This window comes from Battus philenor, unplaced genomic scaffold (assembly GCF_028537555.1).
Source record: "Battus philenor isolate CCGP_79_NKW_IND1 unplaced genomic scaffold, ilBatPhil1.0.hap1 SCAF_3, whole genome shotgun sequence".
Taxonomy (NCBI): Eukaryota; Metazoa; Arthropoda; class Insecta; order Lepidoptera; family Papilionidae; genus Battus; species Battus philenor.
This window is the reverse complement of record NW_027181693.1, coordinates 6,985,055-7,215,787: the sequence shown is the minus strand read 5'-3', so window position 1 is coordinate 7,215,787 and position 230,733 is coordinate 6,985,055. Positions and strand designations below refer to the sequence as shown.

General features: G+C 32.8%; 16 protein-coding genes and 3 long non-coding RNA genes across 31 annotated transcripts in view; 11 read left to right on the top strand and 8 right to left on the bottom strand.

The window, feature by feature from the left end:
• The first annotated feature begins 29,407 nt into the window (after positions 1–29,407).
• Positions 29,408–30,289, top strand: LOC137926939 (uncharacterized). Its single transcript, XR_011107720.1, has 2 exons — positions 29,408–29,822; positions 30,137–30,289. It is a non-coding gene; the product is annotated as an uncharacterized lncRNA (long non-coding RNA).
• Positions 30,290–32,747: 2,458 nt separating this feature from the next.
• LOC137927041 (uncharacterized) lies at positions 32,748–33,422 on the bottom strand. The gene is made up of 2 exons (XR_011107732.1): positions 33,188–33,422; positions 32,748–33,019 (listed from the first exon to the last, which is right to left on the bottom strand). It is a non-coding gene; the product is annotated as an uncharacterized lncRNA (long non-coding RNA).
• A 5,532-nt stretch (positions 33,423–38,954) lies between these two features.
• Positions 38,955–40,637, top strand: Rip11 (Rab11 interacting protein). The gene has a single exon (XM_068770469.1). The coding sequence runs from the start codon at positions 39,063–39,065 to the stop codon at positions 40,488–40,490; it is 1,428 nt and encodes a 475-aa protein (XP_068626570.1). The 5' UTR covers positions 38,955–39,062; the 3' UTR covers positions 40,491–40,637.
• Positions 40,638–43,061: 2,424 nt separating this feature from the next.
• Positions 43,062–44,696, bottom strand: LOC137926466 (protein KRTCAP2 homolog). The gene is made up of 4 exons (XM_068770062.1): positions 44,592–44,696; positions 44,358–44,512; positions 43,927–44,054; positions 43,062–43,377 (listed from the first exon to the last, which is right to left on the bottom strand). The coding sequence occupies exons 1-4, from the start codon at positions 44,593–44,595 to the stop codon at positions 43,269–43,271; spliced, it is 396 nt and encodes a 131-aa protein (XP_068626163.1). The 5' UTR covers positions 44,596–44,696; the 3' UTR covers positions 43,062–43,268.
• A 475-nt stretch (positions 44,697–45,171) lies between these two features.
• Hmgcl (hydroxymethylglutaryl-CoA lyase) lies at positions 45,172–48,030 on the top strand. Its single transcript, XM_068770061.1, has 6 exons — positions 45,172–45,335; positions 45,580–45,722; positions 45,839–45,962; positions 46,129–46,341; positions 46,906–47,094; positions 47,692–48,030. Exons 1-6 carry the CDS (start codon positions 45,270–45,272, stop codon positions 47,971–47,973), a joined length of 1,017 nt encoding a protein of 338 aa, XP_068626162.1. The 5' UTR covers positions 45,172–45,269; the 3' UTR covers positions 47,974–48,030.
• Positions 48,031–48,507: 477 nt separating this feature from the next.
• On the top strand, positions 48,508–52,166 carry LOC137926679 (sialic acid synthase-like). Its single transcript, XM_068770355.1, has 5 exons — positions 48,508–48,647; positions 49,377–49,592; positions 50,250–50,597; positions 51,514–51,634; positions 52,120–52,166. The coding sequence occupies exons 1-5, from the start codon at positions 48,519–48,521 to the stop codon at positions 52,164–52,166; spliced, it is 861 nt and encodes a 286-aa protein (XP_068626456.1). The 5' UTR covers positions 48,508–48,518.
• Positions 52,167–53,523: 1,357 nt separating this feature from the next.
• LOC137926582 (sialic acid synthase-like) lies at positions 53,524–58,024 on the top strand. Its single transcript, XM_068770247.1, has 5 exons — positions 53,524–53,922; positions 54,493–54,708; positions 55,149–55,496; positions 57,060–57,210; positions 57,473–58,024. Exons 1-5 carry the CDS (start codon positions 53,794–53,796, stop codon positions 57,676–57,678), a joined length of 1,050 nt encoding a protein of 349 aa, XP_068626348.1. The 5' UTR covers positions 53,524–53,793; the 3' UTR covers positions 57,679–58,024.
• Positions 58,025–58,690: 666 nt separating this feature from the next.
• LOC137927023 (early endosome antigen 1) lies at positions 58,691–85,340 on the top strand. 5 transcript variants are annotated; one of them, XM_068770796.1, is made up of 41 exons: positions 58,691–59,379; positions 62,097–62,200; positions 63,242–63,391; positions 64,170–64,267; positions 64,959–65,117; positions 65,191–65,346; positions 65,501–65,755; positions 65,856–66,019; positions 66,094–66,247; positions 66,476–66,661; positions 66,898–67,029; positions 68,187–68,277; positions 68,668–68,795; positions 69,089–69,271; positions 69,350–69,474; positions 69,575–69,722; positions 69,987–70,232; positions 70,337–70,490; positions 70,577–70,900; positions 70,977–71,137; positions 71,622–71,747; positions 72,199–72,423; positions 72,647–72,964; positions 73,045–73,216; positions 73,296–73,422; positions 73,686–73,800; positions 74,654–74,812; positions 75,007–75,228; positions 75,632–75,757; positions 75,836–76,000; positions 76,563–76,718; positions 77,146–77,244; positions 78,692–78,844; positions 79,241–79,378; positions 80,034–80,197; positions 81,196–81,313; positions 81,619–81,728; positions 82,326–82,491; positions 82,566–82,666; positions 83,727–83,841; positions 84,811–85,340. In XM_068770796.1, exons 1-41 carry the CDS (start codon positions 59,189–59,191, stop codon positions 84,871–84,873), a joined length of 6,447 nt encoding a protein of 2,148 aa, XP_068626897.1. In that variant the 5' UTR covers positions 58,691–59,188; the 3' UTR covers positions 84,874–85,340. The 5 variants fall into 5 exon arrangements, with proteins under 5 accessions (XP_068626897.1, XP_068626895.1, XP_068626898.1 ...); XM_068770794.1 differs by having other exon boundaries at positions 83,727–83,847; XM_068770797.1 differs by lacking the exon at positions 63,242–63,391 and having other exon boundaries at positions 83,727–83,847.
• A 225-nt stretch (positions 85,341–85,565) lies between these two features.
• On the bottom strand, positions 85,566–105,327 carry Cand1 (Cullin-associated and neddylation-dissociated 1). Its single transcript, XM_068770800.1, has 24 exons — positions 105,121–105,327; positions 104,840–105,009; positions 104,535–104,748; positions 104,306–104,440; positions 103,480–103,637; positions 102,548–102,710; positions 99,141–99,314; positions 98,164–98,272; positions 97,949–98,082; positions 97,179–97,339; positions 96,489–96,694; positions 94,967–95,154; positions 93,963–94,091; positions 93,748–93,879; positions 93,125–93,296; positions 92,830–92,978; positions 91,609–91,769; positions 90,676–90,874; positions 89,957–90,076; positions 89,196–89,333; positions 88,089–88,277; positions 86,810–87,053; positions 86,226–86,372; positions 85,566–85,796 (listed from the first exon to the last, which is right to left on the bottom strand). The coding sequence occupies exons 1-24, from the start codon at positions 105,160–105,162 to the stop codon at positions 85,666–85,668; spliced, it is 3,765 nt and encodes a 1,254-aa protein (XP_068626901.1). The 5' UTR covers positions 105,163–105,327; the 3' UTR covers positions 85,566–85,665.
• A 2,313-nt stretch (positions 105,328–107,640) lies between these two features.
• Positions 107,641–111,410, top strand: Dbp73D (putative ATP-dependent RNA helicase Dbp73D). The gene is made up of 7 exons (XM_068770533.1): positions 107,641–107,755; positions 108,325–108,643; positions 108,718–108,999; positions 109,211–109,388; positions 109,479–110,133; positions 110,209–110,389; positions 110,614–111,410. Exons 1-7 carry the CDS (start codon positions 107,733–107,735, stop codon positions 110,830–110,832), a joined length of 1,857 nt encoding a protein of 618 aa, XP_068626634.1. The 5' UTR covers positions 107,641–107,732; the 3' UTR covers positions 110,833–111,410.
• A 2,746-nt stretch (positions 111,411–114,156) lies between these two features.
• Positions 114,157–122,805, top strand: rod (rough deal). The gene is made up of 2 exons (XM_068770536.1): positions 114,157–114,967; positions 117,431–122,805. The coding sequence occupies exons 1-2, from the start codon at positions 114,188–114,190 to the stop codon at positions 122,132–122,134; spliced, it is 5,484 nt and encodes a 1,827-aa protein (XP_068626637.1). The 5' UTR covers positions 114,157–114,187; the 3' UTR covers positions 122,135–122,805.
• Ankrd49 (ankyrin repeat domain-containing protein 49) lies at positions 122,748–125,393 on the bottom strand. Its single transcript, XM_068770537.1, has 3 exons — positions 125,086–125,393; positions 124,396–124,701; positions 122,748–124,322 (listed from the first exon to the last, which is right to left on the bottom strand). Exons 1-3 carry the CDS (start codon positions 125,240–125,242, stop codon positions 124,063–124,065), a joined length of 723 nt encoding a protein of 240 aa, XP_068626638.1. The 5' UTR covers positions 125,243–125,393; the 3' UTR covers positions 122,748–124,062.
• Positions 125,394–126,247: 854 nt separating this feature from the next.
• gpp (grappa) lies at positions 126,248–159,708 on the top strand. 4 transcript variants are annotated; one of them, XM_068770931.1, is made up of 15 exons: positions 126,248–126,455; positions 128,151–128,191; positions 130,838–130,976; positions 142,522–142,662; positions 142,755–142,940; positions 143,015–143,431; positions 143,923–144,089; positions 144,752–144,918; positions 145,571–145,728; positions 149,331–149,561; positions 150,689–150,895; positions 150,975–151,994; positions 152,719–152,917; positions 153,506–153,673; positions 155,929–159,708. In XM_068770931.1, the coding sequence occupies exons 1-15, from the start codon at positions 126,372–126,374 to the stop codon at positions 156,318–156,320; spliced, it is 3,717 nt and encodes a 1,238-aa protein (XP_068627032.1). In that variant the 5' UTR covers positions 126,248–126,371; the 3' UTR covers positions 156,321–159,708. The 4 variants fall into 4 exon arrangements, with proteins under 4 accessions (XP_068627032.1, XP_068627031.1, XP_068627030.1 ...); XM_068770930.1 differs by having other exon boundaries at positions 143,015–143,443; positions 155,932–159,708; XM_068770929.1 differs by having other exon boundaries at positions 143,015–143,443.
• On the bottom strand, positions 128,423–133,152 carry LOC137927124 (uncharacterized). The gene is made up of 3 exons (XR_011107744.1): positions 132,905–133,152; positions 131,413–131,548; positions 128,423–128,825 (listed from the first exon to the last, which is right to left on the bottom strand). It is a non-coding gene; the product is annotated as an uncharacterized lncRNA (long non-coding RNA).
• Positions 159,709–160,747: 1,039 nt separating the features above from the next.
• On the top strand, positions 160,748–164,193 carry LOC137926817 (uncharacterized). Of its 2 annotated transcripts, XM_068770525.1 has the most exons (5): positions 160,748–160,844; positions 160,945–161,070; positions 161,574–161,745; positions 162,237–162,384; positions 163,068–164,193. In XM_068770525.1, exons 2-5 carry the CDS (start codon positions 160,959–160,961, stop codon positions 163,677–163,679), a joined length of 1,044 nt encoding a protein of 347 aa, XP_068626626.1. In that variant the 5' UTR covers positions 160,748–160,844; positions 160,945–160,958; the 3' UTR covers positions 163,680–164,193. The 2 variants fall into 2 exon arrangements, with proteins under 2 accessions (XP_068626626.1, XP_068626627.1); XM_068770526.1 differs by having other exon boundaries at positions 160,748–161,070.
• Positions 164,194–168,678: 4,485 nt separating this feature from the next.
• On the bottom strand, positions 168,679–183,624 carry LOC137926536 (carbonic anhydrase 1-like). Its single transcript, XM_068770163.1, has 5 exons — positions 183,410–183,624; positions 173,138–173,329; positions 171,480–171,697; positions 169,959–170,180; positions 168,679–169,668 (listed from the first exon to the last, which is right to left on the bottom strand). Exons 1-5 carry the CDS (start codon positions 183,444–183,446, stop codon positions 169,540–169,542), a joined length of 798 nt encoding a protein of 265 aa, XP_068626264.1. The 5' UTR covers positions 183,447–183,624; the 3' UTR covers positions 168,679–169,539.
• Positions 183,625–197,877: 14,253 nt separating this feature from the next.
• Positions 197,878–223,801, bottom strand: LOC137926677 (A disintegrin and metalloproteinase with thrombospondin motifs adt-2-like). Its single transcript, XM_068770352.1, has 13 exons — positions 223,727–223,801; positions 218,580–218,731; positions 213,492–213,663; positions 212,377–212,697; positions 211,011–211,219; positions 209,672–209,863; positions 208,497–208,625; positions 207,019–207,136; positions 206,430–206,591; positions 205,575–205,799; positions 204,906–205,029; positions 203,589–203,764; positions 197,878–198,648 (listed from the first exon to the last, which is right to left on the bottom strand). Exons 1-13 carry the CDS (start codon positions 223,799–223,801, stop codon positions 198,391–198,393), a joined length of 2,313 nt encoding a protein of 770 aa, XP_068626453.1. The 3' UTR covers positions 197,878–198,390.
• A 1,869-nt stretch (positions 223,802–225,670) lies between these two features.
• On the top strand, positions 225,671–227,108 carry LOC137927030 (uncharacterized). The gene is made up of 2 exons (XM_068770806.1): positions 225,671–225,815; positions 226,104–227,108. The coding sequence occupies exons 1-2, from the start codon at positions 225,671–225,673 to the stop codon at positions 226,997–226,999; spliced, it is 1,041 nt and encodes a 346-aa protein (XP_068626907.1). The 3' UTR covers positions 227,000–227,108.
• Positions 227,109–228,799: 1,691 nt separating this feature from the next.
• Positions 228,800–230,733, bottom strand: part of 14-3-3zeta (tyrosine 3-monooxygenase/tryptophan 5-monooxygenase activation protein zeta) — a 5,315-nt gene continuing 3,381 nt past the window's right edge. For 4 of the 5 annotated variants that reach the window (XM_068770898.1, XM_068770900.1, XM_068770902.1 and 1 more), the window contains exons 3-5: positions 230,592–230,715; positions 230,288–230,451; positions 228,800–229,744 (exon numbers count right to left, since the gene is read on the bottom strand). In XM_068770898.1, the coding sequence (XP_068626999.1) occupies positions 229,589–229,744; positions 230,288–230,451; positions 230,592–230,715 (444 nt within the window). In that variant the 3' untranslated portion in view covers positions 228,800–229,588. Of the gene's footprint in view, positions 229,745–230,036; positions 230,201–230,287; positions 230,452–230,591; positions 230,716–230,733 lie in introns of all 5 variants that reach the window. The other variant, XM_068770903.1, reaches the window with a different exon arrangement.

The following is a 230,733-nucleotide window of genomic DNA, read 5'->3' as shown; positions in this document are numbered from 1 at the left end:
TACAATACATATTAACGATGAGAATATTTCATCTATTACTAGCATCGTGTGGCGCGCACTGACTTTCGCGGGTTCATTGTAATATATTTTTAACATGCCATAAAAATCTGGCTAAGTTTTATACTTATAAGATCTGAGCAGGTAAAATTCCGAACCGTTCTTAGCTGACTTCAGAATGATCACTCTACACACGGTGATTGGAAATAAGTGTCTAAGCTTTAAAGCTTTTTGCTGACAAAACCCATAAGTTTAAAACTTTTACTTCAATAACTTTTACATCAATAACCAATCACCCTCAATATGTAGATAGATAAAAAAAGTTATAATCAGTTGTTAGTACAAGTTAATTACTACCTACCTTTATTACATATATACCTCAAAATATTAATTTAAAGCATACGTAATTGGTGGGCTATTTATTTCTTACATATGTTTTGATATATAGTCGGAAAACACATTTATTTCATATAAGATTTCTTACCGATTACACTGACCGCGACACGCAACATGATGGTATTAATATACTTGTATTGTTCGTAACTTTTTACTACCTGTACTTCATTTTTTTACGCCAACTTACTGTTTCAATTTTCCTTATCAAATTTTATAAGCACTTTAAAGGAAATATGCCATGCATGTAATAGAAATATTGATACTTAGTTTACAAAATTCTAGTAACCATTGCATTCCGTCACCGGTCATCGATATAGAGAGCTAAATTTAAAACTAATTGACTACTTCAGTAACTTTATGACCACGTTTATTATGTTTTGCTGCGTGCAATGCCGAAACCACAACATTTGACGCGTTATTAGTGAAGCGAAAACAAAAAGCACATTTGACGCAGAGACTCACTTAGGCTGTAAGGCCCAACTTCACTCTTTAAACTCTCAAATGGATCATACTTCCATTTCTCTCAATACTCAATTGTATCACCAGACAATGCATATGCGTATATATAAAAATGAAGTGAAATGAAGATAAATTGTACATTTCAAACAGAATATTATAAATCTACCCGTTCTCTGCATTCACTAAAATGTTATTCTTCTATTTTACCGGGACAGTCTGCATTGCAGGCTTTTCCATGAAATTGAAAAACTTCAATGCTCGTACTAGGACTCCGGGGAGGCTTTAGAGTAGTAATACAAAAAGTGAAAAATCATGTTTTTTCCAAAATTTTGTTCCCTTTTTTAAAAGTTAAACAATATTTTATATACATCATAAATTAATGAAATATAAAGCCGTTTCTTTTATTCGCGCCTACATATCTCTAAGTCTTTCTTCAACTTCAAGATTTTTTTAGTAATGTTTATATCATGTATTACGAGTAGAAAGTTTAAGAACCAATTGACCGGCGGTTATATTTAATTGTTACGACATCACGAATTAAAACAAATTTATAAATGTAAATAATACATACACGTTTCATAAATTGCGTTTTAAAAAGCTTTATGATTCTTGTTTAGTTAAATCATTAGGTTTATATTTTGAAATGAAAAGTTTGTTTAAAAAATATTTGTAGAGTTCTTTATTTGTTCGCCTGTCGCTCTACAGGAAAGGCTCGAAAAATTGTTTTCGTAATTTCACTTTGATGTTGCTTTCACACTACGGTATCAAAAATATTTTTTACGTCATAAAATTTTTTAATTATTTTTGTTTGAATATAGCGTCTCGATTTGACAGGTGTTCAAAAAATAATAAAGAAAAAGAAAAGGAGTAGTCGAAATCCTAAGAAGATGTTTTACTTGTTTTTCTCCCAAGAGACCCTAAGATACTAATAAAAACTATTTTTAAATGACGTAATATAGATATATAATAAAAGTAACAAAATAAGCAAAGATAAGACGTAGCAAGAGTAATCATCTACACAAGAATGAGAAGCACATCCTTAACAACCATTGTTAGCTCATACAACTAGGTATTAATTCTTATTTAAAACGAAAATTATCTCTTACAGCTTTTCACTAGGAGGGTGCTATCTTGTCTGTCAATAGTCACCACATGCCACATTCCTAGGTATTGAATTAGAAATTCTGGAATATGCCAACAGAAGGTACCAACCATACTTTAGATAATACGAAATGACCGTCTTAATGTTCGAACCTCAACTTTTTTTTAAAATAATATATAGTCGCAATACAACACTTATCTTTCGACATGTTTATACATATAAAAATTATCTACTCACATATTATTATTACATTTTTTTGTATTTCCTTTATCACGCGTATTTTTCGAGAATAGATGTTAAGTTATTTCATCCCCAATTTATTTACAAATATTCATTACATAAAACAACTTTGACATCTGTATTATGGCCACTCCAGTATTAATTATATATTTATAATACCGGTATAGCACGAATGACAATTACAGTTTGACATTTTCATAAACATGTTTTAATAATAATTATTAACGTTTTTATTTTGTCTATATCACCTTTGGTAAATAATTTAAGAAGGGTTTTTTTTTAATACTAGTGTTTTTTGTAATATAAGTACATTATTTATTTTCATATTGAAAACTTTACCGTAAATTAATACAGAAACTGTTGGCTTTTTGTACTGCCGGTACATAACATTAAAATTTTATTTAAGTCTGCAGTGGTCGAAACTAAAAAGTATGCAAATATTTACGTTTCAGGTTAAAATCTGAATTAGAGCGCTCAACCTCTTTTGAAATATTATTATATAGTGAACGCTGCGTATTTTTAATTTTATATATAAATATTAGAATTTTTGATATAATGAACATGTATAAAAAATATTTGGATAATGAAGTGCAGTTTTCAACCATAAATTTGAACCATATATATCCCATCTTAAAATTGTACAATAAATAATAAGATTCGTAAAAACTTGCGTAACCGTGTGAAAAATATATTGCTACCTTAAATAAAACTTGATAAATGTTTGCTAAAACTATTTTGACATTAATTCAATCGTTCAGAATCTAGCAGTTTTTAGGGTATAAAGACTTCAGTAACGTCATATTTCACACACATGGAAGATAAACGCGACAAGTTATTGAAGTTTAAAGACGAGGAAGTTCCCCTGGTGATGATTTGCTCCAGGTTAAATCATATTCTTCGAAACATTAAAATTACGTCCAGTAACACAAGATGCTCATGCCTAGCCTATAATACTACTTTCTATGACTTTTTTTAAGCCGGAAAACTGCTATATACTACGAAAGGTTACACCAAGTTAACTTTGGCATGAGATACACGTAATCAACTAGTAACTTCGAAAACTAATAAATGATCGATACATTTAATTAAAACGTGCAATATAATATCGTTGAAAACAAGGTATAATAAACTGAAATATCAAGAAAGGGTTTGTTAAGAGTTACAGTGAAACAAATAAATTAATTTTTAAAATGTGAGAATTGTAACAAAGTTCCGCGTAATAAATAGTAGTTTGTTCACGTATTATAATAATATTACTAAACGTCCTTCATTCTACTTTAAATCCTATCTACTTTATAAATAGTATTAAAGAAACACATGTGTCCAATATTTTCAATCTTCTTTGCATAACATAGAATTATAAAATCACCCTCTTGATTTAATAAATTGTTAGATATTGTAATTTGATTCCATTGCCTTTGTGTTCTATCTTTTACTGTACTTATTAATCGTCTTCTAGTTTTGTCGCGGTACAAAATTTAATAATATCAGAACATCGCGGTACAAAATAAATTTAAAGTTACATTGTTCTTTTTAATTTAACGTATCAAGAAATTAATATTATATTTTTTTATTTTGTCGCGGTTAAAAAGATCCAACCAAATAAAAATGGTATTACAAAACACAATGGTTCATTAAAACGTCCGGAAAAATATGCTGTGGAAACTTGGAATGAAAACTCTGCGCTACGGCGCTAACTAGTGCGAATCTCGGCCACTTGCAATAAAATATTCAACCGAGTCGTGACCTGAGCTACTCGTACAGAGCTTTTGGAAATTTTTATCGGAATTTTCACTTAAGCATATAAATATTTTAAATAAAAAGCACAAGAACTAGATTTCTTATAAAGAAAGACATCTTGATGAATAATAAAATAACAAACAATTACTTATCGCCGTCGTCGTATCTGTCTATAGATGCCCTCTGTTAGGTATGGGCCTCCCTCAAAAATATGACAGGCGGGTTAGCGATCGCAGTATAATATTCTGATAGGCAGACGATTCTGCTTCCCATCCTCTGAAACATAATAAATTTAAAAACTTTAATAACTATTTTTTTTCTTTATAAACAAATAAAACGAAAAAAAAATCAGGATTACTTAAACGGCTGACTCGTTTATTCACTTGACTCCACAGCGCAGATCTATATTCTGTGTTAGCAAAAATATATAGATCTACATCTTCGCCTACTAAATTTTGAAATAATATGTAACATTTAATTAATTGTGTATTAGCAATAATAACATTGGGTTAAGGACGAGATTTGCCTACGAAATCGAATTACGAATGAAGAATTCCGCAAACAAACGAAAGTACGATGGCAGATGCCGGATGATAGCTACTTCCAACTTGTCCTACTGGAAATCTATGGGAGATTTCTGTTCAACAGTGGACATTCTATGGCTGGCATGATGATGACAAATAGTAACGATAAGCTTATATTTTTTGGTAAAGCAAAAAGTTACTAACATAAATACGAGTCATTTCTATTTTTTTTAGTTGTAAAAAGCCATTACAGTGAACAAGGATATCTGTCATATAATGATGATTTTCACTTACTCCATTCACTTTTGCCATCTGAAACTATTATATGCCTTCTTTAGAAATTGGGAATCTTTACTAATGGCATTGGTACTATAGAGTTATGAGTTATTGTAAATGAGTACATATTCTATATTGTGACATAAGTTATTGTTATATATATGCAGATGTATTTATAAATATCAACATTATGTCAGCCGAAAGACACCCACTGAAAAGTGATAGGCCTCTCCCAAAGATCGCCATGTATATAAGTATATACTCTGTATATATTATCTGTAAATCAATAAAATATCATTTGTTTCTGACAAATTTATACATTGAGTCTCTTAAATTTAAATGAATTATTCGAATCGAATTTTAACAGTCAACGTTTTTTTTTATTTCACTTGCTCTTCTGTCCATGTGGCATTTGCAGATTCTGCGGGTATGAGAATGCAGGGCGCTGAGAGCGCTTAGCCTATCACCTTAAGGTAGCAATGCTCGACAGCTACCTAGGAAGTCGTGGCTCGGGTCGCTACGTATTGTAACTTTATCGGATTTGAAGGCTGCCGTGCTCTTAGATTGCTTCGCTGGACGGCCCATCGAGTATTTAGGCTCAAGGATCCTTGCGAGGCACCTCAACTTGGATTTTCCTCGACTTTTATCGTTTCTCGATAATACCCGATTAGCATTCAGTCTCAGCGGCCGAACCTTTACTTGGTAGGTAACTATTACTACGCATATGATACTACCACTTCGGAAATTGTTAGCGCTGGGAGAAATGGCGGAAGATACTCCAACAACGCTTCTATCTAGAATAATCGGGGATTGTTGACCTCTGTGTGCGTAACGGCTTTCGAACGGCTGTGAAATATTTTGTATGGTGACTGTCTCAAACTCATCGCGTCGTCCAGAGAGTCGAGAGCATGTCTCGGTCTTACGACGGCGCGGCGGCTGAATTTATTGGATTTGTTTGTTATGTAGGTGGCAGCACCTACTATTAGCAAATTACTTCAAACACAGTTTGCCTATCTTTTAGCTATAAAAATTGTATCCTCTTCAACTGGACTCTTAATTTAAGAGAACACTTTTGTTACAGTGCTGAGGTACTGTGTAACTGTACCTCAGCACTGTAACAAAAGTGGCCACCGTTTTACCAGTGTGGTGTCCAGGAACTAATTCATCTTCATCTCGAAAACATCAGAATTCATACCTGATTTCGAAAAATTGAATATCTATATAGAATAATTTAACTGTTAAGAGCATTGTGACAGTGTTTCTAACTCTATATAACAACGATACATAGTTGCTTTAGATGGCGCAGTGTCCATAAAAGCTAATTGCAGTCGATTAAAGGATTCATGTGATTTCAAGATGAACTTAAGGAACTCATCATCATAAACAATCATACCGACAACATTTTAAAGATAATCTAAGACACGTGAGAGTTTCATAATTCTTGGAAAAATTATTTATTAAATTTTAATAATCGAACTTTCTAAATAAATTACATACATTCATTAATCATTTGTTCACCAACCTTCTTAGTTTCAAAGTATATCATACAAATTAAATTCCAAGAGTTACTGTATTTTCTAAACAGTGTGAGGCAAAACAATATTATCGGACGTAAGATGTTCAGTTTTCATAAGTAAGTGTCATTACTTTCTACGCCTAAAGATAAGACAATACGACTTTTTCAATTACACGACCGCATCCAGAAACCAAATTCTACTGGAGATAACCAGCAATTTTTAAAAGAAGACATACCAAAGTAATATTTTGCTTCTTAGTTTCTCAAATTCAAAACTACAAAAGCACACGTGTATAATGGATCCTGTAATTAACATGTAAAAATAATAATAACAAAAATATAAATGATATTAATTACAAATTCACACATAATCAACTCTTAATTCGGCTTTATAATATATGTAAATATAAATCTTTCTTGTATCTCTAAAATTTTACAATAAATTAAATATTACACAAAACGTAAAAATTGATATTCATAATGTTAAACATTTTCCTTTCAGAGAGTGCGACAATTTGCAATAATTAAAGAAAGCAATTTCAAGTCCCAACGGTATACATTTCTTCGCTGCATTGCCATCGAACATCGAGTTAATTTCCGCTTCGTAAATAATAGCTTAAGAAAATCGAGGTCGAAATCGTTAAGTTAATTAGTTCTTTAGAAATTATTACACGCATCAATGGTTTTTAATCATCGTGGTAGCTTTTTTGTCTCGCGAGGAAATCTTACATGAGATTATGCCGAAACATTCTCGAAAAAAACCCACCAGTTTTCTTAAATTCCTTTTATCAAAACGAAGGGAAGGTCTTCGCATACTGCCATAGTGTTAATGGCAGAAGCCTAGTGGCTCTTCGTCTTAGGAAAGAGATGCCACATCTCACCCGTTATTATAAAGATCCAAGCAGAACAAATAGGCGCGCCGACGCGTGGCCATGACATACGGCAAATCGACTCGAATCCGTGACAAAGGCATTGTTATGGAGGTTGATTGAGAATGTGGTATAACATCCTTCGATGACCAGGTCTCCGGCTGCAAATGATGAGCACCGATGTTCGTTCTGTCCTCCTCTCCGCAACCTCTAATAATAAACAAGATAATCTAGCTTCAACTCACTAATCGGCTGAACAGAAACCTTCATGGCCACCAAGCGTTCCAGATTCGCACCGAACTGGACGAAGCGACAGGATGTTGAATTCAAGTAGGTCAAAACTCATGTGGGTTTGGAACGGAATAAGCGGGCTGAAGAGCTGGCATAATAGGCAGCCCTGAAGTTAAAACTCAAATAGGTTTACGTCGGGGTGCCTATTTCGCACTCTAAGTACCTACGTAGACAGAAGGCGCTAGAGGCTTGGCAGAACGTTACTCTGACGGCATAACCGCGAAGGTCACGAAGGCGTCCCTTCGACTCTTAAGCGTAGTTACTTCATGGAGCGTCAGCCGAAATGATCTAAAAGCTCGGCAGACTCCCAATACGATGAAACTTTTATCTAGCGACCCGAACCAAGGCTCTCGTAGGTATCCCCGAGCTTCACTACTTTGAAAGAGGATTTAAGCTATGTGATGTCTGCGCCATGCCCCCTCGCACCCGCGGAATCTTTAAATATCATTTGGGTAGCAGTGAAAGCTAGGTCAGAAATTAATATTTGTTTATTATATAATATACGATGATCTGTATCACACTTAATTATTTAAAATATTAAGAGATGTATAATTTTCTTAAAAAAACCTTTGAAAAGTAGATAGGGATTATTATCATATACCGTGTTAACCTCGGCTACTGTTCCAATTATTAACGGCTAAATTCAAATTAAATTATGATATTATTGTATTAAAACAATTAAATAGTTTCAAAGTATTGGGAAATATAAAGATAGAAGCCCTGGTGTGACATTTAAATATTATTTAAAAATTTAGAAAATAACAATCACAATTTCATATCAAAATTCACTTAACGTAGGAAATCGTTCTGCCGATACATAAATTCGCTTAAGTAAACTGCTGCCCGGCTTCCGCCATTTAATTGACAAGTCGAATGACATATCCGTAAAGCTGGGTAATCGACAAACCGTCTTGATTTAAATTTTTATGACTTTTATTTTATAAGGCTCAATATTTTAAGGACATTCAGTGTTAGATTATTTAAGATACATATAAAATGTTGTTTACAACAATAGCATTATCAAAAAAATTATTGATATATAATATGAATTTACAAATCAATATTAAAAATCTCCATAATGTTAGTTAATTGTAAGATACTCTTTTTATTTCATACAAGTAGTGATTTTTAATTTACGTAAAGGACAAAAATTCTTTACAATAACTGTTTGTCTTTTCCAATAATTTATTTAATAACTGCGCGTATACGTATTCTAATTTGAGATAAGATATATGTTCGCATTCTCTGTACAGTTTTGCTCGTTATTATATGTAAGTAAGCGGATGAAGGTATATACACCTATATTTGTATGAAAATCTTAGAAACAGCCCGCGAATGCCGGATAAGCGAACCATTAGTTTGACGCAGTTATAAAAGCCGGAGAGATTACCAGCGTCAAACTTAAATTGATGTATAATATATAATAGGCACACATACACACGCGCAGACAAACTAATCGACTAATTTGAACAGAAAGATTTAATTATTTAAGGTTTAGTCCGACATTCAGAACAATTGTATTTTGTAGAAGTGTATTGTTTATTTAATTTTTGTGTAATTCGTATGGAGAAACATTAAATGGAAGTGATCAATATTTTCTCTTTAGTTAAATTTAAAAGTGAGATTGTGCTATACTTGACTAGTGAGTTAGATTATTTTAATTACAAATATTGTGTCAATAAAACATTGACTTTTTTGCATCTCTTAGACTCATATGAAATACTCCTTTCATCGTTTCATCTTATACCTTCCGCATACATCTGCAAACTCACTAATTTAACCTTTCACTTTCTCTGCTAGTGAAGATACGACGGATTATGTAGTACACTTTGCTAAAAATTGAATTTTGGAAGCTAGCCAAATTCCTCGAGTCCATTATCTGGTAATCAAAGAATGTAACAAAGTCAGAAGTCATAAAATGTAAGGATAGTCCGGCTTGTGACGGTACAACTACATCTTTTAACGGCGCACCTACTTAAACAAATTTACGAACACCGGAACCACGAAATGGCAAAAATCTTTAAAAAGTCTGTCATAACATATTCCAATTCAAAATCCATGAGAACAGAATTGAGACCGCCTCCTTAGCTTTCCACGAGTTGTTTTTGTCGATCGAACCAGGGCAATACACTCACAGCCACACACCATTAAAGCTGGGGCTACGCTAGAATCGGTGTCAGGACATGTCCTAAATACTCTCTATACGTACGACCTCTCACACAGTCACAGCGTCCCTGGTCCTCTCAAAGATTGTTCCCTTAAGCGAACAATCTAAGAGCTTAACGACGTTTCAATCCGGTGAAATAAGTAATGTAACCGTTCCTCGGTTCTTCGTTCTTTAGTAAAAATTACATGTTTACTCATAAGACGAGATTACAGAACATCGATAACTGCCACGAATTCTATATTACCGAATAAACACATAAAGATAAAATCACAATACCAGAAAGGAGGCAAATTCATGATCAAGCAAAAAATAACGAGCATATTATGGGAAATAACTCATTAAGTATTATAGATTTCAAAAAGAAAATTTTACTTAATATATATATATATATGTATATATATAAAAACAATTTTTAAACATATGTAATAATCAGACTAACATATAAATTAAAAAAAAACTAGATTAAAATATTACTTTATCTAACATTACATATACAAGTTTTTTTTATAACTCACAAACGCCCAGAAGCAAGGTCTTTTTACATAGGTATAATGACATTTTAGTTATTTGTGTATACTTACAATTCTTCAAAATAATATGTAAAAAATTCTATTCAGTCTTTGTTTTAATTTGTAGACAACCGACACCGTCTTATCTAGTCATTAAGTACTATACCTATACTATATTATCTAAGTATTTGATATGTTAACATCTTTATTAATTTTTTAATTCTTTTGTGTCTTTACTTTTCACTGCTAGAATGGAAAGCCTTACTACTGTACTTTACATTATCCTAGTTCTAACTTAGTTCTATTTTATACATCAAAAGCCTTATTCTGTTTAAACCGTTGTTATATTTCATTTTCTATTTGTGAGCGTGTCATCTATGCTCCAAATAGAAGGCATTAAGCATATCCTTAAGATTATTTTTTAAGTTGACTACACTAACGAATAAAGGAGCAAGACCTGTTTTATTCGTTTGGCCATCTCTCTTGTCCCGGTACGTCAAATTGCCGTTTCTAGCTAAAATTTCGAAAGCTCTGTTTTTGATGAGGGTGCGGAGATGCGGCTAAGCACCTCATCTGTGAGAGCCTCATGTAACGCGCCGTGGTCTTATCTCCTGCCCGTCCCTAACTACAGGTTGTACCTACACCGACCGTACTTCGGACAGTCCAGCAACAAGTATTATACAATGTCTCTTCCTTCACATCCTGGCTGCAGACACACGCAGAGCTGTCTCTCAGTCGAAATCAATGCATGTACTAAGCGAAGCCTCCGTGCCCCATAAACAATTAAGTTTGGATGCAGCCCGTTCACTTTAAACGGGCTGCCGCGCACCAGTATATGAGATGCCCGGACGTCTTGCAGGAACGCCCTAGTCACTTTAGCTGTTGACCTTTCAGTGTAGTGTATATGCCAGACCTCCAGATCGATGCTTCAAGGCCGCTTCTTTTGTTAGTTCGTCGACCCGCTCATTCCCCTTCAACTCCACATGAGCTTTGGCCCACCTAAGTTTCACAACCTTTCTAAGCCCCACCGCCTCGGCCAGTTTATGGAACGCTATCGGGTGACAGGTAGTTCAATCTTTAAGCAGTTCAAGTCCTGACCTTGAATAGCTGAGCATCTCGATCACCCGGTTCCGCATCGGTAAGGCATCCGATTCCCCTTGATGTAGTGCACATTTCAGCTTGGAAGACAGTGAAGTAGTTCTCAATTTCGAGTTTCCGAATGCAAAAGCATTGTACGTGGAAATCAGGCATCCGGAAACTGTTTGAAACCAATCAATTTGAATACTGTCTCCTATAAATTGTTTATTTGTGAGAAAAACCTATAAGAACTATTTTATTTATAGGTATTTATATATGTACTTAGTGGTGATTGAACATGACATTGCTGTCAGACAAGTGTTACCGCAACGCACATTGCTATTATTAACCACTGTATTTCCCATTGCAGATTACAGTTAATTAACTACGTGGTCAAAGGGATGCGTTCTCAAAAGTATTACTATACAAATTATGTACATAATTATAAAAATGATTTCCCCATTACTTTAATTTCGTCTAGTGTGTCATAAAAATTTGAGTGCTTTAAATTCGTCAATAAATATCGCATCGTCGACATCAATGCCCCTTATTAATGCCATCATCAAACATATTCCTAAAATGAATACAAAATCTACCCGAGGTGGATTCAAAGTGCCCTCGTTCGGTCGAATAGGGTTAATTATTCGCTGGTATTCTAAACTAAGAGCAAGTTAGTGCAAAAGCGACGAGAATTCAAGTGCTCGCCGTTTCGCTATTTACCTATGTTAATTAAAGCCTTAAATGCAACGTTACCACGGCTAGTTTTGACATATGATTATATCTGGCTTCAATACTCGTAACAAATAAAAATAAAAAGTTTGTGGTCTACACCATAAAGTAGTATTTATTAATAGCTCCATCTATACCAGACATATTTTATCTCTTTTACAGACTGTATTTGCTCTTTTTTGAGTTATTTGGTGAGTTTTTAGCTATTTTATGATTTCATTATAGCCTACGGAAGCATTAATAAAAAGAAGTTAGCGTAAAAGAGTGAAAAAGACATTAATAAACATTATAATTATGAAATTTATGAATTAAACTAAAAATATTTTCCGTTTTCGTTAACAGAATTATTATTAATATTATAATGCGTATCGTTAAGTAAAATATTTTATAAATCGCAACTCTACCAGCTCCGATCACACTCATGGACACTGCTATTGGTGACTCAAACTCGCTATCTAGGTATCTTGAATGACAAACTCAATTTCAAAGCGCACATCGAAAGCCGGCCTTCGTACTCGGTCGCCTTTACCCATTACTAAACAGCGGGAGTAAAATGTCACTGTCCAATAAACTGACACTTTATAAAACTGTAATTAGACCCATCTTCACATACATAAGCCTGTGTTTCGAACTCGCTATTCGGCGCTACATTCACAGCCTCCAGATCGCACACAACTGGTTTATGCATAGGCCAATGGGTGCACTGTAGTACGCAGGTAAAGACCTGCATGTTGACGTGAAACTGCCAACAATCGCCCAGAACCTATAATGGACATCAACTCATTACGTTGACTATGCCGCTCAACACAAAAATTCATTGTAGATGCCGCCACCTACAAAAACAATCACACCCCGTATATTCAAACGCCGCTCTGTCCTAAGACCGAAACACGTACTAGAGTTTTCAGACTATGCAACGACTATGAAAAAGTTGCGTAAACTGCACAGCGTCATCATCGTCGCCATTCGAAAACCAATCGGTGTCGTCGGAAATGAGGTTGGATTATAACATAGGGGATGCTAACCCCTACAACCACTAGATAGAAGGGTTCCTGGAGTTTCTTCTGCCACTTATTCTCCCAGCGGTAACACTTTTCGATCATGTAGTAGTGATATTAGCCAGACAATAGCAACTGGCGTAGCCGAGGTATGTCTCTCTCGAGCGCCCTTGTGTCGAAATATTAAGCGGGTACTATCGACGAGCATCAATAAGCCTAGTGCTCCATGGAGTTTTCACTAAAGCAATTTAAGGTGTCCCAAGCCCGTAAAATAAAAGTGTGTAGCGGCCTGTGCCGAGGCTCTCCCAAGAGCTCTCAAGCGTCGCTGCTTTAAAAGAGGTCTCGGGCTAAGCGCTTTTTTCGCTCTGCCACCTCAAACCCCTCACATCGAGTCCCGTCGGTCTCGATGCACAAAACAGTCATCACTCTCATACACATGACTCAGCGGCTGCACCCACCTAACCCGCGTTCAAGCGAGGACGGTCTGTACAGGCCCGTGTCACTCCCGACCGCCGTCCTCTCTTAGCTCAACTTACAGTACACCTCATTTTGTACACTATACACCTACACAGGTATAGTCCATCTACGAGTGTGCGTCTTCGTTGTAACTGGCGTACAATCACACAGCGTAATTTTTTAGACCGCCGACCTCATGTTTCCGCAGACTCAATTTCGATGAAGCTACAAAAGTCTAGATCGACTAAATACTCGTACATATACTAGCTATATATATATACTAGCAATATAACTTCAAATAAATCAAATGCACTTCAAACTGGCGGAATCTGCAAATGCATCGCGCTCAACTGCTTCCTACTTAGCATGAGGTTTCTTCAATAACCCTATAATCGTAAGCAAACACCTCCTCTGCACAGAACAATTATGAATAAATTAAAAACATGGCGTAAATTTATTCGCCTTTAATCTTTCTGGGACAGATTTTTTAAAAAACAATAACATAAATGACGAAGTGATGTGGAAATTTCATCGCCAGGTAAACTATCGATGTAAATGAACTGCGTATATGTAAAGCAATCACAAATTAACTCATATTTATTTGACAGATGTCCTTCTAACTTTTAAATTGGTTTTGAAGTATAATTAGTTACGGAGTAAATTAAAGGGCGAAAGCGAAGATTCTCAAGAGAAATAACAAGATTGTTTTTAGATTACATAAAACAGAGTTTATTCCACAGACAAGAAGTCAATATTTTGAATGTACGTTAATGTGGAATGAGTCTGCCTGGGTTATGTACGAGTCAATAAACATTAAAACAGATAATTACGCCGTGACCCGATCATGAAAAATATCCAGATGAAAGAGTCATTAATAATAAATGAAGCGTGTATGTCATATTATAAAGCGATTTACCTTTTCCATGCAAGTCATTCTGGTTCCTTGAGTAAAGGAGGAAACTAGTACGCGTTCACCTGATCGTATACAATACCACCTGAGAAGCGAACTACGCAAAGTTTTAAAATTCCCTCCGCAGCATTACATCTGCGCCCGTTGCCTCGAAAGATGAGATGGCACAACTCGCTAACTTATTTATTTGAAATATTTTAATTTCCATGAATTCAGTAATACCTTGGCACTCTATGACTCGTTGAGCTAGAAAGCATTAAAAAATGAAGCTCAAAGTGAGATACCGTTGTTGAATCGTAGACGTTTTCGTCTAAAATCACAGAGGTATATTGGCCGAAAAAATGAAACGTAGTTCACCGAACGGAGCTGGGCTATGTTCGGAATTTCTTTACGACATCGAATCAGAAATGAAAAGTACCGTAGACAAATGCAAGTAAACTATTATAAGCGAAGGGCAAATGAAAGTGATAGTGGGTAGACCACACAGCGCGCAGGACGGATGGCCGCCAGTGAACAGACGACCCTTTCAAAGACGTTCTAGTTGCAGGCCGCATCCATCTGCTCCTACAGGGAATATGTGGAGAAAGCTATATACTAGCTACGGGCTATCGGTTACGTCCAGCGGAGACCATCCTACGGCTCAAATTATAAAGATCTCAGTACCTGGACGCCGACTTAGCCTATCGCGTGCAGTATCGAGGTAGACGCAGTTTTGGATCAGTTCTTCACGGAGCCCGGGGGTTCTCCAAGTTCCTTCACTAGTTTAAGCTTAAAGAGGACCCCTCGTGCTTCTGTGAACCGGGCGTGGACCAGACCGTGGTCCACCTGGTAACCCACTGTCCCGCATTCGGAGAACTCCGAGTCGACTCCGAATGCCGTTTAGGCAGTAAGGTTAGCGACTCTATGACCTCGCTAATTAAAGACAAGGAAGCAACGTTCCTAAAAATATGCAGAACGATTACGGTAAACGTGATAAAAAGAAACAAGTTAAAATTAAAAAATTGTAAGTAAAATTTTAAAAATAGGCAAGTAAATAAATAAGTTAATAAAATAATACATATAAAAATGTATACCTAGAATTGATCAAAAATATGATACAGAATAAAAACAGAAAGAAATTGTAATAGTAAAGGTATGAGGAGAAGAAATAATGGTATCGAATAAAAGGAAAAATGGATATGAAAGGGAAAGAAAGAAGAATTGCAGAAAGAAAGAAAATAAAGGAATGAAAGATCACAGGAAAAATAACAGAAGAGCACGACAACATATTAAATAAAAACAATATTCCTGTCCCACAATAGATAGAGGGTAAGAGGGGTCCCCATAGAAGGGGATTTTGTAAAAAAAAATTATGAAAATCTCAGTAGATACCTAAGCGGCTCCTAAAAAAGGTAACTTAGTGTCAATAATTGCGATAGTAATAAAAGACGTTTTGATTTCCATCTCTGAAACATAAGTTTCGAAAAGAACCGGAGCCTTTGTGAAACATTTAAATTCTTTAGCAACTCTTCTAACACTTCACACGTACGACGCTCGTAATCCTTTTTAATTCAAACTGGATATCTACTGCCTTCTCTCTTTCTTAAATTATATAAATTATAAATTAATTTTACTTTAGGAAATACATGTTAAACTATAATCAGGCATCTTATAAAGGATACATGTATAATTGGCCCTGTTATTATATTTTTATATATTTCCTTTTCATTCTATCATAATAAATACAATTTCAAAAATAGACTTAGTAGCCGGGATTTGCCAAGCATCCGCTTGTGGTTAGTCTACACTGAAACTAAACCTAACACCATATTACGGCTGAGGTCAGGACTGGTATATAGTTCATCACACTTTCTTCCTTTTGATAAATCCTTAGCCGCAGATTTTTGTATCTGTTAAAGCTAACGATAAGACTCGTATCCACTACCGTTACATGTAGAATAGAGTAAAACGAATCACTGACTGTACGACTTCGTTACTGGTACGACTTCGTTATCAGAATCGAAAAACAGCTTAGTTTTTAAAAATGTTGATAAAACAATACGATGGGTATTTGGATGCTACAAAATGATAAACAAATATAAATAAAGATAATTGAATTAAACGTTGTATTTTTGTAACAATATTTAACTCTTCTTACATATGTAAAAGTAACCTATTTTATAAGATTTTATAATCTATATTAATTTCCAAAATGTTTCAACCATTTACGCTTGTCCTAATTATCTCACCTTTTTTTATTAAACCTACACGCTTCTGTGATGTGAAGCCGTCAGCGCATTTAAATTTAATTATTTCTGCAGGAGATTAAGTTTATGTACAGCCATTGACGAAGTGTAATTTTATATGTGCACATGATAGCTTTTGGGATTAAAACATTGAAGACCATTGCAATACTGTAAAGATGTACATTTCAAACATACATATACGCTTTAGTATTTTTGAAACATCTTTATTTAGAATTAGATAAGCATATCATAGCAATCTTTGTCAATATTAAGCGAATTAGATTTTCAGTGTTTAGAGTGAACATGTAACATAGTGTGTTTTAGCGAATTGTGTTTAAACAGAAAAATAACATGGTTTACTTCAAGTTCATTACTAGGAATGCCTCTATTAAATTCAAAATGTCCTATATACATCAAGCCATATAAAATAATGCCTAAATAAAAATGTTTTCGCCTTTTCACATGTTAAATTCTTGCTTGTTCGTGAAATAAACATGAATATTTTACTTTACTGAATACTTTTATTTGTTAACAGAATTTTATAGTTCTTGGTGAGAAGTGCAGTGGATCACATGCAAGCGACGAGTTGTCAGCCCCCAAGCGATAATATTTAATAAACTATCTGATTTTATTCTCGTGACAGTTCTTTCTTATATTTATACTCATTAAATACGTCACAATTTTTTATTGTAAATAAACGTTAAAAATATAAATATGGTCTTTTTTATAACCTTACTAAATAAACATAACCATAACCATAAAGTTCACAAATAAAAATTGTAAAGTATTAGTCCTTTACTAATCTAATGGACCAAGTACCTTTCTATAAACAATAGAATAACAGACGAACACAGAATTACCTGGCTTAAGCCATGCTTTTCCGTAGGCAAACGTAGATAAAGGTAATAACAGGTACGTGGAATACAAAGAAGTAATACTGCATTACCTAGAATAATCTTTGTCTTCTTCACTCAACACATTTTTAAAGTTAAAACAAAAGTTTTTACGCGTGATAGCTACCTAGAATCCCTTTTGTTACACATAACTGAAAAATAAGCGTGGAATCAAATTATCTGGCTATTAAAAAAAATGTACGAATATTCGCATATTTATATAAGTATTATATTCCAAAATTTAACTAACATTTAAAGTGAAATATTAAATGAAAACGAAACATTTGAGATAATATTACAAGTACGAAAAGCAATAGAAAAGATATTTACACGTTATTGGGAAAAACTTTCGTTATTAGTTTGGTAAGGAGCATTATCTTAGGTTTGTAAAAAAAAAAAATATATCTGCAACACACTTGCTACGACAAAGCAATTGAAACTTTTACCATGAAGGAAAGATTTCGATATCGTTTGCTACTTGTCGAAAGTTCTGACTAACCAAATTTGAAGTAAAATCGTATTGTAACTTTTTATAAATATATCGTGTTAAAACATAAGAACAAATACATGTTGCATACATATTATTTATCAGTTTTTACATTTTTCGTTTAGTGATAACTGTCAATGATTTTAAATTGTGCGGGATAAGACTTATTTTCGGTAGCATTATATATTGTACTTTAAACAACTTTTATTCATTTTTAACAAAAACTATTGCCTATACAGTATACTCAGTAAAAACCTTACTTCGATTGAAGCATGCAATAGTTTCTAGAGACAATTAAATAATAAATCAGTACGTACATAACTTAAAACAATTTCTCATATACATAAAAGCTGTTAATGATTCAGAGAGAGAGACGCAACCACTGTAGTGATAGCACACTTAAGTTTCTCAATAAATATTATATTAGCCAGATTGATTGGCTTAATGAATATAATATAAAAACAACTAATTAAATCCATCTGCATTTAGTGTACAGTAAAACTTGTTTGATATTAAATCGCAAGTATTTTGTACCAGCAAGGTTTAAATCACAACTTCATACAGAATTTCTTACATCCATCGTGTTTTAAATAATCAATCGATCCCTCGTGTACATTATGCTTCTCGTCCACCAATAAATTACTTGAAACTAGAGCCACAAGTCTATCTTATCAAACAAAATGAAACAACAATATTCTTCATTTAGAAAATTAAAAACAATACCAAGTTAGTAAATGTAAATAATCTTTCGAGTCATACAGCAGCTGAGAACTGAGTATTATATTAATTAACGTGATATTTTACTTCACGGCTACTAAGAAAGAAAGATCATTATTATTTCAATACAGTAATGCCAGTTGTAAATTGTAGCAAGAGATGGAGCTTCATCTCCAAACAGTCTGTCGTGACATTGTTGCTGACAATCGTTGATAATCATGCAATCAAAATTTTGCACTTGTTGAATACATCATGACGCTGAAGTTTAATTTTTAAGTTGAGGACAATTCATGAAATAAAAATAATTGTAAATAGTTCTATAGAAAGTCCGATTTATTCGGATTATTTTTTTTTTGCTTTTAAAGTAGCTACTTCTAAAAACTTTCCATTTTACTAACTTATTATCCAATAGGAAAATTCCTTAAAGCAATGCTTTAATTGTAAGTTATAGATCGATATGTTAAGCATCTATTGTAGTATTTATTTTAATGTCTATTCTATCATCGATAAAGCCCCACTCGGTAAAAAAATATTCATTTTAAATAATAATTTTGTTGTGTTTTTTTAAGATATGTCTATGAGTATTAGTGTAGTGTACAGAGCAAAACGTTTATTCTGCGATAGTTTTTTTCTTCATTCATAGCGAACAGTGTGTTATTAAGTATAAAGATAAGATTATCCAACAGTAGAAAAATGCTAGACAGAGTATAAGCACGAGTTTTAGTTTTGGCTTGTAATTTACATAGCTCGCTTTGGAAAATATAAAAGAGATGTATATACAGGTATAATAATAAACAGCTGCTGGATAACATTTCTTTGATGAGTTTATTACGTGACCTTCTGTATCCAAATTAGGGCAATATCAAACATTTTCTTATTTTTTCTTTAAAAAACTTTTTTTTTAACAGAAAATACGCTAAAAGATGAACAGAAACGAGAGATTCTTTGTTACGATGACAGTCCGTGCTTTAACAGGAAAATGCTAAACCAACTCGGAATAGCTAAGTGATTGAACCTAAGTTTAGTAGACAAAATCAACCAGTCGTAACTAACAAAGTATTAAATTATTTCTCGACTCTATGGCTATTGTAGAAAGAAACAACACAAAGATATCAACTTCATACAAACTTCAATCTTGGTCATACATGTGGCATACATCGGAATGTGTTTAAAATGTCTATTCATTTGAGGAACTAAAACAAATATAAACTTTTTTAAATTCTTTGCAAATGCTTTTTACACAAGAAAGTTAGAATTCGAGAAATAATAAGATAAAAAACCCATTTTAATTTTACCAAAACATTAGTTGAATAATACTTAATAATTTTTCGTGTAAATTGTTGTCATTAGGTAATTACTAAAATGTTAAAACTGAAAGTAGCCGTTCATACTATTTTACTAATGGTTTGTATTTATAAAAGAACAATGAACATTTCGGGCCGCCCAAAATTGTTTATGGCCATTTGTTAGAGTATCCCACCAAAATCCTTAGTAAGCAGCTATAATGGTTTGTGTAAAAATGTTTGGAGTTCATTTGGCAAAGAGCAATTGGTGAAAGCGGACGATGGTGAATTTGTCGGTCCTTTCTGCGCGAAATGTAAGGGAAGATGTAGAAGAGAGATGGGAAACGACGGAAAGTAATCTCGTATGGGGCATAAGGTATGGCCAAAGTCTTGAAGACGTGAAACGGCGGGGGGAACCAACTGGACTCCTAGAATTAGAGAAATTAGCTCTCCGAGGTGTAAAATTAATTGGAAACAGTAGAGCCAATATACGGAAAAGTCATAACGAAGCAATGGATCTACTTAGACAGCAACATAATTTGGTAAGTATTTTTGTTATTTTCTTTTTTCAATGTTAATGTTTATAAGATTTTGAAATAATGCATTAATGATTACAGCTTAGGTACATCAGACAATATTAAGCGAATTAGATTTTTAATGTTTAGAGTGAACATGTAACATATTTTAGCGAATCGTGTTTAAACAGAAAAATAACATCTTTTACTTCAAGTTCAATATTAATAATGTTTTTATTAAATTCAAAATGTCATATATACATCAAGCCTTATAAAATAATGCTTAAATAAAAAATCTTTTCGCCTGTTTACATGCTAAATTTTTGCTTATTCATGAAATAAACATGAAAATTTTATTTAACTGAATATTTTTATTTGTTCACAGAATTTTATAGTTCTCTGTGAGAAGTGCGGTGGATCACATGCAAGCGACGAGTTGTCAGCCCCCGAGCGATAATATTTAATAAATTATCTGATTTCATTCTCGTGCCAGTTCTTTCTTATATTAATATACTCATTAAATACGTCACAATTTTTTTTTGTAAGTCAATAAACGTTAAAAAAATAAATATGGTATTTTTAATAACATTACTAAATAAACATAACCATAACCATAAAGTTCAAAAATAAAAATTGTAAATTATTAGTCCTTTTCCAATCTAGTGGACCAAGTACCTTTCTATAAACAATAGAATAACAGACGTGCACAGAATTACCTGGCTTAAGCCATGCTTTTCCGTAGGCAAACGCAGATAAAGGTAATTACAGGTACGCGGAATACAAAGAAGTAATACTGCATTACCTAGAATAACCTTTGTCTTCCTCACACAACACATTTTTAAAGTTAAAACAAAAGTTTTTACGCGCGATAGGTACCTAGAATCCCTTTTGTTATACATAACTGAAAAATGAGCGTGGAATCAAATTATCTGGGTAAGAAATAAATATACGAAAATTCGTATATTTATAAAAGTATTTTATTCCACAATTTAACTGACATTTAAAGTGAATGCTGAACAATCAAGACTGAATACTCTGAGCGTTCAAAGCTTTAACATTCCTACGTAACATAGGTTCCCTGCCTTACAGAGTTAAGCATAAAGCTACACACAGTGATCTTGCAATATTAAAATTTAGGCTTAGGTCGATTCGATATACAAATATTTAATTAGTATCAGTATCGTTTAATAATAGCCAAGATTTGCCGAGCATCCGCATGTCGTTAGTTTACACTGAAACGAAACCTAGTCAACAATGGTCAGGAACAGGTATTTCAGGACTGGAATATAGTTTATCGCACTTTCGATTGATCATCCTTCGTCTCGTTCGTTTGATCACTGTATGAAGATAGAATATCAAAACCTAGGGCGAGTCTTCAATACAATAACATGATACCAAAAAATAAATATTAATCAAATTAAAATTTACATTTTTGTAACAAAATTTAATTCTTCTTAGATGTGGAAAAGTAACCTATTTTATAAGATTTAATAATCTATATTAATCTTTAAAATGTTTCGTCCACATATTATCTGTGCAAGTCATATTTACTCTTGTCGTAATTATCTCTAGCGCGTTTTATTAAACCTACCTACGCGCTTCTGTGATATGAAGCCATCAGCGCATATAAATTTAATTATTTCTGCAGGAGATTAAGTTTATGTACAGCAATTGACGAAGTATAATTTTATATGTACACAATTTTATATGTTTAGCTTTTGGCATTAAAATAATGGTAGATCATTGCAATACTGTAAATGTATACATTTAAAACTTACTTATATAATTTAGTATTATTTGTCGTATCTTTGTTTAGAATTTGTTAATTAATGGTTTGTTGATTCTTATTTATACTATTCTGAAACATGTGACTAGAAAATTTCACATATTTATATTATATTATATTAATTATGACTTCAGGGTAGAGTTCAATAGTTATTTTACAAAATTATTAACTTCTACTCAAAATACTATGTAATACGTTCATAACCGTTACCTATTACTAATCCTACCTTTCCTTATCAAGCGAAACACGAAAATAATGCAATTTTAGAATGACATTAAGACTGACTGAATTTTTTCTCTTGCTGGCATACTTCTTCTATCAGATAACAAAATAAACGCTGTATTACTACTCAAAATACAGAAAAAAACGCAAGTCGACCGTACAAAAATATTATTACGTGATGGGCGTTAAGCCTACATCCATTATTGGTCGCTTAGCTGTACTAATGTGTTATACAAGATAAGTGTATTCTTTTCCTGGATTAAATGAATATCAAAAATACAATAAAGGTCAGTTTAGATGATTGATAGTTTAAATGAAAACGAAACATTTGAGATAATATTACAAGTACGAAAAGCATTAGAAAAGATATTTACACGTTGTTGGGAAAAACTTCCGTTATTAGTTTGGTAAGGAGCATTATCTTAGGTTTGTAAGAAAAACGTTTATATCTGCTACACACTTGCTACGAAAAAGCAATTGAAACTTTTACCGTGAATTTGATTTCGTTAGCTACTCGGCAAAAGTTCTGACTAACCAAATTTGGAGTAATATCGTATTGTAACTTTTCATAAATATATCGTGTTAAAATATAAGAACAAATACATGTTGCATACAAATTATTTTTCAGTTTTTACAATTTTCGTTTTGTCTATGATTTTTAACTGTGCGGGGTTAGACTTATTTTCGGTAGCATTATATATTGTATTTTAAACAAATTTTATTTATTTTCAACAAAAACTATTGTCTATACAGTATACTCAGTAAAAACCTTACTTCGGTTAAAGCAAGTTTCTAGGGACAATAAAATAATAAATCAGTACATACGTAACCTAAAACAATTTCTCATATACATAAAAGCTGTTAATGATACAGAGAGAGAGCCGCAACCACTATGGCGGGAACGCACGGAAGCTTCTCAATAAATATAATATTGTCCAGATTAATTGGCTCAATAAGTATAATGTAAAAACAACTATTTAAATTCATCTGCATTTAGTGTACAGTAAAACTTGTTAGATCAAGAGTATTTTATACCGTATTTCTTACATCCCTCGTGTTTTAAATAATCAAACGATCCCATGTGTACATTATGCTTCTCGTCTACCAATAAATTACTTGAAACTTAAGCCACAACTCTATCTTATCAAAATAAAATGAAACATAAATATTCTTCATTCAGAAAATTAAAAACAATGCCAAGTTAGTTAATGTAAATAATCTTTCGAGTCATACAGCAGCTGAGAACTGAGTATTATATTAATTAACGTGATATTTTCCTTCACGGTTACTAAGAAATAAAGGTGATTATTATTTAAGTACACTAATGCTAGTTGTAAATTGTAGAACGAGATGGAGCTTCATCACCAAACAGTCTGTCGTGACATTGTTGCTGACAATCGTTGATAATCATGCAATCAAAATTTTCACCTGTTGAAAACATCATGACGTGAAGTGGAATTTTTAAATAGATGACAATTTATTTAATTAACAAAATTGTTAAATAGGTTTATAGAACTTTCGATTTCTTCGGATTATTTTTTTTTTTTTTGTTTTTGAAGTGGCTACTTCTAAAAACTTTCCATTTCACTAACCAATTAACCAAAAAGAAAATTCTCTAAAGTAATGTATTAATTGTGAGGTTATAGATCGATATGTTACGCATCCATTGTAGTATTTTAATGTCCATTCTATTATCAATAAAATCCCACTTGACAAAAAAAATTATTCATATTGAATAAAAATTTTGTTGTTTCTTCTTTAAGATATATTTATGAGTAGCTAGTGTAGTGTATAGAGTAAAACGTTTATTCTGCGATAGTTTTTTTCTTCATTCCTAGCGAACAGTGTGTTATTTAGTATAAAGATAAGATTATCCAACAGTAGAAAAATGCTAGACAGAGTATAAGCACGAGTTTTAGTTTTGGCTTGTAATTTACATGGCTCGCTTTGGAATATATAAATGAGATATATCAAAGCATAATAATAAACAGCTGCTGGATAACATTTCTTTGATGGGTTTATTAAGTGACCTTCTGTATCCAAATTAGAGCAATATCAAACATTTTCTTATTTTTTGCTTTAAAAAAACTTTATAACAGAAAACACGCTAAAAGATGAACAGAAACGAGAGATTCTTTGTTACGATGACAGTCCGTGCTTTAAGAAAAAAATGCTAAACTAAATCTAATTGGCTAAGCGATTGAAACTAAGTTTAGTAGACAAAAGCAACCAGTCGTGACTAACAAGGTATTAAATTATTTGTGGACTTTCTGGCTATTGAAGAAAGAAACAACATAAAGATATCAACTTCATACAAACTTCTATCTTGGTCAAGGAATACAAATCAATCGTTGAAAAAACAATAAACTTATTCAACGATTGATTTGGCTCTTCAACTTTAGACGAATGACTAAAATAATCTAATTAATTAATACATGAGGCATATATCGGAATGAGTTTAAAATGTTTATTCTTTAAGAAACTAAAACAAATATAAACTAGTACATTCTTTACAAATGCTTTTTACACAAATAAGAAATTTAATTTTAACTATTTACACAAGAAAGAACAAAGGGATTCGAGGAATAATAAGATAAAAAAATATTTTAATGTTACCAAAACATAAAGTAAATAATATTTAATAATTCTTCGTGTAAATTGTTGTCATTAGGTAATTACTAAAATGTTAAAACTGAAAGTAGCCGTTCATACTAATTAACTAATGGTTTGTATTTATAAAAGAACAATGAACATTTCGAGCAGCCCAAAATTGTTTATGACCTTTTGTTAGAATATCCCACCAAAATCCTAGGTAAGCAGCTATAATTGTTTGTGTAAAAATGTTTCGAGCTCATTTGGCAAAGAGCAATTGGATAAAGCGGACGATGGTGAATTTGTCGGTCCTTTCTGCGCGAAATGTAAGGGAAGATGAAGAAGGGAAATGGGAAACGACGAAAAGTAATCTCGTATGGGGCATAAGGTATGGCCGAAGTCTTGAAGAGGTGAAACGGCGGGAGGAACCAACTGGCCTCCTAGAGTTAGAGAAATTAGCTCTCCGAGGTGTAAAATTAATTGGAAACAGTAGAGCTAATATACGGAAAAGTCATAATGAAGCAATGGACCTACTTAGACAGCAACATAATTTGGTAAGTGTTTTTGGTTTTATCTTTTTTTAAATGTAAATGTTTATAAGATTGTGATAAAAAATTGCATTAATGATAACAGCTTAGGTACATCAGACAATATTAGGCGAATTAGATTTTCAATGTTTAAAGTGAACATGTAACATATTTTAGCGAATTGTGTTTAAACAGAAAAATAACATCGTTTACTTCAAGTTCAGTATTATTAATATCTTTATTAAATTCAAAATGTCATATATACATCAAGCCTTATATAATAATGCCTAAATAAAAAATCTTTTCGCCTGTTTACATGCTAAATTTTTGCTTGTTCATTAAATAAACATGAAAATTTTACTTAACTGAATATTTTTATTTGTTCACAGAATTTTATAGTTCTCTGTGAGAAGTGCGGTGGATCACATGCAAGCGACGAGTTGTCAGCCCCCGAGCGATAATATTTAATAAATTATCTGATTTCATTCTCGCGCCAGTTCTTTCTTATATTTATATACTCATTAAATACGTCACCTTTTTTTTTGTAAATAAACGTTTAAAAAAATAAAAATGGTCTTTTTTATAACATTACTAAATAAACATAACCATAACCATAAAGTTCACAAATAAAAATTGTAAAGTATTAGTCCATTTTCAATCGTGTACCAAGTACCTTTCTATAAACAATAGAATAACAGACAAGCTCAGAATAACCTGGCTTAAGCCATGCTTTTCCGTAGGCAAACATAGATGAAGGTTATTACAGGTACGCGGAATACAAAGAAGTAATACTGCATTACCTAGAATAACCTTTGTCTTCTGCACTCAACACATTTTTAAAGTTAAAACAAAAGTTTTTACGCGCGATAGCTACCGAGAATCCCTTTTGTTGCACATAACTGAAAAATAAGCGTGGAATCAAATTATCTGACTATTGAAAAAAATGTACGAAAATTCGTGTATTTATTAAAATATTATAATTCACAATTTAACTATCATCTAAAGTGAAATAACTAGATTTTAAATTAGAAAGCTGAACGATCAAGACTGAATACTCTGAGCGTTCAAAGCTTTAACATTCCTACGTAACATAGGCTCCCTGTCTTATAGAGTGCAGACTAACACATACACACAGTAATCTTGCAATATTAAAATTTAGGCTTAGGTCTATATATAAGTATTTACTTAGTATCAGTATCTAAAACGAAGAAGCGAACCTAAAAAATAAGAAACTAAACCTAGTTAACAACGGTCAGGAACAGATATATTAACTTACACCATATTACGACTGAGGTCAGGACTAGAATATAATTTGTCGCACTTTCCTCTGTATGATAAATCTTTCGCCTTAGACTTTTTGTATCTGTTGAAGCTGACAAATAGACCCATATCTACTTCCCTTACATGTACCATAGAGTTAATCGGATCACTGTATAAAGATAGAATACTACAACCTAGGGTATGTCTTTATTATTAGAAACAGACTAACGACTCGGAAATTAATATGTATGTTTTTATTTCCAAAAGAAAAAATTTATGGATCGGTTGACATCGTCTATTAAGCACATAAGTACATTTCACTAATTTAAAATGTACACTCCCAATAAATATTTCATATTATTCACATTCTAAAATACATTTATTAATTTATTAAAAATGTTATTAAAATATTACCTTTCAATGCAATAACAAATATATAATAAAAATAGGTAAACAAAAATAAATAAAGTTAATTGAAATAAAAATTGTGTTTTTGTAACGATATTAAATTCTTCTTAAACACGGAAAAGTAACCTATTTTATAAGATTCAATAATCTATATGATTTTTAAAAGTTTACCCTTGTCCTAATTATCTCTAATGCGTTTTATTAAACCCACACGCTTCTGTGATATGATGCCATCAGCGCATAAAAATTTAATTATTTCTGCAGGAGATTAAATTTATATACTGCAATTGACGAAGTATAATTTTTTATGTACACTCTAGCTTTGTGGGGGATTAGATTTATTTTCGGTAGCATTATATATTGTACTTTAAACAACTTTTATTTATTTTAACAAAAACTATTGTCTGTACAATATCTTTAGTAAAAACCATACTTCGGTTAAAGCGTGCAATATTCTAGATAAAATGAAATAATAAATCAGTACATACATAACCTAAAACAATTTCTCATATACATAAAAGCTGTTAATGATACAGAGAGAGAGAGACGCAACCACTATAGTGATGGCGCACGGAAGTTTCTAAATGAATATAATATTAGCCAGATTGATTGGCTTAATGAATATAATATAAAAACAACTAATAAAAACCATCTGCATTTAGTGTACATTAAAACTTGTTAGATATTAAATCGAAAGTATTTTATACCGTATTTCTTACATCCTTCGTGTTTTAAATAATCAAACGATCCCACGTGTACATTATGCTTCTCGTCTACCAATAAATTACTTGAAACTTAAACCACAACTCTATCTTATCAAATAAAATGAAACATCAATATTCTTCATTTAGAAAAATAAAAACAATGCCAAGTTAGTTAATGTAAATAATCTTTCGAGTCATGCTGTATGACTCGAAAGATTAAACTGAGAACTAAGTATTATATTAATTAACGTGATATTTTACTTCACGGCTACAAAGAAATAAAGACGATTATTATTCAAATACAGTAATGCCAGTTGTAAATTGTGGCACGTGATGGAGTTTCATCGCCAAACAAGCCGTTGTGACATTGTTGCTGACAATCGTTGATAATCGTGCAATCAAAATTTTCACCTGTTGAATACATCATGACGCTGAAGTGTAACTTTTAAGTTGAGGACAATTTATGAAATTAAAATAATTGTAAATAGTTCTATAGAAAGTCCGATTTATTCGGATTATTTTTTTTTGCTTTTTAAGTGGCTACTTCTAAAAACTTTCCATTTTACTAACTTATTATTATAAGATATATTTATGAGTAGCTAGTGTAGTGTACAGAGCAAAACCTTTATTTTCCGATAGTTCATTTCACGTTGTAACGGGTGCTAGATTATCTTCTTTCATAGCGTAGTGTGTTATTTAGTATAAACCCTAGATTATGCAATAATAAAAAAATGCTGGACAGTGTATAAGCAGGAGTTTTATTTTTTGTTTGTAATTACAGGTCTTACTTTAGAAAATATAAAAGAGATATATAACAGTATAATTGTAAACAACTGCTGGATAACATTACTTTGATGGGTTTTACTAAGTGACCTTCTGTATCCAAATTAGAGCAATATCGAATATTCTCTTTTTTTTGCTTTAGAAAAGTTTTTATAACAGAAAAGACGCTAAAAGATTAACAGAAACGAGAGATTCTTTGTTACGATGACAGTCCGTGCTTGAGCAGAAAAATGCTAAACCAACTCGGAATGGCTAAGCGATTGAACCTAAGTTTAGTAAACAAAAGCAACCAGTCGTTACTAACAAGGTTTTAAAATATTTCTCGACTCTATGGCTATTGTAGAAAGAAACAACACAAAGGTATCAACTTCATACAAACTTCAATCTTATTCAAGGAATACAAATCAATCGTTAAAAAAACAATAATCTTTTTCAACGATTAATTTGACTCATTAACTTTAGACGAATGACTAAAACAATATAATTAATACATGTGGCATATATCGGAATGTGTTTATAAAATGTTTATTCTTTAAGGAACTAAAACAAATATAAACTAGAACATTCTTTACAAATGCTTTTTACATAAATAATAAGGTTGTGATCCAAGTAATAATAAGACACAAAACATATTTTAATATAACGAAAACATTAATTAAATTATATTTTGTGTAAGTTGTTGTCATTAGGTAATTACTAAAATGTTAACAATAAATGTAGCTGTTCATACTATTTAACTAATGGTTTGTATTTGTAAAAGAACAATGAACATTTCGGGCCGCCCAAACTTGTTTATGACCATTTGTAAGAGTATCCCACCAAAATCCTTAGTAAGCAGCTATAATAGTTTGTGTGAAAATGGTTGGAGTTCATTAGGCAAAGAGCGATTGGTGAAAACGGACGATGGTGAATTTAACGGTCCTTCCTGCGCGAAATGTAAGGGGAGATGAAAATGAGATGTTGAGTAGGAGGAGGAGTCATCGCACATGGGGTATAAGGTATGGACGAAGTCGGGAAGAGGTGAAACAGAGGGGTGAGCCAAGTGGACTCCAAGAATTACATGAATTAGCTTTACGAACTGTAAAATTAATGGAAAAACATGGAACTGATACGCCGCAAAGTTATAATGAAGCAATGGATCTACTTAGACAGCAACATAATATGGTAAGCATTTTTTTGTTATTTATTATTATAAATGCTTAGAATATTTAAAACAAGATGCATTTTTAATTTTAATAAATGAAAATTACCATTAATAATAACAGTCAAACACATTAGTCAATATTTTAACAAATTCTATTTAATTAAAAAATTACATGTATTACTTTTAGTTCATTATTACGAAGGTCTTTTTTTAAATTCACATGTCATATCTAGCCTTATAAAATCTACTCGCCCATTTACAAGCTTAACTTTTTGTTTGTTCATGAAATAAACATGAAAATTTTACATTACATGTTATTTTTATTTGTTCGCAGAATTTTCTACTTCTTTGTGAAAAGTGCGGTGGATCACATTCAAGCGACGAGTTATCGGCCCCCGAGAGATAATATCTAGTAAACCACCTGAATTTTTACTCCTGACATTTTTTCTCGTTTCGTTTTATAAATAAATTTAAAAATAAAATTAAATATGATCTTTTTTTATAACTTTACTAAAGAAACATAGCCATAACCATAACCATTAAGTTCACAATTCATTATTGTAAAGTATTAGCCCTTTTCCAATCTTGTGTACCAAGTACCTTTTTAAGAACAATAGAATAACAGACGAGTACATAGTTTACCTGGGCTTAAGCCATACTTTTCTATAAGCAAAAGTTGTAGATAAATGTATTTACAGGTACGCAGAACACAAAAAAGTAATACCGCATTATTTAGATTAACCTTTGTATTCTTCACTAAACGCATTTTTAAAGTTAAAACAAAAGATTTTAAATAATAAAGTGCGCGATAGCTACGAACAATCCCCTTTGTTACACAAATCTCAAAAATAAGCGTCAAATGAAATTATTTCTGGCTATAAAAATAAATGTACGACAATCCATGTACTAATTTAAATAAATGATTCCACAATGTAAGAAATATTTAAAAGTGAAATAACGAAATTATAAATTTGAATACTTAGCGATCAAGACAATACTCGTGAGCGTTCAAAACTTTAACATTCCTATGTAACATAGCCTCCTTACCATAAAGTGCAGTATATAGATACACAAAATAATCATGCAATATTAAAATTTAGACTCGATTCTATTTATCAATATATACTCAATATCAGTATGGTTTAATATTAAAGGAATTGAAATGAAATAATAAAAATATGTAACACATTCACAATCAAAACTCTATGAAGATGCTTAAAATCTAGTTGTACCGCCTGCACCGTAAGAAATACATACCGGTTTTACCACAAATCATCGACAAACGGAAAACTTATTGAAGACCAGGTAGTGGAAACAACCCTATAAATTCGATTAAATCTGAGTAAGGTGCGTTTAAAGGAGTTCATTAATTATATCAGCCCTGGTACGTTCTTTCTGTTACTACGAATAAAAATAATTAAATCTATTTATATGTTTTTTCATTTTCTTGTTATCGGGTTACTCTTCATTGTAAACGACAGACAAAAATTTATACAGTAATGTACTGATTTTCAAAGGAAATATCATTTTTCAAACAACATTATTACTACATCGTACTTAAGTATTATATTATTTAATGGTATTATATTATATTAGTATTATATTATATTGTATTATATTAGTTAATGGCTTTAATACAACCATAAGTAAAAGTTTCAAATAATAGACTCGTCGTGAAAAGAATATACCACGAAACATCTGCTACGCATATAATTAAAAAAATAAGTTTAAAATAAAGGACAATGACTCGAAAACGAACAAAGAAGAAAGAAAAAAAAAGCAGACACTTTTGGGTTAAAACTTTTATGGCGTTACCTAGTTTACTTGAGTAGAATTTGCTAATGTTGGACGAAAACTGCAATGTCGTGTCGAATAATCACTATATAATTAATTCGCAAAAAATAAGCTAATTCGAATTATAATTTAAAACTAAATTAATCATTATCGATTTTAATACATTTTCTAATTATAATACAAGTACACAAGTCATTAACGACAATGAACATCTTCATGTCTAATTTTAGAGTGAAATAAATATCACGCGAGCATATTTTTGAAATTTTTAGTAACATACAGAATTATTAAAATAAGATTTGTAGATTTTTAATAGGTGGTTAAAGCATACAACTCGTTGTAACTTTTTAAATTGTACAGTTACTGCTGTACTACTATGTAGTACATATGTACCATCATATATTAAATTAGTTTTTAAAAGATTATAAACTGAAAAGGAAGCATTGAAGAAAAAGCTTCATACGTTGGTGACACCTAAATGGTGATATATTTAAAACGGGTTATTTTAGAAAGATCTTAAAATATTATTTTAAAATGCGAATATACACCAACTTCTTTACACATCTTTTTGCATTATTACATCAAACGGATAGCAACTTAAAAGTTATGTTTCATAACTATGCATTATAGATTTGACTTGAAAATTTTCATTCTTTATTATTATGATTCTCATTACTGAAAACCTTTTGGAGAAGTTCGAAAATGACGATCACGCAGCAGACTCCTCGTTCATTAGTATAACTTGCCAGCGTATCCAGCCAAACAGAATATAGTGCAGGTGTGTAATTATTAGGTCGTTATTTCGTTTATTACAAAAAATTTAAGAAAAATGTCAAATAAGTTTTAAGATGCGGAATAAGCCGTGGCTGTTCGAAAACGCTATTGAAAAAACTTCAATGAGTGTTCCACTGCTCTTCGCAACGAACGATGCCGATAAATTGCCACAGAAATATATATAAAACGAAAAATAATTTATAAGTTGATACTTAGTTTAATCTCGGTGTTCTATAAAATTCTATGTCACCTCTCAAATAGAAAGAAAACATACGTGGCTTCTTTCCTGCTCTTGACTTATAACTTCCGAATAGCTGTAATAGTTTATGAATAATCCATATCAGTATTTAACTTTCAAGAGAAATAATAAACTCAAATTCCATCAAAATTTATTTTCATGCGATAAAAACGTATGGACATAAAGATCTTAAAAAAGTACAAGCCCGATTTGTGGTGAGTATGGTAACGTACTCGTGTTTAAAAAATCTGAACACTGTGATTTTTAAGAAAGCTTGCCGCATGAATTTGTACATGAATTGCTGTTGCGATTCTGTATGGACGATGTTTTATATTGTTTCTATCGTTCCGGAGCAGTTACTTCGTCTTCACGATGCATGTTGCCAATCATGATGAAACACAGTTTAAATTCCTTAAAACAAAAATTTGATTACTATTGTAAATAAGCATAAATTTATTTAAATTATTAATAAGATAACAATGAATATTGAAAAGATATATAGATATATAACAGTGAATATTAAAAAGGTATAGGAAAAAATAAATTTTATTTTAAATTACACTAAACAATCATAATTACCAAATTAAAAAATTGTCGCACTCTGTTCATGACGATTTGGTAGCAATTTGGATGCGAAGAGTAAGGATTCATTAAATTTGCTGTCGTTGCAGCTACAGACTCCAGCTCCTCCAAATTAATTGGTTCCGAAGGTGGAACCGTTTCAAATGGTATGCATGGGATATCTTCGTCTAACTCCTGCTCTTCCTTAGGCAAATTTACCATGTCGGAGATGTTATCCCTTCCTGATACAACATGAAACTAAATGACAATATAATTATTTTGCACCAAACTACCGTTGGTGGCAGGGGTAAAATTTCTACCTGATCTCTTTGTTTAGAACCCATTGAAAGGAAACAATATGTTTGGTTGTGTCAAACACTACCTTTCCTTAAAGTTTTACATTTTTTGACTCAGATGGTGATATACAAGGTGATTGGAAATAGAGTAAATGGTAGTCTATTTCCAATTATATATGTCATATCTTCCAAATTATACTCATAAATGTTCCTTTCCAAAATATATTTCATATTAATCAATTTGATGGTCAAGGTTATTGGAATATTTTTATTTCATTCATTAGGCTTCTCAAATACCATATAAAAGAAAAATGAACGTCAATTGTTGAAAACGATGGACAAAGGTAAATTAAATAGGAAATAAATGTTATTTATGTAATTTTATTATAGATACCTCAATACAAATCTTTTATATAGTATGGACAATTAACTTTGCTTAACGAGGAATTGATTTATTTTATTATCATATAAAGATTGTACAAAACATCTTTTTGTTATTATATGCCTTTCCAAACACCTAATACTAGTTACTTTCTTTTTTTGTTGTTTTAAATAATATATCGTCCTTTGGCAATTATTTAATAATTAAAAATAGTTTAAAATTTCAGAGATCTAATTTTTTTTTCCTCATAGCAGTTTTATGTACAAATCTTTGATCTCTATTTTTTTCTATTAAACTATTAATAATAGGTATAATCCATGGTGTGCGCGGTATAGCTAGTCACCGACACAGAGATGTGATCGTTGAGACAGGGGAAGACAAGACAAGATTAACAACACTCGTACTTTTTACATACGTATTTGGCTGCAGTTAGTCTACCCGTCCCGTTATCAATTAATATAAAATATTGAAATAAATGTGTCTGGCAAACAAAGGAATCTTATATATATACTTAAATATACTTAAATACTTCCATTTAAGTATACTTCTATTTTTAAAACCTAAAGCCCAAGTTTTAAAAATAGAAGTATTGAAATAGAAAAATTGAACTCTAGTTTACCGTGTACCTTCAAAATGCGGGATATGATATGACCGCGCTTGTACTTACTTGCTAGTGTTTGGTTCTTTTTTAATTGTACATTTACTTTTATAAAAGTTGTATGATGGTATTTGTCATTAACAAACTATGTTTGCTTATTGGCATTGGCGGCTTTATCATTCTAATGGGAGCACAGCGTTAAAGGCGCTTAATTTATGTCTCTAAACTGGAACTAAGAGATATCCGGGACAAGTCCCGACACTAGTCGGTAATACTAGTGACTAACAAGCTCTGTTGCTTAGGAAGACATTACAAGCAAAGGTCCCCATGAAGGCTATATATATAATTTGCACCATATGGTTGCTATAACAGGTTTATGCAGTGGCGTAGCTATGGTATTTGGGGCCTGGGGCAGATTGGGGCTTGGTGCCCCCCCTCCCCCTAAAGAGTCTAAATTCTTTATTTATATATTTTTTACATTTTGGTACAATTTTTTATTTTTTGCCCATAAAATAGTAAAAAACCCGAAGCTCAATTTTGTTTTTTTTCTTTTAAATATTAAAGAAATCAAAATAATTTTTTTTCTTAAAGGGACATGATCTTCACCCTTTTTGTATAAAACAAAAATGTGTTTCCAGAATTTTTGGAACCCTATATGAACCCATCTTTGTGGCTTATACACTAAGGGAGAGGATCATGTCCTTAAATGTTGAACACATATATATCTTCTTGTATATTTCATGAACACAGATATGTGTTTTGTGATTTAGGGCCCTTTTAAAAAAACACTTGTTTTGCGAATGAAAGGCTTAAACACTGTGTATATTATAATTTGTAACCTTTTACTTTTTTTATGTTCATTTTATTTAACAACTTTTTAGCTCAATTGTAGTAAAATTCGATATTCTTTTTATGCTATTTACTTTAAATAATGGTTTTCATTTTCTTTTAACATTTCATTATTCATCACTAAAAAAAAATTTAAAAAAATTATTTTCAACTTTGGTGCCCCCCTGCTTGTGGTGCCTGGTGCGACCGCCCCGCTCGCCACCCCCTAGCTACGCCACTGGGTTTATGAATACTTTCAGTGGCGTACCTAGGGGGGGGCGGTGGGTGCGGTCCGCACCGGGCGGCACTTACCTTGGGGCGGCATTTTTTGTATTTACTTATAGTTGTAAAAAACAACTTATTCATTTCAAATTTATTTTCTTTCTTGAATAATAAATGATTATTATGATCATTAGAAGAAGAAAATAGTAAAACGAGATCAGATGCTGGAATATTACTCAATTCTATGCAATCTTTTTCTTTTCTATGTTACCTTCATTTATGGGAACCCGTCCTTTTGAAAATTAAGGACGCTCAAAAATACCTGCAAGTAAAAGGGTTAAATGTCTACCAATGCCATATAAAACTAAATTCTTTGCAAACACATTTCATGGAACAAAGAGATACGCTAGTACGAAACGCTGTTATAGCAGCCAAAATAATTTGTGAAGAGTTGGAGGTATCGACTGAGCGTCGAGTTAGAAGGCGAAAAAACATGAGTGGGGAAAATTCGACGTGGGGCTATCCTTACAAGAAGAAGTACGAAGAGAAATGTTTTCATCTATGGACAGAATTGTAAAGGATATAAAGGAACGCTTCGATCAGTTGCATGGCCTTGTAAGAAAATATTCGTGTATAATACCGTGTAACCTACTAAATGAAGAATTTGAATGTCAAATAAATGACTTGATTGACATTAATGAAAAACAGTTCCATATTGAAAGAAAAAGGATCCAGGTTTTTATGGCTGTATCTACACTAAAAAAAGAGGCAAAACATTAGAAAAACGGGGGGAAGGGCCCTCTTGGTCTGCTCAAATTTAATCAGCAGTATGGGTTGAAAAATTCTGTTCCCAACATTGTAATTTTGTTAAGAATTTTTTTAACAATTTTAATCAGTGTCGCCAGTTGCGAAGGAAGCTTCTCAAAAAATTGAAGTTGATAAAAAATTATCTTCGTTCTACAATGAGTCAATTAAGACTACAAAATCTTGCAATTTTGTCAATAGAACAAAAAATTACAAATAATATAAATTTTGAGAGCATTATACACGATTTTTCTAGTGTGAAAGCTAGAAGATTAGATATTATATAAATATAATTACGAGTGCATACAAATATGTCTAAAAAAATTTACTCTGTGTATTAATAAATATTGATTAAATAACTTAATATTTATTAATGTTATAATTATTTATTTATTTACTAATTTATAAAAACCACTATTTGATTGACTTATAATAGAAAAAGGGCGGCAAACTGAAGATCGCCCCGGGCGGCAAAAGTTCTAGGTACGCCACTGAATACTTTTCTACTACTTTTTTAAATAGAAATTTGAAACAAGAGACAAATTACAAAGCAATGGTTTTATCCTTCTAATACATTTGACTTATAGTATGGGATCAACTGTAATAATAATCTATTAAATAATTTTTCCACACATGAAGATTCTTTGAGATTTAACATTTTTCTTGTTTACCCAATTTTAAACACAATTTTTATGCGCAAAGCTAATAAATGCATAGAAACATTATTTTTGATGAGACTAAAAACCTAGAGAACTAACAAGAAAACATTTAATTATTATTAGTTCATAATAAAAAACACATATATTTCTTTCACACTTGCGACACTGACAATGTTTTTTTAAGGGCTTGGTATGTAAACTTGGATGGCCATTTCATGACGATTTTTTTTTCAAATTAGTTTGGTTTACACACAAAAACTTCACATTTAAGACGCTAACAAGAAAAAAGTCGCAAATCGTAATTTTACATGATTGTATGTATGCCAATTTATTTGATTAACCTAGAAGCACTATGCCCCGGCAATTTTCTGAAATCTTAAAATTGCAAAAAAACCTTTTGGACTTTCTGGAAAACCGTAAAACCTACACATAACCAAAAATTCATTCTCAATTAAAAATAATAATAAAACATTTATTGCACATAATCAATTTATTCACTCAAAGAAGACAAGAAACTACACACTTTTTTAATAGGAGAAATCCATTTATATATTTAGTTCATCTAAAGGGAATATTGTTTATAATGAGAACTTGAGTTACAACTCTAATTTAAACGTATCCAAAGATATATTGTAATTAATTTAGCATTGAATTTTTTATTTGAACATAAATATTTGAATATGAAAGCTAAATAAAATTAATGGATGTGCTTCCTAAAAAGCTTATTTGGCAGCATAGAAATGATTCCTTTGCATATACATAGTTTGGAAAGTTTACGGTATTCAAGTCTACATTGAGACCATGTTTACATTTTTTGTCTTAAGTCCTTATGCAAAATACGGTGTAATGTTGATCTATGCACATTTAAAGCAAGTGCACGCTTCTACTCTCCACATTTTCTACAGTTCTTAATGACCTTGGTCTTCCGGATTTTGGTCTATTTAATGTTGTACCGGTCTCTTCAAACTTTTTAACCCATTTTCGTATGAGAGAAATGCTTGGTGCGTCGTTTACGTGGCGGAAACCTCGTATATGGCAAAACCTCCTACATGCTTTAGTCGCCGAATCACCATTTATATAATATTCTCGCACACACAAAGCGCGATCAACACCAAAGAAACGCTTCATGGCGGCGACTAAATTTCTAAGAGTCAACCTACCAGTTGACGTATCTCCCGTACCCTTTAGATTTATTGCCTTCACGCTGCAAACTAAACAAATATAAATTTTCTTTTAAATCACTTTAATCTAAAAATACAATAATGTATTTGTGTGCTTTAATTTAGGATTTAAATATTTAAAGTGATAAAAATATTACAGAAACATGACTCATTTAGACCATACTATAATATCTATCGTGCTAGCCTTACAAACTATTATCATAGTTAATATTCACCCCTACGTTATCTTAAAAACCATAATTGATGTTTTCCAAATAGATTTCGAAAAAAATGCTTGTCTGAGATTTATCGTCACTAAAATATTACTTTGATATAAATAAAAAAATCTTAAAAATTCTAAAATAGAGTAAGCTGCTGTTGATCATTATCATTGTAATAATAGAAAATAAACGAACTGTCAAAAGAATTTCTTTATACGTATATCAATTATCTAGTTGTCGCATTTGTAAAAGTTAATTAATATAATAAAAAAATTGTACTTTGAAACTATCTTTCCAATAATTATCACTTACAGTTACCAATATAGGTAATATTTCTGTACTTTCAATACTTTGACGGATTCAAAATATTTTTTATTAAATAAACTAGTTTTAGTTTTTCATCGATACCATAAAGAATATATATAGGACTATATACTTCTAAGTAACACGAATTCTCTAAACACATTACTATAGGTTAATTTAAATAACATATCCGTCGACATTATTATTAGAAGAAATATACTTAAAAAATGCATACAAATATCCATTTTTACTATGGCAACTTTAAACGACATGAAAATGAGTAATGAATGACTGAAGAACGGAATTCCACAAACACAAATGGTGACGAAAGTAGAGAACAAGACATCTTAGATTGTGTGTTAATTTTTTGTAATTTGCAAAAACAAATATAGCTATTTCAGATTAGCTTATTATATTAAAATGTGGGATCCGACACATGTGCAGGTAACAGTTCAAAGAGCTCGAGGATTAATAATAAAAGGGAAAAACGGGACAAATAACTGTTTCGTTACTATTGCTCTCGGCAAAGAAAAATTTCAAACTTCTGTGAAACACAAAGCTACGGAGAATGTAGAATGGTTAGAAGAGTGTGAACTGCAAATTCCATCCCATGGCAATACTGCTGAAATTGTTTTAAAAGTATATGACGAGGATTTTGTTAAAGATCATTTATTGGGTCAGGTATCGATTCCGTTAAAAGACCTCGATGTTTACGAACGTCCACGAAATCGTTGGTACACATTACAAGGAAAAACCGGAAAAGAAAATGACAAGAAAAGAGGAGATCTTGAAGTTAAAATAGGTTTTACTGTGAAAGAAGGAAGTCTCACAGATCTTACTAAAAAAGAGAAACATAAATCTTCCCTGTCCAGCTTAGCGCAAAATGTAGGCGGAAGCCTTATGAGTATTGGAAGCATTGAAAAACGTAAAGGTATTAAGAAATTTGCTAAGAACCTTGGATCTAAAATGAATCTAACAAAGAAAGACAAGAAAAGTGATGCCTCTTCACTTGGTGGAAGTATAGGAAATCTCAAAGTGCCCAATTTATTGACTCCGGACCATTCAACTCCAAAAAGATTAGCAGGTGAAGCAGACCCAGGTGTAATTAGTGAAGATGAAGATGAATTTGCTTTTGATGATCTATCTCACAAAAGTTCTGGAAGTTCACTCAATGTTAACACTTTACCACGGGGTCATAAATATACTCCTTCCCCTGTCAATGCTTCACTAGAGAATCTTGGTGGTGGTGAATTCTTAAGACGATCTACAAGCAGCAGCTTGGCAATTCCAGATAAGTTAGCCCCGCAAAAGCCTGTTCGCCTTAGCTTAGACACCTTTACTCCTCCACAGCTACCAGCACAAGTTATAGATAAAAATGATGAATGGTCTCAAAAACTCTATTCCAGACGTAAATCAAATAGTCAGACTACTATAGACCGAGAAAAATCATCAAGTCTTGAGAGAAATAAAAAGCTGGACAGTCCAAATTCTCTGAAAGAAAAGCCCAGCCCGAAGTTCTTCAAAAAGTTTGGTAACAATACTAAACCTAAGAAATTATTGGAGGAACGCATAATTGTAGGTGAAGAAAATATTGTTGAAGAAGATTCAATCAATCCAGCATTCAATAACATACCAAAGACAGTTTTACAGCAGTTTGATGGTAAAACAAGAGAAGACTTAATTGTAATCATATATAATCTGCAGAAAGATGCTGAAGTGGAGAAAAAGAAGAACAAAGATTTAGAAAATTATTTAGATGAGCTATTACTGCGAGTAATGGAAACAACTCCAAGAATTTTACAAAATCCTTATGTAAGAAACAACAGCATGCACATTAGAAACAAATAAGTTATGTAACTCACATAATGCATGTTAACTATTTTATAAGTGAAATATTGTGTTATAATAATTACTTTATTAAATAACTCTATAGGATAGCAGGGTTTTCCATCCATTATTGTTTATGTACTATAAGGAATACTTATGTATGCAATATTACTATTCTGTAGTTATATAACAATAACATACAAAAACTAATGAACCTTTTACTACATTGTGGCAGTGGTTGCTTCAGTTTGTGAGAGTAATACTATGAGATACCTTTAAGGCTTTATTTTCATCTTTCTGTAGTCAATATGGTTGAAACCACTTAAGTGTTGTATTCCAATTAATATAACGATAACATTATATTGATCACCTTGTGCCTTATAAATTTGACTGAATCTGTGATATAGCAAAATTGATTTATAACATAAATGTATTACAATACTTTGAAAATTATAAAGCTTTATTTAAAACTTATACTCATCACTCATATTTCAAACCTTTCTTTACAAACGTAAAAAATAAGAGTATCTATGTTAGTGCCAAATTTTAAGTCTCTTTCTTTCAATATTTAGCAATGTAGAATAGACACACTTTATAAATTAATTTATTACATATTCTTTTTGTGGGGTTATTTGTTTCAAAATGATGTTTGCCATTTTTCTAATTACATATATGTTTAACATGAGCTAGTAGAACAAAAAATAATGATTAATGGTTGTAATCTAAAAAAAAATGTAAATAAGAGAGCTAATAACATTTTAATATTAAGAATATGTGTAGAACTATTCCAATGTCTTTTCAATTGCGGTCCAACATTTTAACATTTAAGCAAAAAGAAAATCCTATAAATGCAATTTGTATAACATAAAACTAGTTAATCATTGTCTTGTCTACACCAGTTCCTAAAACTGGTATAATTATATTTTTGTTTAAGAGTTTAAGAACATATTTTAACCAAAACATACTTAGACATATTAATAAAATGGGTTTTCTGATTCTTATACAGTGTATACATAAAACTGCCAAGATGGTTTAGTAATAGCTGTTGATACATTATTACTATTCACCATCTTGTTTTTAATATAATCATATTAAGAATATTTAAATATTCCTTACCATTAAGGATTAAGTTCAAAGTGCTTACAGTGCAATACTAGATAATATGTAAGCAATAATTGTTTCATGAAAGATTTTAGTTTGATTGAAGTTGGTATAAAGTTAATGTAAACAGTGAATGTAATTAAATAAATTAACTGCCACGTAAATAGTCGCGAGTTGTGTCCCAAATATTTTTACGTAAACATACGAACGATTTTTTGATACTTAAAGATAATAAATTTATTGATATTAGTGAAACACCATTTTTGCTTGTGTCTTTTCATTATTTTTTAATAAATCATCATTTAATTAATATAAACCTATTTATGAATGATATTTAAACTACTAACTCTTAAATTATTAAGTATTTTACGTATATATTTAAAAGTTAAGAGCTATGTAAGTTTGAAAAATTATCTTTAATCAGAGTAATAAAAAGAATTTGATTAATAAAAATAAAACTGCCTTTTCTTAATATTTTCCTGCACAAGTTTATTTTAAATGTTTTAAACAAGATAGATTATGATATGATCTGGAATTTTATTTTGTATAAAAGGTTTTAGGTAAAAGAGAGAAGACATCCTTTATTATATTTTAATATATTCATCTAGACTTGTGACTCTTACATTACATTTTTGATACCTTATTAACAACATACCGTTGTATATAGTTTAAACTTCCACAATCTTTCACAAATTATTTTATTCTTTAATACCTCAGTAGTCTGAGTACAGTGAAAACTTTTTTAACTACAAGTGAATAGAAAATTCGTAATAGAAATCAACTACATACAAAAGTAGAAATTGCTTAACTAAGTCCTAAATATTTGATAAAGAAACATTTACCCCTACCAATTTCCATATGTTAAATAAAAAAAAATTGGGAACTAATGACAGCTAACAAGTTATAATAATTTTAAGATGGAACACCTGGCAAGTTTTCTGTTTTTACTTTTATTTATTATATTCATTGCAATATGCACTATGAAGCAAAACCAATTAGAGAAAGTACATCCTTTAAGCCATTACACTAATCTAGTATTAATTGATAGCATTGTTAAATATTTGTATTCACTATAAAGTTTTTTATGAGCAGTGTTAGATAAAAAAAAAACATGTTTATTATATTATACATGGCACTTTACTGCAATTCAAAAAATTGAAGAATGGGAGGGAAAGTGGAATGGAGAAAATAAAAACGTACTAAGTATTATTACAATTCTTTCTGTTAACACAAAGATGTTAAAAGAAACATTAACAGAAATTGTTATATAAGTTATATAATATTTTCAATGTTTAAAAACAAATTTTCAGTTAGTTGGCTTGTAGTACAAACTTGTATATTTAGCATGTAATTACATTATTTGAAATCTATAGCTGTAAAAATTTTGATAAAAAGGAGATATTATTTGAAAGAACAGTAATCAGTCAAAATTTTCGATTACTCTATTTGACTAAAGCTTTTGATAAGAAGCGATTGGAAGTGATGACTTGTCCATTTCATTACATAGTTATTCATTATTTTGTCCCTTTATTTTAAATGCAATATTTATATACAGATAATAAGCTATATATATGATATTTTACTATTTTATTTGAATGACTTATTAAAAGGTAAAGTAAATGATTAATAAAGTTAATAATAAAAAACCATTACAAAATTGTATGTTTATTGTTACAATTATAAAAAGAAATGTAATATTTATTTATGTCTTCGAGATTTGGTGGGAACAGTAACCGGTGCTGTAGCAGCATAAGTCTTTTGTGACAGCTTGTTCATGTAGTATATTGTCATAAGTGAAAATATAAGGCTGCAAATGAAATAAAAATCACATTAAACACTATTTATTTTGATTACCTACAACTTTGGACAATAATCTAAAATAATTATAGCTCAAAAGTTTTACATTTAAGCTATAGGAAATTTAACACACCTTTATTCTCTATGGAAAAAAATTTTACACACTGAAATTCATGAATGTATTTTATTTAATTTTAATGGTACATATCATCAACATCATCATCATTTTGGCCCAAAGAAGCCTAATGCAGGGCAAAGATCTTCCCCAAAAACATCCTCAATCACCAGTATTGTGCTGCTCATGTATTCTATATGAAACATTTGTTTAGTTTAAATTCTTAATATAACTTTTCTCTTGTCACTACCTGTATTTAACTTAAAGACAAATTTACAGAATTTATTATAAAGTAAGACATTATTTATTAAGGATTAGCTCACTTATCAATAAATAATGGAATCAGTTTCGGTTAACTTTAAATCTAGGGTGTCACTAACTTTGAATTGAATTTTTTACCTACTGTTTATTTAAAATATTCTAATATAATGTACTTAAACTCACCATGTTGTGAAGCAAATTCTGTGTACCATACCTGCCGCTATTAGTGAAATTGCCATTGATAAGACAATTTCTGGCAATTTCAACTGAAAATTCTTACCAAATAATGTTGCTTCTAAATTACCAACTGCCTGAGCAATGCATTAAGGAAAAAATTATAGATTAGATATAACATTAACAATGACTCGTTAATTGCATCAACAGACCTGGTCGAAATTAAAGCATTCAATATTAATAGATCTGTAAGATGTTTGTATATAATAACAATTTGAACTGAAGAAAAAACAGTAAGTTAATAATATTCTACAGATTTTTTAATATACTCGAAATAGAACCATATTATTAAAAGTTAGATCGATCAATGAAATAATATTTATATTTAAGTAATTGATGCTAAATAATGTGTATAGTTGAATATAAACGATAAAGGATACTGTAGTGATAAACATAAACATCAGGGAACCAAGATAACCTCCAAATATAATTGTTATCGGAGACTTAACTAATAATGGTTTGTACATTTGCATTCCAGAAAATATGAGGAGGGTGAGAATACTAGATAAAACGAAAGACGTGGCACTGTTTACCGCTGAAACAAATAGGATTATGAAGTACATGTCATCAAATAATGCAATAATTTAATGTTTAAATAATGAAACAACTGTTACCCATGTTTACTAAAAATATTGAAACTCTTTAGTCGATTAAAACTTAATTCCCCGGTAAAATAACCAATTACAAGTAACGATGACAGTGACAGATTAACGACGTTTAATTTTTTTTCATTCTTTATCTCAAAATGATTATTTACACAAATAAATTCATATTTTTAAAAGGCTTTAAATGCTTTATACCTACTTCGATTATTACAATAAATACGCGAATAACCAAATTATTTGACTATTACCATATATGGATTAAAAGTTAACAAAATTTCACGAATAAGCAAACCGATTAATGGTATAGAATAAAATAAAACAACTTTTTCTTAGATTTTATAAATAGTAAAATAAAATTATTTTGAGAAAGATTTGATATAGAGTAAAATATTTAAGTTCAAATCTTTTTCCAGAACAACATTAAATTTTTCATCAAATTTCACTTTTTCTTAATTTTAGCGTACGGCTATTAAGTACTTATTTAGACCAAATGAAATATTTCAAAATATTCTTTTTAAATAAGTTACATTTGAATTTGATTACATGAGAAAAATCACTTATCTGATAAGAGATGTTTACAAATATAAGATTAAACCAACCTCAGAAACATTATATTTGCAAATCATTGTTGAAAGAAAACCTGTTATGAGTGACTGTTTAGTTGTTTGAGAAAGTATTAAAAATAAAATGAATGTAATTAAAAAAACTACGTGGCTAGAAGTTATAAATAAATTTCATTTTATTCGAAGGCTGGTATGGGGTATATTTACTATGCAAGATTTTAATTCACATTTGCTTCAATTTAACATTTATTCCTGTTTAATAGTGGCTTTTGCCTCCTGATAAGACTATTCATTGGACTGTGTATAATTTAATTATCTTTTACTAGTGATAATGAGGAAATGTAAAAATTAAATTATATTTAAAATTATTGTAATTCTTATAAGTTACCACATTCGATAAAATTTTCGTTTATCAAGCAATTGTTTTTTTACAGAGTACTCTTCCAGATATTAGAATTTACGAAGTTGGACCAAGGGATGGTTTACAAAACGAATCTAAGTTTGTACCAACGGATATAAAGATTGAACTCATACACAAACTAGCAGAAGCTGGAATCAAAAATATTGAATCTGCAAGGTGATTTAAAATTGTTTTTATTTCACATTTGTATATATATATGTTTACAAATAAATTGCAAATGTTACTTTACCTAATAACACCCATAAAAACCATATTCAAATTTTTAATTCTAGTTTTGTAAGCCCTAAATGGGTTAAACAAATGAGTGATGGTATGGATGTAATGAAGAAACTCAAGAGAACTCCGGGTGTAAATTATCCTGTGCTTGTACCTAATTTAAAGGGTTATGAATCAGCTGTAAGTTTTTTGAATCCATGATTAAATACTATATGTATTCTGTTCTAATTTGAAGAATTGAATTTTGATATAATAATATGAAAAATAAAAGGCAGTTTGTAAAGTCATCAATGCAATTTACTTTATAGTATGTTACAAATAATTGATGTTTAATCATGTATTACAGATAAAGTGTAATATAGATGAAATTGCAATATTTCCCGCTGGTTCTGAAGGATTTTCTCAAAAAAATTTAAATTGTTCCGTAGAAGAAGGTTTGAAACGGTTTAAACAAGTAGCTGAACAAGCTTTAAAAGATGGTTTGAGAGTGAGAGGCTATATTTCATGTGTGGTAGGCTGCCCTTACGATGGTCCTGTCAATCCCAAAGGAATAGCAAAGGTAAAATAAAAACATGAACTGTCATAATGCACATTGTCTATAATATGGCTCTCTAAGATACATTTTTATATATTAGTAATTAATTCGACTTTTGTCATATTGTGTGCTCATAGAAACTTGGCCATTATCTTATCTTACTGAAAATGTTTACAGTTATTGCTGTCAGTTATAATTTATACATAACATTTTTTTTAGATACATAAGCACAGCTAATCATAAATATAAAGGCCTAATAGGTTTTTCCATTTTTCATCATTGAACTAAAAATAATATTACTGATACAGCACTTATTCTTGTTATAGAATGTATCTACAGTCTTCTGAAATTAAAACTGATGTGCAACTATCTTATGAATTCATGCACAAACATATGGAATGCAGATTCTTTAAAGGTTATATTTGTGCAGCAAAAGGTCTACCTTAAATATATACTTTGTAGTATTTGTGTAATAATAATGTGTAAATAATTAATTTTGAAATCAGTTATAGTAGCATAAAGTAAATATATTATATTGGTAAATCAACTAGTTAAAAAATAACTTGGAATTATTAATATCAATTTTAGATAACCGAAGAGCTGCTTATGATGGGATGCTATGAAGTATCATTAGGTGATACAATAGGAGTAGGAACTGCAGGCTCTGTTCAAAGACTACTGTTTGAAGTTTTGAAGGTTGCCAAACCTAAGGATCTGGCATTACATTTCCATGATACCTATGGTCAAGGATTATGTAACTTACTTGCTGGTTTGGAGGTAAAATCATCTAAAACATTTAAGAAATCTGTCAAAGATATTTTCAGATCGTAAAATCATTTAATATTTTTCGTAAAAGTTACCATTTCAATACAATTAAAATGTATGACAAAATAGTGAAGTTTTTAGTGAGTTCTCTTGTTATACAATAACTTTCTTTTTTTATACGTAATAATACTGCAATAAAATATAATTGCAATTTTTATGTTGATTAACGCACAATATAAATAATTCAAGGTAAGAAGACCTTTTATACTATATTTTTCTGCGTCTTTTGTTTTTATTTTATATCTATTGGTGTACAATAGAGTAAAGAAGGCCATACGCTTTTAGATAATGAAAAAATAATATTTAATTGATGCTGCATAATGTGATTTACAATCTAAATTACACTTGTAATTTCAATAATTTTTTTTCTTGGGTTTTTATATAAATATTACAAAATCATCTACTAAGAAGTTTCAAGGAGAAATTTTATTGTAACTCATTAATTACGTAAAATTTGCTTTTATATTCAAAACTCACAAAATTATGCTTTATCAAAATTCTCAAGAGAATCATGATGACAATTTTATTTATAAATCTCTTTTTTTTTAGTTTGGTATTAAGACTGTAGACTCATCTATATCAGGTCTTGGTGGATGTCCATATGCTCGAGGGGCTACAGGAAATCTATCTACAGAAGACGTTGTGTACTTTTTATATGGACTTGGAGTAAATACTGACATCGATTTGGTTAAATTGAATGAAGCAGGGCGATATATATGTAACTTTTTGGGTAAAGTTACAGAGTCGAAAGTGAATCGTGCTTTGAGTGACAGATTTAAAAACCATAATGACATTATTAAAATAGCTTCATGTAGGGCAACCGGCAAATGATAACTGCATTGTTGATTTTTGAAATTATGTAAATAATGTACAATAAATTCTGTTATATGTTGCAATCGGTTCTCTTTTTCTCTCTATTATATTTAACAGACGTGTAAACAGAATCCAAACAACACAAATTAAAACTTTATTTTATTCAACACTTCTAATAAGTTGTTGCTGGTCTGTATCATAATTTTAATTTGAATCATCACTTCTACAGTAAGATATTAATATATCTTTCGTTCGATTGGGCTTTTTAAATCGTGTCCAAATAACGGAAACTAATAATTCTTGTAATTGATTCTATATTAGTAAATTGCGTTGCATTAAAAAAACCGGTTATTTTTCGATATCACATGAAATAATAAAACAGTAAAAGATATCTATATGCTTCCAGTTGCTAAATAAATATTTCGTATTTTACGATGCTGGTAACTAATAACCAATAATTTGCTTCGTTTAATGCAGTTAGAGGCCCTGCCTACACCCATAAAGATTAGTATAATAAAAAATAATCTTCAATAAAAGGTCAAAAGCCTTATTTATTTTGTAAAATGAATTCAGTTTCAATAACAAAAAACATTAAAATAGGAGGCAATAATCCATGTTTTATTATTGCTGAAATTGGTCAAAACCATCAAGGTGACATCGAAATCGCAAAAAAACTTATAAAGGCAGCAAAGGTAAGTAAAAATTATCAACAAAATAGTTACAATACCTATTGATATCATTGATATAAAAAGTTAATGGAAGTGTTTTAATGTTAAAACTTCATTCCTTCCTATAAAAAAATTGTCGGATTTAAAATATCTATGCCAAACAAAACAGTGTAAATTACACTAAATCGCTTTTAGTGGTTAGGTAATAGTTAGTCGGTGACTATATTCATACCTAATATAAAATAACACTAAAATTTTCTTTGAGTTAATAAAATAAAACTAATAAATTTTTTTTATACATTTTAGTTGTAAACAATCAACTTTAATGTCATGTTTATTTGTGTATTATAGTTCTACCGTCGCTTTGTAATATTGATGTATAGTAATGTATATTTTTGTTAAATAATAAGGTTCTATTTAATTTTATTTCACCTGTAAATCCACTGCAGAACATGGCCTCTGCAACTTATTTTTTAGGCTATCCATTTTCCTAAAATATTATTACACTTTTACGAAATTGCTAGTTGCTAATAAATGTTAAATTATAATATACATATTTTTTTTAACAAAAAAAAAGAACAGCATTGAGTTTAGAAAATAGATAGAGCATTTTAGATTATTTACAACATAATACCAAATAGCGCTGGTCGTTCACCGGTCAACGTAGAAGTAATTAGACAAGTATTTCAATTGTAAATCAAGAATAAATATAATTATGGCTTAATTTGTATCGCGAAATATGTATATTTCCAGGAAGCAGGCGCTGATTGCGTTAAGTTTCAAAAGAGCTGCCTTTATGAAAAATTTACAAACGTTTGCCTAGAGCTTCCTTATAGGAACTGTAATTCGTGGGGATCGACATACGGTGAACATAAATTATTTTTAGAATTTACAGAGGATCAATATAGAAAACTGTTGAAATACGCACAAGATATTGATATTTTGTTCACTGCTTCTGCTATGGACATGGTACCCCTCTCATTACTATCGTTATTATACATTCATTCTTTTGCATTGCATGCGTCTTTTCATTTACTTAAATGATTCTGTAACATTTTACTTGTAGATTCATATCTTAATTCTCGGAATGCCAACCCATTGTCTTATATTTGTATACAGCGTTCACCAACCAAATGCGGCGCCCTATCAGCTCTATTTTTATGCAAGTGAAAATTACAGGATCATTTAAAGTGACCACTTGCAACTCCCTTATGTAATAAATCTAATGGCATTCTTTAACATAAAGTAAAGAGGGTTCTGAAATGTGTCCTGATATGAGAAGTGCCTTTGGCGGTCACTATAGAATTTAAACTTTTTATAAGGCGTTCATGTAACATTTTTTGTATTAATATTTTAAATAGGAAGTAATTTGTTAAGAAAAAATGTCGTTATCTATGCTGATCAAAAATGACCAAAAGTTTGAGTAGTGGTATATTACACATTGCGGGTATTTTTTATGGTGAGTTATACACCTCGCACACCTTACTACTTTATAGTATAAAAACCATAATTTTTTTATTTAATATTACATAGATCGTTTAGCAGTAGTCCGACTGGAACTGCTGTACGCACGGTACAGCGGTTCCGGTCAGACAAGTTCAAACATTATTACCGAGTCTTTTCCAGGTATCATTTAACTTCTTATTAAGTTTAGAAGTTCCGTTTATAAAACTAGGATCCGGCGATTCTAATAATTTTGTTTTCATCGACTACGCTGCTTCCAAAAAGATTCCTCTGGTCGTATCGACCGGAATGATAGGAAAGTCTTCTGTTAACTCCATCTACAAAATTATATCATCTCATCATAAACAGTTCTGCTTGCTGCATTGTGTATCCGCCTACCCTACCCCTTACGAAGATTGTAATCTAAAGGTATTAGAAGACTATAGAAACTGTTTTGATGTACCCGTGGGTTACTCTGGTCATGAACTGGGGATAAAAGTTGCATTAGCGGCAGTAGCATTAGGAGCCAAAGTGAGTATCAAAACAACCAGAATATTTAATTGAACATGCATCTAAAAATATGTCTACTGTTACTGAATCTGAACTCGCTGTATTACTAATCGTATATTTACACTTTATATCAAAGCGCGTTATAGTTGCACTACAAGAATGCTATTGTTAACTAACCCAAATTTCTCGTTATAAATAAAAACTATATACAGTACCCGGCGATAAAAATTGCACATCGGCCCTTGGAAAGAGACAATCGTCTAATTTTGTAGAGCACTATCTCTTTCCCACACTACCTGTGTCACGTTTTGTCAGTCGTTGTATTTCGTGTGACAGAGATAACGCTCTAGGAAGCCGAAATTAGCCGATTGTCTCTTTCCAAAAGTCGAAGTGCAATATTTATTGCCGGCTACGGTACATTTAATTAATGTTTTATATTGAGAGAATTGTGTGTGTAATTATAAAGATCAATTTTAATCGATATTTTGTATGAAAAATTTTGCGTCTTTTCAGTAACGTTTTTTTGTTTCTGTAAAGTTGAACTTAGAATTTTGTGTATAACCACAAATTTAGCCGTTGGTGATAAAAAAAAAACGTTACATACAGATTTAAAATTGACTGTTTTATAATAATCTTTAATAAAATAAATAGCGAGTTTCTATTTAATACTCTGATAAGCAAATTTTGCGCTGAGTAAAATGTGTTCAGTGATAAAGATCAAGAATCATTTTTAATAGACATTTGAAAACATAAATTTCGCTTTGCCATCGACTGTTTCAAATAAATTCTTTGTCAAGCATTTTAAAACTTGAAATATTTTGTTTATGATCAATAGTTTAGGTGTTTGCGATAATAAAAACGTTAAATAAAGATTCCAAAATTAAGTACTTTTTCCTAAATTGGTATTTTGTATTGTATAATCTAAATATGAATCTAGATAATAGAAAAGCACGTGACTCTGGACAGAAGCATGAAGGGCACAGACCACAAGTGTTCGTTGTTGCCGGCGGAACTACAGGAAATGGTGAAGGACATACGGTCTCTCGAAGTAGCACTCAGCCTGACAACTAAAATACCTGTTTTACTTTGTGAGTTTTTTTTTGTCTTTCATGACTTCCTTATCGTCTTTTTATCAGATCAGTTTATTGTATTATTTAAGAAAAGTCCACAATACTGATAAATACAGCAAAAATACCTAATTTTAAAATGAAGACGGGCCTGATGTTTACTCGAAAGTTTGTATTCCACAAACTTATATCAATACATATACGACAGCTTATAACCTTGGTACACGAGCATGTAATTATAATAATAAATAACAGTTACGCTGTAAATAAATATTTTATATTTATTGATAGTCGTTTGATTGTGTCAAAACAAGTAATATGTGCATACATTGTACTTTAAGTCTATCATTGTAATTATGTCAACAAATGCTGTTGATCGACATAAAATATTGTTGTGTTATAAGCTCCGTAAAAGGTTTTTTTAAATCTTGTGCGTTCCATCATGTACGTTTTTTAATTTGCTTATTTTTTAAAAGGTCCTTTAAAATACGTGTTACTTAGCAAAGTTACGAGTGCAACGTAGTCGTGTTATATCATTTATAAATTTAAACCGTGTAAATCAATTTTAATGACTTGTGTTATTTGATTTGTCTACACCCCAAATAGGATACTAAATATTAAAATAATGTTCATCCACCAGCCAAGACATAAAATAATAAATTAACCTAAAAAAATTATGTTATTTGAGAATCCAAAATCTACTCATTCATAGAATGTTAAACGAAAAGAAATTCGCCGCGTCCGCTAGTAATTAAATATATTGGCAAAACTAACTAAGATTAGCTATTTGTAGACAATAAAAATTGTTAACTTTTTCAAATATTAATATATATTCTAACTGATAAAGGGATAGCCCTTAGCAACCGATAACATTTCAAAGTTTTGAAGTGATTTATTTATGTTATTTATCGAAATCGGTTTGTCTGTAGTTACAATCATTACGTATACCTACAAATATTATTTTATACCTTGTTGAAGACAGTCACAATATCTACTACTTGTGATAACACTATTTTTCATTAAAAACTAAAGCAATACAAAAAAGGAAAAATAATGCGTATTAATAAAGTTAAACGATATACAGGAGACATTGGATAGAATGAGGTAAACAAAAGAACGGTAATAATAATTAGATAATTGAAAATTGATTAGAGGTAATTGTTTATAGAAACGAACCTATTTATCAATCGTTATAAAACCTTTTCTTTGAAAAAGAATATTTAAATAAAATTTTCCACACGTTTGTGTGAATATCCACAGAGGGTTTTATAATATTTAACTCCATAAGGTGGAACGATACCAAAGTACTACACCAAGCACGAAATATTCAATAATATCATTTAATATTTAAATATATAACATTTTTAAAATCACTCCGATCGTCAGCTAACATAATTTTTCAACATTCCACGATACACAATCAACCGACTCCCGATTGCCAGAATTGGTTTTGTTTTATTTTATAATACGACAAAAATGGATGTCTTGTCAAATTTAATATGTCATGAGACTGAAAGAACAAAGAAACAAAACACAAAGTGCTAATATCATATATTATTATTTTATTTCGTTAATAATTCGTGTCGTAGTTAAGCTTGTGCATTACCCGTATCTAATGTGCACACGCAACATTCGACCGCTTCATGCTTGACGCAATCGTCATGTGTTTAACATAACTTGTTTTTCTACCTATCAGTTTTTATCAAAATATGACCAGTTTGTTTACACACTCTCAGATATATTTGACAGTGACATCACGATAGTGAAATATATTTTTTTTTTATTTTTGTTATACTCTTGTTTGTAATAAAACGATCGAAGGAGAAATAAATAATGAGTTTTATCATCACATATTAAGCTATCGCCCTTGTGACAGTGCGGTCATGATCGTAGCGGACAGTCATACTGGTTTTTTATCAATTATCATGCGGAGCGGGTTCCGAGGCGCGGCGCGAGCGCACTAGTGTGGCAGCCGCTCAATGGGCAACTCGCTTTTATATTAAATTGACCTTATTTACACAATCCGATCCTGAGCGGGAGGTCGATAAACCTTCCGTGTATACCTACTAGCCGTCTCATTGCGACCAGAACGCGAGTGGAACCGATATCGTCCTATTTATTTTTATGGATTACATTTAGCAGCTGTGAAAATGGTCGAAGTTAAGATAACAGAAGATATCAAGGTTGGCGGCAGCAATCCCTGTTTTATTATAGCAGAAGTCGGACAAAATCATCAAGGTGACATTGAAATTGCGAAGAAATTAATAAAAGCAGCCAAGGTTAGTTATATTTCACTAAAAATTTCATTTTACGTTGTACCGATTGTGTCGAACAATGTTGTGTTACAACTTAAAACAAAGAAAGCGTTTGGTATCCTTATCGCGTCCCTCGTCGATTTGTTGTTATTCTTGGTCATCTAAAGATACTTGTATGAACTAACAGCTCTAAGTTGTAGATAAACCAATACTTTCACCTTTTCCACTCACACCAAGTTATTGTTTGAATCGTCTTTCTTAAGCATTTGAAATGTCTTGTTATTTTCCGAACTAATTGTTATATCAGTTAATATTATATTAGTTATACATCTACAATTTATATCTATTTCTTACTTGAATTGGCATATATCATATTTATTATTAAAGTATGTTCATTTGTTGCAATATTATAAGCCCGTGCTTATCCACGAGTAACAACAATCATTAGTCATAGCCATTTATACAAGCCAATAAGTACAAAAGTTATCTACGTATTGAGCCTTATCGATGGATTTTGATACTAAAATACGTTGTATAAAACTCTTAAAAATTTATTTCGGGTAACAAGTATAATCGTTCATTGGTGAATTTCAGGATTCCGGCGCCAGCTGTGTAAAATTTCAAAAAACATGTCTCAAAGAGAAATTCACAAAGAAATATCTAGAAAGAACTTACGATAATCCAAATTCATGGGGTAAAACTTATGAAGAGCATAAAAGACATTTAGAATTTAACGAAACTCAATACAGGGAATTATTTAGATATGCCCAAGAAATCGGTATTTTGTTTACCGCCTCTGCTATGGACATGGTACGTTCAAATATTCTTTCAAGTATAATGTAAGTGAAGAAACAAGTAGTACATTCACCGGTACACCGTAACCTTGACGTGCGTATTTACGTTCGTTGCTTTGGGGAACAAAATAGTTTGTTTCAATAGCCGAGAAATTTTACTTGCCGCTTTAATAATGCTCACACACGGTTTTTAAAATCTCACAAAAAACTGCCATCTATCTCAAGTACATTCTTTATATATGAATGTTGTTCTCTAAAAATGTTGTGTCCGACATGTTGTTGAGTGGCAACGATGAGCCGGTAGACGACGCGCGGGTAGATCCTCTGAATAGAATTAATGAAAAGTTATTTTTACTTTTTAAAACATTTATATTTTTCGTATGTAGATATAGACGTCGTATATATTATATTATTATTTAACAATATATCACGGTGGTTTCAATTATCTATTTTCAGGTGTCATTCGACTTTCTCGTCAACATTAAAGTTCCATTCATCAAGATTAGTTCAGGAGACTCGAACAACTTGTTGTTTTTGAAATATGCAGCCTCAAAAAATGTTCCTTTAATTATATCAACCGGCATGGTGGATAAGAAAGCTGTAAAAACAATTTACGATATAATATCGGCGCAACACAAGAAGTTCTGTCTGTTGCACTGTATTTCGGCATATCCTGTGCCGTTCGAAGATTGCAACTTGACAGTTTTACAAGATTACATGAAGTCGTTCGACGTGCCGGTGGGATACTCTGGTCAGGAGCTTGGTACGGCTGTGGCTCTGGGTGCCGTAGCATTGGGCGCTAAGGTTATAAATTATTTATTATTAATCATAATCATCGTTAATTTAGCCGTAGGACGTTCATTGCTGGATATAGGTTTCTCGCATAGATTTCTAACACTTCAGGATGGAAGTGGCTTGCATTCAACGTCTTCCGACAGCCAATCCTAAGCTGCGCTTGTCGATCCATGGTCTCCAATCCGGAACCTTAGGGCTCCAGCTGCCGTCTATTCTATGCGATATGTGACCTGTCCATTACCACTTCTAGCGATCGTCTAGAGATCTTCTCATTCCTATATCATCCTTAGACCTCAACGAGGTTGTCTTTCATACCTGTGCTTTTATAAGCTAATTAATTTTTATCATTATATTCAAATGTATATATGTGTTTTAAATTTTTCTTTCAATAGTGTATAACCGTTTCACTGGTTTACTTATGGATAAAATAAAAATAAAAAAAAATTCGATGTTGCGCCAGTAATCAGTAACAGTGATATATATTATAACTATAAAATTTCTGCTATTTGTACATACATTGATTTTTCGCAATTTTTAACTCGTAGTCAACAGTAAAGTGTATAAGTGTATATAATTTCCCATTTAAAATTTTTCCATAGTTCTGATTTAAAAAGAAAATATATAAAAAAACTATCGATAATAACTATTTAACTTTAATATTCAAGAATGAGATTTCTTAATGTCTTCCCTTTTAAAATTCAACCATTTGAAATGTATTTACAACGATATCGTATCTTGACAAACTAAATACAGGACTGTATAAAGCATCTTAAGTTCTTTGTAAATATTACCGTAGAATAAGTGTTAGGGTGGTTAAGACGTATAACTGTCGGCATGGATATCGTATTTTTATTCATTGACCATTGATTCTTAATTGGAAAATGAAAGTCCAAATTAAGATACATCGGATAGGTCTTAAAGAGGTGAAAATTGATTAGTATTGAATAAGAAGTTTAGCGTATAGACCAAAGCATATAAATGCAGAACAAAAAGATCAAAAGTTAATATAAAAATAATCCTTTTGTGTTTATAAACATTTGTGTTTCAGTGGCTAGTTGTCGTTCTTTCTGGAAGTTCTTCGACTTAGTTGTCGAACTTGCCCGAACTTCAGAATATTCATTAAATTATAATTTATACCCATAGTAGGTATTTAGTCTTCTAAACACTGGAAAAAAACTTGAAGACTAATCTGTCAATGTATCGCCGACCATAGAATAGTAAAAAAAAACTGTTAATCTTTTAAAATTTTGTGAAATGTATTTAATTGTCCAATAAAAAATCTAGTTATGCTAGATTTTTTAGGGATGGATGGATGGAATATTCTCTTAATTATATTTTCAATTTAAACCTACACCAAAATATTAATTAATAATATTTAACTACATGTATGATTTTTCAAAACTTAATATATTAACATTATATCGAAATTATAAGGCGAACTTATTATTTTATAGAATACAGGAAGAAATTAAACATGTGTTGTTAAAATTATGTTTTTATTTCTTAATCAACGATATAATAACAAAAAGTTTTACTTGTGCAGGAAGCTCTGTAGCTTCTTAATATTTGCAGGTGTTGGAAAAGCATATAACGTTGGACAAGTCGATGAAAGGCACAGACCATGTGTGTTCCTTGACACCGACAGAATTCCAGCAGCTGGTTAGGGACGTGAGAGTAATAGAAGCTGCTCTTGGTACTCCTATTAAGAGGGTTGTTACATCAGGTAAACATTTAAATTACGTAATAATTTTCTAACAAAAACAAATACTTTAAGAAAAAAATGTTAGCCAAAAAAAACAAAAAACAAAATTAGTTCATAAAAATAGTGACGTGATTTAGCTATTAATTATAATTAACTAATCTCTTAAATGGTTATGATAGTAAAATTTGCTTAGAATTTTAAAAACGTTACATTGATCATATGAAGACAATGTGTAATTATTATAATTTCTTGGACATTATTAAAAACGAGTTTTTAATTGCAGAAATACCGTGTATTGATAAACTACAGAAAACACTGGTAATGGGAAGTACGAAGAATAAAGGCGAAATACTGTATCCAGGTGACGTCAAAATAAAAGTCGCCGAACCCAAAGGATTGAACGCCTTGCATTTTGAGGAGGTGATTTACAAGACGCTAGTGTACGACAAGAAAGAAGACGAGCCGCTTAATGAAGGAGATTTCTGTTGATTTCATTCGTATAAAGTACAAATAATTTCATATTAAGGAACCGAATACATGTATGTGCATCATATGTTACGAGATATATTTAGAACTATATACATCTGTGCAAAGCTTAACGGAATAAATATACTCACTGCTCTTTAATGTCATAACAATTAGTTAGAAAACCGAATTTACCTTGTACATTACTCTGACACCACAAATATCTATATAATTATCCCTTTCTGATTCCGTTTTGCAATGATTTAGCGACTGTAAATATTATATCATTTCATTATTTCCATTAAAAAAAATGTATATTACTCTAACTGTCCGAATTTCCAAGTCTTTTGGTTGTATTTTTTATATAAAACATTTAAAATATATATAAAAATTGTTAGTTAATGGAATAAACTTTATTTTACAATTATTTTTCATTTAGTTTTTAAAACACCAAATTGTAACCTTTTCACTACTTTATACATACAATGTTATTAAAAGTGTCGAATGTGCCGAATACATTAAATTGCAGTCAGCATTTTTAAAACGAGTATAAGAATATTGTATGTATTCGCTTTGAATATGCCGAACTTCTGCGAATGTTAATATGTCCATTTTGTGTACTTTTAATACAACGTTAGCGTCCATTCATAAAGTGAACGCGAGTTTCGACGAGATTTAAAATTATAAAAATTGTGCGTCGATATTATTGAAATGTTTCCGCATATAATCCGCGGTAATCTATTTTGGATGTTGGCGTGGAAAGTGCTAGATACCCTTATTGCATCACACAGATGGCCGCACTTTTCGTGAGATACGAGGAGACAAAACACGGGGGCGTGCGGGCTGAATCCGCGCCATACTCCGGTGCTGTTTATCCAGAATCTTGTTTTATTTTTATTGTACCTAAGAATGCGTGCAGTTCTGATACATTGGGTCTAATAAGAGGCGCACCAGACGTAACGAACGCTTACGATATTGGCATTGTGGCAGCGTTGGCACGATGCCCGCGCAGTCGCCAGTGCCCGGAGAGCCGGCTCCACCGCCGCTTGCGCCGTGTCTGATCCAATACGCACTCTCTCACATGAGTTTTTCCTAAAATATCACCCATTATTCCGAACATATGCACTCGAGTGCGTCCGTTTTACGTTAATGACGTTTTCTTCTTTAGACATTAATATATCTTTAACGCGCCGGGATAATCCGCAAAAATCCTAGCCTGGAGCTGTCGAATTAGGTCGCCCGGTTCAGTACTAGCAGCGGGATATTTTTATTGCTTGTGCGGTGAAGACATACGAGCGCCTCGACCACCTACTTAAATAAATAAATTAATATTTATAGCCTAGAACCATAAACTCATTCCATAAACATTGTTGACTAATGTGTTGTAGTAAAGTCAAGCGTATGACTTTGTTCCTCGGCATGGATATGTAAGGAATGTGATCAAATATTAAGAAATAAGAAAAGAATTTCGCATTTAGATTAAAACGTTGACATTTGTTATTTGTGCATTTGTTTGTAGTGTGGTGTAGTGATAATGCATCATTTATATCCTCTGGCGAAAGGCGACTCGCTGTGTCCTTTGGGCTTCCACCCGCAGGTGCGATGGCCGACGCGCTGTAAGCGGTGCTTCCGCGACTACAAGGAGCACGGAGGTGGACGCAAACGGGAAGAAGACTTCGCTGCTTCCACTCCCAGCCTCTCCACCTGGAACTCAACGTCCTCACGGTTAGCTGTCCTGTCATAACCCTTATACAATACTTCCAACTGACCTAACCAACCAGTCATTACCAATATTTTTACATTCTTCTTTATTGAAGACTAATACAGTTTTTACTCGCCAAATAGAAAAAATACGGTTGTATTTATTATAAAATGAACCTATTATATAATATTTGACGATGTCCATTGCGAAGAGTTATTTTTAGTTGTGGCTAAACTGTATTAAGATAATGTTGAATAATTAATCCTCTATATCCTATATAAAATAGGAGCAAACTTATATCGTATACATTTTTTAGATTGCAACAAAACCATTAAAATATTTCTGAATTCCAGAAACAATTTGTTTTATATTAAAAAGCGAATCCAGTAAATGGCAACCTGTAACGCACTCACATGTTGCGCAGCTGAAATAAATACAAAATACTTTCTAGTTAAAGATTGTACAATACTAGTCACCAAGCTGTTCAGTGCATGATCATTTAATAATTGCTAACGTTCAATAAACTCACGCAATCCCGTTGTACCCGGAAATTATATGTAAAGCAACTACATTTTCTCTTTGTTATTGGTCATTAGGCATAAATGTAGCGTTATACATCGAAATAGTTGTTCAAAATATAAGCTAATGAAGAGAATATTTGACCATTTATCGGAATTTTGATGATTTATTACTTAAAAAAATTTTGGAAACTAAAATTATTTTTTCAAAGGCTGTTTTGAGTGACCTAATCGTTATTTAATTTTTTTTTCTTTGTATAAAACGACCAAATTTCGAAAATAGTGGTAATCAGTTGGAGTAATGCCTGCAGAGTATGGTGAGCGATACGACTTTTCAGTCTTAGTTACTCTAATTTTACAACTAGCCGAGATGGTTTATTTGGGCTATAGCAATTAACCCGTCTCTGTTATTGAATTTTGAGCTTTTTAATCTACGTTTGCAATTTTGACAATCATCATCATAATTTCAGCCGAAAGACGTCTAATGCTGGACGACATTTTTTCCTTGATTCCATAAGGAACGGTTGAAAGCAGGCTGTATCCAGGGTGCTTCCGACGATCTTAACAAAGTCGTCTATCCACTTTGTGAATGTCCTACGCTTAATGGCCCATGATCTCTACTCCAGAAACTTAAGGCTCCGCGGTCATCTGCACGCTACGTGGCCTGCGCACTACCACTACAACTTGCAAATAAGTTAGGCTATGTCGATTACTTAACCGACATAGCCAACGACTGAACTTTCGTTCTTTTATTGGTTTCCCAATTCCTGATTCGATCAAATAGAGCAAAAATCCCGAGCCTAGCATAATACGTATTCGCATTGTTGACAACACTTGTTGCCTCTATTTTTTTAAGAAATACTAAAAAGCTCTAGTAGATAATACTCTATGACATGTTAACTTATCAATTACCAATATTTTATTTATATTAAACTTTCGATTAGGCTTTGAGGCTTTAGCCGGTTCTTCATGGTTTAGCAATTGCGATGAAAGTTTTTAACCATTATGTAAGATGTCTCTCCAATCCACTCAAAGTTCTGCTGGTTGAGTATCAAAGCAGTGCTTAACCTATGGTGGCTGATATGCTTCAGTTTATTTATGCGGTACTCATGCTCGAGATTTTTACTTGATTATATTAAACATCAATCAAATCAATGCAAAACTATCTATAACATAATCGGCAGCAAAATCTCAACGAACATCATCTTGTGATGACCCTCTATACAATCCTTAGAATCCCTTGTACAAAGATACACATGCTAAACTTAAAGGTATCTATTGCAACATGAATATTAATCAATTTTAATACTATGAAAATAATTACTCCTCAGTATTCGCAAGTACCCCAAAAAAATTGTAGAACATTTTTTTTAACCTTGTTAAATAATGTACTAATGCACTAAACTGCCATATGTATAAAGTGATATATTAATATTTAATTTAGAGTACCCAATGGGCCCTCAATTGATAATAAAATTATATGGTTGTATTATACAAAATGAAACCATAAAAAGCGTTACGTGGCAATATTCCAAATTCCCGGATGTGTTTATGAATTGTTTGTATGGCGCCCAGTAGCTGATGGATTGACGCAATACCGCCTCCATGTACACATGTATTTAATCTCGGCGTAAATGAATTTGCAAACAGATTTTATTGTTGTTACTACCAAACAGATGTTATGCTTTTAATCCCTCATGTAAGTATAACTTTCTTCGTATATCTGAAAATATTGTTTATGTTACTATTGCAATACATGCAATAGCGAATGTAATTTTGTGGAATAAAGTTTATGTTTACTTGAAATAAGGAGTAAAGTACATCTACATAGATCATCATGCTAATGAAAAATCATTAATTAATGTTTCAAAAATATTATTCTCTCTAATTCATTTCTTATTCAATAACCATCACTTTTACTAGAATTTGTTTTTGCTTTAAAATTATTAATTTAACATTGTTCTACGATGACTCAGATACAAACAATTCAGTTAAGTTTTAGATAACTATAGACGATCGGTTTAGGTAACCCGTCTAAGACAATAGTTACTCTTGTAAATTAAGTAACATATAAATTTATAAACAAATTGTATATACATTTGAATACTAACATTTAAGGTGATTGATTGTACCGTCGACTTAATAATCTTGTATCAACACAATAATATGAATCTATCTGTCTGTATCTGTTAAACAATATTTAATATGAGATGTAAAAACAGAAGCCGTGATGAGGATGTCGGAGCAGGAGAAAAATCGGGCCGAGGCTGGGCTTCCAGTACAAACCTTAGTTCCGTCGAATCTTCCAAGAAAGACGCAGTCACAGGTATTTAAGTACGGAAGTAATCATGAAAAAAATTAATATGTCGGGGTATTCAGTTTTAAGAGATTAGTAATTAAAATGTACATCTTTTAAATAAATCAACGCACGATCTGATTACTATTTAACATCGTTTATATTCGTTATAAACGATGTTAAATAGTCCGACTAGTGTAATATGTATACCTATATAGATCTTTGTATTTCTTTTAAATATGCTCAGGAATTTGTAACGATTATTTCAACGTCCTAAATATAACAAATGCCCATAATATAAGGTAAGTACTTTTAAATTTCTTTACATCGTTGCTTATTATAATATTTATTACGGTTCTGGAGTTGACTTTTTTATATTAGAAAGTAACGAGTTATCAAAAGACATAAGTCATAAGAATGAACAGTATATACGAGTATTTAGGTTGACTGGTAGAGAATACCTAAAGGCATTAAGTCCACTTTTTAAAACTTTGTAAAAAGGGTGAATAAATAGATTCATATTTGGTCATATCATACAGTATACTGTGCTCTTCACATTAATCATCTGATAACAGCAAACAAACTCGTGTTCAAAATATTTAAATTACTTTCTAATATAAAAAGTATGCATGAAAACACCAGTGTGTACAGAGTACCTGCATGTGTCATTAAAAAGCTTATTAACTTTCTTTTTTCGTGACTAATTTCAATTTGTATTTCTGACTAATAAGACACTCATTATAGTAGCAAAAGAGACACTTACCTCCCTAATATTTTTAATATAATAACTCGTTAATATAATATCCTCGTTTGTGATTTCAAAAATGCAGTTTGGTTGGTTTACACATCAATATAAATCCCATCTGTTTTTTTTTCATAATGCGTATATTAAACACTGATTAAAATATAAAAATAAGTAAATTGTCACTAACAGGTGCCTTTGATATACTTCAATCTCCAATACTTTGATTGTTAATGCATTATAATTACATTATCCTTTTATATTAATTTCGATACAGTTATTGTATCGAATATTAATAAAAATTAAAGATTGAAACAATTTGTTCTTAGGGTTGAACAAAACAAGTACAACATGGACATCGACTCCGGATCTGGCAAACGATAACGACACCACGACCGCAGTCACCGTCAGCCTTAAGTTACCTAAACGGCGAAACACAGGACCACTGCCCGCTTTGGACACTGGTCAAAATATCACAGGTCACTGCTATATATACTTAATTTATATGAATGTATATATAACCTTTCGGGGGTGCAATTTCATAAAACTCATTCCTGGAAATTTTTAACTCGCCAAAAAATATTATTCTCAAGTTTCATAAGACATAGTTTCAAAATATTTATTATTTTAATGAACACTCCCTTAATTTCCTTTATTGGTGGAATTCCTTTGAATCTGTTCTTAGCTGGCCTTTACTCGGAAGAAAATATATTCCATTCAAATTCTAAGTTTTTAAACCTTAAGGTTTAAGAGGTATTATGATGAGTCATTACCTAGGCGGATATCTTTTATACATATATGTAGATATAAAATTAGAACAGTTCTGACATGGTATTAAAATAGATACTACTTGGTTGGGATTAATAATTACCAATACAATTATTTATTTGAAAACGTAACGACTACAACGTTTTTTCGGTACGTTTTTAATCACCGATATCGATACAGATCTTCGTCTTCACATTGTGACTGCGTCTATAGATTTATAGATTGATCCGCAGAATTAACTAATTTTATTCGAATTTATCAAAATCTAAAATAACCAGTCTTACTCTATTATATATTCTATAAATTAATATTTAAAAATTAATCGTATTAACTTTTGTAAAAGCAAACTGTCTTATAAATCTCATTCTTTTTTAACACTGACTTTAATTCAGTGGTATATTTCTAACGTATTTATTGCATTGTTATGTGGTTAAATTGACATGCGACTACAATCATTCAAGTTTTAGCATTAAAGCTGTTTATCCGCAGACACCGTGCTAGTGCGACGACCGTCGCCGTCGCCGCCACCGGTCGCCGCGACCATCACAATCAACAAGAATGACTCACTGGCTGAACGTGTTCGGAAGGTGATCAGAAATAATATCATCATCATCGCCATCCTACATTAATCTATAGCTGGATAGTGATCCTCCTCGATTTTTTCCACACAGAGTAAATGAATTTATCGACATTTTTTTATAAATGTTAATTTGATTTTTGGATTATAGCAAGAATTTTTTTGTAACAGTGTATACAAAGGCATTAGCCGCGAATCACAACTATATATTATTAATAACAAGCTAAAATTCTACTGTCATATTTGTTTTAAATATATAACAATTTCTCTTGAAATGTTGATATGTAGTCTTGTATTTGTAATTAAAAGTAATCACATCATTAGAGTCAAATTATCTAAATTTATAGTAAGTGAGCTTTGTTCAAGATATATCATAGATATATCATAGACATCTACTTATTAAAATAGGTTAAGAATAAAAGTTTTACACCGAAACCATCAAGTTTTCAATAACTTTATGTATAACCTCTTAAAAAAAACTTTAATGTATTAATTATGTGTAAAGGAACAGGAAAAAATCATGTAACTGTAGAAATAATGAGAAAATTTAATAATATGGGAAAATTTGTTTTTTAAAATATTAAAAAGGATGCACTGCATTAATGTATTTATAATTTTCTTCTTTTCTAATTATAACCTTATCAGTCACAACTAAATAACAAGTTAAGAATATTAACTATAACTGTTGCAATGGGTTTCAGATGCAACTCATAAAGTCCCAAAACAGTTTTGAAAAAGAGTCAAGTATAGAGAAAGAAAGAGAAAGGAGAAGTGCATCAAGAAGTAAAGAAGAAGAAAAGGCAGCTAAACTAAAAGAAGAGCGATCGTCAGCTAAAGATGATGTTAATTTTTTAATTCAGGTATTTTATTGGCGACTAACGATATAGTAAATAACGTATGCCTTTTTTTATAATCCTAGCATTTATTTTCTAGGTAAAGAATTCGCGAAGTGTATCTTCGAATTCAAAGCCTCCTTTGCGAGGTGGCCCGAGTCGTGACAAAGATGAAACATCAGACGATGACACAAGTACGACCGGAACTGTTACCACCGATACAACACTCGTTGATGCTAATATTAAAGATTATCAGGTATATTTAGATCAACGACATCAAAATATAAACATGTAATAATTTCTATAGTTTTAAAAAGACAGGTTACTTCATCTAACAGTTAATGAAGTAAAATTAAACTTAGAATCACTCATTGATGTTGTCTCTACTCACGATACAATTTTATTTTAAGGATCAAATAGAAAATTTGAAACAAGAAGTGGATACACTTAAAAAGAGATGTGAACGTGTGGAGAAAGAAAAAAGTGATATTCTGTTACGAAGGTTAGCAAATATAGACACAGCAAATAAATATACAACAGGACGTTCCTCCGAAGTTCTTAAATTACAACAAAAAGTAAACGAACTGACAACGCAGAATGAAGATCTGAGAGATGAGAAAAAACACCTAAACCTTAAGGTTAAAGAGATAGAGGCAGAGCTTGAGGTATCACCAATATTATCATTTTGTATACAACCTGTACAAAAACGACTTATTGTAATTCTATCTGCAATGTATATACATATTATGTAAACTTGTTTTATAGTCACGACCATCTATGGAAGCTCAAACAAAACAGATCGAACAGTTGCGTGCAAAGTTACTGGCCGCGGAAACTTTGTGTGAAGAACTGATGGATGAAAATGAGGATATGAAAAAAGAATTAAGAGACTTAGAAGAGGAAATTGAAGAAATGCAAGATAATTTTAGGTAAAAACAAACGATAAAGTTATAAATATTATATAATTTCATCCATATAAATATGTTTTGTTATATATTTTTAGAGAAGATCAGGCTGACGAATACTCATCTCTACGGAGAGAGTTAGAACAAACAATAAAAAATTGTAGAGTTCTATCATTTAAATTAAAGAAGACTGAAAGAAAAGCTGAACAGCTAGAAATAGAAAAATCAGAATATGAGAAAAAACTTCTACAAGTAAGTAAACTAGAATATTCAACCCTTGTTAAGTAAGTGTAATATCAAGATATAGGAATTACGACGTTGTTCGTTATTGTATCCATATAAGCCTAATAAAGCTTTTGAACATTTGATTTTTAAATAATGTACGAATACTTGCTTTGTTAAAAAATGGGCTATGGTGTAATAAAATCATAATTATTTTCCAAAAATATTGTTAAATTTTTTTTTCTTTATTTGCTAAAGTTAGTAGGTGGTCAAGAAGGAATGCAACGGGAGAATCGTATCAAGGAATTGGAACAAGAAGTGGCCAGATCAACGGAAGTGTCGTTGCGATTGCAACGTGATCTAGCAGATGCAAATGCAAAGCTAGCAGCCGTGTCTGGTGCACCTCCAGCTAATTTAAAAAAACACTCGCCTCTCTCCGATGGTGTGAGTAATCTGCTTACTGACATTCATACCACATCATGTTTAACATTAACTCGCATTCTTTACCTCGTGTTAGTTTGTTCATGAATGAAATTACTTTTATATAGAAAATTGTAAGCATTTTATAAAACGTCTAGTGCAATATAAATGCAGTATGTTATATAAAATTACTTTTCATCAATCTAAAACTGGCCATTATCATTTTTAAAATAAGAAAAGATTGTTTCACATGTCTCCAGCAAAAGGTTTCCCGATCATCTTTAACACGCGGTGGAAGTCAGGAGGATCCAGCTCAATTGCTTAGAGATCTACAAGATTCGTTAGAACGTGAAGCCGATTTGCGGGAACAGCTACGCAATGCTGAAGAAGAGGTGAAATTATTTGCTCTTAAAACATTGTTACAGCAATGTAACTACTATGTTTTTACGCCAGTAACAGATAACTTTAGTCTATATGAATAACGTTGAAAACGCTTTTATAAAATTAAAACCATTTAAACAATATTTCTAGTGAGTTGGCTCTATTCGAATAACAGCAAAGTTATAAAGATCGATTACTTTTAAAAATACTAATTATTATCTTTTCTTATTTTACATGTAATCTTAGCTTACGGAATCTTATGTTCTAACAGGCCAGTCGATATCGGCATCGCTACAGAGGCAGAAGACTCCCACCTTCAACAAAACTTGTTCCGCCACATCTCGCATTAACATTTAAATGCCCTACTAACTTGATAGAAGATAATTCTACACAACGACAAATATTTGAAACCCAAAAATCGCTAGAGAAAAGTTTATCCACTTTTAAAATGAGTCAATTAAGTATCGGTGTTAATGAAACTGCACAAATTCCTCAAGATTTTCTTCAATATTACTCTCAAGGTTGTCAAACTGATCACGTTATTTTAATAGATGTTGGTACTGAAATAAAAAGAATCACTTTAGATTCTAACATTCAATGTAATATTACATTTTTGGAAATGTACTCGCAAACTGAAATGGCATTCACAAAAAACAAAAATGTGCAAACCGAAAATTTTCAGATATCTTCTCTTGTACAAACTGACAATGTAAAACGTCGAAATTGTGCTATGCAAACTATATTACAAGTCAATAACGACATTTTCACACAAACTAATAAAGATGTAATAGAACTAAAGGATGTTGGCATTGTTACCGAAAATGTTTTTGTTTTGAATAAGGAAATTAATACAGATGATGGTTTTAATGTTTCGCTTGATGACACTGAGAGTAATATGGAATCTGCTGAAGTAGTAAATCAAAGACAACAAAAGTCAGAAAGTCCTCCACTTTCGTCTGATAAAGCAACAGCCGGTCCCTCGGATCACATTTCTTTCCCTTTGGTATCATTATTCAATCCTTTCGCGGCCAGATTACAAATTATAGGTACATAGCCTTTTGAAGTATTTTCTAGGTGTACATTGAGTTATTAACAATATTATACACTAATAGTTTCATTAACGTAGAACAAATAAATGTAACATAATTAAATAGACTAATATTTTCAGGCCAATAACTTGCGTAAAACAGCATCAAGGGTTGAGGACGACAATGAGTCCTTACTACTACAGCTGAAGAAAATGGCTACTAAAGCCAGAAGTACGTCAATCTAATTATGTTCTTAAAACTTTCTTACCTGTGTGATCATAATAAATCTTAATATTTAAACTTTAATCACACATAACCTCTCCTTTATTTAATTTGCCCCGACAGCCCTTCGAAATAAACATATCTGTGTACTAACCGCTTTCCCCTTTAGGCTTCTTGTAAATATTTGAAATAAATTTACTGGCGTAATAGTGGTAGCCATTTTCTCCAGTTTATTTTAATGGTCTGACCGATGGCAGAGGTTTAAGTGTTAAAAATTCATTTTTATTATATTTTTTGTGACTAACTGACTACAAGTTCGTATTTCTTTTGAATCAATTACTAATCACGTTTTGCTTTATTTGGTTTGTACTTTTATTTTTCCATTAAATTTGCTTACAGGTAGAAAACTGTCACCAACTCCTCCTACTAACAGACTCGCTATTGAAGCACCAAACGAAAAAGACGAAGGAATATCAGATGAAGAGGATCCTGCAGAATTGCGCTTATTACTTGAACTCAATGAACAAGTGAGTAATTAATTGTTAAACGTATGGTTGAGAGAGGGGTAACCTTGGTAGTGAGTTACAAGAAGCATAAATAATGCACAGCTTTCGGCTTTTTTAATAGCTTCAGAAAATAAGTGAAATAGTTTGCTTTAAATTTTGTTTACAATTACTACAATTTCTTACAAGCGCTTATCGAAAAGTTTCATTATAATAAATAATCTACATATTAATGATTGGTATAAATAATTTACTTTTAGTAATTAAAATACCTTAAGAAAGCTTGATTAACTACAATATTATAAGAAAATTCACAGGAATCAGCAGTGTTAAGGCGTAAAGTTGAAGATTTAGAACAAGACAGGGATTCTCTAAAGAAACAAGTAAAAGACCTGTCGGACAAAATAACAAATATGAGTAATAAACCGGTCACTGTTACAAGTACGGGTCTTCGGAGGAACACTACAAAAACTAATAATTTAGCCGAAGAAAAAGTTAAAGTAAGTACTCTCTGTGACAATAACTCTTTTACTATTAATTTTTTATGCACCAAAAAATCTTTGTGTTTGTATAATAAGGTTCTAGAAGACGAGATAGCAGAACTGCGGAAGAAATTAATAGAAAAAGAAAGAGACTGTGAGAGATTACATGCTGAACTTAGCCTTGCTCAAAAGAAACCAAAAGCGTCATTAATAAAAAGCAAGTAAGGATTAAGTACATATTTTTCTAAATGACTTGTATTCTTTTAAAAGTTGTAATATAATATATGTGCCATGTATGATGTGTATATCATTTAATTCAAGGTCTCTGGACGGAGGAAGTGATTTACAAAATGTAGACTTAAAAAGGCAACTTCAAGTAATAGAACAAGAAGCCAATGTTCTACGTGCAAAAACACAAAGTCTAGAAGCTGACAATGAAAAATTACAATCGGAAAATAAAAAACTGCAGGTAAAACAGTTACATTGATTATTATTATAGTAAAAGATCATTTTTGTGAAAGGTTGTTTGGGCTGATAAATATCCTAGTCACTGTTTGATATATGCTACATATTTATAAAGTAGAAATATAATATTAAAAAAGGATTTTGTAATAATCAAGAGGTATTTATATATTCATACATTGCATAAACCTTGTTCCGTTACCACACAATAATTAACAAAATATCCGAGATCTTAAAAATTATAATGTCTAAATGAGACACTTTATTACAGTTAATGAAAAACGCAAAAACTTTGAAAACTGATAAAAACTTAGAACAGACAACTATGAAGGTAACGCAATTAGAGAATGAGTTAAAAGAAGCATTAGCAAAATTAAAAGATTTCGAAGCCATGAAAGAAAAAGAAGAAAAAGTTGAGAAAAAAGTAAGATTCGGCAGTGAAATTAGCAAAAAAGACACTGAAAACCTAAAATTAAAACAGGAGGAGCTGGATAAACTAAAACTCAGCTACAGTAAAGTAAGTAATTGCAATCAACATGTAAAAATTGTTATTGATTTTCTAAGTAGATTTTAATGCGTATGTGTACATATTATACATATTATATAAATTAATGCTTGTAGATGGAGAAAGAAAAGATCAAACTACAATCAATACTTAAAGAACTAAAGGAAGATGCAATTAAATCGTTCAAGCCTAGAACTCCTAAAAAAGTTACCGACCTAACTACTAAATTGCAAATGAAAAGAATGGTGGATGAACTGGAAAGTGAAATTGGTATGTTTATAAAGTAGCATTAACATAGTTGTCACACGTTTACCTTATTTTATTATCGCGTGTTAAAAAATTTCTTCTTTCTTTAGGAGAACTTTACGTTATTATGAAGAACGCTGGTGTAACCTCTAAAGAAATTAACTCAAAATCCCAATTTGAAAAAGACATTGAAGAGTTAAAGTCTAAACTATCGCGTAACGAAGCCGAGTTCAAAAATGAAAAAAATCGGTTACAAACGGAGATTGGAAAATTAAAAGACCTAAATTCTGTATTAGAAACTGATAAAACTTCTTATTTCGACAAGTGCAAATGTTTAGAAATTGAAAATAATAAGGTTACCTCAGAATGTAAAACACTTAAAGAAGAAAAAAAGAGTTTAGAATCTCAAATCTCCAAACTAAACGCCGACTTAAGTAAGTATTAGGCTAAAGTAGTAAATAAATTGGTTGCAAATAAATATGTATGTCTATTCTATGACCTTATTTTCAGAAAAAACTGCAACGCATCAAACAGCCATGTCGGATTGTATGAAAAAAATTGAAGACCTTAAAAAAGAAATAGATCTTAAAGACAAAGAAATAGAGAAGTTTAAAAAACAAATTGACAATATCAACAAATTAGAGCAAGACAAAAACAAATTATTAAAAGAGGTAATTTTTATATGAAATATTGACAATAGAGCATCATTGCTGGTATAAAGAATATCATGAAGGATTATCACCCATTGCTAGTTTTGTGTAGGCATTGTTTAGCATTCCTGCAATTTCGCTTTTCTTACGAGGAGACATTAGTCTTTTTATTCAAAAACCTGTTAAGTTCTATTTATAGATTTACTTATAATAAAAAGGAAAGAAATAAAGGTAAAGATAACACCCAAAAAAAACTCAGTTTTGCTATTATTATTTTGTATTAACTTTTAATTGAGTTAACTCTTAATTTATTGTTTACGCATAATAAGCAGTCTAATATTTTCTATATATTTTTTTATTTATGTTGTATATTTTTTTACATATTATATAAAATGATAAATTGATATTAAATTTATGTAATTTTTTTTTGACATGATTATTTAAAAAAAAAGTTCGTAACTTTAATTTCATTTAAACTAATCCTAATTTATTTAAACTGATGCAGGTAGGCGATAAAACAAAAAAGATTACCGAATTAGAAAAAAAATTGAAGGATTCTGAAGAAAAATGCAAACGTAATGAAAAACTGCTTTCTGCTCAAAAGGATCGTGTCTCTAAGTTACAAAAAGAGGTAAGTTCAAAAATATTACCATAATTCCACCATTATAGAGACAATTAAAGTAATATATATTAATATATTTGAAGTATGGCTATTGGCTAGATGGTCACAATTTATTTTAATACGTTACCACGCAGGGCGGTGATGACGACTTAATATAAAGTGATCCATACTTTTGCTGTTATATCGTCTATTAAAAATCGACGTGGAAATATTAATTACATTTTACAAGTTTACTTGTCTTTGCTTTTAAATGTAAAATTCTTAAAATCGAATATGATATTATAATTAGAATTGCTACCTCTATTACAAACCATCGTCACGGCACCCAATTTAGCCACTAGTTTATTTACAAATAATACTATGTTTAATCTAAAAAAACTTTCTTGTGCACATTTTTTTAATCCATTGATTTTATAGTGTATAAAATGATAGTTTTTAATATTTTACTTATTGTAACAAGCTAACTGAAGAAAAACAACAAACAGAAGCCATTATTAGTTCTCATAGACGTTCATCGATTGAATTCACGGGTGAAAAGGATGAATTACAAACAAAACTGATAAAGTCTGAAAGTAAAGTTATTAATCTTGAAACAGATATAAAAGATCTGAAATCAGAATATAATAATAAAATAATTATTTTGGAGTCAACTATAGCTGAAAAAAATACGCACATAAAACAGCTGGTAGTATTTACAGGTTTTGAATGCATGGAATCACCCTGTATCTAACTTTGTTTTATATATTACCCAAATATCCCTAATTTAATATATTGTTGTTTTATAAACCCCTGTTATTTTACATACAAGCTTATAGTGATAGAACCACGAAGGCTTTGAAATTCAAAACTATTAAATTCAAAGAAAAAGAAAAAAAAAGAATAGTAACAAGATTAACATCAAATTACAGGAAGATGCATTACGAGATACTTCTAATCAGAAACAGGATGATACCTTAATATCAGCTGAATTGACGCAAGTCAAAGAAAAATATGAAAAAGTGTCAAGGGAAATACAAGAAAAAGAAGAAGAATTAGAATCTGTTAAACAAAAGCTAAATAAAGTCGAAAATGAATTTTCTGCTTTACAAACTGAAACCAATCGCTTGAAATCTGAAGTAAATAAACATGAAAGTGAACGGGAAGCATTGGAGAATAAATTACAAGCGGAAAAAAAGGAGTCTAGCTACTGGGAAAAAAAAACATCTGAAATGGAAGGTGATTTGCAGGTAAGTACGTTTTAGTTACATAAATAAAAATGTTAATAGATTTAGCACCTCTTATATAACAGCCTTGTCAATAATTTCAGGCTGAGCGAAAAAAAACCGATAGAATAAGAATAAATCACGATAAAGATATTAAAAACAAAGAAGCTGAACTAGCCACTTTGAAAGGAAAATTAAAGATATTGGAGCAGAGTTCTGGGGCCGGTGCTAAAAGAATAGCAGACCTAAAACAAGAACACGAAGAAAGCATTAAAAGTCTGTAATAATTTTTTTTAAAATACGGAATTATTTTTTAATTGAAGTTGACTACTATACAAAATCCATTTATTTTTAGAATTGGAACATTCTTTGGCAGTTGAAAAGGCAGAATATGAAGAGTTAACAAGCAAATATGAATTACTAGAAGAAGAACATGTGGTAACTAAAGCACGACTCACAGTTGAGAAAGAACAAGCTCAAGGGTATGATTTAAACCTTGATTCAATCTTTACTGCTTATTTACGATTATAATAACAAAAAAAAATATTTTTGCTTTTAATATTCTTATCATACATGGCCATTAGATTGGTCATTTTCATTAAAACGGTTTTAGTACGTTTTCCTCAAAAGTGGACTAACTTTCATTAGATCAATATGAAAAAAGAGTTATTTAAAGTTAGTAAGAGTTATTTAAAGTTATTTAGAGTTATTTGTTTATTATATCTGTTAATATTTTTGTTAACAGTGAACTGCTACACGTACGGAAAGAACTAAATACAGCACTTGCGGAAATAAAATCTCTGCAAGATAAATTAGAGATGCAGACTACTAACCTAAATAAAGAAAAGTCAGAATTACAGGTACGTGTCGCTAAAATATTCATATTGCTTGCTATATGTTTTCCGTAAACAGAAGCGTGACTAAATGTGACCCGGGTAAGAAATACTCAAATTTATTTTATAACAGCAGTAAGTAAACCAAATAAACTGTAATTATATAATTCCGCGTTTTAAATGTTTTGGTTAAATAAGGTAGGTAGTCATCTCCTGTGGTTTCACTGTGAAGTCAATCTTAACGTTTAAAGTTTAGCGTAATTTCATTTTGTAATCGGTTAATACAGAAATATTACCTCAATGTCTTTCCAGATCCTTTGTTCCTTTAATAATTAACTTAAAGGGCGACTAATTTTAAAAATATTGCTTACAAACTTGAGTTAACGTATATTTCCTTATAATGAATTTAACATTTTTCCGATATTATCTATTTCATGATTATTGGCTTAAAATATTAATCGTAATATATTGAGCAATAGTTAATTAGGAGTAAAGAGGTTCTGCATCCTAACTGAAATAAAACACTATGTATACTATATTACAATTATTAACCAGATACACGGCCGTTGAGTGAAGGCGGGGTTTATGAAATTATTTAAAAAGTGAGATCTACTCGGTGGTCGAAGATGGTTCGGAAACATGCTCAAAACACCCTCGCTGAGATCGCATTGACGACGTACGACGGCAAATGACGCGATATTTGCTGTGTCGTCGTTTGCCAATGCAGTTAATGCTGCGGTGTTCTTGAAGGCATGTTGCGTGTCCAAAAAGACAGTTGTTCTCTGTTCGCTGAAAGCGTGCCGATTTTAGGGGCTCACCGGTGAACAGTTGCGCAATTATATGTACATTGTAGTATGATAGCTTCAATTATTTGTTGTAGAGAGAAATATCATCATTGCAAGAACGTTTGTGCGGCGGCGGCTGGGAGGTGGAGCGCGCGCGGCTGAACGCCCGCCTAGAACAGCGAGAGCGCGACCTACGCGACGCACAAGACCAGCACAAAGTGCTCTCCCATCATCATGATCTCATGAAAAAAGAGGTCAGGGATCTTTCACTTAATATCAAAATCAAACTCAACTTTAATTCGTACCACTAATGAGGATACATACATTCAAATTTTTCGCAAATGTCCGCACGGATATTCTAAATCTATATAAATAAGAATATGATGCAAATTCTTATTTAGACACTTTATTAAAAATAATTCTCTGAAACTACGCTTATATATTTCAGCTGGAGGAAGCTCGCAAAAAACTCGAAGACTACGAAAAAGTAAGTAAAGTGCATAGAAATTTGTCAGCTGACAACGTTGAATTAGAACGGGAGCTGTCGGCAATGAGCTCACGTCTCGAACAGGCGGACAAATCGAGAAAATCTGAACTCGCTGACACCAAGTTGAGATACGAGGGCCAAATGAGTACTATGCGAGAAGAATTGAAATCATTACATAACCAGGTACTTTGAATTATGTATCTTTGTTCCTTACACACACAGCACAATAATTTTACAATCGTAGTATAAATTATCCTTATGTTTTAAACGAACAGATATATAGACAGCGTTACAAATAGTATTAAAATTTATCCGCATCAAATTATATAAGTAATTAATTCCCTTTTATTATCAAGTAATAATAAAATGACATTAATTCCAACTAAATAAGTTAGAAAAGCTAAAAATACTCAATAAGCACAAAATAATATAGTGACTCTATTTACTGATATGGTCTTATACATAAAGTGCTATTTTATACAAGAAAGATTAATATTACTACGCTAAACTTTTTTATTTATTGTGTGCAGCACAATAAAAAAAAAATATATATTTATATATATATAATAATAAAAAATATCAACAGGTATCGAGATTTAAACGAGAGCGGGACAATTATAAGCAAATGTTGGAAACTGCACAAAAATCAATGGAAGAATTAAAAACTGGCGAAAAACGAACGCACAGAGCTTCCATATCGAGCACTGATGAGGTTCGTAAATGCCACGAACTCAAATTGATAAAAAATTAACTTTAAAATTGATTGAATACAATTTGTTTTGATTTAAAGGAGGAATATCGAAATAAGTTGGCTACTCTGGAACAACAAATGGCGTGTCTCGAAGACGAGTTGTGTGAGGCCCGCCTGCTGTCGTCCAAGCTAAACACGGAACTGGTCAGCGAGCGGTCACAAGCCGAAGTGCGACTGGCAGAAATGCAGTCGAGATTGAATGAAGTAAGACTACTCTTAACAGCTTTGTGCTCTTTGAACAATCGATATTACAAAAAAATGAACAAATCAATATTTGTTCTGATAATTCGATAAAGACAATAGATAGACAGTCTTGAATTGGAATGGTAATTGAATATCAAATGACCGCCCGAGTCGTGATCACAGGTATTTCATGGGGTGTATGCCGAAGAGTACGGACCGAAGACTCCGCATGATCCATTGGTCTTAACTACTTTTAAGAAAGTTTCGGTTTAGCTTATATTAAACTATAAAATTGTGGAGTGAAGACCTCGGCCTGGCTAGCGTATTGCCAGATGTCCATCCGCAAGTTAGACAAATGACGTTGTTTAGGTCGTCGAAAGATGCTGTAAACAGGCAGTTTTAAACTTATTGGTAATATATGGAAGGGGCCCATATTCAGCCACCTGGCGAACCTGTAAATGCCAAAGTATTGATTCATATTTTTTAAGCTTTCTTTACTAGACCGCTGTTGGAAATAAGTGCTCTATTAAGCAGTGACATAACTAAACTAAACTAAACTATAAAATTTCTGCGCTGTCCTCAGTATGAGGAAGAGAGGCTTCTGTCATCAGGGCGCGCGCGCGTGGCAGGGCTGGCGACGCGCATGGAGCTCGCGTGGCACAAGGAGCGCGACGAGCAGCAGCGCTTGCTGCAGGAGACCTCCACACTCGCGCGCGATCTGCGACAGACGCTCTTTGAGGTAAGGTTATATTCACCGTCAAAATTTTACTACCGTATTTATAGAACTAGAAAAAAATATATAGAATACAGACTCAAATTTTGGTTGTATTCTATAGTTGTGTGATAAGTATTACGAAATAAATATTGAACTATAGGATGAATCTAAGAAGATGCAGACATTTATGCCCGTCGTGCACCTGACTTAGCAACTCTTCTGGTAACTAACGCAGCGCATTCTCTCTCATTCACTCTTTACCTCGAAATAATTTGAGTGCATTTACCGAATTTTATTTAATACTCTTTATTGTACACGTGTACAATAAAGAGTATTGTAAAATAAATAACTAATAAAAGTCTTATTTACATAAATCCTGTAAATTTATGCTCGAATTACATTCAATTACCGTTTAAGTATTATATTTTTTCTCATTTTTTTTCTTCATAAGGTCGAACGGGAAAGAGACAAGGAAAGGTTAGACATGAAGAGAAGAATAGAACAATTAAAGCGAACGACCGAAGAAGAAATCGATGAGGCGAAGAAAAAGGTACGCTAAAGTCAAACAAAATATTATTTGTTTTATTTTGAATACTCATTTTGTAACTGAGTAATTTGTAAACAATTTCCCCCTTCGCCAAAAAGTTTGGGTCCTAAGTCAAAACTTCAATTTATGCATTTCGCTCTAGAAATGTATATAATAGTATATATATACGTTACGTAATTTGTTTTTGGTTAATATTAAAATCAAACAATTCTCTAGTAATAGCAATAACTTATAAGATTTTACACTAATTTCTCTAGATCAATGTTTCCCAAACTTTCTTACCGCCTGTACCTATTAATAAAACATTTTATATATGAATACTCTTCCCTTAATAACTCTATACCTCCTCTAACAAAAGTGTCTCGTTTTCCTTAGGATCCATTTATTGATAAACTTAACTTAAAAATATGCCTAGTACTTTCTATAGACTTCTGATTTACAGACTACTGTCTGTAGGGTAGGTACTCCTAAGGAGTCCGTTAATGTATGTTAACAAAATTTTATCAGAGAGTTATATCACTATACATACATAGACAGAAAAATCTTTGATATTTATTTTTGGTTCTCAAGGATATTCTTTTAACTGTTTGTGGTTGATGGTATCTATAAACTAGATATTGAAGGTAAAATACAATAGAAGTATATACGATTAGATCTACCATTGGACCCCGTGTAGCGAGGAGTTCGGGAATCGCTGCACCAGTGCGACGGTCTAAATACAATAAATTCATTGCCCAATTGATTATCAGAACCGTCTCGCTATAAAATCAATGAATTAATTAGGAAGTAGCAATTATTTTTGGATCACAACAATGGAAAATAAATCAGCTGATCTTATTGGAAATCTAAGAAAGAGACCTATGTCTAAAAGTAAACGCCGGTTCTAGAGTTTTGAGCGCCTCGGGCAAAATAAAATTTGGCCTTTCAGACAATAATATAAAAACTTAATGCCATTTTAAAAAAGTATCATATGACTAAAAATTTAATTCACACAATAATATGAACTGTGTAAAAAAATTATTAAAAAAACAAGGTGATTTAAAGTGATACTACGTTTAGAACAGCATAACGAATAGAGTTCAAGGGAATCAAGCCGTTTATTGCCAAATCTTGATAATTTTCATTTGAAATAAAACAGTAACTATTAGTGTTTCCTTAATATTAGTTATTAATATTGATAGTAATTTCTTTTTCTATGATTTGGACCTACATCTTTGGTCATACGCTTTAGATAGCTTTTGAGCAAGAAATTTGAAAAGTAAGTTCTTTTTATTGTATCCTATAAATTTCTATTGCTTACGTGAGAATTATATGATTTTTGTAATGACCTAGGTTATATTGTTCACTATATGTTATAATGTAAAGCTAAAAGTTACAGTAACAAATTCTAATGCTGATAATCTTACGGCTGAAATGATGATGATGATGATGACAAGGTGAGAGGTTTCAGGTGACGGAGCTGCAGTGTGACTTGCTGGAGTTGCGCGATGCTCACGCCAAGCTTCGCACGGCCAATGAGAAGCTGCGCCGCGACAAGGAGCGCCACGATCGCGACCGCGATCAGAACAAGCTGCTCGTTGCCTCGCTCAAGCGCGCTCAGCAGGTACCCGCGCCACACTCAACACGGCTATTTACTTTAAAGCATATTGCGTCGTTTTTTATTTATTTAACATTATAAAGATGAGTTACAGATTTACACGCTACATACTACTATTTCCCCATTTTAGATGATTATAGAATGCACACGATACGGTTTCATATTTGTGCTATAAGAATTAACCTAGTTTTTTTGCAATACCTATTTCCAATTAGTTATTTTAATATATAAAATTTATTTGCGAATAAAATGTATCAAATACCACAGATATATATAGATATACAGTAAATAAGCAGTCATTATAACTAACACTGTTGTAACAATTTTTTATAAAAGTGATATAGTCTTGACCGATATTAAAATACCATTGTACTATTATATTACTATTGTATTCAATTTCAGGAGGACGATAGAGTCATCAATCAGTTGTTGGAAACTATCGACGATCTCATGAAACAAAGCCCAGATTTGTTCCGCACTGAACCGACTGTGAAGCCTGAGAAGAGTTTAATGACGCCTACACCTCCCAGGCGAAACAGGGTAATTTTCGCATGTTGTTCCCCAAATTTATTTTTAATACTTTAATAAGCGTGAGTAAAGCAGCACGTCGGAATACGTATTACACCGCGATTAGTATTTATATACATTGTACAGAAAAACCAACGATGACACGTCCGGCTCGAACTAACATGCTAGATATATAAGCACAACAATATAAAATATATGATGATATAATATATGATAAATAACGAAAGTCGTACGTAGTGAAGATTTTAATATAATCCAACATTTCCACGTATTGTCATGCAAAAAAAAAAAGCTTAAAAAACTGAAATGTGATTTGTAAGTTGCTGGCAATTTCTCACATTAAATGACAGTAAAGTAAAGATGTAATTAAAATATTAGTGAAGAGACTTTCGAATTTTAAAATTAGTTTTAAAGCGGCCAGTAGTAAAACTTTTTTTACTTGTAATTTAAATATAAAAGCCAAAAATCGTAGCTTTAAGCTAAAGAATGCCATTTTGGAGCGCCTAATTTGATTCTTATTTCTATCAAATTGTGATCTTCTGATATTTTTCTCCTACACAAGTCATCTCTTTGTGGTCCTATGTAGATAATAATATGAATCAAATAGATAAATGATATTTTGTATAAGTTGAAAGCTGTGTTCGTGAACATAAGAGTGTGTCCACAGTCGTCTAAGTCCCGGTCGCGATCGGGCACCCCGGAGAGCGCGGAGGCGGCGGGCGCGGTCACCGCTGCGGCGACAGCAGCTCGCCTGCGCCGGCTCACGGACGAGCTGCGCGCCTCGCGCATCGCCGAGCGCACTCGCCGCCAGCACGCCGCCGGCTTGCGCCGGTACACCATCCTTCTTTACATTACATCACAAGTGTTCACATACCTCACTGACTGTAAATGCCTCCATCTACAATACAGACAACCGCTTACAATAAGATGATCGTCGCAAATCGATAACCAACCCGTTTCATCAAAAACGAGCCGGATCAATATTACCGAAAACGTCAACCTCCCTATCCTCCGGCAATTTTTCTCCCAGCTGCCCGAAGCGGTAGTAGAGTTATTAGCCAGACAATAGCAACCAACCAAGTCGAGGTTGGGCCCTCGTGATCGGCCTATGTCCGGAGACCGGGACACGTACTAGAGTCACTCCGTGGAGCGTGCGCCTAGGCGATCTAAGAGCTCGGCAGCCTCCCAATCCAGAGAAACAATAGTATGTATCGACCCGAGCCGAGGGTCCCCAAGGAACCGTCGACGTTCTTTACCTTACCAAAGGTCCCTTTAAGCTAAGCGCCTTTTGCGCCCGACCTCCTTTAATCAGTGTATAATGTAAATGCACTGCGGTAACAGTTTAGGCCAGGTAAAAAAATCTCTTAAATAATTTCATAAACGTTAACAGTTAACATTATAAACGCTTGCTTATTTGATTTTACTATTATAAATAACTTTAGAAATAATAGTTTAGGTTCTTAAAACGATCCGGAATGGTACATGAGATGGAATAAAACATTTTCACTTCAAAATCGCTTTATGATTTTTTTTTACAATTTGTAATGAAAAATTTACAAATAACAAAAATATTCCCATTTGGGATATCATATTAGACACGATATTCTATATATCTTTACCAGATGCCTTTTTGTAAAAGAGTTTTTACCTTACGGCAACATGCAATGTAATAAATATTTCACAATGTTTTTGTTAACAATATTTATTAACAACTATTTAGAAGTAAAATATTAAACATTAACAATTACACTTTGTCGATAATTATCAAACTAAATTTATGTAAGATTCCTTCAACCAACGTTAACCAACGCTTTGCATTGTGATCGCAGAGGATTGACAGCCGAGCCGCGAGACTCCATGTCGGTATCACCAGCGACCAGGACTCCATCACGAACGTCTTCGCTCAAGAAACGCTCAGTGTCCCTTGAACAGACTACTAAAGAACAGGTCATTAAGTTTTTAAGTTATTTTTAATGTAGGAAAATAAGACTTTTGACAATTTACTACTTTCTCTCGCTAATAACATTTTCGGACATAGACATAATTTGCCTAACTTATATAACCATTTAATGTTAGTATAAAATCTTGTTTTATTTATATATCAAGACATCAAAACCATTGTATGCATATTCAATTCATAAAGGTTACATTAGTAATGATCAGAAATTATAGTGCATATTTGAACAGCTTCCTACTCGATAATGAAATATTTTTTTCAATTTATATGGCTAATAATTTAAATCACTTCGCAGAGCACAATATGGATGTCAGTGGACGAGGGCAGCGTATCTTCTATGCAGTCATTAGATGGAGAACAAGATTCTCGCTTCTTCACTATGCCTCGAGATTCTAGTTTCGACAGGTACGAATATCTCCTATAATATTTTATAACATTACTGTTAAACATTGGTATTTTAAGCCTTGGAGAAATTTGCCATTCTTATTCTCATCGCGTTGTAATCCTCATACGTAAGGATAATGACCCATTTCACTAATTCTTCCGTAGGTAGAGTTTTCTTGGGAAATTGTTAAATGGTGGGCTTCCGCGTCGTTTCAAAGTCAAACTTTTAAGGACATTGTGCTCCTCTGGGATCCTTTAGCCGCGTATTGCTTTAAATAGAAACATAGTTAACGGGTTACTTGAGCGTCCGATGTTATTTTTGTGTGTTTTATGGTTAATCGTTGAACTGAACACCAAGCTACTTCACTCGCGTTTTTAATACGCAATTTAGTTAAACAGTTTGGTTCAAAATTCATTAATATTTGTTTATAACATAACCTCTATGATTCTTATTGAATTTTACACTCTGGAAATACACCTTTCGCTTGAAAAAAAGAGGGTTCGTATTTTTTAGTTTAAACAAAATCTCAATGTTTCATGTTTTTTACAAAATGAAGTATTATTAATTAATATTAGTATAATGAATAATTGTAATATAATTTTTTTATTACAATACAGCCGCCTTTCTGGAGGGTCGGCACAGAGCGATGTTTTGCCAACAGAAAAAAAGAAGAAAAAGAGTATATTCGGAAAATTAAAGAAACTCACAAAATCGCGTTCTGTAGACGACCACGTCGAGAATGCAGAGGTAGCGGACTTTAGACCTATTGGCACAGTTTCACAGGTTGTATTACAGTAGTTTTATTTTTTTTACCACTTCAGGCATTTTTTCTTTATACTATTATAACTTGTTTTTAGGGCTCTGATTCTGATATGAGTGCAGCAGGAAGCAAGAGAGATTTACGAGGCCGAATTTCAGACATATTTACCAGAAAAGGACACAGTTCTCGTGCCAACAGGTACTTATATAAACATTGTTTTAATATTATTTTTCACCGAGTATCTTAATTGCACGATGGTGCGTGCGAAAACTGTAAAATAGACCGAGCAAAGAGTCCATCATCACGACGGTACTGCCAAAAGCACCATACTAAAAAGAAGCATCTAAACCCACCAATTACTCAAATACAAAAGAATTCTTACATTAATTCAACCATACCAATTTCATATATAGTATCATCTACATCATTTTAGCCGTAAGACGTCCACTGCTGGGCATAAGCTTCCCTAATAGATTTCCAATGGCACCGGTTGGAAACAGCCTGCCTCCGTCCTTTGAGCATAGCTCTCTCCTACCTCGCACACATTGGTCCCTCATTCTTAAGACGTTCGTGTTAAGTCCGAGGGATATTGGACAATGTGTTTTAGTTTCCCAAACGCTGCCTATCTTTCTTGGATATATAAGTTTTCACATTTAATATTTTTACTGCATTGCAGGTGATGTGACAAATTAATATTAATTATTAATTCTCAGCCACAATGTTTCTTGTTTGAAAAGATTTTTTCAATCAAAATTTAGCTAGATTTCGCATTTCCAGCAAACTCATTTAAGGCCATAAGGATTATAACTTATTACTAATATTTTGTCACTCGTTTTAAATCAAAGTTTCCGAGAGTAGTCCAGGGGGACTAATAAAAGTCCATGGGAGATTCGACGAGGGTTGACGTTGAAAAAAAAATGAGGGTTCACTATTTGTAAGTGGGGTCTACGAAAATTTATCTGCTTTCCATAGTAAAGATATAAAATATTGGCTGACTTCTATCGATATAGGCACATCATTTTTTAAGAAGCTCAGCGCCTGTAACTTGTATTAACTTGCATATTCCATTGTTAGTACGTTTTGATACTTGATGTTTTGGGAATATGGTAGATATGTAGTTAAAGAGAATCTACCAGAAGCAGCGTAATTTTCGTAATTAAATGTCTAGGAGAATAAAGATATAGAAACTTCTTGTAGAAATCGTTGTGTAGAATTGTATCTGGCAAGTGTCAAACTATATTATATTATCAATAAACAGCAAGGAACAGAGCCCGGAACGTGCCAACTCCGCCGCCAGCACGACAAGCAACACGAAGCCCATCCTGCGAAATGCCAGCTCAACTACTCTTCCGCGGGCATCTCCTGCCAAACCAGTAACAGTAACTAAACAAAACTAAAGACATTAAACTATTACTAGAGAAAATCATCCCGCAGATTCTTTTGGTATAAATTCATTATACCTGAAATATGTGACTGTCGTATTTTCTGAAATATCAAAACTTCAAATCAAAATGTCAAATTTTTAAGTGACAAACAGAAGAATTATGACAGGAAAAAAATGTAAATTCAGCGTAAGGCACTTAAAAATGTATACCTATTTATATGTACGTTATTATTATTACATTTGCATGTTTTAATGCACATGCACGCCCTAAGGCTCTCTTAGTATTTAGGGATTTTTGGTTGTATAAATAGACTGTCTATCGAATGAAATTATAAAAAAATACGTAAACTTGTTTTGCAAGTATTCACATGAAAGAGTAATGTAACATTCTGGACTCTATGGTCTGTGGTTTTTTATTGCATTCTCTCAAGAAAATAGAGATTTATAGTAAAATTTTATACAAATGCTTTACTCATCCCACGCCGTTAACTATGTAGGTCAATGTTTTTAGTTTGTTTCTTTATTAAATTTTACAAACTTCTACTTCGTCCGCTTTGTAGAATTAAGATGTCACCGAACTTAATCTTTATGATTTTATTCAGCCATATGAAGCGATTGAACTATAACTTCAAAATTATCTGATCACAACTAAAAGTAATTTAAAAAAGATATAAAAGTGGTTTTAAAAAGAAATGCTCCTTCTTCTTTTTAGCTGGTAAACGTCTACTGCAAAGCATAAGTCTTCCCCAAAGGTCTGCACAATGACCGGTTTTAGACTGCACGTATCCAGCGACTTTCCGCAACCTTATCTATGTCCTCGACCCACATACCAGCTTCCGGTCATCATTCGTGTCAACCACCAACATACTATTGTTCATATTTTTCAAGATTATTTGGTATTCATATTAAAATACCTACCCAATGGGGAAATATTAAATTAAAATTTTATACATTGCAGAACGAAACGCGCAGTACGAGAGCGTCCAGTACAACACCAGCTACCAAAAGGAAAGGGAAATAAGTGACAATTTTCCACGTTATTATATTGTATTATTTATAAAGTCCTTTAAATTTTTTTCCATATAGTGTATAATAATCCCAATACATATCAGTGAGTTATTTCACACCTGTCACTGTTACCAACTTTGTGACCATGTATTGTTAACTTGAAAATCCAGTACAATCATGAATAAACTACAAATAAAATGTACTGGGAGTTGTATTGTCCCTACTGGATATTCCTAAACTATTCCTTGTTATAAATGTTATAAAACTTATTGCAGTCTAATTGTTAACTCTTCATGTTTACGAACGACCATTTGATTGATGTTTATGTATTAAAGTTACCTTAACGATATACCCCTCTCCACAAATCAAGGATGTTATTTATGTTATATATTACTGATGCATTGCTGTTTGTAGTCTTAATGTTTGTAAATTTGTAATAAAATAATAAATGATTAGAAAATCAACGAAATTTATTTCGATCCTTCGGGTTTTATTAAGATAGCTTTGAACAAAAATCTCAAATTGTTAATTATCTCCATATGAGAATATTCACAGACCGTTATGAAATCTAACTATAGAAATAACTTGATCAAACAGACGTTTTTACAAAATACAAAGCTATATACTATGTCGCCATATACTTAAAGTAAATAGCAAATTAAAGTAAATTTCAGCGAGAGGTCTATTAACTAAACATTTTAACAATAAGATTAAATGAACTTTATTTTACGAACCAAACAGAAAAAGAAACAAAAATATATGTTCTTTAGAAATTCTATGAGGACTATAAAAGTACGCCATGTGGCTAGCTCTGATCCATGAGATTAGTATCGACCATGCCGCCCGACGAATCCTTAAGTATAGCCTCGAATATCGGCTGCAGCTCCGGCAGAGACTTGATCTGTGTTACGAAGTCCATCAAATGCGGATTTTTATCTGCGAAAGACGAAAAAAATGTAAATCATAACATTTACAACCAACATCAACTGATAACACAAACACTTGGAATAAGTATTCCAAAATATATGATATAGTAACATATTACAATACACATCACATGGACGTTATTTCTTCTGTTATTCCAGTTTGGTATGAATGTTTCTTTTCGCTGTCTTTATCTTGAGATCAACTGACTGACTCGAGTCAGCAAAGTACGGATTTCAAAAAATTCCATCAGCAAGAGAGATTGTGGGGGCATTAAAAATTCCTATTTTTAACCCACAGCTGTTATAAATTTGACTAGAAATTTTTTGACATGTTAAGCATTACCAAGAATGAATTTCAAGAAATTACACCTACAAAAGGCAGGGCGAGCCACGCAAAACAGGCAATGGAAAGCTAATGTAACATGGAAAGCACACTTACCGGCCTCGGGAATCTGCAACAGCGCCGCAGCAGCGCGCAACGCTGAGCGTTTCAGCTCGTCTTGTTTCTCGTATTCTTGTTTCACTGAGTTTGCTTTCACTTTCATTGTGCAAGTTGCTCTCAATGGTTCCACTAAACTCTCTAATCCTGTATAACATAACATTTGTACGCTATAACAGTAATTCACTACTTTATAAAAATATATTTCGAAATTAACATGAAAATATATATAGATAACAGTTATAATAACCGTTGACATCATAGTATGAAAATTATATCAACTTGTGTCTGCTGAACACAGTAATAGTACTTGGTACATATGTACCACTTAATGTAACCACGCTAATTTAAGCTACCATTAACGTTACATTCATGATTATATAGGTACGACAAGCAATCTTAGGGTTAACTTTATTTTAATCTTACGTAAAGTTTTTCGGTGTAATTCTAGATTTAAATGCAAGTTGAAAATTTAAAAATATTAATCAGAACTGAAATAAATGTTGAAGTTTTAAAAAAATCCTTCCGAGTGGTGTGAGAGAATTTTTGTGACTTAAGATGGAAAAACATAAAAATGTACTTACTCTGTAAGACAACAGTGGGACATAGCTGCGCCAGGCGCGCGCACATTAAGTAGGTAAGCATCTTGATGTCGTAGTGGTCCCGCAGACCGTCCTCCACGTGGCGCAAGAACTCGAACACATCCAGTCGGTCGAGACACGTGCCCAGCAAGGTATACATACACTCAAATGCTGCCTTTCTCAGGTCCAGACCGTCGTCCACAGAGTGCTTGAACGGGCCCATTTCTACCTCCCTAATTAGCTCTTTCTAAAAATAAATAATGATATTTCATTTATAATATATGAATTATCTATTAACAATTCTTTTAATTTAAGCTAATATTACCCATAAAAAAAATATATTTTGTAGATTACATAGCTGTTTCAAGTAGCAACATCAATTGTCAATGGGGAACAAAACAACGCAGAGAATATAAATATGAAAATAAACTAGCGAAATAATCCTTTACAAATTAGTTCAATTTCATAAGTAGTTGAGTTGACCCATCTTATATTTGACAATAGGTGCAAAAAAAATCTTATTTAAAAAACAGTGTGTAGTTTTTTTTTAATATTACTTCTATTTTTTGGTGCGTAAATAAATATAATGTTAATGTTCTTCGACACAAGAACATATGACATAGAATTAGCCGAGTGAAACACATGGTTTTGATGGTAGAAACACTCAATGACTACCCGCGGGATTTATTAATCGACATTGAAAAATTTACCGCAATTGAAAATATTAAAGAATATGGTATCTGCAAAAATTGTATCAGTCTAGAGATAATGACGTTGTGTTATTCAAATGTCGTGTCTTACCAGTACATACGAAACTAAACTACAACTTGCAAACATAAGGTACTTTAATTATGTAAGTATATTTTTAATTAAACTAAATCACAAGTCAATAATTACATTATTTTATATTAATAATCAAAAATATAATCAAAGTCATAAATTTTAATATTATAAAGTAAATTAAAATTTTGTTTACTAAAAATATTGATAAACAAACCTCAGTATGCATGACGAGTTTTATGCCTGAGCATTTCAAAACCAACACACTCTTGACCGTTTGACTATCATGCATATGCTTTATAAGTAAGAGTATCTTTCTATATTTTGTCATTTTCTGGCTAGGCCTAAATCGCTATATCTAAATATATCTTATGTTAACTTTATTTGTATGTGTAAAATAATAAAGTTGAGTGCCTTATACTTTCTACTTAATGTCATTGTGTTTGGATGCCCACATCTAATTTGATGATTTCGTGTAGTGCCGGTGATGTATGGAGCTTACCTTGACTTTCGTCTCCTGGTAGATGGTGGGCAACAGTGCGGGCAGCAGGTCGCGCACGAGCGAGGGCTTGTTGTGCGCGGCCGAGTTGAAGGCGACCAGCGCCACACGCCGCACACCCAGCTCCGTGTCGCGCAACGGCACTAGCAGCTCCGACATGCACGCGCGCAGCAGCGGGTCGATCGCTTGCGGCTGCACACCACATACAACCAACGTCATCATCCATCATGATCATCTATTACTGGATATAGACATCCCCCTAGTTTTTCAATAAAGCCAAATAAAGCACCTTCTTAAGGTAGATAAAGTAGTTACAAAATTGGTAGAAGGCTCTGTGGGTAAAACCCAAGTTCGACGCTCAAAGAATTGCTTGTCTGAAGTGGCAGAGGGCGGAGCACATCGTTCGTGCCTCCGACGACCGTTGGGGCCGAAAGGTTCTTTAGCAGCGTAAGACCTATGCTTCTCTATCGGCTGATATGAAGTAATGAATGAACAAGATCGTCTATCCACCCTATTACTGTACTACGCTATAAATAAAGTAGAGACAAGGTAGATAGACGACCTCAGCAAATTGGTCGATCCAACCTGTTACTTTACTGCACTTTAAATAAAGTAGTGTGACAAGGTGGACATCATACGCTGCGCTTGCCACACCGTGACTTCGTCTCCAGAACCGTATCCAGAAGAAAGCAGTTCGCAAAAATACAATAAATATATATTGTACTGTTTCAGAGTGGTAACTTAATACAGTGATAGAAAATAAGCGTAAAGGCTTTAAATCTTTTTGTTGACTAATGTGCTATATGGTCACTTTTTATAGCTTTTATACCTGTGATCAACCTGTATAAAGTGACTTTCTCTAACATGAAGATAGAAAAAATTTTGTTATGGTTATTTTTCGCGATGATAAATATATAAGCAGTTTTTATTTGTTTATCGCTAAGCCTAAGCCAACAGACCACAAAGCCATAACAACAGCAATACTGGCCTTCATCATTATTGGAGATATTATTTTAATTTTATTTTTTTATAAACACCATTTTACCATTTATGCTGGGATTTGAGGAATATTTTTACATTCAAATCGATGATGCGTAAGAGTAAAATTACCTGATCCGATATGGTAAATTTGACAGCAGTAACAGCAGTTGTTCTAGTGAGTGGTTCAGGTGATTTGAGAAATTCTTTTAAATGTGGTAACAAATCCTTGGGCTCCAATAGGCACAACTTTCCTAGGCATTCTGCAACCTGTTAAGAAAATGGCAAATAAGTTTTCATTAGGTTATAATATATATTCAAATGTATGACGTGTAATTTATAATAATTCAACCATAGGAAGTTCATAGACAACATATTAAAAAATGAAAAAGGTGTCAAGTAGTTATATATGTATTATATATTATATTAGTCATACAAAATTTTTATTTATATAACAAGATTATTTACAAGTCTAAAAAATACGACATTAAAGTACTCGAATACAAACGTAAACACGCACAATTAAACAATGACATACATACACGTAAAAACTTTAAAAGCCTTTTACCAATGTACTACATGCTTGTTTACATGTTATTATCAATATTATATGTACTGCTAGTTCCTATAATCTTTTTATTGTTTATTTCAATATCTGATCAAACCTGAAAATGTTTTTGCAAGGTCTATAAATTTATTTCACATATATATGTTTAAACATCAGAAAGAGTTTACTGTCCAATAAGTAATAGAATCTCCTAGTTAGTAAACATTCATATAACCAAACAATATTATAATCATTTGCATCATCTATGTATAATCATAACATCTTCTGATGATTTGTATCTAGTTAGTCAAGCAAGTACAATTAATATGTCTTGCATAATACATACCACATTACGAGATCCTTCTTCAGCACACTGACAATGTTTAGAAAGCTGAACCCAAATTTCTGGTATGAATGGTCTAAGTGCCTCTATACCTTCGGGAGAGCAAGATTCGCATGAAATTATCTGCAAAAAAATATTTCTCTTCTTTACTTATCAATTATTGTATTGAATGTATGGTTCCAGGATATTTTAATGTTCATTAAATATGTAATTTTATGTTTTATATCAGCATGAGCGATCAAACTTTTTAATCAATGGACCAATTTATGTTTATTTTTTTGCAGGCCGCACATAATGTAATACTTATTAATAATTTACAACACTTTATTTTTAATAAACATTAGAATAAGAAAATATACAAAAAAATTATAAACAAGATAAGAATGGAAAACAAATATACCTAAAAATTTGAGAAATTTGACAGTTTCAATAAAAACCTACATATAATATATAAGCAGCTTTCTAATCATACATCAGTTAGTTTTGATCGGTGGTTATTATTAATTGTTTCGGTTTAGCGTGTACCACTATTTCAATATAATTACTTTAACAATAATAGAAAGTCAATTAAATAAATTTAGAAATTCTTGGCTGGCGGGCTCATCCCTGTTCTATATATCTTCACGTCAAAAAAATGCAAGCAACTTCTTAGAATTTTAATATGAGTTAACATTACCTAATATTATATATACCTAATATTTAATATTATATACAAATATTACCTCTCTAAGAGAATGCAGCAGAAGGTATTGTCGCTTAGGTTGCGCCTCTATTTCTCCTAGTATGAACGGTAAGAACTCCGGCAAGTTGCCCACGGCCACAGAGCCGAGAGCGTAGCTCGCTGCAGATTTCACCTCTTCCGACGACGGTGTAAAAGAGTTCAATAGTACCTCCTTCAGATTAGGTATTGAGCTTAGGTCCCTGCGAAAGGTTTATTTCTATTGTCATACAAATGTGTGATGATTAACAGTATTATTAGCGTTCCTACATTCTTATTAACCACATAGATTCTAATAGCACAGGTTTCCAATGTTTTCTCATAGACCACTTAAAATTTAGTCGGTTCCGGTGGATCCCTTGCAGCAACATTTCTACCATATTCCCAAAACTCAACGAATATGAGAAGGTTAGATGATTAGAACAAACGACGCGGATAGCGGTAGCATTTTGCGGGTCTGGACATGTTGTCCCGAGTATGGTACATGCAAGTTTTTACAACAAAAGGTCTCTGAACTTCTTAAAATCTCCCTGTATTGATGGGCCAAGTCAACATTTCAGTTCGTCACTATCGAAAGCAGATAGATTTTCGTGAAAACAGTAACGAATTATAACTCTCGTGTGTTTTCAACGCCAACTTAGACTTCTTTAATTTCGGCACAAAATAATTGCAGTGCCCCTTGGTTGCGGAAACCCCGGGGGTTGCCCGGAGACGAGACAAGACAATAGATTATTTGAGGAAGATTTACATTGACCACTCTCATTTATGTCATCATTAGTACCAAAATGGTCCAATTTCATAAACTAGAATATTGATTGAGTTTCCTTATAATAGATCTGATCTGAGAGGAGTCTACAACAAACTCAGACAATAAGTTAACCATGTTAAAAAAATTCCAGTAGGAATAAGAAGAAAGTTTATGTTAATAGGCACTAACAGTCGGCGGCCTATCTCAGCGAGGGCGAGGAGTGCGAACATGTGATGCGCATCGGAGGGCGGTTGCGCGGCATCGCGCAGGAACCCGCGCACCACGTCCAGCGCGTCCGACCCGCCCTCCACCACCACCGCCGCCACGCACTTCGCCAGCGAATGGAACGCCTGCAACCAAAAAAAAATTAATTATTTATTGCAATAAATAATAACCTTTGAGCGAGCGTGCTGCCATTAAAAAAGGACAAAATTCGTTTTTGCTTAATAACTTTCTACCAAGACGACATGTGTCGAAGATCTATTTACAGTTTTGTATAATTTGGATTACATACATTTTTTACAGCATTTTAATTGTGAACTTTTTAATGACAAGACTACTGATTTTTTTTGGAAAAGAGCAGAAAACCCGCATCAACAAAGTGCTCTAAATGTGTCTATTTTATTTATACAATACAATATCTACAATTGGAATGTCTCCAATTCAACATCACATAAACTAGTAACATAATTATAATACTCTCAAATTTAATAAATCTGATTTTGAAATAATTACATTTATAATACTTATTAAGCGTCTTATTTTCGTCCATTTCGTATTTATATTTATCAATAAAACCTCAACGAAGGCATATTTATAGCTCCTACCGGAAATTTAAACCAAAAAACATTTTGGGTCCAAAAATTATGCTAGCAATACAAAATGTCTTATTCATTGAAATAACTAATTCAACAGATCAAGCCAAGAATACGGTGGGAATCCGCCATCACAGTTATCGCAAAGATGAGGTAGTGTTCGATAAGGTAGGTAACATTGAAAAAAATTTTTGCTATATATATATATATATATTGTATATATATATGTGTGTGTATATATATATATGTATATATATATAACTACTATTCATTTATTCATAAATATGTAGATCATTATTGTCTTGGACGTCTACACATAGTCTCCCCCATACATACCCACGAAGAAACAGGCCACAGCAGCCATCTATTCTGTGAGCAAGTAACATGCACAGTCACTTTGTAGTGCAGTGTGCATGCTACACACAGCACTTTGTATTGCGAATTGGGTAGACAACTGCCCAATATATAAATATATATATACACATATATTTATGTGTGTGTGTGTATAAATGTCATGTATGAATTTTTACCCATGCGTCTGTATGCGTGTTTAAAATACACAAAACCAGTGTAAAACCTTAGTGACAATAATGACCTGTTTGATGTGGTGGGCAGAGGCGTTATGCTCGTGCACGCGGTGAACAGGCGCGACGAGCAGCGCCAGCAGCTCGCGCCGCGAGCACCCCGCCACGTCCGCCGACACTAGCGCGCTCAGCACGCCCAGCATCGCTTTCAACGCCCCACCTGTGTTACAGAACAACAACGATATAAAATCATCATCTCCCAAAAAGTACTGTTACCTACTCTTAGTGGGCGAAGGATCTTATACTTCTTACTTAGTTCCTGTCCTTAAGGAATTTAGTTATGTGCAAGGAAATAAAAACCAGTACCTTGAAGGAGCGGCGATTTGGCGAGCGCAAGTATGTTGGGCGTGAGCGCGTGGCGCGCGTCCTGAGTAAGAGCAGCCGGGCAGCGCAGGCATGCGCCACGTACCAACGTGAGCGCCGTCTGCGCGCAGTGCAGGTCCGACTCAGACACCAGTGCCGGCACCTCTACCAGCACCTGCACACATTATACTAAATATAGAATATGTAGCTTTTACAAGTTACAGACGCTATAAGTTAAGTCAATCCATTCTATTTTTTTTTACTTTTTAAAGTTGATATATATCGTGGATACCTCACTTACGAATTGCAGATTTTTTTGGCAGACCATCATATACCTTCGTCGTGTCGCCCGTGGAGCTCTAGGGATCCACTTGGACCACTTTGGTGTCAAGTGACAAACCAACAGACAGGCAGTGACTTAGTCATAAAATATTTGTAAGTGTCAATCCATATTATAAAATATTTTCAGTAGGTAATATTTTTCATGCAAGGCATTTATTGAGACATATTCCATCAGAACATTTATGTTACTAACTACATGAAAAGAATATTTGTATGTCTAAAAAATAGCTTACAGTCAATGGCATACTAAGGTAACAGCTAATAAATTATAGTTATGTACATACCTTGCTAAGCAATTCTATACTTATATCATCACTGTAATTCTGAACAAGTGTATCCAATAAAACCAAAGTAGACAACTTTAGAGCCCTCTGGTTCTTTCTTAAGAAGGACCCCAAGATAGGTACAGCATCAGACTGAAAATATTGTAATGATCGCATTATAAATATTGAAAATAATTTTATTACACGCTTGAGTATATCCAATATGTAATACTTACAAGGATGGGCCTCAGATCAATTCGCAACGGTGATGACGCCACTTTAGTCAGAGCCTTAACGGTCGTGAGACGCGTTATCTCGTTCCGTAATCGTTCCAGTAATATAGGCAAGCATACGGGAAGTTCATTCTAAAATAAAAATAAAAAATACTATTTATCTAAATATTTATTGTAATGACGAATGACAAACAATATATTTTACACCTGCAATGTATGTTTTAAACATGCACCTTACGGGGAAAAAATAGTGTGCCGTAATAGGCATTTAATTTGTCCTTTCAGAAACAAGAGCAAGATATTCGTCTGAATACGATTTGTAAAGGTTGGTTTGTCTAACACAATAAAAGATTCATCAAGATTCAAGATTAAAACAACACAGATGAATTGTGCCGCAAGTCGTACCTACTTGATGTGCTAAATTAAATACTGTCTACATTGCAATATAGATAAGACGTATATTATAAAGAAAACGAATTTTCCAATAAGAGACTAAATGTCACTTTTATGTTTAAAGTGCGACACATTTAACATTGTTTTAATTTATTTGTATACTTTGCAAAGAAATTGTGTCACATACATAGATAGCTAATCTATCAAGCTGTTTGCCTTTAATATTTGAAAGCTATAAATTTTTCAATAACTATTTTTCATATATTTGGGTCGAATATAGAGAAAAGACTAAACTGTTAGTAATTAAAAATAAATAAAAAATTGACTGGCCATCAAGAACGGAAAGATCCGTCGACAAATTTTTGCCTTAAGATTCTAGAAAGGAGACCACGGACCTATAAGCGCAATATAAGTCGCCATCTCAAAGTGGAGGGATAACCTGGTAATCTGCTTCCAATCAGTCCTAATGAAAATATATGTAAGTTAGCCATGTCCAGTCGTGGTCGTTCTATATTCGGAATAATGATGTTGACACTAACGAAATATAATAGGAAACGTGTGTAGTACAGGTATGTATATTTAATTTAAAAATAAAATATTAAATAGCGACTCACCTGCAAATAGTCTCCAAAATGACGGAGTAGCTGTCCACAGGCGGCGATGGCGCGTTCCTTCACCTCCTGGTCCATGTCGGTGGCGCGCAGCCGCACCAACGTGCACTCGTACATGGCCGGCACAAACTGTCGCAGCTCCGCCGACGGCGCCTCCAGGTGGACTTCTTCCTCGCCTATGTCCGTATTGTCTAAATTTAAAAAAAAAGTAAGAGTAATGTTGTACATTGTGTTATTCATGATCATAACAATATATCGTAATCGTTCTTCTTTTCGTATCGTAATCGTTTCTTGCGATAGACGTTGACTGCAAGGAATAAGCCTCACCCAAAAATCGCCACAATGACTTGTCTTACGATACCCGCATCCAGCGTCTTCTGGCGATCTTAACTGTGTCTTCCACCTAGTGGGGGCCCTTACCCACCCCGCGTCTCACTCTATTCTCGGTCGCCACTCGAGAACCTTTTGGCTGCCCTACCCATTGCCACTTTAGAGGAGTAATTGTTAGAGTCCTGTGACATTGGTTCTTCTGTGAATCACCTCATTCCTGATTCGAGCTCGCAGCGAAACTCCGAACATACCCCTTTCCATTCCAACTCTATGACGACACAAATAGTAAGAATAGAACTCATGCATTTGGAACATCTAAATTTCTTTTCAATAGTCTCTCCATTGTCTGTCGCTTTGAAAATTGCATCTTGTGCTTTCCTCAGAGCAGTAGTAATGGAGAGTTAGGTTATAGTCAATAAAGACCACAGAGGTGATCACCTACCCACTGGTCTGATCAAACTAAGTCATGTAAATTTACTTTTATAATAAACATGTCATTTTAAAATTTCTAAAATATTAATAAGATGCTCTTAGCTACTCAGCTAGAGTTTTGCAAAAATATTTTTATAACATTAACTATATTTTTGGCAATTAAATATTGGCAATACCAATGAGTAGTGCAATTAATAAATTTATGACTACATACAATGGTATATAGTGCTAAAAAATAGTTAAAATTCTGTACAATGACCAAATCAACAAAAGCTCACAGATTGATCTTTCTTTTTTATAGCAATAAGATATTTTAGCATTGCCATTTGAAATACATTTAAACTGTAAAATGATGCATGAGAATAATTTCAAATTTGCTTAGTTCTTTGGGCCCGTTCATAAAATATGTTTGCTATGATGAGGGATGAGAAGGTATTGCTAAGTGTGACAAGACGTAACAAGGGGAGACAGGGGGTATAACAAAATGTTACGATCGCCGTCATGATGTTCCGAAGCCGATTATAGATATCTCAGAATATTTAAGAGACCATTGGACATTTGTAGGAAGTTATTTGTATTCATTTCAAATATTTATTAATTTATTTAAATTGCGTTATTTTTCACCTATTATTTTGTGGTGAGCTTGATATTTTAATAAAGGCCTATGTGGTCACAGGTTAAGAAAAGTGAAATTTCAGATGACGTATTTTATGAACACTCCTTAAGGCAATGAATATGTCAATATATTTTTTAAAATACTTACCTAATGGACGCATAACTTTCACAAGAGTCTGAAGAACCCTGAGCGCCTCAGCAGTAACCTTGTAAAAGGGGTCGTGCACACAGGCTAAGACGGCCGGCATTAGCGCCGTCACATGAGGTCGCATAGTGTCTGCAGGGTGACCACGGACTAGACAAACTATAAACACTAGCGTTTCGATCTTCATTGACGAAGCAGTGCTTTTATCTCTGGAAAATAAATTATAATATACAATACTTTATCTCTAAAGAATCTTAGTTTTGAAATATATGAAGTAACTACTTAGTTTTTTTGAAATGACATTACAATGATGTGTATCATTAAGTCAGCCAATAGAATCCCAATGGAAGGCATATGCCTCCCCCAAAGGTAATCTACGATGCCTCAACGATCAGTGTTGCGCTGCCCGTATACAGCAGGGCCTAGGGCCGATTTATAAGGTGGTTTATATTCTATGAAATGTTGTTTAATCGCCACGTTTGGCAAGTGTGGTGGACTTTGGAGTGAGGGGGCATCTGGAAACTAACCCCGTTACGGCCTATTCGAACTTTTCGAACTATTCGAATACCCACAGCAGCGTTGTCAATGTTTAAGTAACTGTTTTTCCTTTATTAATTCATATACCCATAATTGTACTACCGGGGGTATGCATACCGCGTGATGGCAATCGCTATTGTAAAGTATAGTACATACGTGAGCGCCGGTGTCAGAGCACGTATAACCCGCGCCGCATGGTCAGTCAGGCAACCTGGTGCAGCGACCAGGAGTTCGCGTAGCAGCGCCAGCGCACAGCCACGAGCGCGTGCGCTGCGGCCGCGGATGACGCGCAGTGCACCTCGCACCACGCCCGACACCTGGTACAAATAATATTCATTAACTTGACGTTGGCGGATAATATTCATAACATTAATAATATTCCATTAATCAACGACAAGCTGAAATAGGGTGATAGGGTAGATATACTGTGATTGGTTATAGGTATATAAGCTTTTACACATACTTACAATCTGCTTTTATAGACTGATCACTCTGGAATATATTAAATTCACTATGTTTTAATTAAAACGTACCAATCACTTCTGGCAGTACTAAGTCTGTCGGAGACAGCTAGCAAACAATCATAAATTATAATATATAGCAATTTCAATTTTCAAATCACTTCTTCTTACTGTAATGTCATCAGGTTTCTATTGCCATTAATTTTTGGATAAGGTGGATGACAGCAAATAAGCTATACATTCGCCCCTTTAAATCTTTTACACATATAGCCAATCAACAAATATAAGACCCCTTGCGGACTTTAAGAACACCCACTTAAAACCCCTTGCGGATGGTTTGGTGAATTTTGTACTAAAGTCTCTAAGCCTTCGTTCTAGAGATATTGTGATGAATATTATAAGACATCAGTAATTGAATGGTGATTTCCATTTGGGACATAGTAATAATTTGTATAATATCCTTACTCGCTGCAGAAGTAAAGCCTGCGGGGAGTCATCGGCTGGAGCTATGGGCATCTGCAGTGCAGGCGGTGGACGAGTAGCCCTAAGGAGGGCTGTATACGCACTCAAAATATCGCATTTAACATTTTCTTCACGTTCTGTTAGAAAAAGTTAATTTATTAATGTATGTATTAATTGAACAATCGCATATTTCCTTAAGTTTTATTATGATTATTTACCTTTAAATCTGGCAATCAATGCCGGTGAGACAGTCTGATACATTTCAGCTAAAAGTTCATGGCGCGTTGCAATAACCGATTCCAAGCATTTAGCGGCAGCGCGACGTACCTAAAATTTACAAACATATGACACTACCTATTGCAACATTCATCCTGCTAAATAATAGAATAAGCAATTCCAATAATTATTTCACCACACAAACTGGATAAAAGAAATTATTAACTAAAATAAATTTCTAACTGTTTAAATTATAAATTATTTACTCAATTAATTCTTTATTGAGGAATAAAATAAATAAAAAATATATCACATGTCTGTAAGGACGACTTTTTTCTTGACAGAGGATCAGTCTAGCTCTTCACAGACTATGGCGAAACCAGGGTTAGCCCGCAAAAAAATGAAACTGTGTATGGTGAGGTTGGAAGAGAATTATTGATTACGAGCTTTAACCGCCAGGTAGGACCGTCGATTCGGATATTAACTGCTAACAATTCGGAAAAGGCCGGCCGGTAAAGAAAATGGCCGGAATAAATCAATGGAAGGGGTATGGGCTTACATCATGATAATGCTAGATCACACGTTTTTTCCAGCTGCCATTCAACAAAAATTAAGAGTTTGGCGGGGAGGTGACATTCCGCATCCGCCATATAGCTCTAACCTTAGACATTCAAATTTCAAATTTTTTTTTTTCATAATTACTTGGGGAGTCGTCACATTGACACCAAGGGACCACTGCCAAAACTACTAGCATGTTTTTTTTTTATCAGAAGTCTCAAATTTTTTACTGAAATAGCACCATGTGACCACCGTGGCACCTATGAACTATAGTTAAATGTAAGTAAACTTTGAAAAAAATGTTTTGAATTTTATTTATAAAATGCGAAGAAACTTCCCCCAACCTATTATGAATAGTTATAATGTTAGCAACTACTATTTAAATGATAAGCAACATCAACAATTAAAATAGAATACTTGCTTTCCAAGACATGTCATCATCATCAGAATATTCTTCAGAATCCGATTCTGCATCAGCATCTGGTTCAGCTGATTCATCTTCCATTTCTTCATCCTCACCGCCACCACCTTCTTCATCATCTTCATAATTGTAATTAGGATCATATGTAATCATCTTTAAACATAGATCTATAATCTACAAAAAAAAAGAATAATTTAATAAGACTACATATTCAATATTTTTATATCATAGAATAAAAATAATACTTTAATACAGGGATGAGCAACAGGAGGTTCATTTAACATGTTTATGCAGCCCGCCAAGTATTTCCAAAATTGATTTTTTTATCGACTTTCACTCATCAATATATTTATTTATAATTAATTGTATTAAAATGGTAGTACATACCATACTGAAACAATTAATCAAAACTGACCACTGATCAAGACTTAGTGATGCATGATTAGGAAGCTGCATACATGTAGCTATCTCATCAATTTCGGATGATATTGATCAGCTTTTCATTCAAATCATTAAATTTTCATGTAGTACAATTTCTGTTCTTTTACTTTTTATACTTCTTAATATTAAATTTGTTATAATTTTTTTTATATACTAAAATGTGTTACTATAGGTGCAGCCACCAAATTTTTTAAATTTAAATTGGCTCTTTGATTAAACACGTCCCTCGCCCCTGCTCTAATACAACAATTAGTAGTGTAATAAATTTCCAAATCGTTACTTTAGGACTGTGGGGTGGCCAATGAAGTTTCAATTTTTATTTACACAACTAATTATATAAAAATAGGCTTCATGACTTCAAAAGATGACATGAACCATTCGAAACATTGCTGTGCAGAAAATTTTGATTAAATTATTTGGGTAAAGCGCATGCAAACTTGAATTTTGTGATACTGCAATTTAAGGTCTTTATTCAAATTCTTGTTCATAATAACTTTCAAGTGCCCTTGGGCAGACTCTTTTTTGAGGATGGAGTGTCGCGGATTCGCTGATCCCCATAACTTCAATATTTTAATTTAATTTCTACGTCCGGCAGAACCCTGATCTAATATCATATTCTACTGAACTTGCCTACATATTCATGACAAAATTAAATTTTCACATATTTTTAGTGTCATTTAAACGCCGAATATTGTACCGCCCACAAATACTGCAACGAGTAACTAGCACATGAATCATTGAGATAAGACTTGAAATAAGCTTCGGACGAGCGCTCTTTGTTCTTCCGACCACTGCGACATTGTGACTAAATGACCTACCAAAAAAACCAAATGATGAAGCTAACGGTTACCTCTTCACTTCCACACTCAAACTATTCCAAAAAATATTAAAACCAAACCTTGCTACTGCAGGACTTTCACACTCAGCAGTTAAAGAGAAATTTAAAAACAAATTTTGCTACTGAATGTCTGCCTTCAACACTCAGACACATTCTAAATAATATTTTTTCATGGCCCCCGCTATTGTAGACATCTCGTTCCACCCCCTATTTTGTTGGGAACAGGGGTTTAATTGCTTTATTAAATTTTTCACTTCCTTTTTATTATTTTCATACTTTTCTTTCATTCTTCACAATCTCTGTCATTCTGTTCTTCATTCCATAATTCAGTCTATTTTTCTCTTCCGCTGCAATATCCTTTCATGAATCCTCAATAACTGCAGTTTAAGTTATTTATAGAATTTATATATATCACGGCTTTTTTAGTTAATTTTACATCTTACAGCTATATATCACAGTTGTCTTATTTTCAATATCAGTATTTACATATTTAATTTATTTCTATTATAGTTCTAATATACATTTTTGTATTGCACTGTTTATCATATCATTTATTCCTAGTGATTACTGTTTTGGCTACTGTTCTGCAGAAGTTGATAATGGTTTTTCTGCTATCTTTCTCTATCAAAATGGAGGCGATAGTGGTCTCCTCTATCCTTTTTCCTATTCGGCATTCGGTTTCGAAGCGAAGCCCTTCAAATGCGGGGCACACTGTTACCAGGTGAATCACGGTCTGGTTCACAGACTCACTCACACACTTGAGCTTAAACCTATGAAGGTATTCAGAGAATCCCCCGTGCCTCGCAGAGCTAGACTAAGACCGCGTTCAACTCCATGCTGCGGAGCGCAAGACAGGCCGCGACGGCGTCCGGAAAGAACTTCCGCGTTGTCGATGCTGTCGTTCTTCCTATTCCATTCGTCAATCATTCCCAGCCGAAGCTGTCGCTTAACGAATGACTTAGGGTATTCGACATACTCCGGTCTCCTTTTTTTGCACTTCAAAGCTGCGTCCTTGATCAGTTGATCCGCCCTGTCGTTCATTTCCGTCCCCGCGTGCGCTTTCACACAATAACAACTAATATCCTTTTCATTTTCTCTCGTATTGATGACATTCTCTTTTACTTAACGCTAAGGGATGGAGGGTGTCAGATCTGACGACTGTCTGGACGGCGGACCGCGAGTCACTTAATATGGCGCATGACTGCGAGGACCCGCCGGCCGCGTACCCTATCACTTTTGCTAGTGCTAGCAGCTCTGCCTGGTATACAGTGCAGATGCTGCCCAATTTGAGCTTTTTGCTGTACAGCTGTGCGGCGTCCCGCATAACGCAGAACGCTGCACCCATCTTATCCTCTATGCGGCTGCCGTCGGTGTAAATAAACAGATCGGCAGCCGCGATGGCACGTCGGGCAGCTTCCTCACCTTCCTCCAGGCAGGAGATTTTCAAACCAAACTGACCAGACGGGTGAGAAAGTCTCAGGTAGCTGACCGGGAACTTCAGGTCTCGCTCCCCTATCACTTACCGAGAAAAGCCTCTTTTTATTTCAAATAAATGGGCTGCTTCATGGAACCGTAGTTCCAGTGGAAGCAGCCCGGTAAGAATAAGGGCCGAATGCAGGGACGCGGTCCTGTGGGTCCTCGCGATCTTCTAAGAAAAGCCCCTCTGGACGGCGCCCAACTGCCTGCGTACCCGCAGCTTCTTAGCCGCCAGCGCCTATACTCTCGCTGCGTACAAAATGGGCGGCTCGAGCACCACCAGATGCATCGCTCTGAACACCTCCGAATTCAGACCCCAAGATACCTTAGCGACCCGGCACAACTGACAATAGAGGCCCTGGGCCTTCCAGCTCACGTTCTTCACATGACTATTGAATGTGAGCCTATCATCAACTGTGAGGCCCAGTACCCGGTCCAAATAATATTAAAACCTAATTATGCAACCGCATATGCTGGACTTTCATGCTCAGCAGTTATGGAGAATTTTAAAACCAAATTTATAATATATATTCTCTATTCCATATTACATATGTTATCCTAAAAACAAGTTAATATTTATAATATTTAAGGAAGATGACACGACATATGATGATGCATATATTAAAATAATATTAATGATACTACTACTTACTGTTGTTATGTGAGGTTGCACTTCTTTAGGACACTTAAGCACAAATGCCTCCAGTGCTTGCAAACAATGCTCACGCAGTTCCTCATCAGCATCAGTTGAATGTTCTAAAACTTGAGGTGCCACACGCCATAGCTGTTCACCGAATCTGTGACCCGCTTGACGACTAAAAAACATCAAGCAACATTAACCAAAATTTACTAAAAAAATTTAAATCTATCCATTTATTACCAAAAAAAATTTTTATTGAAAAACTTCTTATACCCTAAATTTATTTCACTTGTGATTTATATTCTAAAAAGTACCTTTACAGCTAAATTATTATATTGACAATGTTAGTGCTACTTTGCATCTTTGCTAATATTGTTAGATCTGGTTATGGTGAATACATTTGTATATAAAAAATCGCTTTAAAAAGACGTTAACTTGCTTTGAAAATAGGCATAAAAAGTTAGAAATTAAAGGAGACAGGCTGTTTAGTACAATCAGCATAATTTAAACATAATACTTATTATGAAAATTGTCAAAGTAATGCTAAAACAATATTTACTTTTAAAGAAAAAAAAGGCTTTCAAAGCCTAACTCAAAGTACTGTAATAGCAACTTGTTAATCATGTACAAAGGGAAATCCCCAGGTTCCAAAAGCTCAGACTAACAACAAATCAATGACGTTGGGGTGTAAAGAATTAAAGTAAATCTAGTTGTCTTTTACATCTATAAACATATGTGAGTGTGACAAATAGAACTAACTTTGAGTGTTCCACAATTTTTGACAAGATATTTTTGGATGCAATAAAAACACAACTTAAAATCACTTAAAAAGAGACCTAACAGTATTTAATTTTCTTTAAGAATCAAGTCATTACAAACATAAAAGTAAAAAAATCATAAGTAATAATTCTAGTAAATGGAAGAGATATTTTCAATGATCTTACCAAACTGATGCAATACACTGTATGTGAGTACGACTAACACTTGCAGATGTTGATGAACTGAGACCTTCCAGCAAGTGATCAATAAGTTTACTGTACAGTGATGCATTACATGACATTACCAGGTGTGACAATGCAACTATTGTACGTTTACGAACAGCCTGTATGACAACAAACAAATATTTAAAGCATTAGATTTCAAAGTAGTTTAGATTTAACCCCAAGGATCCACTGGAGGCTCAACTAAAAATGAGAGTCCACAATTTGTAAGTGAGAACCACATAAATTTATCTGCTATTAGAAGTAAACAACTAAACTGCTGACTTCACCAATAAAAACCTTGCAACAGAGTAGCATAATGTAAATGTTTGTAATTATTCTTTACAATACAATGGTGGTTCCAAAAGAAATATTAAGATGTACCATTAGATTCTAACATAACATTTGATAACACTTATTTACATTGATCTGCCTCTCTTTAATGAATACATATAGTCAATAAATAGGTACAAATCACAAATGTATATTATTATGAAACTTCATGTTTTTTTGTACATGTTTGTGTGTGCACAGGGGCAGGAGTACAAAGAAATGTAAAGTTTAAAATCATGAACAGCAAGCCATTGATGTCAAAGTTGAAACTTGCCATCAGATATAACAATAGAAACAACAACTATATTTAGTGAAATGAAATATGCAATAAGCATTAAATACCCCATTGTAACATGATATATCTTGTTTAATAAAGATAGTCATAATTTGTTTATTTAGATTTATATATATAGATTATTGTACTAAACATAAAATGACAATAAAATGCATTTTATACCTGACGAGGAGAAGAAAGTTGTGGTAACAAAGAATTTAACAGTACTGGATGAAAAGATATCAACAAGCCTCCAAATCTACTTAATAAGTCAGCCAAAATATCAAGTGCCTCCAATTGAACAGAGACATCTTCTTGCTGAAATGGAAAAACATTAATTTACCTTAATAATATTCATAATATATTTAAAACATTAAGCTTTATTACTTTATTAAAAATAAAAACTAATTACCTTTTCAATTGCACTACTGAGTTTTCCTGTTATTTTCTTACATACATTTGCCGCCAAGGTATTGGAGCCTAAAGGCAATTCAGATATAACTGTTTTTAAGCCAATACTACTTATATCTCTCAGTTGTTCTGTATCTGACAGCATGTTAGCACAAAGTGTCTCTACAATGCCTTCTACTTGGAACTCTTTCACTTTATTGACAAGTGGCCCTAAACTGTAAATACCAAAAGCAAATTATAGAAACTTTCGTTTATAAAAAAAATCCCTTGTTTAATATAAGAAATACAATTTGAATTTATATTTACCATTTCACAGCTAAATTTTGGACTTCTCCATTCTTATCTTCAAGTAAACGAAGCAGCATTTTTACTACTTTTCTTTCGGAATCGTCGTCGAGCTTAATACTATCTTTTTGGAGTTCAGTCATCAAATCATTTGTGGCCATAAATCTAAAGTCTTTGTCATTAGACGTCATCTAAAAAAACATTTTATACATTCTCAATAAAATTTGTCAATCTGATGAAGGAAATGCAGTCAAATGAAAAAAAAGAAACTTTTGAACCAATAAAAAATAAGCGCCGGTTACCTTCTCCAGAAGATTTGCTATTTGATAGGAAACACTAGCCATTTTGTCTAGTTTAAATCTTTAATATTTCAATTTTGAAATAAACAATATACACAAGTTTTAATTTTTACATGGAAAATAATAAATAAATTGCATTTGGACAAATTCTGAAATCCAACTTGGAAGCTTCTGAAACGATCGAAAATTAATGCTATCAAATCTGACTGATCTATTTCGTACTACAAATACAGACTATCATATTATGATAGTTTTTGTCTTAACCATAGAGTATAAACACATTCAGCAATTAACTAACAATTTTCCCTAGAAAAAACACAAACAGCCATTTTTTATATTAAAATAATCCTTTCTGACCCTACAATACCACACGACCTCAATTCGTGTTTATCATCTTAAAATTACACAGCGCTTAATATAGTTTTAGGAGTAAAGAGCCATAGGAGTAAAAGAGAGATTCTTTATCCTAAATGAAATAAAAGACTGCTAGTGTATGTTTCTTATCATCGCTGTAAACTTTGTGGGGCTGGAACAGCTTTGTCAGTCTGACGGCTTAGTCGTTGTATCCGTCTCAATTCTTTACCAATACTCTACCCCTTTTCTTGCGCCACTTAGATATTATGCATCATGTCCATGCGACTCGGGAACTTGATGTGTTGTTAAGGCCGTTGTATTGTGCTGCCGTAGCTGGTGGTGCTGAATTCTTCTTTGGTTTTCCTCTTCTTGTCGGCTCTCCATGTCCGGACCGATGTTAGCAACCTTCCTACTCTTAGGAGGAGTTATAAAAGATTATTGTGTGAAGTAATTCGTATGACTGGTCCATATGAAACACTATTACGGAATGTTTTACCTTTACAGGGGGCAATAACAACACTATATCAATATTAACACGAAGAGGTCGTGCGGCACACAATTTATATTCTTGTTGCACTCACTACTCGAAACCTGTCTTCTGTGAGCATGGCGATTACTTTATTTTGGCGTCTTGGCAAAAATTGCCAAGATGATTTAGTAACGTCATTTCCGAAGGATGAAAGCACCATGAAACTTGAGTCGCCGCTGCAATTTTATAAAAAAATTATGATAGAGACAGGCGGGTACGCTGGGGCTAAGTGTCAGAAATCATTTCAGTGAAATCATTTCAAGAGGATGAAAGTAACATCCGCAAAATCCACTCAGTGAGTCCTAAAAGCATGAAAAGTGGTTACTTCAGGAGAATTCCGTTTATGGTTAGCTCTAAAATGTCGCTTCATAATATACGATTGGTCGCCAGTGTTATTAAAATTTTACCCAAATACATTATTAATGACTCTTCCGGATCAATGTAATCTATCCAAAGGCAAAGGTACCGTAAAAATTGCTATATCTGTGGGAAGGCAATTGGCGCAGCTAAATATTTGGGTATGTTTGATACGTCTGGTCAGGGGGTTCTTATTCGCATCACTACGATAGAGCTTTGGAAATTGTAAATTATGCAGTAGTCTGTCAGTAGGAAAAGCACAGAAGGAAGTCACAACGAACCAGAAACTATCAATACTTTGAAAGAAAGCTCAAAAATAAAAACAAAACTTAATACTTATTCTATCCCGAAAACAAATCTTGATTAGACATTTGTGATTAACACATATTTGAAACAATAAAGAATTCCTGACGATATGGTGATTAAAAGACTTAGACTGGACTTATCCTTATCATATATTCCTCTCCATTGTTGCGTCCTCCTCTCCATCCATTGTTGTGTTCTTAAGAAATGGCCATGACCGTAGGATTTAGTTTGTTGAGAGCGCATATCAGCTCATTTTTAGAACGGGATTTTAAATTTAGTTAGATAGGTAGAAGAGTATAGTCCGTGAATTGCAAACATTAAAGAAGGGAAAAAATTCCGACATTTAATAAATTTAATGTATGATTATCGCAAAAGTATTTTCGAAATGTTTTAGTTTTTTTTTAACATTATTAACTTTAAGTTTTATCTTTATTTTAAGATACTGTGATATAAGATACCATTTTGAGATACAACAGGGAATAATTCATTCTATAATAATTCATTCTATCGATTAGCAACATAAAAATAAGGTTTGATAACTCAAAACTCCTTTGGACTCTTGATTTCCTGAAAAATCAAATATTTTATGAATTATTATGAATGAAGCGTTACTTGCCTTTTTAAATAAAATGTATTTTATTTAGCAAAGAACGCTATTTACAATATTTAACGTATGTCTCATTCATATCCTAAAACTCAAATTTCATAATCACTTGTTTTACAATTACGTAAATGTGATTATGAAATTTGTCTTATTTTAAAACAAATAAATATTTCCTTCGCTTTAAAGCATATTTGGTTTCTGCATAGATTAAAAATTTTCATTTGTTAAACAACAAATCAAAATTTTTCAACTATGCGGAAGTTTTTAAGCGATAACAGTACGTTCCAGTTTAGTTATAACGAATTAACAAGCTGTGGCTTAAAGCTATCCTACTATAACTTATTTTAGCTAGGTTATGTTGTTAAATGTCAATCTGATATAGGTTATAAAATAGTAAAGTAAAGCGATTTTCAACATCACAAGTTAGTTTCTCCTTTTCTTAAGGCATTTTCATGATACTGTAAAATGGATTTGTTTATAATCAACAGGTATTCTAGTCTTTTTCTTTACGTTTACAGTATTATCTATAACGCACATTTTATTGCTGTGTTATTAATGTTATCATAGTTCAAATTTATAAGTATTAAAATTTATTTTTTTAATATTAATCGGTACAAGATACATTGTATCAGCAAATCTTTATTTTTATAGGTTTTGCATTAGATTATTGTTCAATTAAGAGCTATTGAATGTAAACTCAATAAAGTATTATTAAATAGTTATATTACAAATATTTAAGAGTACTGCTTGATCACATTTTGTGGCTATCTGCTGATAAATCTCATAAAACAAATTATTATACTTTACAAATATCAATTTGTTCTAACATACATACTTTTTTTACAAATGTTGGTAGTAGTTCATTTGCCAATTGCTTGGTACAACATGAATATAAACCGTAAATGGGTTTGGGAAACTTTACATTTTATTTGACATCTTCTTGAATAAGGCAGTAAATCAATAAATAAAATTGCTTAAATACTTATTTCTGTTAATGTTTCTGATTAATGTAATTTATTATAAAGTTGGTAGTAAATCATCATAATTAATTTCACAGGTATAAAGGAGAAAATATTGATGACAATTTTATTGAAAGAGAAACTCAACATTTGCAGAGATTAAAAGAAAGAATAGAAGAGAGAAAGAAATCACATAACACACAAAAAGTATCAAAAGTTATAACACTCAAAGAAGATCTAAATAAAGATGCAGATTTTAATGAAACTCCAAAGAATCCTTTAGTAAATGATAAAAGAGATGAGAATAATACAGAAGGTGATGATCAAATTACATTAAATAAAGGAAATAACACTACAACTGAGAAGCGCAATGAATTCAAAGTTTTAGGTTTAAATGATTTTGAACAAAAATCTAAGGTATTTTATATTATGATCTGGTACTTTTATTGATTGAAAGAACTTTTAAATTGAATATTTTAATTCGATTATAGGTGCAACGAGTCTTACCTCATTGGCTCTCTCATCCCTTTAGTATTTCTAAAAATCTGCAAAACTTGAATTCAAAAGTGGAAGATCAAGTTTGGTTAAACAACATTTTAAAAACAACTTTACTTAATGAAGGTATAACCCATCTATTTCCTGTACAAGAAAAAGTTATACCTTTTATATTGAATGAGCACAAATTATCTTACCCTTTGTGGCCCCATGATATTTGTGTATCTGCGCCTACTGGTAGTGGCAAAACTCTAACTTTTGTTTTACCAATAATTCAGGTGAGTGCCTCTACATACTTCTTCTACTTGCTATCTTATGAAAATCTGTGACAATCTTAATTTTTGAAACCTCAGCTCTAAAAAGCAAATAGGTGCACTTTCCAAACCTCTGGTGCAAGATTTTTAAAGTATGCCATAGTATTTTTCAAATTAAAATTTTGAAGTAGTTTATACCATTGGGACACTAAATTCATTCTATGACATTTTTCAGGTTTTATTAAATCAAATTGGTCACTATATAAGAGCTTTGATTGTTTTACCGGTACAAGAGCTGGCCATACAAGTGGCTAAAGTGTGTAAAAAATTTTGTACAAATACTGGTTTACAGGTGGCTCTATTATCAGGTTCCACACCATTTCACCAAGAACAGCAAAATCTAATGAAATACAGTAAGTTGATAATTACTTGAATGTGCTGTCCCTTAAACATTCTAATTTCTATTATAGTTAACTAATAGTTATATAATTACAACTTTCCAGCGGAATCATCTGGTTGGGTCAGTGAAGTAGACATTATAGTGTGCACTGCAGGAAGATTAGTAGAACATTTACAAAATACTGAAGGATTCTCTTTAAATCATTTGAAATTTCTAGTTATAGATGAAGCTGATAGAATCATGGATAATATACAAAATGACTGGCTCTATCATATGGAGAGACATATAAGGTTGGGCAGCAATACAACAAATAAAATACCTCACTTAAATTGGAGTAGCATAAATGATCAAAAAGCATTCCCTCACAAGTTGCTGTTTTCAGCAACACTTTCCCCTGATCCAGAGCTTTTGGAACAATGGGGATTATTTCAGCCTAAATTATTCTCTGCAACTCCAGTTTCAATTGTAGAGGGTGAAAATAATTCAAAAACCTATGTGACGCCAGATGAACTTATAGAAAAATATGTAGTTTGTGGTGCAGAAGAAAAGCCCCTTATATTATTCCACTTGCTTGTTGAAAAGAAGTGGGATAAAGTTCTTTGTTTTACAAATTCAGCACAATCAGCCCACAGATTAACAGTTCTTCTTAATGAATGGGGTAAACACTCACAGCTTAAAGCAGTTGAGTTATCATCAGCTCTTGACAGATCATCAAGGGAAAAAGTACTGAAGAAATTTACGAATTCAGAAGTTAATGTGTAAGTAAATAAGTAATTTTTTTTTCAAAAGTGCTATTTGTACCAGTTAGTCATTTATTCCTAATGAATTTTCAGGATATTAAGTACTGATGCCCTTGCTAGAGGAATTGACATACCAGAGTGTAATTATGTCATATCATATGATCCACCACGAAACATAAAGACATACATTCATAGAGTTGGAAGAACTGGAAGAGCAGGGAAGATAGGCAATGCTGTAACTATTTTACTACATAATCAGCTTAACATGTTTAAGGTATGTTTGTATTTATAACTTTATGTCAATTCACATGAATCATTTGATTCTACATTTGGTTCAGTAATTTCAAATGTAATTAAAGCATTTTATAATCATATATTTTATAATCAATTTTGTGTAAATGCAATAACTTATAGAGCAATTAAAAAAATTCTGGATAATATTTTATTTAATAAAGAAACAAAAGTCACAAATAAACATCCATAAAATTTAAATTTCAGGACATGTTAAATTGTAATAAGAAAAATGAAATCAGTCAATTGCTAGTCTCAGAAGAATCATACAGCCATTTAATACAGAGTTATGAAAATGCAATTCATGAAACAAAAGAAATAATTCATAATGAAATTAAAAATAAAGTACAAAAATCAATAGAGCTTAAAAGAGGGACAAGGAAAAATACTAGAAAGAGAAAACATAATGAAGAAAATAATATTTAGAAATGATACATAAAAGTAACTATTTCTTCAATCGGAATAAATAAGACATTAAAGCGCATGAAATTTCTTTTTAATTTCGAAGAACTAAAAGTAGGGACTATAACCAAAATCTATAACCAGAAAAGGTCCTTGTAAAGCTAAAAAATTTAAATGATTAAAAAAAAGAGTAAAATCATTCTTTACTTATTAATGTAACAAATATTGTGAATTGTGTAAATAAAAAAATACCATTTCATAGATAAGTGTTTATAAAATGTTAATTATAAATCTTAAATCATATTTGTTGTAACCTTACTCCTTCATTGAATTCGGTTGGTGGTCAAAATAAAAAGGCAGGATTCTACACACCATAAAAACGTTATTTCAGAAAGAAACAAAGTTAAGTGTGCCTTGTAAATATTAAAAAAATAGTAAAAATTTGGTGCATTTATTTTATAAAACATTTATAATTATATACATATTGACATATATACATATTGTCTTATTTACTTTTACAGCTTTTGTAGCATCTTACTTATGTACGCTTTTAAGAATATAAGCACCCAGTGGCGTAGCTAGGGGGTGGCGAGCGGGGCGGCCGCACCAGGCACCACAAGCAGGGGGGTTTTTTGAAATTTTTTTTGTATGATGAATAATGAAATGTTAAAAGAAAAATGAAAACCATAATTTAAAGTAAGTTAACATAAAAAGAATATCGAATTTAACTATTTTTGTGCTAAAAAAGTTGTTAAACAATATGAACATTAAAAAAAAAGTAAACGGTTACAAATTATAATATACACAGTGTTTAAGCCTTTCATTCGTAAAACACATAAAGTGTTTTTTAAAAGGGCCCTAAATCACAAAACACATATCTGTGTTCATGAAATGTACAAGAAGATATATATGTGTTCAACATTTAAGGACATGATTCTCTCCCTTAATGTATAAACCACAAAGATGAGTTCATAAAGGGTTCAAAAAATTCTGGAAACACATTTTTGTTTTATACTAAAAGGGCGAGGATGTCCCTTTAAGAAAAAAAATAATTTTGATTTCTTTAATATTTTAAAGAAAAAAACAAAATTAAGCTTCGGATTTTTTACTATTCTATGGGCAAAAAATTGTACCAAAATGTGAAAAATATATCAATAAAGAATTTAGACTCTTTAGGGGGGGGGGGGGGGGGGCACCAAGCCCCCAATCTGCCCCAGGCCCCAAACACCATAGCTACGCCACTGTAAGCACCAAAATAAACTATATTATAGAGATTCTCAATAGGAATTGAGAGCATGAAAAACATTGCTTTTTAGCTAACTTCCGTGTTGAGTACAAATGTAAAAAAAAAATAGTTCACTTTTATAATAAACTTATAGCATTTTTAAGACTCATTATTTAATAGTCAATACGGGTAAGTGCTAAATTTTAGGACTACTTGTGAAATTATTTTGTAAGTAGTTGTGGGTGGTCAGTTATTAACAGTTAATTAGTTATATTATTAATAGAGTTATATTGATTATTGGATCTCTGAGGATGTCATAGTAAAAAATGATTTATAATACCTAGTCTAGCCATAAATTCTGTTACTGGCTGTTGACATACTTTTAAAAACTATTCATTCGAATTTATATCATTAACTTCTACAATAAAAAAATAGACTTTCTTCCCGCAATTATAATATGGTTTTGTTTTGAAAATGGAGTGAGGTACTAACGAGGATTGCCGTAATTGCACTGTACAAAGTAGGTTAGGAGTCAGCCGACGACTTTTATACATTTAAAAAGCTAGGGATAACTAAATGTTTGTGTATCGTACCATCCAAAGGTACATTGAAACCATGTCTGTTGATGACCGTGAGAAATCCGGCTGACCGCGGTCTGTTCGAACAAACCAGGCCGTTAATGAAGTCAAGGCAATAATTCGTCGAAGTCCCATTAGGAAGCAGAAGATTCTTTCCAGAGAAATGAGAATCCCACCGTGGACACCTTCTAGGATTATCAAACAAGACTTAGGTCTAGAGGTTTACCGGAGATACACAGGACATACTTTAAATCAGGATTCACCCCCTGGTCATAGGCGCACACTACCCAAATTTGGCTTGAGTAACAAGTTCCAGACTTCATAAAGGCTGATGATTGGACTTCGGCTAGTCCGGACTTAAGCATCCGTGTCCGGACATGTGGCCTGTGGCTACACTATGTATAAGATCATTGCAATCATCAATAATCGTTAGCTTAAAATTTAGTGTATGTTAGTTACCGTCTACTGAGAAGAACTAACAAGAAACTCGGTCAGGTTTGTATTTTTTTTATTATATATTCAACAAAAAAAAAATCCTAAAAATTAGAACAATTCATTTCCAAACATCTTTATCGGGAACATACTCTAAAACAGAGTAATATCTCTTTTGGCAGAGCTCGTGCTTAATAAATTTCTTGAATTTACTAAGAAATAAATATACCTAGTCGCTTTGTAGTTTGTTATTAAATAGTATACATTGACCTACAAATAAGTGAGTTACTAAATGGTACTTAACAGCAGGTTATTACTTGTGTACCAGTGCAAAGAGAAATAATTTCTAGCATAGCAAAAACATTGCACTTAAAAATTTAAATACTGTCATTTAGCCAATGGGCAAAGAATACATAAAATATCCAAACTATCACCTTGAAATCAAATTATTTGTTTATTTTTATAGCAAAAAAATGTTTTTTATCATGTTGACCTAATGCTATAATTTATACCAAATAGGAATAGTCTGTTTATCATAGACGTTTTTATTGTTTTGATTTTTCCAATATAGAATTCTAAATACATTTACAGTAATATACAGTTAGGTAGAAATTTATACCGTATGTTATTCCACTTAGTATAATTCTGTTAAGCAAATTTTAAAACCGATATGTAAATGCTTTAATTTTCACCATAAATCTACAATCTTAAATTAGAAATATTGGCACTGAAGACTACACTCTCGATCCTAACACAGTTAAATACATATATACATGTGCTAAACATAAGTATGTTTTAATAGAAGTGAAATGTAACTTTTTTCGCTTTTAAAGGAATAAGTTTTGCGGGTATTATATTAATATGTGGTAAAAGCGTTCAGTAGGAAAAAATAATTTAATTAAAAATTACACATTTTCATAATATTGAAAAAAGGCTAACTATTTATTAATAATTTGTAATATAAAGGAAATTAGTAAGTTTCTTAAAATATATAAAATAATGGGCCAACCCACAGACCCGGTTCTTTTATCTATGAATAAAAATTAAGCGCGGCTGTCATTTAAAAATTGAAACTTGGTTGACTTAAACTTCGTAACGGCTTTACTAAAGTTTCTAACAGTGTTTCATCGTATTTTATTACGTGATGTCGGCTTTGACCGTTGTTCAGACTTTTATTAAAACTGTAACAGTTTCAGAATCCATAAACGATTTAAAAGTCCACTTTATATTTCCGAAACTGGTAATCATAGAAGATAAACGAAAGATAATCATTGTGGACATCACACATGAGATTGGCGATGAAGTAAATAAAACAGGTGTATTTGAATTAAAATATGATGTCACAGATGGTGTTTTACAAGACCATTTTCTTTGGCTTACAGTTACTTCAAATGAATTTTACGTTGTCAATGTTTTTAAAAATATCTTAATTAAAATTTCGAGCGATAATTATGCCAACTATGACATTCAACACATTGTAAAAGAAGGAAACAATTTGGTTTTGATTAGTAAAAGTGGAGAATGTCTCGCGGCTCCCTTTACCACAGAAGAGTTAGATAATAAAATTAAGTCAGGTGAAAAGGAAATAACAGTAACCCTTGAAAAATTAAATGTGTGCCGATTTGTATCAAAACCGCAATTTAACATGACACTTTTGAATGGTATTAATGCTTACCTTGATGTTGGTAAAATAATCTTAGAGTGCATTATAACAGGAACAAAGGATGTGTTACATGCAAATATCCACCTTGAATACATGGTTCCATGGGGTAATGCTGTTGTCTTGGGTAATAAAAATAATATGTGGATTCATGACCTCAATGATTTCAAAACAACATTTGAGTTCCCAAATGTTGAATCTAAATACTACCCTGTTGCTGCTACAAATGAAACATTATATTACTTACTGTGGGATGAAGACAAGGTAGGGATTTTTTTTAATATATTATCTTAAAGATTTTTATTAATTAATAAGTTTTGGGCAATTGTTATACAGTCTTCTACTCAAGTGTTCATATTCTAACATCTTTTCAGCAACCTGTCCAATAGCAGTCTCTCCATTTTGATGGGTTTCCTTGGGCCTCTTCTAAGATACAACTATCTTATAGTCATCCTAGTTCAGTTTCTGTGTGTGCAGCCAGTCACCATTTGAATATTTTTCCTATTATGTCCTACATCTGTGTCAGAGACTGATAGTGTGACATTTTAGTTAGTTTAATTTTCTCACTTCAAGCATGTTTCTATCAATTGCTCATCTTTAGTTATGTTTAGTTTTAGTCATGTGTCCTTTAATGTCCACCTCCTTCATATTCCAATCTCTTCTAGCCATTTGCTACTCTTCTTTCAATTTTAGGTAACACAAGGTACCATATTAATTTCTAAGTATCTTATTAACTTCTGGTAAATATAAATTAATGAACTTGTTGCAACTGGTTAGTGGATTGTAAGCACATGTTAGTTAAATTAATTGCAAAATATTTGCATTTTCTTGAATAATTAAATTTTTTCTCCACTCAATTTTTCTAATTAAAGCTTGCACCATCTTTCCTTCCTTCTCTAATTTTATTTTTAATGACTTACTAAGCTTCACATGTTTTTTTATTACATTTTATACTGAATGATTAGTTAAAGATCCATAAGGTTTAACCCTTTCCACTCCAATGTTGAGTGTCACTCAACACTGATTATATTCCACAAGCTCTACTGTCGAGTGATACTCAACATAGTGTAATACTTCTTTTTGCGGAAAAACAGAAAAGATTCTTGTTACTAAAATGTTTAAATTACGAATGAATGAAACATATTCTACAATCGCAAGATACTATAATTCAATTAAATTTTATTGATGCTACATAAAGATTCATTGGGGTAAAGATTCATTGTCATTGTCTCCAAAAAGCTATATAGCTTTTCACCCAATTTCCATGCTCCTTTTATCAAGAGATCACTCTAAAATATGTTACTTTAAATTATTTTTTCTATTTTAATGCTAGAGGCTAATAACTTCTGGCAGTACAAAGTCTGCAAAATAATAATTATCTTAATTATAAAAAAAATTGGAAAGATTATTTATTACTTGCATTAATTATTATTTATGAAACCATGGGTCTGGATATAATGTACCATAAATTAATTGCCATAAAATGAACTACACATTGACCTAATAAAAGTTATTATTTATAGCCAATTACCTGGTGGTTGATATGAGACATAACCCTCTAAAGTGATAATTTTACTACAATAGTACTTAAAGGATGTACCGCGTTTTAGGAAAAAGCAGTGAGGTAGAGGTTGAAAATAAAATATTATGAACCGTGAACCTGGACGGCGGCGTGACAGAATAGCGCTGCCAGTACTTGTCGCTGTCTAGCAGAGCGCATACCTAAGATGCGGTACAGCGGTTTAAGTACTATTATAGCTATCAAGCATTTAAACCAAAACACTGTAATTCTCTTAATATTTATTACATAAGTAGGCTAGTGAAACTTTCTATCCTATACTCGAATGTGAATTATATACCATCTGATAAAAACATTAACAGAAAACAATAGTATTAAAACACTAACACTGTTTTCTTTTAATGGTCATAAAACATGAAATATTTTGATGATACTTATATTCATCAACGCAGTTAGGAGTTAGAAAAAAAATAGGAAAAAGATAGAAGTGATGATTGGCAATTATCGCAGGTTCTAATAAATAACTATAAAATTCCATTTATAAGGTAATGACTCGGTTAAAACATTAGTAAAACCAACGGAGAATTAGTCGCAATGTATGTCCTTCGTCAAATAGTAGTTGTGTTTAGTCTTTATTGTGGAGAACAAACACGTATATTCAAATAAGGCGATTAAAAAAATCGATAAAGCTATCACTTAGTTTTTTAATTATGAATAAACTTTAGGCCTTTTATTGTTAGTCTGGATGTAATAAGATTACTAAGAGTTAGCCGGTAGCTTTTCCGCAATTTAAGTTTTAATTGACTTAACAAGGACGTAATTATAAAAGTTTACAAACCGAACATGAATCGAAAGGAAAAAGAAGCGTCGAAAGATGACTGCTAGTATTATTTTATCTGGTTTAACTAAATACGACAGAAATTAAGTGAAGATGCATCTACCCGTTACACTCTACCGTGAAGAAACGTTTGTAACACTGGAGGTTCATTCCTCGCTTTCTTAATAATGGGGCTTCAAATAACGTAGGATCTGACGTCTGTGTGAAAATAAAATATCTTATGAATGAACCATGTATGATAAATATTTTCTCGTAAATAAGTATATATAATTTTTAGTAAAAATAATTCAAGTTTATCACTTCTATTTTAAGAGACAAGAGTCTCTACGTGAAGATTTTAATTTTAATTCCTCTATTTATTTTCTTCCAGATACAGGTTTATAGTGCTTCAATCTCGCAAGCTCAACATGATTCATTGGAACTATCTAGCGGCGATGTTAAAACAAGCAAATATTCTCAAGATGCCCTCAAGATCCAGTTGAACACTGTGATAGAATCTGCCTTGTCAAATGTTAAACCAGGCCAGGTATTGCCGCAACTTCACACATTGTTTAACAGCATTACAGATTATGATTTTCTTATTAATGCAGCTATCAAACTTTGTCAGCAAAATATTCTATACAAAGCTATTGTGTATCCTCTTCAAACGAAAATCTTTAATGAAAACAACAAGCATTTGATAAATTTAATTAACGATTTATCAAATAAAATAGATTTGTTAGAGTATATCATGTTCAGGGGTGATAATTTGTATGCAGACTGTAATTTATTTGAGAAAAATTTCATTCAACTTTGCATTCTCTTTATATCTAAATCCGATTTAGACCTTGCTACCATTTGTTGGTTGAAATATTCTGAACTAAAACTTGGATTTGAACATAATGATATATTAAGTATTTTAAAGGCTATTCCCTGTAACATTAAAATGGGGGCATTAGTTATTTGGTTACACAATTTTGTTACATCTGTTTTAGAAGAAAATCCCTTTTATATCGATTTATTTGTTAAATGGACAACTGAAAGAGTTTTTTATTTGGAACAGTCACCATATTGGCCGAAAATCGGGTTAAAATTTATTCAAGAGGTAATTATTGTATTGGAAAACTCCGTAAAAACTATTTCTATAAGACCAACGTCTCTTGATGATTTAGATGTTTTAAAAGGTCATATTAATTACGTTATAGAACTTAAAGAGAAATACAAAATCAATATGATGTTAAGTGAGTTAAGTGCCCAGCACCCAACTGAAGTGGCATTGATAATGTTGCGCCGTTGTTACACTGAGGATCTAAGGGACTTTCTTCAAAACAATTTACCAAGCTATGCTTCAAGATATTTATTTGAAATAGACGATATACTATATTCGTTTATAGAGAGTGAAGCAACATTTAGTGGGGGTAGCGTGGATGGTGTTCGCTTGCAAATGTTATTAAATGCTTTCCGTTCAGTTAGTAGAAAACTTGATTGTCTTCTTCAAGTTTTGAAAGTGTTGGATGTTCCATGGGATAATATTATATTAGATATTGCTGTCACAGCAGCTGCTTCGGCTACTAAAGATTTTACCGTTACAGATACAGATAAAATATTAGCCCAAGAAATACATAATGAAATAAACTATGCAAAAGTCAAAGTGTTATTAAAGAAATATAATTTTCCATTAACTTGTACCAACTATAATTTAGTTTTACACAAAATTACAGACGCTACATCGGTTGATGTAAATGATTTAAAAGTAATAACAGGTAATTTACCAACTTATGCCAATATTAGCCACATTTTGTATATTGATAAATGCTTACAAAACTGTGAAACTAAGCAAGCATTGAATTATTTTAAAGAACTTTCAAGTAAAGAAAAAAGAATCTTACTTAAAACTATGATTAATAAATATGAACTCATTGTTGTAAGTGGTACATGTAATAATGTTTTAGAAAGGAACTACCTTGATTTTCTCAAAGCTACTCAGTTAGTTGATAATATTCAAATGAAAGCAATGGAAAATTTATATTATTTGAAAAATTCATATGACATAACTTTGAGCATTAACGAAATGTATATAGAAAACTGCATCGCAGATAAAGTGGATATATGGATTCAAAATAATGGTTATTCGATAAGCTCCGACTTCGGAAGATGCCTTTTGCAACTGACAAATAAAGATTGGCTTAGAAAAACGCCATTAGCGCTACTGCGACGAAGTTCAACAAGTCAAAAAGTTCGTGAAGTAATCGAATGTATGTTAACGTGTAAATCTAATAATCTTGTAATGATTTCCATATTTAAATCATTTAAAGATGGGAATAACAGTAAACTTTTAATTGAATGCAGCAACATTTTATCAGAATTGGCTTCAAATTGTGACGAAGAATGCATTCATTTTTTAATGAATAAAATATCTATGTTGAACTCTTTGATCAACACCAATATAGTTTTAAAAAACTTGTCAGTAGCCTGGAAATTCCATTACATATTTTTACCAATAACATCAGTGGGTGCATTGAATGACTTGATTGATTTTTACGATGAAATATTCTCCGATCAAATGAATTTAGAAAACGAAATTTCTTATATTGCCAACAGAAACGATTTTATTCCATTCAGGATAATTTCATTTCTTCTAACTGTTTCATTTGAATCGAAAATGAATTTATTTGATGATGTACTTAATACAAGAGACAGATTAGTTAAAAAACTACTGGCTAAAATCACTTCCTCACAAGAGCTAGACAGTATGTTATTGACTATTTTATTAATCATCCAAAGTAATTTTGAGGATACTGATGATAAAATGTGGATATTAGAAACTCTTCGAGGTCAAACTGAAACATTAACCCCTTCAATTATGTGCTATCTATCGGCTTCAGTTATAAAAACTGTATTTGGATCAAGCGCAATGCTCCCACAACAGTTAATTACTTATCCGCCTAAATTTATTTTGAAATCGAAATTTGATATTGAATTATCGGAAGTTGCTCTACCACCAGGTTGTGAAGAAACATGGGAAGCAAAAATTTTTCTTTTCCACGTCTTGAAGCAAAACCCCAACACGACTATGGACCGTCTTTTCGATTTGTGTCGCAGTTTAAAAGTTTTATTTAGTGAAGGATTGTCCTTATTACTGATATCTATATTAACTAATTGGGATTTAAGATACAAATTATCAGACAATGATCTTGATTGTCGTGAACTGAAATTAGAAAACAACGAAACGGAATTGATATCAAAGTGCTCTATTATTTGGGAAAGCATTGATAATAAAAATTTAATTAAAGATGTATTAAGTGATTTTTGGAAAAAAGGTGAAGTGCTTTTGCATGGTTCCGTAATTTCAATTAATCCTTATTATTACGAAGTATACTCTTGTATATATTACTTGCTATTTGGATCACGTGCAGAACTCCGCATTAATAAGGAATATCTCTTACTTAACTTTTTAAAATATTACAAGAGAAAAGGTATGCCAAAACAATACGAGTTTGAAATGTTTTCGGTAAAAGGATTGTTTCCAGAAATCGGCTTTCATAGACTACCTTTTCATCTTTTTATGCGAGAAGATATGTGGAGTCATTTGAAATCTGAAATAACTTTAGAAACTTATGAAAAATGGCTACCAATTGTTGCGATATTGTCACTTGATAACGATTTGCAAACAGCCAAAGATATGATTTGCAGCAATGCTGTTAAGCAAACGATGACAACACGAACAAAATGCCAGGACACTGACAAAAATTCAAAGGAAAACGAACTGTGGCGATTAACTCCACAAGAAGAACCTTTGCTTCGAACAGCGCATAAATGTGTTCGACACATTGCGAATATGGAATGGGCGGCTGCGTGTCTCTTTTATGTACTTCAAGGTTGTGCTCGAGGGGTCGATCAAGTAGCTGCGGCACATCTTTGTTACCAATTTTCACAGCATTGGGCCGCTCAACAGCCAGTTAACCGTGCTGTTCGGCAAATGGAACGTTTATATTCTACGTTATCTACACGTCATGCTTTGCACAAAATATGTTGGACTTGTGAAGAATTCATTCGATTATCCTCTGAACCTACCCAACTTATTCAAGCTCTGTACCTTCATCCTCAATTTATAGATAAAATAGCTCTTCACGACGTCAATCGTGCGGTAAACGAAATTGCAGACAAAAATAATATAAATATAAGCTCTATACGAATACAAATCTTAGAAAATATACTTGAAAAACCTCAAATGGATAATAACTTTTCTCCAGGACTAAATACTAGAGAACTTATAACAGCAAAATATATACTGAAAGCAACATGTCCTAAAATGGGGGCTATCTATTTATCTAGAATTGTTTTCGATGATGAATATGGTTTCAATAAATGCAAAAAGCTTAGAGCCTTTCAATGCTTAATGAGCGTTGTGGATCCGAATACTGCAGTTAAAGTAACTAATTATGAACGTGAATCTCTTTGGTGTTCACTTTTAGAATTATTATACACAGTAAAGCTTGAAAAAATTGATATGCCTTGGGTAGTAGCTACATTTGTGCAAGATAAAACTTTAGCTATTCGTCAACTGCTACAAGTTGCCAGTGGCAATGCAGAAGGACTTAAAATTGCAGCTGAATTAGCTCGTAGATATGGAGATGCTAAGATTATACACGATTTAATTCCGTTACTGCTTCAGGCATCGTTGCACGAGGAAATTATTCCCTTACTGTTAAAATCCTTTTATCCTCTTGATGACGTTATATCCACAGCATGGCGTGCAGTTATGTTGACACCGTTCCAACGAGCAGATTATCCTATTACGGAACGACAGAGGAAAAAATGCATTAATGTTTTAAATTTATTACCTGTCTGTCCTCTAATAAAAGATGAGGACTTAGTCGAAATTTGGAAGAACTGTATTCGTTGTAAATGTCTTGGTCTAGGTTGTTTAGTTTTACCATATATGTCTGCACAAACAAGACAAAAATTAACGGAAATACAAAAAATCGACAAAAGGAATCTTGTAATAGGTTTAAAAAATTTGCAAACAGAGTCATATCTTGTTTCTGGAGCAATGGTTGTCGTTGAGAATATGGGATCGAAACCATATCGCTAAAACAAAATGTTCAATTTTTAATGCGTGTTCAGTTTTCTTTTTCTAACTCCGTCTTTGATAAAAATTGTAACGTAAGGTAAATTTTTTTAGTAACAAATCTAACAATCGTCTTTTAATCCTACGTGTTCATGTATAGCAAGGTCACCCTTGCAACATTGGGGTTGGCATAAGTGGCTAGTGCTAGCGACGCTTCTGGTGATATCTAAGCGCTTCCTCAACAACCTACAATAAAACCGCAGTGTTTTTTATAGCTTCCGCCATCTACAACAATGTCGCCGTCTATATTGTCCGCCGGGAAGATTGTAATATGCAGCGATCATTTACCCTCAGTTGCGAATAGTGGGTTTATTTTAACGCTTTCTAGTCATTATATTGTGGTGTATTTTGATAACTAAAACAATAAAATACCTAACATTCATAATTATAAGGTATTCAACAATATAAACTAGTGATAAGTATTTTCATTACGTCCTATGTAAATAAAAATGTATCTTTATAGTACTACACATAGAAGTTTCTTTAAAAGCGTATGAAGATGTGAAGAGATGATCCTTGTAATTAAAAATGTATTAACATAACTTCCACCTGTATTCTGTGTAATTACAATAAATGATGCTTAAATAAAATATCACAAATAAAACATTGTCTGTCTGTACTTGCGTTTGTTTATATGTTGGACATAATAAATAGTGCAAAACCTCATGTCTTAAGTTTATATTGTTAACCACCAACGCAAGCTATCTGCCGGCTTATGCAGCTAAGTACAACTGTAACAATTCACCCGTCAAACAGTAAAGAGACGAAACATCTTTGCATATTTTGTTTCGTGCAATAGATATATAAAGAGCTGACGTGACGAATTGTCGTTCGAATCAAAAACTCGTTAATATTTAAATTCCACATCCTAAGCAAACACAATCCTCGCGGGACTGGGGGAGGTCTTACCACTTGGTCATTTCTTAGGAATATAATCGCAATGGGGCACTTCATGGGACCCCCAACCACTCGATTGCGTAAAACAATTTTATGAAACAGTTCTCGCATTACTTTGAGAAATAAGCGTGTTTTGCGTTAACTAAACGTCTTAACTCAGAAACCGATGCTGTAGTTGTCGTGCTGCAGAATGTATAAAGAAATGTATGAAATTGTACGAAGAGCCGGGATAAGGGATCACTAAACGTGAAGCAAACCGGCGGCTCACGGACTTTTCGCAGCGAAAAGAACTTGTGGCATGTTTTCGCTTCTTTACGACGCGATCTAATTAATGGACTGCCCAAACGTTCGGCCAAATTAGGATTATCCCGCACATCATTACGGCATATTAGTAAATTAGATTTAAAATTACATCTGTCTAAAGTACAGATAGCGAAGGAACTTAATGATTTAAATTTGCGCTAGTCGTGTGCTGAATCAAAGTCAATTTTTCGACAAAGCCCGTTTTTTTTTAAAAAAAACTAAACACATTGCATGTATTGAAGTAGCGAAAATCTCTAAGCTAAACACGAGAGGCCACTTTATTCTAAGGTAACCGTAAGATCTGTAATTTCGGCAAAAAGAATTGTTGGACACCACTTTTTCGATGATTCTGTTCAATATCTCTGTTTAGTGTCTGTTAATTCCGCAGAGTATGTAAAAATGTTACGAGAGTTCTTAGCACCGATGCTGCTGGAATTTGCTAGCTAAAATCACATAATTTTCGCAAGGAGTCATTTGTCACACATCCAAGAAATGCCTGCCAGTGGTCAAAAGTTTCGTGAAAAACTGATTTCCAGACAAGGCAACATCACATGCCCACTCATGAACCCAGATCTATGCCTAGCAAATTCGTGCATAGAATAAAAAACTATCTGAACAAGAATTTATAACCCAATAATTTTGAAAATGTAAACAAAAACTTATTGTATATTATCCTAAAAGTAATAGTTTATTTAAGTCAATGAAACATGTTCAACTTCAGATCTAACATGAGGATTGCAAGTGAATGATAAAGTTCTAATATAGTTTGCAGCTGGTAAGGCCATCTCAAATAATGGCCCATATACACCATGGCCATAAGCAAGTTGTTCAGGTGTTTCATTAGCATTATTTTGTCTATGAGCAATGTCTACTACATCCTCTCTTAACAATAATATGATTATGGTTGATCTACAGTGACTTATTGCGGATGCTAAATGCAAAGGTGTTTGCCCTGGAAAATAAATAACATTGTTAATTTACTATAATTCAGTAATTAATATTAATGTATGTTACTTAATATTAACCTCCATCTGATAGAGCAGCTGGGTGTGCTCCGGCAGCTAGTAACCTAGCAACAGCTATATAATTATTCCAATTGCATGCTGAGTGCAGAGGAGTCCACCCAAGTTCAGTTTTAGATTCAATTTTTGCTCCAGCACTCAATAAATGTGCTATACATGATAAGTGATTTCCATATGCAGCACGGTGAAGTGGTGAATAGCCATCAGAGTCTTTTGCATGAACAAGGCCTGGATGCTTTGAAATAAGTTCTTGTAGAACTTCTGATTCACCATTTTCTGCAGCCCACAATATATAATCAATTGGATTATCTGGAAATTAAATTATTTTATGTTACTCTTTTATACTTACTGAATCAAATTACTACATGATTACTATAATTTTTTTTATAGCTAAGGTCAGTGAAGTTAAGTCAAAGGAAACATTTAATTTTAAACTTTAATAGTTAAAAATGAAATTGGTTTGGTTACAACATTTTAAGTTGTTTTAGTTCTATTATAATTACGAGAAAGTATTTTTTTGGTACATCCGCCTCGAGTTTTCGATTCTTTGTCTATTTACAACGTATATTGTTTTGATCAAGAGAAAGATGGTGAGGACTTGGGATTATAAGCAAAATGTAAATGTAATAAGTGTGATTAACTTGGATCATGTTATCAACCATAAACAAAGTCCGAATTATTCGACATATCTACCTTTAGGATTTTTAACTAGGTCAACATCCTGGTCAGCATCATCCCAACCAGATACAAACATGCCAGATGTTGCAGGATTTCTTTTACAACGTTTAATTTCATCGGCTACCTCCTTATAATTGCGAATATTTAGAGATTCGTCTTCTGAATCGGACATATTAATTGATATTAAAATATCGTAATATATAAAAATTAAGTAGAAAAATAATATTTCGTCTTTATTAACTAAAAGCTTAAGGTTTAACAAGAAGATTAAGAATACGCATATTTATTCATTTATATTTTAAAAAGATTGAATTTTAAGAAAATACGACGTATATAACACAAAACTTTTCTGCTTTATATAATAAAGAAAGGCAAAGGTTTTTAATTCATGCAGCCACTTAGTCTCTACATTATTAATTATGTGTAAAAATTTTTATGAAAATGACATGTAAATGCAGAACTATGTCCTAAAAATTACAAAAATGACACAAGATGTCTTTCCAGTATGAGCACATTGTGATAAAAATATTTTCTGATGGTTAAAATATGTTGATTGTTTTGTTGTTATGTTGAATTACAAAAACATTACATAAATAACAAAAATAAGACACAATGACAGTGTAAACCTTGCCTAAATGTGGTTTTTGCTTTATAGTGAACAGCTTCTAATAAGAACAATGGTGTGCAATCCTGCAGTAATCGACAAAGTTGAAATCTTAAATAAAAATAAACGTAAAAGAACTTCATTAGTTGATATCGCAAAAGGGTGAGTGCAATGATTTACCATTGATTCTTATTTATCTACGACAAAATGATTATAGACCAACTTTACTTAAGGCAACTTTTGTTAAACTTCTGGATTAAAAAATCTGATTAAAATAAGTTGTACATTTTTTTTCTCAAATTATTATTAGTCAAACTTTTTTTTATAGCACAAAATTATGGTTTATTACAAAAAACTAGTTCTATTCGACTATATCCCATATTTTTTACTAAACATAAACAGCATGTTATTAATATTAACTGTATAAGATAACTAATAAGACCATGTTTTAGATATTATTAATCGAAATATCTTTTACATGTAAGTTCTACTGATTTACTAAGCAATTGATTTATGGAAACACTGAATGACGGCCATGATTTGATTGGTAATATGTTTTCAACATGGCGTCTAGCCTAGTTGTTCCGAGTGTGTGTGTGTGAAAGTGCAATGAAATTATGTTAATATCGAGTGTTTTTAGTGGTAATATTAGTGTATAAGTGAAATCAGAGTGTTTTAATGCAGCGGTTATTCTATCATGGCTTTGGATTTACGCTTGCACTCCCCTGCAGGCGCGGAACCTGTTGTTTATACATGGCCCCTCACATCAGGTCATGGCTCGGTAAGAAACTTATTTTGAATTATATCTTTTCCAAAAACAAATTTTGCAATGTTAGATCAAAGGCAAAGTATTAATTATAATCAAACAACGCATCCCTATAACTTAAGATTATCAAAATTTGAGGATAAATATATAGTAGTAAAATAAGAAAGTGATAAATTTTTGTTTATTGTGTCTTACATAAGGAGCTAATAGTTTTGCCCGCGTATTTCGTCGTAAACAAAACAATTATCATTAGATACATTAAGAAAATATCATAGGCTATTGCTCACATCACATGGGTAGTGCAGAGTGTATTGACCTCGTGTTTTGTCAAGGTGTCGGCTTTTTTTTTAGATATGTACACACTGTTGCGTAGTCTTCAATCGTCATTTATTTACATTTTGCTCTTTCCATATTATGTATGTATAAATGTGGTATCAGGTGTCAGAACAGTGTTTTACTTTGGAGTAGCTCTTTTATCTATATTTATTTAAACAACAATAATGTCTATAAGGTTTATTTAACGACTATAGACGAATTTCTAATCTTGCCACAAATGTTCAATACATTTATTTACAATTAACAAAATAACAATGATGGTGTATTGCTTACCTTTTTGAAATCTAATTGTCAATATTATTTCTATAATATACAACAGTCACTGTTAAAGTAGGCGAATTATCTATACATTCAAATGTAGTCTACATTAATGAATAATGTATTAAAATTTATAGATATTTCTGTACTACAATCATTAATTCTTGTATATTCATTAAAATTTGCTTGAGGCTTAAGTTATATTTAATAGTAGTATTTATAAATAAGTGTTTAAAAATTATATATTTTATAATCATAGTAAATCAGATACACTTAATATGAAAAACTTATTTTTAGTGTTGGTGAACAATATTTGGAAATGTTACTCTACTAAAATTAATAAAATTATCACAACAATACTAGCAAACTTAGTATATGTCATTTTGTTAGTTTTTTCTTTTTTTTCTGTGTTTATAAATAAACAATAATCAGTCATGTTATTTCTGTTTTAAACTGCAACTAGTGACATAAAATATATAAGAAAAAAATTAGTATTTATTGTCAATACATTCTAAGATACTTTTCTTTTTTGTGGTAATAATCAAGGTAATTTAGCACCCTTGCTTTTAAAAATTAACTTGCAATTTATTTACCAAACTACATAAAAAAGGGAATTTAATGCTGCACATGTTTTATTTAGATATTATGGATGTTTGCCCTTAATGACTAGTCAGCAGTTTTTAAAGAAAAATAGAATGGACTATAATATAGATTTTCTAGTTGGAACCTAAAACTATTGCTGGGTCTTAAAACATTGAACTATTGCAGTATCCTAAAAATATTGTACAATAAAACAAAATTGGTCATTAGTAATATTCTACAATGAATTTGTTTGTTGGGGCTATCTATAATTGTTTTTATTGAGTTGGAAAATATTTATATCTAATGAACAAACAGTATTTTAACAGATTTTTTGGCTTTTATAAATTATATCTCACTTTTTCATCATTTGCATACAGATTTTAAATTTACCTACCAAATATTATTCTCAAATTTTTATTATAGACACTTTGCTATACACAAGTTAGTAAATTTAACCAGTGTAATGATGCTTAAAATCAAAATTTATTTTTAGAAACACTTTATTGGTTTTTAATTTCAACATTTTTGTTATAGGACAAACACGATGGAGCTTTGGAGATAGTAGAGACTATAAGGTATGTTAATGAAAAATATCAAAAATTTTAGTGGCAAAAAAGAACTACCTACATGTTAAATAAAACATTTTTTTTGAATGTTAACATAAATAAAGAACAGTAAATTGTCATAAAATGTACATAAAACATTGTTAATTTTTGAACCTTGATATAAAATGATTAGTTCAGTAAATATTAGTTAATAATGTTAGTGTTGCCTATTTTTAAACAAATTTTAATAATTCACTTCATACTTTAATTGCGAAATTATGAGCTCTACATATTTAATAAAAGCATGTATAACATATTAACAAGTGTGTGAGAAACTGTTGGCCGAAACAAAATCTCGCGCCCAGTGACTGTTATCGTTCCCACAACCTTTGTTCGTCTATGATGAAAATGTTAACTAGTATTTTATAATACTGACTAAATTTTATTTACTTGTTTAACAATGCATTTTTTTTATGAAAACAACGCATTTGGTTCTAATTTATTTTCGGAACGAAAATAAATCATTTACTGGCACGTCGGAAATAAGAACTTGTTTGGCAAGTTGACCCGCTCAGTCCCGGGCGACCGGCAGTTGGGATAGTGAGGGCTGCGAGGCCGACATTACGACCTCTTCGACCGGACGCGCTCACTCTTCTTTAATGACCTTGAAAATGTAATCAAAGAATACTTAATACAATTTAATATAATTCATGAACTTGAATAATTATCAATTTATTTTATTTTTAGTATTGTCTTAATTTCATAAAATTAATTGAACAGCATTGTTTTTGAAAAAAACTATTTCTTCGATCAAAAATCGGTTTCTGTAACAAAATAAGTAATGGAGATATCTAATACATTAAAATAATTAAACAATGAACATTTATAATACAAGTATTTTTCGACTTTATCCATGACTTCGAAAATTTTATAGATATAGGCACATTAATTATGAAAATATATAAATTTACATAAATTAATTTTTTGCTTAAAATAAATTTCAAGCTATTACACAATTAGAGGCATTTTGTTAGTGTTGTCGTTGTTATGTCAGTATATTCGACTGAGGTATAATGTGAGGGGGTAGGGGAGTATTTTTTTTGATTTGGTAATACAATAATGGTATCTATTGCATTCAGAAATGAACCACAAACAAATGGTACCTAATTAATGTAATTTTCTGTATATAGAAAAAATCCTTTACACCAGTACTTCCCAACGTAGGGCCCACGCCCCAAAAGGGGGGCAATTTGATTTTTATGGGAGGCAATTCGAAAATAGTCTCGACACGAGTTTAATACTTTTGATTTAATATAAAAAATTATATATGTTACATAGAGGGCATAATAATTTTAAGATTTGAACGTTTTAAACTTAAATGTGCCAGACGGTTAATCATTGTTGTAATACAATGTCGTCTAGGCAGATATCGTCTCGGCGTCTTCGTTTGTTGTCAAACAGTAATGCGTCAATATTACGGTGTGCAGTAGGAGGACGGGTACCATCGCTAGATAATAAAATGACCGAGTTAATAAAAGGTAACATGTTATGTTTTTTCGTGAATACATTGTAAGAGGAGCAGAGCGTATCACGTATTATTATATCAAAATCATGCTCGTGACAAATCTCCGTTATAAGTTATAGACTGAAGGGTTATTGACGCCATGAAACTGGCATACCTTCATTATGGTTGTAAGTTCTATCCAGGCTCTATATGAGTTGTGGACGCTTTTCAGATCAGAGCGCGTTTAGGACCTAAGTATCTTTAAGATGAAGGATGAACCAATAGTAGTTCGAATGCTAGTTTCTGGCAAATTGGGATTTTCTGACATTCTTACTTGATGTACACTTTAAATGATTGTATTTTGTATCGATATTAATATGAATAATTTAATTAATAAATAACCGCATTTGGCACCGCAAGGGTTACGTCCCACTATAAGTTTCAAGTGTCATTTTAATGTTGATATCGTTTTGCTTGGACAAAAAATCTGAATTCCGTGTAATAACAAACCCTTCGTTTTTAAAAGTGCATCTCGCATATTTTATACAAAAACTGAAGCGGCGGCTGTTTTAATTTTACAGCTGCTTTTTATCTATTAACGTTGTTCTTACACACCTGCTGCCAACATAAAGGTTAAAAGGTAGTACCTTTATACTTCTTTTAACTCGGGCTTAAATATAATCATCTTAGAGAAGCACTGTTGCGCGTTTTATATTTTATACAGAAGCAAAGATTGGAATTGGGAAGGATATATTATGAACTGATTCATCACTTTATACCGAGAACCATAAGTATTAGATACTTGAAATTTATTAGAATTATTCCTATCACTGAGCAGAGGTCAGTTAAGACATTTTACGAAATTGGAGCAGGAGGGATTGAAGAGGCGTTCATAAAAAATACTTATTTTCATACTTTAACTCTAATTGGCATAACACTTGGCCAGAGCATTTATTGGCATGCTAAAAATGAACAAAAATGGATTTTATAATATCACCCTTGAAAAGCAGTACGGGCCACGCGAAACGGACGCTGACTTCTTATAATAAATAAAAGTTGATTTGAAAATATTTATCTATTAACAGTTTTCACAGGTTCATGTCTGCAAGCGTTGGTAGAGTCTGGGGCATACTTTTATTTTAATTTTAACTTTTGTTGTCTAATTTGTGCAGGTGGGTGTGCGACGATTTGCCGGAGATAAAAGCGGCACTGGAGAAGCATATCCTGTGCGACTATGACACCCACTCCTACGAGAGTATGCGTGCTCTCTGTGATCGTTTCAACCGAGCCATCGACTCCGTCGTCGCTTTGGTAAATATTACTTTATTTATTTAATTCTGTACGTAAATTAATGTAAAATACACATAATATAATATAAAATACAAATGCTGTATCATAAACTAAATTTTTCTGATCATCGATCGTCGTTCCTACCTAACTTCTGCCAACAAATAACTCAAAAATAAAATAATTTGTGGGTAGGAAGGACGCCGACTCGTGCATAACATATTTAATCATTTATTTTTCATATATGATTTATTATAATTATTTATTTTTCTTTCTTTATCAAACAATATAAACATTTTAAATAATGTATGTGTAGTATTGTTCTCCAATATATTTGATATTAAGAAGAGGAAGTAACGCATAATTTAAAAATAATTCATAATAAATGAACTGGACGATAGTAGAAGAGTTTACAGTGCTTTTAAGTAGGTCATCATAATTATGTCGGATAAGCACATACGGCAAGCAATAGGCCGCCACCATTGATCGCCACGGAGACCCCAGCCCGCATCCAACTAGTTCCCGCGACCTTGACTATGTCATCGGTCAAGCTAGCCTCGTCTGCCGTTTAGTAGACGCCAACTACCTTTTCAATCCTGTGTACGAAAAAGTATGGTACAATTTAGAATTTACAGTGCTGAAATCAATAACGATTTTAAATGATTTAAAAGTCAAAGAAAAAAATTACTTTATTGTTTAAAGACTTTAATTATATCTAAATTAATATTTTTACAAAATTTGTTAATTATTTTTTGGCTTTATGCCAATTGATCTTGTATAATCGCAAGATATTAGTACTTGACTGTGATATCAGATTATGTTGTAAGTATTCATTGGTGAAACCAGTTAGTCACCTAAGAACAAAGACATGTAGAACCATAATTCTCAATAAAAAAAAAAAAAAACAGATTAAAAGTTAACGCAAGTGATAAAACATAAATGCTTTATTGGGATCTATCTCTATTTATTACGTTTTACACTTTCAAAGCGAATTGCTTAAATAACGCACGTAATACGTACATACATTTAATATGTTAACAGCAGTTCAAACTCATCCAAAATCGACAAATATAGATTATAGTACTTATTGATGGCCACATCGTAACGATGTACCTAATAATACGCTTTAGGTCTGCCTTATCGCTAGTTATTACAACTGTTATCTCGGAAGGTCACTTTTGTAACGATGTTCACCTTAACTTCGCTACACAATTTGCTACGTATTATACCGTTTGTACATTCTAATACCACTTATTTACGTACTAATGATAATTAAAACTTTGGTTCGAATTGTTGCGGTTTTAGCTATTGCTTGTACAGCGAACATATACTAAAAAAATCTAAACGATGTACACGAAAGAAATTATATATAATGTTTTTTGTAATATGTAACAAACTTATTTATTCAAATTAACAAAGAATGAAGTTTTAAGTCGCTAATCAATTACAAACAGTATAAAACAAAAGGTTTTGGATGATTTCATCTGAAATAGCAATAAGGAATCTTTTTTAGTACATTATATACTTATAAATTTATATGTGTTTAATACTAATTATGTAAGTATTTAACTTATGTAGGAAAGCGCATAGAAAGTGTACTTGCTTAAATATTTAATATTTACAATGTTTCGTAAATATCTTGTTAAGTAAATTTGAAAAATAACCCAAATATTCTTTTTCTGTATTAGTATTAGTATGAAGGCCTTTATCCATTTTCGAAATTTTTCAAATCAAACAATTAGTCAAAAATAAGTTTTAAAAACTATCGTTTAATTTTTCGTTTCGTACTATTAGTTTTATTAATAATATTTTATTAAAATGTGATTTAGTCTAGCAACTATAAATTATTTTTTTTTTTGTAAAACAGTACACTAAATCTTTTTAACGTTACTGTTGAAATGGACGACGTATTTATATACTTCCTATGTTATAAAGAATCTGCAATACGTTACACTTGGCATAGTTTTGCGGAAACAACTTCAATGTCACCTTTATTTATTTATACACTTGCTAAACGTGCACTGAAAAAAATTGCTAATAAACTGTAAACATTTTGTGCCTACACTAAGCATAATTCACCGTTTGACCTAATTTTGCTAGTACCGTGTGCAGCTCATAAAGCTCAAAATACAATTTTTTTAACGCTACTTGTGTATAGTGGCGGGCGCTAGTAATCTTGCAACTCACAACGAGCGTACTGTGTAGCATATGCGAAATGAAAGAGTGAATGTGGGGCAGTGAGGGGCTGCGGCGGGGAGTGGAGCACGAGACACGAGAGCCAAGATGGCGGCGAGGACGCAGCGATCGATGTCCGTAGCAGACACCGCACGAGGCTACTCTATTTATAAGCGTCGCATACCATTTCTACCGCGGCGTGGACGAACATCATAATAATAGGCCCGAGCCGATTTACATGTGCCCACCTCGTCGTCTTTGTATTATACATTTGTACGCAATTTGAAAACGATGTTTCATTCTCACGTTACTCAGTCTAATACTCACGTACTCGCCTAGTGCCTATATATATAGATAATAATAGAATTCTGTATTGTATTATCATTATTTCGCGCTATTCATGAATTAGCTCGTTAATCTTTTAAATAATGAATTATTAAAATATCATCTTAATACTTCGCCGAAACTATCCAAAAACTATTGATTTTAAATGAACTTCATTTCAACGTCTCAACAGACGTGCTCATACAAAAAATAAACACAAGTGCGATGAAAGAACTTTTTGTAAATGACATATTTAGGACTTAACTTTCCAAAATGTATTTAAACATTTATCCTTGTCTCCACTGATTTTGGAGTAGTGTGGTGTTAAATTTTTATCGTTTTTATTACTTTTATTTTAATTATTTACCTTAGTAAATGTTTTCATTTAATGCTATGAAAGATAAAGTAAACCGATTTAATTAAAAATAAGTCTGTGTTACAAATAAAGGCGGTAATAGCCGAGTACCCAAGTCCGTCGGTGATGATGTCATCAGTCATCGACGTCAGGCGCAACTTGTCGCATCAGTAACCTTGCGTGTACGGCATAGAAAATGTTATTTGATGATGCTACGGGCATGTTGCATTATGTAAAAATTCCACAGGTATCCTTATGTACGTTTTGATATTAAATTTCCAAATATTTATGAGAATTTAAAAAAAATATTTTCGACTAGATCAAGTATTTTTATTAATTTAAAGTTAATTCTTTCCTCATTAACTAGTTATTTAATTTACTTTCAGCTCTATTAGGTTACAACATCTAAAATATATTTGTTTAACTTACATCTTTTATTAGTATCAGAATTTTTTTTTTACAATAGATGGTGAGGTGACACTGCAGAATTCGCTAAGACTTTTAAGGTAGCAAGGCTCGTGGGCTCTCCCGCAAGTCATATATATTTGTTTTGTATGTTTTTTTATACATATTCTTTTTGTTTTATTAACACTAACTTTTTAACTTCAAAATCTAAGCAATTATGCAGAAACCGTTTAACAAAGTTTTTTGACAAAACATCTTTGAAACTACTATTGCTACATTTATGACTGTAACACTAAACATTTTTTATTGTTATTTTTTGTTTAAAAAGGTTGTTAGTGGTCGACTACACCCGTTCGTGGAAACACATGGCAGAGTAAAACTTAATTCGTTGAAAATTTGGTTTCGTTACGCTAACGGAATCACCAACCAACCTGAGGAACTAATCCACCTTGTATACGAATACTAATTCGATCAAGACCACAAATAATCAGTTTAGACTTTGAAGCTTTGTTCTTAATAGAAAATGCGTCCAGTCTAGAGGACTTCTTTAACAGTAAAAACACCAGATAGATCGCCATCAACAATGACCAAGGAAAGGCTATGAAGGCCCTCTCAGACCAACTCGAATTCAAAGGGCGTAGTACATACAGAACCCCGAGGTATCCCGATCTAAAAGGATAATCGATTCATGCATTAGACTCTGCTCTCTCGAAGAGCATAAATCTCTCTGTTTAAAACATCACTGCGATCTTTCCGATCATTGGTCAGTCCTACTTCGGCTGGGATCTTACAGGCACAGGCTCTCCAACGCCTAAAACAGCAGTTCGTTAGTATAAAGTGCTAACGACATTTCATTACGTGCCGATTTCCAACGATGATATCCGTCGAACATGTTGCGGATGCCGCGATCGGTGCGCTCAAAAGACGCATACAATTGGTCGTCAGAGGATTACCTTCGTGAAAGGCACCCATCCAGGTCCTTCCCTGAAGATAATGTGAAAACAGTTAAACAAATTGTACTGGCTGATCGAAGAGTGACTATCAGATATGTAGCTGAGGTCACAGGGATCTTAAAAGGCAGTATTCAAAGAATTCTTGTTTACGAATTGAATATGAGAAAGATCTCGGCGCGTTGGATGCCGAGAATGTGAACTGACAAGCAAAAGGAGAGTTGAGTCGATATTTCAACAAAACTCGGAAAGTTCCTAACAGACCAGGATAACTCTTTGACGTGCTTTGTAACCATGGACGAGATCTGGATCTGGATCACTTTGATCCCGAAACTAAACAATCGATGACATGGAAACGAGCCGACGAACTGACGCCAAAGAAATTCAAAGTGTCATGCTTAGTGGGGAACGTTATAACTTTCGTTTTTTGTACGCTGACGTAATTATTATGGTGAACTATTTGGAGAAGGTGACTACTATTATGGGCTCCTCCTAAGCAGATAATTAAGAAGATTGTGATAGGCTATCAAGGAAAGAAAGAGCAGCAAAATGTGACTTGGGAGTGCTGTTATACCAAGACACGGTGGAACACCGCTATATTCGCCGGATGTAGACTCCAGTGACTTCTTTTGCCTCTCTAACATCTCTGAGACAAAAAAATCACGACAATAGCGACGTGATGGCCGCTGTTAGGAATTTTTTTTGATAGCTCAAGATCAAGATTTTTTCTAAGAGAATTTTCCAAGAATTTAGAAAAATCATGGCCTAAATGTTTAGATTTGTTAGGAGACTAATTAGAAAAATAAATGAATATATTAATTATGTTTGTTATTGATTATCATTACTTTTGGATGATCCCTCGTGATGGCTTATAACCCACAACACAATCTAATAGTAGAAGATGTTACGGCAGCCACTAAATAAAATTTAAAATAATTCGCAACCAATTAAGAACGCTTTCAGTTAGCAAGGTCGCCTCGATAACCTTAGTGGACGGCAGAACTCAATTATTATAGATAGAAATGCTGCTGGAGTATCTTCCAGCGCTAAGGTTTTCCGAAGTGGTAGTAATGTTAACTAGGCAATAGTAATCGATATAGTAGAGGTTCAGCTCTTGGCTTGAGTCTGAATGCCAAACGCGTTCCGAGAGACAGCCCAAGCTGATGACTCTTTTCAGAGGGTCTTATACCATTGAGCGTCTGCCCTAGTGAATCAAGATTTCGGCGGTCTTCTGTAATAAAATAGCGTGTAGCGGTCAGAGTAACCACTCGGACGGAACAATCGTTCTCACAGAGAAGAATAAAAAAAAAACTGGTTCTCTTTCATATGTATTTATGTTAATATGTAAATATTTACATATACACAAACACAAAATTGAATTGTTGGTCACTGAAACGATTGCCATAATTTAACGTGAACTGAATGAGACACAGCGAACCTTTTCTTGCCAACCCACTGTTATATATTGAATACACCACTAAACATTTTATAGCTTGTGAAAGTTTTTCTATTACACACTCTCAATCGTTGACATTAATGTCCATTTTTGAGTTGATTGACCTTAGCTTATAGACGGGCGACTTCTAAAAGCTGATTGCCTTCACTTGATAGTTGAAAATAAACACACACATTGAAACTGTTTTCCTTCAAATACTTATATTTTTAGTTCTCTAATAGGTCATGGGTTATATATTGGTGTGTTCGGCGAAGTCAATTGTTAATATAAAATTATTAAAAACATTTTGGCCGCAAATTGTGATGAAGATTCGTTGCGGGTCGCGTGAAGGGGCGATGACCGCAATATTGAGCGGGCGCAAATGTCTCACGTAGTGTTAATGACCTTTTTTTGGCTGCGCTAGCGTCACTCGAGAGCCAGTTACAGTATCAATTTAAAAGAGTTAGAATTGATTTTAAGATTTTATCGAAACAAACATTCTTTACTTATCAATTAACAAACCTAAAGGGCATTATTGCATTATGCTATGAAAACCTACAGAACTTTTTGCATTTTTTTTTCTAATTATTTCATCTTTTGTATTTTCATATGAAAACAATGTCAACAAATATTAATTCTGTGGATCATGCTTTATGTAGATGACTTTGAAATTCCTAGCTGATATAGGCGTCAGCTCATTTTTAAAACTAACTCAACATTCTAATGGGCCGAGCGCCGCGTCTATCGTGAGGTGAACGTCTTGCTCGTTCCGTCATTTGTGCTGTAAAAAATATTACTGTTCCGCGAAAATAATTGTTTTGTTGGAGGCCAAAAGCCGTTTAACGATTAATCTTCAAGTTAAATTATTAGACTGACTAGCTTATTATCCTTTATATTTAAGAAAAACCATATACATCAAAAATATTATTCAGCTGTGATGGATTTTGTAAAATTATTTGTACAAAACAAAATAATGTCATGTTAACGAATTAGTTTTTTCTATAATCACTCGGTAATTTTCTAAAATATTTGGGCATCGCTTTGTGCATCTGTCGTGTTTTATTATTGGTTACTCCGCGTTTTTTTTTTTCGATTCCAGTTTTATTACAGTGTAATTTGTATAGCTTCTTAATGTTAATATAGCGCTACCGAAACTGATGTACCGCGCTTTAGGTATGCGTAACGCGAGACGGTTGGGAATATCGTCCGCTCCGTTCCTTCAGACGCCTTGATTAGCTTTAGCAAAGCGGTATAGCGGTTTCAGTAGCATTTAAATTAAAAAAAAAGTTTCGCATAGAAGTTATTATAGATATGATTTGTTATTACTCCTGTAGTTTTTTTATTAGTATGTGAAAAACAATATATATAATAGAGATTTCTTTTATTAATTTTATGTTAAATGAAGAAATAGGATAGAACGAGATAAGACACCTTAATATGTGGAACTAAAAAAAAATGTTACAGGTTATGTTAGTATGCACGTGACTCAAAGTTTCTTGAATTTAAAGATATTCCGTAACCCAGTGTGACGGGTATTATTATATTATACTTCTTGATTTCGTATAAGGTAATTTTTAGAAAATATTTCTTTGTTTAAATCTTAATTTGGGGTTTTATATTTAGATAACAACGCCATGTTAACCATAACACATGTAAAATATTTAACTAACGATCAACCTTGAATTATTTAACAATTACCGTGGAAACAAGACGCCAATCTGCAAAATAATCTATGCGCTCCAATTTTGGTTTTAATTAAACAATTTGCGCCGGTACCAATATCATATAGATTAAATTTACAATGATTCTTTGATTCGATTATTAGTACATTCCATCAAACATGATGTATGATTCTCTTCGAAACTGCACAAACTACAGGTATGAGGATCTAATTTTGTCGGTAAGTGCAGTTTCTTTGTTGGTATGTGGTCAGATCTTGAGATCCGAAGGTTGACTTTAAAATGTTTTACAAAATGTCTACAGGCTCTGGTTGTTGTTTTACATCAATTCCGTTTCGTTTCTTTTAAATACTACATTGTATTAGTAACTCAAGCTGTAGTTATTTTTGTATATACTTGGAATGTTTGAGATTTGTAACATTAATATAAACAAATTACATAAATTGAGTTGCTGTATGTATGTGTAGATATACCTAGTTAAGTATAAATGTGATCGATGTTGTGAATGAAAAGCCTACGCAACGTAAACAAACAAGGCGAGGCCACGCGGCCGACGGACCCCGCGCGGTGCCGCAATCGATTACGTTTTCGCTTTGCTCTTGTTGTTTTCCTTTTGTAGTCTCTTGTATTACCGAGCCTCCGTGTTCAACTTATTTTTCACATTAAACCTTTATTATTTCTTTTTGTAACCTATTTGTTAACATTATACAAAATGAGTATGTGTGCAGCTTACATTCAATAACAAGCCAGACAAGCGGTTATTATCGACTAGTGACTGACCAGCGCGAATTTTCCTCGTAGGGGTTCTTGAACTAAGTCACTCCATGAAGCGTCTGCCGAATCGATCCGCGAGCCCGGCGGCTTCGCAATCCGGTGATATAATAGTATGTAGTGTAGCCGCCGAGGATTCTCAGAGAACACTCAAGCTTCACTACCTTAAAAGGGGTCTTAGGCCAGGAGCCCACTGCGCTTTGCCGTCTCCAAACCTGCGAAATATGCAAATGCCATTTGAGCAGCAGTAAGATTCCGGCCCTGAAAAAACGGCCGATAACTTTCCTCGATAAATATTAGTTTGTTTACACATTCGTTGTGTTCAGAAAATTGAACTTGCTTTAAATATTAATAAGTAGAGTACTTATCGCGTATTATTATTTTTTCTGCAATATACAGCTATTACAATAGTTGTAAAAAGAAATAATAAATAAATGTCAATTTCATGAGATTGTCATTACAGTTATACTGAAAATATAGATTCCGTTACAAAAGTTACCGCGAATACAAAATTCGTGTACTAAATAAAACGTAACATTCGTTGCATTGGTCAAGTTTATTTGTGGCCTTAGAATAGAAAACACAGGACAATTCAGAGAAACATATTTTAAATTGTATATCCTAAAGGTTATTTTCTTTACAAAATTACTACGATTAGTAATAAATCATTTGCATTATATTATAACAACTGAAAACAAATTTTGCAACTATTACGTTAATGTGAACTGTTCATCTTTAGTCAGTCATAAAGAGACTGATTTTTTTTTATTAGTGTTAGGAATTTTAATAATAGACATAATTTTCTCGTTGGACATGTCTCATGTATAAGTTTAGTATTCATATTTGGCTTGCGAAAAATATAGTTTCACGTCGACCATTTGCACTTTTTGTTTCTTAAATACAAGTAGCTTAGCAAGCGAAGGTTGATTTCACTGTAATTAATTACGTAGGTTTACCTATACGCAACACTCGATCTTAACGTACTCAAAACTTTTTGGTATTTCTGTAGTACATGCATAAAACATTTGTATATTTATTTATTATTTAAACAAACCCAAATAGGCGGAATATGGTATAATTTGACCTCGTTATCTCGAAGCAGTGACGGCAAAGTAGGTAAACATGAGTGCAATTGGCATAGTTTGTTTTAAAATAGTTTAAAATATAGTTTCAAACCGTCACGCACCGTCCAGAATTACGAAGTTTAAAGATTCGTTTTCAAGGATTGCATTACCTTCAATTTAACTATAATATATGGAAATACGAGGTAAGTAGCCTGTTATTCAATTAGGTTAGATATAAATAACCATAGAAATTATTAAAATAAAATTCTAAAAACTTATATAGTAATGATGTTTTGTAATGTGATTCTTACTACTTAATAATAATGTACCTACAATAATTACAATTCTGTGCTAATTGCCCCATACGAAATCTATTTTGACACCACTGTCCTACAGGATTACAAAGTTTAATCATAATTATGAGGCAACTAGTCAGATTCATATCATCTTTTCTTATATATTTCGATAAAAGCTGATGCTTGATGATCGATTCTTTCACATAAAACGTTCATTAATTAAAAATTAATAATGTACATATTGTGAAACTCAGGGTCACATCGAGTTTGACCGGTCTTAAGAAACGTGTTAAAAAATCTAACTTTACAGGTGTCTCTTGAAATGATTTATTTCATCGTATAATATTAACCAAGCCCATAAAGAAAGCTGAAAATTAGAGCTAATGTTACTGAATGTGTTAGACAACGTCCTGATACATACCACCGCTGCGCCTATTTCTGTCGCCAAACAAGCACTACTGTGTTTTTGTTTGTAAGGACGCCTTGGTTAAGAAATTACTTTTGTATCTACCGAACACATACATCTTGCAAAGAAATAAGTAATTTAATAGCCTGGATACACTCATAGATATATGCTTAATATATTATTATAAGAAGTTGTACATGCTTATGCATAATATAAATATTCGATTTCTAAATATGAGCCGTTTATTTTGAAAGTGGCATAAATCACTTTGCTTTTAAGTCGAGATATTTTTTAAAAATGAAAAGATATCGTTCAATTGTATTTAGTGGTGCCATTAACTCGATTTTTTTTTAAAGTGACTTATGTCACTTTCAAAATAAATGGCTCATATAATGAATATTATTTGTAATAATTAAATGCTGTTATTAGTATTGCAATTCGCCTTGCTCATTGACCTGAAATGGTATTATAAAACACGCCTTTCGCATTTGCTACAAATAATTATTTTTGTGTAGTAAAGTACATACTGTTTAAAAATATTTATAATTTTCAACGAAGTCTAATAATTTTTTTAAATACCATCTAACAATTTAATGTAGTATTAATGGCGAATTGATAGCCCGTCTAAGTTTGTGCTCAGTCAAAATAGAGTTTTTACAAAATTGGTTATGAAAGATATTCATTTTTCTTTATTACACTACTAATAATACCAATGCTTTTTAACCCATACTTAGAGAAATAGGATTTTGTAGAATAACAATATATAATAAAAAAACAGTCTATAAAATCCTAAAAACCAAAAAAAGGTTAAAATAGTGCAACTAATCTACGTATTGTAGTGATTTACTTTAGCGACTGATTAAAGTAGTAAAATGCTACAGAACACCTTTTCACTATATCGATTCTATATATTTTTGTTAACATAAGTATTTTGAAAAGAAGCAGTAATATGTTCCCTTAAGTTCTATGGTGAGTGTAAATTTACCATAAGTATTTATAGGTGGAATAATAGTCTGCCTGTTACATAACCTTTTTTTTTTTAAATTCTTGATTTCTAAGCCTAACCTTTAATCATTTCATCATGCTATAAAACTATTCATCATTATTTTCCGTCGCACATTAAACGAACATTAATTGCATTAACGTGTAATTAAGGAAGTTTTACGTAACGGAAAGAATTTAATAGATCGATGAAGAATGTAATTCGTTTATGTAATCGTTTTGCCGATTGTAAAATGTTGCTGCTCTGATCTCTAATCGTTATAATAAGCACGTGAAATAAAATCAATTCGTAATTCGATTCAAGGTAAACCACATTGTCATGTTTGAATGTTTTATCGCTCAGTCATTTCGCCATACGGCAATGTCAAGGCTACAAAAGAATAATATTACGTACACTATCAAATGCGCGGACTTTAAACTTAGGTCTTAATGAAACTTCTCTGAAAATCGACCTTGTTTCTCGGATTTGCTTTAGCAACTCAAAACATAACTAATTGTTTAAGTAATTATCTATTACAACCTCTGAGTATACAGTACTTTTAAAAGCGATTAATCAACAGATAAATTATATATTTTTGTTTCTACTTATAATAATAACGTCATCGACTTTTTCAATCCGGTATACTTACATCATTTTGAAGTGACTAGTGACCGTACTGAAACGATTCATACGAGAATGCAATTTTATTTTTTCGCTCTTGTTTTAGGAAAAAGGTACTTCACTGCCAGCTCAACGTTTAAACAAATACCCGTCACGAGGGCTGCTAAAACACATTTTACAACAAACGTACAATCAAGCTGTATCCGACCCTGACAAGCTTAATCAATATGAACCATTTTCACCAGAGGTTCGTTTTATAACCAGTTTGAATATGTTTTCTTTAACAAATTATTGTTTATTAAATCGTAACACGTATTTAATACCTGCCTGTTATTTCAGGTATACGGTGAGACGTCGTACGAGTTAGTTTGTCAGATGATCGATCAGATAGATATAACTGCCGAAGATGTGTTTGTTGATTTGGGGTCAGGTGTTGGTCAGGTCGTACTGCAAATGGCAGCTGCGACGCCCTGCCGCGTGTGTTTGGGCGTGGAGAAAGCGGAAGTGCCCAGTAAATATGCAGAGGTATGTATGACTTTGTCACTCTTTCTTAAAGTGTTTATGTTTGGTAAGCATTCATTTATTTTCCTTTATTTCAGAGTATGGATTTGCATTTTAGGATGTGGATGAGGTGGTACGGCAAGAAGTACGGAGAGTATAAATTGATAAAGGGAGACTTTTTATTGGACGAACATAGAGAGAAAATAAATGCAGCTACTATTGTCTTCGTCAATAACTTTGCTTTCGGACCGCATGTTGATCATCAGCTGAAAGAGAGATTTGCGGACTTGAAGGATGGAGCAAAAATCGTTTCATCGAAAAGTTTTTGTCCTCTAAACTTCAGGATAACTGATAGAAATTTGAGTGATATTGGGACCATCATGCACGTCAGCGAGATGTCGCCGCTCAAGGGTTCCGTCTCGTGGACGGGGAAACCAGTATCATATTATTTACATATAATAGATAGGACTAAATTGGAGAGATACTTTCAAAGACTGAAAAACCCGAAACTCAAGGTCAGCAAAAGGGTCTGTTTCCAATCATCATATTTATTAATATTTAATTGTTAATTGTTAAAAAGTATTGGCATGATTCTATTTTAAATTTAATTGTTATTCATAAAATTTTTAATTATTAGTATATTTTATATAATTGAGCAGTATTTTACCCGATGGTAAGCGATACACGTTCTATCCAAAATTATGTGCATAATTTGTGTACCATTTCATTTGTGTTCTCCGCGTTACTTTGACTTGCTGCGGTTATTTATTATTCGGCGATGGGATACGATATTATTTGGCTAAATATACTATCTGCCATTGCCCGCATACTTGCAACAAATTTTATATTATTGTCACCTCAAAATCGCAAATCCAGTATTATAATGTTACTATTTAAAGTGAAAATATTTTGTTTTGCTCTAAAATAATTTTGTTGGCGAATAAATATGTACAGAAAAAAAAATACTAATTACTTTTTAAAACTAATTTAAAACATTTTCGTACAGGGATGCCAGAACGGCAGCGAAGATGGCGAGGGTAGTGGGAAGCGTCATTTGAGTGCGCCGCCCACGAGACAGCCTACGCCTGATTTGCTTAATGGGAACAGTAACCACAGCACCGCCTCGCTGCCGGAGCGTCGGAGGAAAGTGGCCCGGCCACGGCCTACAGTCAGGTAACTAGTGTAATGATTGCCGAAGACAAACCTTAGACACAATAGAAATACAATATAAACTACATTACAACTACAGCAGTACACATGGCCTCCGGAGCCCTAAGGTTTTTAAGTTGAGACCACAGACCGTAAGCTCGCCGCAGTGCGTCCATCCACACGATTAAGGTCGTCGGTAAACGCTGAATAAAGAACGCCTCTTACGGACCTCATGACAAATGGATAGGGAGAGGCCGAAATGATAAAGATAGTACATATAAAATTATAAAAACACATATATTAGCTTGTACAATTTTGCAAAGTTAATTTATTCGCGTCCCAAATCGAACTCTCAATCACAAATCTATTTCTTTTGAATTTTATCCATTTTTATATTTAGACGATTCCTTTAACTCCACATTAGAATTTGTTTATAGTACTTATCGCTATGTATTTTACATATTGTAAAGTTACGTACGTTGACACGTTAGATTTTAAAATATAATTATGTGTAACAAAGGCCTATAGCAGTTTCGTTTATTATAATCAATTTTAATATTTAGGTTCGAACCAAAACTTGTAGAATTTTATCAGTGTCTATTGCTTTTGTCTATAAGAAAATACATTAAGTTATATGTGTCTCTTTTATGAAACGGGTTTTAATTGACATGTCTTTTTTCTTTCAGAGGAGAAAATGGGCGCACACGAGCAAGAGCTGCGGTGGCCAAGCGGCGTGCAGCGCGGCGCTCCAGTGACGAGAGCGACGAGGAGTCTAGCGGCACGGACGACGCTCCGCCCGGCCCTGAGCCCGCGCCGCGCGAGTGGGGTGCACCCTGGGCCTCCGCAGACACCAGTCAGTATCACTTTAAATATCTATAAACTTTACCACATTAATAAGGGTAACATTTAAATTTCAAACAGGCCGATCTTTATACATTTTCCGTATTCACGTTCACGCTCCATGTTACTGGCCACTACAGCTAAAATACTTTTGTGTTAAATCGTTCTTGCTCTCTCGAATTCAAATTCGAATGCCGATTTGAATTCGGACGACGTTAGTGATGTGGCGGCTGTTGCTGTGCTCCGGTTGAAATTGTAATAAATATATACAATTTACAATTACGTATATGTAAATGTCATCTTTACATTCATATAAATACACCACTTCGATCATACCTCCATCGAAGTTCTAGCCTTTAAGTCGTGTCAGCCTTTAAGCCTGGAAGTCGGTAGTATTTCATCTCCACTCGATGTTTACTATATCTGATTTGATATTATAGCGAAGCTCTGAGCGTAGCTCTCTTTACAACTCGCTGGGTGATCTTGAGCTTCCTTTAAGGCCCGTCGTGCAAACAATCACATCTTGACAAAGTCTTTAATTACATTAAATTAAATTTTATTATTTAGACTGGAATATATGTGTTATTATATTGTGTCGCTAAAGATAGAAAAACAATATCTGTATGTCTTATATTATTGAATATTGATATATAACTGCATTACAGACCGCAGCCGGCGCGCTGGCAGCAAGCGAAGCGCGAGCGCGGGTGGAGCCCGACGGCGGGCAGCGCGCGCCAAGAGACGCCGGGCCGCGCCCGCCGCCATCGCTGGCCTCGACCTGCTGCACTCCACCACGCTCGCCTCCACGCTGCACAACGGCACGGTCAGTCACACTCACACGCACTACACACTCGCTCAACACCACGTTCACACACATACGTTGTCACAAGACATTCCTTACTATACCCTATGTGCCAGTAATCCCTTTTCACCAAACACTCATGATTTCAAATTTAGATACAGTTATAAATGGATGTTATTGTTAAACACACACACTCATGGTTCGTGCATAATTTTTTACTTTTAAAATTAAGCTATTATGAAAGTTATTTCAAACACTACGTTTCAATTGAACGTTTATGCTGATTGACTAAAATTAACACTTTAAGCGCCCATATAAGTAGTCGCCAATAGTAATTGACAGCGTAAATTATGACCTAAAAGAGAAAAATGCGTTTGATCTTAATCAAATTGAATAAAATAATATAAAAAAGGAGTTTGTGTTGGACATTACAGCCAAGGTAAAGACGACAAAATAGTTTTTAAACTCAATGAATGTCCTTAAACATTTAAAACGAAAAGTAAGAAAAGATCAATATGAATTTGGTCCGTTAGAAGTGCGCTTTGCATTGCGATGTATTAAGTTAGTTTCTAAGCGGGCCAGAGGCCTGAAAAAATTTTTCATTCAGGCTTCAGAGCCGCATAAAAATTTCTCCCATTGTTAAGCATTATTCGCGTGGCGCTCAACGTGTTAATAAAGAGATAATAGAAAATATTGCAATGATAAACATATTAAATTGATAAACCTAGATTAAAATTAACCATACAGGGTAAAATGGTTCTTATGAAGGACAAATTACATTTATTTCAGTTAACGTCATGCTATTATTATGGATGTTATGGTATTTTGATCTAATATCATCAATTTACATGGTTCATTGACTGTAACTTCATAAAGAGAAGTAATACGTCCAAGGTGCGAAGGAGTTTGGACATCAGCAATCTTCAGAGGAACGCTCAAGGGTTTGACATATCTCTTCATCGATTTGTCTATGGCAAAATCGGGTGAAATGAACAAGCATGTAGAAAATAGCACGAAAAATGCGCAGGTGCGTTAGCATATATACACGAACTAACACCGAGGGATTATTGACTAATTAAAACATTTCCTTTGTTGTAGTGATTACTTTACGTCTACGATATACTTTTAAATCAGTTCTATGAATTAAACAACGTTGCATGGCAAGCTTTAATATAGATTTCTCAACCTGAGGAAATATGGGCACTCGCTTTAAATTTGCATACCTCTTATAAATACTTCGAGAATGTTGAACTATAGAATCGTAAATAGAATTTTTTACAGATATTCTTTAATTTGGTAATTATAGATCTCTATGAATGAGAATACACTGCCGCCTACCTTGCGTAGCTCTCCTCAATTTTGAGGGTCATTACCTGTCATAAGCTTCCGAATGTACCGTCGTTACGCTTTTTTGCTTCCTAAAATAAGTGTCTTTCTAATTGTAGTATTTTTGTTGGTTACTTTAATTCATCTGTGTATTTGTTCTTAAATAGAAGTTATATTTCTTGCTGGTAGTTTTAAATCGACGTATGATTTTGAATAATATATTTTTCCCGCTTTTTAATGTGTATGTAGTGTTTAAAACTTTTGACTTTAGACGTTAAAGTATAAAATTAAGATATTACTTCTTAAAAGAAATTGCACTTCAAACTTCGATTTCCACTTGTATTATGTTTGCTTAATATTAAATATTTATATTTTTGCCCCTGACCTAAAAAAACTGTTCACGCTTATTTAAGTTGAATAAGTAAAAATTTCAATAACTTGTCATTTATTTATGCCTAATAACTTTTAAAATAGAAATCCACAAATCACCAGTTTACTCGTAAAATTAGAAAATTGAAATAAAAGCCATGTGTTCATAATTTTTTGAAATCATGTACATTGTACCCATATAATTTACCACCTAGTATGCCATTAAATGATAGAGAGTGTACATAAATAATAGTATTATTTTGTAAAAGTTTTGGGAAGTAAAACAATGTAATATACAACGGAAGAAGAATGAAATATAACTTTTTTTTAGTTAAATTCATTTATTTGAATATTCTGTTAAAGACAAAATGAACTAGGACAAGTCCTTATTATCTATACAACTATTCATTTTGTCGCTTATTGTTATAGCTGTTTACACAGAATAATTTTACTTTTTTTACTATTAACTTTTTATTGTATGATTTCTTTTTTTCGATTACATACATTTTTTCTAGGTTGTTTCTTACAAAATTGATTGATAAAAATTTTGTATGGTTTTTTTTCTCAATAAAATGCGGAAACAAATTATAAAAGAAACCATGTCACATGTTTATAAACGAAAAACTAACTGATCTATTACAAAACATATTTGTGTTTATTGAAATTGCATTGATATCAGAAATAAATATTCTAATAAGTTGTTTTTTAACAAGGTTCAAATATACCACTGTCAAAGCCTACGATGCATTAAATAGTAGGCTTGTGTGAAATGAACCATTTAATTCTCGATAAAAAAATTATGTTTTCTATTGTTTTATTGTTTCTCATTTTTTTTGCATAATTTTGATATCCTGTAATAAAAATATACACTGGCCAATATCAATTAATCAATGTTTCAGAGTTGAAACAAATTTGCTCCCGGAATAAATAAATGCCATTTAAGTGTGAGTCTGAAAAACAATGACTAGGCCCTCCCAGATGAAATTGGCTATAATTAGCTGAAATTCCCTTCCAATGTTATCATTATCGATTGCTTATTATCATAAATTTGATTAAATCGTCACTAACCAAAGGGTTTTCTATCTTATGTATATAAATAAGCCTTCACTGCCAATTCATTGACAAAATTTAGTTTATTTTAAACTTCATTTTATTATATCAAATTAAGTCCCAAATAACGTTTTTGATATTGATGGCAAATTCAGAAGGATCTTGATGTTCACTGTGCTTAATACATAACTAACCTTATGCTACATCAATATTTTCTAAGCTTGTAAAAATTTTTATCAATGAAGCCTTTCATTCAAACATATTTAGCCTATAGTCATTACATTTTTTCATTGATCATTGAGATATGTGGAGTAAACCAGCACCTATGTAGTAAAATATTACAAATATAATTTTGAACAGGCTGGTAAATAAAATTGAATTAAAATAATAATAGCTAAAATGATTTTTTAAAACATTTTCTCGTGTCAATCGTGGTTTTCATTATATGCAAAGAGAAAAAGAAATACAATATTTGTGTATACTTACACAGTAATTATTTATTTGAACTTTTACTGGTTTTAAATATTTTAACTTAAGTTTGACGACACATTGCTAAGAATTCCCTCCAGAAGCCCGTTTACCATTAGTTCCGACCAGTGGCCCTGGCAATTGTCGGTAATAGTGGGTGGGTGAGAACGTTTTCACGCCCATTACGTAAACCGACGACTTGGTTAAAGTCGCGGGAAGTCATTGGATGCGGGCAGCGCAAGACTGGTCATTGTTGCGTCCTTTGAAAAAGGCCTACGCCTTGCAGTGGACGCGTATCGGCCGATATGATGATAATGTCGCAATTTTGTGGTGAAATTCACGGCGGAAAAATATTAGGCGACGCGTGTTAGTGACGATGTGTTCGGTTTGTCCGGGCGGTTGGTGTGCAGGTGACGGCGCCGCCGCCGGGCTGTGTGGGCCAGCGACTGTCGGCGCTGGGCGTGCAGCTGCAGCCCGCTGACCGGCTGCACTCGGAGCTGGACATCCCGCGCTCGCCTCACACGCCCTACAGCCTGCAGTTGCTTCTGGACATGTTCCGCGACCAGTATCTCGCCTTTATCCAGCGCCTGAACTCGCCCGAGTACGCACACGACGTGCGAATTCAAATTGACAAAGAGAAGGTCTGTATACACATACCATACACATCCACCATGTCTTTTACTGAGACGCACCCAAACACAGTACACCCAAACTGGCTTTCGTGCGGTGGAATGGGATCAAACAAAAGAATACACATAAAAATTGTATTAAAACTTCAGGAGTACCTATAAAGAACACTTCCTAACACAATTAAAAATATTTTTTATGCTGTGAAAAACAAAAACAAGAAAAATTTTGACGTAAAAAATAACTTAATACCTTACAAAATAATGAGGAATTGGTAAAACTGGCGCTTTCGACTCTTGAATATACTATCTAACACTCGTTTAAAGTTGACTTTATAAATTACCATGTAGTGGGTTATCAGATATGAGATTCTATTTACTACTTTTTTTTATAACTTCGTCAATTAGGTATGAAAATAGAAATTTTCGTACATTTCACACAAAAATCGCACATAAAAAGACCGCACAAAAACTGGTTTGTGTATGTTTTTCTCTTGTTGGTTGGGTGGGACTTAGTGTTTAATCTATAATAGATGTGATGAAGCATGATCAATCGTCAGGAGAATAATGATAAAATATATTTTGTAGTGCCGCAGCCTTTTTTACATTTTACAAATTGAATTTTCAATCTCTTATCTCGGTATTTGATGAATCTATAATATATTTTAAAATAACGTTTAGCTTTTCGGACAAAAAAAGATTCATATCTTTTAATCTGACATGATTAATTATGATATAGTTATTTATAAAAAATATGTGTTTTCTCTTTATTATATATTTGTCATAAAATTAAAACCGAAACCAATGTCTGTTTTTAAATTTTTCATAATTTTTTTGTTTTAAATACCGCAAGTTTGCTAATTTTTCGTTAATTTCTTGGTGTTTATCATTTTCATATATAATTATACAAACTAATTCGAAAATGTTGATTTGTGCATATTAATTAGAATGCAGAAATGGTGAATAAAAAAGAGGTTTACAAGAAACTATACTTGATGAACTTCTAACACTATTCTGATGTTGCTATGACACCAAGACAAAGTTTATTCCATGAGGCGCTTCGGGTTACACACCTACTTTCGAAAAAGGTAACAAGTGCTTTGAAGGTTTAACAAAATTGTAATTACGATATCTATTTACAGGAAAGAAATCAAAAGCTGAAGTCTCGAGCCTCGCAATTAGACAAACAGATTAATGTGCTAATAAGCGATAGCGTGGCACTGTTAAAAGCGCGCATGAGCGAACTCGGCATACATGCTAATAATACCGTGGACCTATTGGCAAAGGCTAAGGAGATTGTTGGGAGGCACAAAGAACTACAGAGCAAAGCTAGCAAGCTTCAAGCCCAGGTAGCATTTGTAAATATTCATTTTTCTTGATTTTATAACAAGTGATATGTTTCGTCTAAACCATTATTCATGTTTTTAGGTAAATAACATTGAGGCCGAACAAGCTGTTCTTGTAAAGCAGCGTTCTTTTGAAATCACTGAAAAGTATCGTCAGATGGGGCACATACCGCCTGATACAGAAATAACCCAAAGCATTACACATGATTGTATTTTAAAAGAAATATCTGCGACGCTGGCCCATCGGAAAAGATTACACGCCCAAGTGGGTCACTTACAGAACGAAATTGTACAGATGGAGAGAGCTAGTGAGCAGAAAGCTGCAGCCCCAACAGTGCCTGTGGCGACGGTTAAGCCGCACACGGTGAATTCCAAACCAAGAAAGTCAAGAGAACATCGTTCACGATCTCAGGAGTGGCCTGACGTTCCAGAGATGGGCAAGATCGAGGAACAGAATCCAGAAATTCTTGCTCAGAAAATTCTTGAAACGGGGCGTCAGATAGAAGCTGGTAAGATTACAAAGCCAAACGTCATTGTAAACGGATACACGCGGGAAACGGAGAGACATATAGAGCAGCAGAGGCAGGCAAAGGCGACGCCCATCCACCGCACGCAGCCGCAACCGCAGCGGATAGTGCAACAGCTTCCACTGGCGCACCGTCACTCGCCAGTCAAGCCGCAGAAGCCGCTCAACGTTGTCACCAAAGTGCAGGAGTCGCCAAAGGTCATCAATTTCGAGGACCGTCTTAAGAGCATTATAACATCTGTTCTTAACGAGGATCAAGAGCAACGGAAAGCGTCGCGTCAGCCAACGCCGAGTCACCCATATGTGAATGGTTACGTCAGGGCGACGGGCGGGCAGCAATCGTTCGGGCCGCGGGCGGTGGGTGGCATGTCCAGCGGATACGCTCGCCCGGCGAGGGATATGCGCCGGGAGCGGTACGCGTACGAGCGCCGGACCGACCCCCGCGCACCGCACGCCCCGCACGGACCGCACGTGCAGCACGCTTCACACGCCTCACACGCTCCTCACGGCCAGCACGTGCCGCACGGAATGTTGGATTCACGTCATCTTCATTCCGGACAACCTGATTACACACAGGTTAGTAACCGATTTGGTTGAATATTATTATCGTGTTATACGTTTTTTTTTACCTGGCTTACATTGCTGCCCAGGTGACATTTGCAATACCCTGCGGAAACTCGGCTTGAGCCACCCCCACTACATACTACATTTTCAGCAGATTGGGTGGTCACATTATTATCATTTATGATGCAGGGTGTAATATGACCGATGGATAAAATGGGTGCCAGAGATGTGTGACCTCAATGCCTATTCATTTAATGTCCATGTATGTTCAGTAATTTTCAATGTTCTTGATATTTGAGAATTGTTTTTTTTTTTAATATCCAGCTTTTCCTAAGTACATACTGATACAATGTAACTGTTAGGTTAGCTGTTAGTGTGTCATGTAACCGCAGTTATTGATTAATTGTTTACACCACAAAAAGGTTTAGCTCACTGCTCATGTTATAACCTGTAGAAATTAATTTATTTCTTAAAGAATGTTGAATTTCTTGCAAAAAAATGAATATTATGTTTAATTTCTTTGTTGTTGACAATTAATTTTTTTAAAAGAATTTAAGTAATCAAACTATACATAAATAACTAAACATGTTATACTTTATAATTACCTTTTTATATTGATTATGGCATGAATAAGATGATCGGCTACGATTCGTTATAAGCCAGGCAATGTTGGATAAACTGACAACAATAACGTTAATCAGAATACTAGATGTTTAGTGTGGTCGTGTCTAAGCAGGTGTCCCCGGCCAAGCTTGCACTTCGTCGACACCTGTCGCAAGAGCGGCTGGCGGCGCCGGGCGCGCGCACTATCGGTGACCTCGTGAACGGTGAGATCGAACGTACGCTGGAAATCTCCAATCAAAGCATCATCAATGCGGCGGTCAACATGAGCGCGCGCTGCCATGAATCAACGGCTTCCAATCAACCGCTTGAAGGTACCGACTACATATTATTTTTTAAACTCTCAATACATTATTGCTTTGATTTGACAAATTCACATTTAACCCAGATTTAAAATATATATGACAAACATATTTCATTATATTAGATAAACATTGCTATCGTTACAAGAGTAAATATAGATGGTTATTGATTAAAGGTATAAAAGCTTAAAGTGGTATAGCTTATTTGTTCGAAAAATAAATTTTTAAAACTTTATTTTTTCGATTTCATTCTGAAATATGTTCCATTAATTTAATTTAGGAATTGTTATACGACTGGCCATTTACTTCTTGTAGTAGAAAGTCTGCAGGGACAGATAGTAAACAGTAATTAATATTTATATGGTAGTCATACGAATTTTGAAAACTCTTTTTCTTTCTTAAATATCAAGACGTTTTTTGTTATTTCTTAAACCATTTATTTTTGGATTAAGGTGTACCTTACCCCTTAAAACGTTTAAACGCATAGCCAATCAACTCTTTAACTATTTTTGGTTAATAAATACGTAAACTTTAACTATTTTTGGTTAATAAATACGTAAACTTTAACTATTTTTGGTTAATAAATACGACAATTGTTAGGACTGGCCGCATGTTTGCAAGCCCGCGTGTTGGCTTCGGAGTACTGGCGCGGGCGTAACAGTGCCGAGTCGGAGGAGAGGAGACGGTCGCCGACCGCGGATCCGCACTCCAACTCATCGACGCCGCTGGTCGACGAGCTGCCCGAGCCGCCTGAGCCCCGCCCGCCTGGTATGCATGCGCCCCGCTTCAACTCTCTCCGCGCTCATCATTCATATTGTAACGTCGCCTATAGACGACATCCGCGCGACGACCTGCGTATACGAATGTCGCCTATAGACAACGTCAGTGTACTTGACCATTTGTGTATGAGCCCCTTCATCAGTTAATTGCATAAAGTACATCGATCGCTGTTCAGCGATATCACTCCGACGGGGCACACTGCCGTAGCGAAAGGTTTAAAGTGAACACATGTATGTACATTATGGGAAGAATGCCACAAGAGCCCAATTTAATGAAAACTATATCAAAATCGACCCCTCCTATTAGACAACCTTCAACCTAAACCTGCGAGGATTACAAATTCGTCCGCCCTCATAAAACAAACAACAAACTCATACGGGTTTTTATCGATATCTGGCGACTTTCGTTGCTCTGAAGATGAAATTCATGTCAACATTTAACAGAACTCTTATTGATCGTCAATTTATAATTATTTTTTTAATCTATTTTATTTTTTACTCTACCCTGCTTCCAAGGTTGTTATAGTTATGGATAAGAAAATTTCATCTTTTAATCAATAATTCTTTCAAAATTTAACTGGTTCAGTGAACCTCTTACTTCCTTTTTATAATATTTTTTCATCAGTTTACATTTTTATTAAATTTTCTTTTTATTTACTTACTTATTTAATTAACTTTGTGTTGAGGCTTAGTTCTAGCCACGAATTACTAGTTTTCGAAAAAAATGAGAATTGATAGGTAAATGAATTATTTAGTTGTGCTGTTAATGAATATCTAAAGTTAAATTGAGTAATTAAATCACTTTATACTTAATATGTTATATGCAAGTTCTTACAAGTATATATCTGCATACATTGATAAGTGAAATCAACATTTTAATTATTTAGTATTGAAAGCAGATAGATTTTTGCGGACCTACACTTAATCGTAAACCCTCTTTTTGTTTGTCTCCCGTAGACCCTCGACGGTTCACCTGAGTTACGTTGGGAACGAAGGTCTTAAACAAACAATACTTTGCTAGCTTTTTGTCATAAGTAATGTAAGGTATGTTAACGCAAATAAACGTTACTTTTTATATCAGAGAGCCATACTTCTACTTTTCATTTAAGTGACATGAATTGATCTTTGGTAAATTAGTTTCGAAGTAATATTTGTAATTTAATTTAATTTGATTAATGCTTATTTTTTGTTTGTTGGGGTCTTTGCAGGATTGTTCAATAACAAGAATATATATACACGTTAGATGTAAGTCATATATCAAAATTAGTTAGCATCATGAATGCAATTAACTATCTAGTCTTTTTACAAGTTATTACAATTTTATTTATTTACTGTTGTGCAAATCTATTCTTAGTCTATAATATGTATAATATATATGACTGCTGTTTGTAAATTACTAAAAACTGCTGTAGATGTAAGTCAAATATCCAACCAATTCTGATGGACTAACGCTATTATAAGATCTTCTTTTGTTAAACGCCTGAGTGCTAGATATAATGTTATGTTAAACGTGATAAAAACGAAGTTACAATTAGATTGTGAGTAACTTAATAATTATTAATTAATGTATGTTAATATACTTTCAAAGAAATCAATAGATTTATTTTAAGAACCTTAAGTTTTATTTAGAAATGTAATTAACAGGGTACAATTTTTGTCTTTATTTTTAATAAGTGTACATATACCTGTATAGATACACACACACATATATATATATATATATATATATATATATATATATATATATATATATATATATATATATAGACACACACTGTTTGGTGCGCCTTACACAACAACGTCGCTTTTAGTGGCTAGGATGCGACTTACTGTACCTTAAATTTTATTCATCCACCTAGAATGGACATTGCTACATACTAGGATAATTATCAATGAAACCACCCGGACGCGAAAACTGTAAAAGATTTCGAAAATTACATCATTTCTTTATATAGAAAATGAAATTCTTTGAGATAAAACAAATTTGTTTCAGATCAATGCATTTAATATTTTTGTTCCTCCTGACAACCCTTGCGCTTGGGCAGGGGTGCGCGGACGCTTTAGGTAAATAAGCACAAAGCCTTTTCATTATAATGATACTACGGCTTACGCGAGCTTCACACATTGAAATTCATCACAACTATTCGTATTTATTTGCTGGGAGTGTCCATTCTATGTGTAAATAATTACATCGCGTTTAAGGTTTAAGTTTAGCGATACGAAATTACACCGCGCTTGTTTCAGAAGGCGAGGGCGGCGAAGAGGTAGAGGAGAGCAAGTGGCAGGATCGCATCGCATTTCGCTTCGATCAGATAATCTCGTTCGCGTCCACCGCCATGGAGGACAAGCGGCGCAGGTCGGACGAGGCGTGTAACACTTCGCCCGACTCCGGAATAGGGCACAGCGAGACGGGCCGGACGGTGGCGGCGGCGGCGGCGGTTGCGACGCCGGGCGCGCCGGCCGGCACGACGGGCGCGGCGGGTGCGGCCGCGGCAACGGGTGCGGCGGAGGCGCGCTCGCCGTCGCCTCTAGCTGCGCACCACTTCAAGAAGCGGTTCTTCCGGCGCGAGCGCTGGGGCGCGTGGAGCGGGCCGGCGCCTCCCGCCGCGGTGGACTGGGAGCGGCCGGCGATGTGACGGGCGCGCACCTAGCGCTGCGCCGAGTGCCGCTTCTCGCACCGCCGCGACCCCGGCACCCAACATTAGCGTAATTTGCTATCGAAACACTGCCATCTAGGCGTACGTATCGCGTACGATTGAACTCTTGTAAATAGACCGCACCCGTGCCTCAAAGCAGCGCTCGTGTTGTCCCTCTCGAACGTTCGTCGTCGATTTGTTATTCTTTTTTTCGAATATATTACTATGTAATTATGTATATTATTGAGTTTATATTCTGTTTAAGAACTGTAATTATTTAATATTAGGTTTACGTTGTCGCTCTATTTGGGCGCTTCGTAGAGAAAGCGCCGCGACGGGATTGTATTTCATGTGTTCATTTAGGTCTTAGAGTTTGAAATACATGATGCGGTGCAGTGGTTCGTTTTTACACCTGTCGTTTGATGATTGTTTGTTGTTTTATGATGTTATACAAGCTCAGCCTGAATAATGTCAATCATTTCTTTGGGATGTCAAAAAAATCAAATGACTTACGTCGATCACGAATTTGTACATAGTAATATTTTGTAAAATGAGTAAGGACGATCTTTGTATAGTTCTATTGGATTAACTAATGTACAACAATGAATTATGTAATTGTAAATGAATTCGCGGACGATGCCTTATGATACGATGCATAAGCTCGCTGGTCGACGTATTGCAAACATTTTTCCACGTAATAAGTACGTAAAATATTATTTAGGTACCGATCACAATACATTTGTCTTTGGTTTTTACGCATACTATGCATAATCAGCGTAGTTAAAAGTTTTTCTTTCAATTTGATACACTCTGTTTTTTTTATTTCGTTAGATATTAATTTTGAAGTGAACACAAAAGAATCTGATTAATGAATACTTGGTACTTTTATGAAGTTAACCATCAGCAATGAAACGAAACTTATGATGTTTATTCGTCTGCATTAAATGCATGTGCCAAAATCTCTTTTTTCCATTAGATAGTGATGCCGTAATATTTTAATAGAAACATTATTGGCACTTAATGTGTATTAGCAACGATAGCACAAATAGCAGCAATAGAAAATCGTGGTAAATAACTAGTTATGTATTTGTTCAATATACCAAATTCAATGGTGCTTCATATACTTATGGTAATAATAGTAAGCAATCCAAAAGTAACAGTCGTATTTACTGTCATTAAATTTGTTCGATTAAGAAAAACCCGTGTATCCCTAGTAACAAGACGGTAGACTTTTGCGCAGGAGAAGTAACATTGATAGCGTCCGTTTACACATGGTCTAAATCATACCAAAGGCGAGGGATTCTTTAAGGAGTAAGTACTGTTATTTTACAATTTCAATAAATTAACTAGTATATGGACATAAGTTTACAAATCCGGTGCCTTAGCGCTACTTGTTTTTAGATTTAACAATAATTAGCTCTAGTTGAGAGGATTCTATACATCTTAATTACGGGAAATCTATCCAAAAGCGGGAGCAAAACGACGAGGCGAAGCTAGTATTATGTATTTTAATAGACTTTTAGTGCAAGTATGTAAGATACCTTCTTTCTCCATGTCCATCCACGGTTACAACACACGATGACTTGCAATATGGCAGCCAAAAACTCCCGTTGTATCCTAAAATGTACCTAGGATAAGTCATTGGCTATTTTTGTCTCAGTTTTAGTATTGCTAGAGTTTTGGTGTGTGCTTTTTTCAGAGGTTAGCGTTTTTAATATGAATTAAAATGTCAAATTTTTTGAACCGTTTTTAATGTGGGGTAGATGTTTGGTTAAAAGTAAAAAAACCAAAGATTGGGATGACAGCATTGTCAAAAACGTAGATTTTTAAACTTTTATATAAATTCATGATGATAGGGAAAGAATATTTTTTGGAAAAGAAATTAATCATGTCATTAAAAATAATTGCAAATTAATGTGAAGCTCATAGTACTATATTTTTCTTACTTTGATTTCGTTAATTGTTCGGATTTCTGCCGTCAATTAATAATAAACCTGTTTATATGACTCAAGACGGGAACTCATTGTAATATTTTTTTTAAAATAAACATTAAACCATAACGAATCTAAATTGTTGTTAAACTGCAAATCAAATTAAGGGGAAATATTTAGCAACTGTCTTACGAAAATAGATTTAGCTAATGTTCGCTCACGAAGATTATCCGCCTTTTAGAGATAAGGCTTAAAATGAATAAGAATAAATTGGATAATGTTAAAAATTAATTTCTTAAGTAATCTTGTGTTCCTTACATACTTAAAAATGATACATTTTAGTAAAGATAACCTCATTATTTTATTTTAATCTATTTGAATCTTTAAGCTATTTTGTACTTCATGTTAATTAACAAACATGATTTATCTATACTAGAACCTCTGGTTTATTCTTGAATCGTTGTTGACGATGGGTACGTAATTATTGGTTAGTTAAATGTTTTTCAATTTGATCGAACTACTGCTGAGTCATATCACTAAGATTTTTTTAATTCGGTAATAGTGCACGAAGTTTGCAATATTTTTTATCACTTTATAGGGTGTGGGCATTTCTTGACATGCATAAAATGATTTTTTTGAATTTAAACTCAAATTGTTTTAATTCTTAAGGTTGAATTTTGTGAATAAAATTATGTTTTACTTAATACTGCATATTCATTACTGTTAGTGATTTTTTTTTCCTTTAACAAAAACATCTTTATACAATTATGTTATTACTAACATCAACTCGCAACTTAGGGTCTGTGAATGCAAACATAATGCCCATACCGTGGTAGTATAATTTAGATAAGAATTGATCATGAAATTTTGATAAGAATATGTAATAGTGTAATAACGTTTTACATGAGCAATGGTAAATTATTTGATACCGATGAAGTAATTGCATTAAAGGAATGAGATTGTCTAGAAATGTTCATAATATACAAACGGTTATTATATGGCAATGAATAATATCAAACTGTATCTGCTCTTACAAGAACCATTATTGTTGAAAAATAATCTAATGAAGTATGTCGTTTGTTTAATATGAACATTGGAGTGCACTGGTTTGTGATTGTGCCTGAAAACTCACCAATGCCGCTCCAAACCTCAAAATTATGTATTCGTGTATAAGTAAGCTTAAATTTGAACGTACCAATAGTAAGGTAGGTTGTATTGGCATAAAAGCATGACCAGAAGACCAACTCGAAGAGTGATTACATTATTCAGATTTGACTAACTTTACTTTTAATGGGGAAAATGAGCTAATCAGTGTGACGTTAGTGTCTAAAATAGTACAAATGAGAAGACTTATTGTCGTAAGCCTCGGACTGTTCAACATTGCAAATGCTAGGTTTGAAATGTATCCCTGTGTACTAGTTTTATTTTATACTAAAAGTTAAAAATAAATAATTAATTATAAATCATATTTTTTCTTTTGACCCCTGTAATAAAACTTCTAGGTGTTTTATAATTTAATATAATTTGCTTTGTTCGATTTGCAACCTTCAAATTTCTTTACAAAAACAAAATAATTTGTTTGAATACGAATTTATATGGGAAATGAATTTAATTGAAGATATTGAACTATAAGCATGTTTTAAAATATAGTTTGACAGCAACGAAATTGCGTACGTAGCCCGCGTCACACAAAATGTTGAGTTTGGTAAGGTCGCGGGATGTTGACTAATTTATAGGAGTATACAACAGGTACATCCTTTATTTTAGTCTTGATTATAAAATAGTTCTTACGGTCAACAGTGTTTTAGTGACTAACGCATATTGTAAAAGTCTTGTTACAGGAATCTATTGGTTTAATTAAAAAGTGATACGATCTTTGAAACAAAGAACATCATTCTAAAGAAAGGCTGGAAGAGCTACAGTTTATAGGGTTTAACGTAATACAATTCTAAACCTGATACATAACTACTGTCAATTCCATTGACTGCCTTATAAAACAATATATTTTACTTTAATATTGAAGTTTGTTGTAGTTAAATGGAAATCTATTCTAAGCTATGACTAATTGTTATGACAGCTCTGTTCAGCAAAATTCGTCTATATTTGTTACTGCATTTTGACCAAAAATAAATAAATTTTCCGGTCTGAATTATGTTTCGGTAAGTGCAAGTTAGTAAACTTAGTAAGTACTGCACATACATTACTCCTTTTACCCTGTATATTTCTAAAAGATAGAGTTCAGTAAAGTTCATATAAATGGCCACGGAAGGTTTTTTTCTGAGCAATAAAATAAAACAACCCGACAGATGTAGACTTACATTTAGATTTTTATTATCGACAGATGCAGGACATTTTGCCTGCAAGTAAACAAACACATCTTTAGCTCAGTATCACTAACCAATGAGATAAATTGCGATTTTTGTTTTTGGTACAGAGAATGGAATGTGATTAGTGTCTCTGGTCATTTGTCATTATTTTGACAATTGTACTGTGTATTGCGATACATATATTTAAACGCTGAAATTAGTGTTATGTTATTATTTAAAAGTGATATTCTAACGTCAAAGAAGAAAATAGGTTTATAACATTTAAGGTATTTGCTTAATATATTTAGAACATCAATGGAAAATACGTAATAGACGTTATAATTAATAAAAATACGTAATAATTATAAATAAGTTGTCTTTCATTAGGAATTGTTTTACAAATGAAATGCAATACTCGCGAAATCGCTCTGTTGAGCGACCAACCATGCGTAATGGAAGGAAGGCTTAATTACAAAAAGATTGCTAATGGTGGATATCGTAATCAAGCAGCAGGTAAGAAATGAGCACTATCTTTTTGAATCTCTGTTTTTAATCTACTGCTTTTACATTAAGGGATAGATGTTAAAACTAAATTAGCAAAAAATTATAGACAAAATTGTAGCATTTGCAAAAAAAAATAGTTAAATCTATAAAAGCAGTCATAATTTTGAAATGAAATTAATGAAAGAAACATTGCTGCAATTTCGTCCAACAATTTATTTCCTAGTAATGAAGTGCTAGTAATATTAACTGTAGAAGTTTTCATGATAATCCAATAACTGTAACTGTTCAGTCCTCTTTAGTGCCCAAAATTAAAATACTAATGTGTGATAGCCTAAGCTGCGATCTCTTGTGGAATCATTCCTCAAGTTTAGTTACGGTAAGCAGTCTAAACTTCCTACAGAACTCTACTATTTTACACCCAATATAGCTATATTTGCCAACAGCACAAAAGCATAGGTCAATGAGAAAAATAATTAGGATGTAATATTAATTATTCTAAATTATGTTTTCAGTTTTTAAAGAAAGATGGTTTAGATTGATTAACAATTACTTATTTTACTTTAAAATAAGTGAAATGGGTAAGTTTGATACAAAAAACCCTGCAGGTGTGTTCATAATGGAGAATACTTCAATTCAAATGGAACATGGGCAGAGTATATCATTTTCATTTTCTATATCATTTATGTAAGTACATTTGTAATTATCAGTACTTATTTCTCTTAACTGTAACATCATGTGTTAAATTAAATTCTGAAGCAGAGCTTATGATTAAGAAGTCTTATAATCTGATGTGATGATGAGTAATATGATATTTAACTATGTGTAAGTGTCATATATACATTTAGATGCACAATAGACATATTTGTTTTGGTTCAACAGATGCTGATATATTTTTAATGTTTGTATTATTTTAATATATAATTAAACCCTAATCTCAAATAAAAAAAATATCTACTGTAAGAGCCAGTACCGAGGCATCTCTGTAAGCCTTCCAATGTTAATTAAAGGTCTAGGTTTACATATTGCCTTCATTGACTTAACACAGTATAATTGTTAACAAAAATAGATTTGTTCATCAACTAATCAAAAATCTAAAAAGAGAAATATAGTGTAAATCTTATACTAATATTTACACAAGTTACATAAATAATTTTAAGATTTTTTATCATTTGTAGAGATGAACCTGAAAAACGCCATATATTTGCTGCTCGTTCTGAGGACAATGTAGTTCAATGGGTAATGAAGCTACGAAAGTGCTCCTATGAATATTTACGGAACCAATTACATACACTTCAATCAAAAATTTATTCAATTACTGGCAAGGTTTGTATACACTGGGGTCATATTTAAAAAACTTAGTTATTGCCTTTATGCCTATGGACCTCTTGAAAAATCCTAAAATAAATAGGATTTATGTCTTGCCTTTGTATCAGTGTTTTTCTAATACTTAATTATGAGAGTTAAACAAATTGCCTACCAAAGTCATTTGAACTAATTGTGTGAATGAAAACGAGATCTTTCTCAGATCTTTTTCCTAAGTGGCTATTAATGAATAAGATATTTGATTATGGAAATAATTATTGAAGGTGGACGAATATATTTGTAAGACATTGTAGATATTACTAATGATACTCCTATAACACAACAAAGAGTTTCGTTGCTTAAACCGCCATAGCATTCAGATCTCTTAAGACATTGTAACACCATTCTTTTGATTTTTGTGTGTTTCCTAATATTTCTTTGTTTGTAATAGAAATTATTATATATGTAAACAAAAAATTATACATACAAGAAGTTTTTTTACTAACTGATAATGAGACTAGAACTACACTATGGTGGAGTCAATAACAAAGTGTAAAGGGATATAAGTTAGACAGAAAAATTAAGTTTTTAAAGTCCTGTTCTAGATCATATATATACATTTATCATGCACATTACTTTGCAAAAACTGAATTTGAGTAATATTTTTTATTTATATTTAATATATAATTAATCTGTTGTTATAGGATCCTTTATTGCTAGTACCAAGGAATGAAGGTGCTTGTTTATGGGCTCCGTCAGTGCCATTTTCAACTGCTCCAGCATGCACAGTAAACACAAGTTCCTTCAGTTGTCACTTACATACTAATGGTGCTTTCACACTCGAACGAAGTAAATCTGATGTGCAAACTTATAAGAAAATACATGAGGAGTATAGAAAAAAGGCGATTTTTTATACAAATGACCAGAAACAAAAGGGTGATGAACCTGAAAATAAAGAAGAACATGGTTTTACATTAGAAAAGAGTAAAACTTCTGCCCTATTTGCTTCAAGCAATTTAATTGATCTCTCAATTTTTGATAATCGGCCTGCATACTCCCGGGCTGCACCAAGTCCGCCTGTAAGAACGAAACTATCACCTTCATCTCGCCGTACAGAAACCACTGTCCAAAATGTGCAAATGTTTACAGAACAAAAAAAGTACTTGCATGTTACAGGTATTTTGGATGAGGTCCCTATACCACCTAGAAGAAAATTGTCTCCTAAACCTGTTACTAAGCTAAGAGACAATGAAGATAATACAGAGGAAACAAACTCGTTTCCTGGTGTGTTGACAGAAGATCTAATTCAATTTTGATGATTGATTCTTATCCAAATAATTTAGTAATTTACCCACCAATTATTTTATTTGCTTGCCCGTTATATTTGAAGAACCGTAACATAGTTTAATTCAGTTAACACAACATTTCCATTGCCATGACATCATTGCATTTACATATTGTGGTTTTGTGATATTTGATGTAAAACATCATTACTTTACTTTAGTAACATAAAGTTATAAATAGAAAGAAGTCCCTCTACTACATAAGTCCTTTAGTCATTTTTTTTATTTATTTCTGTGCTGTATATCCATGTAAGCCGCACGTCACCATATGTAGAACCATTAATGTATACAGAAAATATTAGAAAAAATTGCATTCAGATCTGTCTCACTACTTAATCTTTAATAGCATAATGGCAAAAAGCTAGTCTATTATAGTAAAAAAAAAATCAATGATTAAGGTTGTTTTTGGAAAAATACTTTTAATTAAAATTTATGATTCAATTATGCAATTTCACAAAAGCATGTTCAATATTAAAATATGGTACTCGGTGTTAATATTTTACGATTGATAAATATAACGGTTAGTATATCGAGGCTTTAATACTGTACAGGATGCAGGCTAATGTCTTTGTGATTATAGGTATACCATTTTTTATATATTTCCTTAGTATTAAAGATATTTTGCCTTCTGGAATGAAGACAGGGCTTCGGGACCATAGGCTTTCATTATAATGGGCTTTTTAAATACCATTCTCTTATTATTACCATAGAATTATTAATTGTATATCACATAAACTAACACTCAATTCATAAGATATTTAGTTTCCTTTTGTGCAATTATTATCAGTCTGATTAATGAATTGAGTTATGAAGAACTAGTCAGATATTTAAAATAATATTTTGTAATAAAATATAATATTAAATTCAATGTTAGTTGTAGTTAGTATTATTGAAAAACGTTTTATTTAACAACAATGTCCTAGCTATAAAGTACTCACAATATCCGTTTAACTGGACTGTTGATATAATGAATAAATTAGTTATAAACTTTTGGTTGGTTGATATACTTTGTATCGTGTTTTAGTTTTATTAATTAAGATACTATACAACTCTCTGTAAACATTTGCGTCGCCAGGCGAATTCCATTCTCGCACAGGTCTTAAAAAATACACAAGAAATAATTATTTCTTCATTTTTAATCATCTCACCAGTATTTCGCATATCATTTTTTCGATAAAGTTAAATTTTTATTGACACTTAAGTAATCTAAAATATAAATCAATTAAGCAATACTGATTTTGCAGAATCCTAAACATATTATTAATTATGAAACCTTGTCAGAATGCCTAAAATTCGTCTTATTAGAGATGTTACCTTTTATTGATGTTCTCAATATTTCAGATTAAAAAAAATGTTATATGAATAGCTTTTTTTAAATGTGTGATAATCTAGAATTGATTCAGAAAAGCTTATATGAATGTAATTCTTCCGCTATAGGAACTGTTTATCACCCAAATGTTATAAAACATTATTTATTTTATTTTTAGTAACTAAAACATGTTAATTTCCATTTGAAACCTTGGGATCGGAATTTGGAAGAAAACCCTTTAATGTAAGTTTATTGAAAATTTTTATATTGTATTTTTGTAATCGAAGTATTTTTGTATTGTAAAATTTGAAAAATAACATTAAACTGTGAAATCGGTATAGTGTTTTTTATTTGTCTTTTGTATACGATGTTGATAAGTTGTAAAATGACTCTAAAATATCTTTGTGTTGCCCAAAAAGGCTTCCATATTTCATGTGAGGGTTATTAATAGTTAGAATGATTAAAAAATTAGCTTAATTTATAAACAAATATTATAACCGTTTTAGGTGCGAAAAGATGAGATAGGTACGACGGATAGTTGTTAACTGCACTAGTTTAACAATGCCGCATTTAACAGCGCCTTTGATTCAAAACGAACTATAAAAGTTAATAAATTTAAAAAAAAAAGTTGAGATAATAATAGTCTGAAAAGTATGTTATGTGTTTATGTTAGTGCGAGTTTATTTTTGACCTGACTTATACTGTTGCCCAAATCTCAATTGCAAATACTTTGGCTTCGCGGCGGCAGGATGGAAATGGCGCACGCGCATAGAATCTTTCTTAAGGTAGCGAAGCTCGCGGGGAGCTCCCATGGGAGCCTCGGCCGTTACATTCTACAGTTTCACTGAATTGGAAGTGTTCGTTAATACTAGAGTTTTAAATTCAAGCTTCAATACCTGCTCTACACTTAACAATGCATCTCGTTACGTCTTTTGTTCCTTTACGTGGTAACCGATATCCGTTTTCTTTAAGAATATAGAAAGGAATAAATCACATTGTCCGAAGCTTCTTAACAATATTAAACTTATTACTCACACTAGAAGTACACATATCGGCCACAGCATGGATTGTTCCTTTTGTAGTTGCTGTTAGCCCGGTAGGCTTTTGCAGCTTCACTTAACAAAGTATGTCTATTTGATCGTACAACAATTGAACGATGACGTTCGCACGAAGGTAAAAAACACTATCCTCGGGTGAGTTTAGAGTGTAGGTAGCGATTTGAGATGGTAGCTAGGACTACTCGACGATCAAAGGTGACAAGTGGATACTACCTCTGTTCGCGTTCAATGTACGAGGAGGCGGGCAACCGTCTCCAAAAACGAAGCGGTTTGTAAAAGTGTGGTGCTTGGTTTTGTTGTGTCGTACGCGTATTTGATGGCGATGTATTTTGAGTTTAGTACTTGCTATGGGGGGCAGGCCTGTGCATGCAGTGTGGTGTTTGGGTTATGGAAACCCTAAGATGTGATCCGTAAGGACATCCTTGTGACGCCTTTTTGTTGCTATAGGAGAGGGAAGGGGGTATAGCGAGTGACTTCGCTATATGTATTTGGGTGTGTCGAGGCTGATTCGAAATAAGTCTCTAAGCAAGGCTAAAAGAATTCCTGGACCGTTGTCAGCCAACTCTACGTTCGACTCTGCCACAGCGTTATCGATTGAATACCTACTTACCAAGAGTTAGTCTACGTATATTTATTTTACGTTATATCTAGGTCCAGTTTTGGTTGTGGTTAAGGCCATATGTTCGGCAGTGGATATCGTTCGGCATTATAGATGTAAGGCTGGTTTAAAACGAATTAAACCAATCGGTTTAAAACGAAAAAAACCGTTTAAAACCGAAAAAACCCATTTTTTTCGATTTTAAACGTTTAGTGTTGACCACTATGTTTTTCTTAAATATAAACACATTATCTATTCCAAGCGTAGACATTACCTAGCTAAGTTGAAAAACTATTATCTAGTTAACTATATTGGTTATTTTGAAAAGATTTATCAATCAGTTTCATTCGGTTTAAAACCAAACTCACACACTTGCACTTCTCACGCGGAGAGACGTCAAGATGCAACGTTGCCAGCTCGCCTACTCCACACCACACACACACATACATAGCGTGTTGCGTGCGGACATGTCAGTGTTGCCAGTATTGTAAAAAAAAATGTAGAAATTTGGATTCAATATAAAGGTACTCGTGCCAAATATGCCAAACATTACTAAATAACTAAAATGTAATAAGCTGTTATAAAATTAGATTATTAGGTACCGACTTTTTCTTGAAAGTAATAAAAAAAACTGGCTAATCTTACACAGTCCACTCGACAACATGATGATCATACAGTCAAGAAAGTCATGAAAATTTATGAGGCGCCACTATCTCTTCTCCATTGAATTGTGTACTTTTCAATACACATTGTATTAGCGACAATAAGGTCCCTTCGCCCTGATAACGTCACATTTAATAAGATACTACTACAAATAGGTTATAAAGTTGTAAACAAGTGCCCAAGCTATAAAATAATTATGTTTGTTAAGTCTAGGATTACTAAGTTTGTTTCGGAAAGATCCAGATGATTTTAATCTATTGTATGTAATATTGTTTCTTTATAATTATAGTACTTTATATGTAATATACTTACCTACATAGGTATAAACTGCATAGGTAACAAAAACAAGACCAAGTATTGTCGATAATGATGTGTAAAAACACTGTTCTTATATTTTAGTAGGCGAGTTTTAAACCGTTTAAAAAGATTTATTTGGGGTTTTAAACCGCCACTTTTGGTTTTAAACGTTTTAAATCGGCTTTTTTACATCTATATTCGGCATATATGGTGATAATGAATATCGTTAATTTGTTTTGGCATTAGTACACAAAGAATAAAAAAAACTTTTACAGTACCCGGCAAAATCTGAATAGCTCTGTCCCACACTATCTATGTGACGTTTTTTCAGTCGTGCGACAGAGATAGCGCTCTACGAAGCCGAAATTAGCCGATTGTCGCTTACCAAAGGTCGATGTGCAATATTTATTGTCGGATATTGTAAGTATAATTTATATACTAGGCCAAGATTATTGTCAAAATTGAATAAAAAGAATATTAAATTTTCCGTTATAGGTACTGTTTCGTTATAGGTACTGATGCGTTATAGGTACTGTTCCGTTATAGGTACTGTTCCGTTATAGGTACTGTTCCGTTATAGGTACTGTTCCGTTATAGGTACTGTTCCGTTATAGATACTGTTCCGTTATAGGTACTGATCCGTTATAGGTACTGATCCGTTATAGGTACTGTTCCGTTATAAGTACTGGTCCGTTAAAGGTATTGTTCAATGAATTAGATAAAGTCATTTTAGTTGTATCCTATTTTGTGATACTAGCCGGTGGACACAAAAACACAAAAATGAAATAAAAGTGTGTGTGCGTGAGAAAAACAAGAAAGGAGGAAGCTCTGTACTAGCACACATAAGGGTTATTGGCATTCAATTACAATCTTTTTACACTTAGATGTTACATATTGCAACATCTATATTTTATGGGTTGCGTGTGTAGTGCTGCCCAATATTATATGGCGTATACCAAAGACAGCTTTCGAATTAATTTCACGGTCAACATGAGGGATATGCCTGAAAGAATAATAACAAATAAAACTACTACCTACCATATTATTAGATTATTTTTAATTTGTGAACTTAAGTAATTTTTTTGTAACAACAGTTAAAACAATCTTTAAGCATGTGTATAAATATCAGTTTCATTTATTAAAATCATTGGAAAAAGGGTAAATTTCTATTTATCTATACATATATTTTATTCGATTATCCTGAACAATTCTGCTCTTACATGTTTAATGGGTAACTAACTTTTGTACACAATGTTACCAGTACAAAAATTTCTTACCGTCTATAGATTTGGTATAAAGTGATAACTGCTTAAACTTAACAGATGTTATAAATAATTGTAACTTTCGTACTTATTCCTAAAAGAGATTCGCACGAGTTTGAATTATAAAATAACTATCGGTAAATATTATGTGAGTACATAATTACACCCATAAGGCACTTGATTACATTAGACTTTTGTTACGACCTATTTTTAAACTTACATAGTATATTTTAATAATAGTTACTATGTTTTTAAATTTCAACATTCGACATTTTTAAATGCAGGTTAAATATTAACCCTTTAACCGAAACTAATGTTAAAAATGACTCAACCTCTTGGTTTACTGCTATCAAGCAGCAGACTTTAGAAAGTACAGTTTAAATAACTCTGATAAATTCAGTTGACGAAGTGGCGTTAACCACGTGATAGTACGCTATTATGATATTTTAGAGTTTAATAATACTATTCTAAATGCAATAATAACATGCTAAATTAATTATTACAAATTAACAATAATGAGTTTGATCATTTACTGCTTTTTTAATTATGATGATTGCAGTAAGCTACCTATTCGTAAATAAAGTACAAATCTGTGTAGAACTTTGTATCTATTGTACGAAAACAAGTGACGGTGCGAGGTAGAGTGTTAGTTGCCACCGTAGTCCCGTAGTTCGCGGTTACCGAGGGGAAGCGTAGGCCGGTAGTTGTGAAGCAGCTCCATGGCTTCCACGCCACACGATGCCTCACCACACCGTAATTTTCGCATCAACGCCAACTGTAATTATAAGATTGCTTAAAAAAGGAACAACTTTTCGTTTGAATTTCTTTTTTCAGGTAACATTATTTTCTCAAGGAAGAATTTCGATTAAAAAAGTAAAAAATATTAAATTTAAAAGTGTAAAATTAAATGATAATTTAATAGTCTGTGGGTTCCTTTACTATTCACACCATTTTCTTAAACAAGTTTTTAATTGTTAATTAATTTATTATTAATTTTAATTTTTAAAACGTAGAATGCATATATATTATTATTATATTTTATTGTAACGATTTGCTTTAAAATACCTGTTCGGCTGAAACTTGAATTGGTTCCTTGAAGAGAATCCATGTAACGGACTCGGTGCATGGCGGCGTAGTGAGTGAGCCTGGATAAGTCCAATAGGCCCTGCGCTGAGGCAAAAGTCTCGATGGGTCCAAAGGTTCTGACATCGTCACTTTATCGCCTTTATGTTGAATAAATGGCAAAAGACGCACCACCTTTTCCAATTCTTCGTGTTTCGTGCCAACCTGAAAGTTATCTATCATTTATTAACTGTAACATATTTAAAACTACAAACCCATTATTTCGCCTTATTTAAATTGTAAATTGAAGTTTTTTTGAAAACATTTTTTTACATTTAAAACAAGTTGTTCAAAATATACATAGTATGTGCTTACTACTCGATACATAAACATAAACAAAATAAAAAATATAGCTTTTCAATAGAATTTTGCGTTGCTTAATGACATGTTATAAATACTGTTAAACGTTTTATATGTTAGTATTATTTAATTAACTGCAATGTCATGTAATACAAATACTGCTTACATATACATAAAAATATGTATAAGTAAGCAGCATTTGCAGTGGTTGGTAATATGATTGAAAGGATTGAGTTGCAAGGCTTCTCGTAGCGTAATATCTTTCGATATTTATAATTTATGTACCCGTATATACCGCTAGTAACATATAGTTATTACCGTGCTATACTGCAATTATTATGGCAGTTTTAATGTTTCAATAATTCTTATTGTTTATTTTGCTTTCGATCCGATAGCTACTTTTATATGAACGCAAATTTGATTAAAACCAAAGCAGTATAAATTTAAGTGACGGATCTTACCAATTGCCTCGTGTGCCAATCGAACTCACATCTGTTGCACTGGCATCAGCGAGGCGACCGCTTCAATTTGTAACACAGATTCCTACGTACGTTTTTATCTATTTTTTAACGTCTAAGCCCGCGCCTTTATACTCATGAAGAGTGTCAGCAATATTATAATAGCGAAGTCTAAATGTTGTTAAAACTCTTAATAATGTAATTGTTTCGAACATATAAATTAACTTTAAACATTAAAGTTAATAATTGATTTTGTTACTGTTAAAAAACTCAATCTATTATAATTTTGTCAATTCTCTTGTTTTAGCATGTAGATCAGATGTTTCAAATTAGTATTATAATTTGATATTAGATTTTACGCAGATTTAACCAAATATTTATAAAATATAGATGATATACGAATTCGATTAACCGTTGAATTTTATTAGTTGAGCGTGACTATTAGTTTTTACGTTTTCTTTGGTTTGAGTTTGTCGACTGCCGTTATTTTAATTTCTATTGCACAGTGTTTTAAATCGTATCTAAAAAAGGTGTGCATGTTTGTGATAAACCATTTGTGTATCATTTTATGAAATAACAATTAATACTACAAGTCGATCTCGAAATGGTAATGTTACGTTTGCGCAAAACACCGAAATTTTATATTAAATAACAAAAGACGACTTGCAAAGAATTGCATTTTTTTTTTAATTTAAGAATATCTTACCATCAATAACACTCCAAGAACAGCTAGACCATCAGTTTGACCCGCTGCTTCAGAAAAACTGTGATATTTTGATGTGTTCCAATGCACGAGATGCAGTTCTCCGGAGAATGCGCGGCCATCTACTGTATGCTCGGAGCCTTCACCGTTCACAGCTCCCCAGTGGCAATGCCATTGCTGTAGTTTATAAACATCGGACCCCAGAGGGCCACCACGTAACTCTGCAACGTTTAACTTTCTATTAGGACATATAAGGACAGATTCCATCGGACGAATAAATGTGCCTATGCGAATGTGTAGAAACTATTATCTGAAAGACAAAGTCAAATGTCGGAAGTCAGGAGCACTTAATATACGGAACAGTGTAATACGTACAATTCCTTATCTGTCTTTACAGATTTATCATATAGTACATTTACTTTCATTTAGCGTCATTTAACTTAATCCATATGTATAACCAGTGAACAGTTACAGTGCTAATAATATACACTAGACTATTTGGACAATATGATTATTTTATAAGATTTAAGGTACAACAGGGTTAAAAATACTTTTTCATCTGTTCTTATAAATTGATGGAAATACCATTTCCGGAAGTACATTATGGTTTTTTGAGTATTTTTATGTAGGTATAATTTTATTTTGGTTATACTCCATTTACTTAACCTAAAAGGTTGTATTAATTAATGTGTAATATCCATATTTGCGCCACAAAAAAAAAACATGACTAGCCATTGTAGTTATTTAAAGGGAAAAAGGAATGTATTTATTTTCGTAATGTTATAGTACAGTTTTATGTGAATTATAAACTAATATTAACGTTGTATACAGTGTGACAATTAGTATTTTGGTTTTATATTTTAAGCACCGGTTTACAATTCGCATAAAGAAGAACGTGTCTGTTGAATGGGAAATTGCTTGTTTGTATGACAGGCGGTACGGTTTCCACTTGCACGGCTGCGGAAATTTGACGTCTCCCCTTCCTTACAGTAAATTAATTGCGCGGTAGATACTACAGATCGTGCAAATTTAAAGTGATTTTAATCATCATGAATCGTACAATGAAGTACTTAAACAAGAAAATTGTTGATTAGATAATGATAAAGTTCAGCCCCATTTCGTGAACAGAGAATTTTTAATAAACACTGAGCAAAAAGACGTGACAGGTTGAGAACTGTGTCACTTAAAGATATGAATTTTTTAAGACAATTTTATTATGTGATAGCGATACTTATATGCTCTTGTTATTAATCCTTATGAAGGTACTTGATAATATGAAGTATATTTCATTTTAATATCATCTGCTTCTCTTCATGTGCCAAAAATAACAAGAAAACTTATTTAATTATACACTTATTACGGTAATTACAATAGTAATACTTTTGTTGTGTTTAGTTTGATAATATTTACATATTTGGCAGCTTGCACTTCGTGTTATGTTTTTATATAATAGCTGTACGAAATATAATGACAGTTACGAGTATAATGTCAATAGCAAATTAATTAATTGAACATTATATATATATATATATATATATATATATATATATATATATATATATATAAATATATAAAATTAAATTAATCAGGTTATATATATATATAAAATATACGCTTATTACCTGATTAATTTAATTTTAATATATATGTATTAGCATTACCAGAATCAAAGCCGTTCTCATCCACACGCCAGCAGTAGCCGGGGTTGACGACAGAGCGGGTGTGGTTGACGGAGTAACGCCAGGTTAGTGGCGGTGCACTGCCTCCACTGCTGGCACGTGATGTGTCTATGTCCACAGGGCTCTGTCGAGCCCCTCGCGCTTCGGGGAACTTTTCTATCCACGTCGCTGGCCCTGCAAAAATTTAAACACAATGTAACCATATGCCTACACAAGCCTTGTTAAATTTTATATTGGTTTCCGTGATTTGTATGGATAAAGGGGGATTTTTTTGTATAATAATAATGTTTTCAAATTTTGTTAAAAAAATATGACTTTTATTGGCCTAAGTACCTCAAAGTAGAAGCTGATACATTGCATATTTCTTCAAAAATTTTAAATAAAATATATATATTCTTGTTACTTTAATATGATTACATAATCGTTATTTTTTACAAGAAAATTATTTACTACTAGTGAATCTTAATAATCTTTTGCAAATATTAGTTTTATTTAGACTTGCGTAAATTTGATTACATAAACGAGCTACGCAGCTGACAGGTTGTTTGGGCACCAGCGAATCACAGACCTGTCTTATCTTTTTGAAGTGTAGAGCTTCACGAAATATTTTTTGGTGACACATTATTCATTTATTTTAGGATTGTCGGTTAGTTTATCACATATCTAAAGTCATCGACAAACGCGAAACAGTTTTATATATTCGATTTTTTTATTAAATTCAAGGAGATAAATGCGACATCGTGTAATAATAACAACTTGTGCTAAAATAATCCTAAATATTCGTACATAGAAAATTTATTTTGACTGTGTCGTCATTCTTCAACTAATATAGTTTTCTTTTAACAAAACTAATTTTGTAAAGAATTTTGCAAAGTTGTAGTTCACAAACAAAATACATTTCTAGAATTATTACGCATTGGCGTTATTGAATCACCTAATAAATTTTCCTTAACCAAGGCAAATGTTAGTAATATAAGCAAAAGTAGGAAAACTATCTTTTGCATTATAACATAATGTTATCGCGCTAGTCCATGCATTTATTATTTTTTGCTTTAAATAAAATACAAATGGTTAACCTAATTTAAATTTCTACTCAACTGGTTTTATTGACATTCTCTAATCAACTGAGTTTACTCTTGGAAATATGTCTAAAAGAATAGATAAAGAAGTTAGGTAAACTAGTGGACACAATGTTTCAATGATCTTGGTATGGCGTCAATATTGTTGAAGTTTTTTCGAAAAAAATGCCCACAGATTCCTTTGATCATTCTTTTCATTGGTTTTCGGCGACATTGCGTCGGTCAGGGTCAGACAACCTTGTCGCTTGAAATGATTGTAAATTACTTGGAGCGGGAAGGCCGCAAACGTGTGTCCAATACATTTTAATGTTAAATTATAATTTAACTAAAAACTCATAAATTAAAGAGAAATGATAATTATTTTTTTGAGTAATTAATAGTAATTAAATAAAAAATAACATATAACTGCCCAAGTCTGATATTTACTGTTCATAACGTGGTTTAGCGTAGAGGTGTCTTAATCTTAAAACTTTCAATTAATATCACTAGAGTAAACAGGCAGGCTTTAATATTTATTGTTTTTAATATTTTTAATCATACATCAATTAAAAATTAAATAAAAAGTTTCAGATTTTCTATGCAATAATATTTAAGTCTTCGCTTCGCTTCGCTACCAGGATCAGCTGGTACTGCCGTAGCCTCCGCGCACAGAGAGGGCGATCCGAGGTAAGACTAATATCCCACCTTTGATCGCCAAGAACTGATCGCTTTCATCTCACATCAAACAGTTACACTTTCACGCGTATAATCTACATTCGTGCGAGTAACTTCGATCAACTGGCGAAATCGGATTAGTTTCATTTTGTTAAGTTTACGGACCCATCAGTTACGCGGACTCAATTCCGATAAAGATACAAAACCCTCCGGGCTAGCGGAATTAACATCAACAGATACTATATATAATTCTTGATGACGTGTTTACTTCGAATTTGATACCGTGGAATACTTATAATACAGTGGGATCATAGTTCGACACAGTGGATACTATGAGGAAAACTCAAAATTAACTTCGTTTAGACTTACTAAAACAAATCGAACATCTTTAACAATATTTATTTTCATTGATATAAAGGCAATATCGACGGCACAAACTTGTTTGTTTATTATTAAGTTCCCACATCAATGTTTATAAATACAAAAGTAAAAATAGATGACGTTTCGATCTCATATCAATTGATAGCGACGGTTCGCCTATGATAATAAATGAATAATAAGTCATCTCCTCAATTGAATGCCCAATGAGAACCGGATGTTTCCTGTCATAATATTATATTATATTTAGGTCAAAAATAACAGTCATTTACAAAGGAACGATGATAGTTTTACGTGAATTGAAATTAAATTGGCATTTCATAGAAATATTTATTATCATAGATATTATTAAATTTGCGAGATTCATAGAAGACATTTGTTTTCCATTTTGGTTTGTAATAATTTTCATCGTAAAAAATGAAGAATCGATTAGAGCGGGGATTGACTTGATAGAACGATCTATCTTTTACAATACTACCTAAGCTTTTGAAAAAGGAAATATGTATAACACGGCGTTAATGTTCGTACCCTTAGTCATGGAATGCGGTCATTATCATTTCAACAATGGGACGTTCACTGTTAGGCATAGTCCTCCCCTATAAATTTTCTATACTACCGGTTAGAAGCGGCCTGCAACCAGCCTCTTCGAATAACTTTAACCAGGTCGTTGGTCCACCTTATGGGGTGGGGGAGGGGCACGTCAGTCCGTGTTTTTTACTCCAGAACCTTAAGGCTCCTATCGCCATCTTTCTACCACTATGTAGCCTGCCCAATGTGACTTAAATGCTGCGCACAGGCTATGCTGGTTATTCTCGTTCGTCTACGTAATGATGTATTTCCAGTAATTCACTAATTATGGCATCCTTTAAACTAAAACACACTAGGACGCAGGCTCTGTTAGTAATTATGACCCTTATATAAATATTTATAGTATATGATTAGCTATTAAAATACTCCATACTATCTATTAAATTTTTGAGCATTATTAAAAATTTTGAGCACCCAAAAATTAGAGAGCTTAACTCGTTATGACTAACCAACAAGATAAGTAGTGCATTTTCTGGTGTTAGATTTTCCGGCGAATACAGTAGAACAACATTAAAGACGCAGTAGCTCCAGCTTTAGCGATAGAGCGCAGGCAAACACGCTCTTACCAATACAATGATCGCATTGAATTCAATTGAAAGACAGGCGACCCGTTTTTCAATGCAGTGTGTTAGTTGTATGCAGCTATACAAAATTCTGGCCATGTCAAACAAATACGCAATTAATGGTACCTAGTTATTTTTAATGATAAATTATTAATGTTAATATAAATAATATGCATGCGTTTATTATAAACAGATTTGAAAATAATTTCTCAGTATTTATTTTTAAAAGGAACATTAGTCAGAAAAATGTAGTACATAATGTAGACAAAAATCTTTTTAAATTTTGTAATTTTTTTTTCATAAACGGCTGGTTGATCACAGAATGTAAAAGTTTGAAAAAGAAATGTCAAGCATTACATAGATACATTTAAATTATTATTTATGAATAAGAAATAAAAAAAGTTTTAATCAGAGTTTTTATTAAATAAAATCTTAATTAATTGTTTAAGAGAATTACTAAGTAAGAAAAGGACCAATATTTAGCCACTTCCGCACACATGGGTCCTTTTCTTACTAAGGATGGACTTCCGCGAGGTAACGCCTGATTCCATTAAATATTAGAGAATTACTTCACTTTGGACTTAAGACTTAAGTTGTCAAAATAGTAGAAAAACCTTACTATTTCTTATTTGTATTTGTTTCTAGTAGCCAAATATATAAATATTTGTTAATTTTAATTTCAATTCATAATACTATTACTTTGAATAAAATTCATGATTATATTAAAAAAATTAAACGAAGTATTGGTGCCATATCTTACGATGACCTTTTCAATTATAAGAAACATTAACTTTACATGGAGCTTAATCTTCAATGATACTTGTGTATTTTTACTTGACATTAACCAAATATGTCGAGATTATTGTCTCGAACATCAACGTATTATATATCACTGTATAAAGAGTTGGGATAAGAATTATCTTGTCCAAAATGTCAGAGAATTTTGTGAAATATATTTTAAACAATTTAAAAGAACTTGGAATGAAAGTTACAAAGTAAAAGGTTGAGTTAATAGATTTTTATTTCATTGAAGTCATTGATAGTCAATTTATACGTAAGAAACGTGCAGTTCTATTTTTAAACAGAAGTCGAAATGGAAGGAAAAAACTAATTAGTTTTTGTTGTCAGAAGTAGATAATTGAAGTTATTATTACTGTTATTACACATACATACATTGGTAAAGAAGAAGTTATTATTGCAACGTTCAAACATTATTTTTTGCTTTTCCTAGATTTAAACATTAAATAGAAAAACGGATTTAAAAGTAAATAATAAGTTTTGAATACGTTTTCTATTTAAGTTTAAGCTTACGCTTAAATTACGTTTGCTTTGTAAAAAAATGCGTCTGAATATTATACAGGGTGATTGGTTTTAGGTGCAAAAGCTTTAAATGAGTGAATGTATAGCTAATTTTCCGGCTATTTTTTGTTCGGTAAAGCCTATCCACAAATCAACGGTTTCAGAAATAATAAATAAATTAATGATAATATGGTTAAAACTCGGATTAATTATTGTATACTATCCCAGTCGCAATTTAATAGAAAAAAATTAATAAAACATATTTCATAATTGTCACTTTACATAGGGTTATCGGATCGTAATAGCTGATACAATGAGCTATAAATATACCACTTAAAAGTATTTACGTCGATCATGGCTGCTTTAAAACAGCACTTAGTGTACCCTAAGGCTTTAGTGTTACGTAGCTATCGAAATTATTTCGTTTTAAAACCGTACAATCTCGAAGTTGCAAGTACAAATGTGAAACTTTATGGCGAACTTATATAGCCTATATCACTTACTATCAAGTAAACGCTTCGTTCCGTCATTTACTGATATGCATAAATAAAGACTCATCGACGCGCCTCATTATAATTGAATTATTACTACTGATACTATTGCGTTATCTAGAACCATTGGTACTGCATAAAATAAATACACTAGGACATTTTACAAAAGTATTCATAGGAAAGAATCCTGAAAAATGAAAAAGGGAAAAATATTAAAACCTCCTTCTGTCACTTTGCTTATCTTGTATATAATATAGTACTCATCTATTTTAAACTTAATATAAATCATTGTTTGATTTTATTATAATGAATAAAATTGACGAAATATTAATATTTATGCATACATATATTAATTCGATATATTTAAATAGTTGTGTATATTTACGGAATGCAATAAGAAACAAAAGAACGCAGTAAAAACAGAATCATAAAATTTATATTATAACAAAATACATTTCTCAACATTCTACAGACATTATAGTTTTAAAGATGTATTATTTATAGTGGAAAGGCGTCAACCATTTATAATAACTTAATAAACAAGGATCATAAATTTTCACACTTAAATAATAATTATAAATGATTGATTATAATTAAAAATGTGTCTTTTCCTATGCCAATGACCCCAGTAAAAAATGTTACAAATACAAGATAGGTCTTTTTCAAGGGGAAATATCGAAAATATGCACCTAACATATTTTTCGTACTTTTTTAAAACAATTATTGACGTGACAAGCAGGATTTTCACAAGAAGGTAAATAATGGCAGTCTCCGTAAAACAATGCGGTGATGGAATACGTTTTATAATATAATAGTATACACTATTCCCAATTAGATGGCCTCTTTTGCAAAAGAAGTGAAATGTACCAAAAGAACATAAATATGAGATTTAAAAAATCGTAAATATTTACCACCAGACCTTCTAGTGTCCGTCATCCTACACGCCTGGATCCTAGCATCAGATGTATTTAAAAATGAATTTTATTTAATTATAATCATACGAATTTACTCGTCGTCGAAAAGTTGCTCTAAATCTTTTTACACTAGATTTTGTCAATGTGTGAAGTTAATTGCTTATTCTAATTTTAATTAACATTGTACTTAATCGTAGTTTTGGTCGTTAGAACGAATAAATAGAATGTGGCCTCGGCCCTGTTTATCTCGGTATTATTATATTTATCGCGTTATAGGACACTGTTTAATTCTTTTTACAACGAGATTGTAATTGTTTTTCTGTGGTAAATGAATCTTGCCTATCTTTTTGTAGCGGTTTTATGAGATAATCAAGCAATTTAAATAATGCGTTATTCAGAAGCGGTGTTACAAGTTTTCCGGACTAGTTTTTCTAGGCATTAGTACCGAGATGAACATGATGACTTTATTTGTTAAGTAATAACTTTCGGTTATAATAACTTAACATAAATGATCAATAATTATTTTATATGATATCATAGCTATGGTTACAATAGATAATATTCAAGTTACTGCAACTACCGATTTTAAAATTCGAAAATTAATGATAGAAAAACATGTGTATCATAGATAAACAATAGTACACTGACACCCGTAATTAAAACTAAGAACATCTTTACTCCATGTGAAACATTTAATGTTTGTTTTAGTCTTTCACTGTTGTATTATGACAACATGGGATAGACTTTTAGATTTTTAATTTCGTCAGCCATTTGAAATCAATAAGAAAAAGAACACAAAATTGTTATTGGGTTTCAAAACCATTTTATCTCTGATTATTAATTTCTACATCCAATTTAATTACACGAGGTTTCAAAATCTGAATGACCGTAGCAAAACTGTACATGTCCAGTTCTCATATATTAAGCAATGCCAAGGTTGTACCAAGAAAAAAGATTGTTAACGTTTGCATGCAATTTAAGAGAACAAAGGTTGTGGTTTGTTGACTGCGTCACTGTTATATTGGTTTCAGAGTTATTTTCTTCATCTAAATTCCCATAACTTGTTTAAATTTTCTAATGAAAAAAAAGTTGTCAAAACGAATTTACTAACGAAGACGACCAAACAATGATACTCGCCGCTATTTTTATTTAAAATTCAAATTCCGGTGCCCCTTCACATTTGGCTTTAACTGTTGACACTTTGTTTCCTATTATGATAAACCTAATAGAATTTCCGTTTTAAAATATTAAATGTCTATTTACTTGTGATTAACCTCTATTTCCTCGATAGAGCGACACAAGGTCATTGTTGAACAAGTTAACAGTGGTTTTTCAAACGTTTTTTGTTCTTTACTTTAAATGTTTTTCATCATTGTTAATAAAATTACAATATGCCTAATATGTTTAGAATTGATAGCCCGTATTATATATTAAAAAAATCATAAATGTAATAGATTATTAATAATTTTGACTATAGTTGCTCAAAAAACTAAAAAATATCTATAAATTATTTACTTTTTCATTATGAATTTCTAATTAGCATGTGTATTATTATTGTACATATTTAAAAAAAATGATAAGAATGTATTTACCCGTTTTCGTGTTTTAGATTATTGTCCTATTCAGCAAAGCCTCTTAGAGTAATAGACTAATAAAATAAAAGAGGCTGTAATACAGAACTAGTGCAAAGCGACTGCTTATTAAATGTTATATTCATGCGATGAGACAGTCGTAAACAAATGTCCGATCGCACTTATTTACATCCATATACATACAGTGTATTGTACTATGCCCTTATATAATGGGTCGTTCATATAGCATTTGCAGGTTAAACTAGCTTAATACAAAGACTATGGGTTAATAAAGGTTAATTCACCTATTGACCAAGCTAATAACACGTGTGTCGTTCGTCTTTTTCAGTTTTCCTCACTAACTGAAAGAAGTTAAATAGATGTTCAAACATACTATATTCTGCGAAAGCTTAGACCAGTTCACTGGACACCTACGCTTGAGTAGCTTGGTTATACAAACATATAAATCGTTCAACATAAGAGTTTTATTCAGTAACCGTTCTGCTTATTCTTATCTGAAGAATTTAATAATAGAAATAATTGTCATAGAGTTACTCCTGATTATAGCACTCATAGTTACTAAAATAGTCTTGTAACAACATTACGTACATATTATTGAAACTTCCGTCGAATTAAAAATTATCCATGGCCATTGTTTGTTCATTTGGACAGCTACAGCCAAAATATGCCTTGTTTGCGTAATATAAACTAATAGAGGTCATTCGTGTAATATTTATTTAAAATTAGATAAATCAGATTTCCGTGAATACAAACATTTATAGTTAAGTTAAACCTTCTAGTGACATGCGTATCGGTCCTTTTAAATTATTCAGAGTATCATTATATACGAAAACAACGAAAATATCTTTAAAACCAAGATAGAAAAAACGCAAAATATTTCAGTGCGTTCTACGATACAGTAATTTTTTTTTAATTAGAATTATTTGTCAATCTGTAACTATCATTAACTTCTTTGTTAATTATTGACGTGATAATCGTGATATAGCTAACAATAAATAAAGAGTTTAATAAAGCTACATATGTCTATCTAATCATAATAGATGGTGCAACGTTAAGAAAGTGGTCGGTTTGAATACTAGACGTGTATAATGACAGTTACCAAACGTTAAGATAATTGGCGTAAATTTTAAACTTTTGTCCGTTACGCTCTTTAATTTGACAAGCATTTATAATTGATACAAATGACAACTTCAATGATTATTTCTGAATTTTAACACCAAAAATTACCCCATGAATGCGTTCTTTAACGAGGTATAGATTTGTTAACACAAATGGTCACAGATAATTATTCGAATTTGGGTAACAATACAACGCTTCTATAACTATACTTGAAGCTTCTCAATTTTCAATTTTATTACATAGTAAAATTTAAATTTTACAAGAAATTGTTTAGTTAATAAAATTATTGAGTAAAAAAAATTATTGAGGTTCGCCTTAATTTGAATTTGAAGCGTATTGACAAGTTATATGTGTTACTCGTAAGTTAGATTATAACTAAAAATCTTTAATTGATTGATATTTAGATTGTAAACTATAAAGCTAATTTTTAGTTTTGTTAATGTTGGCTTGGTATGCGATTGATTTTTTTCATACATTTTTTTTTATTTCACAGATTTATAAATCTATGAAATAGAACTATACTTAATTATGTAAAATAATAGTGAAATGCAATGTAAATGGACTTTTGATAACATCTAACCATTATAAAACAAATTTTTGGAATGCATCTACAAATTATGTTTCATGTCGTTAAAGATGTTTTATGAAAAGATTTTAAACTTTATCTTTAAATTTCATCATCTTCATCTACAGATATGTAGTAGTCTAGAATTTAAATTAATTAAATAAGTAAAAAAAAATTAAAATGTTCAGAAAAAGGTAAAAAAAGGTATTCGGAAAGTTTATGGGTACGTTTCAATTTGTGAATAGGTTAAACTTTTACTACTGATTTATTGATAAAAAGTTGTTAGCGGTTGGTGTAGTGAGCGTGCCGTGTCCATCTTTAAACCGGCTTCGTTGCAGAAACGGATAAGTGGGCCAACACTGACGACTGCGATATGTATATTTTTTGTTGTAACTTGAACCAAGAAATAGTAATCACACCGAAGCGAATTTGAATTCGTTATAATAAATATAAATAAACAACACAAAAAAATCATTTAACCACCTTATTACGTAATAGGAAAAAATATTATTTTAAAACGAAAACAAAAGACCTGCTTTGACGGCACAAAACGACGTCACGTTCGTTTTAAGTTACCGTGAAACTGTTTGTACGGTAATTAGAAATATAATTTTATGATTTGGATAAACCTTATAATTATATCAAACCAATTAATACATTTTATTTATATATATGCGTATACATATATTATTAGATGTTTATATATGGTTCATATCTAAACATAATTTCCGAATTAAATCAAATCCGCGAATCGTAACATTTTAACTATTATTGAAACAATGGTGTTGCCGTGAGTCACATTTGTTGTCATTATTTATGTTAATATTTATATAACGTCACTCCGTCATCAACGACCAATTACATTTGTATGATAGTTGTAAAATGTGGTGCGGTAGAATTTATTTAAAACCTTCTATTTACACGGCTGCAGTCACGTGCTAAGCCGTAAACAAACCGGTCCGCAGCCATCCGTGTCGCGCGTTGGTGGTATTGAGGAAAGAGGTAAACTCACCGTTCTCGCCAGTGTATCCCCATTCGCTGTCTGCCATAACTCCGGCTCTCGGTCGACTGATAACGTGTACGTTTGTGTGAGGCGCGTGAAAGTCGGATGGTGTACGAGAGGACGCGGTTAGGTCGTGACTGCGTGCGTGCGGGCGCGGAGGCTCCGCTTTATATGCGGAGCGAGCGTGGCGCTGAGCGAGCGCGGGCGCGGGCGCGGGCGCTGGACGTGCTCAAGCGCGATCGTACCGTGCTGCGAGATACACAAAGCGACGCGCGGAGCGAGCAACAGACCGCACGCGTGCACTCCGCTGTACCACTGCGCTCGTCGTGCGCGCTACACCACGCTCGGCTCAGCCCCTCTACGCTTTCTACTCAATCTTAATTACACTATTTACTCATCAAATAGATTGTCGTATGTCAATGCCAATTGTTTCGGATCGTAATATTATGTTCACCCTGCAGCATCACTGCGTTCATCTGTTACAATCCTTTCCTGTTCGCGACGTTTTTGGGCAACTCCTGTATCCGGCAGTAATACGGAAGAAAACCCTTATCTTTATAGCTCTTTCGATTATTATTAATGATTTTTGAAGTAATTATTTCTGTTATACAAATTCGAAATGTTAATAAACTTGTATATTGTGTCCATAAAATGACAGATTGTAGACATTTTTACAGTTCAAGGAATTAACCTTTATATATTTTATAATAAAGTATTAAGTTAATTAATTTTTATCAAAAAGATTTCATTATCACTCTCACCGACTTCCTAATTCGAAAGTTAATTTTATAAATATAAATCTCTCTTCGAATATTAATGGCCATGTCATAGGTAATAATTTAGTTTCCCTTTTGAGTAATATGGCCAAACATTGCGATTTTGAAAAGAAATTTGATTCTTTTCTTTATTAAATCATGACAGAATTGGACGTTAATGATCAGTTCATTATTAACTTCCATAATAAAGGAGTAATAAATAATTGTTTTTCCATAATAATGCTCACCATGGAATAGTTAGAAAAGCATTTTGTAATAATTGTTCCGACTCTCGTCTTTTAGAACAACAAAGTGAGTTCTCACCTTACAGAATTATTTCCAGCATTATGTAATAGCATTCATTATATAACGACATGTGCAGTGCAAGCATTTGTGGTTTAGTATAATGCTGTCTTTCACGTTTTATGCAGTAGTGCTTAATGAAATTTCTATAACTCAAATATTACGGATATTACAGATATTTCTTGCCAGCGTTAATATTATGTGTGGCGGTTTTAAATCTATAAAGGTGTTAGGACCTTTTGTGATAAAGTCTGTTCGAAGCTAAAAATTGTATTTAGAATAAATATTATATTTTGCAGTGTTCATCTATTAATTTAAAAGTACTACTGCGAAAAATATTTACTAAAATATGCGTACAATACTTATATCAGTAATTGTTCCGTTAAGTATTTTAATTGGGAATGATGATTGCAACCATGTTATCGATAATAGAGGATTCTCCTAAATTAAGTTTCAATAATTTTATAGCTACTCTAGTTTTACAATGATACTAATAAATACTAACAAAGTATGTTAATAAACATTGCGACCTTCGGTTCAAAAATAATTTTAAAAATTAGAAACATTACATTTGTATATTGATTCTATCTGTCACTTACTGATTGTCACGAGAGACAAAGATTAAAACTTACAATTTTTTCGATCAATAATATTTACAATTTTTACAGGACCGGCTTCCGTTACTTTTATTTATATTTATCGAAATTTTTATTGTTAATTATCGTACTCGGAACATTAGATTACATTTAGATATATTGTTTTGTACTTATCATTAATATTTCGATTTTATAATATATAATATATCTTATAAGTGTGTGAAAACATTGAATCGAAATCTTAAAAAATATTTTAAAAAATCCGAAAAAAAGGTATCAGCTATAAAATAATGACCTTTATGAATCTCTAATTGAATACAGATCAAGGATATATTAAAAGCCAAGCCTTTTATACAATCATTAAAAGGTATTTACTATCTTCATATTGTTATACAATTACAAGCAAAATGCAGCAAGCGCACATTGTTTCATGAATATTTTTCACGGTTGTGGCGGATAATGAAACAATTTTATTAGTTACTTGAATGTAGCAAAAATTAAAATAGATTTTTTAAACATGTTGATGGTTAAAAAGTAATATTTTAGAATATCATTACAAAATTGGAGAGAGCAGTAAGTAGTTTGCAAAACATATTTTTTAAAAACCACGTTGCGTTACTTCTCGGAAAACAATTAAGAACTTTACAAAATGCACTTTGTCGCAAAAATTAAAGCAAAAGTTGAAGATGATTAAGAACAGAGTTTGTTAAAACAGAAATTTACGTAAAAATTATCGGCGCTATCTTTGATCAGCAGTTCATTAAATTATATTGTTTGTTTTATTGTGCATATCGCAACAAGAACGTAATATTTATTTTAGGCCTGGAAATGAAAAACGTGAAAATTTTTTTATATTAAACTTTAGTTCCTATTTGTACGCATTTATGACTACAAAATTTGATAATTATACAGTTTACTTTTTTTGTAAAAAAATAACTCCACTCCAAAGAAAACATATTTCCACATACGCTAGCTCTTTAATTTTAAAAAGTAAAAGTATAGCAGATATTGTCAATTAATACAATTTTTAATTAAAAAAAAATCTGACCTGATATGGCAGTTCGTTGAACTCGTTTATTCCTGTATTTTGAAAATTTACGTACATTTTAATACATACCACACACTTTATATTATATAGTTAATGTGATTTATTTAGGCTATGGTAAATATAGATGATCCTCGAAATAAAATCTCACATGTGTATTCATCTTAATTTTATAGCCGGTTTATATATAATGTAATTGATTTTAAAAATGTTAAAAAATAGGTAAAAGTGTTGCTACACTGAATATCATTTTTTTAAGTTTAATTGTCACGTACTTCAATTTTGAAATTCAAATATAAGATAGGTTATAATAAGATCAACCTTTCCTCGTTTGGTTGAGAAGTAATTTCGCGGAAAAATGAAATGGGGAAATACGTAATGTACGGCTATCTGCTGAAGTGATCGTTTTAATTATTTTATTTTCCTATAGGAATCAAGGATACTTACACACGTTTCATGTCCAACGTAACAACTTCGAATCATTCACTCATAACAGATTTTGTGAAAGTTAATGATGTCGTCTGGAAGACGTTGGATGCAGGCCGCTTCCATCCGGTCCTATTGGAAATCTTTGTCAAGGTGTGGGCGTCTTACGACTTAAATGATGAATTATCGAACAATTTTTTTCTTCACATTAAGATATAAGATATAACGACGATGTAATTTTTCATTGGAATAAAGTGCTTTTTGCGGTTTTCATATAAAATGATTTTCTTCCGAACGCAATCATTTTGCAATATGTAAAACGTATAAGACAAAATGGATGTGAAGGAAAATAAAGACTTAATAATTGTCTGAACTATTTGTAATTATGTGTCTACTTAAATGTAAGCAGATAAGTTCAGTAGTGTTCTCTGCGTAATACTCCATAATACAACACTTCGATCGCGAAACCCGCCTGAAAAGCGTGCCCGTTTTGGTACATTTCCAAAAAATGTCTTTGGGGGCCTTTCAGCCGATGCCTCGGGGTAGTCTATGGACTGAAACGACGATGAGATATGTAAGTAAAGTTAAATAAATATTGTTGTATATCAATAGAACTACTATAATCACAATCTTTATAATAAAAATGTTGAGACTATCAATTATTTTAATTAGAGTGCGTAACAATTACTACTAGGATATTTTACAGATATACTTAGTGTTTATACGAGCGGCTAAAGTTTTAATAAGTATTAAATTACCATAAAACAAATTAGCCCAATCGTAAAGAGCACGAGAAATTACACAGATCGTATCAAGCGATCCATTTTACGCTACTTACATCGACGAAGTAGGAAGCATGAACTGTCAAAGTACTCGACGAACGATGGTAAGGCTTGAACGATTATCTCGGTTATCGAAGGAGTGAGTTTAGATTACTTTGCAGCACGTTGCATGCATCGTACCGAACATTACAGTAAACTCTATTCAAAAGGTGATAATGAGAAATGTGTCTAGAAACCACAGGAAAGTTTTGACTAGTATAAAATGTTATATCATAAAATTAATACAGTAAAAATGTGATATTTTTTTATATGTTGTTTATAAATACCTAGCTGAACTACGCCCGCTTTTCGTGGCCCGCAGTGCTTTTTGTATAAATTAATAAAATCCATTCTTGGTAATTTTAAGATGCCAAAAATATTCTAGACAAGTTATATACTTGTAAGTTCTACAAGAATGGGGATATAATTGACAACTATTTGAAAATGTATATTTTTTTAACGAAAGCCCTTTCAACCCGGAAAGAATGTCGTAAAATACTTTTACTGACTCGTAACTGACTTTTAATTGACAAAAGAAATATCTTACCAAAATTTCAGGTATCTAAAGCTTCTGGTTACAAAGATAGCGTGATGGGTCATCAAATAGATAAAAAACTTTTTTACTATATATAGATACCTATGTTATTATTGATACTTTGAGATTTTAAAAATCAAGTTTCTTAATTTCTAAGAAATCTCTTAATGAATCTTGTAGAATGGAGTATCATTGCGTCAGTTTCTACCGTCTACACAATAGAAACTTACTTTGTTTTAGTATTTTGTATATAAGTAATTTGTCAAATTTAATAAGCTAAAGGAAAGGCGTTTGTTCATATATGCCAAAAACGCATGTATAATAACAACAAAGCAGTAAATTTTATATTTCAAATATTTGGTCATCTAAGAAAGTTATCCCTATTTCGGCGTTACAGGTTCTAAAACTTGGTTCTCTATATATCCGCTTAGGTTATTATTGAATATCTCTGAGAACTATATATGGGTAGGATGTTAGAATCCTGGTTAAATCAAATTAAAAACTAGTGTTGTATTAAAAGGTAGGAAGATGTTAAATGAAGAGTATTGTTTATATACTAACATATGAAATTCATTGTACCTTCACAAATATAAACAAAGTTGACCCCAATTGTGATTAAATTGTTCAGAAGAAAGAACCGATGTCGAGGAACTTTAAATAAATGTTTGTTAATGTGGAAGTATGAGGCCAGTCCGGTTTTAGATCTTGATATTTTTATGAACCCTGCTGCTGTCCTTGCCCTGATCCAAATATAAACTTGATCGAATTTATTCTTTACATATTTTGATATCATAAAGTAATATGAGTTAATTACAAAAATACATATACTTTTTACTTACTTTTACAATACATTTGCTTTTGGAGTTTGCGAAAGTGCTAGAAACCATCTGATATATATGAGCAGTGAGATGGTATAAAGTGAATGACAAGACGCACATGAGATGTTTTTGAAGACTAGTACTTGATGAGGTAGTACGCGGTAGGTTAGGATAGGTAGGCTAACTAGCTTCTTCATCCTTACCTCTTGCTTACATACTGAGGTATATACTATTTTCCGACGAAATCAATAGGTGCAGTTGTGATTATAATGACATATATGGCTTTCAATAGTTTTTACGGATAAGTGCATCTACTTCATCAATTATCGATAAACCGCGTGTCATAATCTGAAGTGTTTATTTCTTATCCGATATTACAGGCCAGTCACGCAAATAAACTAACGATGAATTAATCGTATTTAAATTAAATCACAGCGTTGAAGTGCACAGTGTCACGGACTAAAGATGGATTGTTCTGTTTTACAGGCGACTCACGAATAATAAAACAAATTTAACTTTATGTCGTCAAGATGTTTTTTATTACCTAGAGTAAAAATGATGGTGAATGGATGGTTTTCAGTATTATTTTTACTTCGATACAAGAGATGTCAAAAGGTTTTTAGAATACTATACCTTCTAAGTATAAGTTTATTAACGATTAAATGTTTTTCATAATAATTTCCTTCACAATCTATGCAATTGATGCATCCTGTTAAATAATGTTGAGAAACATTGGGCCGATTCATCTTTCTAGGTCTTTTCTTAGGTATTTTTGAACGCAATCACCGCTTCTTTAGCATCTCTAAACCGTATTTCACAAAGATTTGTTTTCATATTATGGGAACAAACAAAAGGACATAAGGTAAAAAAGTGGAATACCCAAAACTTTCATTAATGTCTAAGGGAGAGGGTTGCCGCTATTTGATACCGATCTTTCTTCTCCCAGCTGCGAGGCACGACAGCATTTTATAATTATTTACAATTTTTCTTACACAATTTTCTCTTATGGGTAAATACAGCTAAAATTTACATATTAACACTACAATTTAGAAGTTTTACTCAATTATATATTAGTTGGTACATTATTTAGCTTCAAGTAGCTGCCCAAGCGCTACAGACCGTTAAAGGCCCTGAGGTTTAGGACAATGTGCCGGGCCAACTCATCAAAAGATTCTGCAGTACATTTTTTCTTGAGAAGGTCCGGTAAGTTGATCGGAGGCATATTAAGCTTTTCACTTAAGGTCACGTGGTTACGTCTTTTGGATTCCAATCGGGAGCAGTATCTAAGTAAATGATGAAAAGTTTGTACTGTGGAGCCGTCACATGGGCAAGTCTCGTTATCGATTATTTTAAAACGGTGCAGGTACAGCTTGCAGTACCCCTGCCTGCTTAGTAGTTGTGTGAGATGGAAAGCTGTCTTGATGAGTTTACGCAGAAGAAGACATAAGCCAGTGTAGAGTGCATTGCGGCAACGCTCTTTGGCATCAAGTCGGCTGTCTCGTTACCGACGACGACTGTGTGGCTTTTGACCTAGGTAAAGTGTAATCTAGCTGACGCGCGTGCGTGTATCAGAGTGTGAATTTGTGTGACGATGGGGTGGGTGTTGTGCTTCTATTCTGTTGTGCAGCGATGGCCGATAGTGAGTCCGTCTGAATAATTGTGTATGTCGGGTGTGTTGAACTGGCCCACGAGAAGGCTTTCAAAATGGCGAGGAGCTCGGCTTGAAAGACCGAGCAGAAGGAGTGAAGTTTGTATTTTTTGGAAGCGGTCTGGCGGCCTTCCAGGAAAGCAACGAATGCCACTCCCACGGAGGAGTCCTCCAGCTTGCTTCCATCAGTGGAGATATTCAAAGTATGGGGATAGGATGGAGTGTAATTACGATCTCTAGAGGGGGAAAGGACAGAAATGAATACTCTTGTAGCGGGGTGCAACAATTTGTATGGTGGTGTACAGCATTCTAGAGCTGTATCAAAAGATAAAAGATAAGAGACGCCGATAAGTTTTATGAGTTCCAGTGCCTGCACCTCCTGGACTTTGAGGTCGAGAGGGGTGAGTTCTGCGAGTGCTAGAACGGCTGTGGTGAATACGGTCTTGAACGCCCGTGTGATCCTGATGGCAAAACCTCGTTGCATACTTAACAACCGCGTTATTATCCCTTTTTTTAGAGCCGCTTACCCCCATATGTCAGCAGTATATGTCATAATTGGCTCAATAACACTGATGTAGATGGTCCGGATGTTCTCGGGATGTGCCCCCCATGTTGGTCTACAGATAAGACAAAGTCTGTTGAATATGCGCAAGGCTTTATTGATAGTGCGCTGAACATGTTTATTAAAGAGTAATTTCTCGTCAATGATGACTTCCAGAAGTTTGAACCCGTGTATAAACGGAAGGCAGTATTGGCCGATTCTTATTGAGCATTTTTTGGCGAAGGGTGTGAATGCAATAACTTGTGTCTTTTCGGGGCCAAAGGTCAGTTTAACACTTTCACCCCACTCAACAATTTTACCAAGCACGGAGTTGGTTAAATCTTGAAGGTCATCAGCGCGAGTGTAGTATGTAATGAGCAAGACGTTGTCGGCGAACGCTTGTTAGTGGCACCAATCAGGCAGATCCATTTCGAGAAGCTCGTCCAAGGTAATGTTCCACATAATTGGGCCACATGCCGAACCCTGAAAGTAGCCCTTAGTTAGCGTCTTGGTGACTCGTTCTCCGGCGTAATCTAAAACCACTTTCCTGTCTTGAACATAGCTTTCGATAATTGAAAAAAATGTTTCGAGGGCAGCCGATCCGCCTGAGGCCCTCAAATAGACCTGGCCACCAGGCGTTATTAAATACCGCCTTGATGTCAAGTGAGGCGGCGATGACGGCCTCTCTAGCTCGTTTGGCCGTGTGAACGACTACGAGGGCCGAGGACATCGCCATGGTTGTGTTGGTTTTGTTAGCCTTGAAACCAAATTGGTGACCGTTGAGCTTGCCTGCAACCGTGGCTACAAAGGTCACCCTTTTGATTAAAAGCTTTTCCAACAGCTTCCCGAAAGAAGGAATGAGGTCAATTGGCCTGTGAGAATCAAGGGTACTGTAGTCAGATTTACCAGGCTTCGGTATGATCTTGACGTATGCCTACTTGCACTGGCGAAGAAAGTGATTTTATTATATTTTATTTTAAACATCTATTTAATAAATTTGTTATAAGCTATTGGTAAGTGTGCTATTGTGTAAACTGTGTGCATATGTTTGGAGTGAGGCCATTCATGCCTGGTGCCTTTTTTGCATTCATAAGCTTAAGTAATTCCAGTACCTCCTCCATATTGAAAGGAGGTTCGTCAGGGGCCTCAGAAGTATCCTCTCTGTGACGGCGAAGATGCCTGTGTCGGGTTGAAAAGTCCGGAGAATCGTCGGGATAGAAATGGCTTATGTGGTGTTTTGTTAGGCGTCATTTGTGTGCCCTGTGTCTATCTTCAAAGTGGTAGGAGGTTGTCGCCAAGTCGAGTGTTTGAGGAGGCGGTGAGTCACCGACCATACATTCTCCTTATCTTGTCGGTTGCAGTCAAAGTCGAAGTCTCTCTAAGCTTTCGAGCGTATTCAATGCGCTTAAAGATTAAATCCTCGCATAATCGGTCGAATATTGTGTCTGAAGGCGCGTGATGTCGTTTAGCGGCATGTAATCGGCGGTGTAGATAAACGACCACAGATTTAAGTCGCTCCAGGTCTGTTGTCCACCAAGGAGGTTTGGAGCGCGTCTCAGCACCCCTGGTTGGCATAGAAATGACAAACCAAATGCTAGTTTTACTCTCTGTTGTTACTGTTTTCTCGTTTACAATATCAATTGTTATATAACAGCCTGTCCCATTAAAGAACGATGTTATCACCTATTTACCTAAGCTTTTTCTTTTCTAATTTTTTTTCCCATTATTCTTTTAAAGGAAACATCCGCTATGAAGTTTGTCTCTTGGTTTCTTGATCATAACAATAACGGCAATGTCAAATGCAGCATTTGTAGCACCCCCATCAAATTTCATTGAATTCCCCATCGTTTCATGGAATCAATCAATACGGTCAAAAATGAGGTCTAGCACAAAGCTTCTTAATGCCTAAATCATAATACAACATACTCTTAATTTGACCCACCAAGACCAAAGCTTACTCAAAATTACTTTATATAACTCTTTCGCCAGACAACTTTGAGGTTAGTTTCTCTGTTGAAGGTAGTGCCTCGCGCGGATTATCACTGACGTTAATACGACCAATATCGAATTCATTAAACCAGTTTTAAGGAATAGCACGAGACTGGGCTTTGTCAACAAAAGTTACCTGAAATCTATTGTGACTTTGTTGCTGACTGGACCGCGACGAAAATCACAATGACGTTACATTGTACGTTTTAACTTAGTTTTTAAATTGCCGCCAATTTTAAAAAAAGACAGAATGACGAACCTTTATGAAAAAATGAGTTCGAGACGGTACTAAACCGTCATATTTTTTTATATTATTTTTAAAGTGCCCAGTTCTAAAAAAAAACAATAATGATATCTAGGTATTACAGCAGTAAAATATCAATAACAAAATAAGGCTAGAAAATTAAAAATGAATTAAATATTTACTACTTTAGTAATAATGTAAAATTGGAATCTGTTGTTTTATTTTTAATACTGCAAAGTACTTGATAAAAATAACTCTGTTGCAACAATTTCTGGCAAAGCATCATTTCGTACAGAGTATTCTGTATTTTATGAGCCTATATTCAGGTTATTGACACAAATAAAATTTTTAATGCAATGTATGCTGTATGCAAAAACATAATTGTAAACCTTTTAAAAACAAAGTTACTTTATTAGATTTATTTAATAATATAACGGTATCGCTTAATTTTGTTTAAAATTTGTTAGTTAGTAGTAGTAAAATTAGTTAGATGTTTAAAATTATTTAATAGGAGGTGTATCTGAGAAAAGTTAGATATCTTATTTCTTGTACTTCATAGCTTTTAAATCCTTGCTGTAACAAAAAGAAACTCACTTATGAGCATAGATATTAACATACAAAGTATTAACATTTTCTTGTTAATCGCAAATTATTTGTAGTGTTATCCGACTTAATACTAAATCTACATAGTGTCTGGGTATGAACATTTTAATAAAAAAAAACTTATTTTGATATTATTATCATTTAAACTTACACCTATTACATTATTATTAACAATTCGCTGTAAACGTCTGTCTACTATATAATAAATAGATATCACAGCGAAAAATTAAAATCGTTAAAAAAATTAAAAAATAAACAATAAGAAGGAATTTTGCTGTTAAAAAATATGAAAAAAGAAACACACCACGATATAAAGAACCAGAATATCGATGAGACTATATTAGGTTAACCTGTTCATTAGAAAAGATTCACCTTTTATCAAGTTAGCCATTATAAGTTAATGAAGTGTACTTTGTCAGCTACCATCCGTGTTAAACGGTTACTCATTTTATTGTTTAGTTTAAAGTGCGCAACACCAACCATAAAGATTGTTGACAAGCGAACAAGCTGTGAGGCACCAATATAAGAATTTACACACAATACATATCACCGTCCTTGTAAATGAAAATTCATACGAGAATGTCGCTTCATTAATATCATAGTATAATAGAATTTGAATTCCAAAACATGATTTGATATTGTAATTAAAAATTAATCTACTGTAGCTATCCTTAAGTTTGGACACAAGCACATCGTTAAATAAACATTAAGATTATTGAAATTGTTAATAAATGTTCCTAAGACTTGTGTAAAGCTGTATTAAAGACATTCAAAATACCTTCATTGACTTGGAATAAAAACTAAAGCAAACTGTTGCTATTAGTGACTATCTACCGTATCGTTCATATATGTTTTTGTACCAAATAAAGATAATTATTAAAGCCTTTTGGCCAGTCCTCTCAATAACTAACTTTATTTTTTTTTTAATTTGGCTTCTTGACTTCAAATTCTGGTGAGTCTCAGCGCAGATTTTTTAATCAAACCAAAAAAATTGAGCTGGGGAAAATAGCCACTTTGCTGAGATCGGTTGCATGTTTGAGTATGCCATTTTGGATACTTGGCATATTATAGAGCATTGTCGGGGTCTCTGAAAACAGTGCCACATTAATTTGCTTGGAATTAAATGTTTTCGCAAAGATTTAATTAATAGGATAACTTTTTTCTTGTGGATCTGATTTAGCTAGTTTTTCCGTCAGCATTGCTTTGATTCTATCTGGTACTCGGACAGTATAAAGTCGGTATTCCTTTAAAGTCCTTTAAAAGTCTTCGCGCGAGGCTTCTAAAATGAAAGGAATACACATAGTTCACAGATAACGTACAATTTTAATGCGTTTACCTTCTTATATAAGCTGTATGATTTACTGCAATGTAGTGGACTCGCACATTTCAGGCTTCTGGTACATAGTATTACACAAGTATAATGTTAAAAATTAGACCTTCAGGACGGTATTATTAGAAATGAAAATTATTTTGTGTGTTACCACTTTTTGCATTTACGGCTCTGGACCTTGGTCTCTTATTTCGGGCCTTATTAGCAAGCTGTCAGTCACTCAACAATCTATGGTGGGAGATATGCCCAGGATTCAGGAATGAAAAGATCCGTATAGAAAAAAAAGGTTAGTTGAAGTTGCAGTGGCGGGTCTCGTAGCCCGTAGAACAGATTGCCGCCGAGGGCTTAAATTACTGGAGAAAAGACTACAAACCAGCAAGCGCAGCGTAAGATTTTTTCACAAACAAGGTAGACAGACGATTTTGTAAAGGTCTTTGGAAGACGCTGGATTCAAGCCGCTTCCAACCGGTCCTTTTGACAAACACGGAGGAGGTTGTCCAACAGTGAACGTCCTATGGTTAAATATATTTATTTATTTTCTTAACTTACACAAATGAACGAGGTAATATGTTTTTTTAATTGTGTCTCTATTTGTTTATTAAAATGATTATGTATCTAATAAAGACAAGGTGTTAAGGCATTGCAGAAGTTAAAAATTTGTAAAATTCTGACATAAATCCTGCAATGTAATAAATTTCTTGACTTCCTCATTGGGTTTCATTACCTATAGCAACGTTATCTATTAGACGACTCGATAACAATGGATGGCCATAAATTAGAGTAAACGCGCATAGTAAATTTTAGTAACTACTTAATCAAACGCGCAAAGAATAAAAACGAAGGCTAAAACGCAATGTACTCGGAATATTTTACTTAGATTTATAGTAATTGTGGTAATTTTTCTATAAAGTTTTCTGATCTGTTTAACCACTATTCATTTAAATAATGCGGAATTATATATTGTTCGGGTTATACAATTCAAAGCTGGGAGTAATAGTCGAAATCGTACCCCTCCTAACATTGCTATGCTGACCAGAATTTTCAATGGACATTTTGATTAGAATTTTCACAAGCCACAAGGTACTTCCCATAAAACGCGATAAGGTCACCGGAAGACGCTGAATGTATGGCGCTTACTACTATACCTATTGGAAATCTATCTAATCTGTGGAATGGAGAATGACGCTCTTCACAGACGAAAGCAAAATAGTTTTTTATTGATATCGTCATATTAGAGTCCAGAGATGACGCAGAGAGCGATTAGCGCAAGCTACAATGACTGATTGGCTTAGTCGGATTGGTGAGGAGAAGTCATTAAGCCTTTTGTGATCCCATTTCCACTCCGAGTGGATGGTTAATTTCTGATTATGCAGAACTATGGTGGACGGACAACGCTCATATTCGAGTGAAACCGTCGCCAAGAAATTTTCTGGAGTAATAAAACGACCTGTTAGAGATGGCGAACAGGCAATCTACAACCAGTAGTCATTAGACAAATTGACGTTGTAGATGCATTCCATGATTTAAGAGTGCATAGCTAAGAGAGCAACTTATGTATAAAATGGCTCTTAGTTTTATTTTTTAGTTGACCTTCCTCTAGTGAGATTTTCTATCATTTTTTTTCTGTTTAAATGTACTTCTTTTATAATACTTGAGTAACAAATTATTTAATTAAAATTTGCAGCAGAATATTGTTTTATCACAACATACCTCAATCTTTACATATAATATTATTTTTGCTGTAACACTTATGGTATACCAATACATATAATTGATAGTGCATTAAAGAATGTAGTGGAACATGTTAAAAATATTTTTAAAACCAAATTTTTATTGGGATGTATCCTGCGGTATTATAAAGGAAAATTATTTATTGATCAATTAAAATAATATTCATATTATATTCATATTAATATTCATTGTCACAAGGGCTTCTGTATTTTATATAATACTTAGAGCAGTATTTATAAACTATAAATCTGAGTCTGATGAAGTTATAATTTAGTATTAACATACGGCGACTAACCGGTTCATCACGTATGCGTTACCACATTCACGTCAATTACTTTTTCGCAACATTCAAAGTGACGTTCGAGAAGGGTGACTACATATTAATGTTTGTAAAAATACAATAGGCTATAGATACAAGTAGCAGCCTTGTCGTGAATTTTTAATATTCAAAGTTTTTTTTTTAAATATAGAATGATTGGTTAGAGATGTAAAATTTTATAAAGGTGAATGTATGTTCACCAGTAAAAACTTTTAATGCTTTTACAAAAATTCCTAATCAATCTTTATAAAGTGATCACTCTGAAATATGTTAATTAATTGTTTTTATTGATATGCGGTTGACCTATAACTTATGGCAATTCAAAATCTGCAGGAACATATAGTAGCCAATTAAATTTTAATTTGTAGTAATCCGAATTTTAAAAAAACTACTTACACTGTATTATCGTTACATTATTTCTGAATCCATTGATTTTTTGATAGGCATTCATTTTGATTTGATTTGGATTTCATTCATGAACGAGAATACATTAATTGATAGTAAATGACCTGTATGTTTTCCCCATAAAGCTTTAATACCTTCAACCAACCTGCTTATATAATTTGTGGAATTATACAAGTAGATTGGTTGATTGTCAGCAGTATACTTACCTGGTGTTGATAATTTTCTAGTTTAAATATTAAAAATACTGATACAGTAAAATATACCGTATTCAATTTTATAGGTAATTAAATAAAAAACCATAGCTTTGATTTACACTTTTAAAATATTTATTATATAGTTATTTTTTTACTTAAAAATGAACTGTTTCTTACACTATTTTAACCAAAAGGACTAGCGTTTATATCTCGGTTTAAACTAAGCAATAAAGTAAAACTCAATAAATAAATGCATTTTTTTAAAAATTAACTAAAACACAATATAATTACTCGTAAATGTTCCGTATTCCAAAAGGACCTAAAGAAGAAAAAGGATAAATAAAAACTTATAACTATATTTTATAAACGCTCAGTTTTATATTCTAGCTTTTGTATAGAAATATATTCCTGTGCTTAAACTTAATCTTACTTATAATACTGAAAATCAAATTAAATTTCTAGTAAATGCGAATTTAACTATATCGGAGCACACGCTAAGAGTAATTAGCAAGCACCGCCAGTACAATATAACTACGAACGGAGCGATCGTAAATCTAAAGATTTATTTATATGTTACTAAGGACAGGCACGTGACATGCTTGCCTAAGTTCCACTCAGCGAATAGACTAATAATGAGAGCATTAAAATACGTTTGGCAAGATAAAGTACTCGATGTCTTTGTAACGTTCAGATGTATGTAGAGTCAGTTTGGTTTTTGTTTATTTCTATGTAATCGATAACCTCCCAGTCGTCTTCAGGTTCGTCAGGCATTTGAGGAGGCAGGGCGGCCCTTGCAAGCGAGGAGCCAGCCTCATCCAGGGACAGGAAGGAGCGCATATCCGCTGCGGCGTCATCATCCACTGAACGTGCCCGTGCGTTGAACGGACCTCCAATATCTTGGCTAGGCAGATCCCAAATATGCAGCTGAGGTGCCATCTTGAAGTTCTACAGGTAATAACAAAAGAAAAATATATAATCTTCCAATAAAATACAATTTGTTTATTTAATATTTGTATTAAGAGCTTATAGGTTAAAACAAAAGTGCTATTCCATCAAGACAATGCATGATTCCGCACTTGCGTAGTTGATATAGCAAAAATGCATAAACTGCTAACCCAAAATATACTCTCATGGTTTAGAACCCTGAGACTATCTTATTTTTCCAAATCTGAAGAAATGGCTGGTTATTAAGAGATTTAGATTGAACGAAGATGTCATAATCGTAACTAACACCTTTTTGAATGGCCTTAAGGAAACCCGACAAAATTCGCAAAATTACCAAATCGCTGAACTATTCACCTAAAATAAGATTGTTACGACAAAACGCTTAATCTCCAATATTTTTTTTATTCAAATACGGTGTTACCAAACAGCCCACGAAGATAAATTATAAATTATGTTAACTTGTAACTTCAATGATTATTATGTCAATGAAGTGATTTAGTGAAAAGTCTAAACCGATAGAGACTGCCTAAAAGATAATAGAAGCGGTACTACTACAGTCTTAATTTATTTATTTTTTCAAAAGAATTGCTGTATATAAATACTAGCGATAAATATCTAATTTAAATTATTATATAACGTTAAGTTTTTGTTTTAATTCATAGATATAATGCCGTCGGCGTATACGAATGTTCATTGCATCACAGAGACACAATTTGAATGCGAAAAGTGATAAAATAAATATTTTATTCCTAGTATATTAATTTGGATAGAGCGAAAGTTAGTCAAAAGTTAAAAAAACATAGAAACCCAAAAAAATATTAAACCATGACGCGTTTGACATTTTCGAAATAAAATAAAACAAAAAAATCTTTTGAAGCTTGCGAAAATAGAAAAATAAGAAATTTACAATTCTGTAAAATAAATTTGGGTTTCTTTTATTCCCTTTCTCTAAATTAGAATTTATTAATTTAAGGTAAGAAAAATTAAAAGAGAAGCTCTTAAAAACATTCCTTTTTAACCATTTTAAATTATGTAATTAATATGTTCAGTCTAGGATGTGAAGTTGAGTCATAAATATTATAATAACTCTAAAGGCAAGCGGAGTTCCTTTTAATTTTATCATAATTTATAATGACCAAATCGTAAAATACAGAAAAGGTTACATATTGAAAAAGAAAATATTTTTAAACTTTTATTTTATTTAAAATTAAAGAAAGCGTTGTAACCTTTTTTTTTCAAAATATTTCAACTATTTAGGATATATATTATTTAATTAATGACATTAAAATAGGAAATAAATCATCACGTTGCGTGTAAACAAACTCGTGAGATAATATTACTTCCAGTTTCCATTTACAGCATGTGAGTGTGTTACAACCTTGATAATAACCGCAGTGCACGTCCTTGTCCACATCCGGTGCACGCGCTAATACTTGGGTGACAAGGGAAGATATCAAAATCCAACTGAAGATCCTCGGACACCCGATTGTACTTAAAATTTTACCTAAAGAACTAAAATTAAATTTAGAATTTTATTAAAATTAATAATTTATTTTCCTTCATTCGCGTTGAACTCTTTTCTTTTAACAGTTTTTAGCGTAAAAAATCCCGAAAATATGTTATACTTATTAAAATTTTTAAGAAAAAAAAATTAGTGTTTAATATAGTATTTTTATTAATTTATCCCAACAGAATTTCCATTTTCTTGGCTACAATTTTTATTTTCATTGTTTAACTTTTTCACCAGAGAAAATTATTAACTTTGGTTTAAATTTTGTCAATGTTTTTAGGTGAAATTTCTTCTTTGTTATACGAAATGCATACTTAACACGATGTAGCGGTTCCGGTCGGACCATAGCACATGTCAGGAAGTTGGATTTTATTAACAAAACGAATTAACTCAGTTTGCCTCCAAGTTAACACGCTAAATAGATTAGTGCACGGACGCTGATTGCAGTTTGGTCGTTGTGTCGTTACATAACTACGGAAAGTAAGATGTCACGATTCGCGTTCATCGCGTTAGTACGATAAATAACCAATATTTCTCGATCACGACAATCTACCTTCATCGCCGTACGTCACAAGAAAAAAATAATTTATCACGGTCTAATTTAAACGTCATGATAAATCTTGACAAATTAGCGAATAGTGCACATTGTGAAACAAATATGATAGGAGCGGTGACGTAAAGACAGAAGCCATAAAACAGCCGCGGTGTTTGTGGGACAAACATAAAAGACCGATAGTCTTGTTATGCGTGGACTGCAGTACCATTACGTGCCAACTGCTTACCCGAATGTAAACAGTCCTGAGTAAATGTAAACATCATTATCTAAACTGGAAATTACTTTATAATTTAAGTATCTCTAATACAATTAAAAATCTCAAATAAAATTTCTAAATTACTTCACTGACAGTACGTAGTCGACATATTTATAATACTCTGTCTATATGTGAAACAATGTTAATAAATATAACAGAAAATACAATGTACATAAGGTTAGCACTATAAAATATAGGTAACCTCGCTATGCCTATTTCTCTAGGCTCCAAAAAAATTCTAATTATTTTGTGGTCAACTCTACCGTAGAAGAATCTCATGTAACGAAATAAAAAAAGTATTAAAGAAAACTAAAAAAAAAACATATTTTTACAATTTGAAATTTTTTGACGCCATAACAAAATTTATAAAATTTCTATATTACTATGTGAAAAATATTGTTAAAGTGACAATAAAAAAATTCCAGCCGTCTAAGCTTGCTCTCTGTCATATCAGGGCGCTTTTGTAACCCTCGTAGCTTTAAATTAATTGATTCTACTATAGGCGAGTTCAATTAAATCTTATTTTAGTTTCTATCAAATTGGGTTACTGGTATTTTTCTCTCTAACTGAATTATAATATAAGTAAATTGATGTTACATATCTTTTGGTTGTATAGTCTTGCTTACACAATATGTTTACAATTTGTATAAAACAAGTCCCCAATCTATTTGAACACACAACCTATTACCATTAGTCATTATACTTGACTAATTTATTGAAGATAATGTTATATTGTTATTATTTGTCCCTGCAGACTTTGTACAGAAGTTAATGGATTGTCGTATTACAATAGAAAAAAAATAAATCAATGTAACCTATATCTAAGAGTTGTTAAGATTACTTAAAAGGTAAATGTAACGAAATGTACCACTCATTTGTTTCAATAAACTTTTATAATATAAACTATCGTGTATACATGTAATGACTAAATGATTAACAGGTTTATTGAATTTAAAGGACGATTGTTAACATAAGACCTGAGTATCTAATTACGTAATAACTGAACGATGCATGTTATCTTGTTGCACGAGTGTTTATGACCCCGCGGTGATTCAGTAAAGCACGTGAGATGACGCGTCTGTTTTCATAAACAATAGGATTAGGAGGCTCTCAATGATTTGCGCTTACGCTAATATATACTGCAGTCTGAATCCAACCCATAATTTCTTTAATCATATCTTCATTGTGTAATCAGTATCAAACTATATTAACTAAAAATCTTACTTTTAAATACAGGACATGTTGTTATCATTTATTAAGTTAAATTCAAAATATATATCTGATTTGAGATTTCGTCAAGTTCATTGGAAGACGCTCGATGCAGGCCGCGTTAGACCGGTCTTACTGAAAATCCTCATGCATAGGTTTCCTATCCTCAGCAGTGAACGTCCTTTGGCTGAAATTATGATGATTTGCACGCGTGACTGCATTGTAAAATCAGGTAATTATTAAAATTGATAATTGTAAGGTAGACACATATTTTGCAACCAGATATACAGTCATTATTGAGGGTGGATTAATATAAGTTAGTGGATTTAATTGACGGCGACCCGACAGCACAAAGGGAGAGAGTTGTTGCTGGGAACGCCGAGGAGTTCTCTTGAGACATTGCTACCTTAGTGATGTCGTCAAAGCTGACATCGTACAATGTTTTAATGAACATTATCGAGGCTAGTTCTGTATATTTAAAAGTCAGATATGCACATTGGTAAAATCGAACTTTTTATTTGGATAGAGAAATGTTTCGTCACAATGATACACATATGAGAATACATACATTTATACCTACCAAAGCCCTCCTTATGGTCATCCTAGAATGACCATAGGATTTCTTATGGAATACGTCGGAAACGAAATCTCTTCTTTCCGCCTCCACAAGCTCATAGTTGCTCAACGAGTCCCCGGGAAGGGTAAGGCTAGAGATTTCTTTACAAGGTTAATTGAAGAGGTTTGGTTATGAATGAAAATAATCGACATAGCCCAGAGGATTGGCAAGTTGAAGTGACAGCGGACTTAATGCCCGTAGAACAGATAGCCTCTGGAGCCTTACGACGGAAGTGATCCGGAAAGAGCAACGTAAAACTCCCACGCATGAACTGAAGAGATGACCTTGTCTTGTGTCAAGCTGTGGACTTCCTACGGCTAAAATGACACTGACGATATACCCTTCTAGTCTGTCAGTGACGAACATTCAATAGTAAAGATTGGCTGCATTAGACTGTGGTTTAAATATACACGGTACAGTTTAACAAGCGATTGCTTACGAAAACGTTTTCTTTCTTAGCCAATTCTTTTTTTTACTTTATATCGAAAATTAAGTCTATTATTAAATAAATCTGATTATATCAAGAGTTTTTAATTGATCGAAATGTGTGGAATTTGGTTTGTTGAGTCATTTACATGGTAGATATAATAATGTATACATCAAACATTGTAAAATTAAAGAGTAACGGTTGGGTTTCTGGCCTGCTCTTCTTCACAATCTGACCCAGTAGTAGCTTACTGCGAATAATGTTAAAATAATCGACGGTTCAGAAGTGTGTGTAAATCCTACTTGTTTAGGGCTAATTTGAATGAAAAGGCCAATAAATGCCAGAAAACTACGTAAGAGTACTTACTTCAGGTAAACAGTGATGCTGTAAGCAAAAGTAATCGTGTTTGCCGTCGTTGTGGCACCAAGTCCCGTCTGGGAAGTAAGGGTCGAGGCCGGCCGCGTTCAGTTCCACGCGCGGCGCGTAAAACCCTCCGCCCGCGGCACGCCGGCAGAACAACGCGCAGCCCATCCACATGCGAGCTGCGAAAAAAAATACGTTTTACTTTTTTCCATCTTCATTATACCCTGATATACGGAATTGCGATCATTTATTTACCTGCATCTTCTTTCTGCCCATTATGAGACATAGGCCACCCCCAAAGATCGCTATGGTGACCGGCCTGGCTTTGCCCGCATCTAGCGACTTCCCGTGACTTTATATATGGTGTCGTTCCACTAAGCGGGGAAGGCCCTATCTACGCCACGTCTATTAGCTCGTAGTCGCTACTCGAGAAACTTTAGGCCCCAACGAACCCCAGATGCACAGAGGATATGCCCCGCCCACTGCCACTTACTGTCACTTCAGACGACAGAGTTCTTCGAGCTATGTCCGTGATTACGGATCTCTTTATTTCTGTTTCGTTCTCGCAGCGAAACCCCGACAGGCAGACGACATTTGTTGTTTATAAAATATTATAGATTCATAAAATAACCCCAACAATTTTACTACATATAACTACATATTTATCTCAATACTTGTTCTGTACAATAGTGCTATCGAAACATCAGATCCCCGACTAAGGAAAATGGGAAGTCAAAATTACTGCTAGACTAGAATATTCCACTTGTTTAAGTAGGTCTTAGTTACTGTATAAGTCTAATTGTCTTCAGCGCTCAAACTCCTTGAAGTTGTTATTGCCATGAGCACACGGCTTTAGTGAAAGTGAAAAAAATGAAGCAGTTAAAAAAATTGCTGTACTTATAAAACGCACCATGTCTGGTCATGAATTATAAATCAGATCAAAGAGTCAATCAATATGGTTGTAGTAATTTTTTTTATAGATCTCCCATAAATACTGACAGGAGCCATTGAAGCTTCTACACTATTAACTACGTATGTTATAGACCAATTGCTAACCCGTGAGTTCTGACCGACATCACACTTCCAGCGAAGAGATAATATTCATCTTGTTGCCAGACGTCGGATGGCTAGTGTGTAAACTCATGGGCCGCTAGACCTGGGTAACCTTCATAATATTATTCCCGCATGTGTATAAAACGCGACAAGATGGGCTTTGCTAAAGCACAGTACAGTGGTTTCGGTAGCACTATAATTATACTGATGCATAAAAGTACAATTTAAATAGCTGGTGTAAACATGTTGAAACCAGTTGGTGCTCACTCTGGTCATGAGGCGCCTGTAGACCGCCGCCGCTGCGGTCGAGCGCGGGCAGCCGGGCCGCGTACTCGGCACAGCGTCGCGCCGCGTACTCGTTCGCATTCACGCGTTTTTTCTTTCCACATACCTGCAAATCATCATAGTGTCAGCGAATACGTGACCACTGCTAAGCATAGGCTTCCTTCAAAAATCGCCTCGATGACCAGTCCTATGCATCTAACAACTTTCCGCGACCTTGATTACGTCGTCGGTCTACCTAATGGTGGCCTATCCACGTCGCGTCTACCACACTCCACAAAAATTAAGAGTTTGGCTGAGAGGTGATTCTGCAAACGCCATATAGTTCTGACACAGCACCTACAGACCTCTATCTTTTACGGTTTCTTCAGAATTCTTTAGGCAGTATCAGGTTAATATCAAATGAGCACTGCCAAAACTACTTGTCGTGTTATTTTATCAGAAGTTCCAAAATTTTGACCGCAACATCAGCATTTATTTAACTAAAAAGTAGCAAAAATTCAACAAACAAAATGGCATAGATACAGATAAAAACAAATAAACATTTGAAAAAAAAATTGTTTTGAGTTTTCATACAAGATGCGAAGGACGTTTTCTCCAACCTATAATATAGATAAATAAACTTTCTTTTTCAGAGTTTTGGGGATATCTGACCTTATTATCATCACACAACGTGACCTCATAAGCGGCGCCTTCGCACACTTTTCCTTTCGCACAGGAACGTCGTCGTTCGAGAGCCCCGCGTCCACGGAACGTGCAACCGGAACGGCACACTCCAGACTTCCAGTCGCTCCAAACTTCATCTGCACTGTCGTCTGTTGAGGGCGGATCCGCCGCAGGTAAGGTCTCCGCTGCCACACATTCGCCGCCTTGACACCACTGGTACAAACATTATTTTTAATAACAAATGACGTTCAAACATTTATATGACAATGTAACCTACGAGTCCCGACCGACGCCAGAATAGTCTTGTTGTTGTGTCGGTAGGACCTCTTCATGACATTATCTCGCTATGTAGCCTTGACATTACAAGCAAACGTTCCGTAAAAAGGTATCTTTTAGTCATATGGTTTACTTCACACAACATTCTTTCATCTCAATTAGGATGAAGAAGCTCTCTCTCTCGATCGTAGTGATTATGACGATGCATACGTTAATTGCCCTCAGTACTCATTAACCTCAAAAGAACTCAAGCTATAAATACCAGTAGACAAACAGGAATAGAAAAGAAGAAGCAGTACCTCCTTGTTATGATGTTACATAAAAATAACATCTTTACTTTTATTTAACACACATGCGACAGGTAATTGTTTAAATAACTCATAATTATTAACGTAAGGATTGCCGCAAAGCTACAACCTTGTCCACAAGTCACGTCAAATCCTTTTAATATCACACTGCGTGCTGAACTGACAGCGCCACGGTGTACACCCACCGTCAGTCATTTTGTACAAGGTAAGAGTATGTAAATGTTACTACTGTAGGACCCGGAGTTAGAATAGTGCAGACCTTGCGTAGTCCACACGGCGTGCCCGGGAGAGCAGGTCCTGCGTAGTAGAATCCCACGCGGTGCGGGGACCGGCACATCAACTGCGCGCAATGCCCTCCGCCTCCGCTTGTGCCCCCGCCATGCTCATCTACCGCTGCCGCGTCCATATCACGAAGCAACACCTGCAATACGAAAAACTAAATTATTGACACAGGACAAAGACAAAACCAACGAAGTAACTAATGTCGTGGGGAAGTCATTGCGTGCAGACAGCGTAAGACCGTATCCCTAGCAGTGAGCGTCTATCGGGTTACATGATGATCACAATGACAAAGATGTATATCGCCTGTCGCCTATCTGAAGCCGATCCTAAGGCGGTGGAAATAATTCTTAAACTACAATAGTATGCTTTTTGTTTTCTAGAGTTGAATCAGAAGAGAATGAGATCTGTAGACAAATAAAAATAACCGATGTAGCCCTGCAAATTGACAAGTTGAAGTGGCAGCAACCAACCCAACTAGCATACAGAACAGATGGTAAAAAAACACTGACCGACCCCGCTGTGGCGACTATAAAAAGCTTGCTTGAAGATCTGATTGGCGTTCTAACCTCGCACTGTTTCTTTGTGTCCCAAACCACACCAGGAGCTCCGCCGAAGCGCTCATGATTGAGTTCAAAAGGGATCTCTTCATCGTCGTCGCTACCGTCGAACAAGCAAGTAGCCCACCTGAAATCGAAAGCTTTTTTGTGATTTTCCTTTGGAATAATATCTAAAAGTGCATACCTTCAAATGAATTCATATATTTTTTACGAAATTCCCGAATATTGGTATAGTAAGTAAGTTATATTACTGATCTTTTACGGTGAACAAATAAAAACATGAAGAATTTTTATTTATTAATTATCTAAAATTGTATTATATAATACACGTGTCAACAATTAAATTGTATATATTATAATATATTTTATATTGAAATATCTTGTCCAATGTTAGAAATTACCTTTCAAATGAGCTTAATAAGGTTGTTCCAGGGTTGACAATATATATCATATATGTACTGTTTACGTCGCGATATATATTACATTTATAATTTTTCTAATTATCAATACGTTTTGTTTTTTTCGCATTCATATTTCACACTCGAAATTTGTTAAATAACTATGTAGCTGTCAATTTGTCCTTTCCATATATCCCTATCCCTTTCCTACTCACGCCTAAAAACACCTAGTGAACAAGCTGTGCTGTGAAGTGCCAACACTGACGCTTAAGTTAAAAACCGTAACAAAACTTTCTTCCGCCTACCATTATCGTTTCGACATTGTGACTAACCGCATCTGCGCCACATATGATTTTACTGCGCAACAGACAATCAGTGCTACAACGAGGATCAAGATCCGCGCTGCTCTCAAGACTCTGAGGACCAGAATTAATACTCGTATGGTGAGCTCCTTGGCCCTGGCCTCCCTTCCTGGGCTTCTTTATATTACTATTCTTTTTCCCCTTGTAACAAACTGTCACTGCATGATACTTCATACCGCATATTCCAACTTCCAAGCGACCATATACCCTTTAAATGTTTTCAATTTTGTAAATTATTTTTGTCACTGGTTTTCAAAATTTTATAAGTAAACTAAATTGGATTCACAATTTTGTTTTTTTGATTAAATGTGTAACATTCTTACTTCCATTACTGACCTTGAGTGATGGAAAGAACAATGCATCGTGATACCGACAGTTTTTTTCTGTTTGTATCTGCTGTTCAATTACAAAAGGATGAGGAGAAACTGATTCTTTTAGACTACAAATTCAATCAGGGTTCGGCCCTTTCGGGTACCTGCGAATGGGAATGCTAGTCGTAGTTCGAGTGACAGCTCTAGCTCACCGAAAGGAAGCGCTAGCGCCCTCATTATTCTATGAATATTTTATATGAATGCAATCAATTATATAACAGGCTGGCGCCGGCGAGCTTAATTGCTTAAAAGATATTTACGCTAAGCGCCTTTAGTGTTCTACCACTTCAAACCAGAGAAAGCTTTAAATGCCGACAGACGAGCGGTGTTGTCAGTAACAAAAAAGTGGTACTAACTGCAAGTCGGCAACGATGTTGGCGCTGCAGCGCGACCACGTGGCCTCTCCGTGCGTGCCGCGGGACGGAGACATGATGTAGCCGTCGCGAGCGCATGTGTTGCCCGTGCCGTCGTGGTGCATGCCCAGGCTAACAACAAACACACACTGTCAGAACTCCCTCGTCACAAATTATTATTCTGTTTTTATAAGTACATATTTGGTATAAATGTCCTTTTAAAGATGACCAGAGTGCTTCTAATACAGGTATAGTGAATAAATAAGTATTTAAGTAGTTAGTAAATATGAGATGATAAAACGAAGTTTTATTTTATAATATTAAATACACATAAATAAATAATTATCTTCTTATAAGCACGATAATGGATTAAAAACACTTTTACAAAAAATTTAAACAGCTGTTTATTGTTCCAGAAGTCTTAGTTCTTTACAAAGGATATTCAGGGCCGTAAAACCTTTGCCGTCTACCAATATTACATGTCCTGACACAAAGCGAGGTGTTATGATAGTACCTAGATCATAAGAGAGCTTTAAGTTTTTTATTAACATGAATATTTCTTAATATTCCCTTGTATCAATAACATTACATATTAATCTTTAATACGTTTGGGAACAAAACCTACTTAATGTTTAAGATTAAAATAGATAATGACTAATAAAAACCAGCCAATGTAAATGGCTATATTTATTATATGTGTGTATTCAAATTAAATTAACTACGATTTGATCAAAATAAAATATTATACTTGGAAATCAATTGATTCGATTCAAATCATAATAACTTCTTTAGACTTAAGCCTTTCTTTGTTTGCATCATTAACAATCGATTTCAGGAATTAAATTTTCATATTTTCAATACCAGCAATCCGGCAAGCATAAGCTTTATTTTAAACAGTTGCTTAAAATTTCAAATACAAAAATTCTTCATTTAACGTACGATGGATTCCATATGCTATAGAAATCATGTTGGATGTATGAATAATCAATACCTCGGACAAGAGAAGAATAGTCAAAAGAAAGAACCTTACGACCACAACGGCCGTCGATGTGCCCTGCCCATCGCCATTACAAATGAGCTATTCTTCGAGCAGCTCAAATATTTATGAGATATATGTAAAAATATTACGTGTTGTGGAAATGTGTCTGTGGATGTAAATATTGAAAAAAAAAACAAACTTATGTCCAATTTCATGAGCCAGGATGTAAACGGAGGTGAAGCCTGCGGAGGGGTAGGGACGACCAAGCAGGTCATTGGTGCCGAACTCCGAGACCACGCACGCGTGGGCTGGCAGGCACACGCCGCCCACCGGCGCTAGGCCCATCGTCACGCCGTTCCGACGCCCGCTCTCCTCCGAGTAGAAGTCAAGTCTACAAACATAATATAATAATTTTGCATTATTCAGTTGTTGGTTATAGGTGTAAAAGCTTTAAAGGGTAAGTGTTTAGCTCATAGGCTGTCAATTACTGTATGGTACCCTTACCAAAAATCAATAGTTTCATAAATAAAAATAAACATAATGATAACATAACAATAAAAACAGTTTTCAAAATTCGGATTACAGATATTAGCAGATTTTGTACTGCGAGAAGTTTTGACCTGTCGCATTCCATTAGAAAAAATATTTTTTCCGGTGTGATCACTTTTGTCATGGCAGATTTATATCAACCTCTTAGTCCTAGGCCGTCCGCGGTTGAACATATACCTCTCCCATAAGATCTATCCATCTTATGGGTTGGCGTACTATTAACTACCCGGTTAAAATAAATTATACAGCTACAATATACAGTCTTTAATATAAATTGAGCTATTTTATTAGAAGAAGTACAATTCAAATCTCGAGGATAGGCTTTCAATATGAAATTCGGTCCTTGTTCGGAAAATTGCAGTTATTATATATTTAATTAAAAGTTAGACAAAATATACGTACAAACATTCAAAATTATTTTGTCAACTTTCAGCTTAAATTTATTTGAAAGTTACGTTAAAATTAAATTAGTAATATTTTGAGCCTGCTCTAAAACGACTAAACAAAAAACTGACGAAGTGAACTAAACACAAGAAAAAAAGCGTCTGTAAAAATCGTTGCTTTTTTTATGTGTCAACCATTAAAAAAAAGAACACTATCTCTGGTTGTGAACGTGCACGAATTTGCTTCTCAAAAAGCAAAGACGACGATAATATTATAAACGTTTTCCGAATTCATATTCGAACGAAATTCGAATGTGCAAGAATAATTTAAGACGCGTATCGTTTTTACGTGAACGCTACATACCAAAAAAAAGTAACAATATATATAATATAATAACCTTCGGTAAAATTAATTTTAAACGTTTTTTATATAATTTACGATCATATAAAAAGTTATTCGTGATTATTAATAAAGAAAACAAAGTTAAATCTAATAAATTATGTTATACATAATTATTCTTCTTAGAGGAATTAAAAAATAGTCAAAATGACTTCCTTGGCCTTTCTAATGCCAAGCAATCTCTGTTACTAAAGTTAAAATCTCACCCAGAGAGCAACAGCGCCATATCCCAATGTTGTGGATCGTCATCGTCTTCTACGTTAAGCGAGCGCTGGTATGCACAGAACGAGTCAAGTAGTCTGCCTCTCTCTGCGTGTACTGATAAATCCTTTGGTTGCGTTCGCAGCAATGTCAGACGCACTAAGGACAATTGGATCCTAGTACCCAATGATGAGTGATAGTATAACGCTTGTACCTGGAACGCAAAAGTAACTTCTATAAAGTTACACATAACATATAATTTTTACGAGATCTGACACAGAAAGTTTTTGGAATACCAATAACAAATAAGAATTAACTATTAAATAATTTATTGTTTTTCCAAATAGTCCCATTACAATCTATGCGTCGTTGTAACCGGTAAAACGATTGTGAGAAGCAGTGGACCCACCCCCTTTGGAGGTAATTTCCACGGCGTTTTTTTACGCCGTCTCCTCTTCTTCAAGAGTAAATGAAAATCGCATGGTGCATGGTCGAGACTATAAAAGAATGAGACCTAACAATAAGGTTCTCGAAATTTCCTAATACAACCGGCAAACAAATGCTGGTGTACCGGTCTGCGTATACTGTTTTCTCTTTTCGATATCAATTATTGCATAATAGCGTGTTGGAGTACAGAACAAGATGGTCACCTTTTCCTCGCTATTTTTCTGGCAATTCTTCTGGCGTCATATAAAGAATCTATTTACCATAAAGCTTCCTAAGGGCGTAATCTTAGAAAATATTTCAGATTGAACTGATATCAATGCCCAAGCTTGATCGACTTTATTTATAGGTATGTCAGACTGTATCGAGTGAATAAGAACGTCCTTGTAACGGATTTTCACTATGATTAAAAGAAACATGGTCCTAACTTTGAACTCATTTGCCCCATTATTTAATTGTAAAATGTAAAGTTGAAAAAAAAACAGCACGAGATGAAGCTCCGTCACCAAAAGCTAACCGAGATGTGTCGTGTCTTTATAGCTATCTGAGACAGCAAGTAGTTGTAAGCACAATGGTCATAAATTATACAAAGAAATTTGTTAACTCTTAGTTACGCCGAAACGTTATATATTTTTAAATTGCCGCCGCAGCACGTAAAAAGGTAAGTAAAAGTTACTACCTTAGAATTTTAAAATTCGTTATTTCAAACTGACATTTTCTTAAAGTCTTTCAGTGTCACCAACGTATGTATTTTTTTAGAAAACAAAATTAAAAGTATCATTGGAAATATTTTTTCTTACAGTAACATTGTATAAGCCAGCTCTTACACTAACTATTCGATTATTCGGTGTTACCATAGGCACAGTTATGGCCATAGTTTAAAAACAAATAATTAACAACTAATTAACAAATATTTACATAACTTACTCCGTTGACATATGCAAGAAGCATATCACGTAAATCAGCTTCATTGTAGTTGAGAAATGGGTAAAAGAGCTTATAACCAGCTTCGTCTAAGAACAGGGCGATTTCGATGGTGTACTTGGCAGGCGTGTGTGCGCGCACACGGGATTGCCGGGGACGCCGCACACGTGGCCGGATGTACTGCGCGTCGTCGGGCGCCGGGCGCGGGGGCGGCGCGCGCCGTATCGCATGCGCCGTGCGACCGACGCCATCTTGTGCACGGCTCGCGCCCTGCGGTAATGGCCGCACCTCATACGTCGAGTTATCCGTTACTATTAAACCATGCTGAAAACAAAACGAATACCTTTAATAATATTTATTTATTTAGAAAAAGCGCACCAGTAGCACATGAATGTCACAAATCCTGAGTCCTACCACGGTAGAAATATGGATACCACAATTTTCAAGAACTTGAAGAGTAAAATTTGTTACAACACAAGACGTCCTATACACTTATCAAACGTGGTTTCGGGGCCTGTGTCGCTTCAATTGCGGAAACGACAGGACATTAATTTTAATTAACCTATAGGACATATTTTTAAGTTACTTAAATAAAGTTAAAACACTTATGCTCTATTTTTTGAAAGGCCTAACAATTACGCAAAATTGTTATTTGCATTAAACCAATCACTTTAATAGTTTATAAGCAATCATAAGTTCTGATACACCTGCTTACTGAAGATGTGTACAACATACACAATGTTATTTCATGGGTAAAGTTGTACATGCTTTAATCAATAACAGTTAAAATCTAAATCGAAATAATCCAATTATAACCAACAACAACTGTTCGTAATAGAAATATACCTTTACATTTTTATAAAAATTTGTTACTTTTGTGTTCCAAAAGTACGTGTATCGTATCGTGTAGTATTTACATTGTTTTCTACATGTTTAATCGTCTAGTCCTATCATCAAGCGAAAATCTTTAAGGAAAAACAAAAAAAAGTGAAATGAGAATGAATATTGTAAAGATTTTTTTAATGTCTATAATTATACAATGGCAGTGTAGACAGTTATAAATTTTGATAATTTTCACGAAACGAAATTTTAAAGACATTTTAAATAAATGTACTTACAAGAGCCTGGTCTTTGCAGGCAGAAAACGCAGCAACTGTAGTAGTACCAGCATGTAAGTAATGACACGACGTATCGATCTCGGATAGGGGTGCCTCCTCTCCCGTCTCCGACCATACTGCAAATTGGGGTGACACCAAACGCCGATTTGGTACTAGCTGCAAATCGAAGGTTCTGGAATTGAAAAAAAATAGTCCTGTAATAATGCAGTCTACATCGTATTTTTAAGTTTATGTACCAGGGTAACAGAAACGTAAAATTCGGTGCGATGGTATGTACAAGAATCTAAAGGAAAATACAGACGATTTATTTCAGAAACCAATTTGTTCTACAGTGGATTAGCGCTTATAGCAGTAAAAAAAATAAAATTCTGCATATGTTTGGTCAGGTTTACAGCTGTTGGCAACAGAAAATCTTTATCTTATGATATGTTATGTTGGACATTGCGATTAATGAAAATGCCTACAGCAGATATACATAGACAACAAAATAGACTTACTAATAAACTTTTTAAAAAATAAGAAAAAAATTTTCGTCACGACAAATTATCTTCCTATGATATAACACAGCTTTTTAGCATGCTATTAAGTAATGAAATTAGCAGAGCGAATAAACTGCTTATGTTTTAAAATCAATTATGTTCTTAAAAATAATGCTGGGCTATGTTATGTCTTCCGAATATCAATTCACGAGACCAATTTAGAACAATTAGCAAAACATATACGCAAAGGACAAATTTTAACTAAGCAATTAATGGTCTGGTTACATCTCGCATTTTATTCACACTACAAAGCTGCCACTTAAATATAAAGGATTGCTGTTATTTGTGGAACATATTATGTCACATGATATTATTAAAAAGGAAAACTCTTTTCGAGCTTTTTTATATAGTGATGAATTGCATGACATTTTGAATACTTTTCTTAAATTAAAACCACTAAATAGAATCTAATGAAACATATCAACTAAAAACAAAAAATTGTAATAACAATTTATCATGATCCAAAGCTTTCACAAGATCTTGAACGCTTAGAAGAAACCAATTTTTTCCTGTGTGCGTTTTTATTAAAGTCACTTCAACTACTTGATCATTCGCTATAGAAAGGGAATCCATTGTCAAAACCTAGCACTGCAATAGTCACGGGTTGATGCGTTCCCGAGAAAGAATCCCAAGAAATATCATGTCACTTCCTCTAAAGATTTTCTTGAGTATATATAGTTAAGCTTTTCATAAAAATAATTTAATAAAGTTTCTCAAGGTGTGTCATGGCGTGATGAGTGTGAACGGTGACCGTTTACAGAAAAGAGAGCTGTATACGTGTTGTTAACCCGATGGTACAAAAAATAAAATAGAAAAAATAATTGTGGATAGAGATAGCTTTTTGCGAGAAAGATTCTAACATCAGTAAACATATTTTTAAAATATTGAATATATACATATTAATGTGTAAGTATATATTATATTTAAAAATACTTAAATTATTTTTCATATATAAACATTATTTTAAAATAAGTTAATAGTTAAATCTGTAATATCTAAAAACTATATCTCAGTGTTAGTGCTTGTAAAGGTTTCAAAAAAACTCATGTTTGGTTTATTTTTACATATTCGGAAAAATATATGTGGAAGGTTTTATTAAAAGTTTGACGACTACATTATGATTACGGTTTTCTTTCTAAAGCGTACAACTACGAAGACTGATTAAAAAATATTGATACAGAGAATAAAAAAGACTAATTAAATTGTTATTTATTGGTAGTAAAATTCAAATTATTTTACGACAAATGATACATTTGTTAGGAATCGTTATTTTAATGTTAAATTCTTTTTTAAAAAAATTTACTGAATGCAAAATTTTACTGAAAACATCTTTTAAACTGTAGTTTTACTCCAACTAGGTTTATTTTATAGAATGATTATGGACATAATTGTTTACAGAGACGATATGACAACCCTTCTTATCTATCACCTATAATTAAACCGATCGAATTTCGAAAAAAGATTCGAAAAAAATCGATCACAATTAAACATGGAACAAATTGCCGTTTAATTTTTTTTTAAATTTACGGCAATGAAAAATACTAAAGAGTAAAGGTACTTTAATATTTGTAGCATAACGTTCTTTTCCAGCGCATCGCCATATATCGAGTGCTCGTATGTATGTTAAAATATAAAAGAGTAATTAGGTCCTGTATATTTAATTATGATACTTTCATACACACATGATAATTACTAGCCCGTACAACCGTGTTCTCCGATGACCTAGACATTTTCTGACTGATATTGCTGATAAAAACTTTTTGCTATATTACACACACATATATATATTCATTTTCATTCAGCTCTCATTTTAAGTTATTTTTTTTTGTTTTAAGTTAAAATAAAGATTATGATCAGTGTTTTACGGAACATTGGTTTAAGATTTTCTTTACTTACTACAGTAGGTTGGCAAGCAGCATTTCCTATTGACGTTGATATTTCAACTCATTCAGTAGGGGTAAGCGACTTCAAACCGATCTATGACCTGTGGTCATAGATTAGTAGCATTCATATTAGAACGCCCCGTATTACTGGCCACTACGGCCTATATTTTTTTAGAGTTAAAATATTCTTACGCGTTCAAATTGTCGCGCCAGTTTAAATTCGAGCACGACATCCATAACACCAGGCTTTCATTTTCCTCGCCATAGAAGAACGAAAACATGGGTGACACGCTTATCGCGATTAGGTTGTTTATAGAGCCTTATGCGCTGTAGCGCCGTGGAGCGTCCGTGTAAACGACCGTGAAACAGATAATGCAACGGCTCCCGGAGTCCTGTTCAATATGTAATAGTTCAATTATTGTAAAGACGTCTAACGTCCTACACATTTTGCCTCAAACCCGGTAAATATGATGAGGCTTTGAATTAAAATACATCATATCCAAAAATCGATGGTTTTTAAAATACTCTCAGTCCGTGCAGATTTTATATACCTCCAGAAGTTGTTGACCTGTCGGATTCCTTAGAAAAAATAAATTTGTGTAACGTATTTCAGATATATCACTTTATACACGGTGATTAAAGTAGATATTCAACTTTTAAAGCCTGTTGCTGACAAATAAGCTATACATTCACCCCTTTAAAACTTAAACACCTATTGCGAACCATGCTGTATTATCAGTTGTTTACGTTTAATCGTCATGAATGAAATAAAGTCTGAAGAAATTGATGTATTATTATAGTTATACACTATTATTAAATAAATGTTATAAAACATTGGACGGTAATAATAATACATAAGCTTAAAGCCTGCAGTTATGCAACAATAGTCATGTTGCGTAATGTTACGTCATACGGAACTGGGAATGGGAACACAGCATGGTCGAATTAGAATACCTCTTTTGCGGTTTAAATCATTATAAGCAGAGCTTAATCATTAATAGCAAGCGAACCAAAAGACTATTTTGTGGTTATGCAAAAATGATTGTAGAGTACGTGTTCAATGTTGTCCAAATTTTATTCTCTATAATTTTATAAAAAACAAATTGATTTTATAACACTTAAATATCTACTATGGTGTCATAAAAATTAATTGATACCAATATAAAATTTGAATAATAATTGCATTAAAACCCGTGATTAATATTAGGGAAACAGGAAAATAATGTCTCTTTCTTAAGTTAAATTCACACGACAACATTTTTATTAAGTTTTTATTTCTAATTAACAATGTATTCACCTTCGTTATCAGCAATCTTTTATCATCTAGTACACAAATTTTTAATGCCGGAGCGGTAAAAATCTATAGGTTTTTCTGTAAAATATGTCGACAGAAACGACATTACTTTCCGGCCCCCTGATACTTTTAGATAAATCAAATTTTATTATTTAAAAAAATTTAAAGGACGATCAATATTAAAACACCTTAGCGCTAATAATTAGTTACTTCACTTACTACAGTTATAACTTAATGTAGTCTACAATTATAAGACGATAAAGCTCTGTATATATCGGATCAAAATAGATTTTGGCGTTAGTTACTTAGCTGTCTATTAGTTATTTCTAATATTAATGTATAAATTATTTACAAGGAATCGTAGTGTTCAAAAGGTTCCAATAATATAATCAAATGGAACCTTTTAACAACTTAAAATAATTTTAGTTGTTACTTGCCAATATATTTGTAAAAATAGACGACACGTATTAGCGGGCATTCGACCCTAGTTTAACTTTATAGGGGAAGACGATAAATGAGTACTAAAAAAAAATAATGATTTCATAACAGCTACCGAGGCTCGGCCCTCTTAAGTACCCTGAAATCAAAAATACTTTACGCCTCGTGTGGCAGCCCTAGTTCTCTCAGGGGCCCTTACTTCAAGTCATGTTCTATGGAGCTTAAGTTACCTAACCGTTTGGCACCCTCCTAATAAATAAAATCACAAATAATGGATGAAGAATGTAACAGCCCGTGAACAAGGCTGCTGAGAGAGTCCACGAGGTGTGAAAGTGAGCATGATAGCATATTTACGTTTTAATTACTAAAACATTCAGTACGTGAAAATTTAAAATAGAGCTCAAGTTAAATGGCCATTTAAATTCATATATACACGACGACATAGATAACAGCGTAATTACAAAATACATTAAAAACATTTACACGCATAATGCGTTTACATGTTTATGTATAGTTTTAATTTTAATGGTTATAACAAAAAAGGATTATAAACCGTTTAATTAATTAAGTTTTATAAAGATATCAAGATGTATACCACCTGTTCGAACACGCGAAAAAAACTCAGCGGATCTATATATATATTATTATACTTTTATAGTCATTGAGACAGCCAAGTTACTCCAAAGGTATGGTATATATACTCTACTCCAGTACGGTAAGCACACAAAGGTTTTCAGACAATTTTTCTTTTTTTTGTTTGCCTCTGGTATTTACAAAATGTATAACACACTGGAAAAATCGGAAAATACAAGAAACGTGTCTTTATATTTTTCTAATTCTGGTAATGTTTTAGTTACATTATTATATTTATTATGATATTTACAATTTGTATTAGGCGAATATTATTTATGTTTTATATGGAAAGTTTACTCACCGTCCAAAGGCGTTGAAACTATAAGGCAGCGGGACGTCGCCGTCCTCGTCCGTAGTGGACTGTGCTTCGCGCGGGATTAACGCCGGTAAGTACACTACCTGCACGTCCCCGCCGTCACGCGCGTCCCACCAGCCCTGCAGGGGCAGTATCTCCTGTTGCAATAATATTTATGTTTTATTTACGTCAATATTCTCTTTCTGGGAAAACTAACATTCGCTCAACGAGCTGTGGAGAGAGCTATGCTCGGGATTTGGCTACGTGTACAAATCAAAAATGAGGAGATACGTAGACTAACACAAGTAACCAAAGTAGGGGATTGGCAAGTTGAAGTGGCAGTGAGTAGGCCAAATAACATGAATAACAGATGGCCGCTGGGGATTTAATTGATGATGGATCGGCGACCACGAATAGTACAGTATCGTATCGTCGACAAACGGCCTTGTTAAAATCGTCTAAAGACGGTGGATGCAGGCCGCTTATAGCTGGTCCTTTTGGAAATCTACGGAGGAGGATAATGTTTAACAGTGAACATCCTACAACTAAAATAATGATAAATATTCTCTTAATTAAAAGGGTTTAACAAACGCTCGTTTGTTTTTACAAATAAATATCTATGTTATTACGTGGCAAATGATAAAATGTTTATTAAAATAATAACAGAAATATGGAATGCAAAATGCAATATTTGATAAATAAAAATACCAACACGTGTTATAATTCATAAAATTATTTCATAAAAATGTGCAAAACATCAAATCTAAAAATCGTTCAAACATTTTCTTTATTTACAAAACGAAAGAGACGAACAAGTTTTGATTGTCATTTTTACAGAAATTGTCCAAATTTAAACTACTTAGTATAAATTAATTACTACTTAGTATAAACAAATTAAACCAGTTATTTCAAACCTGTGGTACGATCGCATTTAGAGCTTCGTGAAAATTAGTGTTAATGGTGGAAACGAGAAACGAGTTTAATCGGTTTACTTATATAAACATTATTCTAACGTATTTTGTCAACAATAGGAAGTTCAAAATATAATATAAAAAATCACAAATAATTTGAGAATATACTTGGAAACGGTAAATAGGTAATAAAATGTAAAAATTCAAAAATTGATAATGCACCTAAAGGAACTTCTACAGTAAAAACGTTATATTTAAAAATCAATATTGACGATAGATAGACATTAACAGAAACGAGACATATTTGCAGGAATAGATATAGAGATATTACAGATAGATAGTTAATAATGAAAAGTTTTCTTAAGGAGTACGGAAACGAAAAAGGTTGAGATGCACCGTATTGAACTATGAAAGACCACACCACACTAAACCGGTACAATAAGTAAAGTAAAACCTCAAGCAAAGGCCTCAGCGCTTTGTCCCTTGAATGATGATAAAACAGTAGATAAAGCAGTAAACACCACAAACGGCCAAACAGCTTTTGACAATAAGCAAAAAAAAACACCCACTAAAAATTCACGTCGTCACAATATGTACAGAGTTTATTACCAGTATAAGTAAACAGACGAAGATATTCAAATTCTCATGAAATAGAAATTTTTTATTGCTGCGCAAATTCATGTAGTATGTACAAAAAACTATAAAAAAGTGTGCTAAGTGTTAACTAATGACCGTGCTAAAACCAGTAATATTGCCAGATCAAAGTTAATCTTTTAACTTTCTGGATACTTGTATGATGATTGTATCGATGTTTTGGCAATGCAATCGATATAGGTATCAAGAACGCTTCCGAAGAATTCAGTTGTAAACACTGATAAATACTATGTCAATGGAGATTGAGTTGAGGACGAGTGACGTGCACAACGTGGGCGCGGTCGGGCTATTGTCGCGTTGCCTTCCCACACTACTTTGTTATTGGTTCAATTAATGCACACACACTCATTGATAGACCAAAATTAAATTGACATGTCAAATATACTCTACCAATATCTCTTTGCCATGTTTTTGAAATTGTCTCACTTTATTTGTACCGATATTTACATGTAGTACCACCATGTAATCGGATATTTAACGAAAATATCAGTTTTATACATTCTCAAACATTTTTTATAAATTGCAGAGATATCACCATTTTATTTTAAACTGTGGACACAGTATACTGTTCCATATTTAAAAGCATTTTTTACACTATATAATAAAAATGATGATAACAATGAATTTACCCCACGGTTATTTGGAGGACTTGGGTATCTTTGTAGCTATCTGGAGCTCTAAAGAATATGGCCTGCTACCAAGAAAGAAAAGCTACTATACAGAGCGGAAGATTTAATATATAAGGGAATAAAGTAATGTTGTTACAGTCAATATTTTGAATAATAAGGATTTTAGTTTACAATGTATGTAACAAAGTTTTATAAATAAATGTTACATCAGCAAAAACTAACAAGATTTTTTATCATTAGGTAATACTTTTTACGATATATAGACGCTGCACAAATTAATTAAAAAATCAAATTAATTAATAAAATATATTAAAATCTCAATTCGACTATATGCTTTTGTGAAAATGACCAACAGTAGGTAAATTAAGAATATCCGAACAGTAAATTTTATTTACATAAATACTGTTAGAAACTTCGATATAATTATTTATTGGCGAAGTGAAATTTCGCGGAACTAATTTCGATTATTCGTGGAAATAAATAGAAAAAAATGATGATTGATGAATCACTCGCCACCGTGTACATCGGAAACAGGTAATTGTATCAGCCTTATCTTGCGGAATTGACGTTGATGGGTTTCTTACTACACATCGACCTTGTTAGAAGCGTTAGTGAAACCGAAACACTAGGTGACTCAGTTTAGTATAGGTTCCACATTAGCGGACACTAGTGAAGTAAAGGGGAAAGTAAAACGTTTACTATTTGTTTAACTATCATGGAGATGTGAAAACAGAAGTTTTTTTTACCATAAAAACATTTATCTTATGTTCACCAGTATCGCCCGATACTTACTAATTAAATTTTGTACAAAACTTGTCAAAATACGAAAGTTTTTTTAAGTATTATAATTACGCGATTGATGCTGGCAATCACCCCATATCGTCACAGATGGAATAAAAACTTTATTGTAATACAAATCATCGAGAGTCGATTGAGAAAAATCTTAAGCGCGTGACGTTTACGCTTGTGCAACTCGCTACGTGATAAAGCGCGGGAAAGACTTGGTTCTATTGTATTATGCAATGTAATTGCCAAAATAAAATTATAGGAGTTGTGCGCACAAAAACAAGGATTTAGTGAAAGTGCTTTTAATAGCATTTGTACTCACTGGAGTACCGTTTAATGCAACATTACCAGTAATGGTATATTAACCTACAAAATAAAAAATGATATTGTTATTGTCCTTTTATAATTAAAAACATCGTTCTCATTACAAAAAAAGACATTTATTACTCATACAATATTAAGCTAAATGTAATATGGTTTTATGGGAATTAAAATGGAAGTTAAACGAAGCCGATAATAAAATTTTGATTTATGTAAAATTTAATGTCAATTTCAAGTAATATTAATCTCAATCAGAACTGGTTTTTAACAAACACCAAAATTGACTGTATTTACTAGAAATTAATTATATTCAAAATCTTATTCTATTTCCTATTTAAATTGAATCCGCCTTATAAATTAAACTCAATTATTACATGTATTGTAATGTTTTACAACATTTTATTCAATATAGGTTATTTTTATTATAAATTTCTTGGGCACAATGGAATGGAAGGAATTTCAAATTTGTCAGAAATGATAAATAAAAAATGAATATTGGGTTAAATACTTAACTGTATTTTACAATTTGCATTTTACGTTCGTAAAAAACAAAAAGGAAGCATCTTTGTTTTCTTTGTGCTCGCAACAACACGTAATGATTCATATTCTAAGTAAGAGTGAATTGATTATTTTTTTCTTATTTTTAAAGTGTCTTTGGTAAGACGTGAATTTGTTTCCAAAGTTAAAATACTCTTTGTTATAACAATGTTGTTTATGCGTATGTAACTAAACGTAACGTAATAATTGGTAATTTCCAAAAAATTCTCTGCTTGTGACTTTTGACAAATTCTTTTTAAATATATTGGAATTAATAAAAAAATACCTAAATTAATAAATATCAAATACTTTTGTAACATAACTTTTAAAACTACGGAGCTCCAGAATCTCAAATCCCGATAACATGTAATTTGTTTATAATTCAATACATTGACTAATTAAAAATATATATTATTCTCACCTCAAATAATTCCACTATGATATGAAATAATGGAGATTTAAGATTCAAATAACAATATTGTAAATAAAAGGACAACTTCAACCCCAACATCAATAACATTCTAATCTTCACCAATTGGCTTATCCATAGTAAGTTATGGTAAAAATTCTGTTCTTAAAAACATATCATAAAGTTATCACAATTTGCGGCAATGACACGTCTAAACAGTTGTAAAATACAGATTAACTACTGTCAATACCCTATCAAGGAGTATTAAAAAACATTTTTTCGTGTAACCAATACTGATTGACATCTACACGCCGCAATAATTAATAGACATTAACATACCTGTGAGACGTTACTTTTGCTGCTATTAACACCTGATATAATAAAAATATAACGAAAGCCTTAACTGGTTTTAAAATGTTGTGATGGCTAAACCAGTATAGAAGGAAAAATTATACACAGAATAAAAACAGTATAGAAATATCAAAATCATTTCAATTTCTATGTTTTAAAAAATCCAATAGATTTTGTTTCTTTATGGCGTCAGTAAAATTAACACGATTATCTATAAAATGAATTCATTAGCAAAGTTGGTAACGTAAGTAAGTAAAGTAAGTCTTTAAGAAATAATTCATTTATGTGTAATACAAAATACAAATAATGAAAAAATACTAACAGACATTTAAAAATCATTATTCTCATTGATTTTTACAACAATCGGCATTAACAATGCTTTCTTTTAAATAATAATAAAAATGCATATTTTTGTTATTATAAAAAAAACACATGCAATATATGTATAATACATAACATGTAATAGCATACGAAATTTAAATAATAATTTTATTTTAAATTTTAAAGTATAAGTTTTAAACTTATCCGCCCGCCCTAAAGGAAGTGTATACTCACAGGGAAACGCGCTGGTGAGCCGGCCCGTAGCACGAACAATAACACTACAACCGCGATATCGGGTCTGTGAGCCATTGCTACCCTCTCACATCACACTGCACCGGTTAATCGACAAATCGTCTCTTGACGCCGGCGACACAGCTTTATAAACGAGGGGGTATGCAGGTGCTTTGAATATCGGAAAAGTGGCAATGCACTGTACGTCAGATGAGACAGACAAGACTCGTCAATATTAGAGCGCATACACCTATGCCGTGCTTGCTACCGAATAAGCATTGCGTGCCCCCCGTGAACACCTTTCGCACTTCCGAGAGAAAGTCGAAGGAAAGTGCAGATTTTGGCTGTCATGACACCGCCCACACGCGTCCCCGGAGGAGCATTGTCGCGAGGCATCCATCACTCCAGCCGCTGGCCGCGTCTACCAAATTTGTGGTTTATAATTAATACTACGCACGCGCTTAAGATGTTTAAATATATTTAGCATGGGGACGAAATAATATATCTTCAAGTTTATTTTGTATATCAAAGCGTTTCCCTCATTGCGTTAGTAATTATACCAACGCTAAGTTATTATCTTTTTTAGATATGAAGAAGTGCAACACGACCCGCATAGATTTCGTTTATCCACGCTTTTAAGTTATTACGGACAATGCACCCATTGTTTTTATTTTTTTTGTTGGTCGTTATATATCATTTAAATTTAAATAGCCATTTTCAACTAAGCATGTTCTAAAATATCGTGATTCTTAACAAGGCTAGCCAGATCGCATAATCTTTGGATCATGATTAGGTAATTTATAAGTACAGGTAGCTATCCATAACTAATAAAATAAAAAACTAACTCTAAATGTTTGTAGAATATATTACTGAGATATATTTAAAATAACTTGGAATATAATTTGACTAATAAATTATAGACTTTAAAGGCATAAAAGTTTGATTACAAAATTGACCTTTCATCATCTAGAAACTAATAAACGTATAGAAATATTTTGTTTACAATGTTTTTAAAGAATTTTATCAAAAACTTTCAGCAACATATAACTAATTTTTTTTAGTAAAAGAATCAAAAAATGTCAATAATAACTATTTACTGAATTTCTTAAAAATAATAAATTACGATGCAAGCTCGTACATATTTCTCACAAATCGGATATTTTGCTAATTTTCTAATTTTTAATCTTATGCCTTTTACCATTTATAAATGTTGTTTCCGTAAGACAAAAAATAAAATTGCGTTGATTTCTAGTTCAAAGAATGTTAGTGGCGCTTATCTAAAAATACTTTAACAATCTCGTTTTTTTAATGTTTTTGTGCAATAATTTAATACTTATGCTTTGCACTGACTTCGCTGTTAAAAAAGTTTACTGTTTAAAAAAAATTTCATTTACTTGCGAGAAAAATAAATATAACAGCGATTTACGCTTTGCTTAAACGAATTCAATGTTTAATATGAAAATAAATGATATGTATAAGTAAGTATTTACAACAATCAACTAACTACAACTGATTTGAATGAGAAATGGCAGGACAGGAAACCTATCATAACGGTCAGACACCCGTTGCGATTATTGAATGATAATGAGGAGAAGCGCAGCCCTTAAATATTAATATTCGCAAACATTCGTTTGCAAACTTAACAAACTCCTCTCTAGTAATGAAATGTTCGGTGCCGCTGCAGCCCGCGTCACACAGCGGGTCCGGTCTAATTTAAGCTTTGTCCTTTAAAAGTAACGCATAAAACGTATAAAATAAGAGTGGTGTGCGATGTGTGTACTTGAATTTTGAATATGTCGGCAACTATGCTCTCGCTCCCGGGCAAGCACATGTTCCTGCTGTGGTGAATCACTACTGGCAACGAAAAAAAATTGTGAGGGACGGCGGAGAACGCGAGTGACGCAGCGAAAGTCATTGATCCCTATACGTTCCCCGACGGCCGACGCTATGTCGGAGCCCGCGCCCGTGTACGGAGCTGTGTGGCCGCTACTCCCGCCTTTCGTCCTGGCAGTGTGCATTGCGTGCGTCGCCGGCGCCGGCGCCCTTGCCAACTGCGCGCTTTTAGCGGCTCTACTCAAAAGTTCAAGAAACGGTAAATTTTCAAATCAATGATAATTAAAGTTGTGTTTTAATAAACTTCGATGGGAAAACGTGGATTCGAAGCTATACAAATATTACGTGTTTCAAACTGGATTCTCTTTTTTTCGAGCATTTAAATCTCTTGGTATTTCATTTTCTTACATAGTTAAAACAAAACTTAAATTTATTTATGTTTATTATATATTTAAATAATATAACATGTGCAAATAGAATGCCGTCGGTGAATTTTAAATATTAAAGAAATATGGTTTATTTAATTGTAAAAATATTATCTTTTCAGGTTTGTTCTATATACTCATACAGTTGGCTATAGCCGACTTAATATTGCTAGGAACAATCACACCAGAATTATGGTCTCACAACACAAGAACATGGTCCTTTGGAAGAAGCGGGTGCATAGCTTTTCGTGGATTAAATGTGTTCACTTCAACAGCTTCTTTATACCTGATTTTTACAATAGCCCTTCATTCTTTGGCGACAATGAGCGAAGAAGACAAAAAGGCGCTCCAACTTTCCTCAAAAAGAGATGATCACGATGATGATGACGATGAAATTAGATCATCACGACATAGCTTAGTGGCTAGTGATACATCAACGCCTCGAACGATGAACGTTGATTATCGTTTGACCAATACTAGAATAAGGATTGCTCCACCTGTGGCTTTCGTGTGGATATTGTCTGCGTCCCTTAGCATCCCGGAATTTGTTCTATCGACTACCGTTCACCTCGATCACGACGTAGTATTGTGTACACTCGTAGATACAACTCACAGACTTAACATGCATTCATTGCTAGCAATATTTAATTTATTTTTACCCGTTGTAATTATGTGCGTAACTGGTATTTTAATATTGGGTAGATATAAAAGACGGACGCAGTCAAATGCCAATGAAACCTATTCTGCTCTAAAATTGTCATTATATTTAATTTACTTGTATGCAGCACTTTGTGTACCGCGGTCCATTGTAACAGTTTATAGTTTATATTCGACATCGACGGTCGATAATGAATATGCGGTGGAACAACCAGGTTATGTTTTGGCCCTTATAAATTTGGTATGCAGTTGTATTTATCTCGCAGCAGCCCTAATACGGCCCCTACTGTGTATAATTGTTATTCCGAGATTGAGAAAAGTGTTTTTCTTTGGTCTAAGAAATTCTACAGAAGATAATTGAATTGTGATACGTCGGTCTAAAACATTTTTGTATTTAAGTGAAATCGTAAATTTGTATATATAAAATCCTAGATTATTATTCTATAATGTAAAATTTGTTTTTATGTTACTGTCGAACATTCGATTAAATTTGTGCGAATTATAAATGCTTAGTTAATTCCTGCTATATATATAATATTTACGTATATAGATACGTAAATATTTTGTATGAAATACGACAAGGAGAATAATTGCTGTCGGCCTTTAGCTAAACTACTTAAAGATGTCTTATTGTTATCAATTATATATTTAAATGCTATCACATGAACTACCAATCATATTTTAAATTTGTTTACAGATAAGTTGAGCGTTTAATAAAAGGACTAATAGATAACCTTGTCTATGGTTGTTTCGAGAATCGAATGATTATGATTTCATAACCACTATTTGATCTTTTGCGCAAATATTTGTATTGCGAAAATAAAGTATGTAACAATCTTTTTTTATTTTCTTTTAAAGAATATTATTAAATATTATGACACGCTTAAAAATTGGTTTTAATTTTAATATAATATGAACCTTTAAAACTGATCGTTTATAAACGCAATATGTGAAAATTTAAACATTATGTATGGGAACAAAGTCTGAGCAAAATTATAATTAACCAAAAAAATTACGGCGTATTGTATTTTACTTATAAATGTAAAATAGTAATTTCCTTAATGGGAGCAATCGGTTTATTTCCAATTGCTTTAATTTTAATTTGAAACAATGTTATCTAATTAAACTACTCATTTTTAAATAATTTGATAATAGCTGACGTCAAACATAGTAACGTAAAATTCAGAATTGTTTAAGGACCTATTTCTTAGACTGAACTTCTTTTAAATGAAGGCAGTTCCACAAACCACTTCTGGATATAGAAATATACTTATTAATTAAAATCGTTGGTTTAAATTGTAAAAGGTCGAAGGCTATTGAAAGCCTGTAGAATTACAAAATCATTTCTGTAATTAGCATATGCATAGCATATACTTCGTAAATATTAGTAAATTTATTATCATCTCAGAGACTAAGAAACACATAAAATGGAGATAATTGGAGGGTAGTGTGGATAAACGAACTCTGCACCGAAAATCTGCCAGATATGAGGCGCAAGCTGTATCTGCCGTCAAACATTAGTGGTATATGCGTTAATATCCCTTTAAATATATAAAGCTGATAAAATTACTGGGCTGAAATACGACGTAAGTTTTCTGCATCCTATAATAGGAAAATACGTTCATGTTTATTCAGAAGCAAGCGTAATATTTACATTTCGGTAAGAGGTAACGACTGCGATAATTATATGCAATGTAACTAAAGCATAGGTTTCCAAAGGAAGCATTGGAGTTTCCCATGACGGCGGTAACGTGTCCAAAAGCATTGGAGCCTTATAAAAAATCTTCATAAAATAAAATTTTGTCTAACTAGCTGTCTAAAACGCTTTATTATTATGCAATTAAAAATGGATCTTCAATGGCCTTTAAGACCTTCATGTATCAAGCCTGCCGTTGTTTTAACTTTGTCTAATATCACAAGGTATCCTCCTTAGTAGATATCTTTATTATGAGAGTTTTACGGTAGTTTTGTTCCAAAGTGATATCTCCAAATAACAATTACAAGATTACAACTTGCCCATGTTTTTGTTCTTAGGAGGATCCAAAGTACAGCCATTTCAAAAGGTGGAAATTTATGTTGAAGATACGTTATCGTAGACAAACATCTTTTTTGGGGTTAATAGGTGATAGTTTATTTAAATATTGGTTCTAAAACTAAAAAGTGTATTTAATACAAAAGTTTATTGGTGAAAACATGAAAAATATAATAGATTAATTAATGGCTGATAAAATGCAGCAGAAATGTTACAATATTTGTCCATCACAAAAATTATTTTGCTAATAAATGCCTGAAAGTTCAGAATGCTATTATTAATCAGTGATGGGCACAACAAAATGGTTAATGTCAACGCTTAGTCTCGCTTTGGTAAGAATGAAATTTTTAGAGGACATCACAAAACCACATAGAAAGACACTAACAAGTTTTTTGTGCCCTATTTTGATACAGCCATTACAGTTTGTGGGTTTATTATTTATGAAAATCTAACTTGTATTGGGTTACTGGGCGCACTTGAACAATTTATTAGCTAATTGCGTAATTTTAAAACATTCACCATCATAATCTCCATTTCACTGCTGACATGCGGCGAAAGGAATGTTACTTTGGGGCCGACCATGCTGTCGAGTTGATTTTAAATAATAAAGGAAAACACTTTTAACTTAAGAAACCGTAATTTTAATAACTTAAGTTATAAATATTTATATTCATCAGGTCAGCTCGATATCTGTAATCCAGTGTAAATACAGAAATACAAAACCGTCAAAGATGACACATAACATTTAATTTTAGACGGAACGTGAAGGTCCGCTGCGAACGACATGTTTAACATTTTTACAAGCGACGGCTCGCGACGGCGGCGGAGGCAGCCCGCGCCGCGCGACCTTCTCGAATGTTACTCGTTTCTTACAATACACCGATGAGAACAAATGCGAGTGGGGCGGCTCGTGCGGCATTAGTTGTCGCCGCCCTCGGCGGGCTCGTCGCCGTCGCCTTGCGTGTCGGACGTCCACAGCGTGAGGTTGTCTCGCAGCAGCTGCATGATCAGCGTCGAGTCCTTGTAAGAGTCCTCGTTAAGAGTGTCCAACTCGGCGATTGCATCGTCGAATGCCTGCAACATGGCCCGCTTTGTATATTACCACTGCTCACCAAGACTTAATCAAATAAATAACATTGATACCAAGTTAACAACACTCTTGATGCTGGCTGGGTCGAGTATTAACGTGTTAATTGCGTTCACGTGGCCATGCCGAGACATTTATTAGTTTTTATTTGAAAATACGTCTATATTAGCTTGGCAAAATATTAAAATCATGCAATCTCATCGCGAATGTACTCATCTAGCAGTTAGTACAGGGATGCGTGATCGATAGGTTACACTGCAGATTATGCAATGAAGAAACCTGTTTAGCTAAGTGGCACGCTCGCGCAGGTGAGTTGATAATCTCGTAATAAAATACGGAAAAGTTGAGCGCGAGACCGAGCCTGATGGGATGAGTCGGTTGCATTTTGGCCTTGGCGATGTCGAACGCCTCCTGGTATGCCTTCTGCGAGTCTTCCACGACGGCTGGGAACAAGCGAGCAAGTTAGCGGCGCGTGCTCCCTCTCGTGCCAGCCAGCACAGAGCCTATGCCTAACTGACACAAATAATGACCTGTTTGGCGAGCTGACACGCCTTGTCTGGCGAATTTAATATCTCATAATAGAACACGGAGAAATTTAACGCCAACCCGAGCCTGATTGGGTGTGTGGGCTGCATTTTCGCCTTGCTGATTTCGAAAGCATCTTGGTATGCTTTCTGTGAATCATCTACAACAGCTGTAATGTAAACGATAGTTAAAAATTTGACTTTTAATTCCATAGAATATACTCTTCGTAGTCAAAGCATTACAAAATCCAAATATTGTAATTAATGTAATAATTAATTAAAAATACTTCAATAAAAAAAACAAACTCACAATTTCTGGTTTCTCCTGTGGCCACTTCTGCAAGGTACCTGTAGTAATCTCCCTTCATTTTAAGGTAAAATACTTTGCTTTCTGGATTACTAGCTTTGGGGATTAGATGTTTATCGAGTAAACCCTGGAACAATTTTTTTTA

Bases quoted from the DNA above. Each gene is read 5' to 3' on its own strand.
- LOC137926817 (XM_068770525.1), top strand. From the start codon at position 160,959: ATGAAATGCAATACTCGCGAAATCGCTCTGTTGAGCGACCAACCATGC. The intron at 161,746-162,236 runs GTAAGTACATTT...TATCATTTGTAG, and splicing joins TCATTTTCTATATCATTTAT to AGATGAACCTGAAAAACGCC. The intron at 162,385-163,067 runs GTTTGTATACAC...CTGTTGTTATAG, and splicing joins TTTATTCAATTACTGGCAAG to GATCCTTTATTGCTAGTACC.
- rod (XM_068770536.1), top strand. From the start codon at position 114,188: ATGTCGGCTTTGACCGTTGTTCAGACTTTTATTAAAACTGTAACAGTT. The intron at 114,968-117,430 runs GTAGGGATTTTT...ATTTTCTTCCAG, and splicing joins TACTGTGGGATGAAGACAAG to ATACAGGTTTATAGTGCTTC.
- LOC137926679 (XM_068770355.1), top strand. From the start codon at position 48,519: ATGAATTCAGTTTCAATAACAAAAAACATTAAAATAGGAGGCAATAAT. The intron at 49,593-50,249 runs GTACCCCTCTCA...AGTCTTTTCCAG, and splicing joins CTGCTTCTGCTATGGACATG to GTATCATTTAACTTCTTATT. The intron at 51,635-52,119 runs GCCTGACAACTA...ATTTTTTAAAAG, and splicing joins GTCTCTCGAAGTAGCACTCA to GTCCTTTAAAATACGTGTTA.
- LOC137926582 (XM_068770247.1), top strand. From the start codon at position 53,794: ATGGTCGAAGTTAAGATAACAGAAGATATCAAGGTTGGCGGCAGCAAT. The intron at 55,497-57,059 runs GTTATAAATTAT...TAATATTTGCAG, and splicing joins CCGTAGCATTGGGCGCTAAG to GTGTTGGAAAAGCATATAAC. The intron at 57,211-57,472 runs GTAAACATTTAA...TTTTAATTGCAG, and splicing joins TAAGAGGGTTGTTACATCAG to AAATACCGTGTATTGATAAA.
- Cand1 (XM_068770800.1), bottom strand. From the start codon at position 105,162: ATGGCTAGTGTTTCCTATCAAATAGCAAATCTTCTGGAGAAG. The intron at 98,273-99,140 runs GCAAGTATTCTA...TGTAAATTTTAG, and splicing joins ATGATGACATGTCTTGGAAA to GTACGTCGCGCTGCCGCTAA. The intron at 88,278-89,195 runs GTAATTTTACTC...TGTGGTGTGCAG, and splicing joins AATTTACCATATCGGATCAG to CCGCAAGCGATCGACCCGCT.
- Hmgcl (XM_068770061.1), top strand. From the start codon at position 45,270: ATGAATGTAATTAAAAAAACTACGTGGCTAGAAGTTATAAATAAATTT. The intron at 45,336-45,579 runs GTATGGGGTATA...GTTTTTTTACAG, and splicing joins TTCATTTTATTCGAAGGCTG to AGTACTCTTCCAGATATTAG. The intron at 45,963-46,128 runs GTAAGTTTTTTG...CATGTATTACAG, and splicing joins TAAAGGGTTATGAATCAGCT to ATAAAGTGTAATATAGATGA.
- gpp (XM_068770929.1), top strand. From the start codon at position 126,372: ATGGCTTTGGATTTACGCTTGCACTCCCCTGCAGGCGCGGAACCTGTT. The intron at 142,663-142,754 runs GTTCGTTTTATA...CTGTTATTTCAG, and splicing joins ATGAACCATTTTCACCAGAG to GTATACGGTGAGACGTCGTA. The intron at 150,896-150,974 runs GTAGCATTTGTA...TCATGTTTTTAG, and splicing joins CTAGCAAGCTTCAAGCCCAG to GTAAATAACATTGAGGCCGA.
- LOC137926677 (XM_068770352.1), bottom strand. From the start codon at position 223,801: ATGGCTCACAGACCCGATATCGCGGTTGTAGTGTTATTGTTCGTGCTA. The intron at 205,030-205,574 runs GTCAGATATCCC...GATGATTTGCAG, and splicing joins CGTTGTGTGATGATAATAAG to GTATGTGGAAAGAAAAAACG. The intron at 198,649-203,588 runs GTAAGTACTCTT...TATTACCTGTAG, and splicing joins AGCATCACTGTTTACCTGAA to AACTTCAAGATGGCACCTCA.
- LOC137926536 (XM_068770163.1), bottom strand. From the start codon at position 183,446: ATGGCAGACAGCGAATGGGGATACACTGGCGAGAACG. The intron at 171,698-173,137 runs GTAATGCTAATA...TAAACGTTGCAG, and splicing joins TGAGAACGGCTTTGATTCTG to AGTTACGTGGTGGCCCTCTG. The intron at 169,669-169,958 runs GTATTTTAAAGC...TTATAATTACAG, and splicing joins TTCAAGTTTCAGCCGAACAG to TTGGCGTTGATGCGAAAATT.
- LOC137926466 (XM_068770062.1), bottom strand. The intron at 44,055-44,357 runs GTATCCTTTATC...TGCATTGCTCAG, and splicing joins TGTTTATGTTTATCACTACA to GCAGTTGGTAATTTAGAAGC. The intron at 43,378-43,926 runs GTGAGTTTAAGT...TTTCATTTGCAG, and splicing joins AGAATTTGCTTCACAACATG to CCTTATATTTTCACTTATGA.
- Rip11 (XM_068770469.1), top strand. From the start codon at position 39,063: ATGTGGGATCCGACACATGTGCAGGTAACAGTTCAAAGAGCTCGAGGA.
- LOC137927030 (XM_068770806.1), top strand. From the start codon at position 225,671: ATGTCGGAGCCCGCGCCCGTGTACGGAGCTGTGTGGCCGCTACTCCCG. The intron at 225,816-226,103 runs GTAAATTTTCAA...TTATCTTTTCAG, and splicing joins ACTCAAAAGTTCAAGAAACG to GTTTGTTCTATATACTCATA.
- LOC137927023 (XM_068770794.1), top strand. From the start codon at position 59,189: ATGCATCATTTATATCCTCTGGCGAAAGGCGACTCGCTGTGTCCTTTG. The intron at 65,756-65,855 runs GTATCACCAATA...CTTGTTTTATAG, and splicing joins AGATAGAGGCAGAGCTTGAG to TCACGACCATCTATGGAAGC. The intron at 83,848-84,810 runs GTAACTAAACAA...TATACATTGCAG, and splicing joins CTCCTGCCAAACCAGTAACA to AACGAAACGCGCAGTACGAG.
- Ankrd49 (XM_068770537.1), bottom strand. From the start codon at position 125,242: ATGTCCGATTCAGAAGACGAATCTCTAAATATTCGCAATTATAAGGAG. The intron at 124,702-125,085 runs GTAGATATGTCG...TTTAATTTCCAG, and splicing joins CCTAGTTAAAAATCCTAAAG to ATAATCCAATTGATTATATA. The intron at 124,323-124,395 runs GTTAATATTAAG...TTTATTTTCCAG, and splicing joins AGCTGCTCTATCAGATGGAG to GGCAAACACCTTTGCATTTA.
- Dbp73D (XM_068770533.1), top strand. From the start codon at position 107,733: ATGGATTTGTTTATAATCAACAG. The intron at 109,389-109,478 runs GTAAGTTGATAA...ACAACTTTCCAG, and splicing joins GCAAAATCTAATGAAATACA to CGGAATCATCTGGTTGGGTC. The intron at 110,390-110,613 runs GTATGTTTGTAT...TTTAAATTTCAG, and splicing joins ATCAGCTTAACATGTTTAAG to GACATGTTAAATTGTAATAA.